This window comes from Drosophila takahashii, chromosome 3R (assembly GCF_030179915.1).
Source record: "Drosophila takahashii strain IR98-3 E-12201 chromosome 3R, DtakHiC1v2, whole genome shotgun sequence".
In the NCBI taxonomy this organism is placed as follows: Eukaryota; Metazoa; Arthropoda; class Insecta; order Diptera; family Drosophilidae; genus Drosophila; species Drosophila takahashii.
Window position 1 is genome coordinate 20805984 of NC_091681.1, and position 274162 is coordinate 21080145.

Consider the following 274162-nt stretch of genomic DNA (forward strand, 5'->3'; position numbering starts at 1 on the left):
GTGAAGTTGCACATGCGTCGCCAATCAAGCCGATGAAGCTCCGAGCCCCAGTCTACCACAGTCTTAGCCAAGAGTTTGCCGCTCGGCCTGTCGTCTGTGTAATTAGGACAAAATGTCTAATGTTGACCAATGCCGAAAAAGTAAATACAACTCGGTCCAGTTTGGTTTCGTTTCACGCACCTTAATGATCATTTAGCGGTCGGTGTTTGTTGGCCATTTAGTCGCAGCGGCTCTAAGCCGATCAATCTGGGAGCCACTTTTACCCCGACTGGGAAAGTTCTGCCATCACTTCGACCGAAGATGTCGCTCTTCGGAATGTAAACAAAGATGGGATGAGGGTTTTGACTTTTCTTTGGGAAATTCAGTTTCACTTGAACCGAAACTGAAAGTTTCCGCTTCTTGGGGATTAGGCTTGGGATTAGTTTTCCGAATTTGATTTCTCTCATACGATATTTAATAATAATAATACCGTTGTCAACTGAAACTAAAAATAGCAGTAAAATATATTTAAAAATTGTATTGTATTACTATGGTAGTAAACCAAAACCATTTATAATAAGAAAGAAAATAATGACAGGATATTAAAAAAAAGGAAATTTAAAATTAAATTACGAGGTAAACTGTCAAATGTCCAAAACCCAAAAGTTAGGATGGATATGGATTACAGAAAAATGCCGTTAAGAGCTTGGCGGCTCCATTAGCAACCAGCAACCCTCAGTCATTTCTCATTGCACCGAGCAAAACTGAATTAAAGCAACAATTATTTATTTAATCATATTTCATTGAGATTGAGCAATCAGCTGGAAGAGAAGCTCGGCTCAGAATTCTCGGCTACCTGACACTGCACATCAGAAGCATCTTCTGCAATTATTTGTGCATTAGAGGAAGCCAGCTACCTCGAGCTGTCGGCTAATGTCAGTTTAAGTGTGGCAATGAATAGAAAACATACCGAGGAAGTGCACCGGGGAAAAGCCAGTCGGTGGGAAAATACCCGAGCAGTTGCATCTGGCTGCAACCTGCAACCTGCAAGCGGCAACCTGGTTGTTGGGCCTGAAATGATATTCGCATTAAGAATGCCTGAAATGTGCGCCAAGTCCTTAAATGTATCCGCTATACGAATTGCGCTGCCAAATCGAATTAATGCAGTTGATTGCCCCAAAAATGGCAGCCCCCGCAGTAGCTTGGCAGGTTGCTCAGTGACCATAAGTGCATTCGGCGGAAAACAGAACGCTTTTGGCAATCCGCAATAAATTCACATTTAATCGCAGCTATGAAGTTTTATTAATAAACTGAAGTCTGACCCACATAGACACCAATTAGTCTTTCCTCCGACTGTGCTTCCCCAATAAAAACTGAGTAATTAAAGTAGAGGAACAATAAACGGAGAGAATAAAATAAAAATGGAAATAAAATATTTTTAATAGCCAATAGAACGGATATTAACAAAAGTTAACTTCATAATTATTTAAGTAATTTATTAATTTGATTTTAACACATATGTAAAAAAAAACTAATAATAAAATATAATTTTTACAAATTCAATTAATTTTATCATTTCCTTTTTGTACTTTTTTTTATTTAAAAGATTCCGAAAGTTTAAGAGGCTTGATTTAGGAAACAAACAAACAAAAAAGCAGTAAAATACCAATTTATCCCAACCACAGAGTAGAAAAACTAGTCATTTTCAAAAACGAAACAGTTTATAGTGAATTTAACAATAAATTCGTACAATATTTATAAAACAATTTAAGTACATTTGATAATTTGCTGAAAATAAATTAAGTTTCGGGATGACTCGGTGAGTATAGCAAGAAAAATGAAATGAGGGAGGAACAAAAGGCACAAAAGGGTCAGACTGCTAACGAAATTCGTTCAATCATCGATAATCTCGGTTATCTTGGCACTCTCGGCGAACACGTCGGGGATCTCCGCCTCGTCGGACCGCTCAATGATCCGATAACGCTCCGCCGCCGCCAGGCACTGGATGGCCACCTCTCGGGCCTTGGCACGCGTATCATCCGGCAACTGGCCCAAGCCGCTCAGCAACTCCATGACGTCCGTCTCGAACAACTTCTTGGCGATCTCCTCACCAGCGTTGATCATATTCAGGATTACCACAATGCCGCGGTGCTGGACAGCCGGACTGGGATTGGCGATCAGCGTGTGCAAGACGTCCAGGAAGCTGGCGATGTCCAGGATCTTTTCGCAGCACTTCGCAGACACCGATGTTAGCATGGCCAGAGCTCCGGCACAGGCTGTGGCCGTCTCCTCGTCCTCATCCTCGCAGAGCAGGGCCAAAAACTTCACCCGGTCGTTGTTGCCCTCGAACATCTTCACGACATCCTCGCTCATCACCAGATTACACAGGCATTGGGCTGCCGCGCGGGTGAGGTAAAGATGATCCTCCATCAGATAGAACTCAATCTTCGACAAGCCCTGCTCCTTGATGATCCTCTGGCGCACGCTTTCGTTCATGCTGGCCAGATTGGTGAGCGCCATGAGGGCTTCAAAGTTCTCCAGCGCTGTGCAGTCCTGCAGCAGGAGGTTTAACAAAGGACGGATAACATCCAGCGATCGCTGACCACTGAAGGCCACTTCCGGGTTGATGGTTATGCCGATCCTGGCCAACGCCTGACTAGCATGACGTTTACCCTTCTCAGTGCCTTCGAGAGCCATGCGAAGCAGTGCCTTAACGCCTCCTTCCTGTACCACTTTTCCACGTAGCTCTTTCAGTCCACAAACTGAATTCAAGACCCTGGCAATTAGCTCCTGCGAATTGTGGCTCTCTGTTTTGGAAAGAGCACAAAGTGCTGTTGTAATGCCCTCGTTTGCCAGCACAGTAATGCGCTTGTTGATGAAATCCACATCGTCCAGCTCGTGCTCCTCGGGTATGTGTTGCTTGGCAAACTTGGCCAGTTCCACCATCTCGGGCAACATCTCCTGCTTCTCATAGGCATTGCACAGGTTCACAAAAGTGGTGACCACACCGTAAAGGCAGGACTGATTTCCAGCGCGGGCCAAGTCCATGAGAGCGTGTATGGAAGCCTTGTCCTCAATGAGCTTTTCCTTGCACTCAGCGTCGAGGGTTAGATAGGCCAGACCATCGGCCGCCCATCGGCGGATATCCCTATCCTTTCCTGGCTTGATCAGGAAGCGACGGCAAGCCTCCGCCAACTTGAGAGCGGCTCCATCGCCAAACGGACGGATGGCCGCATCCTGACCACCGTAGCTGCCCAGCTTGCAGAGACCCACGAGGGCGCGCACTCGAATGCCATCGTTCTTCGAGTGGTAGAGCCGCTTCAGGATGTCCACGCCCTGCTCGACCAGAGCCTTGGCCTTGTCCTTTTTAGAGGAAGCGGCGATCAGGCACTCGCAGGCCACTCGCTGCTGCAACTCATCGTCGGTGGTGGCCATGGCCAGAATCATCTGTAGGATGCCTGTAAAAGTAAGAGCATATTATTTAATTTATCCAATCTAACTAAGAAAAGTGGACTCACCATCTCTGGCCACCACCTGATTGCCCACATCCAATGGACCGTTGAGCAGAGCAGTAATCGCCACCGTGACCCGCACTTTGGACTCCATGTCGGGCGCCAAAAGCTTGTCCTTGATGTACTCATCGATCTGTTCCACGAACTTCAGCTTGGCCGCATCGTAGTACATGTTCTCGTAGATGCGGGCCAGACAAACGGAGGCAATTGTGGCCGACGAGCCGGTGATGTTCATGGCACTCTCGTACTTGTAGTCCTCCAGTTCGGAACAGACGTCCAGGAGGCGGCACAGACCCCTGATCTCCACCAGGCGCTCGGCCCACTCCAGAGCAGTGTAGTGAACATTCCTGGTGATCAGCTCCATGACGGCATCCCTAGCCGCTCCGGAAATCGTGCGATCCGTGATGCTATAAACCAGGCAGGTGAGCAGAGTGTCTATCTCGCGGTTGTTCTTGGTGCACAGCTCCTTGTCCGGCTTCGAGTCCATTTTGTTCTTCAGCCCGGACAGAGCGTTTATGATTGTTTGCAGGCAAAACTGGGCGGTGGACACACAGTCCTCGTGTTTCTGGTCGAGCACTCTCATGAACCACGGTACTCCCAGTTCCGTGAGCACGCCTTTTGTGCGGTCCACGCTGTTCTCACAGAGAGCAGCCACCACTCGCACCATGTTCACATAGATGTCCTGGTCCTTTTCCACCTTGGTGAGCGACGCCACCTTGGTGATGCAGTGCTCCTTGTAGAGCAGTTCGGCGCCAGTCTGCTCCTTGGCCAGAACAACCAGGTTATTGGCGGCGGCGCGACGCTTATCGATGGGCGTGGCCAGATCGAAGGTGAGGTCCATCATCTGCTGCACCTTCGAGGAGGTCTTCGCATTGCGGGCCTTGCGCTCCTCCACGACGACATGCAGCCTCTGGAGCATGGGCTGTACGGATTTGTTGCCGGGATCCGCCTTGAACAAGGCGGTGGCATCTTTGTAGGCCTCCTCGAACTTCTCCAGGGCCTCGTAGGCCTGCGCCCGGCGGAACAGAGCCTTGGGATCGGCCGGACCCACCTTCAAGGATTCCGTGCAGTCCTCCACGGCGCTTTCGTACTTTTCCAGCTTCAGATAGGCAGCAGCACGATTCTTGTAGAAGACCGGCAGCTCCTTGTGCTTGGAGCCCAGTTTGATGGCCGTGCCGTAGTGCTGCACTGCCTCCTCCCAGCGGGAGGCCTTGAAGGCCTCGTTGCCCTTATCTTTGTAGCTCCCCGCATCGGAGACTTCGTCGCTGCTGATGGTGTTCGTCATGGTTACACAATTTTCTGTATGAAAACACAAAAACTTTAGCTTTAGCTGCAACTTCCTATTGATCGCAGATGACTCACTATTCGGTTCGGTTTGGTGCCTTCTGGCCTAAATTTCGATTGCCAGAAACTTCTCGATCGATCTCGAGTGCGCACAGATACAGATACAGATGGTTAGCGGGAAAATCAAGCACGCTGTGTGAGAAAATTCAACCGGCTGCTGCGCTGTTCTATATATAAATAAGATCGGAGAAGAAAACCAAAATAGTTGCAACAGTTGCCATTCGCAGCGAAGCGGGCGCACAGCTGTTTAGAGCGGTGGTGAAGATTATGGCTAGTTTAAAGCCAGAAAAAGCTATAGCCGATTATTTATTAAAGCCTAGTACTCAGTAGGACGATAGCTGCATTAGAGCTTTGAGACTTAGAAAGGGACAAATATATATACATTTACTAGGATTTGTTTGGATGTGATGGCATGGTCACTTAGAATTTAGACGTTAAATTAAAACTTTATAATTCAAACACCCCGGCGATCTCTGGACAAGAGGACGTCATGTCTCACGTGTCCTGAAACAGTAATGGGTTTTTTGTATTGTTGTTTTAGTTTTCTATTAGAAGTTATATCGCCATCCTGTTATGTTTTCAAGTTATTTGATCCTATTTGTACTATACGTTTTATAGCCATTAATTTGGCTGATCAATGTAAAATTATATGAGTTACAGTAAAAAAAAATAATTCAAATAACTTTAACTGGGCTGTTCACAGTACATATGTAATTGTTTTGAATTTTATCATATTCGGCATTATATGCTATGTTTTTTTATAGCAAAATGTCACAAAACACCTAAAAATCCTAGAAAATGCTACGTTGTATTAATAGCAAAACAAGCAACTTTGAAATGCAATTACAAGAGAACCATGCATTTCCGACGATAATCATCTGCACGTAAATTCCTAAGAAATCGAGGTCCATCGAGGGTAATTTTTTCGCGGCTTTTGGGGCACAGGTCCCTCTTCTAGACTATTACCAAATTTACCTCGATGGATGCTATATTTTTGAATTCGGTAAGAATTCCCAAGTTGAACTGCGTTTTCCAAAAAGTTCCCCAAAAAGGCTGAAATTGGCCAACTTTCCAGAGGTCTCGAGGCAACGGATTTACACTCATAGAAATTTTTACCTAAATACTAGAAAAGTCGCCCTAAAACCGAGGTCGCCCTAAAACTACGAAAAATTTTCTTATTATACGGGTGGCTAGCCCTAAATATACGAAAAATCGCCATGGAAAATATTTTTTAGGGTTAGTTTTTCCAAAACGCCAAATTTGCCCTGTTTTTTAGGGCGAATTTTTATGAGTCGACTCCAAAAGTAATTCCTTCTTTTTAGGGCGAAATCGCCCTAAAACGCAGAACAAAATAGCCAAAAATATGTTCTGAAATTGCCCTAAAAACAAGGAAGAGTCAAACGAAATTCTAAGACGCAATTAATGGATACACATGTAATATGTGTGTATGTGTGTGTGGTTGGCAGGTCAAAACAAGTGAATGTGTGTGTATATTAGGGCGGACCTTTTTCTATGAATTTTGATGCTGAGCGCATTTGACTTTAGAAAAGTCCACCCTTTTTCTTCTTCTTCGCTACTTTTCGTCCGTTGCAGTGGCAAGGGTGGGGGTAGAAAGAGTTGCGTTGTCTAGACTTTGTCATAATTTTTCGGGCGCTTGGCAGCGAAAGACGTGTTTGTATGAAACCTTTTGTTTGTGAAAAAGTGAAAAATGTAAACGCTATTAAAGGACTTGGGAGGCGATTCTTTCTCAGTTTTCTGGTGAGTACATACATATATAATTGTGCAATTTGGATATTAATAACTAATTGAATTTACATATCTGTAACAGAGGAAAATGCAGCTGAAACTTAAAAAGATTTGACTGGAAGCAGCGGTCCAGATGTAGAGTTTTGGAAGTGTGGCAGAACAAAGTAAGAACATTAATAAGAGTATACATATATGTATGTGTATATGTAAATAATGCTTGAGGTAAAAAGATGATGCAACAGAATACACACTTGTGTACATATGTATATATTTACCAGAAATCTGTATTTATGCACCGGACAAACCGCATTCACAAGTGCATATGCCAACATAACCCCAAATTTCTATTGCGTCATTTCGTCAGTAACTGAAATTTGCTTTTGTTGCTTCTTTTTTTCCAGAAGTAGCAGCAAACGCAATCGCAGGCTAAAATTCTGAAAATTCTGACTGTTAGTAGTGCATTTTTATATTAATTTCTAACAATTTTTTTTCTTGTTTTAGATTGAGAACGTCTTTGAGATCCAGCTTCCGCAAACCACTTTTCGCACTTTTTAAAAGCGAAAGTAAGGGAATAAAACTGCTCAAATCTTTGGAAAGCCACGCTGAAGGTATGTGCTTTTTCTCTTTTTCTTTTCTCATTCAATTTAATTTAATAGAGATTTTTATTTAATAGAGATACAATCAACTTTAATTTGGCTTGCGATACATTCAGTGTTGGTGCGACAGCAATGACAAAAAAGGACGGCGGGAGCAAGAACGCGAAGAACACCATTGCGGACCCTCGAAGCCGTTTCTTGGTTTGGAAGGCTACTGTTGGGGAACTGCAAACACATCTAAAGGCATTGACGGAAAATTGCTAATCCGGAAAGCCGAAACTGCAACCATTCAGCTGCAACGTGGGAACAAGCCCTTTTTGACCTTGGTGAATTTCCAGTTTACCTATCAGAGGTTTTTTTATAGAATGCGAACCTTATTGAAAAGTATTGATGTGTGCTTCAAAATATTTTTTGTTTTAAACCACGACATTTATCCAAAAAATGTTTTATGAAATTCATTTAGAGTCTGATAAGAAAGGTAAAGCTTTATCCGAACTCTTGAAGGATTATAAAACCTTAAAACTGTAACTATTTTAAAGAAACAATCTGTTCATTCCAAAAAAAAATATTATTTCTATGCATTCAATTAGAAGTAAAATTTGATCATCAGTACTTATTGTAATAAGATCGATGTAATTCTTTTAGCAATAAGAATAAGTAGAAAAGTATGTAAGTGTATATAATTAGAAATTGTGTAAATAACAACAAACAAAAATAAAAAAAAAAAATAAAAAAATATAATGAAATCGTATTTTTATTTATGAAAAATGGCCGTAAAATTTTGGGGAGCATTTGCATGTTTTAGGGCAATTCGCCTATAAATCCAGAGAAAACGCCCTAGATTTATGAAAATCTGCCTTCAGTTTTAGGATATTTTTCCTTATTTCTAGGGCAATTCGCCCTAAAAACCAAAAAAAACACACTAGATTTAGGCTATAAGTCCAGAAAAATCGCCCTGGATTTAAAGGAAACTGCCTTTAGTTTAAGGGTCTCATTTCTTATTTTTATGGCAATTACCTGTGAAAATAGAAAAATCGCCCTAGATCTACGAAAAATCGCCCTAAATGTATGACAAATTCACCCGTATTTTTAGGGCAATTTGCCCTAATTTTGTTGCCTAGTCGCCATTGACCCCCGTTTTAGGGCGATTTTCCTTGTTTTTAGGGCGATTTTACCGGAAAATTTCTATGAGTGTATGGTTTGTTTTCACGTTAAAATTTTTTAAAAACTTAAAATATACAGCTGCGGTCAAAATAGTAGTAGTGTTTCCGCCCTGTGTTTCAAAAGTTTGTTGTTTGTTTTCTCTTTAGGATTTCGGCTGTATTAAGGCCTTACAAATCGGCAAAGACCTAAAATTAGTTCTGGACACTCTTACGAGCATGCAAATTATGCATAACTGCATGGGAGTAGTCGCAGATGGATACAAAACAATCTTTTTGGCGTTCGGAAAAATTAGATTCACCCTGCGCGTATTATATGACTACTCGCACTTCGCTTTACAATTCAACAAGACCCTAGGGCAGCAGCAGAAGGAAACATTCCTTAAGAGGGTATACTCCTGCGAGGAGAACACCAAAGAAGGGTGGGAGAAAACGTTGAATGATTTCAGAAAAGAAATTAAGGAGCACTTACCCCCGGTTATGAAGCCAAAATACCGGTCGGAATGGCTAGTAATTTCCCAAATGCACCAGCGGTGGTGGTGCCGAACGAGGAAGGCCGTGTTCTCATTAAAGAGAATAAACAATGATTCACTGGAGCGCCTCAAAGATAACTGGGAGCCTCAAATCAAAACGTGGATGAAATCAGTGGAAAAAGACTACCCAGGGCTTTTCAATGAAACAGACAAAAAGATTCAGCTGTTCGCCAGATGCTTGGCACTACAAGTGCTAAACACCAAGGATGAAAGTTCTTAGGAAATTTCATTTTATTCGTTTATTTTTCATTAATTTTATTTTTTAACAAAAAGTAATAGCGCCAAAATATGCCGTCTGGTCGCAGCACATCAGCAACAGCTTACGAGATCAGAAATAAGACAGAAGGATTTCTGCTGGTTCACGCTTTAGTGTTACCAGAGATCGATAACGATATAATGCCGGTTATGGTATATACTATAGATTATAATGGGGTTATTCAATACATAACCGTTTGCACTAGGACAATAAAACGCTCGAGTGTATCGAATGTTTATAAATCGATTTAAGAATTTTCCAATCAGATCGGCATTATTTTCTTTAACGAAACAACGTGAAGTGCAATCAAAAGCGTAAGGAAATGGAAGGAGTTTCACAAAGAGCCGACCGGGGTCTAGGGTTCCTTCCTCTTGCAATTTGTTATTACCACACCGCTTCTGCACAAACACGGCCAAAGATCAAATTTTTTATTCTTAAACTTCTAGCTGATTTAGCTTTTAAATTCCAGCGCCACTGGTTCCGACTCTCATCCGCCTATCGATAACAACGCAGGCGAGGGTGAACAAGTTCAAGTTCAAACAGCTGATCCGATTTGTTTTGGATTTTCATGTGATATAACGAAGCGAAAACAATTCGAGCGGGCCAAAGGACACATCCAGGATGTTCCAGCACGGCCCCATGCTGTGGCGACCACTGCTCGTCCTGCGCAGCCTGCACCTGAATCAGCGCCAGCAGATGAGTCACTACGATGCCCTGGGAATCGGACGGCGATGCACGCAGAACGAGATCAAGGCAGCTTATTACAAACTCTCTATGCTCTACCATCCGGACAGGAATCAGGGAAGCGAGACCGCCGCCAAGAAGTTCCGAGAGATCAATCAGGCGTACGAGATCCTCGGCAACTACCGCCTGCGTCGTCTCTACGACAAGGGAATCGTGCACACAGCGGGCGCCCAATACGCACAGGATGTCCACGATGTGGCGGAGCCCGTGGTGGAGGACGATCCGGAAACGAAATTCTACAAGTCGCGCTTTCAGAAATCGCGAGTCGCCGACGCAGAGGGGCGCCAACCCATCTACGATTTTGACGAGTGGTCCCGGAATCACTACGGCAAATCCTTTGACCGGCGACAGGCGGCCCAGGCCAAATACGATCGGATTAGGGTGCAAAAGGAGACCAACAAGATGTCTGGACAAACGGACATGGTCCTGCTGGCCTTCCTCTTCTTCGGAGTGGCCATTTACCTCATGTTCCTCGCCGAGAGCTCCTATGATACGCCGAAAAAGAGGGCGGAGGAGCGGCACAGACGGGACAGGGAAGAGCGAGAGCAACAGGTGACCGGGAAGAAGTCTTAGAGTTCCCTAGTCCACAGTGTAAATAGAGTTAAGTTTAATCAATTAAATCGAAAGGCTATTTTTGTGATTAAGAAAGCTGGTCGCATTATGTTTTTGGATAGTAATGGAAGTCTTGTCTAAGTTTTCAGTTCGGAAACCTTTTCTTAAATTAGATTTGTAGGGATAAGATATTATGTAGGGGTAAAACCTTGAAAAACCTATGGAAATTAGGAGTTTAAAATACACTATAAATTTAACATGCTAAGGAAAAAACGGTCCTTAGAATTAAGAACAAAAATTACCATCATTTTGTGAGATTAACTAGGTAAACTTTAATCAAAATTTAGCAGGACGCTTGCGCGCAGTGTACTTCGTATCAGGACGCGTTTCCAAACCCTGCCGGCGTCGTCGTTCCTTCTTGGCCAGAATCCAATCTCGCGATTTCTTCGGGGCCTTTCCACGCGCCTCACGGCAGGCATCACGTTTCTTGATATAGTTAACACGCCGCTCCTCCTCAGGAGAACCTAAAAAATAAGGGTGGTAAAGTAAAATAGTTATTTTCAGAATTAATTAGAGACCCACCCAAGGCCTTTGGCAGCTCTGCCGATCCTCCAGTCATCAGCACCAGATAGTACTTCTTTGCCTTGGCGGAGTTGGGATAGTCAACCACCAATCCTCCATAGAAACCCGCCTTCATGGCCTGCGAGGTGACCATCTCAATCTGATCCGAGTTCTCAGGGTAAAATTGAAATACGGCGCGGGCGGTACGCGTTAGACAGGAAAACAGCGTGGTGAAGAACTTCAGCAGGCGCTTGTGGGGATTGTGATACGACTTGTCCGCGTTGCAGAGCCACTGGAGGGCAGAGATCGAGATGGCGCCATCGAAGGTGCCCGGCTTGAAGGGCATACCCTCGCCCATGTCGCCCAGGATCACGTCGCCGGCCACTTCCCGCTCCACCGCGATATCCAGCATGGACTTGGATATATCTATGCCGATCCACATGTGCTCGCTGTCCTCGAGGACGCTTCCCGAGAGGCCGGAACCACAGCCAATGTCCAAAATCAAGCGGGATTCATCGTCATCCGGAAAGGCCAGCAGTTCCAAGGCTCGCTCGGCCATTTCCACTTGGATCTCAATGATGCGGGTGCTAAAAATGCATACTAGTACTCAGATCTTCTTTTTTTTAAAACAATTACTCACTTTGTGGAATATTTCTTGGCCTCATCATCGTTGTAGAACTGAAAGAGCACTAATTTAGATAGAGCCTGTATTTTACCAACCACATACTAACAATTTCTGGAGGTGCTGCATGCTCTGGTCTTCTGGCCATATTTCCTGTATTTCTCAGTAAATTACAAAACTATAAAAATTAAGGAGCGTTTTTATATAAACAAACTAAGAACTCGGCTACACGTGCAATCAGCGAACAGCTGTTTACCATTCGCAGTGCAACGTCTACTTATCGACTCTGCTATCGCTATCGACCAAGTTATCGAGCTAGCCTACACCAACACATATCGTGAAAATCCAAAAATCCGTGAAAAATGCAATTTTTCATTTAAAATAAAAGCAATAATCATGTGAAGAGTGTGATTTAAAGTGTAAACTCGTCCGTGCACCAAGTGAAACGGTGAGTTGAGCCTGAAAACCCGCACGGATTGATAAAAAAGCTAGCATTTGCATGGGGCCGTTTTTGGGTGTGGGAGTGTGCCACTGAAAATTGTTACCTGTGTGTGCGTGTGTAATGCTTCTGACGCGTCAACAAATGACAGTGTTAAGTGCTAATTGGCAACCGCCGTTTGTTGTTGTTGCCCAGGCGGAAATGTAAATGCAAAAAGTTCAGGTGTGCGTGTGTGTAGCCGTTATGTCTGCGCTAAAAAACTAGTGGCACAATTTGCGTAGGAAACCCGTTACGCTGACCCGTTTGCCTTGCTCCAATTTGGCCGAAAAAAGCGAAAACTCATCTAGCCAGTAAGCACAATAACAACAACAACAACAGGTTAATGCTTCTCACGCAGGTAGAACAAATTAATTGAGTACAGCTTTTTCAACAGCTGTTTTTCGGAGTACGAGAGAGCAATTTCTCTCGCTCCTGTTTCGATCTTCAGTGGCTTTAAAAGTGTACCGCAGTCAAGTGCATTTCAAACTGCATCAAAACTTGCATTTCATTTGATGTAATGTTCCTTTGTTTTCTGGCCAAATAAATAAAGCACCCGAATTCAGGTTTATTTGCGGCTCGCCGGTTTACTGCTTGGGTACTCTTTGCATATTTATGAGCAAACTGGTTATTCTTTTTGGCAACGGAACATCTTTCACTCTTTCCAAGAACAACATTCTCTCCTCCGATCGCCGATGGTTACAAAATTTACGCAACAAGCACCGATCGCGGTCGCTGGCCTCTTCACTCAACAAGTTTGCCAAAACCCCCAGAAAAAACAGCAGGTGAAAAGATGAAATCGAACCGCGAAGCTTTTAATACTCTTGAAATTATTGATTTTGACTTTTTGGGATAAACGATGAGCAATAGGTATTTTGCTTATAACAGCTTATGTTACTAGCAAGTCCTTAGCTTAATTATTGAAATATAGGTCTTATACGGAGTTAGTCAAGTTAGGAACTGATTGTTCTTATATACATTCAAAACTTCCTCAATTGGCAATACCCACTTATAGTGGGTTAATTTTGACTTTTTAGGATATAAGATGATCAAAGATATATAACTAGAAAATCCTTAGCTCAATCTTTAAAAAAATAGGCCCTGTACAAAGATAGTCAACTTAGGAATTGATTGTTCCTATATATATTGAAATTCTTCCTCAATTACCAATACCCACTGATAGTGTATAAACTACAACCGAACCCGGTGTCTTCCATTTTGGAAACCAGATACAGATACGGGGACAAAGACAGATACAGATACAGATACAGAGCCAACTACAGATGCTCGCTGGCTGCTGGGAAGAGTAGCTTCAGTTGCGTGCCTCCATTCCCCCAGAGCAAACCGTTCCCGCCGGAAGAAAGTAAGAAAAGCTCGAAATGCGCAGTGGGCTAACGCTTTGTCCCCTGCTGCTGGTGGTGGTGGTGCTTCTAGTGGGTCATTTAGTGGCTCCCGTGGCGCCGGCTAACCTACTGACCAGCTATCTGCCCGCCTCCATGCAGGCCCTGGCCTACTACATAGACCTGCTGCAGTACGAACCACTCTCCACGACGACAGTGGAGCCGCCATTCAGCGCGGATGACGGAGGAGTGGAGTCCACAACAGCCAGTGCGAAACCATCCACTCCGTTGCCCACAAGGAGCAGGACCACTACCACGAGGAGACCGAGTGGAATCGGAGGCTTGGGGTCGGTGTGGTGGCAACCGCCTAGCTGGTGGGAAACGCCCCAGAGGACTTCCACCACCGAGAGACCCACATCGCCACCCACTCTGCCGCATCGTCCAGGAATTTTTGCACCAGCTTCGCAAACGGAAAAGGCCCTGGAAGGCCACACTCTCTTCGAGGAAATCGGAGATGGTTTGGACTTTGACAAGCTGCCTTTGTCTTTAATCCGTGATATTCAGACCGAACGTGAGGACTTTACCAACGATGTGGAATCGCTGGATAACTTTTTGCGCCTGTACGACGATAATTATGGAAGGGCTGCCTTTGACTTTGAGTCCGCCATGGATCGGTGGAGTAGCTCCTCGATAGCGGGCAAAAAGCGGGTTCCGCCCACCAAGCCCTATGTGGATTTCCTGCTGGTCTACGATCTCCTGAAGCGCGACGCCAAGGCGGCGAATCTCAGCAAGTACGAGGGATATTCCGAGGACCTGCTGCAGCAGCTGCACGAGTTGTCCCAGGCCTCTTCGGCCAGGCAATTGCATACCCTTTTCCAAAGGATGCTGGACCGCGGCGACATTCAGCGGAGTGACGTGGTGGCCCGCGTCCAGGGAATCGTCAAAGATCTGGGGAATCCCAAAAGCGCCACCTCCAAGGCCTTGGCTTTCATTCCCAGCATGCAGTTTCTACCTTAAGCTCCTAGATAAGTCGCAATAAAGTCGAGGGACCATTTGACCCTTTCTGTATGCTTAATACTTTATCTTGATTTAGGGTAATCGATCTTTTTATGCAAAACCTAGTGAACATAGTAATACATTTGTAACGAAGTAATGGAATGTTTATTTTGCCCAAGTCCTATAGATGGCAAATATGATATTAGTTCATCATAGTTGAGAAAGTATAGAAACCACATTTTATAGCTGTTATAACGATCTTGAAACAAATATAGATGACTAGCTTATGGGACCAATAAGCGTAGTGTGAGTCATTTGTTGATTTTTTTTGTAAATATTTTAAGGTTTATATTTGATCTACTATTCGTTACTTCTTCTTAGGTTTTTTTTTGTTGTTAATAATTAAATAATGCTCTGTTAATATTGAACCAATAGGACATCTATCTGCGCCGTTGCAATTTATGTGAATTTAAGACCGATATAAGAATACCATTTTTGGATTCTCTCAATCAACCGCTTGGCAATCGCTTTGCAGCCGGAAGTGTCACGGGAAATGGCCTCATAGGACAAAGGAAACAGGACATTGGGCACAGGACACGCCCCTAGGGCCATTCCCCCCTTTAACCCTCATGTTGGCCAACTGACTTAACTGACACATTGACATCGTTCACGACGTTGCGGGTGTGAGTGCATCGGTGTTAATGTGTTATCTATAACAGGTCAGCCGGCTGCAAATTGTTGCTGCTTCTGCCACAGTTTTTTGTTGTTGCTGCATCAGCTGCGATACGACGTCATCGAGCACTCTCTCTTCTCTTTTCCCCAGTGCTTGCCACCCACTTTTGCTCTTTGTCCGCGGCTCCCTCTTAGTTGCGCTCTCGCTCTCTTTGGTACACAGTGGGTTGCTTTTTGATTTTATTTTGTTTTTGCTCTCTCGCACTTAAATTAATTCAGCTATCACACCCTAAAGTAGAATACACTTCGATTTGCCTTTTAAGGAGTCAACAAATAATATTAAATTGTGAATTATGACTAATGGTATTCAAGAAGCGCTTTTAAAAATAAAACCACAAAGTTAAAGTTTTTACAAATAAATCTATGGGCATTCAACTACATATATCTGTGTGGCTTTTAATAATTTAAATTTGTAAAAACATCTTTTTCTTGTCGGAAGGGTATTCAATGTATAAAAATTCGGTGATAAATTCAAATTCATCAGTATTTTGTAGTATTAGAGCTTCTAAAATTTATCTGCTATAACTTCTAGAAAATTTAAAATTTTTTTAAATTTATTTTTACTAATTTCAATCATATCTATTCATCAAGAATAGATTTCTATTCATCAATAATAGATATCTATTCATCAAGAACAGATATTTCTAATATATTTTTTAAACTCTCATGCACTACGTCCCGAACTGCCAATGAAAAGTATAGTACTCCCTAAAAAGAGTATGAAAAGAGCGCGCTCTGCTATCCGGTGGATTGCTTTTCGCCAGCGCTCTTTGGTTTCATTTTGTTTTTGTACTCGGTGCGCGTAGCAAGTGTAAGCGGCTCTGGCTCTGCTTCTTCTTACAAGAGTTCCGCCTGTAATCTCCTCTAATTCGGTTTTATTTTTTCGCAATTTACGCTACATCAAGTGACAAGCTATTGAAAAATTAATTGCCCAATTGAAATTGAAAGGCAAAAAAAAGCATCCATTAGGAAGAGCTTAAAACTTTGCCTGAAAGTGCTGTGGTGGAAAAGTATCGATTTGTGTGAAAATTGCAGGCTGCTGCAGATTGGCGAAAGAAAAGGCGAAGAAAGTTTTCTGGAAATGTGAAGACACAACAAATCGCAACAATGGAAAACTTAAACTTTGCACGCACGCCGCAATTTCTGCGCAAAGTTATCTCCGAGGCGCGCAGGTAAATGCAGGAAAAAAACAAAAACAATGGACAAAGGGTGACGAAGAGGGGTGGGTTGGGGGAAGTTAACCCACCACCGAAAGAAAACACCACCCACCGGCGAACGGGTCACCCTAATATTCCGTATTCCATGGGACAAGTCTAGCCGGGATTTGAAATTGTGGCTGGTTCTTGGACTCTTGTTTCTAGTTTGTTGCACCTTACAGGTTTTACTTGTTTTCCTTTTGTGGGCCGCGCTAAGTGGGCGGAAGGGGGTGGTGCAGCAGCCCGATACCGTCTTATGTAACTCGAGCCTGCAGACGTCAATGGTTCGGTGTCCTCACGCCAGAGGATTATTTCTCCTTGTACATGTGTACCTACAGCTACGGTCACAATATTAGCAGTGCAGAAGGGTAGCCTGGAAAGTGAAGTACATTAAATTAGGCTTTTCCGTCTTTATATAATTTAGTAGCACATAAAAGGATATTTCCAGTATTGGTTAATTTTATTAGCCAATAATAATAAACGGTTTTATATTCGTTAAAATACGTTTGGAATTTAAGTTAAATATTAATACAAAACAACTTGAATATGATTTAAAAAATCCATATTTTCGTTAACTTTTGCAATATTAATTTTAGAATTCTGAAAAATTATAAAAAAGTTTTAAGAATTATGATACATTTATAAAACCCTAATATCAAATATTCATTGCTAATGCTTCGACTGATATTGTATGCAGTATGAAAATATGAACCTTTGTGCAACATGCCACACACGCCACTCGAGGCACAAACCGCAAACAAAGCCAAAAGACAACAAAGAAGCAGAAGAAAGGAGCTGCAACGAACCGAAACCCCTTGGCGTCTAGAACCCCTAAGTCAGGATACCCTTAAAAAGCCCGACAATTAGTCATAGGAAATTGCACATACTCTAGAAAAAAGTGTTTCCACAAGTATGAAATCATCTTGCAAAAGCTTACGAGTCACAACATTCGAATACTCTTCACTCTCCTATTCTTACATTTTTATTAATTAAAGAGAATCTAAATGTATCATTACAAAAAACATTGCGTATTAAGCGACCTCAGCCATCCTTTATTAATCAGCCCAAAATACAAATAAAAAACTATTTCTTTAAATATTATGAGAATTATCTAACACTATTATCCATTATGTACTCATTAGGTTTTAATAATCTTGGACTCATAGTACGTGCTATAAGATCGTGTCATTATTTCGTACTCGGTGTACGTTAGCGTTTAATGGGGCTTTAAAAGGAAAATTATAAAATGGAACTTAAGCATAATAAATACTGCAAGCGGCCTTCCCAAGCCCCGCGGTGCAGCAACGCCCCAAAACCATTAAAATTCCATCCCACCACCCTCCCACACGTCATTTCCATTGTCTTGGACTCGGCAACCCCATTACCCATTGCCGGCGGACATCATTTCGCACATCGCACACAAATGACGAGGACATGAGCTCCTAGCCCTCAGGCCCCTTCGATTTTCCCTGCGAAACGCCTTTGTTTCGGATTAATAATTTGGCTCCTCTTGACTTTGCCGCCATCTGTGTCAATGGGCGCTGCTATCGAGCCCAAGGCGACAGCTCTTTCCCGCACTTATCAAAGCTGCATGCGAGTGGGTGTGTGGATAAAACAAGAAAATGGGACGGGTGTGGGTGGGTGGATTTTCTAGTTGTAATGGTGCAGCTTCCGCTTGAAGCGTGCCAGCGTATCGATACATTTGAATATGTTTTTGGCATGACTTCGGTATAATCATCACCGTCATCATAGGCGTATATATAGATCGAGTGATGCATACTTTTCCTCGGAATGCCGCGGCAGCTCTTTTCGATCCCCCTCTTTCGTAGCATATATTCCGTAAAGTGATTGTTCTACATATTTCCGCAAGCTTAAGGGGCATATTTGGTATATCTAAAAGTAAATACTTTGACCCAAAATTTATGTCGTAACTGAATAAGTATATTATACTTATTGATAAGTGACCTAATTAAGATACTATCGATTTTGGATAAATCTGTGTTTTCATAAAAAAAGGAATAATTAAATCAATGTATATTTAATTTATTTATCTTGTCAATTTTAGACAAATTTTATTACTTTCTCAAATTAAATATTTAACGAAAACACTTATTTCTAATTACATATAGCACCTATTACAAAATTGTGTACCTAAAATCTAAAATAAAGCCTGAAATACTGATCATCAAATTTAAATCGATAATGCAGCTGTCGGTATTAGTAGAATCAAATGGCAAGGTCAAAGTCTCTCCACGATCAGCCCCAAACACACTCTTCAACCATATGTTGAGTTTAATTAATGACACATTCCGCAATTTATTTTGTTGTTTTTTCTCGCTCGCTTTGCAGATCGTTTATAAACAGCGACCCATTTGCCGCCTCCGCCGCAAGGGGACGTTCGGAAACCGAGGAGGAGGCATCATCCGAGATGGAGCTCGCCCACACTTTGACCCTTAACGAGGAGGCACTCAAGCAGTTGCCGGAGCACAAGCGACCGGTATTTGAGCTGGAATGGCTGCGCTACTTGGAGAAGGCGCTGCCACTGGCGTCCAAGCCGGACATCAAGGCCAGCCAGAAGAAGCTGGTGCAGCAGCTCTCGGAAAGAATTCAGGGGGCTCCAGGTCCGCCCATTCGCAAGCTCATCGCCAGCGCCTTGGCCACACTATTCTCCGTCGGCGACACCTTCATGCTCTTCGACACCGTCAATGCCTGCAACGATATCCTGAAGAACAAGGACGACTCGCCCAGCTACCTGCCCACTAAGCTGTGAGTATAATAGAGCCCTGCATGAATGGATTCAATTAATTATTTTGAGTTTCTTGTTTTATATGAATGAATTAATTAGAATTTTGAGTTTAATAGAATTGAATAAATTTGAATTTTGAGTTTATTAGAATTGAATGAATGAATGCCATAATTTCCGAAATAATTCAAACGACAATTTTTTTTGAAGAAGAAAGGGCCATAATTTTGTGATTAAATCTGCCCGAATTTTATTTTATTTACTATGCAGTTAACATTGATTTCTTAAAAAATGTTTTCAAAAGAAAGCACAAAAAAAATCTGGCAAATTCAAAAAATTCTTAAAAATTATTCATTCATTCATTCATTCAATTCGAAATGAATAAGAAAAATATTCAATTTATTTCACATAAAATTGAATTAAACAAAAATTTAATGATTTACACAGGGCTCTAAAGTATATCGTGTTTAAAATATCTATAAATCTAATCCAATATCCTTTAACCATTTTTCTAGTGCCGCCATTTGCGTCCTGGGCTCAATGTACGAAAAGCTAGGTCGGATGATGGGCCGCACGTACGAGGACACGGTCCAGATCCTCATTCGCACCCTGCGCAACGCGGAGTCGCAGGCGCGGATCGAGATAATGCACACGCTGGAGAAGGTGAGCGCTGGCATGGGCACCGCCATCGCCAACGTGCACAAGGACATCTACAAGGCGGCCAAGCACTGTCTCTTGGATCGCGTGATGGCCGTTCGCGTGGCCGCCGCCCGCTGCATCCTCAAGATGATCTACAGTGCACCGTTCCTCTACCAGACCGAGCTGGAGAGTCTGGGAACACTGTGCTTCCGTGCCTTCGATGGGAGCAACTACGAAGTTCGATGTGCGGTGGCTCAGCTGCTGGGCACTCTGTTGGCCTACACCCAACAACTGGCGGAGGCGGCGACGGGCAAAAAGAAGCAGGGCCAGGCGGTCGCCATACAGGCGGCCAAGGGAGCTACTCAGCGTCTGGTTTCCCTGGATGAAGCGCTGGGCATCCTGATGTCGGGCTTCCTGCGCGGCGGCGCCTCTTTTCTCAAGGGCACCGGAGAGATCATCAAGGGCAGCTCGGGAGTCAACAGAGAAGTGCGAGTGGGCGTGACCCATGCCTATGTGGTATTTGTGCAATTCATGGGCAGCGTTTGGCTGGAGCGACAGTTGAGCACCTTCCTGGCACATGTCCTCGATCTGGTGGCCAATCCCAAGGCCGCCTGTTCCCACGTGGATGCGGTGTACTCGCGCAAGTGCATCAACTTCATACTCCGATCGACGATTGGCAAGATGCTGGGCGAAAAGGCGCAGAGTGCTGCCTGTAAGGAGCTCGTCCACCTGGTGGCCAAACAAATGAATTCCATTGACTTTAACCCCGAAAACGCCAAGGACTCGAATCAAGAAACTCTGTTCAGTCAGCACTTATTGGTCTGCGCCCTGCAGGAGCTGAGTTCCCTGCTCATCGGACTGGGAACCACGGCCCAGAACTTGCTGGGCGATCAATCCCTGCAAGCCATCGACGCCACCTGCGCCGTTTTGGTTCATCCCTGTGCCGCCGCTCGCTTGGCTGCCGCTTGGTGTCTGCGTTGCGCTTGTGTGGCGGTGCCAGGACAGATAACGCCACTGATCGATCGCTTTGTGGAGGCCATCGAGCAGATGCGATCCTCGCCAGAGGCAATCGCCGGTTATAGCTGCGCCCTGGCGGCCATTTTGGGAAGCGTTCGGTACTCGCCGTTGGGCATTCCCCACACAAAGGGCAAGGTCGTGTTCAACTGCGCGGAGGAGCTGCTGCGATCTGCTTCCCAGAATAGCCGCATGTCGCTGCATCGCACGCAGGCCGGATGGCTGCTGATCGGCGCCATTATGACTCTGGGATCGCCGGTGGTCAAGGGCTTGCTGCCGCGAATGCTGTTGCTGTGGCGCAACTCGTTTCCGCGATCCAACAAGGAGCTGGAGTCGGAGAAGGCGCGAGGCGATGCTTTCACCTGGCAGGTGACGCTGGAGGGCAGGGCTGGAGCTCTCTCTGTGATGCATAGTTTCCTGTTGAACTGCCCGGATCTGCTCAATGAGGATATAACAAAAAGGTTGCTTACGCCCATCGAGAGCGCCCTGGCCATGCTGGTCAAGTGAGTAATATAATCTATTAAATAAATATATATTGACACTAATGAATTTATTTATTTTTCCCCAGTTTGGCTTCTGTCTTGAAGAGCTATGGCACCCAGCTAAAGGCTCCGGCAGCCATGGTGCGACTACGTCTGTTCGAGACCCTCACTCTGCTGCCTGCGAATGCCCTGGAAGCCTCCTATACTCATCTCCTTCGAATGCTCGTCTCGGAATTCACCCTTTCAGATAACGCAGCCAACACCACTAACTCTCTGCTGCGAACGCTCTGTCATGGCGACGATTCCATCATTCTGGGAACCTGGCTGCAGGAAACTAACCATCGCACCATCGAGGATCAGGTGGGTTTTATTTGGGAATACCTTCTTCCTATACTCGTATGTTACCTTTCTACCAACTGTCTATGCGTGAAACCCTTTTCACTGTTCTCTCCACCCTTCTCTGTATAATTGTGCATTCCCAAAGATGGAGCCCAATCGCAAAGTCGATGGCGAGCATGTAAGTGGTGTGCAATAATTGCTGGCAGTGTTTGTTTCCTGTTCCTGAAAAGTTTGTTTTTGTTTATTTTGGTTTTTTATAACAACTAATTATTTTAAACATTTTCAAAAAAAAAAAATTAATTTTAAACTTTTTTTGCATGAATAATAAGGCTGAACTTGTTAAAACCTTGAATAAGTCTTTTTGTGGGAATAATTTTGTTTTTTAATTTCAGAAAAATTTGATCTATTACTATTTATAAAAAATGTGTTATAGAGTACCAATATATTTCTTCAAATTTATAGAAAAAATAACAATGTATAGAATGTATAGGGCAAGTAAAGCAAATTTTGAGGGTGTAAAATAAAAATTATAGCAATATTTCGAAGTGTACATTTTTAAACTATGTTTTAGTTTATTTTTTACTTGCATGACCATTAAAATTGTTAACGAGGAGCTGTTAATTCTCTTTTTTAATTATAGGAATTATTTTTGTTGTCCGTTTTTGCATTAAAAAACTCCACATAATCAAGCTACTAATTCCATCTCCATTTCCCGTTTAGCTGCAACCCAATAGCGCCGCGGGATCTGGCGCCCTGGAGCATGATCCGTGCTGCCTGTACCGTCCCAGTTGGTCCGCCCAAGGCGCTGGCGGAGCAGCTACGTCCTCTGGCAGCAACGGAACCAACAACATCCAGCTGATCAGCAAGGCGCAGCAGTGTCCAGGACCTCTGCCACTGGGAGTGGCGGTCATCGATATGGCAGTGACTCTCTATGGAACCATCTTCCCCAAGGTGGCCAACAAGCATAGGCTGCAGATGCTGGAGCACTTTGCCGAATGCATCCGCCAGGCGAAGAGCAGTCGTCAGGAAGCCGTCCAGATGAACATATTTACGGCTCTGCTTTGTGCGCTGAAGAATCTGACCGATAGCAAGACCAGTTTGGGCCAGGAGGATGTTAGAAAGAGTGCCACGGCATTGGTAGTTGCTTCGTTGACAAGTGCCAATTCCACCATAAGATGTGCGGCTGGAGAGGCTCTGGGAAGATTGGCCCAGGTGGTGGGAGATTCACATTTCACCGCGGAGTTGGCTCAAAATAGTTTTGATAAACTGAAATCGGCCAGGGATGTCGTCACAAGAACGGGACATTCGCACGCCCTGGGCTGCCTGCATCGCTATGTGGGTGGCATGGGCTCGTCGCAACATCTGAGCACCAGTGTATCCATCCTGCTGGCCTTGGGCCAGGATAGCGCATCGCCAGTGGTGCAGGCTTGGTCGCTCTATGCCTTGGGGCAGATTGCAGACTCCGGAGGACCCATGTTCCGTGGCTATGTGGAGGCCACGCTGACGCTGTGCTTAAAACTTCTCCTCACCGTTCCGCATGCCCATGTGGATGTGCATCAGTGTGTGGGACGCGTGGTGAATGCTTTGATCACCACCGTGGGACCGGAGTTGCAAGGAGGAGGTGGACCGGTGGCCAGTATGAGGGGATCCTTCCTCTGCTCAGCGGCCCTGCTTCAAGCACACGCCGATCCGCTAGTGCAAGCCGAGGCCATTGGTTGCCTGCAGCAGCTGCATCTCTTTGCCAGTAAATCCCTGCAGTTGGAGGAGCTGGTGCCCACGTTGGTTGGAATGCTGGCCTGTAACTACTTCATACTGCGCAAGGCTTCCGTTTCCTGTCTGCGGCAGTTGGCCCATCGCGAGGCCAAGGAAGTGTGTGACCTAGCACTGAACATTAATGCCGAACAACTTCCAGACTTGGTGATTACCGAGTACGGACTTCCAGGATTGCTCTTCTCACTTCTGGACACCGAAACGGATGCCGAGATGCTGAGGAACATTCACGATACACTCACTTCAATGCTGCAAATGCTGGCTGCAGATAATCTGAGCTCCTGGTTGAGTCTCTGCAAGAATGTGTTAACCGTGGCGGTGGAAGGAGGACTCAACGATGATCCCGCAGGCGCAGAGCAAGGCAAAAGCAAGGATGCTGCGGGAGAAGATGAGGAAGAGGACGAGGAGGAGGAGTATGCGGATGATGTAACCGAATACCGGGCGGAGGAGAACACTTCCACCCACCCGGCAGTGCAGCCGAGGTGGCCGACTCGTGTTTTTGCCGCCCAATGCGTCCGGCGGATCATCGCCAGCTGCGAGGCAGCCAGCTCCGTGCACTTTGATCTTCTGCAGGCCAAGGAACAGCAACTGATTCGCTCCCGCGGGGACTATCTCATTCTACATTTGGCCGAGCTTATTCGAATGTCCTTCATGGCCGCCACCTCGGATTCGGATCAACTGCGGCTAGAAGGCTTGCGCACTTTGCAGGAGATCATCGATCGATTTGCCAACGTTCCGGAACCAGAGTTCCCTGGTCATCTCCTCTTGGAGCAGTTCCAGGCTCAGGTGGGCGCGGCATTGCGTCCCGCTTTTGCGCAGGATACGCCCTCCCATGTGACCGCTGCAGCTTGCGAGGTTTGCTCAGCATGGATTGGCTCAGGAGTGGCTCGGGATATCGGGGATCTGAGGAGAGTTCACCAGCTGCTGGTGAGTTCCCTCAGCAAGCTCTCCTCGAAAACCAACAGCACTCAGTTGTACAACGAATCCATGGCCACGTTGGAGAAGTTGAGCATCCTTAAGGCCTGGGCGGAAGTTTACATTGTGGCCATGTTGGGGAATGGAAAGGCTCCAGCTTCCCTTCTGAATCTCCAGTCGCAACAGTCAGGCCTGCAATCCCTGACCAATTTGGAAACGGATCAGGATGTTCCAGACAGCCGGGGAGAGAGTCTTTTGGGATTAGTGCAACCAGAGCTCCACAATCTATCCACTCACTGGTTGAGCGCGATGAAGGATCATGCCTTGCTGCTCCTGCCGGCGGAATTTCAGTCACAACTCCCTCACGATGGAGGCGCCTTCTACACCACGGACACCATTAACTCTTCGAAACCACATTATATGACCAGTTGGCCTCCAATTCTCTACGCCTCTGCCCTGTGGTTAAGGGACGAGGGCTTTGCCCGCCATCAAGATACAAGTGAATCGGCTGCTGAGTCGAATAATAACCAAATCACCCACGGTTCTCTGTCCGCGGATCGCTTCCACATGATCTTTGGCATCTGCATGGAGGCGCTTTGCAGCATGAGAAGTTCTGAGAGACCCAGGAACATTGTGAGTTGCCTGCGGTCGCTGCACAGCATCTTCGATTCGGATTGGGCCAGGAGGCAGCTGGTCAAAGATCGAGCCCTAACCATTGAACTCTGTCACGTGCTGCACCGTCAGATCCTGACGAGAGATGAGCTGCTGGTGCAACTGCTGTGCGTGGAAATTTTAAAGCAAACTATCCGCGCGGCAAGGGAAGATTTGGAGAGGAAGCGTGACGATAATGCAAATTCCGAGGACGGAAAGGGCGGAGAGCGGCTGGGTGAAGATGACTCTATGCAGCCTGGCAATTCCCATGTCTACGCCGTCCTGGAGGTTTGTCTTTGCCTATTTGTCCGCCAAATACCCACCATGAATCCCACGAGACAGGGAGCTGGTGGCTCCGGCCTGCAGCTGGACTTTGCCTATGCCAAAATGGCCACCGGCTCCTCCTTCTTCTCGGTGCTGGGCGATGACAACGGCCTGCTGGTGGCCAGCGGACTGCAGTGCGTCGAACAGTTGTTGGATCTGTGCACTCCCAAAGGTGCCCTAGCAATCCTGCCCACCGTCCTGTACATGACTACCAGTATAGTTAAGGAAATAGCCAACAAGTCGGCCATAGATAGTACTATTCTGGCAAATACAAGTGCTGTGAAGTCTGCCCTGCAGTGCTTGCGATCCGTTTGCGTCCATAAGTGGGCCAAAGTGGAGGAAACATCCGAGGAATGGCAGCAGTTGCTACAGAGTGCTTTGGCTACTATTGTGGATCTTACGAAGACGGCTGGAGATAACGAGGAGAGGAGAGTCGACGAGGTCACCATGCTTCTGGCCATCACTGTCTTCATCCTGCACACTCCAGCCTCCGTGGTGGCCACGCCATCGCTGCAATATCCCTGCATCAATCACTTCCGGCAGTGCCTGCAGTCGGAGCACCTGTCCGTAAAGCTGCGCTGCATCGAAACCACGCGATCCATCTTCGCGCGGGCGGAACTTAAGACAGCCACTCCCTACATCCACGCCCTTGCGCCTCGGATGATCGAGTCGTTGTACGCGGAGTCCAGCAAGGTGCCCACCAGCGAGCTGGAGCTGCAAGTCACCCTGGAGAGCATTGTCACCGTGGAGCAGCTCATCGACTTGTCGGAGCCACAGCATCGTAAGTAAAAGAATATTGGGAAATGATAATGTTTGGTCCTTGCTTAAATTTCGGGGTACTCCTGTTTTCGAGGAAGAAAATTATGATACTTCCGGTTAACTTTGGGGGTATATATTATTTTATATTATACAATTATTCCTATGAATTTTAAAAGACTCTAGGTAGAGTTTGAAGTCCATAATAGACCTATGACTAATTTGATTGATTCACTTTGCTTTTGAATTGTTAAGATAACATAAATGTGATTGATAGATGATAGATCAGTCTTAATATTTAAGTCAGCTGGAGATTTGCTGTTTTAACTACCATATTTTCAGGAGTACCCCTTCTTAGAACATAGATTTTAGCGATAACCCTATTCCCGCCTTTCTAGTTGACACAATTCCTTTTCAAACCTAACATTTGCATAACCTTTGCATTTGCCATTAGGCTGCTCTGTCATCCCAATCTATTTTCTTCAAATGTCTCTTCGAACGCAGCCAAAGTATTGATTAAGTAACATACATAAGAAGCTGCACACTCTTGAGACAAGAACAAGAAATACGTTATTATATATTTGCTCTTTTCTCTGTCTTCTCTTTTAATCAACTCACAAATCATTAATAAAACACTATTAACAAAAAATCCGTTAGGAAACATGAACTTGCTACAAGGTAAATAGAAGAGCTCGATCAAAAATTCACATCTTTTATGTCGACAAAGCGTTTCAGATATATAAGACAGTAAAGCTGTAAATAAATATTTTAAATAGTAATTAAAAAATACTATCATTTATTACAAATGATGATATTTCAAGAAATTAATTTAAGCCATACGCAATACAAAATTACAATCAAATTAAATAAATACATTTTATTCTCATTAAATTCATTAGAAAATCTTCTTATTCTCTGAAAACTTTTATTTATGTTGTGTCTACTGTCTTGTACTATTGAAATGCGTCGTATATTGCACACTTGATGTTTGTTCAACGCACCAATCCATAGAATAGCTCAACCATTAGTTTTAAATGGCAAACAGCATATCACGCTTTAAATGTTGCATGTATGAATTAAGATCTAAACGAATGAAGTGTCATGTCTCTGTGAATGAATGTTTAGTTTCCAACCCTTAAAACAAACTTAAGTATTAATTTTTACCACACCGCCTTTCCACAGACATTCAAATGCTGACCCTGTTGGTTCCTGTGCTCATTGGATTCCTGGCCGAGCCCAGTCGACTCCGGACGCTGCCCAAGTACCAAAGGCAGCTGCACGACCAGGCGCTGCAGTGGCTACTCAAGATCGGTCCCAAATATCCGCAGGAGTTCAAGGCCCTGATGGGACAAACACCTGAGCTGCGACAAAAACTAGAAGCAGCCATTCGCAGTCAACAGCAGTCGATTAATATAGCGCAAAAGGCCACCGAGGCGCAGAGGAACCTGCTGGCCAAGCCACAGAAGCCCACGATCAAGCTAAAGACAGATTTCAGTAACTTCCAATGAGTTGATCCACTAGGAAATCGAACAAAAATAGTCCACAACCTGCTAGTGCTATCGTAAAAATGCTTTGCAATGAATTGTTACCGCATGTACAATGGGATGGATCGGTTCTTTTGACATTGAATGTGAGACCTTTGACATCTGATGTAAAGGTTTAATTTTAAAACGGCTCTTATTTGGCAAAACAGCTTTTAGAAAATCAGTCAAGGAAGTTCCGTTTCAATTTTGTTTAATAAAACACACCGACAAACTTTTCTTTTCGACTGATTGTGCTTTAATCTTTGTAATTTCTTTGCCCAGTAGAATCGTTTGCAAGACAAACACCTGTATTCAATGGAAAGTAAGATTAAATGTAAGATTTGACCTTTATAACAGAAGCAATAAGTGTTTTAAATTACATTCAGAAACTCGAGCCACCCTAATGCACATCGCTAGGGTACCCCTGCGGTCCGGCATTTGATTTTGCTATGTGTGAAAAACAATGAAAGTACCTACAAGTTTATAAATTATTTGTTAGCTATTGTAATGAATTATTATACAACGCGATATAAAGTAAAATAAAAACTTATAAAGCTTAACTATAAACTAATGTATCTAGTCAAATCTGTTTATGGAACTATATATTCCATTTCCACCTCCTGTTTGACTGTATTCATAGTCACCATCTCGTCTTCGCTGAGTGGCTCTGATTTTAGATTCTTATTTGGGCTCTTTTCGGGACTGCTCAGAGCGACATTGATGCCCATGCTGGCAAAATCTGGAGTGGGTCGTGGCAAGGACACCAAGGCTGCGGGTAAATCCGAAAACAGCTGCGACTCCAGGCGACTGAGAAGGGTGGTGCGGTAGAAGAGAGCTCGCAACCGCTGGCGGAAAAGCTGAATAGCCGGCGCGGATTCATTATAGTCCAAGTTATTGGTTTCCCTTCCCTGTTTGCGGCAATCACCGGAGAGAATGCACATGGCCCGGAAACCCATCATGGTGGACCAGTTGGGCGGTAAAAGTGGACTTTTTGAATCACTTTTCTCATCGGGCAGGTTTCTCATCATGTTATTGTAGCACCTAAGCAGTTCGTTTGGCATGCAAATGTTCTGTAGGAGCGAGGGACGGATTGGCGGCTTATATGCAAGAGCTCTGACCACGCACGCAAGGTTTTGGGCGTCTTTCGGAAGCGGGAAGATTGTCGGAATTGTAAGTGGCAAATTGTAGCTGTATTTGAAAAACTCGCCGAGTTCTATGTCGACTTTCGAAAGCCTAGTCGCAGTGTCTGCCTTTCCATCGATTCTAGCCTTTTTAGCTTTGGGTTTTCGTACCCGTGACCCTTTAATCTGTTCGGCTGTAACTAAGGACTCAGGGTCCTCTTGCCACTCCTGCAAGCGCTGCGCCCAGTTATCGGAAGTGACGACCGGCACCTTTTTTGAACGACGACGCGGCAAGTCCTCTACTTTGGCATTGGGATTCTGTTCCAGGAACTTCTTGATGACCAGGAATCGCGTTCGACAGCTAGTGCGCGAGTGATTGCCCAGGAACGTGGCGCAGTTTAGCCACTGGGAGGCCCCGTGCTGGGTGACGAAGCTCATCAGCCGGGTGTCGTCCTGCACCGACCAGGAGTCCGTCTTGTTGCGCTGCGCCAGAACATTGTGATAGCGAGTCCGCAGCTGGGCCAAAGATCGGTTTGGGAAGAGGGAGCGCGGAAAGCAGTGAAACTTGCCATTGTACTCCTCCACGGCGGCGAATAGCATCATGTCCTCTTTGGTGCTAAAGGGCTCTGAAATATTAGAAAAGAAATGAGTGATAGAAATAAAAGCTATATTATAAGTAATGAGTAGACCTCGGATTTTGCATAATTGCATATTTCTTATAGGATAAAGATAGATTAATTCTGAAAACACGAAAGTTGTTTTTAATAAAAATATAGTTTAAAATGAATAGCATATTTGCAAAATTAAAAATTTGAGCCTCCAGTTGCTTGCAAATATTTTACATATTTTATGCTTATATTTTTTGCATATATTTTGCATATTTCCAATATGGATTCGAATTTAGTACATTTGAAAAATATGACACCTACCTAGAAATGTGGATAAAAATCTGACCAAAAATGGACAAATATGCAAAATCCGAGGTCTAGTAATGAGAATATGAAGGATACCCACCGCGACTGATGCTGGGATGCAGCACATAGTAGTAACGTCCTATCAGCGTCGACTTGGACTTGTCCGGGAAGTACTCCGCTACCTTCCTCCAGTTAATTACGCCGTTTGCCGTATTCCTCTCGGCCAGCTCTCGTAATCGTTCGTTATCCTCGTCGCTCCAGCGGTTGCTGCCCTTGGGCTCCAGCAGATGACGCAGGGCGGTGATGAAGCGTACGAAGCACTGGTAGTCGGAACGCATATTCAGCGACTCGGCAATCAGCTCCCAGTTCTGCATCCGGTTGGCAGAGGCCACTGCCAGCAGGGTCTCATCCTCCTCCACCGACCAATCGTCACGCTTAAGATCTGGTCTCAGGTAGACCCGCCACATGGCCTCGCAGCTGTACGGAGAGTGCCGATACTCCAGGTCCAAAGTGCTGATCTGGTTCCAGTCGATCCGGAAGCTGCTGTCCGCCGTCGCCAGCAGACTGGCCAGTGTTTGTAGGTGCCGTTCGGTGGGCTTCCGCTTCAGGCTGCCGCTGGGCATTCCGTTTATCCTGTGACTGCTGTGATCGAGTAACTGCAGAAATGAATATGTATATATGTTCTTTGGTTTTGATTTGGCCTGCTCACCTGTTGCTTGATCCCCATGATCACGTTCTTCTTGTCCAGCAGCGTCCACACGTGACGGGAGTGCATGTCGAAGTCGGTGGGAAACATCTCCGTGTGGCAGCGCGCCTCGTAGTCCTCGTTGTTGGGACAGCTCCGGCCGTCGATGTCGCGGAAGAAGAGGTTGCCCTTGAAGCGGAACGTGCCCTTCCGCAGGATGGCCCCGCTCAGGTTAAGGTTAAGGGAATCCGGTCCGAATTGGGAGCGTGGCCTCAGCCGGCGCACCAGGATCTCCTCGTTCCGGGCGAAGCGTTCTCGAACTGTCTGCAGCATGGACAGAATACTGGAGCGGACTTGGAGAAGGCGTCGCTGGAGCTCCTGGTTGAGCAGCAGTGCGTTGGTGTCACTCGGTTCCGCGGTGGTCTGCAGCAGGGCGGAAATCTCGCCCAGCAACTGCTGCTGGTTCAGCCGCAGATCCTCCACATCCATCGCGTGCGATTTGTTTTGATTTCGTTAAATTAAACAATCTTTGTTTTTGTAAATACAATATGGTCATACTGAAAATATCAGACTGCGAACCGATATCGATTGTTGGCTAACAATTTAAAGCAGTTGGTTAGGGGATTCCCCTAAATTTGAATTTGAATTTCGGTCAACAAAACCAAAGTTGTCTCCTTAATTATTAAAAGTCAAGATAATCTTTAGCTTTAAAATCAAAAAAGAAATTATATATGTAGTTATTTTTACCTTGCTAACAATTTTAGACAGTAAATCAAAATCAAATGTAATTTAATTTATTTATTTAATTTAAATGCTTTCCACTTTTAGGTGAATGCCATTCTCGGTGGCCAAAGTAAACGAGCGGAGTCCGAGGATTAAAGGAATTTCTGTACGTTTTGATACACCAAACTTAAAGCGACGAAGAAGAACCGCAAGTCCAATCTTGGACTGAATTTTTCCAAATCGAAGTCCAATGCAATTGCGGGGCCCATCGCCAAAAGGCAAATAAGCCATGGGGTGGCGGATATTCACTGCCTCCGGCTCGAAGCGACTGGGATCGAACTTTTCCGGTTGCGGATATATTTCAGGATCGTGATGAATATTGTGAACCGGAATCGAGACTCTGGTATCTTTGTCAAGAATAAAAGATGTGTTGGGAACTTTATACTCTCGATTTGTCTCTCTAGTGAGTAGAGGTAGAATGGGGTATTTTCTCAGGGTTTCTAAAAGAAAATAGTGAATTTTTTAATTTGTATAAATTATAAGATAACATTATGTAACTTACCAGCCAGCACCTGATCCAAATAAGTCATTTCGGCTAGGGCATCATAAGTTATTTCCCCACCTTCCGTGTTACTAAGCACTTTTTCGATCTCCTCCCTCACTCGTTTCTGAATATCCTGATTTAAGGCCAATTCATACAGGCAGAAGGACATTGTACTTGAGGAAGTCTCGAATCCGGCTACGAAGAACACAAATGCCTGAGCAGCCATTTGCTCCAAAGTCAAGCCTTTGGAAAGGTCAATTCCATTGCCTTTTCCAGCCGCCTCTTCGTTCTCAGCACGGAGCTCAATCAGCTGGTCAATGAAATCGTTCCGCTTTATGTTATTCTTTAAGCGATAATCCACGGTGTTCCTCACCGCTGACATAAAGAACTCCGTAACGTCATCGGGAAATATCTTCATACGCAACTTCTTGGCCAACTTTGCATTGGTAAAAAGAAAGGCTTGAATTAGCTTAGGATGTCGACGGCGCTCGAATATCATGCGACCCTTTGCTCGGAACTCGGCATTGGGATCCTGCAGACTGTTGCACTCCAGGCCAAAGGCACACGATCCAATAACATCGGTTGTAAATCGCGCACAGATATCCTTAATCTCCACATCTCCATGATCAACTTTAGCAGTCTTAACAGTCTTATCCATAGAATCGACCAGGAGATCTCCCACCTTTACGACAATTTCCGACATCTGCTTGATCTTACCGGAGGTGAATACAGGTGTCAATTTCTGCCGCATTGCCCTCCACTCCTCACCCTCCAAACTAAAAAGGTGTCCTGTCAGAGGATCATCTCTCGGATTGTTGAAGGCCCCACGATCTTGAAAGTAATTAAAGTCCTTTATCAGCACCTGCTTGATGAGGTCCAAATCCATGATCACGACTGTTCGCTGCAGGAACGTAAACATTCCTGCCAACGGTGTCTTGCCCTTGAACTGATCATATATCCTCTGGTTGATGTCCCGGAAATGGTATTTCGACCCGATTCCTTTCATGTTACCCACGAGGGGCAGAGGAGTCTCATAGGGAATGCCCTTTCGAGCCCAATAGGAGTAGACGTTTAAGTAAAATATGCTGGCTAGAGCCAAGACCACTCCCAGTAGGATGAATGTTAGCAGCATTTCGACCGGTCACTTTACACTTTTCTTGTTGAAATTTCTTGAGGCAATGATAATTTGGCCGCTAATAGCAATGTTTTATACCTTAACTGGGAGCTGTCTAGTTCTTATCTTTTCGTATGTATTCATTTAGCAATTTCACTATCAATTTTTAATGACGATTAAACAAACAAACTTACACATAGCAAAAAAAAAGTTTATAATTTTAAAAAATAATAATAATATACAAACTGCACATTCAAATATTTTATTACCGACAACTTTTAACATCATGACTTATAACATCTAACTGATCTTGACCAATCAAATAGTTTCCAGTCTACAACCAACAGCTTAAATAGCTTGACGAGCAAAAAATAAAACAACTTTTATAGCTGTGTCATCCTACTGACATATAAAACTAATCACGTATTAGTCACCACATAAGGAATTCCTTTTTATAATGTAGCTAGATGTTTTTATGTTCTTATCAGCAGCAAGTGCTTTAGTTAAGATTATCTTTTCACTGCGAGTTTGCCCATAAAAAGATAATGTCCACATTGCCTCGCTTTCTTCAGCACTACCAAACATTTTTCCAAAAGAGAGTGAATGAAAAACAATGGTTTGCTGCCTTGTCTATCAGTTTTGTTGTGATCATGTTGAATTACATTTTTAATTAAATGTATTCTGCTGAATAAGTATACTTATTGAAAATACCTACAAAGAAGTATAGTATATTTTGTGACTTCGGTGCGTTTCGATGCGGAAAACTTACCCATCAAGGGATGGCCTTTTTTATACGAAACAAATTGATCGTAAACCTTATGAATAAAATAACTTATAATTAGATTTTTCCTTTTGTTTTATGCACTGATTTATTTACGTATATATTTATTTTATTGATAAATTTAAATAAATATTTTTTTGCTTAGAAAATCTATTGCTGAAACAGAGAACATAAAAGTTCGTTTAAACCATGTTAAGATACAGAGTATGTACCAATATTGGTTTAATTTTTTAACCTGTTTCCAAAACGTGAATTAAAGTTCTATAAAAATGTATTGTAAAATGTAAAATGTAATTCTTTGATAGCCCTATATATTTTCCTAATAAAACGAGCACCCCTAATAAAAATCGAGGACCAGCAGAAATTAGCGAATCAGCAGTGACCGATGACACTGCCTATCGCCTATCGCTGCTGCTCGGAAAACAACAAAAGGAAAAACGCGTAGTAGCAGATAATTATAATTAACAAAATTCGCGGTGAATGCGCTAGCATAACATGGACGATGTCCCGGTCAAGATAGTTGAGCGCTACAAACCCCCGCCTGCCGTCTTCCACCTGCCGCAGGCGACCCTCAACCGCCTGTCGCAGTTCCGGGAGGATTTCTACACGGATCACCCGGACTACCAGTATGACTTCCATCTGGAGCGGGCGGTGGTGAGTCAGGCGCAGCGCTGGAGCCAAATGCGTCGCCAGCAGCGGGCGGAGCTCGCCAGCCGCCAGGAGCGCCGCAAGGAGGAACGCCAACGGGCGCTGGAGGCCAGGCAGAAGGAGATGCTTGGAGCAGTTGACTATCCCAGTACGGACGACTTGTCGTCGGACGAGGAGGTGCAGGAGAAGGAGCAGGAGCAGCCAGAGAGGAAGAACCCCGAACGGAAGGAGGAGGAGGAGCATCGCCCTCCCGCCTCCACTGAGTCACGCGACTCCTTGCACGAACCAAAGTCAATGGGCGTGTGCAATTTCCACACCATCTTGCAGCCCACCATTCTGAGCACCACCCCGGTGGCTACTCCGCAGACGCTGCACAAGCGGAACAGCTCCCTGAACTACGCGGACTTTGAGTACAGCATGAACTCCACGCCCTTCGACAACATCGAGCTCAAGACCATCAACGATCTGGACATACTCGCCCAGGTGCTGCACCAGACGCAGCTGGAGGAGCGCAGGGATCAGCAGCAACAGCAGGGGGATCAGCATCCAGAGGAGGAGCAGCCCCAACCCCAGGAAGTGCCAGCTCCTGTGGAGCTAACGATGACCACGCTGGCGGAGACCAAAGCGACGCTCGACAGCGTCAATTTCCATGTTCACTGTGATGACGATGAGGGCAGGACGGAGCCCAGCCACATTCCACCCACGCCTCTTTACCCAACGCCCATGTACAGTGCTTCCGCCCAGCAGCAGGTGCATAAACCGGAGCACTTCCAGGTGGGACACTATTGAGTAGTTAGTTAGTCTGTTAGCTGGGTTCTGAGAAAACTATCAGCAGTTTGGATGAAACCATATTACCATTCATAATTTAATTAAATCATTAACTTGGTTATAGTTTCTGTTTGTTTTTAAAATGTTGTACCAGAGTATAAAGTCTAAATAAAACAAGAGAGAACGCTATAGTCGGGTGCCCCGACTATCAGATACCCGTTACTCAGCTAAAGGGAGTGCGAAAGAGATGGAGAAAAACTTTGATCCGCCGTAACTTTTTAACGAATGGTCCGATTTAAAAAATTTCTTCTACATTTCGATAGGTATTGATAAACACAATAAAACTGCATTTTTACTTTTCCAAAATATTGAAATTTTTAAAATCGTATATTAGCGATTGTGGGCGTTAGAGGGGGCGTGGCACCCTTTTGAAACAAACTTGCGCTGCGTAGGAACTCCTAGAATCTGCATGCAAAATGTCAATCTTCTAGCTTTTATAGTTTCCGAGATCTCAGCGTTCATACGGACAGACGGACAGACAGACAGACGGACAGACGGACATGGCTAGATCGACTCGGCTAGTGATCCTGATCAAGAATATATATACTTTATGGGGTCGGAAACGCTTCCTTCTACCTGTTACATACTTTTGCACGAATACAATATACCCTTTTACTCTACGAGTAACGGGTATAATTAGTGAACCTTTTAAGTTGCTATGTTTTATCTGACCATATTTTGTTTAAACCCAAAGTATTTCTTTAATAAATATTTAAATGTAATAACTAGATTTTTATGTTTTTCATCATAAACTATATTAAACCTATTCTATTTTGGGATAAATGTAATCTTTATAGACATGTTGTTTTCATTGCAGGTTTACCACATGCAGGGCTACAGCCACCAGCCCTTCTACTCCCCGCAGCACCATCCTTTCCAGCAGCAAAACAACTACAATGTCAATGGATTTGGCACGCCCAGCCATTTGATGGTGCCTCCAACGCCTTCCTCCGTGCTGGCCCTCAGCCAGTCGGAGGACGAGGTGGCCACCAAGTCGAGGAGTGTGCCCGACATCCTGCGCGAGCTGAAGACAGAGCTGCAGCAGGCGGAGAAGCGTCGCACCCGCCTGCACAGCCACAACGAGGAGCAGCAGTCGAAGATGTCGGTGGTGGTGGACAGGAACTCCTTCAGGGAGCTGGCTGGACCGGCACAGAAGTTGGCCCAACGAATCAGTACAATGGGCTTTCCTCTGGAGCGGGTGGCAAAGGTGGTTAGCCTGTGCGGCATCGACGATAAAAAGGTCAGTACTTTTGATAAACATTTGTAAAGAACACGCACTAAGAATCTTTTCTACCCCCCAGATAATCGAACACCTCATCCCACTGGGCGAGCTCTTGGATTTGGGCTTTGACGAATCGAAAATCTCGGCTGCGCTTCTCAAGTTCAACAATAACAAGGACAAGGCGCTGGACTATCTAATCAACTAGATCAATTTAGGAGCAAACCTTTTGATACGGCCAGCTTTTACCCCGCATCCTCCGCCCAAGCAGCTCACCACGTTTACTCCTCTAAATGTATTTTTAATTATTACAAGTTCTCGTGAGATATTCCTTGCTTAAGTTGGGAGTTGAATGCTTCAGAATCCTCAGCAGCAGAATAAATATAAGTCCATAAAGTTAGTCAATCCCCATCCCGCTCAGTTCATTCCCAGCATCAGTAGGTTAATGGCGTGCTCCACATTGCCATCGGAAATCTCCAAGTAGCTGACGTTTTGGGTGTGGTTGATGAAGCCCATGGCGGCCATGGTGCGCAGTTGTTCGGTGAACCGATGTCGGCGATAGCAGCGGGGCAGCACATCGCTGTCATCTCCGCCGTCGTCCTCGTCATCCACATCGTCGGCAGGAGCTACTGGGGCTACTGGCTCTGGGACAGGTGCTCCTCCCGACTCCACCTCCATGTTCTCCACAGGCGGTGGTTGCTGCTGCGCCAGGGATTGAAAAGCGCGGGCCAGCTCATTGCGGAAAAGATCTGAGGAGATGTAACCGCTGCTGCCACTGGCTCCACCGCTGCTGCTTGCTGCTACCGTTACCGTTCCCGCCGATCCTCCTGCTATTGGCGCCGATGTGGTCCTTGGCCTCTCATCGCCCTGCAGAGCCTCGTCCGCATTCCGCTGGGCAATGCTCGAAAGTGAGTTGAACGAGGTCACATTGGCCAAAGCGTTGGCCAGTTGCTGGCGGCTGATCTGCCGGATGTTGGCCATCTCATCGCGCCGACTGGCGGCCGCGGCAGCTGCCACGGCGGTGCTGCTGCTTCCGCCACTGCTGCTGCTGCCTGCTCCCAGAGAGTTCTCCTCCTCGGAGGATGTGGTGGACTCCGAGGCAGCCTGTTCTTGAACTGAAAGAGAAAAATAAGTTATAAGATTAAAAGAGTAAGTAGTTTACAAAACTTACACTGCGTGGCGGAGCTATTCCTGGCCAGCTCCTTGCGAATGGTGTCCACAATAAAAGGAGCCGCCTCGCAGATGAGCGGGTAATCCTTGACCAGATTCTGCACCACCTCCGGCTCGTGCAGCATGTTAAACAGCACAGAGTCGCGAATCAAAGCCTGGGCGCCCAGATTGCGCCTGAACTCCGGATACTCGGCGAGAATCTTCTGCAGGATGTTGAACCGCGAGGTCACGCTGATCTGCAGGTGCGAGGTCAGCGAGAAGAGCTCCTGGATGTGCTTCGTATTGATCTCTGTGGCCGCTGGCGGCACATATGGCGTGTAGCGCTTGACCTTCCGGAAGCAGTGGATCACGGCATTGGGCTGCAGTCCCGTCCGGCTGAGCGTGTCCGCGTCCTCCAGCACGCGTCCGTGGTGGATGATCTCTGTGAAGTGCGCAGCAGATGACTTAGCAAAAAAGTAGACAATGGGCAGCAGTTTCGCTAGCAGGGTCACTCACCCAGTTCGCTGGCGTCGATCTGCAGCTGCATCTCCTTGGTCACCACCGCCTTCAGGTAGGCCACATCCCGCTCCAGGTCTATGTTGTGCAGCGGATGCACATCGCTCAGCTTGTTCTTGAGCAGCGCGTACAGGGTATGCATAGTGCGATCAAGTTGTTTCGGCGTAGTATTTAATATTCGTGCACTATTTCGTGGGTGATTTTGTTTTGTTTAAAGGCCGGAACTGGTTCCAACGAACCGCCTTGGCCACAGGGTGATCCTTGTAGGCACCGATTCCCAAATGCAGACCTATCGGACAACGATAGTAATTCAAAAAGAACGATTAAAAAAAGTTTTTGAAATCTTAAAATAATTTTAAATACGAGTCCTTTTTAAGATAAGATTAAGAAAAAACATGCTTTAAAAAACCTCCAAAACATGGGTTACCCAGGATATTACATTTATGCCTGTCGCTTTTTGACAGTTTATCCTAAATATTCGAGTTGTAAAATGAACTCAAACGAGACACAAACTGAGCAAGTGCGTAGGGTAACGCTTCCCGCTGCAACACAAAATAAACCTGAAGAACCCAAAAAAAATGCGAAACCCGAAAATACCGAGGATGCCAAAAGGATTTCTCATAGCGAGTTTCAAAAGAGAGTAACCACGGATAGGAGCGATGAGCCGGTGTTCTGCTGCCAATTCGAAGTGTTCGGGATAGTGCAAGGTAGGCGCGCCCCTCCATGAGTATGAAAAATCACAGTAATTGATAATCATATAACCCCTACAGGCGTTTCCTTTCGAATGGTAAGAAAATGGTTCAATAATCCAGGGAATTTGAAACCAAAATCACTACTATCGGTAGTACGCTTAAATTTCTGAACCATTTGAAAATTTTTGAATTTTCTACAACCCGCTTCCGAATTTCTAGTACACCTTACGAAGAGCCCAGAAGCTGGCAGTTCGGGGCTGGTGCAAGAACACCAATGAAAACACGGTGAAGGGGGAAATTCAAGCGCATCGACATTCCTTTGAGTCCATGTAAGTAGGTTTTCCGAAGCCAATAACGGTGTTATTTAACGGATTCTTTTTACAGGCGCCTCTGGCTAAAGCACACCGGCAGTCCCACCAGTCGAATCGACAAGTGCATCTTTAGTGAAACCTCTGAGCTCTCCGAATTCACTTACGGTAACTTTTCGATTGTGGTGGATTAGTTTGTTCCTCGGCTTTGGGTCCATTTAAAACTGAAGAAATTGTAGTATTTGTGTACTGACTTATTAACGGTTTTTTAGGTTTTGGATAAGGATTAAAAATTGTTTTATAGGTACAAGTTGGAAAATGTAATTTTCACTTTTAGTGTTACAGAAAACTTTGTTTATTAAATAAAACATAACTTTTTCAAAAAATGAGTAAATCATTGCTAATAATAATAATACAAATAAATCTTACCTAAAATATGAAGAATAAATAAATTAAAATTAAAAATTTCTTGGTTTATACATGTATTATTTATCAAATAGAATTTGATCAAAATTAAAAATTCAAATGTTAATTAAATGTAACTTTGTATTTGAAAACTAATTTTAAAGAATTTGTCATGAATTTATAATTCGATTAATTTGTTTAAACAAATATCGACTAGTAAGACCGCGCATTGAAAAGGGCAGAATCCCACTGGGTTGGGTGGTTTTAGGTGGGCCGGCAAAGTGAGTGGGTCGTAAATTCTTGTTTAATTCCAATCCAATCGCTGAAGCAACAGGTTGTAAAGCGGCATTTCCTATTTGTCTGTTAAATAAGTGAGATTATTTCTTCAAGTACTCAAGAAATCAATAAAATGGCCTGCACCAAGTTCCTAACTTTCAACAATGGAGAGAAGATGCCCATAATTGGCATCGGCACCTGGCAGGTAATTATAGTCACGTTTTATGTTTAAATTCTATAAATTATACCTAAGTGTTTAATAGATTCTTACCATTGTTTTTTTAACTAATGAACGACCTTGAAAAATAGCTGACACGTCATTTAAATCTCTTGGAGTTTCCGATGCAATCAACAGAATCTGTTTGTGCTGGCGACATTAGACCGGTTTTTAAAAACAAACAATAAACCTTTATTCATATGTAGCTGGGTTTAGTGGGTTTGACTTTCTCTGGTCAGGGGACAAAAAAAAACCGGTGTACAAAAAGTGGCAGGGGTCTATAGCAGTGTAGATAGTATAAAATCTCTGAATATATATAATCACAACCACTAAACCACATTTTCATCACCAAACCATAGGCATCCGATGAGGAAATTGAAACCGCAATCGATGCAGCACTAGAAGCTGGCTATAGACACATAGACACAGCGCCAGTCTACGGCAATGAAAAAGCCATCGGAAGAGTCCTCAAGCGTTGGCTGGACGCCGGAAAGGTGAAGCGGGAGGAGCTATTCATTGTCACCAAGGTGCCACCTGTCTGTGAGTATATTCTACCTATTTATGGTTGGATCCATTTTGATTGAAAAATCTCGAATATCTATAAATAACTCCCAAGAACTTGACCATAACCGGGTGGAACAAATTCTAGAAAAGCATACCCACAGATTATAGAATCATGGAGAAAGCATTTCACCATAACTAGCAATGTTTTTGATGTTCTGGAAAAAATCCCATTGACAAGATAAGATTATGCTAATATTTGTTTTTCCAAAATACCAAAACAAACTTTTTCAACATTAATATGATGGATTTTAAAATAGGTTTATTATCAGCACATTGCAATTTGACATGATGGATGATCAAATTGTGAAATATAAATTAAGTTGTAATAAAAAAGAATATTTATTAAGTCATTATTTACTCGTCCTTTTAGCCAACCGCCCTCACGAAGTGGAGCCCACCATCAAAAAGTCGCTGGAAGATCTGCAGCTGGAATATGTGGACTTATATTTGGTGCACACTCCCTTCACCATCCTGATCAACGAGGACGGCAGCTTTAAGGTAGTTTAGTGCGGTAATATTTTTGTATATGTGTAATTAATATCTTTATCTTGATTATACATTTTTAAGCTTGACAAGGATGGCCTAATGGAGGTCGATGTGACCACCAATCACGCCGCCATCTGGGTTGCTATGGAGTCTCTGGTGGAGAAGGGTCTCACGAAATCCATCGGTGTATCCAACTTCAGCAAGGATCAGGTGGCCCGCCTGCTAAAGAACTGCAAAATCCGCCCGGCCACCAATCAGATTGAGCACCATGTTTACCTGCAACAGCGTGATTTGGTCGATTATTGCCAGTCCGAGAACGTCACGGTAACCGCCTACTCCCCACTGGGTTCCAAGGGAATCGCCAAGTTTAACGCAGGCGCCGGCATCGTGAGGGATCTGCCAGATCTGATGGACATCCCGGAGGTCAAAGAGATCGCTGCAGCCCATGGCAAGACACCTGCCCAGGTGCTGCTCCGTTGGATCATCGACACTGGTGTGGCCGCCATTCCCAAGAGCACCAATCCCGATCGCCTCAAGCAGAATCTGGATGTCTTCGACTTTGAACTGACGGCGGAGGAGGTGGCCAAGTTGTCCAGCCTGGATAAAAACATTCGCGTCTGTGACTTTGCCTTCTTCAAAGGGTATAAAAACGTATGATAATTTAAATGGCTTTATTTAAAGGATTTTCTTATTTTCCTTGCAGTGTGGAAAGACATCCGGAGTTCACCTTCAAGAATCAGTACACCAACTAAGCTACATAACAGTTTTAAAAGGCGTATAAAAACAAGGATATATTTTTTACAAAACATTACTTCATATAGTATGGAAAGAATGCACGATAAGTTAATTTGGTAAAATTTTTCAAACAATTATTTGAAGCCAGACTGCTGTCATTATTATCCACATATATATTTAAATACTCTGTGTTTTATGTTTGATACTTTATAAATTATTTAAAATCGAGTTCCTCACTCCTTTTCTTTGGCATTCAACAGGTGAAATGTTTTGGTTTTGGTTACGATTTTCAGCTCAACAGGTTTTCCCCCTGCCACTGACTTTCCATCTGTGATATCGTTCGATTTTTCTGAGCTGTCGTTAACGGTTTCGTTGACCCTGCAAGAAGCGATTGAGCTGGAAAATAACTTTCAAAGTAAGAAGAGCTTGCATTCAGCGGAGGTTACAGTTAGTATAGAAATATATTTGCAACACATTTTGTATCTGAGATTAAACAAATCACAAGTTTACAATAAGCAATTAGTAGCGAGCACGATATCGGTACTTAAAGGCTTTGGAAATGTTTCGCGACTACAAACAATTCGAGGTACATATTGTATGTAAAAACAATAAGATATAAAGGGGCGAATGCTATTCAGACGGAATCTTGAATACTTAAAAATTGTAGTATAAAACTGAACCAATTTGCAAGGCGAAGGGATTAGCAACTGAGAAACTATCAACAATAGTCAAAGGAAATTGCAGCCTAAGTCTAGGGTGTGATATTCGGGCCAATCGCATTTTGATTGTCAGGTATTTGGCCACACAGCTTATGTTAGTTTGCAGTTCGAGTATTAGAAGGAAATTCGTAGTTTCGGCGCCATGCCAACTCACGTGGTCCGTGTCTCCTCATCGGTGCTGTTTCTGCAATACATAAAAGCACTTTTAGTAATTTGGTTTACACAAAAAGGGTGAAGAAATCTAGTGAAAGCAAGCCAACAAAATCACTCACTTCAATCCTTGGGCCGCACAAGTCTGATAAAGTTCATACTTTGCATGCAAATCAAACGAATTCAAGGAAACCGCTTCTTAAGTCTAAGTTACCTGGGCTCTTGATGGCTGCGCATGGCCAGAGTGGCCACCTCGAAGAGACCGATGAAGAAGCAAAGCATCAGGGGTCCGAAGATGGCTCCCTGCCAGCCGATCCAATACATGCCCCCGGCAATGGCCAGGCCATTCAGGTACGGATGTCCACCACTGAAAAGTAAGTTAAATATAGTAAATAATATAGTAAATATATGAAAAAACAGAATCACCCTTTGAGATCAGCATAAATGGCCGTTTCAAAGGACGAGGGCACAAAGAACTGGAGCAGAAACAGTATGAGTCCTGCATAAAACCTATCCTGGGCGAGCCACAGCTCCAGAAAGGCTGGCACTGCACACCAGTAACTGCCAAGAAAGGGAGCCGCCGCCAACATGGCCGCCAAGGCGGAGGGAAGGAATACTATCCGTGCCCCAAATACCGTGTGCACCAACCAGGTGAACAAGCCGGTAAATGTGGAGCACCGAAACATTGAGATTAGGACCACTGTAATGGAGTTCTCCAGGGCATCGGCGATTTTAATACCCGAACTGGAGTAGCCCAGGTATTTGGTGATTTGCAGCGGCGCGTACTTCTCCTGACTGCTCGAGAGCAGATAAAACAGGGCCGTAAAGAATACAATCTGGATAGAGTAAGAATGAAGTTATTATTTTATTTAAAAGGTATTCAACAAGCAATCTCTTACCATGTCCAATATGAATTCTATGCACGCCTGTCCACCGGACAGCACAAGAGACAGAATTTCTCCGGTCACGCCCATAATCATCGAGAGATTGGTGCGAATGATGTGCCACAAGGACTCCGCAACCTCGAGGATCGTTTGCGTATTGCTCTGCGCCCAGCCGATAATGCCCTGTTTAGCCACTAAAACTAGCTCTTTAAAATGTCCTTGGTTAAATAAACGGCCGTTGGTTAGCAGATGCAACACAGAATGAGTTATTTCGTAGACGCAAACGAGTGTTACGGGATGGATAAAGCGAGCAGGAGCTCAACAAAAGCCCTCGAACCCATGCACAAGCCCCGAAAATGAACTCAAAAATAGATTAGTAAATAGGGACGAAAGAAAACAGGAAGAAGCTCTCGGGAGGCTAGCAAGGGCTTACCTGGATTGTCGACAATCTCCCCAAATGTACTTTTCAGCGCATCCGTTGGCACGCGCGGACCGTACGAAGTGCCCGCCTTGTTGAAGTCGATCCAGTACTGGATGAGTCTGTCCCACACGTCAAGGATTTGCTCCTTCAGCTTGGTGGCGTGCACCTTGTCAGCATCCGCCAACCAGTCGTCAATGTAGGTCTCAATCTTACGGCGACCGTAGTGGTGTGCATTATCTAGAGCATCATCGATGGACGATTGCATGTTTGCTGGCAAAATATCAATTAGCTCAGGCCGATCTGTGATCGTCTTGTTAATTAGATCCTTGCCCAGGTAAGCAACCTCAATCGTCTCCGAGTAGATGTTCACGCAGAAGAACACGCTCAGAAACACAATGATGAGCAGCATGAGGATGATCATTAGGATGGAAGTGACGGACTCCACGGAGGACTTCAACGAGTCCCGCACGATGGTGTTGATCTTGTAGTTAAGTTCCAAAACACCAGGCAGACAAAGCGGCAGAACGGCGGAGTGGTGTTCGATGGCCCACGACTGCAACATTAATATTATAATAATTTAATATAAGTACATAGATTTTTAATACTCACCCGCAGTGCTGCGTAAACTTCGCTAATTTTGTTACAAGCAAACTGGGTGATTCCCGTATAAGCTCCCACGGTGTAGATGAGGTGCAGGAGCACTGGAACAGCAGCTAGTATGAACATCCAGACGTTGCGATAAAGAAATGTGCCTAGACAGGCGTAGAACAGCAGCTTAAAGAACGTATCGCTCTGGTGGCCGGTAGCTTCTGCTCCTGGCTTGGCATCGAATGTGTCCGTGGAGTCAACTGTATCGCTAAGCGATATGTCCTCCACATCCGACTGCAGACCCGGACTCAGTGGCTCACCACTTGGCCTGCCGCAAATGCTAAAGTTGCTCAGTGATCGCTCAAAATCGTTCTTGTCGAACAACTTTTGCAGGCGGTGCAGGTAGGATCCCGAATCCTCTATCGTCTGCAGGTGATATGCCGTGGAGGCCGTTACGTAGGCCATGACCAGCAGGAAAACCGGCACCTGGAGGGCGCCAAGAAAGCTGCTCAGATACCCGGCCACGGCTATCCACATGGACTGACCGGCGACCACGAAATGGGAGCTGTTCTCCGGCTTCCAGAAGAAGTGGACGCAGCTCAAGTAGACCACAACCAGGGAGATAAGCTGTGAAATGAAATTAAATACGATATTAGAAGACTAACAATACCGGAACAAGAATAGTTATTCATTTCTGACCAGTTTTAGAGATCAGTTTAAGTGTTTCTCAAACAATGAGTCACCATACATACCACATACACGTTGAGGAATCCGATAATTTGGACAAACAGGCCGTGCGAAAAGGTTATCCAGTGCCAGAGGGCCAAAAGGAAGCCCTTCGGCGCGTACAGAACGAGCAGCTTGATGCACCCGGCCACTCCGCAGCCGGCCAGGAGTAGCTGCCAGTGCTCGCAGAGCCAGCCGATCAGCAGCCGACCGCAGTGCTCGGTGGCCTCCAGCGGGGACAGGCAGATGGAGACCAGTACATTGGAGTCGCGCTCCTCCAGTCGCTGGAACCAGCCGTTCACGCTCTCCGCCAGCCGCCGTTTGAACGGGAAGAGGACGGCGCCCATGAGGAAGGCCCACAGCAGGGGGCGAACGAAGGGTCCCAGGATGAAGCAAACGGCCACGAAGGCCGCCACTCCAGCGGCGATTAGGAAGTTGTACATGGCGGCGCGGAAACTCTCATGGTTCTGGGACCTCATCCGCAGCAGTCGGTTGAGTACGCTGTCGAAAGAGCGGTCCCTCCGGATGGGAATCGGCTCGGAGCGGTTCATATCGTTCTTTTTTTTGTTTCTAAGAGTAGCTAGAATCTAATAGTATTGTAGTTAAACCGGATTAGAGCTCCGTGACCATGTGGGGGGCACACCCGAATGACTATTTTCGGTACCGCTGCGCTCGGGGAAACTCACTTTTCGCGTAGTGTTCCTGCGGTCAGCAACAGATGATTGGCATCGGGGGCTGGGAGGGAATCCGGCGGAGCTGGCGGAGTTACTAGTTTCCGCAACTGGACGTGGTCATCGGGATCGGGCGGCAGCAGCTTCCCACTCGCTTCGTGAGGGGCGGGGGAGCGGGCACACATAAACAAAAATACGTCGATTCGGCCAATTACGTCAGGCGGGCAGGGCTGTGAAGTTAGACGCTGTGCAACACTGGCAGAAAGGCAATATACAGTAGACATTCGCTTTGAGTTATATGAACAAAATCCAAATAAATTATAAATATTTTAATCTAGTTTTATTTTTAAATTCATAATTAAGGTAATTAAGGTAAATCATATTCTGAATATTATATAAACTAAGTTATGAAAATATTATGTCCTACTTATTTATAAATACCTTTGATATATTCAATTTGTTAGCATTGGCAAAACATTCGTGAGTACACACTTAAAGAGTGTTCACCGTAATCAAAGAGTGCTGCGTTTTCTAACACTACCCCGTTTCAAAACAAAAACCGACGCCATGGAAAGTAAGCGGGACTGAATTTATTTTTATTGCAAAATTACATTACAAATTAATTGCAGGTCTATCGCTGCAGCAGTTGATCGATCTGCAGAACATCCAAAAGGAGCTAAACAGCAACAAGGACGTCTACCTAAAGCTTTACCGTCAAGTGCTCAAGGATAAATTCAAAACAGATCTTAACAATTTGGTATGTGGGTCGTACAATAACAAAGCGGAGCCCTATAAAAATATTGGTAATCCCACAGGTGCGAGCTGATTTCGACATAGTAAAATCGGAACTAAAAGTTCCACAATTGCCACCCCTCCCCATCGAAGACGAGACAACGCAATCCACGACACAGGTATGTTTGTATAATACGCTTTGGCAGTGTTTTTATTAATTTGGTACTTTCACAAACAGTTCAGTGATGTGGTGAAGGACTACGACTTTACCATGGACTGCTTGTCCTTGCTGTAGGACTGCTCCGATCGATCCGTGGTGCTGTTCAGCCAATATCCATGCAGGACGCGATATGCGTGCTGCAGGCACTCGAAGGATGGCGATTGGCTCTGTAAATAAGTAAATAAAAAGAAGGATAATAATAAGGATAATCCAAGCAGACAACTACTCACATTGAAAAGGGGTACAATGGGCCGCTTTTTGAACTGGCTCCCTTTCGTTCGTAATATCAGCATATACTTCACGTCCAACTATAAGAGTAATACAACGAAATAAAATATAATAACTATAAGGTAACTAACTAACAAAGCCAATCTACTAGCGAAACATGAGTTGTGATTGACTCCAAAACACAGCATTTATACAAATTACCCATCGATTTTCCTGGGCATGTTCTGAAAAGCAATGTAGGATGCCAAAAGCTTATAATATAGCAAGTTATATATGTGTGCAGTTCCTACATCTTCAATGACTTCGTTTAGCACTATGTCCTGGATGTGTCCTCGCTGGACGCAGAGGACGGACTCCCTGCCGAAGGACCGCACCGTCTCCGTCTGCAGCGCCATGTCCCAGCTGTAGAACAGCCGCTCCGCCTGCACCAAATTCAGGGTGGAACGGAGCATCAGGATGGCCACGGAAACACAAGTAACCAGTGGGTACAGGATTCTGGGCTGCAGGATGCCAAACTTTCTGTCCTCCAATCCGCAGACTCCGACAAAGTAAGCGATGGCCAGGAAGAGGAGCAGCAGCAGCCGGCGCAACTTGCGCTGCAGCTGGATTCCATGCTGTCGGTTCACCAACTCGATGCGCACCACATCGCCGCCACAGTGCTTGATGCACAGCTCCAAATCGGCGTCCACGGCTCCCTCATACTTGGCTTGCCGGCTGTAATATCTGTGGATCGTTACTTGGGGTTCCATTTTTAGAGCTGCACGAAAAATATGTGTTTTGGCGATACTATCGATGTTTTAAATAATGTGGATTTACCTGTAACCATCGATTAATTAACGAAAACTATTCCCTAAAATAAGTGGGGGATTCTAAACTGTTAAATTGCGGAATTGTTGAATTCGGTTAGGAGTTCTGTACAAAGTCAACTTTCAGAAATTTCAGCAATTTAACAATCCTCGCGGTCGATTCGTTGAAAACTATAGTTGTCACCTTATTAAACAAAGTCATGCAACTCTGTAATATTTTAGTGTTATTTATTTTAAAGTTTTGAACAGTAACATACCCTCAGAAACATAATTTAATAACTTCACCCGTTGAACAATTAAGGGAATACCCAGATTGAATTGTTAAATCGTTGAAAATTAGTCAGCTGTTTATTATCTGCAATTCAAATTCATCAGGATCCATTTAGGTTCGTCCCCTATATTGCTGAAACTTTCTGTTGAATTTTCAACAATTTACAAATAGTTTAGGGAATTCCCAGGCCATATTTATATTGTACAGAAACGGAAAAAAGTTCTATATCGGCATGAGCAATATTTTAAAAGTTTTAATTTTATAAGACAATAATATAAATATACATATAAATAAATATATAATGTAAAATAAATTTTTTTTATAAAAATATATTTTTTAATTCTTTACTTGTTAACAGTTTAGCAACTACATTAGCGTAGAGATAAATAATTTATTTTATATTTATTAAGTAAGAGTACGGTCCCTTTAGTGTTTCTAAATCCAGCTCAAAGAATCGATAACGGCAGGGCTGCACGCGATGCCATATCGAAATCAGCCCTAACCGGAGGAAAAGAATACGTATGCGCTCGTGATTGGTTCGATTTGTACCAATCAAAACGTAACAGCAAATCAAGTCGCGGCAATTCGCCGTCCCGCTCCCACACGCTCGGTTCAGATGCAATAAATAAATAGCACTTTTCTTGCCGGCATTTAGCATTTAACTTTAACCGAGTTCGGACAGCCATCGAAGTTGGAAGAGTCAGTCCAGAAAGTAGTGCGGGATCGTTCACATGATGTGGTGCAAAACTGTTGTTGTGTTGCTGGCGACGGTCGGCTTTATTAGTGCCGAAGTCTACCTGAAGGAGAACTTCGACAATGGTGAGTGCTCGACTTTTACTGCCTCTGCCGCCCCGCATGTGGTCTTGAATGAAAAAAAAACGAAAAGAAAACGAAACGAAAAAAACCCCCGCTTGTTTCCGCAGAAAACTGGGAGGATAACTGGATCTACAGCAAGCATCCTGGCAAGGAGTTCGGAAAATTCGTCCTCACCCCCGGAGCCTTCTACAACGATGCTGAGGCCGACAAAGGTATGTGTCACTCCCTTTTTTTTTTTTTTCCAAATCTTCCATTCCGTTCGTTCTGCCATTTTTATTTTTCGACGGCGTGTTATCTACATATGTGCTTGTGTAGAGAAAAAACCACTACGTGTACGTTTTCGTTTTCGAGTAGCTATAGTAACAGTATACACACTTTTCCTCCCCCCCACCTCCGCTGCTCCGTGGCGCAGGCATTCAGACCTCTCAGGACGCCCGCTTCTACGCGGCCAGCCGCAAGTTCGATGGCTTCTCCAACGAGGACAAGCCCCTCGTGGTGCAGTTCTCCGTGAAGCACGAGCAGAACATCGACTGCGGCGGCGGCTACGTGAAGCTGTTCGACTGCTCCCTGGACCAGACCGACATGCACGGCGAGTCGCCGTACGAGATCATGTTCGGCCCCGACATCTGCGGTCCCGGCACCAAGAAGGTCCACGTGATCTTCAGCTACAAGGGCAAGAACCACTTGATCAGCAAAGACATCCGCTGCAAAGATGACGTGTACACCCACTTCTACACGCTGATTGTGCGTCCCGACAACACCTACGAGGTGCTCATCGACAACGAGAAGGTCGAGTCCGGCAACCTGGAGGACGACTGGGACTTCCTGGCCCCCAAGAAGATCAAGGATCCCGCTGCCACCAAGCCCGAGGACTGGGATGACAAGGTGAGGTGGTGGTTTACTTGACCCAAATGTAGAGTGTAGAGCCGGCACCCAACAAAAAAACCGGTTTAGTTCATTGTTTATTAAACAACAACCCATTACCCATTGACCACCGCAGCCCACCATCGCCGATCCCGATGACAAGAAGCCCGAGGACTGGGACAAGGCCGAGCACATCCCCGACCCCGATGCCACCAAGCCCGAGGACTGGGACGACGAGATGGACGGCGAGTGGGAGCCCCCGATGATCGACAACCCCGAGTTCAAGGGAGAGTGGCAGCCGAAGCAGCTGGACAACCCCAACTACAAGGGCGCCTGGGAGCATCCCGAGATCGCCAATCCCGAGTATGTGGCCGACGATAAGCTGTATCTGCGCAAGGAGATCTGCGTCCTGGGCTTCGACCTCTGGCAGGTCAAGTCCGGCACCATCTTCGACAACGTCCTCATTACCGACGACGTGGAGCTGGCCGCCAAGATTGCCGGCGAGGTGAAGACCACCCAGGCCGGCGAGAAGAAGGTGAAGGAGGCCCAGGACGAGGTGCAGCGCAAGAAGGACGAGGAGGAGGCGAAAAAGGCATCCGACAAGGATGACGAGGACGAGGATGACGACGATGAGGAGAAGGATGAATCTAAGCAAGACAAAGATCAAAGCGAACACGACGAATTGTAAGGACGTTTAGGAAAAATTGCGTCGAAAAATATTCGGTATTTTTTGTATGTTGGTTGCTGCTTTGATGTTCTAAGCAAACGGAAACCACAATTACAATTTGTAAGACTTATAATTTATAAACATACAACTTGTTGTTTTTTATTTCCAAAAATCGGGGCGTGTTAAGGGTGGCAGCGTTTGTTTATCAAAGCGGCGGTGCCACGTGAGCAAAACTAAAACAATCGATATGGCAACGCCGCAATCATCGTATCTATAACGATTTTTTCTTTGAATGAAAACTGGTTTTGAATTTAATGTTTGTGATTTTTTGTTATGATTTTACAAAGTCCGGTTTTTTGAATCACAAGTAAATATATTAAATCAAAGCTAGGTTTATTAAAAAGTAGAGAACCTAAACATAACTTGGGTATTCTATTAAACCGACGTTAGACGTATCACTCCAACTCCAGTTGCTGGTCGCCATCCCGATGCTTGCCCAGAAAGTGCCGCTTTAGATGGTGCTTCTCCCGGAATTCCTGCAGGCAGATTGAGCACTTGTAGGGCCTTTCGTCCGTGTGGCGTCGCCGGTGCTTGGCCAGGTTATTGTTGTCCGAGAAGCTCTTTTGGCAATGTGGACACTTGTAGGGCTTCTCGCCGGTGTGCGTGCGGATGTGGACCTTGAGAGCCTGCTTCGAACGGAAGTTGGAGGCGCAGAAGGGGCAGGAGTGCGGCCGCTCGCCCATGTGGGCGTGGATGTGCACCTGGAGGGCGGACTTGTTGAAGAATCCCGCGTCGCAATACGAGCATTTGTGTGGCCCGTTGCTCTGGCTGGAATCCGGGTGGCTCAGCAGGTGGGCCTGGAGCTGCTGCTCCTGGGTGAAGGTCTGTGGGCAGTGAGGGCACTGGAAGATCCGTTCCTTCATCTCCTGGCATTTGTGCTTGTCCAGGCTTTGGGTATTTGAAAAGACCTTCAGGCAAACACGGCACTCAACGGTGGAATCGCTGGTGTGATAGCAAACGTGCTTGTCCAGATCGGCTTTGAACAGAAAACGCTCTCCGCAGTTTTGGCATACGTGGGAATTGCTGTGGACTCTACGGGATATAGGAAACAATTAAAGTATAGGTGAATCCCAGACTGTGTGCACTTACTTCATGTGTTCCAGGAGGTTTCTTGGGTGCTTGAACTCCTTGATGCAGAGCTCGCACTTGATGGGCAGGTTTCTTCTAGCTTTTGGCTGTCTGCTTGCTCTACTTGTGACTTTTGGTTTGTTCTTTTTGGCAGCAATTATAGGTGAATCTTCTTTGGCAGGTGTGCTCGGGGGAGTTTCCTCAATAAACTCCTCCTTCGCTTCCAGATCTCCGTCAAATAGTTCCTCAATTACCAGGTAGTCTTCGTTCGGTTCCTCCTTGACAATCTTGTGTTTACTTAACGCGGAGTAGAACTTCCTGTAGCTTTCCTCGCATCTTCGCTTGAATCCGTAGGCGGTTCGTGCATCGTGGACACAGGCAATGCAGATTTTTTGCGGCAGGGAATCTTCAGGATCCAACTGGACGTCGGCACATGTCCTGACCATCTCGGCGAGATTTGGTTCTCCTCCTCCTTCAAAGTTCTGCCTCTCCTGCTCGTCGAATATGCCCACCAATGATTTGGAGTGTCCGCCGCAAATTCGGCACAAATCCTCCATGATTTTATCGCTATTTATGTACACCTCATATTTGTTTTGTAGTAAACATAAGAGAAGATTAATTCTTTGTTTATTTTTGTTGTTTGTCTACGGCTCAATAGAGATGGACGTTTTTAACTTCACCTTGTGACTTCGATGCAATGCTTTTTATACATATAAGCATTTTATTTATTAAATATAGATGTCCCTTGGACATCGTCCTTAGGGACTAATTACCTTATTTAATTTAAATTTTTTAATATTACTAACAGTAAATTTGTTTATCCAAGTCACTGCTTTTAAAAATACCGGCTATCGATAACTGCCCGCATTTGCTTATCGCTTAATTTAAAAATGCGCGGGTTTATACATCATTAAAAATTTAAGCTTGGTTGGATTAAAGTCTTAAAAAAACATAAAAATAGGTTTATACATGGAAATAATAGTATTTATATTCATAATGTACAAACTTCTGTTTTTAATAACCATTACATTACAATTTTAACGGTTCCGTGACAGAGCCCCGCTAATTTAATACAATTTTAAACGGAAAGTTCAGTTCCTTGTTGTTATCTTTACTATAAACATGAACAGACTTACTGTGAATTTAATCTTAACTTTTGTGGTGTCCTTTGTAATATGGCAGACCTTTACGTATCATTCGATTCTAGAAAAAATATGCGGCGAAATTAGACAACAGCTCAAGAAACAGGTGAGGTGTACCCTAATTAATTTTAGTTTTTTCATATCGCTTAAGATGTTATTTTAAAAAATCAAAAGGGTTTAGTTGTCTTTTAAAGAGGGCGTAATCGTTGAATAGTTTAAAATATTTATATATAAAAATGTTGAATAGTTTATTAACCTTCAAAATAGGTCAACAGTGATCTTCGTCCCTAATATTTGTAGTTAGCTTATGGTGTGAATTTCTATATGTGGATCCGTGAATTGTCTGCGATTTTTTGTTAACAATATACGCTGAGTCAAAAAAACCGGCTTACCTGCGAGAACACCGAAGAGAGGTGGTAAAACAGCTCTCCTCCTTTCCACTGCTGTGCTGGCCGAAATTAAGCACCGAATGTGACAAAACGGCGCTCAGTTGTTGAACTAAAATCGAATCCGACGGTCGCATAAACTTGGGCTTGGCATTCGCGAAGGCAAGCCATCGGACGAACAAACACCTTCATTCTCGCACCCCGTCGAAGGCCAATCGATTTGCGTACACAAAGCTCAAAGTGCTGGCCAGAAGATGCTCAAGTTAGCCACTGCCTTAAGCCTCCTTCTCCTGATCCTGTCCTTTGGCTGGGCAGAGCTCGAGGATGAGCATGAGTCCAGGGAAAAGCGGCAGTCGAACAAGGTTTAATCTTTTTTGGCGCTTATTTTAACAGATAATTCATATTATTCATAATTTATAAGAACATTTATAAAGCCAGTTATTTTAATTAAATGGTTTTCAGATTGTTTTATAGTTTAGCATTTAAGCCGAACTCTCTACTTTCATTATGTAAATTTCTTTTAATCACCTTGATTGTAAAAATAAATACTAATAATATCTGCATTTTTTATGAGATCCATTTATAATTTAATTTTAATCAGATTCTTAACGGATGATTATATATATCTTTATTTATTTTGAACTTTTCTTCCAGCTCCACGTAACGCTGCTCTACGAGTCCTTGTGTCCGGACAGCAGAAACTTCATGCACCAGCTGGGACCCGTTTACGAGGAGTTCCAGGACTACCTTGACATCTTACTAGTGCCCTTTGGCAAATCCCAGTCGGAGCGGAATGGAGCCATCTTCCACTGCCAGCACGGACCGGCCGAGTGCAAGGGCAATCGCCTCCAGAGTTGCGTCATCAACAGCACCGGAAACCAGGCGGCCCAGGTGAAATTCGTGGTTTGCCAGATGCTGGCTCCGGATTACTCCCGCATCGATCAGGTAAGCGATGTTTGCCCAATCAATTGACGGGTATGGCAGCCATATAACGAATGCAAATCCCATCCGCAGTGTGCCAATGAGGCGGGCCTGCTCACCGATGTTGTCCACTGCCTGTCCAGCGAGACGGGCACCAAATTGCAGCTGCAGGCGGAGCTGGTGACCAAACAGTACAGCCCGAGCTTCATTCCCACCATCGTCTACAATGGCGTAAGTTCCCGCGATCGATCGGCCAGCAGCCGTAATCGAATGCACTTAACTGGTTTTCATTTTCGTATTCGTATTTTGTATTTTGTATTTATTTCCACTTGCAACAGGTCTTCGATCAGCAGCTGCAGGACCATTCGCTGCGCGATTTCCGCGGCACGGTTTGCTATTTGTTGCGTCAACAAAACTTGCTGCCCAGCAGCAGCACAATCTGCCAGTAGATCTGCTAAATGTTCAATGTAACTGCCTCAAGTTTGGAATGAAATTAAAATTCAGAAACTGGTTTCTTCGACCGAACAAGAATGTCTTTTGGCTGGGCGAGAGGAATTGAATACACATGTGAAACAAAAAGGTCACAGAGAAAAACCTTAACAAAATTCTACTAAATAGGAGATTTCATTTATAAATTGCAACACACACCTTTCAGATAATAATTTATATTGGTACGTAAGATACAGTTCATCAATTACAATCGTGTAGATATATATAGTACATGCAGTGCTTAGGGCGTCTAGTTTATTTACAAGGGCGTACATTATAAATTCATTATTTTTGGATTGGGGGGCACAGTGTGATATGATGGGAAATGGGGGAATATCGTTAGGTTTTCCTCTCGATGAACCAACAACAAATGACTTATTATCTACGTACTAATGGCTAACCTACAACTAGGATTTCAATTTCTTGCACTTTGTGTTTGCGTTTGCTGTGTTCGCTGACGGGTGTGCAGAAATAACAATTTGTAGACGGCTGTTTCCGTTGTGATTAAAGCGTTTTCCTCAGACGGCGGTGCCCGGTGCCTTGCCAGCGGCTTGTCCGCCCACCGAAGCGCCGGTGAGCGAGCGACGTGGAGCCGGCTTTGGTGGAATCTGTGGCTTTACGGTCGCAATCTTGGCCAGAGTTACGCTGGCCTCGCTGATGAGCGGCTGCTGACCCGGTCGCTCCTTCTCCTGGAACTCCACATAGCCGCTCTCGTCGCTGTCGGAGCCCTCATCCGGATGCTCCCTGCTCTCCTGCTTGTCTAGCTCGAGTTCATCGCTGCCGGAATTGCTGCGCTTCAGCGTGATGCTGCTGGAGCTGCTGTAGTTCGTGGCATCGCCGCCGCTGTTGTTGCGCAGCTGCTGCTCCAGTCTTTGGTAGATCATCATCTGCTCCAGCACCTGCGCCTGTTCCAGCTCCAAATCCGGCGATCGATCTAGCTGGCTGGGCTCGTTTTCCCGCTTGCCGTTGAATTCCTCGTGATTGGCATTCGTGACTGTGCTGGCCGTCTCGCAGCCGCTCGATATGGATCCCTCGTCGCTGTCCGGACTGGCCAGACCCTGTTGGTTGGATCCCCCGCCCGCCGCCGCCGCCGAAGTGCTGGCCGTCGTCGAGCTCGACGCATTCGAGGAGATCGATGACTGCGCCTGGTGGCGGTACTTGAGGCTCGCCTGATCGCCCACCCTCATCTTCCGCATCGAACTGCGGTGCAGCATGGTCAGCATGGCCGCATGCCGGAAGTAATGGTCGTCCGCATCGTCCAGGAAGTCCTCCTCTCCGTCGCTGCAGACGCCACTGCGACGGGCGGCGGGCACCTCGTGATCCTCGGCATTGTAATCCGCCTCCGGATCGGCGCTGGGATCGCTGTTGATCGTGGGCAGCAGGCTCAGCGGCTCGCCGTCCTCCTCCTCCTTCAGATCGCTGAGGCTCACCATGCTCTGGCTGCTGTTCTTGTGGAGCTGCATATCGAAGTAGGGCAACAGCTCGTTGCTCAGAGTCGTGTCGAACTTCAGCAGCTTCTCAAAGTCATCCGAATCGGAGCCATCGTTGGCTGGACTGCTCACAGAAGCCATCTTCTTGGCCTTCTCCTCCTGGGGCAGCTCCTTGGCCATGTGCGAACTGCAGCAGGGCGAGGAGGACTGAATCTTGCCCGTTCGCCGAATCGAGTGACCGCGACGACAACGGCGCCTGCCCAAAGTCATCGCCGGATAGAGGGAGTCCTTCTGACAGCAGGGCATCATCTCCGGCTCATTGGTGTCCTCGATCTCGTCGCCCTCCTCCTCGCCAATGGCCTCCTCGATGGCCATCAGCTTGGGCGCCGACTTGGAGCGCTCCAGCGGCGGTCGGTAGTTGTTGCCGCCAACACTCAGCATGATCTTGCGGCGCGGCAAGCTCGGGTTGTCGTAGACGGCGTTGGCCAAACTCAAGCGAGCGTTTTGCTTAAGAATTTTCTCACGCTTAAATTCCCGCAAAGCGCTGTCCAGGTTTTCCTGGGGGAGTAAAAATCAACATATTAGAAATTGTTTAAATTAAATAATAATATACCAGAAAAGAATCCATGAGAGTGGGAATGAGAATCAAGCACAGAAAGCAATAAATATGCCTTTAAGAGATTGCACACCAAAGCAAGAAAAAAATCCCTTGATAAAAATAAAGTGTTTGTCATGGTTATTCCCCCGTTTTTAACTTGAAATACGGAAGCACTTGAAGATAATCTGGTTAAGTAGGAGTTCTTAGGTACATTTCATTCTCTCAGGACTCGAATCAATAGCTCAACTCACCCTCAGGGTATCGCAAATGTCCTGGGCAATCTTCTCCTTGCTGCAGAGCACCGCATGGCAGCGGAGCTCGTGCTTCAGCTTCCTGCCCTCGTGGCGATAGATCCAGCAGAAGACCCGCGGATAGTTCTTCGGTGCGCAGCAGTAGGTGATCCTATGCGCCCAGTACTCCGTAAGGCCGTGCTGCCGGGTGGTGGCCTTCAGCCCGGAGGCACACACCTTCAGTCGCATGATCACGTCCGGCTTGGAGTGCTGGGTGTAGTTACGCCACAGGGTGTTCAGCTGCTTTTCCACACAACCCTCACCTGCTAAAGTTGCAGAACATTAGTATGGTTTTTATTAAGAAATAAATAGATAGACTCACCCTTGGCCCAGCCGGTTAGGACATTCCCCAGGTAGGACACCTTGAACTCCGGATCCGGTGTGCTGATATCCACGCTGTGCGTGCGCCTCCAGAGTTTTCCCAAGCTCCTCGTTAACGTGCGAATGGCCTTGGAGCTGAGTTGATCGTGCTGAACGTCATGACCGCCAGTGCGACCCACATGCTCTTGCCGGCTGCCGTAGAGCAGATCCCGCGAATCCGTGGTTAGGGTTATGACATTCGTCACCCTCACCGTGTCATCCTCGCCGGCCACATCGCCATCCTCCTTGGACACCCGCTTGAAACGCTCCAGATAGGGACCCCCTCGACCACGCCTCCCGCTGTACGTGTTGAACTTGCCGCCCTCCGAACCGCCGGACGAGGCCAGACGCTTCTGCTCCTGCTTCTCGAACTTCTTGGCATTGTACGTGTTGCCCAGCAACCTGGCCAAGCTGTTGCTCTTCACGAACTTGTGCTGTCGCGGCGGTGTTCCAATGGGCACCGGCGGCAGGGGAGCAGCAGGAGATGAGGCATTATCCTTCTCCTGGCTATCTTGTGACTTGCTCTGACTCAGCTTCTTGCTGCTGCTGCTGCTGCCGAAATGAAAGAGGGTGCGACGCTCCTTGGCCTTTTTCAGGGTGTTGCTGTTTGGTTCGTTGTTTGGTGTTGCTGTTGTTGCTGCTGATGTTGCTGCTGCTGGTGTTGCTGCTGCCGCTGCTGTTGCTTTGGTGTTTATCACCGCTTGACTCACGCCAACTAAATCCTCATAATCGTTGTTATTGTTGTGCGTGGTCTTTATAAAGTCAACCTCATCACAACCCTCGGAATGATGCTCCATTGGGGATTTGGTGTTGCTGTTGCTGGCTGCCATTCTGGTTGGTGTTGCTGATGTAACCAATCAATATCCCTCGGTTAAGAGCATGTTACAGAAGATCTGCAGAGGAAAAAGGAGATAAGTCAATATAATTAGCATTAATCAATTAGGAAATACAAAAAAGGCAGAAATTGGACACTTTAAAACTTAATCACTTAATAATTCCTTTTGGGGAACCACATTTGGCAATATTAGCAAGTAACTGAATTAGCACTTAAATAAAAAACAAATCAACAGGGGAAAATTACTTAATTTTCATTTTTGTAATAAGTGTGATGCAATAAACAAAATAAATTTTAATATTTTGAATGATTCAAATGCCTCATATCTGTGGTTTTACTCATTTATTTATTTAAAATGACTCTTTAATATTGTTTTACAAATTCTGTACAAAACCCTAAAAAATGTTTTATGCTTCGAAATTAACACACTTTTATGAATGAATGTTAGGGATCTAAATTTGACATTAAAGCCACACTTTCTCCCATCATCGGGCACAATTTACCACAAATTCACAGCCGATTTCGAGTGTATTTTTCCGCAACTGCGGCCAAAAAGTGTCAACTGACTAATAAATTACCCATGATTAACACTCAGCCACAGCTGTAAAATGTTTTTTCCTTTCTGTATCGCGTTTTTTTCGCACAGCTTACAGTATGCAAATGTTTACGGTATTATAATTACTATTTTTTCTAGTTTTTTGCACTGTTTTTCTGTTTTTCTGTTGGAAAATGCCACACGGCGTTTGCCTTTGTGCATTTAACATTTTCACATTATTTAGATAGCGAATTGTTTGCTAAAAAGCCAGTTAAAGATGCAACTATCAAGAGTCATTAAGTGCGGAATATTAAATGCCAGAAAAGCACTTAGACGGCGCAATTATATTATTACCTGGCTATATTTAGTCGCCGGTGAGTAGCGTAATTAAAACACAATAAAGTTGGGCAAACACCTCTGTTTCGACGGAACTAAACCCTCGCGAAGGTCCAATTTTGCAGCCTAATCACTCACGTACCTGGCCGATCGGCGATTAAAAGTCTAGGTAACTAGTAACCAGCTAAACACCTCCAAGATCCATCACTTTCGAGTTGGTCTAATCGCGTCGAGCTGCTTTAACCAACTGCAGGCGCGTTCTACCCATAGGTTATCTAATCGCGTTTGCTATTTTGCGGTTCTGATTTTTATGACCAACTATAAAGCTGCAGACAGTCGTGCTCGTGATTTAGAAATATAAATATTAAGCTGTTCTGCGGAATGGAATTTATGGTAATTTACGGCCACCAAGTGGCAAGCAATTGCCAGGCGCAGCGAATTCATAGGAAGTCGATTTGAAATATGTCTGTATGACCAACATCGCGATATGGATACCAGCTAAGCAAACTGTGGCCCAGCCTCTCGGCCTCGGACAAAAGGCAATTGGTCAGGTCTATGGCCATATCATTAGACGTTTTTCTATGCAATGACCTTGGCTGTCTGCAGGTGTCTTTGGGGAGTCGATAAAGTCGCTGGCTTTCACTTTTCCGCTTCTTCGACTCGGACGGACGCCCCTTTATGTTTTGTTCGTTTGGTAATGGTAATGCAAATGTCAACCCAAGAGCCATTCATGGATGCCAAACGAATGTGAGAAAGCCCAGTAGTCTCAACCATCCACCATCCACCCGCTACCATCTCAAGCGATCCCTTGGGGCAATGACATGGGCAACTCCATCGTCATTCGTTTTCTCCGCCTTGTAAAGAAAGCGCGCTGAATTTGTATGAAAGGGTAAACAGAGAAATATTTAAAAATAAAAAACTAAATAATTGTTTTGTACCGGCCCTGCCCTGCCCCACCCATTATCATTTATGCTTCTCCCTCCACTTTTGAATGGTCTTTCCCCTTTGTCCATAATTGCAAGCCTCGTATTGTGCGTGAGCGCGCATTTTAAACACCTCGCAACAAACTCACATTAAATGAAATACGAAAATTAAATACAACAAAAAATCATACCATAGCTATAAGAAAAAAATACGACAAAAAAGTAATGCAAAAAGCGTAATGAGGAAGTGTTTGCCATGTGGACAGTTTCGGTTTGGTGTGCAAAATGTTAATATCCCACCACGGACACCAGGAGCGGTTTGCAGACCCTCGAGGGGGAAGGCCTTTCGATGAGGGAGAAATTTAACAACTTCCTCTATAAGCGATGTGATTAGTGGCGAAGAACTTTTTGTCTGCTCAATAAATATTTAATGACATGAAAGTGACACTGTAATTTGCTGCCATCATTAATTAAAACTTTTACTTAATGCAAACAACACACATTCGCGTGTATTTCTGCTACTCTTCCCTTGGTAACAACATCTGTTGCGTTTTTGATTGATCATCGTATCTTATAATTAGGTAAACGCTTTTAATTTATTTATTTGATATATCTATTTCGGTTTTCAGCCATTTTTTGCTTCGAGTTCTTTTGTCCGGTCTGAATGGAAGACAATGTCTGGGAGAGAAACTGCCCAGTCATTTATCAAAATGTATTTTTAAGCATTTTGAATTCTTTTTTCTTTGGTTTTTGGCTGTTAACAGCTAAATTTGCGTTCGTTTCCCAAACGAGAGCTGGGATCAGTGTTTCCCAGGCTGCTTAAAATGCAAAAGCCACAGAAACAACATCAAAGTTATTTGTTTGGAGACCAAACACTTGAAAGTTCTCAATAGGCCAGGCCGCGGAGTTGTATAGAAAATGCAATTTATTATTGTTAAGAACTCAACGGGACGGGGGACCGCAGAGAGATACAGTGAAGCCTCTTTCAGGTGTATTTATTGTAATCTCAACACACAGAAAATAACTCGTCTCGGTCAAATCGATATGCGCATGGTAAACTTCTGGTTTTGGCCGAAATCTCTCTCTCAATGAGGCGACCTAAATTATGATTACAAATCACTGGTTTTATTTACAGAAGTTCCACTTTAATTGAATACCTTTGCTCGGGGACTCAGGTGCAACGATTGGTGGTTGCTGGCGGCTTGTCTAGCATAAACTGTGTCAACTGCAAGTTTGAAAAGTTGATTCTTATGTTTACTTTAGTGTGGGCCCACTCGCACATAAATATCAATTTAGCCCTGGTCCTCTGTGTGTGGTTTTCAAGCCCCCCTGCTAATCCCCCTCCCCCCTCCAATGTCAGGTTAAATAAATCGTAAATTCAGAATTCGCCGCTGAGATCTTAGGCTCTTGCAGTCTTGGCTCAAGCACACAAGAATGTCTCAAAATAAATACGAAAAAAGTGACTCGCAACTAAATTAAACAGTTTCGCAATTCGTATTCGTCAGTTATTTGTATTCCTTTTTTTTGGGCATGTGTGTCATGTGCGGTTGTCGCCTACCAAATTGCTCGAGGAGATCGGGGCAATTCGGAGGAGTCATATAGAGAGTACGTTGAAGGAAACCTTTCTGACGTCTCTGTACGTGCGAACGCATTGGAATGCATTTAATTAAACAAATGAATAAACCATAATGTATGGCATAAATTTGTATAGAACAGTATTCTCGATAATTGATTGGCAACACACACCTCAGAATGAGACAAAACCGGGTTTAAGCCAGCATCGATATTGTTATTATTCAGTTAGCCGGACGGGGAAGATTAACGAGGGGTAATCACAACTTAAATCTATACGAGAAACGCGGGAAAATCACATTCTTGCAGGTAAATAGAAAAATTAAGATTGCTCGAAAATCAAAAGTGAAAATATGTACACCCAGAAAAAAAAGACCGAAAAAATCTAAGACCGAATTTCTTACATTACTACCGTTTTGTTCTTTTATTTTTTTTAAGACCATATTCTTAAATTGATACCAAAGGGTATTGATTTAAGACCAGTAAATTTAGATTTAAGTTGAACTTATGCACGCGCGCGAAGCACGGTGCGATGGCCCAGTTGGTAAGGCGTCTGCCTCTGATGCGAGAGGACCCCGGTTAAAAAACCGGATAAGTCAAAGTAAGTAAAAAGTTTTTCAAATGTATTTCAATTAATATTTCCTTAATAACTTTAAGAACAAAAATGTATTTAAAAATTTAAGTTGTTAATTTACTAATTAAAAAAAAAAAAAAAGTTGTGTTGTGAGCGGGAATTGAACCTCGTACCCCCAAACACAAAATAATACCAGAATCCAGCACCTTGGCCCCTGGGCCATGGCCTTATTATTTCCTTCCATGGCAGAATGCTTACAGGAGCATTCAAAGAAGTTTATTTTTGTACTAAAAATAAATTTAAATTTAAGTACATTTTGTTCTTAGAGTAAGAACAGCGGTCTTAAAAATCCGTTCTTAAAATAATACCATAAATTCTTATAATGATACCAAACGGTATAAAGCTATTTTTGAGACTCAAACAGACACGTTTTCAGACACAATCAGAACAATTTTTTCCCTGAGTGTAATCTTCTTATCTGTAAATTATTAAGATATTTTGTTATAATTTTAATAATATTCCAAGTGAATCAATTACTAAACATCTGAATGCTAATTAGCTAAGATATAAATATTTATTTCTTTGAGATATTATGTGCCTTGAATTTATCATAAAATATACGGGCTGACAAATGATTTTCTAAGAATTTTTTATTCGCATAATACCAACATTAAAAAAAATCATACAAGCCCATCTATTCGGATTACATATCCCCAGCTCCACAACCTTCCGTCACCAACTTATTTTGGAAACAAATTAAAAATTCAGTTCTCATCCCAAAGCGAAACAAAGGAACAAATGACATTGACTTTTGCTTGCCTTTTCATTTCTTTTCTTCTTTACTGGTGATAAAGAAAAATTCACTTGAATTCGGTATTAAAGCTCAAACATCTTAGCTGGCAATTAATAGTGTAAAAACCCCCACAATTTGCTTTAATTTTGTTTATAGACAGATAATAAAGTAAATTATCCCATAAAAAAGGCAGCAGCAACAATGTGTGCAGAAAGAACAAAAAGTTGGAGAAAAATGATACTGCGTCAGAAAAAAAGATATATATGTTTTAGAGTCGGGCATCAGAAGTTCACAAGATTTACGAGAGTATGTTTCGGTTTAATGGGGTCTACAAATGGGGGAGTCTGCTCCCCCAACTTTAATGGGGGCTCAAAAGTTTAACCAACACAGTATGTTGGGCTACTGCTGCTGTTGCCTTTGTTGTTGGGCTAATTGAGTTGAAGTAGCCGCAGCAGGTTTTTGTTTTACAAATTATATATATTTTTATGCCTGCGTAATTCTCCTCTTTTTTCGCATTTAAATTTCTTGCTCTTTTTGAAAGTGAATGCCTTGACATCATTTTGTTTACATTTTGGATTTTATTTTAGCTCTTTTGTGTTCAATGAAATGAAGTCGAAAACTTTATTAAAAATTCCAAAGTGCACTCCCAAAGTCTTTTTCACAATTCTCATCTATAATTTATTCATATTTGTCTGGCAGAATAAAAAACAGAAAACCTTTTAGCGAGACAAACAATGGAGCTTAAAAAGAATTATCTGCCTAAGACTCCGCAAATATTTATGCATAATAATTATTTAATTAAAGTGCCCCGAGCTCCGAGTTGTGTGTCTTTGGGGTGAAAGTTAAGCTCTTGTGATATTTTTGCTAATTATTGTGGATATTTCTGTGCGTCGTTATCTGGCAAACTGAGGGAAATACGCAGAAGTTCCCATATAAATTTGCCGACTTCGACGGCGGCTTATTGCCAAACATTTGTCGCCAGTCACGACACAATGGGCCATTTGTGGGCGTGCCAAGATGTCTGGGCAAAAAACCCATGTAAATTGTTCGTCACCCCCTCCACTTAAACCTTTTAGTGCACTACAACATAGGCTTGAAAATTTATTAGCGGCCAGAAAAATGCCGTCTAAGCGGGTTAATTGAGCAATAACAAAATGCAAAACATGCTAAACATGCAAAATGATGCCTAATGTGTGTTTTGTATGCGTTTACACAACTGCAACTGCAGCAGCAGAAAATAACAATCGCATGCAGCAAGACCAATAAAACAGCGACCAAACACCATCCAGCATTTCAAAGTTTCCTCTTCCATTGCAAAAATTGCAACAATTCGGTTTGGCAATCGCTGCAGCTTACAAGACCACCTGCTAGCCGAAAAAAAACACAACATTCTCTAAGTTATTGCTCTGCCAGCGGAGATTTAACTAATTACTAATTAATTACTAATACTTAAAAAACGGGGTTCAAGTAAAACATTTTTAAGATGATAAATATTGTGGTAATATGTTAGGTTTTAGTAATAGCAAATTTTATGTTAATTTTTAGAACTCTTAAAAAAATAGTTAAGATTACCAATGATATATAATTTTTTTACAGCTCACTGAGCAATCAATACCAGCCAATTAGGAAATAAGCTTGAAGATCCCCCCAAACAACTGCATTTCAATCTCCACTTATATTTGACCGCTTGACATTTGGCTGGATTGCAGTGGTTATTAATTGACTTTCGAGTTTATTTTGTAGTTTGATTTGATTTTATGCCGGCTTTGTTGCTGGCTTCATTTGCTGTTTTTAATTAAAGTTTTCAATCTTATCTGCCGGCGATAGGTTGTGGGACACGGAGTGTAGTATCCAGAGCCCGGGGCGGTAAAAGTTGGCCAAGGAATTACAATTATCGGCTTATGCCGGACTTATAGACCGAGCGTGTGTGTGAGAAAGCGTTTCTCTGGGGCACCGAAAAGTCATACTTATATATTTTTGGCTTCCTCAACTAATCCAGCGATGGTTAGGCAATGCTTTGGTAAACAAAGTTTACGTATTTCCAAACACGGAACTGCTATTTCAGAGCTTAGTAAGCCGGTCACTCTGGACAAACTCCTTATTATTCAGAGAGAGCCACATCCCGATCGGCCCATCTATTTATTCATTCAAATCATGACGGCGTCTAATGATGAATGCCATAAATAAAAGGCTCAAGAACGCTCGGGCACGATTTCAGCTTTATTTATCACCAAGATGCTAAGCAACGAAATCGAAACAAAAATCGAAAAACAAATTTAAACTAGATAATGCCGAAAAAGAAATGCCAAAACACACACATTTGATTGCTGCCAAAATTAAATTAACAAAATTAAGCGTAATTATCGGATGAAAGGAGCTTCGCAAACGCTGACAATTGATGGCGTTGTGCATCATCGATTAATAATACCTAATACCGATTGAAGACGACGCATCAACAAGTCGAACAGGTAAGGCAACTGGCACAAAAAAAAACTAATTGATTAAGTCGAATTTATTATTCTAACAGAATCCATTAAAAAGTTAACGATTACACGGGACAGGTTGGGCTGGTTATCCTCAGTGGGCAATAAGCAATAAGCGAAAAGTGAAAATTAATCGCCCGCAGAAGAGAATCGCGATGGCAAATATTTACAGTCGGAGGTGCGGAGGTTCGCAATGGAGAAGGGCTCGGAATGGTCAGTTGGGTAAGCAAACAAACAACATTTATCCACAATTAGAGAAGGAATCGCTTTACAATCGGTGATCAAATGGCAAAGGTATGGCGATGGCGTCGCTAGCAAATTGTTTCGGGAACCTGAAGATGACTTCATGTCTGGTTGCCAAAGGGTTAACATCATTACTATTATTGCCATTTTCAACTATGGTAATGTGCCTGACATGTCTGTGAATAATTGAGGATTTAGGTGTGGAATTCTTTCATTTAAAATTCAGAGTTATCTTTCGCACGTAAATATTATCATATTAGCGGAATTAATTTGTTTGGGAAAAGCCTTTGCATTTGGTCACGGGGAAACGAATTAATGTTTTTACAATGCCCTAAAATCCAAATAACCTTTGTTCGATATTTTATTGCCAAAATTGCTGTTAATTTTTATTTGGCCATAAACTGTGATTAGGGAAACTTTCGACAGGCAAAAGTTTTCCTAAACAAAGTGTTCGATAATAAACAATACACTAGATAAATGCTGATTTCATTTAGTAATCTCGATGGCAATTAGAGAGCTTGCTAATAGCACACTCTCTGCTAATAAATTGGCGAAAATAATAGAGTGCGATATGGAAAATTTTTGAACTAGTTACAGGTGTTCTAATAAAAGTGTTTGGTAATAAAAAACAAAAATCTAGTAATATCTAGATAGCTTATAATGATCATAAAATAGTCTTATCAACTTGGAGTCTAATCAATAAATTCAGGAAATGGGAAATAGATCAGTTTATCCAAACAAAAATCAAGTCTCAAACAATAAAGACCTTAAAATAATTAGACAATCAAGCGGTAAATGTGTTATTACAATCTAAATTCAAGATCTAGCTGCGAACTGGCTTTGTGTTTGGTCCAAAGAAACCTGACAAATTCCCCCGAACTTTGTATATTCTTGTAATTTGTTACTTCTCACCAAACTCCAATTGTGTACGATCGTCAAGTACAAATATATGAATTCTCAAAAGGTGTTTTGCGGTGACACCCTTAACAGAGAGACAAGTGTCTGACACCGAAGTGATCGAGGTGATTGTGCAAAATGATAATTTGGCCGGCCAATGCCAATTCTTGTCGGCTATTTACTTGCTGCTTTATCGACGGGCGGCTCGGCCCGTTCGACGTTTTATTCGCGAAAAGGTTTATTTTGTCAAGCAATTAACGGGCATTTGTTGAATTTCGTGTGAAAATTTTCCACTAAAATTCCGGCACAATATTGCTTTTGGCCTGGGCAGTCGAAAGAGCAAGAGTCAAATTCTTGGCCAAGATAAGCGGGCAGGGCTTAGTCATACCCCCAAATTGCAGGCACACATGCAGGGAAAGGCCACTGAGCCACTGAGCCATTAAAAGCTCGGCTTTTGGCCAAGAGAACCGAAGCCGGCCCAGGCCGATATCGCCCATGTCAGTTGCCGTTGACTGGCCATTAGCCAAGGCTGTAGTTTCTGTTGCTGGCTACTTGCAATCGCCTTGCCTGATATTTAGAATCGGCCAACGGCAGCCGAGGCTTTAATGCCCTCTTATGGATTGCGCAGACGCCAAAAAATTGGCCAACAACAAGTTGTTTGGCACTCAAAAAAATAAATATTGACAAGGGGTCTTAGAGATCAATTTAATGTTTTCAATTAAAAAAGAAAGAACAATTTATTTTATTTTAGTTAACTAAATAAAAGTAAATTTTAGACATGGTATATTAAATTAATGTTTTAAAATTTAAATCCAAAATGATCTAACTTTTTCTTCAGTGCTCGGGTAAATTAGTTGGCCCGGGTCTTGTCGGACTTTTCAGTTTTCTGAAAAAGTTTTTCCCGCTCCATGTCTGGCTGGTGGTGTACTTGTTACGTGAGAAAATTTTTGTGGAAAAAACTTGCATTTTGTTTGGTTGTATTTTAATTTTTTATTTTTGCTCGCCAAGCAGCTGCCTAAAAATGTAGCATTTGAGGCTTTTTGTTTGGACTGTGGTATCAGGCTGGCCGGGCTAATAAATGCATTCATCTGGCAAACCGCAGGTTGACCATGTGACCGGGTTAGGAAGAAACCTTGGTTCGAGGGAAGGGTTCTACGGATCTGTGCTTTGTGATTGGGGCAGCTGATTGATGACCAAGGTAAGATAAAACGCGAAGAATCTTGAAAAAATGCCAACGATATACCACACACAAATTTGTAAAGTTCCAAAAAAGTCCTTATAACGAAGTAAAAGTATAATTATGAATTTATTTCAAGGAATCATCTTTAGCTTAGGTTTTTTTGATTAATTTAAGTATTTATAAAAAAAACCGAAATTCCATATATTCTGAGTTTATTTTTCAACATTTGTATTTTGGTGCGCTTTGTCATTACTCAAATAATTTAAATGCATCGCACAAAAATAAACGTAGATATTTTGCATTGTAATTGGCGCAAAATTGTTTTTTGTATACCTCGCCTGCTCTTCTCTTGGACCTGAATTGAATTTCAATTAACGTTCAAATTGCTTACAAATTCCACTTGCCATTCCAATTTCAATAACGAAAAATAATAAATAAGTAAGCTCAACCAAAATAATTCGAACTCAATGCAAGCAATTGCGCATGAAATTAATTCGAAGGAAAAATTGCCAAATTCCGAAAGCAATTCGGAAAGCAACAAAAAAGTTTCATAAAATGTATGGCACAATGGAAACGAATTAAATTAAAATTAAGTGACTTGCTTTTGATTTATGCGTTGATAATGCGACTTTTGGCACTACGCTAAAACACAAATCAGTCCATTTCATTGATGGAGGCTAATGGATTAAGTAAAGCGAGATAATACTATGCAAATTTGGTCGAAAGGTTCAGACGTTCTGTCAATAGTAAGTTCTTTTAGGACCTGTAAATAAGGCTTTATGTTAATTATTGGAAACTAATTACATTAATCACTAAGGTAAATATTTATTGACGATACTGGAATAAGACTACTTTCATCAACACCTCAAAATTAAATATTTGTAATACATAGAGTGGGCCAGTTCCAAATTTGTTGGTAACTGAAAACTGAACTTGAAACTGATCATGAAAAATACCGATAGGTAATTCCGGAGAATAAATTATTGTTTCCCGTTTGACCCGTGGGATATACTTATTTAATAAGCGTTTTTAAACCACCATTGCACGATTACCTGATTAGATATTTAGTTTGAAGCAAGTCTAAAGTCAGTCAAGAGTAATAATCCGTCACTTTGAAACCACGTCAGAACCCTTTTCATTTTACAAGTGCGCAGTTTCCCCTAGAAATGGAAAAATCACCATTCGAAGGCAAATTAAACTCACGGCTTACCATGTAAAAATAGAAACATTATAAGCCAAAGTAAGAATTAAGTAATGCGATAAAAATAAATGACATGACAAAGGTTATTGATAAAATGGATTTTCGACTTGTTTTTGCCATTTTTATTTAAGATTTTATATTTAGAGACCCCGTTCCGGTTATTAAACAGCGTAAACGGAGCTCCGTGACAAGCGATTTGCCGTAGTTGTAATTGCATCGAATGCGATTTCGAGGCACACAAACCCAGTCTAATGCACACGCAACTTTTGCGGCGAAATATGTGAGTAGGGTGGCATCTTCCGTGTTTGGCTAAATGCAATTTGAGGTATTCCGAAGTTGCCTCACTCGTTTGGCTAAGTAATTGTGCAGCCAGCGCAACGATCGAAAGCCAACCCCGCAAAATGTGGGCAACTTAAAAAAAATGGCAATAAATTATATTGAAGAGTAAATAGTGAGGGGTATTCAAATTAACAAACAGTGAATTTACGAGGCCTATAAAGTAAACAAAACCAATTTATATGACAGTCCTCAGAACAAAATTATAAAATATTGAAAAGAAATAATGAAATTATATCAGAATTAAATTATCAACTCCTTAAAACTGGGGAATATTACTATAAAAAACGGGTTTCTAAAAAACTTAAAATGAGCTAAAATACCAAAATAGATGCAAATAAAATCTAAGCCACCACATGAACGGGGTTTTTAAATTAATTTAAATGCCACCTTTATTTCTTAGAAACGTTTGCAAACTGTGTTTTCTTTGTATCTGGGAAATTCCGGTCTTCCCTTGTCGTGTCCAAGATTCATAAATAATTTATTAGCCTCGCTTCATTTGCGGCTTCTGCACATTCTCATTCTCAAATTAATTATTACGAATTAACACAGAACTTAAGAAGCACGCGTCGGATAAAAAATTAAGAGAAAAAAGCGCAGGAATAGCAGATAAATAAATGAACTTATCACCTAAGGCACTTTTTGCCATTTTGTGGTTTGGCTAGTTTGTTGTCCAGATCAAACGAATCGCGTAGATTGGGGATAAAGAAATGTTTTTCGGTTCTGTTTGTTTTTTTTTTTGCTGACGCACATTTCACGAAAAATTATAGAAGCCCGCCTCCCTTCTTCCCCTTGGCCATGCCATAATTATCAAAGATTTTGTTGGTTAATGAATTTATAATGGTTTTATTTTTATCTTGTTGGCGAATCCAGACAGGTCTGGCTCTAAGCTGGTCCGGCCAATCGTTTTGGCCGTTTTCTTTGCTTTTGGCATGTGCCAAAACAATTTGCCACCTGCTGTCTGAACTTGAGCTCGTTTTCTTCTCGTATCGCATTTACTTTTACTGCAAGAATTTTTGTGCGTCCAGCTGGAGGGGGAAAAACTCTCACTGTGCCCAAAAACGAGGGCCTGACATGTCAGGCGATGATGTGTCAAATGTCTATCCAAATGGCTACGTGCCGCGGCCAGGTGAAAACCAAGTCCGAAATATCTTCCGAGCCAAGCCAAGAAGTCCATGTGCGGCGACATAAAGTTTTATGCAAAAACACAAGTGGAAATTAAGCGGAGAATAAGATACACCATCAAACTTTTACTCCAGCTTCAGATTCTTTTCGTGATGAGTAAAAGTGAAGCTAAGATTTCATTTGCAAGGAAAGTGGAAAGTCTCACAATCTATAAGATTTCTGTTTTTTAAGATATTTTATAAAGCAACAGCTAATTATAAATTTGATTGGATAAATAAGAAAATACGTCACCTAAAATAATAATTTGTTCATTATTTGCTCATATTCAAATTTCATTTAATAATAATACTGGCAACGACCCAACTTTGATTGATTTATTACACCATATTTTGTCATTCAGCGTTTCATTGTTAAGGTTGTTTACCAATTCAAATTTACATACATGTGAGCGAAAAATTATTCAAAACTGTCAATAAATTGGCGGGCTTGGCCATCCGAATTGTTTTGTTTTGTTTGCCCAAGTTCAAAGTTCGTATTTTATTTACCAGCTTACGTAATGTAGTCATGATTTAGTTTAAACTTGATTTTATTTCAGGTGATCAGTGGACCGATTTACTTTATTAAGGCGATTTGACAAATCCGCTTAGTTAGCTAAGCGTTGAGGAATAGGATTTCCAGTTAATTGCGATAGATCAGCGAGGGAAATTGTGCAATTAAAGGTTATTGCGAGTAAGTATTTCTATATTTTAGCGGATAGGTTTCAACAGATAGATCCACTGCCGGGCCGAAAATGACGCAAATTTATGATCTAAACAAATTATATTCATTGCATGTGAGCAATTGTTCGTCGTGGCTGCCGTTGTCGCAGATCGTTTCCGTTGACAAATTCACATTGTTATAGCCCGATCACGAAACAATGATCGAATGCAGTTTTAATGTTGTGAAATCCGAGGATTTATTGAAGCCAGCCAGCCGAGCATGAAGACCAAAAACACAAATATCTTTTTGATATAATAACGTTACAGTTTTGCATTAAGATCTGATTTTTTGTCAGAGTTCGGAATCGCACAAAAGGTACCGATCAGCTAAAGTTCAGCAAAAACACGAGCAGATCCGAACAGGTAGAGATACAGATACAGATCGTTGATCTCTGGCGACCTCAATTCATGTGCGTGGACTCGCAATCGATCTGGCAGAAACAAAAACAGGCCGGCTAAAAGGGCCAACTCAACTCAAATGGGTCTCCCGGTGCAATTAAGAGGCACTCAGAAACACCACCGATTCTGCGCTGAAAGGCAGTAAGCATTCGAGAGCTGTAAAACCAAAGACGGCAGTCAGCAACGGTCAGTCAGCTCGGCAAATTAGCATTTAACTGCCACTCAACAGTTAGGCTCCAGTCCCCTGGCTCCATATGCGAATACGGGTATGACTAGCGGCAATTAGAACTGAACTAAAGCTAAATCTAGCGAGCAGGTGGAGTTTAGTCACGACTAAAGGTTACTCAGTGGTACAAAAATTCTAACTTTTTAAAAGAGATCTGTGGTGAAAGATTTAAAGTACCTAAAATGTTAAAAAATTAAAACTAATAGTAGTTCTGCATACCCTATAACGCAGTTGTAGGATGCTTTACGACCACTAAATTGTACTACGTCAACAGTTATGTAAGAACTTTTTTTTCCTCCTCTCGCACACTCTATAGAGTAATTGACCCATATTTAAGGTTCTCAATGCGAGCAGTGAGCCGTGCGAAAGTTTGCGTGCCTCCAGCTTTAATGGGCCGCGAGTTATGAATAGTGTGTTCGAACCACTTAACTACAGTCGTCGAGCGGGGGACGTGGACTAAACAATACAAGTCATGGGTGATCTACACTTGTTTTTTAGTCCTCTCCCTCTTTCCTTTTCCCTCCTTAAGTTTTGGGAATTTTATACAAAAACATTTTTATAGTTACCTGAAAACATCCACAAATCTTGAAGAGCTTAAGGTGTGTGCTTTGCGGAATGGCCTGGAAGAGAGATAAACAAAAGAAACTATTAAAATATTTGAAGAAAATACAAAAGATATATCAATTTGGAAATGCGAAGATCAAAAATGTTTTCACACGCCTCGTGAAATGAGATAATTTGATGGCAGCTTTCACATCGAGGGGGTTTGGGTTGGGTAATACCCCATCGTCCCCCCTCCAGTGGAAGTGCAATTATAGAGCGATTTATTGAAAATGAAAATAAACACTCGCCCAGACACAAATCGAAATCAAATCAAAACGCGAGGCGAAATCAAAGCTTGCACAATGGGAGAAAAAGCGAAAAACAAAGGCCAATCAAGAGCAATCAAGCGCCAAGAGACCACAGACCAGAGGCAACTTCAAGCTGCAGTTCTCCACTGGGATCGCAGATGCGTCACAGAGAGCTACATTGCGAGATAGAAGATACAAGATACAAGATACAGAGCGGCAGAAAGGCAGAGATACTTTATGTAGGTTGTTTCGGTTTCCTCTTTCTCCAGCTGTTTTAGTCATGAATCAAGCAATTGTCGAGGCACTTTTATTCTGTTTTAAGCGATATTCATGTTGGCTCATGGGGCGGGGTAATTGGCCTGGCAAACGGGTTAACGTTAAAGTTAACGCTGACGTTAACCCAGAACTCGGAGCCCAGAAGAGTAGTGTGAAAAAGCGCGAATATCTCCCGGTTACAGATACAAATTGCGAATGGGCCCCTCCCTGACTAATTGTTTGTTCTCCCGCAGATTCGGCATAACTCCTCTGTTTTTTGTTTCCTCTGATTCGTTTTGTTTTCGAAAGTTCTGGGCCTGACCTTGTTTTTTGTCTCTTGGCCAAGCGCCATTCAAAGATGTCGACAACTGTCGTCATTGGGTAAATAACACAGAAGAGAGTAGGGCTAATAGGAAAAGATTCACTTTAAAATAAGAAAGAAAAACAAACTAGAAATGCCCGGCCAAACAATGCCGCAACATGATTCCGCACTTTGCCACTGTTTCAACAGTTGGGTAAACAAACGGACGAACAACAACTATACCGCGCCACACTCCAGAGATCCATTCCTATATTTTCTATATTCCCATTCCCATTCCGATTCCCAGTTAACTTTCAGCGGCGAAACTAATGCGACGGAACCGGCCACATTGTGGTCCATTTCCAGTGGCCAAAGCCAAGCCAAATTGATCTTTGCCACCAGAAATGTGTCACACTTCCCCGCGAGCAATTGGGTCAAATATAATGATGGCACCCGGAATGGTAAATCAATTTGGAGACCCGACACAACCCCAGACATGTTATTCCCGGCGGGGATTCGACTGTTAGAAATGGAAAATGCACGCCGGGGTAATGTGTCTCAATGGTATTACGGCCGCTCGACAGGTTTGAGCTTTAAAGGTTGATTCGAGCATTAAATTTGAATTTTACAATCGATTAACATAATAGTTCACCTAGAATATTGCCGATATCTCCATCAATCATTCTGTGGTCAAGAATGTTGGGTGACTGATGGTGTTTACCCAGCCGTTTATGACCATAGGAAAGGCTATGTAAAGATTGATTAAAGTTCGACCTTTAATATATTTACATGTGATTATTATTGTAGGCAAATAACTTCCCAGACGAAAAGCATTTTTTTAGTAATGATTGCGACTTGACCTTGGGAAATCGTCACACCTGATTTTCCGTTGACGTAAAACTAAAGTAAATAATTAAATTTAGTTTACAGGTCTTGAGGCCCTTGAACAAACTGATTTATTTCCAGTCCTATAAAATAAGTTAGTTCTATTGGAATTCCACCTAGATCTTGTATACATCAAAAAGATCTGGTTCTCCTTCGAAATTTTCAAAAGATTTCTAGATTCAGCTGATTAGAATTTTAATAGTTTTCAAATAAAACTAGATATTCACTATATATTCATGGTGTTACAAAGTTTCTTTCTGCTCCACCAAGTGTTCCAGTTTCGCACTTTCCTCACGACTCAACCCCAACTCGTCCACATCGATTGCAATAAAGTATAAAATATCTGGCCCATAAACCAATTGCATAAACGATGAGCTCTATTCGGCGTAGGCTGTACCTGTGTATCGGAACCCATTTTAAGGCAGCAACCTTCATGATTCTGATTCTGTATCTGTATCTATGCATAACTAGAGACCCAGGCCCGGTTCCACCGGCAATGGGTTGGGATTTGATTCGAGTTTAGGTCCGGGGCTGCGTCGTTGATAATTTATATGTGTCGTCCAGCCCCCACAATCAAGTAGTAACCAGCAGTGCCTTTGTTTTTACGGCCAGGGAGGAGTGAGTTTTATTTCCGTTTCAACATGCCCCCACATCGTTTTCCTTTTGGGCCTCAGCGGCATCTGAGAACAATCGTACATATGTAATTGCAATTGCCGAGCCACTCACGACAGTCGAACAACCAAACAACCGAACAACCAACAACTAAACCGCCGAACAACCAACAACGAGTTCGACAACGAGTTGGGATCTGGGTTTCGGGGAGGGAACATTTCTACCTTTTAATTTGTGCGGCATACTACGAGAATATTCAACTACACCCAGCAAAATAAATGTACTTTAAGTGTATGAAATGTTCCTGATAAGGTGAATACAATATAATGTAGATATAGACAAAGATACAAATATAAAATAAATTTGACTTCAAAAGCATCAATGAAAGTATTAAAAGAAGGCCAAAATCAAATTTAAAATATTTCTTTCTGTGTAAGCCGCAAAAGACGGCTTCTCCCCTCGGCTGCTTCATTTTAATGTTGTGTAGAGGAGTTCTAAGACCCCGACAATTGCAACGGAAGTGCGTTCATTATTTTTAATGATTTTATTTAGTGGCTCCGCTGCTCTACCTTTTGCATTTGAATGCCTTTGGAGGACAGGACTTTACAGGCATTTACACGCCGAACTCTCAAAACATCTTATCCTGATCTTGAGTTAAGGAATGGAATGGAATGAAATGGCGCGGAATGTCTGGCTTGTTATGCCCCAGCAGACCGAGACAAGTAATTAGTGGTGGGATAAAGACACGGACAGTGGACGAGGAGGGGATCGAGGAGGCATAAACAAGTCAAGTTCTTTGATTCCCACTGTCCATAAAGATTAGGTATTTATGACCGCACCGACTTCCGTCCGTCGAAATACGAGGGTGGTTCGGTAATATCTTAATGCCTTTCCCAACACACAAGAAAAATCTCACTACCTGCCCCGCCTAGGATTTTGGTTTTTCGGGACAAAAGATTGTGTGACTCTCTAGAACCCAGAACCCTCTATCGATATTTAACTACTTTTATCTCTACATCTGTCTCCGACTTGGTCTGAGCAGCTTTAATTGCATCTTTCAACAATTAGCGAGCCGGGCTAATTTTAATAATTGAATGGAAAACAACTCAAAGTCAGAAGGGCAGACGGGGCCCAGCCACAATTGACATTCGGATGGGAATTGTCAGCCAACTTTGACCGCAGAATTAAACTACAAAATGAGAGCAATAAGCTGATTCTTTAATGCCCTTACTCATTGTAGCCATTGAGTACTTATAAAGCGGTGAATAATGGACCTAAAATATTTTTGTAATGATTAAATTTCTACATATATAAAAAACTGATTCATTTCGCTTGCAAATCTTATGTATTATGAACCCAATCGACCGCTAATTAAAAACAATGTAAACTTGATTTAACTATGAAACTGAACGATTTCAATAAATAGTATACATTTTAATGATCATTGGCCTCATTACATTTCTCCTCCTTCAATCACAACATGAAAACTAGAGATACAAAGGTTTTTCAGAACAAGTAAATTGATCATTTAGGTTTACAACTTAACAGCTTAATCTATTTAAATACTTAATAATAGAACATCTAACTATGGGTACTTTGATAGGAACAAGTAATCTTGCCAATTGCCTACTATTTTACACAGCAATTAAATGATATCTTTGACAGGACAACATTCTTATGGACGATTGCAACTATAATATACTAATACATAATATTATAATATTACAATAATAGGTATTATTTTACTGTTTTTCATCTCCCCTAAAAGCCAATCTAAAATCTGTATGATCGTATTAATCTCAAGCATTCAACTACCTTTATGTCAGGTGTGCGAGTGCAACGAAAGGTTATTGTTGGGTTCAATGTGAGGGGGCACCGAACGCCCCTGACTGACAAGTGAACGGCAAGCACAAAGGGGGATTCAGGGGGGATTTAGAGGGGGCATGTGGTTGCATCTGAGATCTGAGACAATTATAAACACAAACATACAACACGAGTGCAGCCACAAAAGGGTGAGCACAAAACGTTGCATGACACGCCAGCGGCAAACAATCGACATCAGTTGTTGCATGTGATTTGCAAGTTTTCTATTTTGACGTTTTGATAGAGGGTCAGGGGAGGGGACTGCTACCGGGGGGAGTTCGATTTACATATTACTGAAATCGGTATAAAAGGCAACAAAAGCCTAAGCCGGACAAACGTCATTCAACATCATCGCAGCAGAGTCGTCGTCGCCGTCGTCTTCATTTGAATCAATTAAACCAGTTTGGGTCTACGACTGTGGGTATATGTATGCACATATGTACACACGGATGGGTGTGTTTGTCTGTTTGTCAGTCAGTCCTACCCGTACTCATTAGGTATTCATCTGCCTCCACTGATGCTGCACTTGATTGATCATTCGCCGGGCCGGGCCGCGCCTAAAGTTGGGAAAAAATTCCATGAATTCGATTATAAGAAATCAAATTCTCATAGACTTTATTGGATGGACAACCCCCCTTTATTTTTTTATTTTTTTGAGAGCATTAAAAACCAACATCAAAGGTGCGAAAGACCGCGAGGGAAAACCTGTCTTGAACACATGCATCTCTCTCTCTATCGGCTTTTCAGTTTTCGTTTTCCATCCGATCAAAGAATGCAAGTTTTTTGTTTCCAAATCCAAATCCCTCCGACCATCGTGTTAATTTTGGAAGTCGAAACTGGTTTCTCAGATTATAGAACTCCTCCGCCGTCTAGGCACCAGAAACAACTGGTATTTATAATGTTTTAACGCTTAGTTAGGAAACAAACACAAGACGGCGAGGGAAAAAAACAAACGTTAAGTTTAAGCTGGATTTAGGAATTTTAATGGAATGTTTCCCATTGTCTATGTTCTAAGACACCTCTTCTGTTGTCCGTTCTACTCTTTTTTTTCCAACAAAGAGTCGGACTTCATCGATTCCATTTTTTATTAGCATCGAGACAATCAATTTCCCAGCACTCAAACACTCCCAGATGAATCATTAAAGAACTAAAACTAATAGCGCGCTCATATATCATCCAGTGATCATATATCAGTGAAAAGAAAAGCCCCAGGCGTCTGATTTATGCGCAATTTCATATGCCACTGCATATTAAATGAGTAATAACTGGAAAACAACACAGAAACAGACATCCCGCACAAAACGAAAGAAAGAAAGATTATTTTCCTCTATGCTAATATTCAGTAATAGCAGACTTCTTCTGCATTTCAGTTAGTCTGTGTTTGCGCAACGATTACGAGGAAATTGCCAGAACAAAACAGAACCGCACACATTGCAGAGGCAGATATGTAGATACAAATATAGATAGATGGTAGCCAACTGTATTCCATAAACGGATCCATGTGGGTTTTATCAACGAAGCGAACAGAGGTGTAGTCGCATGTTTGGATTAAAGTATTTTAGAGCAAGTGAACCGGAGGAAAAATATTTTGTTATGAAGAAAAACATTGAGATGTACAAAGATGAATAATAACAAACAAGGAAAAGGTTAATATTATGCATAAAATTATTTGGTAAATATAAAGCAAAGATTAAGATTATAGTATAGTAAAATTAGTATAAGAAGAAACTACCCTTAAAAGTGGAAACCACTACTAATCTGAAAACACACTGTAACAATTCCAGATGAAACCCATGCAAAGTGCAAGTGGGTGGCGCCCATTTAGAGCACTTTGGCGACAACAACCAGAAACAACTGGATCAACAACAACGCAGCAACTAACAACACAATGGGAACACTAAGGCAATGTGCAGTAATAAGCAATAAATGGAAATAAAGGTCAAGTTTAAGTGACGGCGATGACGAGAGAAGCAAAAAAAAAACAGAACACAGCATACAAAGAAAAAAAAAACAACAGAATCTACAGATGTAATGAAAGAAAAAACGAATAAAAAATATAGAGTGGGTGGGCGGTTGTGGAAGTCGAAAACAAGAAGGAGAGGAACTGTGGAGGCGTTCTATGAATGAATGAATATCTTATGAAATGCTGGAAATATGTAAGTGGAAAAAACAGACCTGAAATTGAATGGAATGAGTTGAAATTTTTGGAAAGATCAGAATTTATATATTTGGGAGTAAATATATGTGTTTCAAACAATTCTTGGAAATGTGAACCTCATAAATATGTATAAATGAAAAAAGTGAAGAATTTGAAAAAATAATAATCAAGAAATACGAACAAAAAATAATGGAATGTCATTAAATTCTAAGAAAGAGAAGGCAGCGAGTTAAAATAAATGGAATACCATTAGTTGTTATTAAAAAAGAAATAAATAGATATTTCTAAAAATAAATAAAATCTCAAAAAAATATGATTTGATGGGAAAACGTGGCGTAAGCCATGCCTAGCCCCCACCCACATCAATATAATTACCATGCCCATCCCCAAAACTGCCCCCTCTTTTGGGACCATCCCCCCATTGTAATTTCATTCATTAATTTGTGCCGTTGGCTGACTTCGTCGTCTTCGAGGGGTTAAGATTCAGCGAACCTCGACCACCAAAGAGCAAGTGCCAATTAAAACCGTATGCGACTAGGGGGGCGGGGAGCCAAGACGAAGGGGCGTGGCTACTGTGGGGGTGTTAATTAAAATTGAAATCAATTGTTTCAGCCAGCTCTCCGCAGTTTACGCTTCAACGAATTACTGCCCCTTGGACCGGACGATTGTATTCTATTTTTTATAACTCTCAACTCAAAACTCAAGATAGCGAAGAGACACATCATTTAAGGCGTGATTGAGCAGCTTCGCACGAACCCTCAAATTGTCGCGTTTATGCGAAAATGTCGCTAAAAATAAACGATAACTATCGCCGGAGCTCTAATTGCCTTGGACAACTGACAATGGATATAACAGAAATCCAATTAAATGCTAGGACACGACACACGTTCGGAGCGATAGCTCTTTCCTCTTCCACGACGGTGAATATTTTTATCAGCTATCATATGTTAAGTGCGTGATCAGATATGGCTCACGAGTTCCAGGAGCGTACTCAAAAGGGGATGGTAGTGATGGAGAGGTAGAGAAGTTACCAAAACAATCAGGAAGATCATAAAGGAGGGTTTAATAGAAATTACAGCAACGTAAAGAACCATATTTTTAAAATAATTAAAATAAGAATCAAATATTAAATAATAACGTCTTATTTTGTGTATTTATCAGGGTTATTTGGGCCAAGTCAACAAACTCGTACTCAATAATAAGTATATATGGTCTGGTAATAAAAGAACCATTCAGCAAAGCTGTCATATCTTTATTTGTTTAATTTAGTACACCCTTTTGAACTGATTTTTATATTGTTACTTATTTTACTTCACTCTTCAGCCCCCTTTTTTGTAAACAATTCTGTTCTCAACTAATTCAGAACACGGGCGGTAACTTTATCAGGCTTTAGATAGGGGCAATTTCATAGTTTGTTCGGTAATTACACTTTCAAGTCTTTAAATACATTTCCAGTAATTGTTTAAGCAATTTCAGTTAATGCCCGTCAAGTTTGCCACTTGAATTGTTTTAGTTATTGCGCAATTCCAAAAGAGATTTGCTATCTCTGTCTTTGGCGTGTTGTAATACATTCTAATATATTCGGACATTATTTATTATTATTTTTTATATTGTCCAATCGTTGAATATATTTGTATATGATATGTGTATCTTTGTTTTTTGCTCATTTACGCTTAATTTGCTTAAAAGTTCAGGTTTTTTCATCTTTATTTTTTGCTAGTTGAAAACAACTTACGTAGTTTCTGGATGGACTTGGTCAACAATAGAAAGGTTTCAGTTAATACAGTCTGGACAGGTTTTTTCCCTTCATTTAAAGAAAAAAAGTGTCAAAAGATCTGAGGAGCTGTCTAAACTATTTATTGTTTTATTTGTATAAAATTATTCCAAAATGGAAACAAGGCATCTCCACATGGCTGCCATTATTTTATTGTATTTTCAGTTAATAAAATAAATGGCTAGAAAAAAAAACAAATTCAAAATGGTTACTAGAAAAAAGGCAAATTAAAAATTCAATGCACATAACAACAAATTGAGGCCTTTGGCCGACTCAAACGGCAGCGGACAACAACAATTGAAAAACCTTCATGAAAAATTAGCCACGATGAGTTTTTGTTGTTTAGCCGCCGCACGAACTAACCAAAATGCTGCTTTGGGCCGCTTTTTCATTCATATGGGCCAAGAGTTTTGAGCCCGAGCCTCAGCTTTGTTTTTCTTTTTGCGCACAAATCAATTGACAGAGTCACGTAATCAGCGCAATCATGGCTAAAATCATTTTGCGGCTTCTTCGATTTCCAAGCGTCTTAAATCAATCAAAATGTCGCACCCAGGGAGATGAATAAACGTAGGTAAACGTGGACGAAAAAACAGGTTGGCTGGCAAATCGAATTATGTTTTTGGGGAGATGCAAAAACGTTTACGGTGGAGGAAAAAAATCACAAAAAATCAGCCGGGGGACCTTGAGCCAATTGATAAATGCATATTCAAGAGTTCAGTCAAAAGGCTGGTTAACTTTCTCATAGTTTTGGTAGTTGCTCAACTCAACTAAAAGTTAATGGGCTAAAAGTGGACCAAAAGCAACAGAAATTTTTTGTTTACCCAAAAATATTACAACTCATTTGACTCAAAAACGAGCAGAAGATGGAAAGGAATTTATTCATTTGCCAACTTGATTTATTTTAGCTGGCAATGAAAATTCTCAAACATTAGCCAAAACCAAACAAATTGCGGGCCATAAATTAAAATCAAATACATGTTTTGTATGTGCAGAAAAAAATTGACAGACACATTCAAGGTTTCGACTTGCTAACCCACAAAAAACATGCAGTAAAAAACAAACAGAACACCCGCAAAGACCGATAAAAAAATACATTCCTCCGAACAAATAATAAAAAATAATAATAACATCCAAAGCAAACAAAGCCTCGCACAAACAACTGAAATGTTGTTCGCTTCGTGTGTTTATTCGCTGCCAGTTTAGAAGAAAACGGCTTAAACGGGCTGAGATTTATATTTGGGCTACAAATATTTTCTGGCATTCCTCGGAAATCTCAAACACCTCCCTAAACAACGCACCATAGCCATCCATAATTTTCCACTTGATTTTACCCATACCTCCGGCCGGCTTTTTCCTTTTTCAATTAGAGCAACATCAAACGGCAATTGCCACATTAAAGCTCTATTAAAGTTATAGAAAAAATTCCCTTTATAAAGCCAGTGTCTTTAACCTTTGCAGCGGCAACAGCGGAAATTGGTGTAAAACTAGTCTCAGATAGCCGCCTCTGCTGCAGATGTTGCTGTTGCACAGAGCAATAGCATTTTTGTATCACGTTGCAAGGCGTTTTCAGGTTCAAGCCACTTTTGTGGTCAACAACATTTCACCGCGGCAACAACTTGTGCAGCAGCAGCAGCGGCAACACTTCCGATAGCCGTGGCTATATAAGTGCAGCGACTATAGCTTGTGGCTATGAATGAAATGGGTCCGAGTCCGAGTCTGAGTCAGAGCTTAGACCTGACTTTTCAACAAATGAGTTCATAACGCTCAACGGTTCGGGAGAGGAAAACATGAGAAGAGAAAAACTTTCATAATTACAAACAAGGCAAGCTCCTTGCCATGCACAGCGAAAAATGTTTATGGCCATATGACACTGCCTAAAATTTAAATTAAAAAAAAAAAAATCACTGCAACAGAGAAAAATGTTTATGGCCATATGATACTGCCTAAAATTTAATTTATTTTAAAAAAGTCATTGCAACCTTCCATAAATAAAATAATATCTATAGAAAAATATTTAAAATATTAAAACTTTATTCTTTGGGTTCCGAACTTTTGTAAGTAAATACATTTAATAAATCAAAATTGTATACTAAAAGAAACTAAAATATTATGGAGATCAAAGATTATAATTAGTAATTTAAAGAAAACCTTTTAAGAGTTAACATTAATTTTGTAGTTTTTGCTTAATTTGAACCCAATTTTCTTTACTGTGTAGTGGCGTTCAACTCACCGCAGTGACTGTTGTTTGGCGCAAATGTGCGAAGAGTGGCCGCTGACTCTGGTTTGCTTCAGTAGCTGATTATTTAATCGAAATGATTATGTTTTGGCGTTGCCCATTAAATGTAATCATGCAACTAAGTGCAACACACTACTGGCTGCAGCGGCAACATCCCGAGATCGGAGATCCAAGATCCCAACATCCCGATTCCGATCCCCCTGCCAACGTCTTGTCTTTAGCGATCTCTGATTGTTCATAATTAGCCATGGCAGGCAGGCAGGAAGTATCACAAGCCGTACAACACAAAGCCACCAATTTGCGTTGTAAAGTGAAATAAAGCAATCAAATGCTCAAATTGTTTGGGAGCCAGTAGCTCCAGTTCCGAGCTCGTGGACTGCTGAGCCGAAAAACAGAAGATAAAAAACAAAAAACCGAAAAAAATTATAGCAAGTGCAGAGAAAATCAAACAATGACAAATTGCTGGGAATGGCTTTTCTTTTCCATCATTTTCCCCCATAATGGTGGGTATGCAGAGAATAATTGTGCGTAATAAAGCAAGCAACCGCTTCCTCTTTGCAGTGAAAACGTTGACTCAAAAAAGAGATATTAAATCTGAGAGTACTAAAAATAAGATTGAGTATACAGGGTTATCTAAACATTATATGAAAGGGTTTGTGTGCTTGCATCTTATCCAACGCTTCTTATCAGCACGCAGATTTGAATAATAGTCTTATAAGACCACTTCCTTTAAAATAATACTTGTATGATTTTATTATACCCGTTACTCGTAGAGTAAAAGGGTATATTGTATTCGTGCAAAAGTATGTAACAGGGAGAAGGAAGCGTTTCCGACCCCATAAAGTATATATATTGTTGATCAGGATCACTAGCCGAGTCGATCTAGCCATGTCCGTCTGTCCGTCTGTCCGTCTGTCTGTCCGTCTGTCCGTCTGTCTGTCTGTATGAACGCTGAGATCTCAGAAACTATAAAAGCTAGAAGATTGGCATTTTGCATGCAGATTTTAGGAGTTCCTACGCAGCGCAAGTTTGTTTCAAAATGGTGCCACGCCCCCTCTAACGCCCACAATCGCTTATATACGATTTTAAAAATTTTAATATTTTGGAAAAGTAAAAATGCAGTTTTATTGTGTTTATCAATACCTATCGAAATGTAGAAGAAATTTTTCAAATCGGACCATTCGTAAAAAAGTTATGCGTGATCAACGTTTTCTATCTCTATCTCCATCTCCCTCGCACTCCCTTTACCTGAGTAACGGGTAGTTACTGATAGTCGGGGCACCCGACTATAACGTTCTCTCTTGTTTTACCATTAAAATATGACAGAAATGTAAGTATTATTATTAAATATTATTTGCGTTGTTCTATATAATTTAGACGCAAAGGGATATATAATTTCGACTGATATTTACTTAGTTTCGGACATGTTAGCGATAATGTCAACTATATGAGGCTGCAGTTTTTTATTTTTTCATTTGCTGCAAACCTATCGCAGTTTTTGGCTTATCACTTAATCCTAGACACGCACTTCCGCCTTGATAAAACTTCGCCAGATGAAATACTGTTTTTCATTGGTTGCCACGGGAGTTCTATTCAGTAAAGCTATATTCCCATAATAAATGGGGGCTTGGTTGACATAGTAACACTAGTTAGCACGTGCTATTTGGTCAGTGGATACGAGTAGAAGCCCCAAAAGCGAGCCTCTATCGGTTGCCAAATTATCGGCATTACCGTACGCTCCATAATGCAACATATTCGCAACACATTTGCCATTTATCTTACCCTAGGGCAACGCGGTTTTTAGCACAGCTGCCAGCTGCTGTTTCGGATAGAAACTCAGTTTTAGCTTCTAGCCGGGGGTTCTAAAAATGTCAGTTGGATATGTCACAACTTAATTGCTTTAAACGCTTTGGCACGGTTCTAAAAAATCCCAATCAATAAAGGGGGGGTAGACCTAGAAAATACAATTAAATATTTATGGGTTAAAGCGGCGATGTCAGCCGGCGGAATTTTAGCTTATAACAAATCAATTAATTAAGTCGCACGCAAGGTATTTTACAAATCATACTTAATAAGGTCAAATTGGCAATTGAACAACAAAAAAACAGCAGAAAAACGACTAAAAAACAAGCAGCAATCCCAAACGAGTTGGCTTATAAAAATAAAGCGTATCTTTTATCGGGCTTTATGCAAATTGAGAGCTAAAAAGTTGCCTCGACCGGCGGACAAAGAGATCGAATCCAGTTAAATAACAAATTGATAAATATTAATAAGGCCAGAGGGTTTCGGTTTGTTGTTTTTCAAGTGTGCGTGCATTGCATTTACGCTTGAGCTGGCCGCGTATCTGCGTATCTGCGCATCTACGTATCTAGCAGATACAAAATGTCATCACCGCCAGCCAGTTACAGTTAAGCTGCATTTGAGCGGGCCTTTTTATGCAAAGCACAGCGCATGTGGCGGAATGTATCCGCCAGATACAAATTGCACTTGCAATCGAGTGTAAACAAAACAAAGGCGCAAGAAACACGCGTGCGCTCGTAACGCGACTCGAGATACGATCGCCGTTGGTCTTTGACTCGGCGATCGTATTTTTTTACCTTAAGATATAAGTGTATTGTATATCAGCGCGATTGCGGCAATCTAATATTTATTAAGACCCCGTGTGACTTATGCACCGCGATGCCTTGATGCCTTGACTTTAGGCCGCGAATCAGAATCAGTTGGATGCAATTGTCGTCCCTATCTGATGACTCAAAATGGGTCACCAGATAGTGCCCAGATATGTCGCCTGACATTGTTTACCTCTCGAGCAGCTCGTACGGTGCACGTTGTAAAGTGCCACATGCACCAGATAAGCAGGAAAGGTATTAAAATTATTTTACTACAGGGTTTTGTTCATGATTCACCAGCCACTTGGATCAATTATACGAAAATACTTGGTGAATTAGGATGAGTAAGCAGAGCGAAACCAAAACGACACAGCTGATAAGAAGGGACTATATGGAAAGGAAGTCTTATACGAAGAGTTTTTTCTGGAACTTGGGAACTACTTGCATTTTCTAATCTGAATACCGAATTATGGAGTAAAAGTGCCCTTCTAGGTAGAAATTTATGATCCGATTTGCTGATAAAAAAACCTAACTACGCCGCAGTTTTAGAATATCTGAAATTACCAAAGTTTAAGGCCCACAAAAGATGAGTGTTCAACCGAATTTTCACCTGATCAAAGAGGAATTTAGGAATGGCCTATAAAATAATTTATCTAAGTAGGAATTTCCCGCCCGCTTTATGAAGGAAGGCGCAAACCCACTTATCTGATAAATAGCACCTACCCAGGCAGGAATTTCTAGCCTGATTTTTTTGTTTAGAGGGGAAAGCCAGCCAGAGACTTCACCTTCGAATCGGGGCTTTCCACTCCAATAACTTTGGCCAATGGCTCTCGCCCGAAGGCAATTCCATGGCGATCCGCCCAGAAGGCAGTTCACAATTAGCAGTAACCTCAATGGCTCGACATGTCTCCTCCACTCGTGTCACTTGTGGCAACCTTGAGCTATGGGTATGGACATGGGGTGCACAGATATATATATTGGATAAGTATATGCCGATCAGCGATCGACGGTTTAGCATTTTGTGCGATCGACGGTCGTAAGCGGCACATGAACCATAATTAAAAGCGAAAAACAGTTGGCCCCAAATCGGAGACACCGAAAAAACCAGTAAGCAAAACCAAAAATGCGCGCGCGTTTGCGCACTGCGCACCTGTTTTTATTTTTTTAGTTTTTCGTATCCCCCCCACCGAAATGGACTCTATACTGCGTACCCCCCTCGGGTCCACCACCCTCGCCAGTTGAAGTTGGCCAGTTTCATGAAACAATTACGAATACGAGTGCAAAACACAAGCAAAACAAAAACCAAACCGATCCGATCCAATCCGATCCGAAACAAGCTGAGGGGAACGCCAAGTTGGTCAAGCTGTTGGCCAAGTTAAGACGACGACTTGGGGCTACTTTGGGGCGACTTGGGGGGACCACCACTCGGCTTATTGCAACGTTCGCCGCTGCTGTTTGCTGTTGTTTTTATTGGGGCATAAACACGGGCATAGTCAATGCACAGTGGTATTTTGGAATTTATAGGTCCCTATTAGAGCCCTGCATGAATGGATCCAATGAATTATTTTGAATTTTTTTTTGTTATATGAATGAATTAATTAGAATTTTTGAGTTTAATAGAATTGAATGAATTTGAATTTTGAGTTTAATAGAATTGAATGAATGAATGGCATGAATTCCGAAATAATTCAAACGACAATTTATTTTGAAGAAGAAAGGCCCATAATTTTGTGGTTAAATCTGCCTGAATTTTATTTACTATGCAGTTAACATTGATTTGTTAAAAATTATCCACTTTTTGTTCTCAAAAGAAAACAGAAAAAAAATCTGGAAAATTCAAAAAATTCATAAAATAATTCATTCAATTCATTCAATTCGAAATGAATTAGAACAACATTCAATTTATTTCATATAGAATTGAATTAAACAAATCAGAAATTTCATGGCATACTATGATAAAACAAAAATTGAATGATTCATGCAAGGCTCTAGTCCCTATGATAAATAAGAAATTTATTGGGGATATCTGAACATACCAATTATTTTCGAAAATTTGTTAAAATTTTTAAAAATGGTATACCCATTTTACAGCACCTATGTTTATACCAATTATAATTGGTTGTAATTTGCGCTTAATAGCTTGTAAATTGTCTTTGGTTTGTTGCTTTGCATGAACACAAATCTATTATCTTTCAAGGTGAGCCCACTTTGCCATGTGTTTTTTCTTGAAATGCCATTTATGCACCGATATCTGCAGGGGTTAAGTAATGCCATTGTTGGCCTTCTCGGCCCACAGTGATCGACAATTGGCCCGGTTTGCCTACGAATGGAGTAGCCTCTCCTTGTCAACCCACTGCCTCTCCCTCCTTTTCATCCTTTTCATTCAATTCTGCATGGAAAGAAATGCAGTTGAATATGTCATGATTTCTACATGATTTCCACAGGACTTATTACATTCATATTGTTTTCTAATAACTACAATATTTTCTCTGTAAATACAAAAGTGCCGGAGTATAAAAATCGAAATCAGCTAAAAACCAGTATATATTTTCGATTTAAGTATAAATATTAAATATTCCAAAATATTAATTTACATTATTTTTACATTTCGAATCAGGTTTTAATTCATGATATTTTTACCAAATCAAAAGGATTTTTCTTTCTGTGTGCTGATCGCTTCGATTTCTGTTCGATCGCTCGCCTTTTTAGCTTTGGCGTAAAATTGCAGAGCGATCTTGTTGCTGTTGTTGCTTTTGCTTTTCTGCCATTAAGGCAACAACGGCTAAAACACACACACACACACACGATGAAACAAACAGCGGGCAAGAAACCTGTAGAATTTACAATTACAACAAACAACAAACACACGGCGAGCGTATCTGCGTCAATGCTTTTTTAACGTTTTTTCATACTTTGTTCGCTTACTGGGCGCATTTGCAATTGAAGCGTGGCTCACACAGACACTGAGACGCACACATGCATGCAGCTAACCCACTTGATATCGCCATCCCCCTCGCACCGAGCGGCTTGAAGTCTGAACGTGTTTTTTATATAACTTTTTTATGCGCATAGTTTTGTTGTTCATAAAACTTGTTGTTGTCGCTTGTTTTGTTTTGTTTTGTTGTTTTTTTTACCTTTTTTTTATTATTATTTTCTGCATATATTTTTTTGGTGGGAATATTTGGCATTTTGTTTTCTTCAGTTTTGAGGAATTTTGTTTTTTTCTTGTCTAGCGATAAGTAGATGCAAGATACGAATGAATAAATGCATTTGGCTGTGAGTCATATGGGATTGGAATTGGTTTTGCCATTTGGTATTGGGAAATTTCAACAGGTACGGCTTCCCTGAAATATAATGGCCGAAACAATTTCAGCTTCTCATTTTTGCACACGCCATGCAATTTAATTTAATAGATAAATCATTTTCGAATCTGTTATCTCATTCAATTTAGTGTCAAATTGGAGCTCTATCGACTTTCGACTCCCAGCTTCCAACTCAATTCCAATCCCAATCCCACTCGACGACGACTACAATCCACTCAACTCTCATGACTTCATTTGGTCTTGTGCAATTTACTGATTATCTCATAATCATCTGCTCGTGTGCTTCAATTTGTTTCCAAGCGACTGTTTCTCCGCGGCTTAATGATGCCTGGAAATTAACCATGGATTACATAAATAAAATTATAAATTAAATAAAACGAGAAAACAAAAGCAGGCAACAAATTTGATTTTATTTAGTTGCGGCTGCATTTCAATTTTGGCATTTACAACATTTTTCTCTTGTCTTGTCGCGTGTGTGTGTTTGTTGTTTTCGTGCTGATTTATGCCGATTTTGGCCCAGCCGCGTTTTCAGTGAAAGTTGAGCGAGTTCAAAACAACCAAACAGTTAAAGGTTGTGTCAATGAACTAGGGTGGGCGAGTTCCCAAATTTGGCTAATGCCAAGGTATTGGGCTAATCTTTTGTTAACAATCAATTGGCTTATCGATACAAGGCCTCTCACGTGCCTCCTCTATCAAAGTGTTCCAAATATAGTCGGTGACCGGCTAAATGGGTTTATAGGTAGATTACAGGTTCAATTGCCTAAGACGATTTGTAATCTTTAAAGTGACAAAATAATATATGCTTTTAAAAGTGAGATAAATATTTTCCAAGACTTGTTGTGTTAAAAAAAACATGAACCCCTTTTTAAAAAATATTCAACAAAACCCTATTATTATTTTTAAGTGGGCTCTGGTTTGAATTGACCTATTGAGGTCTCGCTTTGAATAAAATGTAGAACAAACTAGACTTTGAACTGGAACCGATAGGTTCAGCAAAGTTTTTACTTAGAAAGATTGTTATATTTTTTTTAGCATTTCGGTAGTCGCATATTTTGCTCATAAAATCAAGCGATGTTTTGCAATATCACCTCTTTATATGAGTTCCTATGAGTTCTATACCTTTAAATATATTTCAGCCAATGCATAAATCACTATTTACAGAATATTCGTATTGGAAAAGCTGCAGTTTATAGACGCCTTAATGGGGTTTATTTTATGGCTCACCTGGTGATGATCGTTGCGGCAACAGGTAGTTGTTTCTGGTAAAGTGGACGGGCGATAAGAAGGAGGCCACGCGAAGAGTTTCGGCAATAGCGATATCGAAATACCAAAGGCAATTACTCGTTCACTTTCGATTTGATCGGCCGATAAGGCATTTACAGGGAGAACTCGGTGTTAACACGGGTAAGCAAAGAACAAACACACTTATTTTCTGTTTGCGTTTCAAAACAAAAACCAAAAATCTGTGGATATCTTTTATTTCGTTTTTCCCCCACTTTTTTATTGTGGTGTTTTTTTACGTTTTCTGTGTGTTTTTGTCCCGCTTGCTCTTTTGGGGCGCCTTTCTCACTCTTGTCCGCTTTAACCGGTTTTTTGGTTTATGTTTATGCTGCTGCTGTTGTTGTTTCTTTTGCTCTCGGCTTGAATCGAGAGGAAAATATGCTGCAATTGCAACTAGCAAAAGCAAATTGTCGAATGTTTCCAGCCACTTGCTTGTTAAAACGAAATAAAAACGAAAACTTCAAAACACCCGCGAGAGAGGAAAACTTAATAAAAAACACACGCGCAGGCGCAGAACGAAGGAAGGCGCAGGAATGTTGGGAAAACAGGTGCTAGCGTTTTTCGGCCGCTTCCCAAAAAATGCAATGTTTACTTTGTTGTTTTGTATTCGTATATCTCTCCCCTGCTTTTCACGCAGCGACTTGAGTTTTCTTTGGCTTGGCGAGCGCTTTCCGCGCGGCGATTCGTTTAATTCGAGCGTTGTTTGCGATTGAACACCTGTTGCGCGTTCGGAGTTTCGTTACGTTTTGATTGCACTTCACGTTGTTTTCGTGGACCGTTGGTCGACAGCCGAAATATACCACGGAAAAAGGCACAACTGCGGTCTGGCAGCACTGGTCAAGTTTGGAGATTTAACAACACTGGTGGGTTGGTTTTTTAAACTGTTTTTTGGATTAAATGATCATAGAAACACCTATTGTTGTTAGAATAAAATATTAAATATAAAAGAAAATTAAAAATATCTTAAATATAAATAAAGTTATCCTTTTGCAACACTCACTCAAAATATCGATAGGCACTAGCTATCGCTGCCGTACCATCGCCATAGCAACAGCAACAATCAGTGACGACATAGCTATTTTTGTTTTGACTTTCACCACATCGGAAATTAAAATGTCCGACACCGCTTTCCTGGACCAGTTGACCAACAAGGAGCTGCTGGCCAAGTGCCTGCAGCTCGGCCTGCCGGGCGTTCCGGTGAGGGACAGCACGCGCAGCGTCATCATTCGCCGGCTGAAGGCCGCAATCACCGGGGTGCCGCTGAACAAAAGCAAATCTGCGAGTAAGAAATCCACACCCAGGCGGGAAACCGTTCACGGCAGCCAGGTGGCGACGCCCACATCGGAGCCAGTGCGTCGCACGGCCGGAAGAAGTGCACCCCGAAGCGACGGCAGCAAGATCAGCGAGCAGAGCCGTCGCACCATCGCCTACGGACTGGACAACACCTCGATCTCGGGGAGATCTGTGCAGACCACCACCACGGTCTCGGATGTGGGCTCCCAGTCGGAGGACGACGACTTCTACATGGTGGACTCGCCGGGGATTAGAAGCCGCCAAGACAGGCGCTCGGTTTCGCTGACCAAATCGGGAGTTTTGACCACTTCCTACACCCGCGAAGTGGACCAGCCGCTGTACGAACAGGAGGATTTGCCCAGTAGGAGTTACACCTACGAAAGGCCAGCTGCTTCTCTTCACTCCCTTCCCACCTACGAGCCTCGCATCGAACCATCCTCATACAGACGCTCGGAATTGGGTTTCTCGCGCCCGCTGCTGACCCAATCGGATTTGAACTCAACCAGCTACCTGGAGGCCTCGGGATTCAATCCCTCACTGTCGCCCGTCTCGCCGAGAAACACTTACAGCGGCTCCGCCCGACCCTTTGGCGGTCCATCACCAGCTCCTCCACGCCAGCGTCCCAGTGTTCCAAGCTTGGCACGCGGACGGCTGCTCCAGCCAACCACCGCTGTGAACACGCTTTATCCGCAGCTTAATCAGTTCTACGATCAGCCGGATCATGCAGGCGAACCCATGGAAACGGAGAGTGAATCCGAGGTGGAGCAGGCGCCCATCAGGAGCAGCTTTTTCCCAACCAAACGTTCTCCTCCGCTGGCCAGGAAGCCTCTGGTGCGACAGCAGGACCAGGTGTCGCCCATGGCGCAGTTCCGTGCTCTGATCATATCGCTGGATCAGAAATATAATCTCAAATTCTACTTTATACTGGTGGTCACAGTGATGCTGGCCACCTTGGTTTATGTGGTCATGACGCCCAACTCCTAAGAAGATGCCTTTTAAATTTGGTTTTGGTTACTGCATTTTAAGACTACTTTAAATTCCAGACATTTTCCAAGTTTCAGTTCAAATTTGCAAGTCTTTAATTGCTTGTTTTCGCATATTAATTCTTTTTATACATAATTAGAAAAATGTACTACATTATAATTATTGTATTGTATTAAATAAACTAATTAAATGTAAGTGCTCAGTGTGTGTTGTTGCGATTTGTGTGGGTGGTACTCTCTGGGGGATTGGATTTCTATGCTTTATGCTACTATTTACACGCCATTCAAGTGAACAAAACAAACAGTGTAAAATCGTCGAAGGATATCGGGGATCGCGGCTAGGACATCACAAAGCAAATGGCTGACTAATTGAAGTGGAACTTGAACTGGAACGGCGATCCGTGCTGGAAGTGACCGAAGGGATGCTCGCCATGGAAGCCGCCGCGCTGATTGGCCTCGGGATCGAGGGGATCCTCGCCCTGGTCGAACTGGCGTCGCTTCTCGGGATCGGTGAGCACCTCCTTGGCGGCGGCAATGTCGATGAACTTCTTTTCGGCCACCTTCTTCTCCTCGTCCCGGAAGTTGTCGGGATGCCACTTCTGCGCCGCCTTTCTGTAGGCCTTCACAATCTCCTGTTTGCTGGCGCTGCGCTTAACGTTTAATATCTTATAGTAATCCCTGCGCTCCGACTGCTTCTGCAGCTTCTTGGCCCGCTGAATGCCCTCTTTCGCGCGCGTGTTGCTCTCATCCAGGTCGAGTGCCGCCTGGTAGGAGTGTATGGCATCGTCGTACATTTCAGTGCCCAGCAGCGCCTCTGCTCGATCACAGTAAACCTGGGCATCCTTCATAATATCCAGGGCCTCCTTGCACTGCTGCAGCGCTTTGCCAAACTGCTCGTCGCCGGTGTAGCAATTGCAGAGCACCTTGTGGCCCTCGTACCGGATCATCGTCTCCTCCGGCTCGTGACGCAGCACCGCCTCGCCGGCGGCTATGCACTCGGCAAACTGCTTCTCCTCGCGCGCCTGCTCTGCGTTCACCAGCTGCTTCTCCACCTTGCGCAGCTTCTTGTAGAAGGGAAAGCACAGCTTGTGCTCCGGATCGAACTTCAGGCACTCGCGGATCTCCTTCAGGGCATTGGTGGCGTGTCCAATGGTGTACAGCAGCTGGGCGATGTTGTAGTGACCCTCGGTGCTGTCCTGGGTCAGTCGGTTCACCTGTCGCAGGTCGGCGATGGCGGACAGCGGATCGTTGACGGCGATGTAGGCATCCGAGCGAGCCTGCCGGAAGGGCACAGCCCACGGCGAAATCTCCAGCAGCTGTGTGATCATGGAAATGGCGTTTTGGTGGTCGCTATGCAGTACCAGCTGCTGCACCAGTTGCCATTGCTCCTGGGCGGGGGCCAAGCGGGAGTAATGCTCCAGCACCAACCCGTTGTTGGGTTCCTCGCGTAGCACTTGCTCAAAGTCCACGATCGCCTGCTCGTACTCGCCGCTCTTCATGTGCACCACACCGCGCTGCACACGGGCGGCCGTGAAGTCTGGTTTTAGTTCAAGCACCCTGGTGAAGTCCTGGACGGCAAAGCGGGTCTTGCCGAGGGCCAAGTAGACGGTTCCACGCTTGAAGAGCGTCAGGTAGTTGTTGGCGTCGCCCTCTGTGGAAAGGGTATAAATATGTTAAATCAAAGTTGAGGGTAAATAGATGTAGGGAATATCCTTGGAGTAACCTTGAACTAATACAAATCTAGCCAAAAGTTGGGGCAAGAAAAGTAAATGTACTGTACCTGATAAACTACATTTAAATTAAACTAACTGACAAAACTAACAATCTAACTTTGGATAAAGCATTATAACTAACTTTAAATTGACCTAGAAATAATTATATAATTAATTAAGCATAAAAGTACGAATGAAAAGAAAAAATCAGTGGAAACCTAATAATTCGACCAATCGATTAAAATTTGCTCATCTTTTTCGTTTTTTATATGGAAATAACTATCTTGTTGGCCTTGAAAATTGCATACATACCATCTAATCACTATTAGTCTATATGTTTTATGATAATTTAGGGAAAATATGTTGAATGTGCTATAAAACTAACTAACTACTTTAAGTTAAACCTATACAATTTTAAACGTTTATAAGCAATGTAATTAGAATTACCTTTTTTTAGTAATGAACCCTAATCATCTTCGGATTAAATATTGCAATTAACTTTAAAATTTTCTAGAAATAATTACTATGTTTATGGTTAAGTACGAATGAGAAACTATGTATATTATATAATCACATAACCAAATTCGATCAATCCATTATAATTTGCTCATCTATTTTATTTCTTATATAGAAATAACTATCTTGTTGACCTTGAAAATTGCAGACAAACCATCTAATCATTATAAATGTGTATGTCTTATGATATTTTAAGGAAAATATGTTTAATCCTACAAAAACCCACTAACTACTCCAAGTTAAACCTATAAAATCAATCAAAATAACAGACAGCTGCTATGGTAATTCAATATTAAGCACTGTAGAACTTAAGATCTCAAGGGTATTCCAAGTGTGTCGTATTTTATTGGCCATTTGTAATTACCGACAGCCGCATGGTAGTGGGTCAGGGCGTCCGACAGCTGACCGCGGGCCAGGAACTCCTTGCCCAGCTCCAGATGGTTCTCAATGTCCGCCGGACTCGCCGTCGCCTCGGCGCCTGTGCGAAAAGCAATGACGTGTAGTTAGGCACTCGGCGGCGATAAGGTAGCCAAGTGTACGTACCTTCGAGGAAGAGCTCCAGGAGGAGGAGCAGCAGGCAGGCGGCCAGTTTCTTCTCGCCGCCGCCCAACATGAGGAGGTCGCTCAATGGCAAGGCCATGCCGAATGCTACGTGTACTTCGATGGCCGCACAAAACCAGTGTGGGCGTGATTTGGAGTTGATTCTCTAGCGACACGCACGTCAGATCTGCTTGGCGTGGCAGCTGGTAATCTCTACGGTGCACCCCGCCCCCTCTCTTCAGCTGGCGGCGTCTTCTTAGCTCGGCTATTATGGATTTGACTCCGTTTTTGGTCAACTTGCGGCGCCGTCTGCGTTTTGTATTCGCTGATTTCTGACTTGATCGGGCTGGTTGCTTGGGTTCTCTAAACGGTATGGAGTGTGCTGGTAGTCCCTGTGGACATTGCCACCACTGCTGACTTGGATTCGCGACCGCTGGACACTGAACTTTTCGCTTATAAATATTATAATATTATAAACTAAAAACTGACGTGTTCACGTTCCCTAGAGATGGGCAACTGGCGGCCGCAGGTGATACTTGTCACGGTTACCCGACGCGGTCACGAGTCACAGCTATCGCATGTGGGCGGTGACAGTTCAGGCATCTTCTAGATATTTTCTAGCTAGAAGTGTTCTAGTAAATAAATAAATAAAATATTTACACACAAATCTCAATAGAATTTTAAAAATTCAATTTTTACTTTTTTAAATTATCGAAAATCTCTATTATCCTTACAAGAGCTTCTCATATTTTCTAGCTATTTTTTAAGTTCTTTAAAATCGATATTTTTATTAGCAAACAATCGTAGTCGATAACTCCCGCCCTGTTTAAAAAAACGACTCTTCAAACTTTGGTCAAATGAATGTTTATTTCGGAACATGAATTTGGTAAATATATCTGCAACTACATATATTAAAATCCATAGTATATTGATATTTTAAATATTCCTATACGTTTTTGGTAATTATTGTAAATACTTCTCGGTTTCATCTGGAAATAAATGCATTTCTTGAGCATTAAAAGTATGCCGTGAAGCTTAAATTGCTCTTGTAACACCTTTTTTGTTCTCATTGCTTATTGCTTATCGCTAAATGGTCAAGAGGATATATGTGCTTGGAGTGTTGTAGGCGTTCTGTGAGATTAATATGGATCAGAGATAGAAAGAGATATGGGGCTCAAGAAGAAATGGGCAGAGATATATGGGATACAGGAGTAACATTCGCCTACGGAGTATTCTAAGTAAAGCTCTAAGCACATCCGCGTGCATATGGTCTAGTAATTGGATGGAGGGTATGGTATGGTATGGTCTATATAGGCTTGAGATCAGTGAGCTACGCTCGGTTTCCGTGTTGTGCTTGGCTATAACAGAATTGTTTGCTGTTCCACTTGGTTAGGAAATCACAATGTTGATCAGATCATCCAGAGGGTGGTCCGCAGAGGCGGCGTGTGTCTTTTGCATGTGAGCTGGAAGTGATTTTGATCGTAAGAGATGTTTCCTATGAATGGTCTGGCATACATACTTTTAAGCTTAATGTGCGTGACAAATCGCTCTTGACAGAGATCGCATTTATAGTAGGTTTTCCCGGTATGAACTCGCTGATGCAGCCGCAATGACTTCTCAAACAGATAGGCGCGACCGCAAATGTTGCACTTGAAGTTTTTCTCCAGTACTGAAAGAGATTGGAGATTGTTAAAATTGTTTACTTCAAAAATGTACCTCGATGAATGCGTTTGTTAAATTTAATTTAGGCTATTTTTTTTGTATTATTTTTTTATTTTTTTCTCCCTTAAAAAATGTTCTAAAATTATTCTGAGTATGGGGATCGAAAGTTAAATAGTGTTACTTATAGAATACTTTAACAGCAAAACTAACCATGAATCCGTTTGCCTGTAATACCCCCGGAAAGTTGGCCAATTTCAGCATTATTTTTATACCCGTTACTCGTAGAGTAAAAGGGTATATTGTATTCGTGCAAAAGTATGTAACAGGGAGAAGGAAGCGTTTCCGACCCCATAAAGTATATATATTCTTGATCAGGATCACTAGCCGAGTCGATCTAGCCATGTCCGTCTGTCCGTCTGTCTGTCTGTATGAACGCTGAGATCTCGGAAACTATAAAAGCTAGAAGATTGGCATTTTGCATGCAGATTTTAGGAGTTCCTACGCAGCGCAAGTTTGTTTCAAAATGGTGCCACGCCCCCTCTAACGCCCACAATCGCTTATATACGATTTTAAAAACTTTAATATTTTGGAAAAGTAAAAATGCAGTTTTATTGTGTTTATCAATACCTATCGAAATGTAGGAGAAACTTTTCAAGTCGGACCATTCGTTAAAAAGTTATGCGTGATCAAAGTTTTCAATCTATATCTCCATCTCCCTCGCACTCCCTTTACCTGAGTAACGGGTATCTGATAGTCGGGGCACCCGACTATAACGTTCTCTCTTGTTAACTTTTAGGTCCTTCAGCTAAGAATCCTTGCGTCGGGAAACTTTTTGGAAAACCCAGTTAAACTTGGGAATTTGTAACGAATTAAAATTGATCGCATCCATCGAGATAACAGTGTTATTATTATCACAAATATTTTACCAATACAATATTACAATTATTCCAAAAATATATCAAATATTTTAATATAATTTTTCAAATATAATAATATTAACTTACCCTCATGACTCAACCGGTGTTGGGTAAGCACATACTTGAGGGCGAAGGCCTTTCCACAGACATCGCACACATTGGGCTTCTCCTTCTCGTGCGTCTTGATGTGCCACTTCATGTCCTGGGCGCGCTTGAACCTCTTGGAGCAGTGTGGACAGGCATGTGGCCGGTCCTTCTCCGAGTGAACGGCTGCATGCCGCTCCAGCGCCGACTTCATGTTGAACCTCTGAGTGCAGCTGCCGCACTGGAAGAGACCAGAGTACTGGCGTTCCCGCTTCTGTTGCAACACCCGCTTGTTGTTGGCGATCACCGGAGCTCCGGGACGCTGCAGATGCTCCGCGGACATGTGGTGGATCAGATCCTGTTCGCTGGAAAACTGCTGGCGGCACAACATGCACTCGCTCCGCTCGATGGCCGTTAGATTCTCCCTGTGCCGCTCCAGCATGTGGATGCGCTTTTCCGCGTAGGATGCGAAAACTGAGGAACCAGTGAGATGTAAGTTTAGTAGTGATCGGTATTGGGTTAAAGGATAGCTAGACGTAGGGTGTCATGAAGTAGAAACATATGTATGCAGTCGGAAAAAAAAATCGTTTTGAAATTGATTTTCAAAAAGAGGAATTTAAGTTTAATATTATAGGCCGAATATTTTCTTATTTCCCAATTTCAGAACGATTCTAATTGTAATTGCTGGCATGCTGCTCTCCAGGATTTCGTACGGTGGATGGAGTTGGTTATGCATTGATTGGTTAGTTGGTTTGATGGGTTAAAACGCTAATCAAGTGGCTAAAAAGGGCATCAAAGTACAAAACATTTGCTGTTCGTTAATTGCATGCGATGGCTAAGAAGGTTTACAAAAAGAGCTGGGTTAGCCATTATGTTTACCGTTGCTTCGGGCTTGACTAACACTCTATAAGCCGGGCTTGGCTCGATTTCTATGGTCTTAAAGCGCTTGTTGGATGTGAGAATGTTGATATATGATGCGACAGATTGATATATGGTTAATGCTCATGTTCGTGAATAGTTTGATAGTCGAGGGATCTTCCAGAACCCCATGTTCGGAGGTGCGGAAGATCCTGTGTAGGTGTCCCCTCGAGCCAGAGGATCCTTCATCTTCACTTACCCTCCGTGCAGTTGGAGCACTTATAGGGCTTCTCGCCGCCATGCTGTCTATAAATGTGCCAGCGAAGGGTCTTCAGGTGTATAAAAGCTGGTGGGATATAATAAAAGGTGGTCTAAAATTAGATTTAAATAAAGCTAGACGGTATTTAAGATGATGAAATCCTACACAGAAAAAAAAGACCAAAAAAAATCATCCATTGGGAATTTTTTCATATCAATTTCGGTCTGTTTTTTGTTCATTTCAAAATGATATTTCCAAATATATTTATGATTTTGTACCATATTGATATGAAATCTTACCATTTTGTTATGGAAAAATTGATATGAAACAATATCAATTCCATATTGTTCCTTTTTTGAAAAAAAAAAAACTTTGTTCTCTTTATACAGAAATGTGGAAAATATCTTTAAAGCTATAAAGTTCATTCTTCTCTACCGCTGCTCTGCCAACACACACAGTATACTTATTCTTACACTAAAGAAAAGCATGTTCCCGTAAAATCGATATGGCCATGTAAATTTTAAATTGCAAAACCCATATCGTTTTTACATGAAATACTCTTTTCGACCATATCAAATTTACCTGGCCGCATATCAGATTAAAATTGATCTTAAATAATGTAAAATTGATCTACGTTTCATATCGATTTTTTTTTGGGTGAAGGTGAAATCCCTCCCAGATTTTCTTACTTTTTCCACAGAAGCCGCAGTGCTCGCTCTTCCTGGAGCTGGTGCCCGAGTGCGTGGCCTCGTGGCACATGAGGTGCCGCTGGCTGATGAAGAGCCGCTCGCATCCGCCGTGGCGACACTTGAACTGGCGGTCCGGATTGTGCCACTTCATGTGGTAGTTGAGGCTCTTGCGGGTGTAGAAGCGTTTCTCGCACAAGGCGCACTCAAAGTCCGTCTCCGAATGGTACTTCTCCACGTGATGACGTAGATTGTGCCGATCGCCGTACTTCTTGCCACACACCTCGCAGGCATATTGCTTCTCCACGTGGCTGCTCTTCAGGTGCACGGTCCTCGAGGCGGCATCCTGGAAGCGGGCCTCGCACTCCGGACAATTGTACGGCTGCTCCGGATCGTGGCTGGTGTTGATGTGCTCCAGCAAAAGTTGCTGCAGCTTATAGCTTTCCTCCGGCCGCAGGCAGAACTTACAGGTGTAGCTAATGGTCAGTTCCGGAGTGGCATATTCCTCCGGAGGTTGCTCCTCTTCCTCCTGGTCGATGTCTACGGCATCCACAAAAATCTCTATGGTGTCACTGGCAGTGTTTGGTTGTGTTTCGGCTGAAACCGTCGTTGTTAATTTGGTTGTTTCTGTTCCCCGGGGCTCCTCTGCTTGGTCCAAGTCCTCGGGGTGTTCCTCCTCCAGGCTGCTGGCATCGATCTTGTCGTAAATATTGGACAACTTCAGCTGAGCCTCCTGGCAAGCCACCCGGAATGCGTTTATCGAACAGAACTTGGTGAAGCAGTCGCTGCAGATTTTCTGAGGCAATCCATCATTGGGAGAGATCTGAAATTAGTTGTATCTTAATTTTCATAAGTACAATATCGGTTTTTAAACAGAATTTTGATATGGCTCATTAGATATACATTAAAAAAGACTTACGCTTTTAGAGAGTTATCATTTTACAGGTTGTTAAACGTATCTTTTTCTATCTTTAAGCCTCATTAGAATACTAATCGCTAATCGAATAAATAATTAAGCTGCTAAAAGCGAAAAATAATTGCAATAAAATGGCCATTACAAAATTACATTTTTAAACAGTTCTTATTGTTGCTCCATTATTGTAAGATGTGGAAAAATTTAAGCAGAAAAATGATCTATATTTTCATAGTTTTCTATATGGCTGAAAAGGTTATTATTTATAATGTGTTCAGAAATGGATAACTAATAGATTTGCTTAAAGATTTCATCCAACTTTGAATTCACCAACGTCGTGTGCACATCTTTAGATAAAAAGTTTGACGATTTCGAATATTGCTTTTTAAAGTCGGTGAATCGAACCTACAAATATTTATCTCTAAAAGTGAATTTATTCAAAATTCCAATTACGAAAGTAAAGGTATGTAGATAATAAGAAAAACGAAGAATTAAAGACGTAGCATTTTTATCCTTAGGTCAAAGGAATACTCTACAAACGATTCAGCGGCTACAGGCCTTTCATGTTCAATGTCACAGTGGATGCCTGCAGATTCTTGAAAGATACCAATTCGAACCCAATAGTTAATTACTTTTTGAATTTCTTCAGACCTTTTTCGAATATTAACCACACCTGTCCGTTTGATGTGAGCATATTGTAGGAATATTATTATTATTATAATAGCTGCAATTTAAAATTTTTTAACGATAGCATGATCTCATTGTGGAAAAGGTTCCCATCGACTTTGTTAACCACCAAGTTACGAAGGTTCTACCTTTCCCAGAAGGAGATTACCTATTGGAAACCCATTGGATTGCCTACGACATCGATCGGGCAGTGGTGAAGGTATATGGTACTATATCCTAGTTAATAAACTAATACATTATTATTATTATTATTATTACGTAATGTTCGTGTTTGCCACAAATTACTTCTTGTCAAAAAGAAAAAGAGAGTTTTTTAGGAAAACTTCAGATTGAGTATTTCCCAAAAGCTTTAGGCCTAACATGAAAATTGCCAGCATGTGCATAGTTTAACCCCAAGTGGCTTTCCCAGCGTTGTTTCACGAAACCTCTGCGCAATTTAATGCCAAATCATTGCCTACACACAAACTTTCACTTGCGAAAAGTTGCAATTTTCAAAGAGAGGTGGTTACAAGGCAACAATCACTCCACACAGTAGAAAAAAGATTTGCCATCTTTGTTAGAAATAAAAAATCTTGATTTTATAAAGTTTTTAATACACGATATTTCGACTTTAAAGGACTATAACTTAATATTTTTGGTAGTTTTCGTATACGAACTTTCATAGTTGATTTTACAATAAGGTTACTAATACTAGAGTACACTCACCTTCAGATTCCAGGTGACGAACTGCTGGCGAACTTGGGCCATCTCGCTTGGCCAGCAGTTGGGATGATGGAGGTCCAGGAAGTGGGTGTTGCTGCTGCCATTCTCGAAGTCGCACACAAACATGGAAATCGCACAGGTGCGACACGTTTCCATGGCGGTGGCCGCAAACAAAGTGGCCAGCGAAAATGCGGCAGTGCATCAGCAATGGCAATGTGCAACTGCAACTGCAACAACGCCCAAATTCGGTTCGTCGCCAGCCATTCATGTGTGGTAATTATGCAACTTTGTGAGTTACATACGAGCGATGGCTGTTTGCTTGTGCCGATTTGAAAACCGCAGCCAAATCCACAGCCACATCCCGATTTTCAGTGGGCTCGAAAGCATCTGTGCGTACGCTGGAGTGGATATTTTCACAACAAACGAATATTTTTGCACGTTTTTGGGTATTGGATGCTGGGACTGGGGCACTCGGAAAAGTTTTGTCTGTATCCGGGTGACGACCTCTGCTCCCCGTTCCCTATCCCTTGCCCTTCCTGCTGCGCGGCTAGCCAGTTCGAAGGTAATCCGTGTTCGCCATCCGACGAAGTTCGAGCTTCCGCGTGAACTGACCTTCGTCGAGGAGCAATCTTTTGGAACTTGCAGCGCCGAGAGACTTAACGCACACACACCCCACTGTTATTGGCCCAGTCGAAACAGCTGGCTTTGTTTGTGTACTTGCGCAAAAGCCCCGTTAGCCCCGTTATAATCAAAGCTCGCGTGCGAAAACTGCAAGCCCATGGTGGCACAGTGGGGCGAATGGGGCTCCAATCGCACGGTTTATCGAACTCCCCATGCCCCACTTTAATGTGGCCCACTGTTGAATAAAAGCTCGCTCTCCCCACTCTCTCTCTCTTTTAAAAGCTGTTCACCCAAAAACTTCAAAGTACGGTATTATGATAACACTGTGAAAAATTTGAAATTTAATGAGAAAAGAAATACATTTTAATGATTTCACAAAGGGGTAAGTCTAATTAAAAAAAAACTTTATAAAATAAGGAACTAATTATGAGCGGCCGTTACTAAGTTCACATAACGGCTATTGAAAAAGAGGAATAACAAGAAAGGAAGCTACCTTCGGCCAGCCGAAGCTTATATACCCTTGTAGATAAAAGAATACTCACTCGGTGCAGTTCCAGGGATTCCAGATTCAGCGTTTCGATTTATTTGAATTTTGTTTTTAAGTAGTCAAGAATCAAAACGCCTACTTCCTACAAAGTTACAATGAATTTTCTTATATTTGTTTGGGAGCCTTAAGATATAGTGGTCCGATCCGGCTGGCTCCGACATATGTACTACCTGCAATAGAAAGAAGACCTTCGGGAAAGTTTCATCGCGATAGCTTTAAAACTGAGAGACTAGTTCGCATAGAAACGGACAGACGGACAGACGGACAGACGGACAGACGGACATGGCTAGATAGACTCGGCTATTGGTGCTGATCAAGAATATATATACTTTATGTGGTCGGAAACGTCTCCTTCACTGCGTTGCAAACATCTGACTGAAATTATAATACCCTCTACAAGGGTATAAAAATATTAATCCTGAAGTTTAGAAATTTGATCTTCAAAGAATATGTATCTAAAATGTAGGAACAAAATTAATTAAAGTCTAATCAATTTATTTAGGATTTTTTGTTAGTAGTGTTGCTGATAACTTGAAATAATATTAAGTGGTAAAAATTAAACTTTTTAATGTTTTAAAAATGTTGTCAAAACTGTTTTTTTCTGCAAAGATGTGATATTTATACATTTCCTCCAATGCAGACGTACAACTTTTTATACTATTAGACTTATTGCTATCGTTATGTACAGTTTCGGGATTCTATGCTACGTACTAACTAGAAATTAGCCTAGGCCTAGTTGCATCACTAACTGGGCGGAAGGATGCCTAAAGCTCTCAAACAAATCGCGGCCGCGTTCAGCTTGGCCTCCTTCTTGTTGTTGCATCCCCTTTCCGGCGTATAAGTCTGCCCGTTGATCTCAACCGAGAAAAGGAACGATCGGTTGTGAGCGGGTCCGATATCCTGGCGCAGCTTGTACTGCGGCGGCGTCCACTTGTTCTTTGAGGTCAGTTCGTTGAGCACACACACGGGATGCTTGTCCTGGGTGACCAGTGGCGCTCCCGCTCCTCCCGTTGCCGCTCCCCCAGGACCACCACCTCCGGCTGGGCCGGCTGCGTTCTTGTTCCTTCGCTGGGCGCCCGACGGACGCGTTGGCGGCTGCTTGAGGTCCTCGCGCGACACCAGGCCTCGCTTGTCCAGCTTTACGTCCAGCAGAAGAGGCTGCAGGGATCCTGTTTTACATCTGCCCAGTCCCTCGCCCGGCTTCCAGCCCATCTTCTGCAGCAGCGCCATTCCCATGCCGCCAGTCACCGGTTTGGTGGAAGTCATCTGGTCCTTGCGCACCCACAGCTGCGGACCGCTGTTCAGCTCGTGGGCCTTCATCACTTGGGCTCCCGTGCTACCCGTGAACTGGCCGGGCAGGTGCTTTGAGTTGGCCCAGGATGACATGTTCCGCTGCGCATTGTACATCATCTTCAGAGCCTCAGAGTCGGCCGGATTGTCCTAGTTGGGGGAGAAACAGAAGAATTAGAAAAGGAATGGAAACAAGAATGATTTAGAACCATGGTTCGGAAAATAGCACACACTGTAAAAAACTTTTGTTATTAACATGTTAAATGTCAAAGTGTTAAGGCCAAAAAAAATTATTGACTTGTGTGTAAAAAATTGTATCCCACATATGTTAGAAGCATAAATAACATACACGTGTCATTTGTGTTATTTACACGATGTGTTATTAACACGACGTGTTTTTTACGCAGCGTGTTTTTAACACAATGAGCTTTTGTCAGAATTGTATGTTGAACTGAAAAATGCACGGTTTTCTAAGAATTCATATATGCTTTGAAATAGTTAAAACTAACATATAAGAGATCATGGCCCATATAGGTTTTTCATTTTCCCTTCGACTCGTAATGTCTGTGAAATGTAATTTTCATTTGTGTTAAAAACACAGTGTGTTAAAATTTTTTTTTTTTACATTTTAACACTTTTGTATTTGACACACATGTAAAAAATTTTACTCACACTGTAAAATAAAGTTTTTCATGTTTTTAACATGTGTGTCGATTTCCAAACCCTGTTTAGAACTCACCTGCAGCCGGCGAATGGCACTTAGGCGCTGGGTGATTATGCTGGAGACATCCATGGAGGGCGGCGTCACCTCCGGAAAGATGGAAGCACTTGGCGCAGGTGTCGCTGGTGCCGCCGACGGGATGGGCACCTCGGGTACAAATGGAGTAGCAGCCATTGGAGGCTCTTTGGGCGGCGGGACGGGTTGAGGAATAGCGGGAGTGGGAGTTGCAACTGGGATGAGAGGTGCTCCGCCCACCGGCTTAAAGGCGGGCTCCTGCTGCTCCTGCGAAGGTATCGACTTGGCGAAGACGTTCTTCGGCGTTTCCTTGAACATATTGGTAGCTTGCTTGGCCGGCGGTAGCGAGGGCAGCGGCACCAACGAATCCTTGCGCTCCACCGGCACCCACACCTCATTATTGCGATGCGTCTGGCCCGAAGACACCGGAAACTGCATGGTTATCGCCTTCGTTTGGTCGTCCTGTCGGGATGGTAGGGGCACCAGAGCCGTCGAGTTTCGTATGTGCATGACAATCGGCTCGCGCTCCTTCAGCTGAAAGGGATGATGAAAGGCTTTGGCATTGCCATTCTTGTCCACATCGGAATCCTCGTCGGAACTCAGATCGGACAGCCCGTCGCCGTTGGAGATCTTCTTGCAGAAGTCGGTCAGATCCTGGACAGTTCGTCCGCCGTAGCGCATCTTGACCAGCACCTTGTCCTTGATCTCCGGCGTCATGTTGGCCACGCCGGGCAGAGTGCCTCGCTTGAACATGGCGATGGCGTTCTTGCGCGCAATCTCGAGCAGGCGCTTCTTGTCGATGCCGAGCTCGCGGGAGCGAGATCTGGATCTGCGATTTTTCCTGGGGTTCCTGGGCTCCTCCTTGCCGTCGTAAAAGCTGTTGTGCGGCCGTCGGCGGCCATTGGAAGCCTTCTCCCGAAGGTAGGACTCCTCGTCGGAGAGCGAGACATCCGAAAGGTCGCGTGAGTGTCGGGATTTGGTTCTGCCCGCCTCAGATCCTCTCGAGCGTTCCGATTCCCGGTGTCCGTTGTAGAAACTGTTGTGCGAACGGCCACGCTCCTTTTCACGCTCCTTTTCCCGCTCCCTTTCGCGGTCCTTTTCCCGCTCCCTCTCGCGTTCCCGATCCCGTTCCTTGTCCCTTTCATGCCGCTCCCGCTTGACGGGATGGGAGGCCGTCTGGCTAACAGACTCCGCAGCGCTTCGCTTTCTGCTCTCAGACTTTTCTTTCTCCTTCTCTTTCTCAGCGGGTGCGGGAACTGGTGCCGTAGTGGCAATCTTCTCCTTGGATTTGTCCCTATCCCGGACACGATCTTTATCCTTATCTTTGACCTTGCCCTCTTTGTGCTTGTGCTTGTGCTTCTTGTGCTTATGCTTGTGCTTGTTTCCCTCCGCCTCCGAGTCGCTTAATTCGCCATCCGACTTGGACGGCTTCTTCTTCTTGGCCTTCTTTTCCTTCTTCTCCTTCTTGACCTTCTTCTTTTTCTTGAGCAGATTCTTGTCGTCCAGCAGTTCCTCCGGTGGAGCAGCGTTGAACACGCCGAACAGCTCGGCGAGGATCTCGTTGGAGGACTTCACCGGCACAATGGCCTTCTTGTCCTCCGTCGAGGAGGAGCTGTCGCTGTCCTCCGTTTCCTCATCCTGTTCCTTGCTGTTGCTCCGCCGCTGGGGGGCCAGTGATTCAGCCTTGATCTTGGCGTTCAGAGCGCGGAGTTTGGCCTCCACCTCGGCGTCCGGCCGCTCGCTCTTCACCTTGATTGGCGGAACCTCGGCCAGGGCGAGTGGCTCCTGGTCAGGAGGATTTGCCTGAGACTCCGCCAGTTGTGGCGGCTCCACGCTCGCCGCTTTCTCTGTGTTCTCCGTCATTGTCACTCTCGCTGGGCGTGGCTCGCCTCAGTGTCCACGCATGCTGCCGGAATAGCGCTGCAAATCGCCAGAATTCTCGCTTTTTGGGCCTAAATGTTTTTTTTTGCACGCCTGGAAGAAGGGTTTCAATAATAGTGATGGCACTCCCGATAGTATCGATAGCAAGCTGCGGTCCAAAGCATCGATAGTTTTTTAGCGATGAGAGGTTGAGCTTTTTTATAGCCAGTTTATAGCCTGTTGACACACATGGGGCTTTCGCTATAGCGACCGAATTTCACTTCAGCGACTATAAACTTTATAAATGTGCTAGAGAAGACGCAATTTGAAAAGCATTAGGATTGTTCAAATTGTATTTAGGTTTATACGTCCTCTCCCTTCAGCTTCAACGTTTAGCTGCAATTATCTATGTGAACACGTTCCCCTTTAAAATGGCAACAGCGATAGGTAGGCAATGAATAAATATTTTTAAAAGTTATTCCCGGTATTTAAAAATATTTGTGTTTTTAATAGATGGTTTTCCAATTTAATTCTAATTTTTTAACTTAATAAAATATGTTTTTTAATTATTAACACCATTTAATTTGCGCCACCTTCCCTCGCCAAGATGCCCATCACTAGTTTGACAGCCATGACAACCCTATCAGCTGTTAGTGTGGCACTCCAGTGTTTTCTTCACTCGGTCTGAATTAGGGTCCAAAAACATTTCCCAATAATCTAGTTAGCTGCCCGAAAGGAGAAGCCCCAATCTGCAAGGACTAATTCTTAAATGATTGCACCGCTATTAAATGCAAGGACACGAAGTTAGCAAGTAACATGGACGCCGCATCACCGAGGGAAACCCAGGTAAGTGGAAAGGTGTCACCAAAGTGGATGATGACGTCTCATCTTGCTATTTGCATTTGCAGAAGAACACGAATCCAATCGAGTCTTTAAGCAAAGATGAAATCATCGGCAAATATAAAGGCCTGCTGAACATTGCCAAGAAGGCAAAGCAGGCGAAGGATGGTGAGTTTGGGAATCTTCCAAAAAACAGAAGCCATTTCCTTGACTTACACTTACAGAACTCACCGAGGAGAATCACCGCCTCAAGGAGGCCCTAAAAAGGGCGGCGGAGAAGCAGAGCAGCCTGCCGGCCATGCAGGAGATGGTCCAGGACTTCACCGACAAGAACCTCATACTTACCGAACAGGTGAACGCGCTGAAGCGCAGGACCAAGGAGGATGCCGACCGCCTGGCGCAATTCGAGATCGAGAACGAGAGCCTGAAGCGCCAGCTTGGGCGGCTGAGTGACGAGAACGATGTCCTGCTGGCCGATGTGGATCGCATGGAGAAGGCCATGCAACAGGTCAACGCTTTGGGCAACGAGCAGCGCAAGAATCTGGAACTTCTAGAGGTCGACATTGCCAAGATCAAGGAGGCGGAGGCGGAAAACGCCAATCTTCGCCAGCAACTGGTCGCCGTGGCCGAGGAATCGACGCTGATGCAGCAGAAGTACCAGGGCATCAAGGAAATCAACTCGGAGCAGCGCAAGAAGTTTAACTCGCTGAAGGATCGCTTCATCGACGTCCACCGCAAGCTGAAGAACCTCAAGGAGTGCAAGTGCGTGCTGCTGGAGACGCAGCACGAGTATGCCGCCTCCGTGTCCAAGTGGCAGGTGGAGATCATCAAGGCCTCGCAGCTGCTGTGCGCCAAGATGATGTCCCTGCAGGCTGAGAACGAAAAACTAAAGCAGAGCAGCGAAAAGGCAGACACTGGAATCGTTCGGGAACGATTGCTGGAGAGGATTCAGGAATTGGACCGTCTGGCCAGAACGGTGAAGCAGCAGAGGAGCCATTTGGATGTGGAGCGTCTGCTGAAGAAGTTAAATGCCATCGAACAGCTGGCAGCCATTGTCAAAAAGGAACAGAAACTGGAGAGGGAGCAGCAGAGGATTGAGATCCCTTCCAGCAACCTGAATGAGAGCCTTTTCCGGGCCAAACTAAATCAAATGCAAAACCTCGTCCAAGTCATCGCAGAGGAGCGCAATAACCAACAGAGGCAACTGCAGGATCTGGAGGCCATTTGCATAGAACTGCGCCAACACAACGAGGATTTACTCTCCCGATTCCACCTCAAGGAGCAGGAGCATGGTGAGCTGCTCACAGAAATGCGCGAACTGAACGAGGCGCTGAAGGGACGCGGCGATGCCATTTCCCGCCTGCAGGAGCAGCACGAAGCGGAGGTCAAGCGGCAGCGCGATTTGGAGGCCCAACTCTCCAGCAGTCAGCAGGCGGCGCAGGAAAAGTTACAGAAGATTAAACAACTTCAGAATCGTGTTGAGGAATTGGAACAGGCCAATGCCGATGCCCAGAGTGATGTCATGTCCACATCCACGATTTCACGAGCCGACGAATTGAACCGGCTGCGCGAATTGGACGAGGGCTACGAGGAGAAGTACCACAAACTGCGAGCCATTGCTGCCAAGCTCAAGAAGAAGCTGCAGGAGCAGACGCAGCAACTGAAGGAGATGGAACAGAGCGGAGCCTTGAAGCAGGAGTTGGAGGCTGTGAAAATGGCCCAGGTGCAACTGCAGCAGGATCTAAATGCCGCCCGAGCTGAGAACCAGAAGCTCAGGTCCAAGGAGAAGGTAAAACCATCTAGTGTCCTCAATCTGGAGATCGAAGCGGCCGAAAAGTCTCTCACCGAAGTCAGTGCCAAACTGGCGGCCAAGAGCAGCGAACTGGAGGCCGTCCGAGAATCGCTGGCCAGCAAGGAGAACACCATCGTCCAGCTGCGCAAGGAGATCGCCATTCTGGAGCAGGCCAAAAACGGAGAGGCGACTCATTCTCTGGAGCTCAAAGAGCAAATCGATCGCATGCAGGTCCAGGTCAAGGATGCTGTTCACGGCAAACAGCAGGCGCTCACGCAGAACAAGGATTTGGAGCAGGCGGTTGAGCGGGTCAAGCTGGAGGCGGAGCAACTACGTCTTCAGCTGGCGGAGAGCGCCCAGCAGTACGAAACCAGGCTAAGCACAGCCACCCAACAGCTGACCACGCGAACAGAGGAGCTGGAGGTGCACTTGGCGGAGCAAAAGCGATTGGAGACGGCGCTCCGAAATGCGGAACGGGCGCAGGAGGATCTGCGAGTAGAGTACACCGAGTACAAGATGAAAGCACAGTCGGTGCTGCGCAAAAACCAAAGCAAGGGCTCCAACCGAGAACAGGAACTGGAGGAAGAATTGCTCGTGCTTCGCGAGAGTGAACGCAACCTTCGCGCCAGCAACGATGGAAGAGCTGCTCGCCTGGCCCAAATGGATAGCCAAGTAGAAGCATTGCGACAGGACAACGCTGATCTGCAGAAACGCAGCAAAGAGCTTCTCGCACTGGTGGACGAATTGCGCCAGCAAAACGACCTGCTTTCGCTGGAAAACCAACGCCAGTTGCAATTCCAACACGACCTAATGCAGCAGCATCGCCAGCAGGTTGATCAACTAGACGCCGGCCATCAGTTGCAACTGAAACAGGTGCAACAACAGTTGGAGGAGGCGGAGCAGAAGCAGATTAACGTATCCCAACATAGCACCGCTTCGGCCGCCAGTGGAGAGCCGAGTCCGGAACAGGCAAAGATCGATTACCTGCTCATGGACCACGAATCAAGTTCGGAAAACCATGCTGGCCACGATGCCTCCCTGGCGCAACTGGCCGCCCAGCGAAAGATATCCACTGCCTCGAGACGCTCCCACGACTTTATGCCGCTCGACGAGCTGCTCAACACTTCCATGAACCAAATAACCAGCGACACCGTAACCACCATCACGAATTTCGGCCGCAGCGTCTCTCAGCAGGAGGATGAGGAAGCGGAAATGACCGCCGTCCAGAGTGCCCAACTGCAGGCCACAAAGGAGCAGCTGGGTAAACAGGAAAGTCGCATCAAGCACTTGACTTCCCTGCTGGCTGAGAACGAGCAGGATCTGGCCAAACTGACGCAGATGAACGATATGCTCAAGGAGGAATTGCGACGCCAAGAACGCTCAGAGGAGCGCGAACAGCACATGCACAACTCCGAGTATTTAAAGAACGTCTTCTTAAAGGTGGGAAAATGCAAAAGAATATCTGATAATTTCTTGATAAATAAATTGGTTCATCAACTTGCAGTTCCTTACACTTAACAATGTGGACGAGCGCCAGCGTTTGGTTCCGGTGCTGAATACCATTCTCCGTTTAAGTCGCAACGAGATGGAGATGCTCAATTGTGTGGCCAAAGGACAGAAGGGTACTTACTAGCTTATCACAACCATTTTGAGGATATCTCTATTATATTCCCTCTTCTCTTTTTCCTTCAGTGTCTCCAGATGGCAGCAGTCGCAGCTGGACGGGATTCCTTACCGCGTGGAGTGGAGGAGGCAGCCCCAATAACAACAACTAAAATATACATTCATAACTATTGGTATTGATGGATGTGGTTAGTCGCCAGTTGCTTAGCAAACATTCTGTAAATCTTGTACAATTTCCTTTTATATTAATGTATTTTAAAATTGCCCGTTGCTGTTTGGCACACCGTACTTTGTACACCCTTATATATGTTCATATCCGTTGTGTGTTGAGCGCCCTATACAGCACTCTCGAGAGAATATAAAAGAAAATCAGTTTGTCAATGTTTTCTTTAATTTGAAATTCTATTACCATATAGATCAGACTATAAATCAGCTGCATTGTCTATAAATTAGTATTCCATTATTTGTATTGTATGTACTATATATAAATAGGATCAGTAGTTATGCATACATTTACACTTATGAACGGTGTATATTGTTCACACAATATAAAATATCATTAACATAAACCTAACATAAAGATTATTAAAACCCAAACTGAGTAATCGAACTAAATTAAAAACTTCGGACTTGGCGGAATACGTATGCAGGTGAACGCTTTTGAATCGAAATGCGCCAGAAGATTATAGATCACAAGTCGAATAACTACTTAAGGACTAATCAGTAATGTGAGCCCGGATCGCATCCATTGCTAGTCTATTGCCAAACGCCCGCATAGTTGCCCACCAAGGTGGCCGGCAGAGGTCCGCCCGCTGCGAAGAGCCGCATCCTGGTGCTGTCGTAGCAGTGGGTGTAGATGGCGGGCACGTACTTCACCTGCTGGAAGCCGTCCATCTCGTCCTCTGGGTACTGCAATAAAGACAAAATATAGACGTGAATTAGAGCAATGCATGAATGGATTTAATTATTTTGAATTTTTTGAATGAATTAATTCCAATTTTGAGTTTAATAGAATTAAATGAATGAATGGCATGAATTTCGAATTTCAATTCAAAATGAATTAGAAAAACACTCAATTAATTTCACATAGAATTGAATTATTAAACTAAATTAAATTAAACTAAATCCTAAAATTCAATTAAATTAAACAAATCAGAAATTTCATGGCATACTATGATAAAACAAAAATGGAATGATTCACGCAGGGATCTAAAGTGAATCCTTTCTGTGTTGACCAAACTAATAGCCTGACAACTTCACTTACCACAATTCCCTTGCTGCACTTGAGTGCAACGGTGCGCGAGGCATTCACACTGCTCTCCAGATACTTTCCGGCGCGGATGTCGTAGAACAGGAGCATGCCCAGACCCGTGCCGACGGTCAGGAGGTTTCCCTCGAAGGATGTGGCCCGAATTCCGCACCCACTGTACCGGGAGGTGATCTTCTTGATGGTCTGAAGCGTCCGCGCGTCCAGGAGGATGGTGTAGGAACGGCAGCCGACGGCGTACAGACCGTCGCTGTGGTAGGCAATGCTCACATTGTCCTGGCAGTTTGGCAGCTTGCGGGAGAGCGTCTGCTTGAAGGTCTCCGCGTTGAAGATGTGAATGTAGCCGTTCAGGGAGAGGGCAGCGATCTCCTTGAACTCCTTGTTGAAGCAAAGCGAACGGATCTGCAAGGGATTATGTTATATATATAGCATTATATAGCAATTTGTTACCAAACTCACCCTCTGGGCAGTTCGCACTTCCTTGACGCTGAGCGGATGGATAGTGGCAAAGGTGGGACACGCCTCCTCGCCGCCGTCCGGGAACTCCATGTGATCCTCGTTGATGCGCCACAGGGCCATGCGCGAATCCTTGGAGCCGGAGACCAGGAACTGGTCATCCAGCCAGCACATTCCCATGATCAGGTCGCGGTGCCCGCCCTCGCCAACGCAAACGGGGTCCAGCGTAGGCAGTCGATACACAGCGATGTCCGAGGAGTTGCGTGCTCCGGTGGCCAAGAAGGAGCGGCTCGGCGACAGCTCGATGGCGTGCAGACCACCCTGAACCTCGGGATGATTGGCCCGGCTGTTGGACAGCGTGGGTATGGCGTCCACCCGCCGCATGTTCACGTCGTAGACCAGCAGCTTGTTGCACTTTGTGCCGAAGACAACTTGTCGGCTGCTGAGCCACTTGGAGCAGAAGACCTTGTTGATGTAGCCCAGGCTGATCTGCGTTTCGCGCAGCATGTCGTGGGTGAGCACATAGCGGCTGGTGTACTCCACATTGACGCTGCGACGCTGCAGGAAAAGATGGGACAAAGTTCATGTTAGTAGGGTCAAGTGGTGGAACTGCTGACGGTTTACCCACATCCCGGAGGCCGCTCTCCCGGCTGCGCAGGTAGTCGCAGAGGTTGTATGAGGTGTTCAGCACCTCCTCCTGCTGCTGGGGCGTCTCCTCGTCGCTGCCCGAGTCCTCGTAGGTGACAAAGTCGTCCGGCTTGTCCGGTTTCCTCCTGCGCTCCTGGCGCATCGCCCTCTGCTTGGCCCGCCGCTCCTCCAGCCGCGAGGACACGTGGCAGGACGGGTAGGTGCCCACGACGCTGTCGCGGATGGTTCTCACCATCCCGTTGAACATCTCGAGGCGATTGTTTAATCCGATTTGTTGTCTTTCACTCTTTTGGCTATCATCAAAATGGTGGTGCGTAGACTAGAGCGGAGCGACTGGTTCCGCGGCGAGCCCAGCTGAACCGATAGTTTCGCCACGCGCGATAGTGGGAAGGTGGCACAAGTCGATAGTTACAAAATATTATCTTTAATTAATTTAATTAAAGATAACAGGAGTTCAAAGAGATCGCCACGCTCTTCCCAAACGGATACAATCACATCTTAAACTCGGATACCTTAAGCACACGGTCTCCTGCAAGCTGCCAAGCTACCAGAGCGATGTGAGCATTGTCTACCACAGCGATGGTCTGTATGCCGTCGAAGTTCCCATCCTGCTGGAGGCGCGGAAGCTTCAAACCATCAAAAAGGATACCTTCCGGTTTGTGGGTGCGGAATTCGGGCCACATCCATCGAGGGAAACATTCTGACCGTCGGCACGGGCACGCTCCTGTTCTACGACATCCGCGCCGGAAAATATCTGGAGAGCAGTGTAAATGCTTCGCGCACCGTTGCAGAAAGGGAATGTGGTAAGTGAATGTGTTAGTTGCACCTTCGAAGAAAATTTCAAACTATTCTTTTAGCAATTTGTAATGCACTGAATCAAGGAGAGAACTATAAATATGTTTGCACGCGCAGTGACCAGAAAATGTAATGAAAACGTATTCTGTCAAGTCCGAAGTTTTTAATTTAGCTCGACTACTCAGTTTTGGTTTCAATCAGGTGAGTCCCAAAAAACACTAGAGGTTTTTCGCAGAGTTGCTGTCAAAAACAACAAAAAACTACCTTGTTTTCCAACACAAATAAATTTCGGGTTCCCTAAAATCTGATTTTGATGCTTTAAAATGTACATTTTTTTCGTTGGTAAGGTAATTTTGTTGGAATTTTCTTATTATTTTTAAATTTTATTTGGTTAATTACCTATTTTAATTTTTATTTAATTTGTCACCTTCGCAAAATGGAACAACTATCGTTTAAACCATCGATATGTCATCTCTGACACTCTGTGACTTCTGTATTCTCTCGCCATCAGCTGTCGGCTTTGAAGAAGTGACTTTGTTTGTAAATAAAAATAAAATTTTGAAAAATGAACTACAACGCCAAGCGTGTGATGCGCCAGAATTCTGTCTGTGTTGGAGGGTCCAACGACCTGGCTTCGTCGCCGATCATGATGGGGCCTGCCCCGCCCTCGGCGCCCACCACGCCGCAGCTGCAAACCGCGGAGGACATCAAGCCACTTCATGTGCAGCAGCGCCAGGTGATCCTGCTGCAGAGCGCCAGCATTCCGCCAAATCCATCGCCCCAGCAGCAGGTGAACCTGGCTGGACAAAGTGCAGCCGGCGGCGCCTGTGGTAGCAATGTGGCCAACGCACAGATTCCGGACGATGCGCCCGTCTCACTTCTCACCGAGATTGCGGACATCATGCGGAGCTTTGGGGACAGCGATCAGCCGAAGACGGGCAGCGTCAAGCTGGTGGAGCAGATCCTGCAGCAGCAGCTGCGGGGCATCTTCAACGAGGCCTCCCTGGTGGCCATGCGACGCAAGCAGAACCCGTGCCCCTCGCAGGCGGACTTCGAGTTCCTGATGCGCAACCATCCGGTGAAGATAGCGCGCATGCGAAAGCATCTCAAGGATATGCGCATTCTGAAGCGGTTTCTCAGCATCCGCACGGGCAGGCCGCAGGACTTTATGGACGACTTGGAGCAGCAGGAGGAGGACGAGGAGCTGGCCATCGATGTGCACGAGCTGCACGACGAGGATCGCATGCGTCGGCTGTTCCGCGCCGATCGCATCTCGCAGATCCTCACGGGCCAGCAGTACCTGGAGTTCAACGAGGCGCGCAAAACGTCCTTCTACTGCCGCCACGGCGAGAAGATCAAGAACAAGTTCCGGCGCTTCCTGGATCTGCCCGCCGACCTGCGCATCCCCACGCCCACGATGAATATTCTGGCCTACTTGGCGCACGAGACCATTGCCGCCATCGTGGACTATTCGATCTTGACGCGCCTCAACTCGGGCAACCGCGTGACAGAGCCCTATAGCCGAGTGACCTCCGCCGGCGGCAGCCCTGCCATGATGCACGTCTGTCCCGAGGTCACCCAGGGTCGCGGCATGGAGGTGGTCAAGCCCATCAGTGTCCCGGAGATCCATGAGGCCATGCGGCGATTCCGGCAAATGAGCAACCGGAAGATTGGGCGGTACCGCAACTCCTGCGACATCGATTTCCGGCGCAGTTTTCTAGCTATTTAAGTTATTCCTAGCCATTTTTCATGCCGATTTTTGTTACGGTTATTATAATTGTTGGCCATGAATAATAAGTTTTATTTATCAATGCTCTGACCGCTAGAAAGAGTTTTTATTTTAACTAACTTTACTATTGATTTTATAAATCTGAACCATATTTTAATTATGTAATAGGTTAACCAGTTTTATCTTAGTAACAACAAAAAAATTTCAACAAATGTTTGTTTTTTAAATTATTTTATAAATTTTTATTACTGGACTAGTTTCTTAGAGTTTTAAATATAATTGATCCTTCTATAATCACTAAATGCATAACTAGTTTCTTTCACGATTACATTTTTTTTACTATTATAAAATCAAAAAAAAACAAGAAAGGAAGCTACCTTCGGCCAGCCGAAGCTTATATACCCTTGCAGATAACAAATTGCTCACTCGGTGCAGTTCCAGGGATTCCAGATTCAGCGTTTCTATTTATTTATATTTTGTTTTTAAGTAGTCAAGAATCAAAACGCCTACTTCCTACAAAGTTACAATTAATTTTCTTATATTTGTTTGAACCTTCCTATGGAAGCCTTAAGATATAGTGGTCCGATCCGGCTCGCTCCGACATATGTACTACCTGCAATAGAAAGAAGACTTTCGGGAAAGTTTCATCGCGATAGCTTTAAAACTGAGAGACTAGTTCGCATAGAAACGGACAGACGGACAGACGGACAGACGGACATGGCTAGATAGACTCGGCTATTGGTGCTGATCAATAATATATGGGCACTTCCAAAATGTCGCTCGGGACATTTGCACACCTTTAAAGTTGAAAAAAAATTGTAAAACAATGGATTTTAATTTTAATTATGGGCTTTTCTTTTCACTCTTCCCAAGCTCTATTTTTGGTAAAAATCTTGATTTTGTACCACTTTTAGTTTTTAAGATATCGGTAAAAAACTGCCGTATTCGCTCGGGACAAAAATAGAAGTGGATTTCGGGGAAGTTCATACAACACCAGAAATTAGCGAATTCTGATGGAATATTTTAATGCGATTTTTTTAGAATGTTGTTCAAACATGTCGCTGTGAAATGCTTTTGGTTTTACTCAAAAATTCTTTGCCGTTTTTTTTTTATGCAGTTTCAACCACATTCGCTCGGGACATGTCGCTCGGGACATTTTTTCCGACTGTTTTGTAAAGCGGATTTCTTTACCTCTATCTCTCAATTGCTGGATGTTTTGCTTTTAACTTAATAGTTAAGCATGTGAATGAAGCATTCAGTATAGAAAAATGTCACATATTAGCATTCCTATAGGATAAATTAACAACAGAAGACAAGTCCAAAAAATAACAAAAAAATAGCCAAAAACTGAATTTTGCGTATATTGGTCGGGTTTGTCATAAAAATAATCAAACTATACTCCAAATTTGTAGTGAAGCTCAGTATCCAACTAATTAGAAACTAATATCGGGGCAAAATCATGTGGAAATATGTTTTATTCAAGTTTCAAGCTTTTTGGCTTGGTGGACTTTTTTTTGGAAGTGCCCATATGTACTTTATGTGGTCGGAAACGTCTCCTTCACTGCGTTGCAAACATCTGAGTGAAATTATAATACCCTCTACAAGGGTATAAAAATAAATACATATAGTTCCAGTTATAGTGTTCATAAATTAAATATTGCCTGAAGCAAAATCTCTTGGCTTTTGAGGTCGGAACTAAAAGACAGAAAAACTCACACCCATTATGGACCAATAAATCATGCTCATAGGGAGCCGATAAATTGAAGCGGTAAACGAAGTTGAAACTGGCACTGACAGATAAATAAAAGCGTAATAAAGAAATTTGCCGACAGACGCACACACGTGCAGAGGAGAGGAATGGCGGGCATAGGCAACAACAAGGAGCAGCAAGGATGCCGCAGGAGTGCGAAACTGCAGCAAAAGGCATTAAGAGAAGCAACTCGCGAACGCACTTAATAATCAACTTCCTGTTGTGCATATGAATGCGTGTGGCATGCATAACGACGAAGGATAAAGAAGTGTAGCTCATAGTTCAGTTATACAGTTGCGAAAAAAATAATAGCACCACTTCGTCACAGGTTCTTAATATTAAACAAATATGTGGAAAACGGGGATTTTTATATAAGAAGTGTTTTTTATTATCTTGATTAGTATTCCACCTATTTGAAAAAATTGATACGGATATCGAAAATGTTGTCTACACATAATTTTTTCAGATTTTAAGAAAAAAAGTCAAAAAAAGGCCGAAAAAAATAATAGCACCACTTCCGTTTTCTTTAAATAAAAAGGTATGATGCGCTAATATTCTTGTGTATAAAGGATATATTTTATGAGATTCGACTAAAACTAACTTTTCCTGATATCCACACATCAAATCGATTACCATTTGGCAATACAAGGACACGTGAAAAATTTTCCAAGTCGGAAAAGAAAAATATTGAAAAAAGAAACATATTGGATAGAAAACGGTCATGAAAACCGGTTCGATTGGTTAGGTTTTTGATCATCTTCATTAAGAATGGCATAAACTTTGAAGGATATCACAGAAAAACCGAGTCCTGGCCCATTTTTCCTTCCAAAATGTTATATCACAAAGCACAAAGAATCTTATCAGGGCCAAAACTAAACTAAAACACGTGCCTAAAATAATAGCGAATATTTTAATAGTTGGATAATGTTTCAATAAACAACTATTATAAAACAAGCACTTAAAAAAAAATCCTATCCGAAATGCGAAACATATTTACAAGGGCATAGGGGTCATCAAAAAAACTTACAAATGAATGCCCGCAAACTTATGAGAATGTGTGAAGGCAAAGTTAAATTCGGTTAGAAGAAATCCTTTTTATAAGTCATGTGTCTTCTAAACACCTAAATTGACCAAAAACATGGTACCAAAACATCCATTTATTAAGCATGGACCTAGTATTAACATAGGCTTGTTTTTCCTTCTTGAAGTAAGATCAATACGGATGGATATATCGTTCATGAATCATCCTATGATGTAAATAGTGATACGGTAGTAATTCGTAGCTTAAACTAAATACAAAATACTTCTTAAATGAATCTTTGACCAATAAAATCCGGCCAGGATCACGGTCAGGATAGCAAAGAAAGAGTTCGAAAGTACTCAGTAAGCAGTATACATTGACTTGTGTACTCGCTTGACCATAACACAACCAAAAATCTTCGAGTTTTTTTTTTAAAGACAGTTTATACAGTTAATATAAAACGTCTTAAATCATTTCCGAATAAATTTGAAAATATATCATGACTTTTGGGCCCCAATTCCATTATATGTAGGGTCCTGACTTGTTTAATCGATATTAAGTCATTATATCCAAAAATCACAAAGGATATTTACACTTTAAACTTAGATTTAATTGCTAGCTACCGCCAACTAATGATTAAGTTACCCATTTGTAATTTTTGTACCTTTTATTTTATTTTTAGAGAAGTGGTGCTATTATTTTTTTCGTAGGTTTTTCCAGTTTTGCATAGATTTTCTTAAATAAGTCCAGAAACCTTTTATAAAGCTAACATTTTTTTTCATATTCAAATTATGTTTTGTCTTACTATTTAAAACCCGTTTTGAAAAGTTAAAAAAGTTAAAAAATGTGAGTAGGGTGACTAGTTAAAATTTTTTTGTGTCAGTGGTGCTATTATTTTTTTCGCAGCTGTATATGCACACAGCTTAATTCCCCATTTACTTGGGAAATGGGAAAAGGATTAAAAATCAATCTGAAGCTTTTTTTAGGAAAAACAAGGACTGACGAAATTTCCTCTCCGATTTCTTTTTTGATGGAAGGAGATATTTTATCCATAATTTTAGAGTTTTTTGATAATTTTTATATTTTAAAAATATTTGTTTCTTAAAAAATTTGATTCCCAGTAACGTTTTACAAACCAAAAATCCAAGAAGTTTTGAGGAATTTTCACCTTCGCTAAGACTTGAAAGGAAGGTTATCCCTGGAAGGTTGAAAAGCAATTCTACTTCAGAAAAATCGTAGTATGCGATAATTTTCCCTCTTCAGAATGTGGGTGAAAATCAGGGGGAACCAGCCCTTACTACTTTGACTTCCTTATATACCACATCTCACCCCTCACTTTCAACGGAGCTGACTAAACACTTAATGTTGATTGCTCTCTGCTGCAACTGTAAATCCATCGGCACATTATTCTTAATCGATTGCTCATACGCCTAACGAGCAGCGGAACCAAGTCAAAAGCCCCTCGATGGCCAGTTAATGAAAACAAGCTGCCTGTGACGAAATTAAGCCAACAACTTGTTTCTTTTTCTCTTTCGTCCCTGTGATATCCTGCACTGCTTTCCCCACTCAACTTTCTCTCCACTCTCACTCTTAATGTTGCCAAATTTGCATTTCATGCGGCCCTTCTCATCGTCCCCATCAGAACCACCATCATCATCAACATCGTGGAGCTCGCCGTCGTCATTTCTTCGTATTGTCAAGTCACGTAGCCAATTTCCAGTCTGCGTAAAGTCAATATGCCCCAATCCCTTATATCCGAGCTCCCTTTAACGTCTCTTAAAGAGAAAACAGGACGAAGAAATTATATATGTAAATATGACCATGTTATCTTATGGTCATTTGGTCCTTCGATGTCTTATTGGAAGGAAAATGTATGTTACTCCAGGTATAATCTTCTTTCGAAAACTTTTGCTGAATAATATAAGTAATTGAGTGATCTACATTTTTTATTTTTCTCTCTTAATCATTACATATTATATTGGTTTCAATTATAATTATTATAATGTTTGTTTGTCACTATTCTAGTAAATATAAATTAAATAAAATTTCTTGGTACTGGCTTTTCCCAACCTCCATCTAAAGTTGAGAGGCCTGCATTTGGTAAGCTAAGCAATTGGATATTTTTGAAAATCCGTTCAGCTAAACTTTTTTAATTACTTTCACTTTCTCAAAATGTTGCTGACGTCAGCCCGAGGCAATTTCTCCCGATGGCAGTCTCCGAGACTATTGACAGTTGCCTAGGCACAAACCAAGTAGGACCTACCAAAAGGAAAAAAAAAATAAAACCAAAAACAAAACCGTCTCAGAGTGGAGCATATTACACGGCCTTTTAATTTGAAACCGTTCTGAATTGTGTTGACACAAGTACTCGGGCTAAATACGTTGGAGCCGGTCTTATTCAAAATGAATGAGATTAGACGCCTTCAACAGAACGATCCCGCCGTCGTCCGTCTGCCTTATGAACATAACCTGGGGGCGTTCTCATCTCATCTCATTGTCATTGGTGGCACAGTGTTCATGGTCATAGCACTCCCAAGTGCAAGGGGAAGTGGCAGCGAGTGTGTTTGGGTGCCCATGTGGACGACAGGTGAGTCGAGTCGAGGTGAGAGCACAAAGAAAATTGTCTTCATTTAATTAGTTAAGTGGCAGGAACAATTATGTATTGGAGGAAATATCAAAATACTTGACCTACTTACTCAACAACGATTTAATTTGATTCAACCTAAACCAGGGACAAGGATATGGGTGTTGAAAATTATCTGATTTGGAGTGGAATAAAATCACATATTTATGGATGTCCTTGTTGAAAGACACTTTAAGGTACACTCACAAAGTACATTAAATTAGCTATAAACATAATCTTGGCTCTGTGTGCCTAACATTGTTAAGTATAATCAACATCTACCATCCACAATTTAAATTTATTTAAATTTATTAATTGATTTTACTTAATACCTAATACCTTAATAATCAAATTTATAGGGACTTTATTGGCTATAAAGCTTTAGAAACCTTCTGTCTAGTTTATTAGTTAAATAAATACTTAAATTAAATAGGTACTTAAATATATGCATTTTAATTTATTTGTAATTTGAGGTTTTATTCGTTCACTACATCTTGAAAATTCAAATTGGTGTTTCTAAAAACTGGGTACAGTTTTTCCAGCTTGAAGCGGTTAACAGTGAACGGATGAGGGAACAGTCATGCGCATTTCGTAGTGGGAACAGCATGCAACAGTTTGCCGACCCGAAAATCCCCTCAGTAATGCCATTTTGGGAATGGAATTGAAACGAATTACGCCCGAGTCCTCACTGGCAAATGGAAACAAACCATTCCCAGTCGAAGGATGTTGGTTACATCATAAGGCGCTGAAAGGGACGCGACCGGAGGAATATGCTCAGGATAAGAACTGGACTTAAACCGGGTGAATTTTGTACCTTTCATTCCTAGTGGGAATGCAGTTATGTTTTTCCTTTGATATTAAAAGCCAATATAAATATTTAATCTATAATATTTATTTATATGATCTCGTCTAGAATTGAAAATTTGAATAACGGCATTCCCAAATCGAAAAATGCAAGCCAATAAATAGTTCCTTCCTGAAAGATAAACGGATTTAGACGGAGCAAATGTTTAACTCGCTGCACTAAACTGTTTTCTGATTGTTTTCCCCTCAAAAATAAACTGTTGGCAAACAAGCATACATTAAAATTGTGTCAAAGGACTCCAGTTTTTTGGACATTGAACACCCTTTTAGAAATTTAAATAAAATAAAATTTAATGTTGAGCTACGGACATATTTTATAAAGTTTTTTGTTAGTTATTGAAGAAAACCTCGTAGTGTGCGTTAAACTCGTTTGGAAATTCAATTCACCTGAATCTTTAATTTTCGAAGAGTCATTTCATTGCTTTTGATATTTTATATCCTTTTATTATTGATTGCACACTTGTCTGCCATCAGATAAATTACACGGCAAGTGTTTAAATGTCTTGCGAATGGAAAAAGTAATGTCAAAAAAAATGAAACTTTTTCTACGGGCGGGGCAAAAATAAAAGGGAGTTGCCCCCAAAGTTGGTTGCACTTTTGTTTGAATTTTCTTGGCTCTTTCATGCTCCCGTGGCCGCGAAAAGTTCCTTTTTTATACGATGGCCTCTGTGTGACTTTTGTGAGGGGCTTTATGGGTGAGTAGGTGGTTGGCGGATTACCCCGTTCTCCTTCTCCGCCGGCAGCTGCTTTAAAACTTCTGATGCTCATATGCTACATGTGTACTTTTAAGAGCCTCCGGGCGAACTTTCTACTTTCCACTGTCTACGAAAAACGGTGAATCGGTGAAAGGGGGCTGTTTGACTTGACGGGGGAAGCTGCGGTCGCCCTTGAGGGGGTTCGGCTGGTCCTGTCTGTCAAAGTTATAATGTGTGGCTGCCTAATTTGCTGTGAAAACTGATTTGCACATAATCAAAAAGGTCGTCTCCCTCAAAGCTCCACAATTGAGGTTAAGGCTGTCACATAGACTTGTTATTAACCATCATTAAATTGTTTAATTATTCTCTCTGGCCGGCTCGCTGGGTTGTCGTTCATCATGGATTTATAATGACAACCTAAAGTTTACAAAAGCCGCATGACTTTGCATAAAATCCATTTAATTAACAATTATTTTAAGTGAGCTCATTCAATCAACGATTCAAATAATTAACAGTGCATAAAGCTACCTTTACTTTGTGTTGTCAGCTAGTTGATCTATTTGAGTGCAATCTTCAAAGCAGCGAATAAATTAAAGAGTCCATTTTAAATGACGGAGTAATGGAAATATATTTGTGGGGCATATTAAATAACAAAGAATTATTAATTTGTTGGAAAAATAATAATGATATTATTATAATAATAATGCAAATAACTAATTTTAGCTCGGCAAAAACAAACCTTTGTGCCAGTTTATTAAATTAAACCACTATTGGTAAACTATTGACCTTTTAGCCAAACACGAATACAGCCATAAAATTAATAGAATCCAAATCTATTGATATCCGATAATATGTCTTGTAAAATTGGGTGCTTATGCGTTCAAAATGCTCTCACATCCGCTCACTGGGGGCTAAATGTAATTCGAATTCAATCAAATCTAAAATTCATATTTACCGATTGTTCGCATGTCGATTGCCATATTATGCGATCTGAATTGATACTACCACAGCTTTGTCGATGACTTGTACGACCTTCTGAATTATGCAGCATTTATGACAGCCAGCGATAAACTGGAAAGAAAATTAGTACAACAATCTGCAGGCCCGCCACATGGGATGTTCGAACGCACTCTTTAAAACCGCCGCGGCTGACTCCTGAATGCGTAATGAGGTCAAATCGAGGGGGCGCGACCGTGGGCGGAATAAATCAGCGATGGCCCCATCGTAAATTCCGAGACTGTGGCCAAAGAATCGCTGGCCATTGGCCAGGCATATTATTAATATTTTCCATATCGCTTTTGTGCGATTTAATACTTTGTTTGAGTTCTTGAAAAGTAAGACCCCGGTCGCACAATGGCGGTGCAAGGGCATGGAAATAAATCAAGTCCCAGACCGAGAATAAAAATCAGCGTCGACATGCAGGCCACATCTTCAGCGATGAGGGATATGTGGTCTCAGATGGCGCGGGCTTATGGGGCGTATGAGCAACCGCAAGCGAGTCCAACAACTACGAGTCGCAATCAAACAAAGAGCCGTTGTGCAGCTTGCTTAAATGGCCAAAGTAAGAGGGCTCGGACTCGGACTCGGATTGTCCAGGCTCGGCTAACAGCTTTTTCCATCCATTCTCTGCTGCTCCCTTCAAACTCACAATACCAACAATAGCATTGGGGGCCAGGCTGGCTTAATGAGTGTAAGCCACAAAATCAACGAGTTAAATCGTGTAAAGAATGAAGCTGAACCCTGAAAACAAGCTGCATTACACGGGAAAAAATCCTAAAAATATGTGAATGGATTAAGGTACTAAATTTAAATCAAGTTTTAAGTATGCAGAGTTTTTTCAGCTGCGTGAAAGAATAAATCAATTCGTTTCACCTTATCTAAATACTAAACTTCCATGCACTGAAAACTGATTTAAATTTTGTTGCAGACCAGTCTGAATGTTTACAGTTTCCCAGATTCCATTATTTTATTTTATTATTACCTTTATTTTGAATTTCGCCAGAACTCAATCAAATTGTTCACCTAACCGCAGTCAAATAATGTTCACTCATCACAGACTTTGGCCACAGGATATTCTCCCAGTGCAACGCATATCCCACTGCATTTGGTCCTGGTTTCGTGCTGCACATTTATCAAATTCTAATATGCCTGCCCAACCCCCAAAACCGCCGGTTGTCGACGCTCTGTGAAATGGATGTGTGCCTTCCTTCCTTCCTTCTGTCGAATGCCACATGGCGGAGGAGCAGGACGACTCTGGTCAGAAGCCACAATGGGAGAGGACGCAGCAAAGTATGCAGCTCGGGATCAAAAACATTGCTTCATCAATTTCAGCTCAAAGGAGGGGCAAACAATGTGGCAATGTTTCAAAGCGAACCCAAAGGGACAAATCAATGTGGGCAAATAATTTGTACACGAACCTCAATCGAATGGCCCGGTGATTGATTCGATAAATAAATTTGCCAGACAAGCGGCAGCAAATCGAATTCTAATTTGAGTCAAGAAGTTGCAACTGGCAAATATTGCATTGCATTGCCATGCGCATTGAAGTTTAATTATGGCAAATACTTCAAGCAGCACACACCTATTAAATTGTTTGGTTAAATTAAATTAAATGTCAGGCCCTCGAACGTTTAAAGTGGAATCAAAAGGGTTGACACAACCAGAAACAGAGGCCTCAACTCGTTTGTGGTCTGCGGCTGCTGATTTACGACGACAGTCTGTCATAATGTCGCAGGGCCCTTTGTTAATGCACCCGAATCGTATCGTTTCGAATCGAATCGAATCGAACTGAAACTGGCATTCGGGCCGGAAAGAAAATCAATTTGTCAATAGCAATCAATGCGTTTTTAAAGCACTAAAGCGCATTCCGAAGCTGTTAAACTTTTAATTCCATTTGGATAGCGCGACGGGACCAACAAATAAATCAAAGTCAGCAAAGGGTCGCCGTCCTGCGTCCGCCATCCTCCATCCTGCGATCCCTTCTTTATTTTTCCCTCTAGGTCGGCAGCTGCAGCGAATGAATTAAAAGTACCGACCAACATAACAAACAAACAAACAATCGAAAACAAACATGGCGTATAGTAAAAGTTTTCAATTTCGCTACAGTTGCGGCCGTGATTTAAGTGCCACGCCTGCTGTGACACACCAGTGTTCGGAATATACGATTCGATTCCCATCCGCAAATAAATTCATTAAATAAAAAACAAATGCCGTCGGAGCGGCGGAAAAAGGCATATAAATCTCAACTGGCAGCCATAATTTGAGCAATCATTTAGATATAACGTAAATACAAATGCATTTTGTCTAAATTGTTTGCTACAATCTCGATTTGAGTGTGCATTCAATTGAAATTAAATTCAATTGTTTTTTTATTGCCAATCTCATGCACTCTGACACTCACTCATTCTGTTTTGGTACTCGGGACTCTGTACTCCGTACTACGACCTCCGAAACATCCACCCATCCATATCCATACGATAAACAATACCCCATGCATTTTTAAAAATTGCTTGTATTTGAGATTAACGACATCCGCCGTATTTATAGGCAAAACGTTGATACGCTGCCAGGAACAACACTTGGCCAGCCACTTCTCTGAGGTCATTCGGGCCAAATGTACGGGCATGCATGTTTTTGGGTCTGTATCCCGAACCAGAACCCGATTCAGCCATCGAAAGAGCTCAGTCACAGTGGGCTTGAGCCAATCAAAAATAACTTCCGTAGCAATAACCAAAAATTACAAAATTGATTTTTGAAAAATCATATTGAAAAGCAGAATTTTCTATTTGTTATCCTTGGGATATCTCCTTGAAATCTGTCGTAAATTATTCAAATTTTAAAAGAAGATGAAATATTTAGATTTAAATACATTCAAACTCAATAGGACTAAGTGTTTGAAATTTGAGAATTTTATTTAAATATATTTACTAATAAATATTTAAAATAATAAATATTGTCAGTATAATCCCACTTTAAATGCTTCCTTAAAATTACGTAGTGAGTGCTGTAGTACTATAGTACTCTCCCTGCTTTGCAGATATAGTAACTTATTATTTTCAAAATTAGCAAATTTATTTAATAAAGTTTTTAGCCCAGCTTGGAATCACTGTGCCACCGTTTGAATATTTATTTGTTTTTGTGTTTCGCCGCTGCACGGCTACGTAAAAAAGGAAACCGAAATCGACTAGAAGCGAACCAGGAAAAAGAGAACAAATCGGGGCGGAACACATTTCATAAATCTTATCCGCGATTGAGCACAGAGCCCCGACAGCCTTCGAATTTGTTTTCGATTTTTTTGGGCCAGGACTCCCAGGATGGTTATTTTGTGGCCGATTTGTTTTTCGTCGAATGCCGTTCGACGTGCTGTTGGTCGCTCTGCTCGCTCGTTGCCGCTCGTGGTGTTGGAGTTGACTTTGACTTGGACGTCGACTTGGCGGGTGGCGACTCCGCCTCCACTGTTTTTTGGCACTCCAGCATGGAGGAGGCGGTCTTGAGCAGCTTCTGGTTCTTGTAGGGACCGAAACGAGTGCGCGGATCATTGCTGCGGCCGAAGGAGATGAAGGATTTGGGCTGCTTGGTCGGCTTGCAGGGATCCTTTTGAGGCGGGGTCTCCACATCAGCTGGCGGCGGAGGAGGAGTGGGGGGCGGTGGCTTAATCTCGGGTTTTGGATCTCTTGGAGGCTTACATTTCACTCGCTTCGACCATCGTCGTACGCTATCGTATAGCATTTTCAGGGCAAATACCATGGTGATCAGCGCGGAGATCATCACCAGAATCATGAGGATCAGATGGGATACGGTCCAGGTGACGGGATTGCCCACTTCCTCGTACCACTCCTGATCGCCGTGAGCCAATACCCGGCGAGCCACCTCCTTGCGCAGCTTGTGGCAGTCGTAGGCGGACATCAGATTGACGTGGCTCTTGAAGGGAGCGGGCAGCTCGTCCGCCCACCACTTGTCCCAGAGCTCCGCCTCCTCCGAACTGGGCAGCAGGTGGGCGCAGTGGGCACACACCTCGTTCATCCAATCCTGGCACTCCCTGCCCTCCAGATTCACCCTGCACGCTGGGTTCATTCTTATCACTTGAGGCACGAATATTGTCAAGACAACTATTTATTTTATTATTCTTTTTCCATGGCTTGCTCATTTTTTATTTTTTAAATTGTCAAAAATAATATTTGTGGTTTTAATATGGTTTAACAAACATAAAAAATCTTAAAAGTGAATGATTTTTAATTGAAATATTTTAATAAAATCGGTCCTAATATTTGTAAGTTAAGTAAAATAATTATTTTTAAAAAAATTGGGATTTCTTGGATTTTTTGTATTATTATTAAAACCATTTAATAGTTCAACCAATACAAGTTTACTGAGGTTTTTGAGTTTCGGATAGACTCTTTCGACCGCGTCTCATAAATTTGGGCCACTGTATGCTGTATTTCCTTTTGGGCGCAGGACACTCCCTTCCAAAATTCGAGGGCATACTGTCGTAGTTTATTGGTGATCCTGCCACAGCCTGACTAGTGGGCGCATCCAATTCATTCGTATCCATTATCCCTGTGGCTCTCGGACAATTATTGCTTAGAAAATATTCCCTTGATGATACCGAATTCGTTTCTGTTACAGCTCCCGACTCAGTTCCTGCTGCTGGATGTACTATGATCGGCGATGTGTCTGGTAATTCCATTAAAGTGGAGTAGTTAGCCCTAAATATTCCTTGGTTGGGTTCTCCGTATGAAATATCCCTGTAGAATCGCGAGGTCACGTTTATTCCTGGTGAGATATTGGAGCTGCCTTCTCGAAGTCTGCTAGTCGATGGCGCCTTGTTGTGAGCCAGTCCATCCAAGAAGCGAACTTTTGGGGATTTCGATGCTGGAGTTGAACCCCCTGAAAGCCGACGTTTTGTCCCGCCCTTTTTTCCACCCTGCTCAGGTTGGTCAAAGAGACAGCTTCTCGATATCAACCATATCCAGAAACCGATCACAAAAAGCAGAAATGTTAGCATCAGGCAAAGAATCATTGGGCTAACTTCGAACTCATCTTCATTCTCGGAGGATTCCAAATCTCGCTTCAGCTGCATACATTCCTGGGATGTAATCATTTTACCTTCAGGTTTGATAAGAATGTTCTTTTCTGATCTCCACTTTGGCTTAAGTCCAGCCCCGCACTCTTGCTTTATGTTGGACATTTTTAAAAATCAATGTTTTATTTCAATTTCACAAAATGCTCACAAATGTAAACGACTTGAGGCAGCTTTCAGAATGAAATAAAATTCATGACGTCCATTTTACTTAAAACTAAATTCGCACATATATTTCTTAAGGCATAATCACTTTAACATTTTTGCAAAATCATTTAAAAATAATAGTTTTTGTCTGGCTTTGTTACTTTTGAATCTTTTTCTTCCGGAGGGGAGGTAGATTTGGGAGGAGGCGTGGGTCGTTCGGGCAGAGGAGGTAGAGTTGGATGCGGGGGAATGGAAGGAAGCGTCGGATGAGAAGGAACAGGAGGAAGTGCTGGTGGATCAGGATGTGGAGGAAGAGGAGGAAGTGGCGTAGAAGAAGACTTAGCAGGAGAAGGACGGGTTGGAGGCTTAGTCAGCAATGGATAAGGTTCGATGCCATCTGTTCCCTTAGTAGACGGTGATTGGCCATCTTCACGGGGAACTCTTCGACTGCCAGATGGTTGTTCGTCATCGTCAGCTCTTCGCGGGGGTCTGAAGAACGGTGGCCATTGCCAGGATCGTCCTGGTTTAACCTCATCCACTTTGTCCTCATTAGTTTCTTTTTGGGGACTTGTTCCTTCGTTATCCCTATGAGCAGAAGGCCTTAAATTATTCTCAGTATCCGTCTCATCCACAATTTCCTTATTTTCTCCCTCTTGCGGATTTCTTTCTTGGCGATCCCTATGATCAGAAGGCCTAAAACCATTATCAACATCTGCTGCGGGATCGGGGAGTGAATCTGGTGGAGGACCCATGATATACACTTTTGGTGAGATTAAGTTTAAATAATCAGATTCTTCATTTTTATCCCTTCGATCGTCGTCATCTTCCGCTGGTGCAGACGACTCATCCCCGTTTTTAAACGGTTCCATTATTTCCAAGGGAATGGGGAAAATGACATATACACGACGTTCCGTTGCCATAGACGAAAGGATCTGCAAATGCCTTAGCTATGTTAAATGAAAGAAGTTGGATTTATTTGGATCTTCAGGAAAAATCACTGGTTACCTGTAGGGTAATTTTGTTCTCTGACATCACATCAGAACATTCTTTTAGGGCCTGGGAGGCTTTGGCTTCGCCCTCGGCCAATATGATCTTGGCCCGTGCTTCCCTCGACGCCTCCGCTTCGCTGGCCAAGGATCGCTCCAAATTACTCGGCAACGAGATTTCCATCCTGTGGAAGGGTTTTCCAGAACTAGGGGTACATTATATGGTATATATTATCTTACAGGTCCACCCGTTCTACGCGCGCTCCCCAACGACTGGTGAACTCGGCCAAGGCCTCCTGGATTTCCCGGGATAATTGCTGCCTGGAGGCCAACACTTCGTGCAGTCTCTTCGATCCCACAATGTTGCGCAGAGTGACCTGGGCAATCCTTTTCAGGGCTTCATTGCCATTGTCCACCTTGATTATCCAGTCGATGGGATTGTAGACATAGTGGAACACCGCTGCGTTCACTGTTATCGTCACCGAGTCCTTGGTGAGCAATTCCTGGGGTTCCGAACTTATCACATCCGTACGAATGTCCACAGTATTGAACGAATCGATGCAGGGCAGCATGAACACGAGACCTGGACCAAAGCAATTTCTAAAAGGGGAATTTGTATTTTATATCATAAAAGTAAAGCAATTCACCTGAGACGACCCAAGCGGAACATCACAATCCTCCGGTACTCCAGAACCACAAATAAACAACAGCATAGTGAGAATGGGAAAAATAAGACTACAAGAATCCAAGACAAACACACAGCTACTTTTTCAACCATCATATTGTTTTCATCTGAAAAAATAAATGAAAAAGGAAGTCCTCCTCCATCCCACCATCCTTACCCGCATTTTGGAAAGGTTCCACCCTATCACTCTTCTCATATTGGACTGCATATCGCCCCTTCATTACAATGAATTTTTTGTTCGACCCTAGATAATTATTTCATTGAATGCTATTTCAAAAGTGTCTTATTTTGTATACACAACCCAATTTAAACACCACAATCCACTTACTTCTTTGCACTCTATTCAAGCCGCCCCAGAGCCTAATATTTTCAAATTTAATCATTTGCATATTGCGCCAGCAGGAGTAACTGAAAAACTTACATTTTATTTCAAATTGCATTTTTCATGCAACTTTCTTGAATGGCAAACTTTTTTCGGCAGCCGAAAAAAAATGGTCTGAATGGTCAGTCACAAATAAAAATTGGCCAAAAAAATAAAATAGAAGGGGGAAACTTTATCGCAGAGCAAAGCTGACAAAAGTTCGCAGAGCGAAAGGAGGAAAACTTTTGTTTTCTCGCCTCCTTTGCTATTTTTTATGGAGCGACAAACAAATGGCAACTGACTGACCAGGCTTTAATGCTATATTTATATAGGGGCTGGGGCAGCAGGGGTAATAACTTCGGAATGACTTTTGTTGCTTCCTTGCGGCAGTCTGGAAGTTGCCACTCTTTTTTTCTTTTTTTTAGGTTGCCTTCCGTGACCACATGTGCCTGAACACTGGCAACTGGACTGAAAGAAAGTTTTTCCTCTCTCACCAGATTCATGGCCCGAGCGCCATCATAAAGTAATTTATGTGATTTGCCCATTCTTCTCTGGTGACCTCAGTCTGCGGCATGTTCCCTGGATCCGGATCCTCACCTCCTGCCGCAGTTTATCTGATTGCAAGTGCAGCGACATATGGTCCGAGCCGGAGTCCAAGTCCAGCCAATTATCCTGGCGCGTCACATAGAAAATTACTCTATTATATTTCGCTCTGATGACGGATAAAGTTATTAGTTCCCATGGGAGCGGTGGTGTGAATACTGCCAGTGAGAACTGCGAAACAAAGAGCAAATGAATGTCCCGACCCGCTCAGATAAGCTAATCCATCATTGTCAGTTGTCAGGACGGGAAATGGGCATCCCTTCGTATGGTATACACTATCGTATGGTATGGGGGCTAAAAAAAAACAATGGCGAAGGCAACAACACGGGGGATTCCACCTGTTGCCTGATGGAAGGTGGCAAATTAATGGCATTTCAATGCAGTCTCAGATAACCGATGCAATTGCCTCAATCATCGCCGATAAGTGAGGGGCGTGTCAATTGAGTGTGGAAGGACTGAGCGATGGATGTGAATGTGTATTTATCAGTGCCTGTTCTTTATTTTTAGTCTTGACCCTCTGTTTAAAGTTGGCTTTAAATTTGTGGCAGTCTCTTTAAATTTCCTATTGGTTTTTATTTTAGCTACAATTTTATGGGAAAGTACTTATAAATATTAATGTAAGACTTTATTTCTATGCATATAAAACATTATTGAACATTAAAAAATAATATAATTTGGACAAACCTTTATTGCAATAAAATTTTTAAAAAATGAATGAAAAAAATGAAAAAAAAATTACATTTTCTTCCAAAATGACTAGCATTTCTTTGGGCAACTTTTCTTTATTCAGCGAATCAAGAAATAAGTAATCCTTGAAACTTGCTTCATGGCACAAGTACAATGACCTAGTCCAGTTTTTACTAAACCTTCAGCCTTTGCATACCAAGCATCAATAAAAATTTTAAGTGATTTTACCAAGCCTTTTAAACATATATTTTTCGCGATATAAAAATAAATTCCAAAAAGTAGACCATGCGGGACAAGCCAGCACAGGTGGGGGCCACGTGGTTCACCAATCTGTCCGACTTCCAAGTGCAGGCCATAGAGGCCCTGGAGTTCTCTATCCGGGACGATCATGCCGAGGCGACGGTTTATCGCACCCAGTTCTGCCTGAATCGTCTGGGAGTCACTCCCATGGTCAAGGCAAGGATGCTCCGCAAACTATTGGGGGTTTGCCGCGGCAGCGATTTAGCCTTTCTCTACTTTCTTCTGGAGGCCTGCTACAAGGGAGCCGGCTTCGAATACAGCGAAAGGATCCTGATGTCGGCCATCACGTGGCTGGATTTGGAGATGACGATGCGCGAACTGGACCGCATCCTGCCGCCGGGAGTGGAGCGTTTGAATAGGACCAAGTCCATAGCACCGCCTCCTTTGGCGGGCACCTCCATTTCCCCGCCTCCCTCGCCAACAGGACGAATGTCGGATCTTCGGAGCGTTCGATCGCCCTACTTCACATCGCTGCCCAAACCAAAAGTGCCCCTGGGAGGCGGCAAGTTCGCCTCGAAGCGACCCCGCCTGGTGGTCTCCTTTCCCTTTTGGCCCGCCGGCGAGAGGCCCAACTACAAGGTGAACGAGGAGAGCCGCTGGTTTGCCAAGTACAAGTTCCAGCCGGTGAAGCGGATGCTCTTCAAGGTGGTGGCCGACATAATGGGCGACTACTGGTCGAAGATAGATGTTTCTAATACCACCGCGGATGAAACGAAGACCATTTGTGAGTTCCACAAGGAGGCACTGCGTCGAGAGCAGCTGGTCAAAGACGCAGCCGTGGTCAAGGCACACCAACAATGTCTGGCCCTCGTGGACATCACTTCACGACAGGATGCGGCTCTCAGGAAGAGGATTGTGGCGCAGCTGGAGCGGGACATTGAGGAGTACACGCTGCGGTGGCAAAGACTACGCCAGCGTCATCACACGGATGTCATGTTGCTGGAGGATCACGATCAGCTCTGTTCGATGGGCAAAGTGCCCACGACTGTGCAGGCGGACAAGGTGAAGTACCTCTACCAGGAGGCGGACATCGGGCGACTGAGTGCCCAACCCACGCTGGGTGTCCATGTGATCACCGGCAAGGACACCGTGAGTCGACTGAGCACTGTGCGGGTGTCGGATCCCAATGATGACCTACCCTGTCCGCTGCCGCTACCCGAGGAGAAGAAGCTCACCAATTGCCCGCCATCCATTCTGGGTCATGTTAAAAAACCGAGGAGGGTCGTAATCACCCAGACGAAGGTCGGGGATGAAAGGCAACCGCCTGCCTGTGAAAAGCCTGCGAAACCGGGACGCTTTTTCGTGTCTGCCCAGCGGCACAAACCCTTTGTGTTCCACTACCACGAGATGGCCCCGAGGAATCAGAATCCCTCACCCAAGGACGTGATGCGCGGCCAGGCTATTCGATCGCTGAGGGATGCCAGTTGTCCCTCCAGCGAGGATGAGTACAACGAACGGATCAATCCGAGGGACCAGGTGGTGGCTGCCATCGTGCAGTGCGCCCAGGAGATGTGGTTCGGCTCCCTGGAGGCCCATCAACGCAATGAGGCGTCTATAAATTCGGAGAAACCAACCAGATCGGTTATTATCCAGCCAACCCGTCGAAGTACCAAGGCGTCAATAAAATCGGATAAACTGGAAGAATCCGATGAGCCGGTAAAACTCACGCCGCCTCCAATTTGCGGCAATGGACTGGAGAATGAGCTGGACTGGGCGAAGGACATCAAGAAGTTCGATCCCGACAACCGACATTTGATGGAACGACTGCTGCGCGACGGATTCGCCATTCTCCGAAGGGATCCACGTTGCGTCTTTGCCGCTTTTCCCAACTCTCACAAGTCCTTTGTGATGCAGGAGTGGATAAAGAGAAGGTATGGAAAGACTTACAGCCACGAGGAGATAGGCAAGGTAATCGAAAAGGGACTGAGCACCTTTGTGCGCGTAGAGAACCAACTGACCAATGCACCGAGTATGAAGCGCGAAGGCTTCTCGGCCAAGGACACCTTCGACGACTTTGCCCGCCTGGAGGCGCATGCCAAGAAACTGAAGGCCAACTACCGTCAACCACTCAACGACAAGATCCTGACCCTCACCCGCATCTGCTGGCAGGCCCTGAATCCCCACTTGGTCAGGAACTCATCCCTGCTCAAAAGTTTCTTCGCCTATCTGCCGGTTCGCTACGCGGATATGCTGAGATAGGATAGTTAGCGAATAGTTAGGATCCTATACATAGAAACCAAGTCCTGGACAAGACTTTTTTTACGTTGCTAAATTGTTTGTAATTAAATTTGTAGTTCCGTCCCTTTTACTATACAATGATGCGAATAATAATATAATTAAATATGTTTAGCCCAATATAATAAATTAGTTTTCAATCCAGTACCAGTTTTAATCCCATTTGTAAGGCAAAAGTATAATGTTTCTTAAGTTTTAAACTAAGTCAAAATTATATATAGTAATTTTATTGTAAGTGAGCTTTTACTCATGAGGTCTTTTTTCATTAGCGACTCCCAGTACCAAACTAACAAAAACTATTCAAACTAAACGTATCCAATATAAATGGGAAAATTTAATTAATGAGCGGCATACAAATAAGTGGATAGCGTGCCGTGGCTCTGGTTGCGTGGCTAGTCCTCCTGGATCCCCGCAAAATTCATTGAAATTACCAAGCGTGAAATGAGCAGCTGTCACAGCGGCACAAAAGAGACCCTGAACGAGGCGACTTGAGTCGACTCGTGTCCAACATGCAAAGCCAGTGACTGAGCCGCAAAAGAAAGGACGCACGGAACCGATTCCGATATTCACACTCTCCCATTCCGATTCGCATTCCAATTTGTCGCGTATTTCCGGTTCCAAGGACATTTATCTAATAACATTTTCTTTTAGAAAAAGGTAATGTCAGTGCAAATTTCAATTTTTAAAAACATAGATTTTAAAGTTTGTAAAATAAAAAAGTGCATAGTCGATTTTATTACTCTGTTGAATTGTTTAAAAACCCAATCTCCAATTTATGTTTGTTTTTGTCTTGATTTTCCTATAGGAAATAGTATGCAATTATTGGCAAGTAAATGTAAATACTTTCTTTTTGGAACCACGAGCTTTATTAAGGGATCTTCCGGGACCCAAAATATTGATTACAATTTGCCAAAGAAAATCCGGAACGTCCTCTTGTAGCATTGACAAAACGAAGAGGAGACTAAAGCATCCTGAGATCTAGACAGAAGGCGAGTGGCAATTTGAAATTTCATTAAATTTGTCTCAATGCAGACACTTTTTCCCACTTTCGGCTTCTTTTTTGGATCCATTGTTCGGCGATGGAAATGAATGGTGCGAAAGCTGAAATTTGCCATGGAAATCAGTACAGATGACTTGGCAACGAAAGTGGGGAATTCCAGGGAGTGTGACAACAAAAAGGGCATTACGGTACCGAAAGTTTCGAATAAATTCAATCATGTCCAAACTGTTTTCGCTCGCTCTTTAAGCCATAAATTAATGTTGCATAGGAACGGAGCTGTTAATTCCCACAATCAGCAGCGGCATTGTTGGCTCCGGCATAAATCTGGAGCAGCGATAAGTCCGTGTCAGGACGAGTCGACCATACGTATTCCTCCAGCCGGAAATGTCCGCACGACGACTTCAAGGAGCCAAAAGCAACAAGCGACTAAAAGATAAAATCCCTCTTTTTTCTCCGTTTCTCGTGCGGATTTGTGCGCCCCACTAAAGTGCAGGAAAGTACAAATGCCGTGACATCAGCTGGCTGATGGGCCAAGGGGACATCTGCGGAGGGGAGTGAGTTTGGGAAATACGTAAATGTCCGAGTGGGTAAAAATGTGAAAATGTGTTGGCATTAACAATGCCAAAGCTGAGCTTAGATAAAACGGGAATGCAAAGAGGATAAGGACGACAGGAGAAAAGCATTGGCACCGGCAGAGGATAAAGATGTCCAGGTGACCAAAAAGTCGGTGCGTCCAGGTCATCTAATTCCATCAATTCCACTTTAATATGGGGTGTTTAAATACACAGTATTTAGTCATTAGTTTTAGATAAAATATATAAATGACCAAGCCTTATAATATTGTAAAATTATTTAAAATATGTAAAAAAATCAATAAATAAAAAAGAACAATAAATAATAAAAAATCATTAAAATATAAGAATAAATATTTTATATTTAAATAGCTTCTAGAATTTTTCTTTACCTTTTTAAACATAAATATTTATTCTATATGGTTGAATAAGACTTTCTTCCTGTATACAGTGCTATTTTATCCGCCACTTTCACCACTTTTTCCTTCAACTGAGTAAGTAGCTCTCGTCAAGCAGCCCAAGTCGCAAATTCTTAGACGGCTTTCGCTAAACATTGAGTCGCACATGTTTGCCAAAATGTTTTTGCCTTGTCAGCAAAATCCTGGCCTTGACTTAATTTATGCTCGGCAAAAGGTTGCTGATATGCATAAACATGTGTTGGGTGCTCAACTGAGGCGTATAAATGTCTTGCTAATGACACTCATCCACGAGCGAAAGAAAGGCCAATTGTTATTTAAATTGCGTGTTGACTTTCTTCCCAAAAAGTCAAACATTCGCCAACGAATTTCGGAAAAGGCCAGAAGAGGAACTGGCTAAACGAAGCCGGAATTTATGCGATACGGATATGGATCTGGTGTATTTGGTATTCACAAAAAACAAAATAGGAGGGGACTCACAGACAATCGACAGGGAAAACTCAACCAGAAAACCACTAACGAGCACATTTAGCCTGCATTTTTTGCCGCCTACCACATCTTTTTTTTGGCCTGGCCCATACGAGTGTGATCCTGTTTCGCCCATTTCCATTCATGTCTTCCACTTCATTCATTCTTGGGTTTCGGGGCGCTCCATTTCGCCCTTTTTCGTTTTTGGTTTTCAGTTTTCGGTGTTTCTGCGGTCACACACTCCAAATGCATTTCCAGCTGCATGTGACTGGGTTGGAGGAGCTCTGCCAAAAGGGGCCGGTGGCCAGTGAATGTGGGGTCAAAGACCCTCTTATACCCTGGCTGAGAGCAATCTTATCTCGCTTGTAGTGTTTGGAGTGTTTCCGTGTTTATACAATGATAAAAAGTTGGAATTTATAGGACTCAGTTCTTGACTTGGCTTGGAAAAAAATTAAATTAAATTAAATATCGAAAAATATAGCTTAGCTGACTTTAAAGTTTAAAGCTTCTATCAATTAGTTTTCTAAAAATATTATTATAAATAACTAATTCAATTTTTAATTTTATTGATATTATTCATTTATATAAATAAATTTCTTTTGATTCAGTCCATGTTATTTATATTATTTAAATAATCTTTCCAGTAAGTATTAAGTATTAAATATTTAATTGAATTGATTGATTGTTCTCCTTCTGTGTGCTTATATTTATGAAAAAGTGTATTGCTCATTCGCTGCCAAAAGCAATCCCTTCCATATGCTGGCCATCTACTTATTTTGGCCTAGTTACCGGCAACCGCTATTCGCCGTTGACTCTAACTTCATTTGGGGCTCGCTTTCATTAGTTTGTGGCTAGGCTGAGGCCATTTTCAGAGCCGCCAAAAATCGGGCTGAACCAGTCAATTTGGAGGCTTAAAGCTAGCGCAGCAGCTCACTCAAAAAACAAACATCAAGCGTGCAACTAATGGTTCTCTAATTATTTCGGCATTCGACAACTCAAAAAAATGCGCAATAAAATCGGAAATTGTTTTTTTCTTAATTAGATTTTTCAGAGCGCAATCGTTAAATCGTTTTTCATGTTAATTTGGAAATTCCCGAATAGCGACCGCCCACCGAACGCCACCCACAAACCGACCCCCCAAGGCCGCAGCAAACTGTCGATGGGAATAAAATAAACCAATTTCCTATCGTCGCATTGCCGAAGGCTTCCGGCCGGGCGGATCCGGATCCGGAGTTGACCGCAGACGCGGATGTGTGTGTCGAAATTTGGCATGAAAATGAAAACGAAAACGAAAACTTTTCCAACACGCCCACAGCCTCCCTCGAAAAACTGAAGCCCTTGGCGCCCCCAACCGAAAGTTGTGTAAATGTGGGGATTTGAGTTCGGGAAAGCATAAATATCGGCACAGCAGCCAAAATGTCACGCTTCCGCACCCCGAAAACCGCGCTGGCAAATTGAAATAGAAACAATTTCAAGCGGTTTTTTGGGCGCTGCACACATTTGCACACGACTATTTGCCGCTGCACGTTTTAACCCAATTTTGGTGCTCGCCCAGCCACGTGGCTTTTAATTGAGCTCCCACCGTCAGTCACATCTAATTATAATTGCCCAGGATGGGTGGCCTAATGCCATTCGGAGGATCTTTCAGAGGGAAAGGCAGAGCAAAGCGGAGACTTGGCCAAGGTAATATTTCAATGTTATCGTGCCAGTCATCGTCACGTTCACGCCGCCAGGTATTATCATCGGAAAAGCCTTCTCGCCAGCCAACCAACCAGCCGGCTTCTTGTCTTCCTCTTCCGGCCACTTTTCCAACTTTCCCCACTTGGATTTTCCGCGTCACAAAAAGGGTGCTGGGTGCCAAGAAGCCCGCCAACAGGCTTTTGTTACTAAAATTAGGAGCTCTTCGTGTTGGGTTCATTTTTCCATGTCAGATTTTGACACTTGTGCCGCGGAACTCCTGGCCTACAGTACAGTGCGTTTCGTAGCTTTAAGGATCTTTAAGGATATCTATAGAATAGAAACCATCTTAAGTATTTATTCTTTTTAAAAAATGTAAAGTAATAAAATATATATTAGTAAAAAATGTACCATCTTAATGCATGAAAATGTGTTATTTATGCAGTTTTTAGTCTTTAAGATAACTTTAATTTTAATCCTGATTAATTGTTCTATGGTATCTTTGTTCTTTAGGTAAATACGCCCTTAAATGTACCGCTCATCTTATTAGTACCATTTCGCAAATGAATACCACAGCCACAACTTTTCTTTGGCACCGAAACTGACGTTGAGTCCTCTGCACAATATGCATTTCCATCACCTTCCGATCCCTCATCTCAAATTCTGACCCTTTCCCCTTTGCTGTCACCGATGAGTTCTGTTGCAAAAAAGTGGCTTGCTTATAAGCAGAGTAATGCGCACTTTTGGGGTTTTTGTGGGTTGACAGTGAATGGGCTGCTGTTGAGCTTTTCTAGCTGGAAAAGGGAAATTTATGAGCTCTTGCGGGCTATGTGCAATTCAACGACCTCTCCCTTATTTGCTCGAACTTCACTCGCCTGCATGGCGGAAATAAATGAGAAAATTCATACGAGAATGTCAGGGGTCTTCCGGGGTTATCCGTTATTTCGTAGTGGTAGCTTTGAAATAAACATCATACACACGAGTTACGTAGATTTTTTTCACTCTGAAAAATAATTTAAAATTTATCGTTATGAACGATCGCAACGAGCAGAATCAAGATAAGGAATTCGAACGACCTTCAGCCCAAGGAGCTCAAGGGGGTCGTCAACCTCCTCCAAGTCGGTACATTCAAACCAGTAAGAAAAACTTAGCCATATGTTGGGGTTCATTGGTGATCAGGATATATTACATTTTCCAGCCGAGGACAACAAGGATACAACATTCGAAAAGTGCGCCGTTACACTCTGTTTGATCCTTGTAGTTATCACCTTCCCCCTCTCCTTGTGCTGTTGCTTGACCACAGTTACAGAGTACACTCGAATAATTATCCTTCGCCTGGGACGTCTCAAGTGAAGTTTTCTTTGATCATTTGCCAAGGCCTCCTAACTACTCCTTTTCTACTTTCCACAGAAAGGGCGTTCGAGGCCCAGGCTTGGTTTTTTTACTCCCCTGCATCGATGACGTCCACAGGGTTGATATGCGAACCAATGTCGCTAATGTGTCGCCACAGGATGTGCTTACAAAGGACTCGGTGACGATCACCGTGAACGCAGTCGTGTACTATTCCATCTACAGTCCCATTGACTCGATTATCCAAGTGGACGATGCCCAGCAAGCCACGGAGTTGATCTCCCAGGTCACGCTGCGTAATATCGTTGGATCCAAGACGCTGCATGTCCTGTTGACCTCCAGGCAGCAACTCTCCCGGGAAATCCAGCAGGCGGTGGCCGGGATCACAGCTCGCTGGGGAGTTCGAGTGGAGCGAGTGGATGTGTAGGCAAACCCTTGACTTTTAGATAATTTTTAATAAATATTTCCACACTAGTATGGATATCATATTGCCAAGCAGTTTGGAAAGATCCCTGGCCAGCGAGGCTGAGGCTGTGAGAGAAGCGCGTGCCAAGATTATTTTGGCCGAGGGCGAGCTCAAGGCCTCGAAGGCTCTAAAAGAGGCTTCCGATGTGATGTCCGAAAACAGGATAACTCTTCAGGTAGAATATTATAGATAACAAAGTTTCTAACTAAAGCCTTCTTTCTCGCCTAGCTGAGGCATCTGCAGATCCTGTCATCGATCGCAACGGAGCGACGTGTTAGGATCATTTATCCCATTCCACTGGAGATTATGGAGCCTTTTATGAGTGGCAAGGAAGGTCGAAAAAATAAGAAAGACGGTGGCGACGATGGCGCTGGTGGCAGCAAGGATACAAAACAAGAAGAGGGAGAAGGAGGTGGTGCAGGAGGTAGCAACGAAGCTCGAAAAGAAGGTGGAGCTCACGGAATCCTGTCGAATTTTTTCTTTAGTGGTAAAGAAGACACAAAGCCCAATATTAAAGAAGATGCCGATGAACCCGGCTCCTCAAGAAGTGTAACGAAAGCTCTAAGTGATGCTTTCTTATTAAATCTAAGTACAGATGAAAGTCGAAAAGTAAGGACAGATGAACAAAATCAGAGGCCTACATGTAAGAGCTAACAACTACTTTGTACCCACCTTATATAAATTGATTTTACCTAACTTATTTTCTAGATGTTGCCTATGAGATGGACCATATTAAACGGAGTCCAGCGAGTATGGTTTAAATTAATAACCCAACACATTTTATAATATACATTTTACATATTAAACTAAATGGCGATCAAAGACTTTTTGTCACAATATTAATTAAATTTATTTACTTTTTCCATTCCACATGAAATTTTTTGTTGAAATTGATCTAAAATATTTTATAAATTGTATATTTAAATATCGTGTTTCTCATTTTACAGGTTTTACCTCAAACGATGACCGGGCCAAGGCGACCCTAAAGCGAAGTTCACCGCAGCGAACAGGCGAGTGCTTTAGAAAGACGAAGTGATTTGTTATCCCACCTCCTCTAACTTTGTCCCTGTCCCGAATTTCATGTCTAACAGGGGGCCTGGCGTTTATGGACCTGCAATCTTATCGGGACTTCCTGCGAACTCGTTGGTAATCAGCCGGCGGGCTGGCAACCTCGTGGCAGCAGGACAATGGGAAGGCCAAGCGTGAAATGAGCAACAGTCACGTCAGCCAATGGGGCCGCAAACTTGATTGAAGGGCATTATCCTCGCTCCTCAGCCACATCCACATCCACATCCAGTGGAGCGACATTGACACTGCCATTGAATGGCCTCCAAGCGGTTTTTGTGACGCGATAAAAAATAGCTGAATACTTGGTATTTTTCACTGGCGTTAAGAATGGAACCTCGGTGGGCAATTTATCTCTTTTAATAAATTGGAATTTTTCGATACTTTAATGTCGGGATAAAATATAGGTGGAATATATATACCTATGGCCTGTGGTCTTCTTCAATTAATAACTAAATCACAACACCTTAAGTTATAATTCTATCTAATTACTTTCCAAGTACCCTGAATTCCTGACTTTCATAAATCAGCAATTGTCTAGCGTGACCAATTAACTCGCAATTACCCCAGACAGCAAAAATGTACTCAAAAGTCACTCAACAATTTTGCCTTAACATTATAAATTTGATCAACTTTGCGCATTTATTATTTAATTTGGACAAGGCAAAAAGTTGCCACAAAGTGGGATGTGGGCGTGGCAGGATGTTAATGCACTTTCTGTGTGTGTGGGCACGAGTTCGAGTATGTGTGCTCACCGTAACGTTGGCAACGAAAGTTTTTGAGCTAATGTGCAAGAAATAGCAAAGAAATCAAAGGATATGTGAGCCTGACGACAAGGCCAACACCCCACCAAAATGTCGGCAGCCTACTATAACTATTAAATGTGAATATTACTTCTTAATCAATTTATTTAAATAATTAATGTAATTTAAATCCCTTAATAGTTATGCATTCCTTTAAGTAGTCCTTTAAGTCTTTATAAATAAAAAAGGAAAAACTTAAAGTAAAGTAAAAAAAGTACTCTGTAATATTATACAAAAATATCCAGTAGGTCTAGCATTTCTCTTAACTTCAGTAACGAATAAAATCAATGAGTTTTAAATATTAAATATTACAAATCGAGTTACTTTTCAGTTGTAAAAGAAGTAAAATCTTTATAAAGAATGCATTCGAATGCAATGAAATGAAGTTCTCACGAACTCAGAAAAGTATGCTATATATAGGGAGTGCAGAAAGTTTTACCTCGAGGCTCTTGACTCCGAAACTCCGGAGTTTCGACTGGCTTTTAGCCTTTAATGGCACATCGTTTGAGCGTCTTTTGTCGGAAGTGAGTTTTTGGCGCTGCTTAGTAGCTGTTTGTTTGTGTTTGTGTGTCTGCGCCTGCATTTGTTTTTGCATTTGTGTGGCGGGCGAGCGTGCGTAAGTTTTCCTGCGTGCTCATTGCCCTGTGCGTGTTCGAGCACACACACTCACACTCGCAGGTGGATCCTTCCCTCGTGTACGTGTTTATCCAGCTGGCACACCTGGCTGCCTGTGTATTTGTGCGGAGAACGCTTTGAGCCTTGCGACTCCAGCTGGCGCTGCTCTTTCTCACCCACTGCATCTGCTCGTTGCAGGCAGCAATGCAAATTCAAATTTGATTTATGCAAATGGCACATGCAACAGCAGCAGCAGTAGCAGCAGAAAGTGGCGCTCAGCTCCCGGGAACCCTTGTTTGCACTTGCCACTCTCGCCAAGTGGCCAACAGCCAACAGCCAAATAAGCAATCTCCCATATGAGTGTGCGGATGTGGATTGTGCGGCTGCAGCCGAATTACAAAGTCCACATACTCATCCCCGTTCTCATCTGCATCCCCTTGCCAGGCGGAGATTCTTTAATTCACATTTAAACAAAACGCCGACAAATGCCGGCTATGCCATTGGCTTTGATTTGTTTTTCTTTGCCATCTTCAGGCTTTGCACTTGACATTTGCTCATTTCAGTTGACCATTTCACATGGTTTCCCTAACCCTTTAGTGCACTTGGAAAAAATAGCTTGGACTTTAGTATTTTATGATTCATGACTATAGATTCTAAACGGAAATACTTAGCAAAATTAATTTACCGACGTTTGACAATAAAAATTAAAGCTTGGAATTATAAGGATTAAAGGAACTATAGAATTTTATGTTTTATACGTTTCAAAGGGTTACCTGGATACAGTTTTTTTATTTTTTTAGACTTATCTGATAACTATAATCTCAATAACACTTTTTAAAAATGTTTTCTTTTTAATTTAAATTTGACTAGATACCTTTATTTAATTATTTACAGGACTTTAGCAATGAAAATTCAAGCCTTGAATTTATTTTAAAAAATATTTTTGTGTTAATATTAAAATACAATTTGAATACTACTTATCCAGTTGAGAAGGTGAGTCTTTTTTTTTTTTAAGTTTAAAGCCCATTTTTTTTAGTGTATCCCGACTGGCCTGCAATCATCCGGACTGGCTCCGGTTGACATATGTGGCACTGTGACCGTATATGTTCTGCCATCTGTTAACCCGGTCGCAGAAGGGCCCAGGGAAAGGGACTGAAAGGGACATGGGTGCAGAGGTTCAGCTGTCACTCAGATCTCTACGCTTTGGTTTAACATTTCCTTTTTTAGTTTATCCCAGTGACCTCAGGGGCGGGATTTGGCTTTTTGGGGGATTTTATTGACTCAGTGGGATTGGGGAATTCGAGTTCGCTCTCTCTTTTCTGGCTACTTTTTTCGCTTTCATGTTTGTCATTGTCAATCTCATTTATCGACATCCGTTTAATGTCCAGCAATTTGAATGGCCCAGAACCTGAGTGGTATTCAGTGCCTCACTTTATCATTCGCATTCCGGTTCAAGGTTGGTTGCGATTTTCTGTGGCTGGTCGGGGTTGTCTTACATCCGTTTAGGTTTATCTTCAAGGCAGATTGATGGCTTATTTCAGAGAGATTCGAAGAGTCTTTCGATTTCGTAGAAATCTGGTCTTTTGATGGATTTTTCTTTTAGGTGAGTCTTTAAAAAAAACGTAATTAAATATAATAATAATACTGGCTTTTCATCTTCAGAGGCTCCAAGATGTCTGCATTAGTGAAACTCAAGGTTGTCCTTCGAAGGTGTGTGTTTTGGTAAACAATCCACCTAATCGTTAGTGCCCACTCCATTTAATTGGCTGTGGGAATTGGGTTCCTTGAGCCCAACCACCAAGGATCCGAACAAAAACATTCTCAGCTAAACAAGCTGTAAGCCGCCAGGTAATTGAAGCTGCATTGTTTGGCGTATGCCCAAAGATGGCGCCTCTCCTGACATTGCACATTCCCAGCCAGCTGTTGGGGAATCAGTAGGTGGGAATGGGAACGGCGACCCAATTGTGTAGGCAAACAATGGTCATGTTGGGTGTGGGGGGAAGGGAAACCAGGAAAGCCAAACCGCCGGAGCACTCTCAAGGGTCTGAAGTGTGGGCATGCTCCCAAGGAATGTCGATTGCCGGGGTTTTGTGAAATTAACAAGACATTTATGCGGGGACACACACAAAGGTGTGTCTCTCTGGCAATCGTATCCGCATCTTCGCATCAACAACAAACTACCACTGTCTTGGCATAAATTAGCCGGGGGAGAAGCCATTCGAGGAACTGGAACACATGTCCTTTGGTTGTCAAACAGGGAGAAAGAAATAACTTGCAAGCTGTGAAAGCCCGTTGGACAGGCGGGGGAAACCGAAATGCAAATTGTGTGTCGCAAAGTTGGCAGTCATAACTAACTCGGCGAAGACGGCGCCTGAAATTTGTTTGCCAACAACGCTGGAACTCTCGACAAGTGGGAGCTGCTCCTTAATGAGAGAGGGTCTGCTTCTGTTTGGTGGGCGGATCCAGAGATTGTTATGTAATGTTGTGAAGCCCTGTACAGCCGAAACTTTCCATCAAGTACAAGCCGAGTGCCTGGCTTTCATTCCCAGTCACGCCAAATTGTCAACAGCTAAGAATTTTGCATGAATACCCAGAATGGCAGGGCAGAAGTGCTCCACACAAAAAAGGGCTGGAGAAAGTCCCATCGTGGCGGGAGCTTCAATTTCATTAACTAAGTGCTCCATACCAATTAAGTTTTGTGCATTTTGGAATAATATAAATTAATTAGAATATGCTAATGAGCTCAGACCAGCCCAGCCTCCGCCTGGCATTACCGTGCACAGCCCACTAAACGGAGCTCGCCTCGCTGCGAGTCAATTGACTTGAATAAATTAGCGCTAGCGGATGCATGCCCAATGCCGGGACAGTTGGCTTTAACCGTCTATTGACGCAGTCAGCAGGGCATTGAAAAGTCCTTCCAGAGAGCCTTGCACAAGGATTTCCCACACTCAGATGTCTTGGCATTCAATAGTCGAAATGGTTCGATTAATTAGTTGGGGATAGAATCTAAAAATCACACCTTCATTTTATCCGTTGTCACAGACTTTAAATTGTAGTCAAAATATTTTATTAAATAATTTGGATGAAATTAAATACTTGCGTATTTTTATAGCCTGATTTCAGTTTAAATAGAAAAAGATTCTACCATTTCAGACTGAAAAAAATTTAATTTTTTTACTTGACACATTTTTTTAGAAGTACCTATTGCTTACCTACAACAAGAAAAACGAGAAAAATAGTTCTATTGCTCGATTTTTAATTTTTTGTACTTTGTACCTATTGAATATCACCAATATTCGTTAAAGTTTTCCGATGCAATGATATGAATGAACAAGGTATTGCGAAACCAAAAAAAATATTCATTTACCGGCGAATATTCAGCTGTCATTGACAGGCAAATTAAATTTCTTTGCTCCAAGCTAATTTGGTATTGCTCAGTAAGAAAAACTGGCTTCGAGTATAAAAAGTGGGAGGTTGTGGTTGAAAAGGAATACTAAGTATTGGAAAATGCATTGTAATCTTATTGAAAAAAATAGTAGGTAAAATTAGAGTAAAATTAAATTAATTCTCTTTACAAAACTGTAACCCAAATGGCTTTAATTCCCATTAATCTCACTTAATACCTAATTTAGTTTAGTGATTTTCACACATTAATCCTTTTATTCAATTCTCACTTTTGTTCGGCATGCGAAACTCTCTAGTTGTCATTAATTTTATGCTCTTGGGGAGAACAAAGCTTAGTCTCTGCAATCTATTCGTTCGGATGACACCATCTTAAAGCTCGCCACGTGTTTGGACCCCAAAGAGTAAGAACGATCTGAGTCTCTATCCCCCTCCTTCCACCATCAGTTTCCATCGAATGTCTCACTAAAGACATCATTTCGTTGTGGAATTGTGAAGATAAAGTCATTCAAAGTCGAAAACGGCAACGACTATTGCATAAATTCGTTCCCAGAGAGAGACAGAGACTGGGCCACATCGTATTCTAATTCGATGGCAGCACACGCAGACAGGCAGGCATCCACCGACCTGCCCAGAACCCCTGAAATCTCTGGAACCCCTGAAGCCCCTCATCCTTGCCAGAATTGTCTGCGCAACTGTCTGGAACACTGCACTCACATTGGCCATGGTCTCTGGGATTGGCAGGATGGAAGGAAGGAAGGAAGGTGGCCAGCCATTCAGTCAGTCACAGAATGAGAACAGGCCAAGCAGCAGGCGTCAATAAAGACAAATTCACGTCTATGTAGGTGCTCCCTCCCCTCCCCAGCCTCATCGTATTGAACCAATTTTGGGGACAGGCAGACGAATTCGTTTTGTCAGTTTTGTGAATTATCACTTATCCTATTTTCTTCACGGAGATATTGATTGGTCTGCACCACAAATTTTGCCTAGCAAATCACAGCTAAAGCAAAGTAGAAACGGCTTACAATTGCTGACCAATTAAAGGATGTTTGCCCAGCTTTTAAATTTAGCATTCCCAAAGGCCTATCAAGTACGATTTATCAAACATTTAGAGCCTTTGTTATGGCCTTCTAACCTTCAGCTGCCATAAGCCAGATTTGTTCTCTTGGGTCATCAAAAACAATTGTTTAAATAATTATCGTAATTAAATCGTTGTTTGCACATGACTCAACTTATTCGAGGGTATAGTTTTCCACTTTTGAACTCAATTTTCCGATGGGTTTTCAAGGCCCCCTTTCGCATTCAGCCTAATCAGACAAATTAATCAGAAATCACCTGTCTAATGCCGCTTGGAAGTGTTGAGTGGAGTTGACATCAGCCTCAATTATGTCCAGTGAATTCGTAATTATCCTTAATGGAGCAAAATTAATTTCTTATCGGAACATTACGGCAATCTGGTTGCGTCTTGCTCGACACAATTAAGCCGCGCAATTAAATAGCCAAGATCCCTTCAGGACATTGGACAAGCAATAAAATTGTTAATTGTCATGAATTTAAAATGGTTGGAAGTCATTACATACCAGTATAATATTAGGCAAGTAAGAAGGATAATTTCTATAAATATAAAGATAATTATATTTTAAAGAGATGTATTTAGAGATATTTAATATGAATAGTTTAAAAACACTTTCAAATTTCTTAATTTCTCAAATTACACTGTGTTTAAAAATTGGACCATATGCATTTGTTTCGCTTATAACATAGAGAAAGGTAAGCAATTGCACTTAGAGTTTGTTTTAAATAAAATAGCTTAACAAAGTACAAAAATTTAAAAACTTTAAGGATATTTTTCTTAGAATTGTACAGAAAATAAAGTAATTAAGATTTTTAATAACTTATCAAGTTATTTCTTTGGAGCAACACATAGTTATTATACTTTAAATTTCGATATATTTGTCCATATACAAACTGTTTTCATACAAAGACACAAAAAAGACCATCCAAATACTCAATCGCTAACGTGATCTGTCCCAGCACTTGGCAGTGCATTGTTTCCGTTTCCGTTCCCGTTTTCGCCCCCGTCGTCATCCTCGTCGTCGTCCGACAGCAGATCGGAGAGGCTGAGGTCCGAAGAGCGTTTCTCGAGGCCCTCCTCCACCAGGTCCTTCGGGGAGAGGACTACGGGCAGGGCGTACATCTTCAGGCAGAGGATTACGTGCTCGCGGAAGAGCTCCTCCGAGTGCTTCATGATGCAGGCGGCTCGGTGGTTGAGCGGATCGTGGGGGTTCGGGTGGCGCAGCAGCTGCGGCAGAAAGGTGTCGAAGATGTTCACCAGGTCGTAGCTGGCCGACCAGGCCTGCTTGAACACATTCATGCAGACCAGGCCCGTGGTGAACTCGATGTTCGGGTGCAGGATCTTGGTGACGAAGCGGACGCGCGGCGCCTTCAGCGGGTACTCCAGCGGCATGGCCACATTTACCGTCCACACGCAGCCCTCGTAGGCGGTGCCCAGTGGCCCCTCGAAGCACACGTCCAGGTTGGCCATGTCGTCGTCCACGGTGGTGCGGTAACCCGAGGCCAGCAGCCGGTTGACATCCCGGTGCAGGCGCCGCCCAGCCATCGGCGACGTTGTGTTCACCACCATTTGCTTGGCCATTATGGTATCCTGGCGCTCGGTCCTGTGCCTGTCCTGTCTCCGTATCGGAACTACTGGGGATTTTGAGTGCACTCGTCTGCTACTCAGAGGTACCTTCAAAACTATGCAGCTGCAGGTGAGTTTGGTGTTACTCAATTGGGGGAAACCTTCTTGGAATTTCACTCCATACTTACACATAAAATTAATCCAGAATTTTGCTGTTTTTTCATTGAAATTTTCTACAAATATAAACCCACCGCCTACTGTAGCCCACGAATAAAAATTAAGTTTCTTGACAAAGCATGCTTGGCTTGCTGGAACATCGGTAATTATCGATAAAATCAATAAAATCTATACTAATATAAAAGTAGCCCAAAAAAACGGGAAGTAGCTCCTGCAACCAAAACTGATTGACATAAAAATCTAAAAAAAATAACTTAAATTGGTAAATACAATTTAATACAAAATAAAAGATTTCTATTCACTTTAATCTTCCTTTATTTTGACATTGGTCAGCTGCCAAAAACTTCAGGCCATGAAAGTGAAAATAAATAAATTCTGTATTTCTTGGGTTGGCTTTTTCTACCTTGATTTGTTTTCATTTTTTTCTGACCGGACGTGTCGCATTGCGTCTAAGCGGATTTTGGCTCTGGGCCGAGAGCATTCATTAATTGGGCGTGGGTCAGATAGTTGGGCGAAATCTTTTGGCCGTACTGCCAACTGTTTGTAATTGGGCACCGGGGAAGGCGACACAGGACCCAAGGCACAGGAAGGATGCACTGTCCTTGTGACCGAAACCGAAATCACCCACTTCTACGTATAAGTGGACATTCCAAGTTGAATGCATTTCTGATTGCTGGCAATAAATCAAAGATCGTCTGCTGGCGCTTCCATAAAGGAAGCTGCGATAACTCCAATGGCAGACCGGCAGAGAGAGTGCATTAAAGTTAAATGGACTTGGACTAAATGCTGCAAATTGCTGCCATAGCCAACAGTCATGGATACAACCACCCATATCTGAGGACACAGGGATTGTATCTGTATCTGCGTATCTGTATTTGTATTTGCAGCTCTATCTGTATCTGCACTTGTATCTGTGCCTCTCCTACAACGGTCTGAGCTGAAACAATGGTAAATAACGACTAGAAAATTGTAAAAAATGTTGACAATGTTTCTCATGGCTGGCGAATCCTTTGGCCCGAAGCTTTATTTTTAGTGCGACAGTAAATGCGTCACTCCCCGCTTTTTTCGCCCCCACTTTTAGTCTGCGTTTGGAATGCGCTTTGTTGCAGTTTTCACAGTTGAGTGCGCTCATTGTTTTCGCTGTCAGCGAGCGGCGCGTCGACAATGAATAATTAGAATTTTGTTGAAGGTCCATTGCTCATTTCCCCGCATCCCTATAACCCCCCTTAACACCCAGCCCCATGAAACCAACGCAATAAGCCCCGCCACTGTTTGCTGGGGCCAATTCATGCGACTTTTAATTTGCCGGCCATGGACAGCAAATCAAACAAAAGCGATTTAGGATTACAATGAAAAACGCTTCGAAATTCGGTGGCAATATCTAAAAATCGAGTTGGCCGGCAAAGAACGATATTGTCAAAATGCTATATCACTGGTTGCTGCAATGATGCCAATGGAATTTGTATAGTTAACTTTGTCTACAAAAGGAGAAATATGTAAGTAGATATTTTAGTATAATTTATAGCCTTCATGTTAACGGTTTTTGGAATCTGTCTGTTATTTAAGTAAAAGAAGCTATAACAAATAAAAAACCCAAAAAATTACCTAATATAAAATAACAATAAAATTAAATTGCGATTCTTACAGATACTTTAATCCGACATTGAAATTCCCAGCTAGTTGGCATGCCTCCTCCTCTGCATTTTCAGTAGATATTTTGTGGAATATATCCGCCAACTTTCACATTCAATCGGCGGGCAGCCAAGCAAGCAAAAAGACAAGTAGCCAGACTTCAATGTGATTTTCGAGTGCATAAATAAAATCTTAAATAGATGCCATTAAGAGCATTTTAGCCGCCATTAAAGCAATATGGAAGTCCCCGCCCAGCGACCGGTTTCAGACTATTATACGAAGAAATACGATTATCGCGAGAAATTAACGCGAAATTAATGCAAACTACGCGCGGCAGCCCAAGGATGAGTTTCAGAAAGTCCTGCCGGCGGGAAGATGGTCTGAGGGGTTATCTCCTTGGGTGGAGGCATTAAGGAGTAATCTCAACATGGGCGTTAATTTTGCGAATTGTAATCAACTGGGAACGCGTCCCGTAATGAAGCTGTTATGGCGCCCAAGCATTGACCACGTCAAAGTCAACACTCCAACAAGTGAAAACAGCGGGACGAAAAATACTTGCAGTAGGCCCCTCCAAAACAACAATGGCCGCCGAGCTCAAACAACCCCTTCCTCGGGGCCCCCCAAGCCACGGCATATTAAACAATGGACCAGCTAAAACAATGGCTAGCGACAAAAGGTAACCGCGAAGAGGATAACTCAAAAGCCAGGAACCGAGAGGACCAGAACCGGACTCGTCCGGGCCAGAACAGGGCAAACCGCAACCGCAGGTCTAACCCGCTGGCATTTTGGCAACATTCCATAACTCTGCCCCTCGACAGTCACCCTATATACATGGCTATATAGCTATATACCTCCCCTCGAGGCCCTTACCACCGGGGCTGCCATCCCCTGTGGAGGAAGTGAAATAAACACAAATTTGTGAAATTAACTTGATCATTTTTAATGAATTTTTCCCAGCAGGCGCTAAAATGAACAACAAATTTTAGCCAATAAAGAAGGAATTAAATGGGATTTTCGGTGTCATCGATTATAAAGTTTGCATTAAAAAGCGATATTATATCCTTTGATTTATGCATGCTGTTCGGGTTGGATTTGCAGCGATAGTTTTTTTATTTAGGTGGTTTTAGGCCTTCATTTTAAAGTTGATTTTTTTCAAGGAAAGTGTATAAGTGTGCGAAAATATTTCTTGTATTTTACCAAGCTAAATTGAAGGTGTTTCCTGCTTCATAAAGTAAAGACGGAACTAAAACACTACAAGCCCCAATTACTTTGAGAGCAATGCAGAAACTTAAAGGAGAAACCGGTGGTGCTAATAATTGTTTGATTTAAAATTAAAGTGCAACTTGAAGGCAAAGAGTCTGCAGGTGAGAGGAGAAAAGTGGCAGAAAAGCTGAGGGAAAAGCAAAGCCGTGGCGGAGGGGCGAACAAAGTAAATTGTTGCTGTTCCCTAGTAATAAAATATTTGTCGAGCGCCATTTACAAAGTCATTTTCAAGCTCAATGTACTTTCAAAGTAATGCGCTCCACCTGCCCGCGTTTTAGCCACCCCATGCCAAACCATCCACCTGCCCCGCTTTCCCGCTCCTTTTGGCCCACTGGCAGTTGTTCTAGTTTTTATTGCCAACGTTCGCCATTTTATGGTCTCGTTTCAGGTTGCCTGGTTTGGCTGATGCTGATGCGGATGCTCCTGCCACTTTTGCTTGTGCCCTGGCTTTTTTGTGGCGCGAGTTAGGTGCGATATTTGAGGCATCAGCGACATCGTTTGCCTTGCTAAACACGTGCTTTCATTTAAAACGCCGTAAATATGTCGCGTAAATATACGCATTTTTCCTTTGCCTCGCTGACATTTGGCTGGAGCCATATGTAACCCGTATTCCATTTTTATTGAATATTTTTTATGTTTGAAACGAGATTCACGATTGCGTGAAAGAAATCCCAAAGAGTTTTTATTCTTTGGTGTTTTTAAACGAGAATAAAATCTCAACTTTATATCAAAAGTGATTAAAAAATGGTCAACAAAATTAAGCTTTTCAAAAATTACGTATTCGCAAGAGTGGCACACAAGAAAATCTTAGCCAAAGACAAAGAATATTTATTTGTGCAGATTAAGGCCAAGGAAAGAAACAAAAAATAAATGTAATTAATTTTATATAAGTAAGAACTCTGAGACGGCAATTCAGGGTGCTCCTTTCAGATTAACCCATATCCCATATTGGACATATGTCAGTACTGAAAACGAAAAATGGAAAAGTGAAAAAAATGGAGGAAAGCGTATATATATATATCCAACTTCATGACCAAAAGACGTGCAAAGTGCAGGCGATTATGGGAGTCATAAACCGATTAGGTCACATGAATATTTATGGTTGAACGCGACGAGGACGGAACTTAGATGAAGATGCAGTTGGAAATCGGAATGCAGCTGAATGCAACAAGCGAAGAAATTTTCCACTCTATGTGTTCATAATAATATATCCAAGATGTGACTAGAGCCAGCCATTTTGAAAACTACTCAGATTTTACTTTAATACATATGAATGAATAGTAAAATATTCTCACTTAAAAAAGTAGTCGCCTTCAAGTAACACATTTAATAGATAGCATCGCTTCAAGTTTTGGTATGGTTGTCACATATTTTTTTTGATTCGATGCTGGCATGGAGAGATATTTGTTTGTCCTTTGTTATTTGCAGTGCCTGCAATTTTTTCAAGTAAACCCAACAATAGGGAACATCAATAGCAAGTTTTTCTTCGTCGCTTTTTCCGCAATATAAATAAAACATTTGCATTTAAAAAGGCTTTTCATCGTTCCGATCCGAGTTGGTAGTTGGCAAATAATATTTTTTGTTACGAGCGGTGTAAGGACAGATGATGAATGACACTTCCCCTCTATAAATTCTGTCAACCGAAGACCACTCGTAGATAAACAGATATGTATATTTTCCAGTTCATCAATTCGGTTGGCATGGAAGGGGGGAGGGGGTCGCTGGGGGGCTGTCTTGACCTTCGCCAGCAGAAGATTTTGGCTGGTTGATTTATGCCGGGAATGGATTAAATCGATTTTAATCGCTCCCATAAGTGAGTGCAGTCTAGTGCCCAATAAAACACACGCAAGTCCTGCCCCGCCATATCCTTTGTCCTGGCTATGTTTCTCAAATCGGAAGTGGACTATCTGGAGTGGGCGTGTGTTTGTACAGCTTCAGTTGATTCGTTCGCCGATAAATCTCTTTATCGCCATAATCGTTAAATCGTTCACTCGTCACGGACATTGATTGCTTCCAGCACATGGCCAACAATGAACTTAGCTTCCGCTTAAATCTTGAAGGAAACCCTAGCGTGCCTTATTCTAATAGTCATATGACGATTTTATGGCAGGCTAAAACTTAATAAGTTATAATTAACTATTTAATGAGCTTATATAGCAGCCCTTATAAATGAAAATTCCACCTAAAAGAGGGCCTTCAATTGCCACCATCATGGATGGATGGTTTTTATCACAGTAGTCAGGGGCGACAATTACTTTAGCCAAAAATAATGTATGTAAACTGTTGCGACAGCACCGGCAGATAAAACAGCACGGCCTGCAGCATCAACAGCTTGGTAAACAAATTTCCATTCGGCGCTGAACATTTTCGCAACAAATCTGAATCTGCCCCAGACCATATACGACTTGTATGGGGCTGCGTGTGTAATGTTCTACAAATTTCCTGATTTATTGTAAAACTTTTTATGCGCATTACAGTTTCTGTTCAAATAGTTGAATGCGATATGTGTGCAAAGTGTTCTCAGTGTGTGTTGACGGCCACATGACAGTCAGATTGCAGATATTTGTATATGGATGGCAGCTTGAATAAATGCACAACAGACTTTGCTCAGTATGCAAAATGCAATTAGAGCGAGCCGAAAGTTAGAAATAAAATATAGAAGGTATTAAGTGAAGGTCGACTTTGCTTCTAAAAACCAGTCAAAAATTGTGTTTAGTTAATGTTCGTAAATGTAAGCACACGTGTTCGTTATTTTCGCCGGAAGCCATAATTTGCAATTAAAACGTATCAAATTGAGCAGGAAAATTAATAGAGTGAAGCAAGGCTAAGAGCTATTAGAATGGAAAAATACATGCAGCTGATTAAATGCAAGCTCTTATTGGCAGTGAAAGGTTATTTATCCAAGATTGAATGCTTTTATTAGCGTAAAATCAAAATATTTAGCTGACTCTGAAAATGCCGGAAATTTTCCTAATCGAATTTAAAATTTTTTCACACAAATCCAACCGAAATCAAATGAAAATTCAACTCGACCGCAAGAAATCTCTGGCAATAAACAAAGCAAAGTTTATTGAACTTTACCGCAAAACAAAGCCAGTTGAAACTCATTTATATACATTGCTGTAAGCTGTTATCCATAAAACAAAGCAAGGATTATTTTCCAAAGTGCGTGTTAAGTCAGCTACAAAATTTCCCTCAAACTTGGCGGCACATTTTTCTTGATCAACGCTGTCTGAATGTTTTTAATTTCAATTTTCGCTTTGTTTTTCAGGCCCGGTGTGTGCCATCTTGATTGACAAATTGAAACGAATAGCCTGAGATATATCAGACAAATGCCAAATGTATTGATTTTCGACTTGGAGGAAAAATACCCAGGGATGGAGTACAACGGAGAACAGATGTTGCTGCTGCTGATGATGTGAGATGAAGTTAATTTATCCAGTTGCTCACTTACTCAATTCAGCAGTTTGGCTTAGTTTCGTATGAGCTGAATTATTAATGAAAGCCCGCATAGGGAAAACAACAGGGGTCAGAGTGCCGGAGTGAATTTATTGCGGGACGACCGCTGTATTGTGTCAAAATTTGTTGCCAAACGAATGCCAGAACAATAATAAATTAATTAACCAAGGGCCAGGAGCAGCACGTGCTGCAAATGTGTAATCACTAATTAAAGCGGCTGCAGGCTTAAAGCCCGGCAACTTGAGCTCCTCGTTGGCATATCTTATCTGCTGGCCAGTTGGCCAGAACAAGCCGAGTGGAAGGCATAATTCGCGATTTGAGTCCTCGAAAACAATGGCCCGTGGCAGGGGCACCTTGGTCGCCTGTTGATAATTACAAGGACAAGCAGATAAGGATAAGCGACGACTGCAGTCGTCCATTCACCAAAGAACAATAGAGCAGGGCTCGACCAGATGGGAACGATGATGCTGATGATGTTGACGATGACAAAAATGGGAAACCAAATTGCAAACAATGCGGCAAACTTTTCCAGCACTTAATTAAGGCACAAGCAATAGGAAAAAGTACCGAGGTAACGAAAAAGGGCCACAAGAAACGCCTTCAAATTACGTATACGCGATATGTGACGCACTGTACTGCCCACCAATCTGTCTGTCAATCAGTGCTCTTTAATTGAGCAGCCTTTGACAAATAGTCAAGTGGTGGCTTTAACTGAATAAAAATAAATATATAAATCTGGCAAAAGCCCATAGTAATTGGGTCAAAACCTCTTCATTGTGCTTGTAAAACACTATGGCATAAAATAACAAATAATATGAAAGACCATTTATTTTACCAGCCATGTAGAATGCATTGTTTTAATTAAAGCTTTCATTCAATACAAAATAATAGTGATTAAATTAAGCCTTTTTGTCATGTAATAGGTGATGTATGTACCTTTTTATAACGTAAATGTAAGTCTGTTAATTAGTTCTTAGATGTTTTAAAATATTTAAAAAATTTCTGGGCTAATAAAAGTTGAACAGCTTTAGCGGTTGCGAAATTCACATGGCGAACGGAAAACAAACTCGCACAAAAATGGGAGAAACTCTCCTGAATGGCATTCACTCCATCTTCTGTCTGTCCGGAAGAAGGAAACTCCCTAGCCAACCCTAAACGCAATCCCCATTACCTCTCTCTTTTGGTGTTGGCCCAGCGCTGCTATGCGGAAAAATGGCGAGTATAATCGCAATTATTTTTACCTGCCGGCACTTTTAGCACATTCCACCGGGCAAAACTATGTGCGAATATTTCTTCGACTGGAAAATGAAATAGTGAACGCCAGAGAGAACCAGAAAAGCGGGCTGGCTGGCTGCAATATGGGTGAAAGAAAACTTGAAACTTTCGAAAGTTCTGCTGGGGAAACACTTAAAGCCGTGCCCTTGTTTATTTTGTGTAATCTTATACAGCAACAACGTTATCATAATGCAAAAATATGAAAAACAATGTTTTTCGCCTTAATTTGATTGAAACAAAATCATGTTCTTCAATCTAACAGATATCAATAGTTATTATAATGCGTAAATGGCCAACATTTCGGGACATTAAATAATCATTAGTTTCAGACAAATAGGCCGAATGACGCATCTCTCATTAGCAGCGCAAAATAATATTAACAGCCATTTATTTCAACAGCGAAGTAGAATGCATTGTTTTCATTAACCTGTAATTAAAAATGATTTAATTCAATGGCCAATAAATCTGAAAGGAATATTGAAATAATTAAACAAATAATTGGTACAAGTAAGTGTGGCACATGGTGCATAAATAATCAAATGAGCGTTTCAATTATACCCGTTTAATTTGAGCTGCACTCCAAGACCCTGACAATTCATAAAACTCATTAGGTATATGCTGTATAAATTTTAAATGCAAAATATGAAAGGAAAGAAAAATGTAGAGCAATTTATTTGCGTATCGAGAAGGGAGGAGGAAAAAGTTCCGGGAAACTGTCAAATAGAAGCCAACAGTTACTGCCACTCAGTCAGTTACTGCCGCTGTCCCTTCCTCCTTGGGCCAGTCTTTGTTTAGAGAGGAAGAATTATAATTTTCCTGCGTACCCGGCAAACTTTTCACTCAGCTCGTTACAAACGTACGCGTACGCACACATATATGTATAGTTATTTTCCACAATGTCTGATGTGTTTGTCTGCAAGTTGCTTGTGCCGAAAGCAACTGCAACTTATTTTGCATATCTTAAAAAATAGAACATACGCAGATCCCCAAGCAGCCTTGGTCCGCGCCAGAGACCATTATAATACAATAACACTGAGAGGGACGAGGGAATTCAGAGCCAGAGGGGTTTATTTCTGGGGTTTGATAGCGACTCGAGTGCAGCTGCTGTCGCAGCCATAAAGTTTTCGGTCTATAAGGAAGTTATTGCATTTCCCCCTCCCTTCCTTCCTTTTAAGCCAACGACCAAAATTCACATCTCGCTTACAGAGAAAAAAGAAAATAAAATATTTTAAATTTAAGCTTCCCTCTTGCTGGCAATGAAAGTGATTATGGAGATAGGGGATCTCAGAAAACAGTCCTTGGACGAGTCACTCAAAGTGTCTTCTTGAAGTTTACCCGGAAGTTAATGAAATGAGGCCACAACGCAGACAAAGTGGAGGACAAGAACGAAGCTTTAAGCGAAAGTTTTCAGAATGCAGCCGAGAGTGTTTTATTTCCCAACATATTTTGTCTTTGAATTAAGATTTAGGAACAACATGGTTGCTACTCCCTTAAATATTTAGGGGTTAGGATTTATTAAATTTCCAATTAGGTTTAAATAAAATTTTTTGTAATTTATTGTATTATCATTTTTATTTTTAGTTTTTACATTTTAATTTAATATTTTCCATTGGTCCCATAACACTCGTTGAATTTAATTTCCAGAAGGGCAAGGCTGATGCCTTACTCTGGTCAGTTTTTAAAATATCCCCACATAGTTGCATGCCATACACAATTTCGAAAAATTTTTAATCTACAGTTTTGCTTTTTATTTTTAGACGAGGAGAGCTGCGGACGATGGGCGGTGGATGAGGGCGATGGGTTGGAAAGCACTTTCGCATTACTTTTGTTTTAATATTGCAGCAAATGGCTGAAAGCAACTTGGCATATGTGCGAACATTTTATATGACTAGTGCCACACACGCGTACGCGCTCCACACCCAGATGGAAGTCGAGCATTGTTTTATTTTGGGTCTGGCCAGGCGGCGGGACAGCAGCGGCCACACGGACAGGAACATGGTTGATGCGGATGTGTTTTATTCCCTTTCATAGACCCCCCATTCGTGTGGGTGTGTGCGTGCTCAAGTGGGTGAACTTTGGGGGGGACTCGCTTTCCTTTTCTGGCTCCCAAGGCCACTGAAGCAGCACATATAAAACCAGAGCGTGCCTCTGCATTTCGCCCACCCAAAAACAGTTTCAAATTATGTTTGAAAAAAATTATACAAAAAAAAAGAGAGGGAAAAAAATCAGCAGCGTGTAGCAGTGCACTGAATTGCAATAAAAAAAGTTTTCGTGATTTCCCTCAACAATAAAATAACTGTGCGGGAAAATAGTAAATACTTTTATTAAAACGTTTTGCAGCTTATTTTTGCCGCCAGCTTGGGTAAACATATTTCAACTTTTATCATTTACATTCTCCTCCTCCCACTTCTACTCCCATTTCCATCGAAAAACCCCACATGCTCAAAGCAATTAATAATAAGTTAAGGACCGGGCAGAAAAAAGTACTTCATGATCATATTATTGTGCTTATAAAAAAGTGCGGAAATTTATTCATGTGTGTGAGTAGCTGTAAAATTAAAATTCGAATAATTAACTTTTATATTGTGGGATTTATAATTTTTGCGAGATTTTTCGACATGTTAATAAGACAACCAAATGATTGTTTAATAATTGAAAATGTAAAGAGGACCAATTTGTAGTACACTATGCAAAGGTATACAGAGTATGCACATTACGAAATTACATCTTATTACTCTCGATATCCTTTTTACCATACCCACACCCCCTTTTCTTTTCCAGCTCTCTAGGTCACTTGTTATGTGGGCCAAATATATATTCCCGCTGAAAAAATGAATATCAAATCTAAGAGAGTGGCAACTGGGGACCTGGCTTAGGCAACCCCAAGGACTAGCACCCACAGAGGGAGAGGTGCTATAAAAATAACAATAAAATATCACTTATAGAAACAACGGCCCGTGTCAATGCAACAAAAAATGGGGAATACAATCGGAACCTGAGGGTAGGAGATCCAAGCCAAACAATGGGTAGAAATTGAACAGAAATCAATCAGTTGATGGAATGCTTTTATAAAAATTACAATAATCACGAGTACATCCAATGAAATTCCTGGCGAGTGGCGAGGGAATTGCACACATTAATATCCTTGATTTGTCCAGAGTAATTCAAATGTGCTGAATGGTAAATGCTTGCATAAAACGCAAATCAAATTTATTTCCTTTCCAAACTATGGCGTTTTCAACTCCTCACCAAATCCTTGGCTCAAGTGTACGATAAACTGATTATAATTAATCATTTTAATTGAGCAGAGCTTGGATTACGCGCCAGATTTATGATCCACTTTGGGTCCTGAATTGGATATTAGACACGTTTCTTAGAGCCGCCAACATCAAAGCAATGGAAATGCGATTTATTCCAGCCTACGCCATAATTACAATGCTCATAGGAAGAAAAGGGGATGGTGAGCAGGGGTTCCAAAACAGACCGCATATCAAAGAAGTCATAAATAGACCGCCAAATGTCAGTCAGCCGAACCAATTACAATATGCCAAACACATGTAAAAGAACGGCCCATATGTCAATGACTTGAAATGAAATCTTGGAATGTAGGTATACCGAGTACAAATTTATTGAAAAAACCAAAGGGTTAGAGAATTTCGTCAATTAAATAATAATCATTTTTTAGGTTCGGTTTCAGCACTTCTTCTTATTTTTTCCCGCCTTTTCGTCGGCTGCCTTGATGAACTTGCAGAGTTCCGACGACGAGAAGGACTTGGGCCGCTCGATGGGTGCACCCAGGGCACGTGACCAAATGAGCTGGGACAGAACGCCCAGAGCCCGGGAAACTCCGAAGAGGACCGTGTAGTACTTCAGCTCCTTCAGGCAGTAGTGCTGCAGCAGCACACCCGAATGGGCGTCCACGTTCGGATACGGATTGGCCACCTTGTTGAGCTTCTTGAGCACCTCCGGTATGATCTTCCACAGACGAGTCACCAGCTTAACGCCCGCATCATCCTTGCAGTGCTTCATGGCAAACTCGTTTTGCAGGACGAACCGGGGATCAGTGTCCCGCAGGACGGCATGCCCATAGCCGGGAATAACCTGCCATTGAAATGGAAATTAATAGGAACTATAAGGGATTTCTTGGGACCCAGACCTGACCGCCCTTCAGCGTGTCGTCGATGAACTTCTTCAGCTGGTCGTCCGTGGGCTCGTCGCCGATGGCCTTCCTGAGCTTCGTCAGCCAGACGAGTACTTCCTGATTGGCCAGGCCGTGGAGAGGGCCAGCTAGGCCGCACATGCTGGCCGAGAAGGAGAGGAAGGGATCGCTGAGCGCCGAACCGACCAGGTGGGAGGTGTGGGCGGAAACGTTGCCGCTCTCGTGGTCCGCATGGAGGATCATGTAGAGGCGTATGAGATCGACGAACTCCTCGTCCGGTAGTCCCAGCATGCGGCAATAGTTGCCAGACCAATCCTGCTCCTTACTAATCTCCCGGGAGCCCTCGCCGTCCTTGAAAACATTGTTGTATATGGCCGCCGCCACGGTGGGCAGCATGGCGCACAGGTTCATCGAATCCTCGTAGATGTACTCCCAGTAGACGCCCCTCTTCACCCCCTTGCTGTAGGCCTCCACGAACTTGCTCTGCGGATTGAGGCAGGCGCAGGCGGCGCACAGCTGGGCCATCGGGTGCACCCGCTTGTCCATGGAGTCAATCAGCCGCAGGCAGTAGCGCGGCACATTGCCACGTCTCAGCCACTCCTTGGTGACCTCGGCGGCCTCCTCCTTGGTGGGCATCGACCCGGTGGTCAGCAGGAAGAAGCAGCCCTCTGGAGTGCCCTCCTGGGAGCCCTCGCGCACCCGCGGCAGCTTGGCGCACACGTCCTTCAGCAACTTTCCGCGGTAGAAGATGCCCTTGTTTTTGTCCAGGCTGGAATTGGATATTTCATTTAAATACTTAAACTTTAATCAATAAACTATATTACAAAATATGAGTTATGGATGGAAGTGGTAGCATCAGTACACAAATAAATTTTGGCATAACTAATAATCTTTATTTCCAAAATAAACATACCTGGAGGTCTCGCAAAACAGGAGCGGAAGTCCCCGCATTCCCCCAATAACACTATTAACGGTGATCTGGCCAATTGACTTCTTGCCATGCAAACACTTGATACCCAAAAACTTTTCACGCTCTACGGGTATTTTCTTGGCCAGTTTGGCTTTGATGCCTTTGCCTTTGCCTCCTCCATCCTTACAGTCAGCAAGGGAACGGTTAAGAACGGTCTTAAAAAAACAAGAAAAAAATAGTTTTATTACAGCTTATTGGGGAGAATTTATTGACAATACCTTTATGAAGCTTGTGCAGCATCTATATTTTGGAAATTCTTGCATGGCGAAAGGCGTGTGCGGTGGCAGATGGTAAAGTAAACTTGGAATTTTGATGAAGGAGATCGAATTGCCAGTGTAGTGAGTAAGAGTGATAAAAGTAAAGATAAATTTTACATAGCCTTCTGCTTACAATCGAGCTCCTAAGTAGCAATGTTGTTTAACAAATAAATCAGTTAAGTTTGGAAAATGCCTTGAATAGACTACACCTTAAATCAAGAATCGCCAGGAACTGCTAGAAAATCATTTAGCATGAACACACATTATAGTTATTTAATCGCCCATAAGAAAATGCAGCACATCGAACAGTCTGTTCAAGAATAACTGATGCTCTTGCAGTCCCAGATGAACAGTGATTTAATTGCAATATTATTCTATTGCATTTCAATGTGGTTGACAGAGCCCAGAGGAGCTGAGTTGTTGTTGGCAATTTGTCGTTTGTTTCCAGGGACTAACTTTAAGCTGCAACCAAAATTAATTCCTGTTTGTTTGTCGCTTAACGAAATGTTTGGGTCATTTGTGTGGCACCAAAGCCGAACTGCAACGAACACACACTTTCGCTCTCAACTGGGAAAACTCTCTGTATGAAATTACAAAAAATTAAATATCTATTTGTAGTTTCGGGCATTGGGGAATTTTACGTTACTTTGGCTCATCTGCCAGAAACAGAGCGCTTTTGTTTGGAGAGTCGAGCGATGGGCGATGGGACATGGGGAATGCGAATCCGAATGTGAGTGAGTGGAATTGGTACTTTGGTAGCGTTTTTCATCTGCCATTGCCCATTGGGCTGCACTTTGGGGAATTTTTCGGTTCGGTTTTTGCCGCCATTCATGCTGCCCAGCAAATTTATATTTGTTTGTTTGCCGTTCTGATTTTGTCCAGCTTTTGGGGCAATCAGCGCACAAAAAGGCCGGAGTGGGAAAAAATATATAAAACTTTGCTTTTAATTAAAACATATTTTACATACACATGCAGCGGAAAAATAGAAAAAACGTATAAATATGAAAATATTTTCGCACAGCTTCACTAACAGCCATCAAATGGAAATTAAAACTTTATCGCTCGGTAGATCTCGCTTCGCTTTTTGTGAGCCTTCCCCAACACGGATCCTCTGTAAATGGGCATTCAGTCAACAAGTATTCCACTTTGACTTTATCCACTCATTATTCCCCTCTTTTTTTGTGCCAGTAAGTTTTGCATTTTATTAATTAACATTCAATTAGCGAAAACTATTGTGGCCGTGCCGCATTCAAGTGGCATTTAAGCTATTCACGAATTTGTAAGCCGGCCATTCAGATATTCAAATGGAGTCCGCTTTTTGCCCAATTCAAAACTGTTCTATTAAATACGATTTGCTTTTTTCACAGTTTTAGTTTTATCTCTTTTTCAGGTGCTCATAGTTTGCAGCATTCAATCTTTTTTCGCCGCGACACTGAAAATAACAATGAATATGAAATTAATTGAATAATTGAAATATAATCGCATAGAATTAAACCTGGGTTTTTGGTTCCTTGGAATCTCCTGATGAAAAGCGGGATTTGAACATATTGGAAAAATTCCGGACTTATCACATTTTAATTTTTATTTAACTTAAAGATAATTTTTTTCTGAGTGGCTTTGAACTAAGCTCTGCCTTTTCTATGTCCATGTTGTCCTCCATAAATTTCCCGTTCTGAGAATTTTTCCGCTTTGCCTTTGGTGTTTGGTTCATTACAAGTTTAAATAATTTCCCTCGACTCGCCGCTTCTCTCGTCTTTGTTCGTCTTTTTTGCCCGATATTGCGAAAGCAATAGCAAAAGCTTAAAGTGGACAACGCCCTTGAATGCGAAATCGAATTTCGCACTTAAGCAGCTGTCAGCAACGGTATCTATCTTGGCCCAAACACCCACCCCACCCAGCCAACCATTTCCTTTGGCGCTCCTACTAGACTCCCCGTTTTTTTTTTGTGCGTTGCCCTGAAAGTTGCATCATGGACAAGTTGCAAGCTGAATACATAGGAGCAAAAAGGTTGGAAACAATTTTGTTGCCTTAATGCATAATAGAAAGTGTCGTATCCATGACAGCCAAACTTTAAAATGATTTTATTAACTTAACTTTGTTGCCCACCAAGCACACAAAACAAGTGCAAACTCTGAGAGTCAAAGAGGCCGAGGGCGGTCAAATAAAAATGGAACGTTATTCCAACTTAACAATATACTTAACTTGGGCTATTTGTCACTGGCAGCTAACAGCAGGCAGAATACCCACCACTCGAGTGAAAAGTGAAGGGGAAATGTGGTATTCAAAAGCTTTTCAAGGTGATTTTGTTTCAATAAACTTCTTAAGTAGGGAAAGGATAATTATCCAATTATAATTGACTAATTTTTCCAATTTTTTACGGATAAAGCCGCTAAGAACCGGACTAATCTGTCAAGAAAAAGGATATATTGGCAGCTCTGCCCTGATTGCTTTCACTTTTAGCCGAGTGGCGAAGACTTCTTAAAGTTGTGCGGAATGTCATATGCAAATGCAATTACAGTACTTTTAGCATCGCTTTCTTATTTTCCGAATGCCACCCAATCGATGGCTTCGCATTTCGCCACTCGATGGAGGTTCTACCATACATGTACTATACGTGAGTGAGTGTTCGAAGTGGTTCTTCACGAACTTTGACGTTTCCACTAATGAAAGTTCTCCCACATACGTGCGTATGTGTGAGGGTGCCAAGGAGTTTTCGTTTAGGTTGATATTGCTTGGCTTTTGTTGACATCACGTCGAACCTGTTACGAGTGTCAGCTCGATTTTCCCTATTTTTTCGCTTGCAACCCGAAATTCACGTGTCTGAGGTCACGGTGAGTCGATGATTTTGACAAATCGGTAACAAGGACGTGGCCAACCCCTAAGGTCAAAGCATGTTCGGGGGGTGTAAAGACGTTTGCGGAAAAAAAATGTCTCTATTGGGTTTTACCTTTTGCTTAAAACTTGGATTTCTTTAAAATGTGATGTTCTAAACCACAAGTAATACATTTCCTTTATAAATTTATGTTTATAAAATTTCCTTTGTCTAAAGTCGATTATCTCAAATTCCTCAAATTAATATAATCCTGAGAGTTGCCTAAGTGTCCTTTGTGACCTCGTCCTGACGCAGTCGAAGCTATTTAATGCTCTTATGTAAAATGCATTTATACCAGAAAAGGGAAATATAAATTATAATTGATATTTAATTATATAAACAGCTTTGAGTACTTGAAGGGATTTTCAGGCTTCGGTTTTAAGTGGTGGTCGCCAAAAGCTTGAACGTTTAAAGGATAAATTACTGCATTATTTTAATACCGAACTCCGCTCTTAATCGCATGAAAAGTGCATTGAACGATAAGAACGTGTTTATACACGGGAAATATGGCCCTGAATTTTGCATATTTGCATACGCAGCAGTAAACAGATGGATGCCCGGAATCGATGCAAAATTACACTCGAGGGCTCAGAAAGGGAGCAGAACGAGTCGGGATTGGTAATTAATGTTTTATTGCCGTTTGACTCAATTATTCATTTAACTGCGCCACTACCTTTCTTGCTTGCACTGAGTGGCCGATTAAATGGCTGGATAAACTCAAGCATAATGAGTAATTAAGCGGTTAAGGGCCGTGCATAAAAGCTTCAAGTCCCGCGCCTTCGTCTTCAATCCCCGCAGATTTATGCCAAGCGCAGGCAGCACTGAATGGATTTCTTTAAAATAAAAGCAAATCAAAGTGAAATACATTCAAGCACCATTTGGTCGGCAAGTGTTTGCTCCGGAGTACCACAGAGCCAGGGAACCAGAGAACCGGAGGATCCAACAAGTTATTCAGCTCGCTAAAGACGCTTTTATCTCGCTTTTGCCGCACAGACGGAGCCCAGAAGGAAATGCGGCCAAGTGGTGAGCAGTTAACACAACACACATGTACTCCATCCACTTCGTCCCACTTCAAGCCCCCCGGCACTCGTCTGGCATAGCATTTCGCTCTGGGTCTGTGGGCCAAATTGAGTATTAAGTATTTTGGAATTTTTTGTAAAATGAAATAAAAACGCAGCTCTGAAAAGAGAATGCCGCAGCAGGAAGTGGCCACACACACACCCACATATTTATAGACAGGCGGAAGCGGAAGCACTCACATTACTCAACATACCAGAAGTAGCCAGAGCCAACTTTCAGACTGATGACTACTCCACACCAACCACCTTCCCAAGCACCAGACATTTTGATGTAATGTGTATAATGTTGGTAACGTATATTTAGCAGGTAAGGACTTTAAAGTGCTTGAAAATATAATTATAAATATATAAAATTATTTTTTGATTTAAGACAAAAAAATATAAAGATAATTAAGCAACCATTTATAAAACCTGGGATATTAATAAGTGGTTTTCTGAAAATTCAACTATGTTAAATCGGATATTGAATAAAGCATAGTAAAAATCTTAACTTACCAAGATAATCTCTGTTGACCAGTGTAATAACCCATCAAATAACTTTTATGTTTTTGTGTTTTTTCTATTTATTTGTGTACCCTTTGCTTTGAATACCTACTACTGATTCACATCAATTTAGTTTTATGGCCATATCTTTCGTATTCTAGTTGGCCCAAGGGGCCCATTTTCGCTGATCCCTTTTGGCATTTCCAGTTATTTATCTGCATGTAAAGATTTTGAACAACTTTCAGAATGATTTTCCTTACCTTAATAAAATTGCCTATTTTATGATGATTTTTTTAAGAACTTAGTATTGAGTATAATTCAGTCAATTAAATTGTTTGACCCTAAAACCAGACAGAGGCCAGTTTTGGTCGAAGGAATTGCGTCATTGCGGCAGCTTTCGGCCATTTCTCTTTCAATCTTCACTTTTCCTTGGCTTGTGGCGCATTTGGGCCGCATTCATTCCTCACTTTAAGTCTCGACATTTTGACTCGCAAATTAAAATAAATGGCATCACATTTTTTTCTTTCAGATTTCAGCTACTGTGCTCCATCTCTTTTATCTGTGTCTCTCCCTCCAAAGTGGATATTTAAACGACATTAAGTTGACTTAATTTCAACGCCTTAAATTTACCCAGCATCTTCAAGTTTTTTTGTTCGATGGAGCAAAAAGAAAATGTGAAAAAAATGTGCGGGCAAGTGTAACCAACAAAAGGGCAAGCAATTTGATTGTAACAGATTTAATTACAAAGTTCCGACCAAGTCGTGTGTTAAATTTGACCAAAAAGTTCATAAAAATGCATAATCTTAATGTCCGGCTAATGAGGCGTAAGCGAGTCACGGGTTTGGGTTGGCGTGCTTTCAACTTTTCTTTTAACAAATTAAATGTAATTTGTTACGCAAATTGAGCACAATCTGACAAAGAGGAGATACACAAAAGCGATGATGTGAAGAATGGTGGATTAAATAAAGGTCAATTATTACAGAAGATGAAAAAGAGAAGAAGCGGTTGAATTTTGTTTACAATATATACCTGGTATAGTAAAATAAAAATGCAAGTCTTTTTAAAAATATTTCGCTTTTATTTTATCATTTAAAATGTACTTAATGCAAACATTAGTTTCCTTGGCTAAAATTGTAGATAAAAATAAAATGTTTTCTCTTTTATTTCTGTTGGTTTACTAATTTTCTTTTACTTTCCATCTTGTGTAGCAACAATTTGCACATTAAAGTTATATTTTCTTTTATTAATTTGCAATAGTTTGGTTTCTTGTCATGCAAAAATAAGTACCAAAAACATTTTGCAATATATATTAAAGATTACTTTTCATTTCTTATATCAAAAGCCAAGTTTAAGTACCTGCTCGCTAATAATAAATCACTTTAGACCTTTCTTACCGTTCAAACCCACAGCCCACTTATTCGAGTGCCCATCTCTAACAACCGAAAAAAATGGGAGTCCTAACTAGAAAACCCGATACTGCTAAAAGGACTTAACGCTAGGGACTCTCTAAGGCATATGCAGGCTTTATTTCTACACCTCTAATTAGGAACACAGACGTGTGGACTTTCTATATGTTGTTGTGTCTTTGTTGGGGGAGTATAAAGAATATAGCAATAGACCTTGAGACGAGATTTCGTTCAGCTAAAGGTAGATAAGCTACTCTGAACGGTGGTTAACACCGCAGTTATATTGGCTAAGCACACAGCACATCATTAAGCAATTAAGTACACTTTCAGCTTCCCAAAGACAGATTTAGATCTAAGGTAACCTACACTACATCTTAGAATCCAAGCACTCGTTCAATCATTCAGGGGGGCTCACTCTCTTAAATGCAGTCAACGATGATATAAATACGCGAAAGAAGAGATTTTTGTGCTTTCATGAGGTCATCAGAGGAGTAAACATATAATATTGCTGGATTGTCACAGGAAAGGATAGGACTCGCTTTTGATTGTGGTAGGTAAAGTTAGTGAATCGATTCACTCAATTCTGATTGATGGGGATGAAGCTAGCTAAACAATAATGGGTTCTTAATGTCTTTGGATGATGGTTCACTGGTTTCTGGTAAGAGTACTTTTAACACAATTACTGACAGAAATTAAACCTATAAATAAAGTAAGTACTCTTCTAAAGAGCAGATAAACAAAGGTTATACATTCATCATAATACTTGTTCCTTTTTTTGACTCACATTCACACAGATAAATTCTACTACTCTATTCTGATCTGACTAAAACTTAAACTTATCCTTATGGTGTTTGGTGTTTGTTACGTAACCCGCTACCGATCCAGCACCTGCGTCTAAAGCTTAGAGATTAATCGTATCCAGGTCCTGGCAGGGAGCCCGAGGACTCATGTCATCGGTGCCTCCGCTGCCCCTGCCATCTTGGCCCCCAGTTCCGCGTCCATCGGCAGTTATATCCGCCATCGACGAGTGGTTCTGGTTCTGATTCTGTCGCAGATTTGTGTTGTTATTGACCATGTGTTGGCCGGACACGTTGTTGGTTGTCTTCGAGACAGGCCCATCGGCCGAGTTGAGATTGTTGTGTAGCACCTGTGTTTTTTTGGTGCCCAAGCCCAGAGGGAAGGCAAAGTCCTGTGGCAATTTGTGCATAATCTTGCCGGAGGTGATCAGGCGGCCAAAGCCCTCCTGGTAATTTGAAGAAAAATCATGAGTTAACTAAGTTCTAGGAGGAGGGGAAAAAAAGCCTCACCTGATGTGCAAAAGCATATCCAGATCGTACTGAGCGACGTCCGCGACGCGATGAAGCCGTTCGCCTGACATCACTTGAGGCTCGCGAATGAATCTTCTTCAAGGACCTTTGACGTATCTGCAGTTAGGAAATAAATTTTATTAATAATATACTCGATTGATTAAACTATGATTACCTTATCCGAAAGACTGGGATGCAAATCCAGAAGATAGAACTTGTAGGCCAGGACAGGTGCCACCAGGGCCATCACTGTGATCAACATGGTGACCCAAAAGGTCAGGTCCTTCATGGCCTGGGTCAAAGAGCCCACATAGGGCCCTCCAATGACATAGTTGTAGAAATAGTCAAGCACAAAGTACCACACTAAACTACCCCAAATGGTCACATGATTGACAACAGTCCAGTAAGAGGTGTACAAAGATATCTATAGGGAAAATCAAAAATAATAATAATATAATAATATATAATAACTACTTGACTCACCTGTGCTGTGTTATCCACAATGAGTATGGTGGCCACAACGGCGCCCAGGGTCATGTGATCGCTCACAATAAATCCGTTCTCCGAGACGCCGTCCTTGTAGACGCCGTAGGGAATCAGGAACAGGACCAGCGAGGTGAAGGCGCCGTGCAACACACTGTAGATGAACTCCCGAATGTTGAACAGCTCGCTCTTGAGACCCGGCGTGTAGAGACGTGGGAACTCCAGGCTGTTCTTGTCCGAGACATCCTGCTCGAAGACGCCCAACGCCAGGACGGGCAGGGAGGTGTAGAACAGATTATACACCGATATGAACATGGGGTCAAACACCGTCTAAAATTGAGATTGGGATAAGTAGAGTTTTGGCCCTAGCAAAAACACCTGTAGTAGTCAAACCCACCTGAGCGCTGAAGCCGCAAAAGAGCGAATACCAGCAATGGCACAGGGTAAATGCAAAGTTCTTGTAGAAAAAGTAACGTAGAAATTTGCACATGCGGTAGTAGGACCAGCGACCATGGACCAGCAGCAATCGCTCCAGGTAACGAAACTGGGCAATGGAATAGTCACTGGACAGGACAGCCTGAAGGCCCTCCTGGCCGGAAATACCCACGCCTATGTGGGCGGCTATCGAAAAAATATTTCTAGAAATAAAACTTAACTGGCTTTTCACAGCAAACTCACCCTTGATCATGGACACATCGTTGGCGCCATCGCCAATGGCCAGGGTGACGGCGTTTTTGGCACGCTTAATTAGCTCGACGACCAGCGCCTTCTGAAGCGGCGTCACACGGCAGCAGATGACCGCCTTGCACTGCGAGGCGATGTCCAGGAATCTGCAGGAAACACCGAAATTACTCCCTTATTGATTGCCACTCGATAATTAAAGGCATGCCACCACCCACTTGTTTTCCATTTCCGGCGAAAGGCAGTGCACTAGCGAGTGCCCATTGACCACCAGGGCAAAGCCGGTGCTCTCATCCACCACAATTGAGGCTGTGCCCCCATCCTCGCTCCTCTTCTCATCGCCGAACAAGTCGTTGCACTCAGCACTGTTGGGAAATACAATATTCCGGATTAATACTCCCGTACGTCACATGATCTTCGACAATCAAAATGGAAATGTTATCAAGCAGAGTTTAGTGTAGAGAGTGGTAGACGGCTAAATGAGTTATATGTACAGAGATTTAGACAAGCAACTACTTTGAATGAGATAACGACGAGGAAAAGCTATTACGTTGATGAACTGGACAGTGACTGTTTGTCTTTGTGGTTCTGAAATTTGTTTTTCTTTTAGATTAAGTCTTCAGTTTCATTTTTGTATAATACAAGGCATGAGGAACAGACAGAACTCAAACAGATGCTGGGTGTTTTTAATTCATACAAAAATATTTGGTTTCAACAATAAATAAATATAGTTTACTTGACGGGCGGAACAAGCACCAATAGAGGGTTACATCCTTTGGTGGGTAGTACTAAAATGTTCACTTGTTTTCTCAACATTATTTAACACGAAAAAATAAATAGTAAATGCCTAACCGAAATGTTCTTTTGCTATAAAAGTCAAACTGTCCTAAAAGGTATTAAGTATCTAAGGTAAGAATAAATAAATTAAATTGAAATAATAAGATAGAGGAAAATTATAAGAGTATACATTATAGAGCATTTTAGGTACAACGAAAAATATTTAGGAAAGTTTAAGACATTTAGCTAACACAGATGGTAATGCTAGAAAGATATTCTAGCGCTTCTACGGAGGTTAAGTTTCATTTTAGCTAGAAAATCGTTTGGAAGTTCATTTAATTTTAAGAGCTAAACTATTGAGATTATTTTTAAGGATTGCCCTCTACCTGTCCGGTCCGCCCTTATTATCCTTAATTTTGTCATCCCACCTAAAGGTAACCACCGAAATGGCAGGCGGTGGAGGCGGCGTGGGCGGGAGGTTCGACTCCTGCATGAAGGCCGAAGTTTGGGTCATGGTAACACTCAGCGGATCCATGTTACTGTCGCTGTTTAGCCGGTCAAAAGCATCAAAGCCTGAAAAAAAGGAATAGCAAAAAAGATAAATTGAATGATTATGTTTCATCCTTATTATTCTTAAACTAGTTAGTCACTTACCGCCTGGTCGAAATCGATTGTATATTTTTATGGACTCTTTGAACTGCCTCAGCTGCTTCTCCACCTCCTCCACAGAGTTTCCGTCAACTATAAAGACATCCGCCAGCTCATCGGTGAGCAGTTGACAGGAGTAGCCGATGTTAATGGCCGTTTCTGATAACTCAAATATTAAAAAACCATATTTAAAATATATTTCCCCTTAAACTCACCCTGCTTGTCGCCAGTTAGAACCCAGATCTTGATGCCTGCATTCTGCAAATTAGCAATAGACTTGGGCACACCGTCCTGCAATTTGTCCTCGATGGCCGTGACCCCAACCAGTTGCATTTCGCTCTCGATCTCTTCGTAGATTTCGTTGAGCTTCTGCTCCCGTGAGTCCATCGAAAGGGCAGCCTCCTGCTGTCGACTCCGCCAGTCGTTGTAGTACTGCTCGGTCAAACGACGCTCAGCCAGGGCCAAGGTACGCAGGCCCTCGCCGGCAAATTTCTATAAAAAAATATATTTAACCCATTTTGAACATTTAAAGCCTTCAAGGCAACAACGCACATTAAGGTGGTCCTGGGTGCGCGCCTTAAGATCTTCCTGTCCGCCATGCAGACGATCGTATATCACATTGTCCGCTCCCTTGCAGTAGAGCACCATGGAGTCACCGCGTCGGAGGATCACAGACATCCGCTTGCGGACGTTGTTAAAGTCTAGGATATTCAGGAGCTCGTATTCCTACAAGAGTTGGGGAAAAAACACATTATTTCTAATTTAAATTAGATGAAATTAGGGAATCATTTACCTCCAATTGACCCATCACCTCGATGGTAATACTATTCGGTGTTCGTGTGCGAAAGACAAAGCCGAAATTGCGGGCGGCCGCCACGAGAGCAGCCTCATCGGGACTCTGGGCCTGGTACTCCAGCTTCCCGTCCACCGTTTCGGCCATGACCGTGTGGCAGAGGGCCAGCAGGCGGAAAAACACATGGGAGTGCTCCTCATCCGAGCGAACGGCATCGAGCAACGTGCGATCGTACCACCGGAAATCTCTCTCGTGATGCGGATTGGCCGAAAAGTCGACGCTTTGAAGGGCCTGCGAAAGGAACAGGGTTTAAATAGTTAGCTTATAGTTGCAGTACAGAATCAGGGAGTTTATCTGTAGGTTACTGTACGTTAAGCTCGGCTGTATACGATATTAAGCAAAGCCAACAAAATTAGTCCCAAAAGTATATAATGTTAAGTTAGTTGTTGTAGCGATTCGGAAGCAATTCTTTGAGTTCCTAAATGTTTATAGTTAAGAAACCAAAATATTGTGTAATTAAAGGGATGTTTAAGGTCATAACAAAATAAGAATATTACCAGATTGAGCACACATATGTTAAGGTTATTGAAAAGGTTTTTGTAATTCTCTACAATTTTTAATAACAACGTTAAGCAAAAGAGTTATAGATTTAAAAATAATACAAAACAAGAACAATTTCTTTGATAGAGTCTTCAATGGCTACAAACCAATTCAAAGGAAGTAATGTTGTATTTTTTGGGCAATAGCAGCAAGCGTACACACTGGATACAAACACATATAGCAATAAAACACAGCTCGACACTAATCGGTAAATTTGGGTGTGAATAGAAGGACATGCGGCATGCATACGTGCACTCTGTGAGGCGACGAACTCCAATTGGTGGCGAATGCTTTGTGGCGGTGCTTAGTGGTGCTCGAATAATCGCTTGGGTGCAGAGTGGATGTGGATTTGGATTTGGAGTCCTCTTCAGGACTGCCAGGACCGCCCAGCGTGACTGTTGAGGGGGATTTCTTAAACCGGATCTTGACTAATCGCTTGCGATGGTGCTGTGGATGGTGCATGTTGTGTGCTTCTGTCTGTTCGGGGTCATGCAAAATCTTTACTTTGTCGCAACTGCTTGTGCGGGACAATTGTCGCTGCATATATCCACTCCGCTTGAAGCCGCCGCCGCTGCTCCTGCGCTCCTCATGGCCGCCGATGGGTGGAGTCAAACCGCCACCGGCTGTCCTGGGTGACAAACCACCCGGCGATTCATTGTCCAGACTTCTACCGGGCGCCGAGTATCGCACATGCTTGAGTCCTGGCCTCCGTTCGCCGGCGTCCAGCGGCGGAGCCGAGTGCTCGAGATCCGATCTCGAGGCTATGGCCTCCCCGGAGGAGGTGACCACCAGGGAGCTCTTCTTGGCGTGCACCTCGGCCGTGTGCACTAGGATGATGGGGGGTGGTGGTGGTGCGGCTGCCGCGGGTGGTGCTGCCGCAGCTACACCTGCGGAACTGGGGCGGTTGTTGGTGTTGCTATTTTGGAAAATTGTTTGCTGCTATAACGAGTAATGTGAGTTGTTGTTTTTTCTTTTTTCTCTATCTATTTTTTTTCTTTGCCAGACGCACAATTAAACAAAGGGACACACACAGTGAGGTCATTAGAGAGGGTAAGATCAAAGTTTAAGTTTGACTAGAACACCCAGCCTCGGCTGAGACTGGAGTTTACTTTCTTTCAGGGCAGACAGTGCAAGAAACGGACACCGACACACACAAGACAACAATCCCTCAACCAAAAGTTAGAGGTTAAATCGGCTTATTGGATCCAAAACCGAAACCAAAAGCAAAGAAACCCCCACTCACCTCCGTAATCTCGATGAGCTCGCCGGTGCGCAGGTCAATCACATCGCCGTAGCTGCGACCATTGATGCTGCACTTGTTGAACGTCATGATGTTCTGGGTGAGGGTGCCCGTCTTGTCCGAGAAGATGTACTGGATCTGGCCCAGCTCCTCGTTGAGCGTGGTGGTGCGGGCTTTGGCATAGGTATTGGTGGTCGCGTAGTACATCTCCTCATCCCAGTTGATGAGGAACGACTGTACGAAGCGTATTACCTGCGAATATATATTTAATATAAATCCAGAAAAATATCATAGCGTACTTACCTCTACTGAAACGTAGAGAGAGATTGGCACAACAGTGTTTAAGACTATGGCATACGAGAAGAAGACCAGCAGCCCGATGACGGTGGCCCCCGTGGGTATGTAATCCTTGGGTATGATGTGTTCCCAGGGCAGATACAGCTGGAAATGCTGGCCAATGAAGCCCTCCCAGATGGCACAGCCGATCGCAAACAGGGCACATATGGACACCAGAAAGAGAACAATCTAAATACACGTTATTGGAATTACATAAGTATTATTATTTATAAGAAATAGAAAAACCCACCCCAATGATAATAAAGTTGAGCAGGCGATCCACGCCAGTGCTCTTGAACTGCGTCTTTCCGGAATTCTGCATCAACTTGGTGTCCACTCCGGCGAAGACGACCACCCCGTAGCACCACTGGGTGTTCCGGAGAACACAGCCTCTCAGCAGGATCTTCTCGTTGTCCAGGGCGAATCGCTGACCACGCCAGATCAGGGTGCCATCGAACTTGTTCAGCAGGTTGTTGGGCCTCTCGCAGATGATCTCGCCGTTGAAGTTCCACAGCGAGTCATGACGATCGCCCAGCTCGATGGTCTCCGTGAGGCACTGCTTCGCCTTGAGATTCGTCTCCCCGTCCAGCTCGGCCGTCTCGATGAAACACAGACCATTTGGCTCGGACGTGGACAGCAGCAGGGTGTCGGCGGCCACGAACTGATTGTTGTCCAGCCGGATCACGTCGCCCACCTGCACCTCCGACCACTTGGCCTCCACCAACTTGCCATTGCGCAGAGTCTTCGACTTGCGATTGTTCACCTGCGAGTCGGACAGATGGCGTTGCTGAAAGACGGAATAATATTTAGAAAAGATTAATGGAATTTTAAGCCTAGGATAAATTCGCAAAACTTACTATATCATCGTAGGCATCCTTCACCGCTGTCAGCGTGAGTACTCCTATTAGGGGAATGGCTGTGGTCACGGGGGTGAGCGAGGAGATGGCCGGTATCAGCTGGAGGACCAACAGACACAGGAAATAAAAGTTGGCCAGCCGCTGGAATTGCTCCAGCAGATTAAAAGGCAGGAACGTGAATAGCGAATACTTGGAGGTCTTGATGTAGTTGTTCTGAAAATTAGAGATTATATAGATTTTTAAGAGTTTGGTCTTAGAGTATTTGAGAATTTTGTTATGATGGTATGCTTACGTGATATTTAAACTGGGCATTAAACTCTTTGTCGTTGGCGCGGATTCTGCGTTCGTTTTCTGGAAAAACAAAAATATAATGTTGGTCAATATTCTTAAATTCTTTTTATTATTTTAAATTAATCTTAAAATATTTCTAGAAATTATTTTTATTTCCCTGCTCCTTTCTTCATTACCCGAAAAGTAGTACGAGCTACGGCGTCTTCTTATCTGGGACAGACGTCTCAGACTCGGTAACGACTTTGTTTCGGAGGCCACCGAAGGATCCCTCTGCTTGTACAGCTCCTGGTCATCAGACCGATGGGTTGATGGATTTGCTCCTCCGGGTGCCAGGCTATAGAAACTGTCACCCATCATCAGGGGTGTGGCAATGGTTTGCGTAGAGCTGCCAATATTCATGCCTTCCGGTTGGGCGAGACACGCCCTCCGGCTGCTCTCCATATCGGAGTTCCTTCCGCCCTGCTCCTCAATTTCCTCATCATCATCATCGCATTGCAGTCGTTTCCTTCGATTTTTTGAGCTTCTGGCAAACTGAAACCAGCGAGTTCTCCGACTGGTTGCCTCTGCACTTTCGGTTCCGGATCCATCAACATTTTCAGGTCCCGTTGTTGGGGTTCGTTTACTGTCCTCCTGGAGCTCCGCTTCCATGGGTTGGGCGCCCAGAACTGAAAGTTCCAGGGTGTCGGGACGCCTTCGCAACCGCCGGGCGGCCTCGCTGCATCTCTTGCCCCCGATCATGACCAGCTTAGGCTATGGGAGGAACAATCTCGATTTGGGGCCTCCTCATTACTCTTCATTCTTCTGCGAGGGAAAGCGAAAGTTTAACGTGTTGCCAACTCCCGGGAGATTAAAATGCAATTGGAAACCCATCGGCACCGAACAAACTTCCCTGGGGGGCTGGCTCAATGAAACTGTACCATCCATCATTTTGATAGACTGCCCTCCTCCCCTCGCTGAAAAGCCCCAGACAGCTGGAAACGATTCTCATCAGACTGCGAGTGCTGGCACGCATATGTCTGGGCAATAAATAAATAAACAAATTTTTGCTTTGATTTTTGGATACCCAGGGGAATTGTTTTTAAAGGCAGGTATACTAGATACTTGTTAAGATTTTTAAATTGTAATGGGAAAGTGTAACAAAATGTATTCATTGAGAGATTTTAAATTCAGTGCCTTACGAAAGATCTTATTTAAATCAAACTTATTTTGTGTGTGAATCTAGTTACATAATTTAGCTTGAATACAATATACCTTTTTACCCTATAATTAAAGTGTATAGATATAATGTTGATATCTATAACACATTTCAATGATTTAAGTGTTTAATTGCCGACTTCCAAAAGGCAATGTAGGTTGTTCTAAACTGGTTGATTGGCCCAGCAGGCCATTTGAATTCCCCACAAGGCAAATCATTATACAATAGTTTTGGTGCAGCTGAATTATAAATTCTTCTAACAATTATTTATTGTGTGAGATGCAAATTTGATAGCGAACCAACCCGATTTTAGGAAAGCCGATAATTGATTTAGAATTGTATTTTCGATTGATTTTAATTAAACTGTTTATTTTTGGAGCATTGTATTCGTTAGTGCATTGTTCGGTGTATGGAAAATTCGAATTAGGGAAATTGTTTGGTAAATCAGTGTAAATCCGTTTAAATCCGTGTTCGTCTGTCCGAACACAGGAATCTCGGAATCTCTTTCGCTGCATAAACAGGTGTTGTTTATTTTTTAAATGTACACATCGTATTTCATTATATGGAAATGTTTCTCAATAATTTGGTTAAATAAAGGCGTTCAATCTTGAAGAATTTTATTTAATAGGGCATTTAACAGATAATTTTCTTTTAGAAGCTCACTACAAAAAGCGGGCACTGTATTTACTGAAGTATCAATGCCAAACGTTTTCACCTTGCTTCGTAGAAATTTGCTCGGAATTTTCATGTGAGTACATCTGGGTGCATTATGGTTGAGCACTGGACTACAAATACCTATTTTATGTTTACTTTTTCGCTTTATGCCCGATTGAGTAAATCTGCAGTAAGCAGGGCACTATGACGTCACTAAGCTGCCACTGTGTGTGAACATTCCGCATTCAACAAGTGTCCGTCATTGGGGCCACAGAAAAACAACAATGAAAAGGAAGCTGCAGCAAAGTCAAATCCTCTCTTTTTCCTCTCTTTCTTTTCATAAATGTGGGTGAGGGGCGGGTGTCAATGTCAAAAGTGTTGTCAAGGCCACGGCGAATGCAGGCATAACGGTAACGGGAGACGGAAATTGAATCTGAGACGAAAAGTTGAGCCGAAAGTATTTTGTCTCTTTGGGAAGGATAATAAAGGGAATCGGCGAAAGTTTAACCCCACATCCGCTCGATTTCGATTCACTCTGCTCCGCAAACAAGCGGTTTTTTTGTGCTTCAAGGACTTGTGCAGTCACAGCTGATTGGCGTTCTCTCTTTTCTTTCCTTTTCATGCCTCTCCCAAATTGACTCTCCTGCTACACAGAAAAAAATTATGTATTTGTTGAATTGAGAATAATGGTGTTTTTCAAGAGGAAAATAATCTCAGTGAATACATTTCAATTGCTATACATTTACAATTAAAAGTTTAGCGAGTCTTTATTTTATTAGATTTTAAAAAGTGTTATTATTATCCTATAATTTTAAAATAAATCAATATAAAATTTTTTCAACTTATTTCATTAATTTCAATTTGTAATTTGAATATTCATAGCAATATTTTTTTCTCTGTAACGTTACAGCAACAAAGCCGGCTAAGCTCTGTCGCGCTCTTTGTCTTCCCCTCCGCCCCGCTCACTCTCTCTTTCTCCTTTACGATATCCTGCTGCGAACATGAGTCATGCATGTGAATGTAAATATGCTCCTTGCTCTCAATTTGTATCGCTTTCTTGAGTTGTTCTTGCTGTCCGCTTTGCCTTCGCTCGCATGCGTCACCTTTGGTGGGGCGGTGAGGTGGCGAAGGGGCGGGGTGGTGGAAACAAATTAACTACAAGAAAAGGCCAAAAGAATCGATGAAGGCTCAATAATTATGCTGAGAGCGAAGAAAACACAACAGAACGGGGGAAAAAAAAGGGAACATGTTTTCGGTGCCAGATGCCAAATGCATCATCATCTGCCTCTCATCTGCCCCCCTCCCCTCGTTCTCTCCTCCTCCCACCCAGCTTCGTACATTTTTAGCACATTTCTTGCACTTTTTTTGCACCGCTTGCACTTGCTTTTCTCGTTTTTCCCTTGGATTTTCACTTTTTCTTCGTTTTACTTGGAGCTTTTCGCGGAAACACTTTAGTACACTCGGCGAAACTGCAACTCTCGAGTTCCTCGCGGAGCAGGGATTTTCTAATTGGCCCAAGGCGACGCGAAATGCGAGGCAGTCCGCAGCGCGATAAACAAAAACGGCTAACGCCAAAGCCAAATGGCCAACTGCCGCGCAAACTGCGGCCAAAATGGGCGACGGCGACTGCGACGCCGGCAGCGACGTGGGCTGAGCGAAATGCGAGCAAAATGATGACAACAAAACGCCGACTGCGCTGCCAAGGCAACCGATTCACACACACCTTCAAAAGCGAAACGGTTCGAAGCGGTAGCAAACGGTTAAGAGTGGCTTGGCTCAAAAGAGAGCTACGAAAAGCTTGGAAATCCAAAGTTTACCAAGCCAACTATTTGAGTTGGCTAAGGTGATCTACGGTTCAAAGGGTCAAAGCACAAGACTTGATTCATTCCACTTACAATTGTGGTTTTAAAACGATTTGAAATTATTCGACCGCAGAAATTGTTAAAAAGCTTTTGTAATCTTGTTTGAGCTAACATGTTCAATGATCTAGAGGTTAAACTTAAATATAGAAAAATAAAAAAAAATACAACTGGCTGATGGGTCGTATGAGTAATCTTTATAAAACTTTAATTGGCCCTTAAATAATTTTATTTTGACTACACTACGTGCTAGGATCATTTTTCTATGATCGGAACCGAAATCGAAAGGGCATTCCGTAGTTCGTGGTGGCCAAAAGTCGGTCAACAATTTCCCAAGTTTGTCAAGCATAAAAATGAGCAAATTTCGTAAGTCACCCCAAGAAGAAAACAACGGAACAAATTCGAGAGAGAGCGACAGTGGCGGCAAACAAATTGGAGGCTCTCTCTTTCACTCTCGCACACGTGAGTAATGCAATCAAGAGAAAGCGTGCCCTCTCTCTCTCTCGCACTCTCTTTCATTCAAATGGGCAGCAATGTCAATGTCAGACCTAAAAAAATGTATTATTGGCGCTTGAAGAAGTGCCGCATATGGGTTAATGAATGATTGCCGGGGGCGGAGAATGGTAATCATACCCCATACACATTGCATTACTTTTTTTTTTGCATTCAGAACAAGGCTAACTTAATCAGCGAAGCAACGAGCGCCAAAACGAATTCCCATTCAATAAAGAAACTTAAAATGATAGATTGCAGAAATTTATTTTCCGTTTTTGTAGGCACATACCGAATTACATTCCCGGAATTTCTTTGGAGATTTCAACAGGTGTGCATATGGTAATTAACGAAATAGCTCCATCATTATACTACTTATTACTACCCAATTAATTGCACACAAAGAAATAAAAAGTTCCTTTAAAATAAAATCATACTGTATTACTAAAGGTTTGTAAAACTAAAAGAAGTTCAAAGTTTGCAAAGCTTCTTTGATTCCAAGTATCTTAAAGAAACTTGTCTTAAATGGGGATTACAATTTTCAATATTTCTAATTTTAAATTAATGTTGACAAGTTTTTATTTTATTTACATGGTAAAGATTATTACCCTATTGTCAGTTGTACAAAAGTAGTGACGAAAGGACCTTCAACATTAAAAAACATGATAATACACCCGACTAAATGCACTTTATAGAAAATGCCTGTAAAAACTAAGAACTAACGGAACTACACTTCAAACAATCGTAACCCTCCTAATCGTTTTCGTAGAATAGTAAACAGGTACTTTTATTTTTACCTAATTGTGCTTACCAGTGTATAATATTGTGTGTACTGGCCTACAAGTCAACAAGTACCCACCCTTATTTTCGGAATAAGTAATAATTCGCATTCATTCATTTCATTCATTGAGCGGCCAAAACAAGGGGCCCTAATAAATCGAAGTGCCGCTTTGACCAAGCTCAAGGCACTCACGCACACTCCCCCGCACTCACACACTCGCACACTATTCATTGGTTAACGGTACCTTTGTGGAATAGTGTCATGGCCAAAATCGAGCAATGCGCGGCTTTTTGTTAGAGTTTCTCGGCGACTCTCCCAGCAATTGGTTTAGTAACGCCAAAGAACTGGGTCACTATCTGCCCGAAATCAGTAACAACTGTTCAACTTTTTGCCACCCCAGTAGCGAGATTTCCCCATCTGAAAAGCCAAAGGCTTTGAGCAAAATCAATTTGTAATGGAAATCGTATTTATGTTGGTTATTGATTTGATAGGTGTGCTGTATTATCTTCTAATGTATTAATGGTTATTTAATTGTTAGTCTGTTCTTTAATCTACATTTATTTTAACAGTACGTGTATAGTGACCAAAAGTGAGAAAAATTTCACTATTTTGGGATCATTTTCAATACTTAGGTTAAAAATCTTATTAGAGAAAAGGAAGCTACTTTCTTCTTTAATAGTTATGCCTCAGATTATACGCAAATTCAAATTCGCAACGACTCCTTGCAATCTAAAAATCATAATTAGACCAATTTATGTTTCGTTTAATCATGTCCCTTGAAATTGATTTGGCTTTTAATCTCCCCAATTTCATAACTAATTGCCCATTTGATTGTCACTCGGCTCCAAAGTCTATGTCAACTTGAAGCCAATTGTCGGATTTGATTCAAAACAAGAGAGAACGCTATAGTCGGGTGCCCCGACTATCAGATACCCGTTACTCAGCTAAAGGGAGTGCGAAGGAGATGGAGAAAAACTTTGATCCGCCGTAACTTTTTAACGAATGGTCCGATTTAAAAAATTTCTTCTACATTTCGATAGGTATTGATAAACACAATAACACTGCATTTTTACTTTTCCAAAATATTGAAATTTTTAAAATCGTATATTAGCGATTGTGGGCGTTAGAGGGGGCGTGGCACCGTTTTGAAACAAACTTGCGCTGCGTAGGAACTCCTAGAATCTGCATGCAAAATGTCAATCTTCTAGCTTTTATAGTTTCCGAGATCTCAGCGTTCATACAGACAGACAGACAGACAGACAGACAGACAGACAGACAGACAGACAGACAGACAGACGGACAGACAGACGGACAGACGGACATGGCTAGATCGACTCGGCTAGTGACCCTGATCAAGAATATATATACTTTATGGGGTCGGAAACGCTTCCTTCTACCTGTTACATACTTTTGCACGAATCTAATATACCCTTTTACTCTACGAGTAACGGGTATAATTAAATGTGAAACGTTTAACAATACAAAGGTGTTTATTGGCTAAATGCATGCAAACAGAGCATTTAATATTTGATTATTAAATGTAAGGCTATACTCTGATCTTTAGCCTCTTAAAGCAAAGTGACCACTTGATTGCTTGTATTTCAAACTTTCACTTTACCCTCTCTGGTGCACTCACCTTTGGCCAATTGCGGTTGGGTTTTTGTGCCCATTATGAGGGAGTCTCTCGGGGATGTGTGTCCTCAGCAGGTTTCTATCTGATCTGATGGGGCCAGCAGGACTCACGCGGCTGGCGGCATCCGGGGCTGCTCGACTCCGGTTCCGACTGCGGTTCCGGCTCCGACTGAGAATGGAACAGCGACCGGTTAGCGTTGGCCAGCGGCAGTGGCAGTGGCTCGGTCTCGGTTTCGATTTCGATTGTCGTCGTGGCTGAGCGGACTGATTGGACCGAGCGGACGCCAACCTCCTCCATATGGCGGCCTTGTCGAGCCGCCGATGGCTGCCTGGAATAGAGAATGGAGAGGGCACGGATTCAGTAAGCATTCAAATGATTCGTCATCAGGGAAAAGTTTTGCTTTTTCTAGATTTCTCTGTTGAATTTTTAATGGCGACCATAAAGCTTTTTTAAATGCTGTCAGCTGGTGACCCAGAAGGTCGACCCGCTATTAGCTGGCCACCGTGGGGCCAGGATGTGGGAAAGGATTGTCTGCCGCCCAGCTGGATGAAAAGTTTCACCCGAAACAAATGAACTTGGGCTTGGTCTTGGACGGGTGTATTAAAAATTTGATGCGTTCACATGCTAATTGTCACACGAATGAGCTGATTTCGAGGGGTCGGGGGTCTAATGTGTCCATTAGCAGCTGTCCCCGTCGCGTAACCGCTATAAAAAAGCAAATACGCCCCCCGGATGGTATCCTTGGCGGTTATAGGAGCTTGCAAGGACCACATGGCCACATGGCGGATACGTAATAATAACATGCATTAATTGCATGTAGGTGGGGTTTCCCTTAAATGCTGGCGTACTATTTCATAATTCATTCGCGACCGGATGCACGAAAACTAAGGCAAAGTAATGATCGAAAATTAATAAAAGCAATTACAGCACCGAGCAAACAAAACAGAGCCAAAATAAATACAAAGAAACGATTTACCTAATGTGAGTCACTCGGCGAATCGTAAACAAAGCAGAAAATGAAGTACAAAAGCAGATGAAAAACGTTGCGAGTGCACATGAACCCGGCAGAAAACCGAGTCGAGATTGATTCGAATTGTGAATGCCCTTTTGATATTTATTTTTAATAAATTTTGAAATTGCTTCGCACTTTTCCCCAATACAAATAATAAATCTAGGACTATATTTTAAAAATGAAAAAAATGTTCTAATAGTTTAATATTTAATTACTACGTTTATTCATGAATAATAAACAAACGTTTTGTGTGTCGATCACAAGCTGTTTGCAGTTCTTAGGAAATCCCGTGCAGCAGATCAATAACGTACTTTACTGCAGTAGACAAACTGTATGCTAATTGCGAATAATAAGAGCCCATTCATGAATAATAAACAAACGAGCGATTTGTGTGTCGATCGCAAGCCTCTATAGGTCACTCGATTGGAAGGCTTTGTTGATCGTTTACTTTTCGAATGCCTTCCCCTCGTCATCAAGCTCAAACGTATGTGACTAAGTGTGTAAAACCGAACGAAAGTGTTTATTTGACTTGAAGTATATTGCAGCTGGCCTGAAAGAAGTTGCAATTAGTTTTGTACCGGAAGTTGATATCCAAGCTGGAACCTAAAACCAGCTTTCGTTAATCGAAAATAAATTTCTTCAAGCTTCAAACATTGTGCGATTCTAATCTTCGACCTACTTTTCTTCCTCGCGGAACTGTAATCAAAATATATGTGAGCCCGTAAATGAATCAACGAAAATAGCCCACAGCGCCCAAAAATATTTAACCGACTTTAACCGAGCACTCACAGAAGTCATTAGGGATGAACGATACATGAATTATGCATAATTATATTCATCTACTATATTTTCGATTGTTTTCCATGTTCCCCCTTCCCTAGTTACATATAATAGTTCCATATCTATTTATGGATCATTACTTAAATCCTTGAAAAATTGGATTGGTAACACCCAAAACCGTTTTAAGCTAATGAACCTTGAACTAATAAGGAGCAATACGATTTTTGGTGGTGGTCGAGAAGGAATTTATTTTCAAAAGGCTTTGATTTTAAAACCCATAGATAAGGTATTTAGCTCTTTTAATGATTACAAATGAAAACGAAAAGAGTTAATAATAATGTACTGTTTAATAGTGATGCTGTTCCTTGTTCTTCAAAAATAATATCCCCAAATACACATGTCAGAAACATTTTCGCCATTATAAGACAACGGGGACTAAAATAGACTTAAGAATTTCACAGCTGTCATTTTAACGAGCTCGATAGCTTGTTATCTATACCAAATCCATAAAATCGGAATAATTAATAAGACAACCCAAGCAAGATAAGCTCATTTAATTTAAACGCATCAGATGTGGAAATATAAACAAACACAAACGAAATGTTTTTTGAGCAAAATGCTCTCCATTGCCCCGACGGCAAAAAGCAGATACAAAATCGCCCGAGATACTTGCCCAGTCACTCGAGCGACTGCAAATGAAAGGCAATCAATGCAATTGAATGTTGGAGCATCAATTTCAATTGATTTGGTGCAATTAGAGCACCAGCAGGGAGAACTCAGAAGAAAGGGATCGGCAGAAGGGCAGTGGAAACACCCACGTGCAAATTCAATATAGACTGGGTCAGATTCGTGGGCGGTGAGGTGGGAAATCGGTCGGTCTTTGGTCAGTGGAGCAGTGGCGCTAAGCGCCTCTCGAGTCCCTCCATAAAAGCCGCATAAATTATTTAGACTGCATTCATAGTCTCCAAATGACGCGGCCGCTGAGGAAGCGAGCGGTTTAGAATGGAAATGTGCAACCAAGGTCAATGCTTCCCACATTACCAGCTATTCCCCCCGTGCCAAACTCTCTATAATTTCCTCGAAGAACCTTTACATTTTTTTAACGGTTCCGTGCTAAAAAATATTCCGTGGAAGGGGACGGTGGCTAATTAGAAGTTCGGAATTCTTAAGTTGTGTGGAATTATTAAAAGAGTTAAACGGCTGAATAATAAATGCAACCTAAGTGTAGGAAAACAACTTACTACAAGTAGGAGCAAAATATTTATTTTGGAAAATGCTAAGGTAAACATTGTTTTATTAAATTGTAATGCGGTGTTTAAGCCTTTGGTATTTTGATGGTAGTAGTAATTTTAGTCGTAAGAAAGTATGAAAAAATACTTTACAAAGTAAGAAAAATAAAAAAAATTTAAATAAAATTTTATTTTAGAAACTCTGAATATAATTGAACTATTTCAACGAGTTTTAAAAAGTTCCAACCATTTATTTTCTTTGCAGATCACTGATGGACACCGTATAACCGATAAGTACAAGCTGTCCTTGTTTATTTTTATTACCCTGACAGCTTGAGAAATCCATTAGCTGGTGTCTGGGTGTCGGGGGGACATCTCAAGTTGAACTATAATCCCTCGAAGTACATTCCCTCAAACCTAGATTGACAATCAATAATTTAGCCGTCTTCGTGGTCGAGAAAGGACTCATCGCAGATAATTACCATGCAGTGCCCACTAATCCCGGGACTCGTGGGAGTGCGTGCTTTGTGTGCTGCATTAAAAATGTATTTGCTACTGAAAAACCCGGGCTCGGCGACACGTGGTCGTGGTGGAGGCCTCGGCCAGGTGTGGGAAATCAGCAGGTTCCCGCTTTCCCTCCTTCGAAATCCCCCCCTTGAAATCCTCGCCAGACTTGTTGAACCTGGCGCCGCAACGAGACATTTCATGTGGGAACATCTGTCCGTCGATTTCTCGATTCCATTGTGCGACGGATCCGGCGGTTTGTCTTTGGGCCAAGTTGTCACTTCAATGGGAGCGAGAAACGAGAAACGACAAACGGGGAATTTGGGTTACCCCAGGTGGGCTGTGCGTGTGCCGGCAATTGCGTGATGGGAACACCTCACCCAATCGCTCGTCCAACTCGCACGATTCCCATCGGCAGATAGCGAAATTATGTATCCAATGTGGGCAGGGGCAGGGGAACGCTTAAAGCCAAATTGTCGCTAGGAATGCAAAATGAAATGCGGGCTGGGGTCATAGTTTGGTAGATAGTTAGGCTGGCATATTGGAATGCCTAAAGGGAAAAAAATAATAGACATATTCCTAGTTTGGTGAGCCAAAACGTGGCCCAAATCCAATTGAATTCATGCCAGTTCGTAGAGTTTTTATTGGGATAGATGTAACGAGGTTCAAAGGAACTTGGTTAATTAAAATCCCTTGGAGGGTAAAAAAAATAAAATGTATAAATATTTTTTTAAGCACCATTAGTCACTATTTAAAGTAAGTAAATGTTGTATTACTGTAGGGTAGTACAAATTGATAATGTTTATTTCGGATATATAAAAAAGTAAATTAAACGAACAAAGGTTTTGTATTAATCTTCACGACTTTCGCACTCTATGGATGACACGACTTGCTCTCTTCAATATTCGCAATCGACTGGCTCAAACTTAAAATATTAAGGCGCAATTTCAATTAAGAAGAGGGTGATGGCTATAGGCATTCTTTGATGAAAAGAGACGGTTCTATCTGGCGTTTTGGCTGATAATAAGCTACGAGGCTGTGAATATGAAACTAAATAGGCTGCTTAATACCTTAATATACCCATATCCCACATTACTTAATAAGAAAGTTCCTAGAAAAAGATTGTGGTGATTCACGGAAGATTGGCTTATTTTTGGGCTTAAAAACAAATATTTTTAAATTCCAGCTGCTAGATTTATAAAGAATTTCTGATTAATCTTAAAATTACGAACTCTCTTGTTTTTGAAATCAGCCTTCCAGTTAACTGTGACTATAACTCAAAACAATCCATTAGCGATGACCGACAATGCTGATTATAAACGTGCCAGGAGGAACCCCTACTACATCCACCTACACATAACCGATTTCATGGCGTACCTTGTCCAGCTAATTTGTGGCCATGTTAATGGGCGATATACCCCATTGGGCGTATTGGCACTTCCTTTCCTTTTCTATAGATATATTCTATCTCTTGCTTTCGAGCTTTCCCTTTTTGTCCGCTGGTCTATCACTGTTTGGCCTTTTGGGAGACCCATATGAAATGCAGTTGGAGTTGAGGTAAATCAATTCAGTGCCCAGCGATTCCCTTAGAGTGCTTTGCCCATACCCTGATTTATATATATTTCGTGTACATACAGAGCAATATGGCAACTATAATTTGGAGGGTTTTTTGCGGGTACACATTGTACGGAATTTTATGTATATAAGTTGCATGCTATTTTTTCATGATCCGTTGAAAGCAGCAATTCCTGTGCAGATTTTAACTTTTTTCTTAGTTGGGTACTTTCGCTGATTTTAAAAGCGTAACTTTGCCCGACGTTTTTCTGTGTTTCGATTTTTATTGCACGGTACTGTTTATATTAAAGGGTGTGTTGGTCTTTTATTAGCATATGTGAAATATTTAAATGGTAGTACTTATTATATTTAATCTTCTTAAAAATTATATATCCCCTCTACAAAAAAAAATATTTTCATGTTTTATATTTATTATAGTAGTTATTAAAATACTATTTAAAAAGACAAGTAATGTATTTTAAATTATCAGAAAATCTAGGTTTTGTATTAAAATTTATTGTCAGTTAGCCAAATATTTTGCGCTTCTCCAAGTTGACGGGTAAACTTGGGTCGGTGAAGCCGACTAAACCGATTATTCCGCTCTTATCTGACCGCGAGATTGCTTCACCCCCACTGCTTCTATTTTTTTAACCACTTTCACCTGCCCTTCGTCCTCGTCCTCGTCCTTTGCGTGTTCGCCTATTGCCTTTGACAGTGACCGTCGTCCTGGTCGTCGATGTTGTTGGTGGTCGTGGTCCCCCGTATTGCGGATGGTTGGCGTGTGGCGTGCACTTATAGCTGACTGACCGATTGTCCAATGTCTGCTCCACAGAGGCGCTGTTTGGCGAGGGGTCTACAGTTTTGGCGGGGGTCCGTCGAGGGGCCACAAATAAGTAGGGACCTGCCCCGACTTGACCGTGGCTGTACACATTCCGAGATAGTTGCGGACAGGGCTCCTCGACAGGGCTCTCTTAAAAATTGAGTTGTAGTCCCAAGTGTGTCAATCAAAAGTGCCACAAGTGTCTCCACTGTGTATCGATATCGGGTAAGATAGCAAGTGGCAGAAATATCCTCAAGGTTGCGGGAGACTTACTTGGTTGTTATGTGCACAAATAGTAAATCACTTGAGACAAATATTCTCGAGAAAACACTGACAGCCATGCTAAGTGGGTTTTTATATTTGTTTTCCTTATTTTTTGAAGAAAATAGTTATGTACAGGTATTATTTCTACGTCTTAAATGAGCTCTTGAGTTTTTAGGATGTAGCCTCCACATATAATTTCGATTACTTTTTTAATTAATTCATTAGAAATCCCAGGGGTAAATTAAAAATTGATCGAAAATGAAAGTCGATTTTCTAAATGTGATTAAAGGTAGTTTAAATATGCCATCAATTACTTTGATGTGTGTGTAGTATGTATGGCTGTGACAACCACCAAATTTGCTTATATCAACCATTTATGCAGTGCCCCTATTATCCCTATTATTAGCTTTAATTGTGTATTATGGATTTTCCTTTGGTTTTGTTTTCGATTTTGGTTTCAGTTTGGCTTTTTTGATGCTAAAACCGTTTCTTTTTTTTCCTTTGCCTTCGCAATCAGCGTTTTCATTCTTCTCTGCACTTATCTCAACTGTGGGTAGAAACAATTTGTATCTCTCAATGCCTTATCTTTGTCTCAGATGTTGTGTGGACACTAAATATTTCCATCGCTCGAATGAGTCAGAGAACTTAAGGTGTCTGTCGGAATTGAAGAGCCAAGTATATTTGAAAAACTTTTCAGTTGAAATGGAGTTTTGAATCATGGAATGCGACTCACAAATTTTCAGAGTAAAAGTGTGTAGCCACAAATGTACTAATGTGTTTAAGTTCTACTGAACTAGATGCTTCTTTTATCTTTAATTTATTTTTGCTTCTATTATCTGAACTTTGACAAACACAAACAAATTTTATGGGGTAACCACAGAATTGCCTTGCTCATAATATCTACAGTTTTGCAACAGCCATATTCTTTAGTAATTATTATTAGAAGTCGAGGGTTAACTGCCGGCAAAAAGGTAAGAAAGATGATAAAAACACTATGGAATGAAGTAAAAGTAAGCGGAATGGGAAATGCCTGAAATTAGTTTTTGCCTCGCTTTTGAAGATTTCTTTCAAACGAAACTTTTTTACTCAGGGATGACATCACTTTGGAGCCGCTGCCGCTAAAGATCAAGAAAAGAAAAAATCAAGAAAAATCAAAGACACGTGTCTGCTTCGAGCACAATTTCAATTTATTTTTCTTTAATCCCTTCTTTGTATAACTTCATACGTACACATATACATTTTAGGCCTAACACAAATCTTTCCTAACAAAGTGAAATCAGAAATGTAAGGAAAGTTACAAGGGGAACCCCCGTGATTTTTGAGTATCTCGAAAAGCGCTAGGCAGTTTTAAATGGAGATCTATTTTTAGCTACTACTGCTATTTTTAAGAAATGGAATGGTATTTGCTTACCAAATCATTTTTATTAGACATTTAAATTATCCATATTTTTCAGCATGTTGATCTCACATTGATAAAAATGAAACGGGCAAACTTATTTAGGTCACTCCCTTTATTACCTTATTTGTTCCAGCCCTTCAATGTTTTTAATAACTACCAATGTCAGACGCCTGGCTAAAAGTCAATGACCAAGATCGACAGATAAAGCCAGTCACTATAACCATGACTAGGCAGAAAAGAAAAGACTGACTGACTGACCACCCACAAAGGCCCGAATTTAAAGAGACCGTTATGCACCCCTATACACCTGTCCGAGTGATGAGGTGTCAGCCTGTGTGTTTAACATGGAAACGGAGATTGCAACAGATTACCTCGATCCCCGGCAGCTCAGCCAAGTTGCAAATTTTCTGAGAAAAAAATGTGGCAGATTGAAAGGAGAGGCAGGCGGAGAAGAGGAAAGATTGTGCATATTGCGCCAGCTGTTTATAAGTCACTCAAAATAATTGGAAAAACAAAAATGCAGCATCAGTGCTGACGCTCTCGTTTTTCGTTTTAAAAATGTAGGAAAATCATAAAAATTAGATTTTATTTTTTTTCCAGAAAAATTAGTCCAATTTATTAAATCAAGTGTAATAAAATGATTATTTTTGTATTTTTTACATCCACCAAATTTAATGAGCCCTCCAAACTGGTAATAAACACTATTTACTTAAAACGGAAATTTTTTGCACCTAAGATTTTAATAGTTTTTATTGAGAGTGTTTTTTCTATTTTTTTTTTTTGCGTTTTAGATATTTGAGGCTTGAAAATGCTGGCAGCACTGAGCAGCAAAAACTCACCCGGCAAAAGCCCGTTGAAAGGGGAATTGGGGGTTCCTTAGCTGAGCGGTAAAGCCGAGCTTGAGACTCTAATGCCGGCGTCGACTTCGAAGCTTTTGAATTTGCCGCTGTCGCTTAAAGTTGTTGATGATGTTGTTTTTGCTAATTCTGCAGCTGTTGCATGTGCTTTGTTGTGATTAGTGTTGTACTTCCTTTGTTGCACTTGATATAACTTTGCGAGGCAATTTAGAGATTTTTTAAAAGCCGAAAAACGTGAACGAAACTAAGAACTAAATAGAACTCAGGAATTGGACCCGCTTGTTTTCCAAGAACTGTGATATTTCCGGCCAACAAAATAGGGGTTTTTTTTCACCGACCACACGACCGTGCCGTTTAAAACTTGGATTCCAACTGAAGCGGCGAATTCTCGGCGACGTAGTACCAACTGAGCGTACGAGAGTTATAGAGAGCTATAGAGCTCTATAGCACTACGTAGCTATAGAGAGCTCGTTCTCTTTCGCTCGCTCGAGCTTTACACTCTTCTTACCAACTGATAAGCGTTAACTGGTATTGCCAACGCGAGTTGCCAACTAGGGGGCTTGGAAAAAGCTACCGCTAGTTTTTAGAACAGGTACGGTACACCTCCAATTTAGCTGGGGGTTTGAAAGCTCACAGGGTCTTTCCCATGAGCAATGTCTTTACGTACGCCCTGTGAACAAAATAATCTAGTATCGCTTAATAAAAAAAAATCTTACATATAAAATAGAAGAAGCAGCACCAGAAGTCAAGCTAAATTTTGAACTGCAACGTAAAACGTTGGTATCTACTCAAAATACAAAACGCACGTGTCTTAATATCTTAAATTTCCCATTAGTGCCAAGTCGTTTAAGAAAAAATGGAAGCTTACCACTTAAGAACTCAACCAAAACCCACAACAATTAATATAAATTTAACCGTTACGATTATGCGAGACAATCTTCATTAATTAGGCACAAGTCGAACATAGAACAAATTAGCCAAGGGTCCACATCCCGTTGGGGGAGTTCGCAACCCCAACCGACAATGTCATTAACGTCACGTCGCTTTGCCAGTGTCTCCTTCACCTTTTTGCCTGCGCCAACTAAAGGGTGCAGTAATTATATTTACCGTTAATCCCGATTCACCACAAAGGGATGGCGAGGAAAAGGGCAAAAGGGTGACCAGTTCGACGGGGAAAAAATGCAACAAAGACCGTTAGTAGAGAGGATTTTGTTGGTGCTAAAAGTGGGTTAAAGCGGTTACAATCAACCTCAGTCAACTCTACTAAAATGCCACTGCAAATAAAATGGGAAACAACTATGATGAAAATGATAAAAAGTAATAAAAATATTAAAACAAAATAACCAAAATATTTAAAACTTAATACATTATTTTATCTGTGAAGAAAGTGCAATAAAGGTTATAACTATTAAGTACTAGGTATCTCATGCCCGACTATTACGTTTTCACTTGTTTCCATCTGTAGTTCATTTACATAGTATTCGATTAAGTGCAATTTACTTTGCAGCTTTCGATTCGTTTTCTATGGGGTTTCCTTCTCTAAGGCATTTGAAATGAAAAGCGTGAAGCTTAATGTGCGTTGGCTTCGATTGCCTGAACACTGTGATCGAGTGTGGTGGATTGTAAGCTGGTGGTTTCACTGGAAAACCCATTGATTCTCGAACTTTAACTGGTTCCTTACAACAATAAGCATTGCTTTTGCTGCCAAAACCACAGATGTATAAATTGGTCTTAGCTTTGGTTTATGCTACAGTTGATATTTCTGTATTTCTTTGAAGCTTTCTTTTATATTCTCTTGGTATCCTAACCCTTTCTTTTATTTTTTCGTGAAATTCGTTTAAAAAAATATAACCAAGACTGAAATTTAAAGCTGCAACTTAAAAATAAATTTTTGATTTTAATTTTTGTGGCGGTTCTCGTTTTCAGCACAGCATACGAGCTATTCCTTGTTTAGCCTAAGTGCATAAATTGCTACTAAATTGTCACAACATTATGAATATTGGTATTTTCCGGACCATCTCCTCGAACTCTCCCGTAGCTTCTCTTGACAAATATTTAATATCGCAGATGCATTTTCCGTTCTAGACGAAGGATGAATTCAAACCAGATTTACCCATGTATGTATGTATATCTATCAGAAATTGTCTAGCATGTCAACGAAAATTCGCATATTCGGAGCGCTGAGTCGGGCACCCTTCCAAGACGAGCAAGGAGATGGACAAAGAGAAAAATATTTTTATATGCATACGTATAGAAAATTGAAGTCTGAGAAAATCTGGAAAAATTGAGAAAAGCAATCATAATGTAGATATTGAAATATATTGACAGGCGAACAAGTTGAGAGTCACTCCTCGAAATGAGCAACCCAATTCCCTAATGTTTGTTTCAATTTAGCTCTTCGTGTAGATGCGATTGCCTCCAACAAAACATTTTAATTTATTTACGACTCTTGTAAAAACGTTGAAATTAACAGCTGCGAAATGTTTAGCTAACGCAGAGCCAGCAGCTTGTGATAAAAGGTACTTTTTTGTGTGGGGTTGTTGGAAAAACATTTGCCACTGACTTTTGGCCATTTATAAAATTATGAATATTCACTATAAATTGCTTTAAAATTAAATTGGCTACTTTTTTATGTGTGAATGGAAGACAGCCTAATTTTTTAATGTTTGTGTTCGACCTTTTCTTTAATAAAAATATTTTAATATTTTCAATTTATTAAATAAATGGAATGTGTATAGATTCATTAAAAAAACAATTAAATCTTTTTGTTTTCAGAGTATAATGCAGTCGTCTTACTGCATTTTAACAGTTTAACATTTTGATCCTTTGTTTTATTTCACAACTCGATTCATGGGCTTTCAGCAGCTTTTGGTTTTTGTTGCCTGGCTTTTGGCTGCGATAACTGGCCCAACTGTTTTCACTGGCTCAAAGGCGACATAAAGTATATTTTGATTATTTTGTGAGCCAGAAGTTGAGCATTTTAAGGCCCGCCGGCATTTGCATTTCAAATATACTTTTACGACAGCCAGCCTTTTACCCTAACCTCTGGCCCGCATGCCGCCCAACACCTTCCCGCAGGATCTTTTGCCCCCGGCGAGACGAGGTGAGCCACATGGAAGGGGAAGTGGGTGAAATACCGCAAATGGCGTGTAAACACAACAAAGAGGTAATAACAATGGATGCCAACGAGGTCCCTGACTTCGAGGACTCGTAGGTAGAGGGAAAGTAACCGGGGAACTCGTCCGCATTCCTGGAGCCTTTGAGAGCAGTTCTATGTAGCAGGACAGGGCGGGGAAGGACAAGCACCCGCACTTTCGAAAACATTTTTATTTGTTTCTCCGTAAGCTGTGTCAATACACAATAAATTGAACTGTGCCAGAATTTATGTTGGCCCTGTGTGAGGATATTCAGCACCCTATCTTCACGCCCAAGCCCACTGCCTCTGGCTGCGTTATCGCACTGGGGCGACAATTGCCTGCTGGCCACCCCCGGGGGACTTAAAAGTTCAATAATATTTATTTGTTGCTTGCTCTTTGACAACAAAGCACACCAGATTATACTTAGTCCTAGGCCGTCGTTCATCAAGTCGCGCATATTGGCTCACTCCCCCTTACATAATGGCATATTGTCACATACTACGCAATGGCGAGACCACAGATATCTCCCCTCCTTGGCAGTAAATTCCGGCCACTAAAGGCGATGATTTTTCAAGAGACATCGAGCTAATTTAGTGACCGAACGCCAACTTGGTCACCACTGTGATTAACGGGGTCACCATTTGCACGACTCCAATTATTTGTTGGCTGCCTTGTGACTTTGGCCTTTGAGGGAAATATAAGAGACCAAGGAGTACATCTCAGATTGAGTCTCTTTAAATACCTTTAAAGATAGGATTATGATTATTTCCCTAAAACAGTCGGTAAATAGTTACAACATTTAAAATGTAAACCAAGAAAAAAGCATTGGAATATATAAATACTTTTCAGGGGAGCAGATACTGAACCTAAAATTTTTGCTTTACAGATATTTATAAAATTACAAGATCACTCAGTTTTGAAAACTATCCGTTATAAATAGGCATTAACGATATTCCGTGAAATATTCAACAGTTGATCCCGTTTAGCTGGCCAATTGATATTCATAAGCGACAAAAGGAGACAACTGGCCGGCGGAAACAAGTGTTTTGTTGGACATCTACAAATAGTCCGAAAATCCGACGAATAGGAAAAATAAATCTTCAATCCTCTGTTGCCAATGTTTCAATAGTGCGCAGGCGCAGACAAACAGCCGGCAAATTAGCCGAAGGTTCGATTCCAAAAGCCCAGTTCAAGCTGGGGAAACTCGAAACGAACCGGAATCCGAACCGAGGAACTCCCCGCCGATGTGAAACAGAGGAGAAGCCGATGCGGAACGTTTGACGGAATAGCGTTGAATCGGAATGTTAGAAAGTCAGTGGGATGGCGTTGCATGGACGCGTTTCAGTCGAAAATTTGAATCCGGTGCGCGCGGACGTGACTCGGATGGGGAAAGGAAACCGAAACCGCAACCAGAAGTCAAATTACGCGATGTCTGAATAGGACTTGTGATCAAATAAGAAGGCAAAGAAAATAAAATGTGAAAACAAAAACGAAGAAAAATATGCAAAAGTGGGGAAACAGAGAAAGGAAAAATTAAGACAAAGTTAAACCACTTGATGTCCCCTTGGGTGTCCTGTGTCTCAGTGTCCTGCAGTGCCGCCTGTCGAGTGTCTTTTGCCGAAATCACTTTTAAAATTTGTTTGCTCTCGCCGTATTCAAATGGATATTAGAATGCCGCGCTGAACCGAAGACCCGAGGAGCAAAAACAGGGCCAAACAAAAAACAGAGGATTTCTCCAAGGATGCGTAAGCGTCCGCCGTAACGTAAAAAAGGGATTATTGTGCATCATTTCGGGCGCCACGAAGAAAAAAGCGTAAGGAGGCGAAGGAAAAAAAATAAAATTCTCAAGTCGGATTATGCGATAAATTGTTACTGAAGTGTAAATGTTTTCTCACGTGTTAAATCATTAAATATAAGCCAGCCAAGATACGCATAAAAGAACCTCAATAGGTTTAGAACCCCGCCATATGGCCATCTGGCTATTGTAACCTATGACCACGAACTTAAACGGCAAGAAAGCCCATCGAAAGGCAGTGTGAAACTTGTTAAACACTATAAATGGTCCAAGTTCTTCAGGTTTTTTGTCCCAAAACTTTTGCCCATTAGTCATCGAGAACATTGTGCGATAGTTCTGTTATTAACTTTTGCGAGGCGGCGGAAAAGAAAATTCTATGTTATTAATTGCAAAACGATTATGAAAGTTTAAGTGGAAATAAGTTGATTTATATTTCTTGGCAAGTTCAAGCACTTGGCTTTTTCATTGATTGAGCTGTTGAAATAAAAGTTAGAGATGATAAATTATTCTTCATAAAGTTTTTTTACCAAGCAGTTAAGGCAATTTAGTTTAAACTTGTGCAATTTAAAATGCTGAAGTTTAAATTTAATTAGCCTTTTAGCTATTTATGAATTTTTATGTGTGGTTTTTTTTTGTGTGCTTTTAATAGTCTGTTATTTGGTTATTTAAAAACCACTTTAATAAGAACAATATAATCCCATGGCAAACAAAACTGTTAGGTAAATTTGTTTATTAGGGCTTAAACGGATTTGTGAAATTCAACTAAATAAGTTTTCGAGAAGAACGAAAAGCCAAATAAACAAATTGGATTACCATGCAATAAAGTCGACTTCTGATGGCAGTTTATTTGTGTATGTTGGTGCCACTGCAGCGGCAATAAAAGTTTACCACTCAACAAAGGCGAAAACACTTAAATAAATATATAAATCAGGCAAAGCAAAAATAGTGCAAACCGAGAGGACAGACAAAGTAAGCAAACAATGAGACTGCAAGAAAATCGCTTGAGAAAACGCATCGGAAAACTTGTGGCAGACTACCCATAGAGAAGAGTTGCAATTTTTTGTGGAAAAACCCGAAATAAAATCGAATAAAATGAAATAGGATAGAGGCTAGATAAAACCCATCCCAGCCCCAAGTGTATTAATTCAATAAACCTATTTATCTGCGACTTTGACTGGGATTTGGAGAACCGACAACCGAGCGGAGAATGCGACAAAGTTTGCCAGCCAAGACGGCGCAGTGCAATCAGCAGATCCAGTCTCTGGTCCAAAGGAGCCAGCGGAGCCAGAGGAGCCAGATTCGATGCCGCAAACGAGTCCCAATTGGAGGCAGGCGGACAATGAGCGCACAAAAGGCGCTGTAAGTGTCATTGCAGCCAGGAACTGGGCCACTGGGACTGCCACGCAGGACTTCAGCCAGAAGAGCAGCAGCAGCAGGAGCAGGAGCAGAGCCAGGACCCGCACAGCCACGTTGACAGCCGAGATGACATTGGCAGGACGAACAGGACGAGCAGGACGACGCACGGGAGGAGGAGCGTCGTGGTGTCGCCGATTTTTCCATACATCCCGACCAGCGTCTTGGCTGCGCGTCAGCATCGGCTCCGTCCTTTTGGTCCTGGCACTTGGCTTGGGGATACGTAAGTACAGCTCGGGGGTTTTCCTCACTCCCGGTGTGTGCTCGTGACTTTCATACATTTTTGATTTAATTTAACGCATTCTCGTCGCACACTCCAACACACACTCGAAGGACGAGGGAATTCTTTAAGCGAGTCTGATACCTCGCAGTTTAAGAAGTTTTACCTTCCCTTTTCGATTCAGATATAAGAGATAATTTATTATATTTACTATGCTGAATTTATAATTTCGGAAAAGAGGTTGCTTTTTAATTATCATCAAGATAAGTTCAAGCTTTCCGTGCTTCGTGTATTCCCTACTTTTCCGGGTACCGGGTAAAATAGCCTCGCATAAACGCTTGGCAACACACACATGGATAATGGCTCTCGTAAGCGGATCCCAAGACGCGACATGGCTGCTGGCAAATTATTTTAGTAGTTCTGGATCAGCAGGGGGAGTGAGACCGAGAACGAGGCAATTGTCCTCTGCGTAACTGGTCCTTGGAAATTGCGAAGGTTGAGCCGGGCCCTGAGCTTCCCATTGTTTCATTTGATTTGCTGAAATTAGATTAGAAGAAGCCACGGGGTCAGCGAAATAGGAAAACAATAGCCCATAAAAGTTGACAAAATGTGGTGCGCCATTCCGCATTGAAGTTTTTTTTAGGAAATGTTCTCCTCCTTCTAGCTTTTCCTTATTGTACACAATTTAATTCGATTTCCTTACACAATTAGGGCATCGTCGTTGTACCTAATGAGAAGTTCATTTTATCTACCCTTACCAGTAATAAGGATTTAAAGGCAATTTCCTTTGTTATTTAACTAATTTATGCAAATCCCTGGAAAATAAAGCCAAAATACATTTAATTTGAAATTAAATGAAGTAAGTAAGTTAGATATTAAACACTTTAATAATTAAGTGCTCGAGGCCAATAGCAATTTCTTAACTATACCAAGAAGATTAAGTGGATTATATTGACAAGTGAGAAATTAATTATTTGTGTTTGTATTATCAGAAGTGAGCCATGATTTAAAAGTCAGTTTTTCATCTTATTAGCCAAACAGTATTAGATAAAAAAAATTAAGTCTTTTAAATCCAAATTCGTAGTAAGTCGGTTTAAAGAAATGTCTTGTTTCCCTGCGACCGGTGGCTTTATTCTGGCTGCTCTTCGGGAAGAACAGAAGCCCTTGCCCTTCCGTAATATTTTAAAATACGTTTCCTGCAAGCTTGATGTTCCGTCGTTTCACATAAAGACGAACATTCTGGTTGCCCTTCAGGTTGGCCTCTATTGGGGATTCATCCATCAAGCAAGACACCGATTCTTCGTGAAAGACGCCGTACCCGATGAAGAAATCAAATCTGCCCTTGAATTAGTTTTTAAGAGAGAACTAGAAAAAGAGTTGGCATGCCCAACGAAACTTGTGGATCGAATTATTTTAAACCCACAAGATGAATCGATCCAAAATCAAACAGGAAACACAATAGAGATTTTAACATATTCTGATGAAGAGGATGTCATGGTGTATAATGTTGTAGCAAAAGAGAAGAATAAAGCAAGCAAGACAAATTCTGGAGACGATCCCTTTATAGAGATCAATGGCATGGGAAAAGAGGAGAATGATTCACAGATCTCAGATATCAGTAGAGAAAGCGATCTGTCGTGTTCAGACGACGAAGAGATTTTAATTTATGATGAACAGAACGATTCGAGGATGACAAATATAAGTATAAATACCGATGAAAGCGGTTCAGATGAAGATGAATATTCGGTGTTAAATGGCGATAGCGATTCAGAGATGACAGATATCAGTATAAAATCTGAAGACAGGTAAATTTTAGATTTATTAATTTTTACCAGCTCTGAAGAGTATTTTGAAAGATACAATATAAAAAAGTAATATAATAATATTATATTGCTCGTAGACCTGAGCAACAAGGCATTTAAAATGCAGAAATATATAAGTAACACACTTTAATTGTTACATAAATTTGTTGTTTTACCACTTTAAACTTTAAAATACCAATTAACTCATTTAACTTTCGGAACAATTATCCGCACCTCTTAAAGTAAAAAAGTTTCAAAATGATTCACGAGCGCTTCCGCAAATTGTGAGAATGAAAAATAGTTTTGCCAGGTCCTTAACCCCATTGGCCCCGTAGCAAAGCAGCTGCTCATTCATTCGACTGCCCGATAATCAAGGCAAAAATAAAACAATAAATTGTACCTCCTTTAAAAGCCCCCCATTCTTCCACCCGTTAGTCTTGCGACCCCAACAAAAGCATTAACGAAATTGAAAACTTGCCAAAAAATGTTTAATAAACACATTTTCGGCAGCGTAGAGCAACCCTTGGCAAATCCCTTATACGCTTTCCCCGCTTTGCTTGCCCTTCCCCCTCCCGTTACTGCTGCCCCTTCATTACAACTCTTAACAAAATGCGCTTTCAAAAAGTTTGAGTGCAACTCGTTATGCCAAAATGCAGAATGGGCCAACAAAGCAGATGCAAGCCAACTCCAAACTCCAAGCTGCTCCGGCTGCCCCCGAAAACAGTCCAAAATATATAATGCGGCCGAAGTTTGTCTTTGCTGCTGCCGGCTTTTGTTCACTCGAAACCTCATTGTGGATTTTTTGAAAATTTCTGGGGGATTTGTGCAATCGTTTTTTGTTTGCTTTCATAGTTCCGGGCTCCTGCTAATTTCGGGAATGCGCTGCAAAGTTGTTGGGCCCCGAATCAAAGCGGCCTACAGGTTGACTTGACCTGACCTTTCCCTCGCCGCCCCGTCTTATTACACCTGGCCAAATGGCCGAAATCCTTTAAGGCCTTGCTCTGGGGTCGTCAAGTCGTGTCCTCCTGTCCTGTTCTCTCGTCCTCTCGTCCTGTCGTGTCGTGTGTGCGGTCGTCGCTGTGAGGGCCAAAAGTGTTTGCTTACCTTCATAAATTATAAATGGGTTTGCGGAGAGACCAAAACAACAACATCAGGATCCCTTAGGCGGCCTGTGTGAGTGTGTGTCACACACACATTGTCAGTTGACCTCAGCCTCGGCAGGTCCTGTGATGACGGAAAATATTGTAACACAAGCAAAGTTGGGGCGGGCACATGACAGTGCCGCAGGTCAACAGAATGTCCAACGGTGGAATAATTTGTACCGCACGGGTTTATTAGATGCCCGGAAAATTCGCGTATGTTACGGCGCCATTCGGTTGGAATGTCTTGCTCGGAATTTTAATTGTCCTGAATAATTCGGGCCCAATGCGATTTATGTCGAAATGCTGGCGAATTCCGGTAAATGGTTCCTCTGGTATGCACGCAAATTTAATATGGAATAGTAATATACAACTTCATTTTTAATCTTTTTCTTAAAAGATAACTCCCCCTGAAAATATAATACATTTTATTTTTATTCACCATGTTCAATAGATATTTCTTATTTTCTTTCTTTCACTCCCTCACACTCTCTAAACTTCCTCCAACTTCCTCCTTCAATCCAACGCTGCGGATGAGTAACTTTCGTTTCGCAATTTAGCCCACTGTTTCTCATTCGCCATGCAACTAACAATTTCCTGTTCACATACACACAATCACGTCCACAATGTAAGCTGAATGGCCTTGATGCGCTTTTGGCTCGCAAAATGTGAGCTTAAATTATTCAGAGTTTCATGGGCTCAGGGGCTCAGGGGGTCAGGGGTCGAAGCTGCAGCTGCGTCGACGCTTTGGGCAATCAAAGACAACAACAAGTGTGTGTGTATGGGCTATTTAATTGCTCGGAGAATAGCAATGGGACGGGGTTAAGGGGGATTAAGGGGGAGCAGAGTGAGCTAGCGACAAAGACAAGGCGAGAAATGACCCACAAATGACAAAGTGCAGCGGCAGTCAACGAGCCTTGTCTTTACTCCTTGCCGAAGTGTGAAAAGAACAAGACAAACCACCAAAAAAAAAAGCCGAAAGAAGGGAAATACAAAGCAAGGAAGCCTCTGGGCATCTTTGGAAATTTATGGATCGCTGCAGGAGGTCGTCAGTCCCTAGAAACGGGGGATACCATATCCTAGCAGGAGGCCCTTTGAAAAATTATTATATTTCTGGCCAACGGTTGCCGACTTATTTATTACACTGCCCCCACCAACTTCCTCGTTCTCCAGGAAAACTGGGCTGGCTAAATATTTTCCAACAAAGCCATAAAAATCAACTAGATAAGAAAGGAGTCTTATATTTGTGTGATGTTGCGATTTCGCATAATTATTCCCTTGATTTATAGTAGAAAAAATCATAGACACCACATCTTTAAAGAAGCCAATACAAGAAACAGGATTCCCTTTAAATTCGTGATGCGGCTGAAAAAGGAAAACACAACTTATGCAATATTTATATTGGAACAAGACCGAATTTAAAGTCGGTCTATTTTAAATTTCAATACTTTTTATAGGATCCATTGTTATTCACCCTTTCCAAAAATATGCGTTTATTTATGAAAACCGAAAGCCAAAGCAACCCCCATATCCATTTCAAATTCATCTAAACTCAGATTTCCGACTTTTTTGGCTTTTAATTTCCCAAAGGTTTTTGCCATCGACCACAGCTCACTTAGCATCCCCGCCCCACCGATTCATCTTCATCAAGTTGAACCTTTTGCGTCATAAATTATTTATGTTTATGCACATTGCGATGACATTTGATCACAAGTGCTTGGCGTTCCCATAAATATTTGAGTAAAAAACAAAGCAAGGGGTCGAAAATTGTATTTAAAGTGGCATTTATCAAATCGATCAATAAACAATTACCGAATGCGAATGCTAACAAAATAAATAAATAAATAAATAGCTCTCGCACACGACAACAAAATCTTATGGAGATTGTATGGGTGCGAGTATCTGTGTGAGTTGGCAAACAGAAACGCTGTCTACGCATTAAAGATACATTTGCATGAGTGTGGGCTGCGATGATATTCTATGGCATTCTGCTATTCGAGTGGCTTTCGAGCGGTGAGGGGAAATGGAAATGTTTGTGTTTAGTGTGAAATTGCTCTCAGCCGCCATTATCCGAGGATTCATTCAAAACTGAAACATATGTTGGGTGTCACTGTGAAAATTATACAACGAACGATGGAATGGTGGGTTTCTGGAGCGAGGGAGCTTCGCAGCTCCGGGGGTGTTCAATATGGTCCTTCTGCCCCAGACTCTCCGCTTCATGCCCACTTGGCTCTTTGTCGGCACACCCACTTTTCTCGGTGACTGTGTTCTGGCCTGGCTCAATTTATTTTTATGGCATCGTGTTCCTCGGTCTACGTGTTCCCAGCAAACGGGGGCAAAAGTAAAACAGCAAAGAAAGCAGCAGCGGCACTCGTTGTCTCTCCCCTTTGAGGTTCATTTCAGTTTCAGTTTCGCAGTAAATTGAAATTGGAGCATTGCCCAGTGTTGCGTATACGCACTGTTGTACGCTGAATGTTGCACGTTGTCGGCACGGCGTGGCGTGTTGTTAGCCCAGCGCCAAAGTAAAGTTGTTAATGGCCTTGCTGAGGCGACGTATTCTTTTTATGTCCCCATATATATATTTTAGGAGAACTCCCTGACAAAGTGAATGCCGAATGCAATTTTTTATTAGCAGCTCCCATTAAATATTTTAATCTTTTACACTTGGTGTCTTTTAGTAGAATGTACAAATTTTGTCATATTCTCATTGCTCACCTGGACTAATTTATTTTTTACTTTAGTGCTTGTGTGAAAAAGAAAGAAAGTTTCTCGTTTGGAGGGGTAAAATATCCAGCCCTAGTATTTTCGTTCAATTACCATTTCTTTGAGATGGCTTTTCTGATTTTTCCAACCTAACCCCCTGAAAGTTGTTTTCTGTATAAATACATCCCCAAAGGGCCGCCATTTGATGTGACTCGCAGCTTGTAATTTGGCTCATTTGAACTTTAATTGCTTGGCGGCCCCCAAAGGGGACTCATTAAGATTTGCCAGCCCGCAGCTGGAGCAACACAAATCTGGCGACACAACTATCAGCCCCTCGACCCACCGACCCACCCCTCGACCACCCACTCCCCACCGAAGTTACTCATGAGTTAGATAGATGCAGCAATCTGAGTCCTCAGGCTCGTGTTTTATGTGCACTCGAGGCGGCTATAATCCAAAGTGCTCCCCGGTGAAAAGTTTTCTGGTTTATGCGAGAATGTGTGTGTTGGTTGTGTCCTTATAAACACCAGTGTTGGCGGATGCGGGCAGGATTCAGATTCGGATGGCGTTACAGGTGCGGATGGGCTTCAGATGGCCACGAGTCAAGTGGCTCTCCGTCTTCTTTTGGCCACAAGCGCTCGGCGTTTTAATTACGGCCGCTCTGCCGCCATTTTGTCCTTCCAAACAACCATGACTTTTTATTGGACATGTAATTACTGCGTGGTTCTTTTTTGGCTCGTTGGCCCACGCATATTTTTTATAATTACATGAAAAATGAAGACCCGGAGCCGAGCATCCTGAGTGTCCTGATGCCACGCTAATGATGCACGTGCCACGAAGATTGCGCGGATTAAGACCTCTTGACCTTCTGGCGGGACGTTTAAGTGGCAAGTGCCTTGCATTATAAAATTGGAGCCAGAGAGAGGTTTATATTAAAATCAAACACACTGATTCAAAGTAAGATCATATCAAAATATTGTAAATTATATAAACAGCACAAACCAAATAATTAATTATTTTACGTGCTCTGAGGGCAAAAACTGAATTAAATTGTAATTTAAATATTTTTTCTGGTTTTCTATTTTAAGTCAAATATTTGCCAAACTAATATTTACACACTTACATGGGTTGGCTGATAAAAAACATTTTGCAATTAGGTATTCGCTGAACCATGAAGTACTGAAAACATTTTTAAGCATTTTTTTTGTACCAGAAATACTTTGAGACTAATTAAATTTCAGTTTTTCCTCTTCGCAAAAGTTAATCGATACTGAAGGGAAAAAATCATGCTGCCAACTAAATCCAATCATTTTTTCATGTCCTTCCTTTATCTCTTACCATCTTTCCGTTTATCCTGCTCCATAAAAGGCAAAATCCATGAAATATTAACTAAGGGGTCAAAGTGCCGGGACGAGTACACCATATGGGCCAGTCTGGACCGAAATCCCTGCCCCTATCCCTACTCCTATCCCATCCCCATTCATCCATCCTGTCATCCTCCAGGTGTCTGCGTCATTGGCCGACCAGGGCTGCAGCAAACAAAGTGAAACATGGCACATGGCAGGCAGCAGCACAATGGGAGGGCTTAGCCACTTTTGAGGGCATTAAAAAGGAATAGTTTTTGGAATAACTTTTGTGGGGAAAATCTACGCATATACGCCCCGGGGCTATGGCTTGGATTTAATTATTTCATGACATTTGAATACAGCTGACCAAAAATGGGTATTGTTTTTGGACAAGATTAATTGAGAGTTGTGTTTTTGTGGTCTTTTTTAAGTAGTTAGTAGTAAGGTAAAGTATACTAGTCCCTAGGATTTTCTTAGTTGGAATTTATATTTAAATAAAATGGTTTTAGAAATTATATTTTTTCGGTACTTATTTTCCTAAGACACTTAGATACTGTAACCCATTGTCTGACAGCCTACACTTCTGATGACATTGGCGATGCTGATGAGCTTTGGCCTAATGTGGTTGTTCATTTTGTAGTGGTCTAAACCAATTGCAGAATTTACATAACTGCTGGGAATGGCCAGCATGTGTGTGTGTGTGTTGGCCGCTTTTCTGTCTGCCACCGGTCGAGTGAGGGCCAATTTCAGTAATTTTTGCGTCAGCCGCTAGCCTAATTTGTGGGCATTACTATTCCGCCGGCGTTCCAAGTCGAGCCGGCTTAAAATATGAACTCCAAGTCCCCCTGGACCCACAAGCGGTGTAGGGATTTGGGAGGCCACTATCCAGGGAAACGGCCAATTCTGGTTGAGGAAAACAAGAAAACAATTTCAGTGTTATTGCACGTTTCACTCTTTCTGCCTCGTATGTGTGCCGACTGTCGTCAAGTGTCCTAAATGGCTGGATCACACTTCTGGCTGGGAGTAGGCGCTCTTTTTCTATGGTAAGCCAAACAAAGCGAGGACACGGCAAAAACCCAGTAAATTAATCGGCTTTGGGGGAATAGTTTTCGAACCCCTTACGAAAGCCCCCGCTTCGCAGGCTCATCCCCTTGGAGCCACAAGGAATTACAAATACGCAATGCACCAGAAAAATAAAATTCCCTTTTTTGTTTGACCAAGCAAATTCCTTTGAGGGAAATCAAAACCGATTTGATTGCCGGCTAAATCGGTTTTAATTGAAAATGCAAACTCTGCCTTGAGCAACCCGTTCCGGTTTTATTCTTTGGTTACCCCCCTTCCACCCTTTTGGGATCTTCCATCTTGACACGCCAAACAAAACGAGAGCAAACCAAAGGGAAAAAGAAGCATTCCAGTCGGCAGTGGATTTTAAATTTACTATTTTTCTGGGAGTGAAATTTTCAATTTGCATTTTAACCAAAATTCGCTTGCAACCTTTTTCGGTGGCCCAGGAAATGGGCCTGGGGTGGACCTTATCAACACAGCCAAATCACACGCATTCGTTCGAAATGATTTCGTGGGGGAAATTTATGCGGTTGCCCTGTGGATTCTCTTTTTTTCCACTTTTCTTTCACTTTTTTGGCTTTTCTTTTTTTTTGTGGTGTGCAACCAGACACGTAGAATTTCTGGGCAGCTGAAAGGTAACGAGAGCGGCTGAAATTTCTTGCTTTACCTAAATCAAGGCTCTGACAAGCACGTGAAATGAAATAATTTAAAAATGCAAATTCTATTTTATCAACCCACTGATATCTGAGCCCTGGAAAACAGTAACGAATCCTAGTATTTTCTTCGTTGGCCATTGAACTGGCAGCCATTCGAGGAAAGTTAACCGCAAATGAGTTGGTTTTCCGCTCACGAATATTTTTGATTTTATAGGATTTGGCAGAAAGAGTAATGGGTGCGCTTTTGTGATTGTGATATTACTTGCCAACTGATATCTTATTGAAAGATTTTTGGCAAGCGAGGGAACTTTTTAATTTAAAACATGTTATGAGAGTGAAAACTAGGAGGAGCAGAAATATTGAAATAAAACGGTTTCCCCTGCAGATGGACATGTTCATTTTCTTGTTCACTGTTTTTGTGGCTTGCTAAAAACTTTTCTTTTCAATGACTTGGACTGCCAAGTTCATTCCGCTCTTCATCCTACTCCCGCCCGCCCCTCAGTTTAGTGGATGAGTGTCCTGCGGCAACATGTCCTTGCCAGAGTGTTGGGGCAGAAAGTTGCTCAAAATAACTTTTTATGAGTGGGTGTGTTGAGCTAATCAATGGTGTTGCCATTTCCTAGCCAAAAAGATGTTCTCTTACTTTCTGCTTTCTTTTTTTTTTAGAAATTTATTGCCTGAAGTTATTAGCTTTGTAATCTTTTAATAAAGTTTAGTCTAAATGGATGGGGGTTTTATATAACTTACACACTCAGAAATTGATTTTAGTTTGGCCATCAATTGTGTAAATATTTTCGGGATATCTGTGATATGTGATACATTTGTTTTCCGCAGATAAAAAAAAGTGAACAAATACTATATAAATATTTAAAACATATCCATTTATATTTGACTGGTTTACATTTAATTTGATTAACTTTAGCTAGGTGCGCACTGCGCAGGTAAAGGTGTGCGGTGCTTTGATTCACTCCAGCCAAGGACGTTAGTTGCACGTGTTTGTGAAATGATTATGAGGCTAAAGTTACCATTTATTTTTTATGCTTAATTTTCCCCTAGGGCACAAAGTCGAAAACATAAAAAGGAAAAGTTTAAAAGGGAAACAGAAACCGGCGATGGTGAAAGGAAAAGGCAGCCAAAGCTACAAAAAACAAACAACTTTTAGCAGCAAAAAAGTGTGGCAAAAAAATTAAAAGTGAAAAGGAAACAGAGAACAATATGAAATGAAAGCCACCACAGGCGGTGACATTAAGCGGCAAATTTTTATGATTTTAATTAGCATAAAAGCGTAATTGAAAATTAACTGAAACGAAATACATGTGCCTCCGCAAGTGCGAGTGTGTGTGTGTGACAGCCCCACACTCGTTTTCCAAGTCCCATTTGTTTTGCCGGAATTTTAATTCATTCACCTTGCATAAGCCGATTGCAATAATTTTCCTCAATTTACCAACGCTTTGATGTGCGGCACAAACATTTATTAAATTTATATTTATTTATTTAGGACTTTTCGCCTGTCGACCGAGAATATTCATATTCTTGATGATTATATTTTAATTTCAGGTAAAAGTGTGTACAAAATCCAATTTTTTCATTCTTTTAAAGGAAGCAATTTCAATCCACTTTGTTGATTTAAAAGTACCATTTTGTAAATACTTTTAAAATATATCTAAGCTTGGATTTTTCTGCAGAGTTCTTATATTTTATCCATTAAAATTGGCTTCCTAATATAAAAATAAAAAAAAGTATAACATTTTTCCTGCCAAATGATCAACTTCAACTACAAGCCCCTCTAATTAGCAGTTCGTATGCCCAAACATGCTGTAAACACAAACGTACTCTGCTTTATTTTTTGTCTTCCACAGAAGTAGTCACCTGCAGCAGTCCGGAGGGAGCAGCGAATCCAGATCCAGTGGCTGTGACACGGGGACTGAAAGCTGCTGAGGAACAGCTTGGGACGGCGGCCACCACAAGATCCACTTTGCCAGATAGGCCAATGACAACACAAAACGATCTAATTACGACAGCCAGCAACTTGACGACAGCAAAAGCAGAAAAGCCAGCCGCAGCAGCTGAACATCCAGAAACAGCAGCAACAGAGGCACCCAGCTCATGGGGCACTACCATTGCCGTGGCCCGGGGCATGTCGTCAGCAGATGTGGCAGGAGAAACGATAGCAGCCAGCCAGTCAGCACAAATTGGGCTAACTACTCAGGCCGCAGTGGGGCAAACAGAAGCAACAGCAGCAGCGACGACAGCAACTGAGACCGCAGCAGAGATGCTCATATCAACAATTTATCCAGCATCAACGGAAACGGATGTGCACAACTCCATTGAACAGCTGGCGGGGCGAGGTGGAAAGATGGCGCTCGCAGCGCATCCGGGTGTCCCTGTCTCTGTCTCCGACTCATTGACCAAGGGCTTCTCCATCCCGACCTTCCTGCCGCCATTTCCCGTTTTTGCGGCGGCGGATTTGCCCGCTTACCGAGCCGCTGCCGATGCCGCGGAGGCGGCCAAGTTGGCGGCAGAGGCGGCGCGGGCGGAGGAGCAGGCCGCCAAAACATCCTCCGAAGCGGTGACAATGTCGCCGGAGGAGCAGCGTCGGCAGACCTTTAATGAGCAGCACTCCTACCTGGCCGCCCACCGGGAGGGGGCTGGTGGTTCGGGGGCAGGTCGCAACCTGACAATGCCCGTGCTGAACATCACCGCCCAGATGGGAAACCACGCCTACATGCCGTGCCAGGTGAGTTTAGATAGGTTGAGTGAGAAGTACACTCGAAAAATGGCTAGCCCCTATAAGTAGGCTAGGAAAAGTTTTCAGGAAAATAAACTAAATATTCCATCAAAAAAAGTTTCAGATTTCAGACTTAACTTTAGTTTTTGCTGATCTCAGAAATAGTTTTCTGAAAAAATTATATTCAGCAAAATAATCAAAAAAAATTTCGGAAAAAATTGTTTCAGTGTAGATCTTTTGTTTGCTGTTCGCAGCTAAATCCACTGGGTGGCTTTGCCTGTAGGTCGCGCCACGAAGTGTGACATAAGTCGCGTAAGCCTTAAAGGTCGGCTCAGAAAAAGGGTTTTAATACGAGATTACGTTTAATTGCGAATATTATATTTGAATTAAATGTCACGTGTCATAAATAGCTGTCAACATGTTAAGCGGCTTAAAGAATTATCCTATTAGGGGAGCTGTAAAAAAGGGGAGAGCTTACAATGATCAAAGCTTCTATTGAAAATGTGAGATATAGTGTCAATTCAAAAACCCAGAGGAAAAGTAATCTTACTTGTAAGGCTAAGAAATAACTAAATTGAAATATTTATGAAGAGGAAGGATTATGCCTAAACAAGCATACATAAATGCTGTCCCTATTACGCTTGCTTAGACAAAGTATTTTTTAATCTACACCAAAAGAAAGACATGACCTCTGGCAATAGCATTCCACTAGCTTATTTATCCTTCTGCAGAGCTTTATCGAGCATTCCCAAAAATGAGGTTATCCAAAAATGTAAATTCCTCTGGGCAGCTTTAACGGATTAGCCAGACCTTAAGGCCACACACGTCACCAAGGATTTAATTTCCAGCATTAGGACTTTAAGCACTCAAGGCAAGCGACCCTGACTCACTTACGAATTCCTCGAAACTTGAGCCAAGCGAAGACGAGCCAGCGACAGACTGACTGCCTCGGTGTCCCTCCTTCTGCTTCCGAATTCCTTTTTAATTTCAACGGACCGGAGATAAAACTAGCATTTACATATTGCACACAGGCACGCCTTCACACATCCGCAGGCCCAGACACAGATACAGAAGCAGAAACAGATTCAGATACAGATACATCTGGATGGGAAGGGGCGAAACACTTATTTGCATGCATACATATTGCACAGTGTATTTTGCATACGGCTACAACAGACATCAAATTTACATGCGTTCGTAGGTGTTTCTTTCTTTCGCCCTGAAAACATATATCTAGGATATGAGTGTATGCGGATATCTGCTGAATGGACTTTAACAAAAGCCCAAAGACCAGGTTGTGAAAAGAGAAGAGCAAAAAATAAATACATATATATATTTATAAATTGTGCGGAATTGTAAACGGCAAATAGAAGCCTGAGCCCGGCCGCTTGTTTGCGTCATAAAAAATAAACGTAAACAGAATGAATTGTTGATATGCAAATGAAATTATGCTGATCTGGGCCGGACCACAAGCAGGACTAAAACAGGAGCAAAGCATGCTGCGGAAGCAGGGCCAAAGCAAAAGCGCCAACTGTGAGAATATTTTAGCACAAAGATGCGCAACCCCCTAGATTCCGCCTTCAGATCCGACCTCATTTCCATTTCCGGGCCTCAGACATTCACTTGGATCTCAGATTTAACGTCCCTTCACTCGTTTGAGCCATCACATTTTTTGCCTTCCTTTTTTGCAACTTAACACCGAAACGACAGGGAAACGTGGCCGGATTAGTTTGTCGGGCCGGGGTAATTATTCATGTATGGATTAGCCAACATCGAATGCAATCTGTGTAATGTGAAAGCTCATTAGCGGCAGATTGGCGAAGATTAACATAATAATAGTTATGTAAATGCTGGCTGCCTTGAGCTTTGATGTTTTAATAGTCGAGTGATTTTCGGGGAAAAAAGGCTTTAGTAGGGGCTTTTTGTAAGGTTTAAATAAAATTAAATATTTCTTGCGAATTAATGAAGACCTTTCTAATAATTCTGTTCTCCATTTACATTTATTTATTTTATGAATTCCCTGCTTTTTCAGATACACCGACTGTCGGATAAGCCCGTTTCGTGGGTGCGCATGCGCGATAATCACATCATCAGCGTGGACGAAACGACCTTCATAGCGGACGAGCGATTCCAGTCGATATTCCAGGAGGATCACGATTACACATGGTCGCTGCAGATCAAGTACGTGGAGCTCGGCGATGCTGGGTGGTACGAGTGTCAGATGGCAACGGATCCAAAGCTAAGTGCCAAGGTGCATCTGCAGATAGTCAGTGAGTGTTAACGGTTAAATCATAAATTAAAAAAAAATGTATTACATTAATTAATAGACAAAATTATGTATATTTTTCTGGTACCTTACATTTTTATTTAAGAGTCATCTTATAAAGCTTACAAAATTTATACAACTCTCCCCAGAACCCAAGACTGAGCTGATTGGGGATCAGAGCCGCTTCGTGAAGGCGGGCAGCAAGGTTGCGCTGCACTGCATCGTCCGGGGAACCTTGGATCCGCCCAAGTATATCATCTGGTTCCGGGGCCAGAAGAAGATTAGCGAAAGTGACGAGCGAACCGGCTGGTACACGCAGCTGGATCGTAATATTTTCGGAACCGTGGGCGATAATCAGAACACGGTTAGTGGGGTGTTTACGAGTAGTACGGTTAATTGGCTAGTTGAATGCCGCCACTGAACATAAACATTTATTGCAGATCGGCTCATTAATTATACCGCTCGTGCGGAAAGAGGATTCCGGCAATTATACGTGCCAGCCGTCGAACAGCGTCTCCGTATCCGTGGACCTGCACGTGCTAAGCGGTAAGTTAACAGCCCCGGGGACCGAGTCCTGTCCTGTCCTTTCCCATCTTATGCTATCCTATAACCCATCTACCTGAATGTGTGGCAAAATGAATGATTCATATTAATCGCAACTGTCGCCGCTGTCGACGAATTGCGATGGCCAACAGGTGAATATTCCGCATCGGCCATCATGTCAACGGCGGCAAGGACGACGAGAGGCGGAAGGAGCACGTTCCACGTCCCCATGCTCGGGCTCCTGGGAATCCTTGGACTCCTCTGGGCGATGCAGGGAGCGATGCACACACCACCGGCAGCTCGCCAGACGTGACTCGCCTATTGAACGCCTGGTCGTGGCGTCCGACTTCCAATTATTTGTAAGCTTTTGCGCCATCTGCAGTTACGTAATTTAGGTTAGAGATTAATTAAAGGCGGCCTTGTAAATAGCGGAGAGAGCAGCAGGAGGAGGAGCAGGAGCAGGAGCCCCGTCGAAGCAGGATTGACGACTCTGTAATTAGGTTAAAACGTTACCATAACTCTCATGTCTGCGTGTCTCACATTATCCCCCATGCCATACTGAATTCAATCTAATGTACAATTCAATTTAAGCAGACCCCATTTCAAGTTGTGAAATCGAATCAATAATTAGATTATTGTCAGAGAGATATTATTGAATAAATAAAATAAAACTGAATCATAAAAATCCATCATAAATAACAGGCATTCAATAAATCATGTGAAACTTTATTTAAATCTGTGTTCTTTCTGCGTTCTTTCTGTGTGCTCGGTTTTCGGTTCATCAGAATGGTAAATCATTTATGAATATTATCAGGCTTAACTAATTGATTGGCCGTATTAGCATTCTCTGGCGAGCCATTGATTAAAATGGAAAAAGTTTAATTTAAATATATTTCAGTGCTATAAATCGGCATTTCAGGCTAAATGCGCAAATGCTTGGAATGAGTTATTCGCTGCTGCTAAGCGAATTAAATTTGTGTATTTGTGTTTCCAATTAATTCTTTAAATATTCTTGCATGCTTTTTGGGAATCGAGTATGAATAAAGTAGAAAAGGTAAAAAGGGGTAAAGCGGTTTTGAGTTTCAGTTGAAAAAGGTTGCTTTTTTAAATCCGAAACCCAAAAGAAAATACCTAAAGGTCATTAGGTGAGCTGGAATTTCCTTACACATTAGGTTGCTTTTTTCGGAATTTAAGTACGTAACAACATGAAGCAAAAATAAGTAAGTCAAACCCATAACCCATTCTTCCCGAATATCCTTACGGCTGACCCTCAGTTGACGTGGCCGATAAAAAGAGGCGACCAGCAAACGAATTTCCTCAATGGGGATATGCATAAATAATTTAATATTTTATGGTAATTTGACTACAACTCCAACTCCGAAGCGACCTTGTTTGCGACATCAAAGTGACGAAAGGCAAACAAAGATGAGCCAACACTTATGGCCTGGCCAAGGGAAGAAGGCCAAGTAGAGTGCATAAAAATAACACAAGCCATAAACTGGCGAATTCCAAGGGTCATAAAGCCTTTAAGGTAGCCAGTCTATTTTATTGCAGCGGAAATCACATCTCCTTTTTCCCCGAGAGTACGGGCTGTATAAAAAACATGGCGAGGCGGGGAAAACAAACAAAAAGTATGGGGTAAGAATAAGAAACAACACGTAAAATTTGTCGTTGTCCTGTCAAGTAGGAGAATTTTCCCGGAGCGAGTGGGATGGACGTAAGCGAAGCAATTTTCAAGAAACACAAAGACCCTGGGCAGGGGAGAGATGGAGCCGACGAAAGGCAGTAAATATTTTTCACTATGCTGCTGATGCTGATGACTGACTCGCCCGACGACAGCCTGGAAAAAGAGGAAAAAGGGGGAACCCCCGCTGGCTTAAGTCCAACAACTCAGCAGGGCCCGCGTCAAGGCAGGAAAAGTCAAACAAGATGAAGCCAGTTGGAAATGTCCTTGCTCGACGCTAGCCCGGCAAAATAAGAACCGAAGAACAACAAGAAAAACCAAAAATAAAACTTTAAGATAAGCCATGGCAGAAGGGAGAGCGAAAGTGAAAGTGAAAGTAAAGTGAGCACTTTCAAGTGACAGTTTCATCCAACATTTATACATTTCTTTCTCTTTGCTAAATATATTCAATATCCGATAAAGCGTTGCCAGTCGCTCGCCTGGATTTCCGAAGACATTCTATTTGAATTCTCACTTGAGCCGGCCAGCGGATGGCAATCAAATTACTGAACTCGTCCCACACTTCAAAGTGGGACCACTTGATTGTCGTCAAAAAGGCATCGGATAAAATATGATACTATGCCAAGGGAAATTTAAAAATTTGGCCCAGATTTATACAAACCAAGAATATTGACTAAAGCCCATGAAGAAAATTGTGACATATTTTTCAAGTTTTTAAGTTGATTACACATACGCACTGTTGCCTTCGAATAATAAATAATTTTAATCTAGGCGTTTTTGCTGCATTTTTCTTTGTTCTCTCTTTTTTAAACCAATTAATTAAGAAATTCATAATTTGATAATGTTTTTTGTACCATATTTAAGGGTGAGAATAAGACTATATTATTTGGACCACCAAATCTTTTCCTTAGATATTTTAAAACTTTTAAAAATATTTTAACACGTTTTCAAGATTGTTTTAAGGTTTTCTTTTAAGGAATACTTCATACCGGGTTGACCTCTCTTGACATACCATTTTCAACTTCCTTCGTGTTTCACCATTTTGTTTTTCCCTGAACTTCTTAATTTTCTCGAGTTTTTTTCCCTATAATGACCAAAGGACTACACGAGAAACAGAGGCGAGTGCACCCAATGACATCTGGCCCAGACTTGACCGTTTTGTCGTGTAACCAATTTTGCTGCTTCTGGTGGTGACCCAAGAAGACCAGATAATTGGGTTAGCTGCGAGACAGGACCCCTTTTAGTCCCGCCTTCCAAGGGGGCAGTGCGAGTGCGTTTTATGATCCTTTGATGTCCAAAGTTGGCCTTCTACTCTACCTTGCACTTCGCTCCATCAGCACGAATTTGGTTCCTCTTTTTTTGCTCGGTGTTTTAACACATTTTTTTACAGACTTTCCTTGTTCTCGAAGCACTTAGGTTTCGGAAGTATTTTTTGTTGTCTTAACTTGGCTATTTGAACCGAGCTTGGTAGTTGTGTTTGCGGTTTCGCATTTCTGTAAACAGTAAACAAGTCAAACCGAAGGCATACAGCCCCACCACTGAAATTCCGTCCCAAAAAAGTAAATAAGTCCCAAGCAAATAAATCAGTGGAAATCTTCAGATAATTGTATTGAACCAGCCGAATAGCGGGGCAATTGGCGAAGTCAACAAATTATTACAAAAGTATGGCTCCTCTCTTGTTGGCATTAGCTCCCTCAATCCTCGCTGATAAGTTAAGGGTAATCCTCATTTTTCCTGAATTTCGGCCTCTGATAGACGTCAAAAAGTCTTATCGGACACGTATCTCTGGAACGGTTCAATTTGAGGAAGATAAATTGCGTTTGCGTTAGAAATTTCTGTCCGAAGAATTCAAATCATTTCGCATTCGCGAACTGAAACCGGTAATACACTACTATTTTATTAAAAATACTTAAGCAGACTTGTAAAAATTTAAAAGAAAAAATATAAATAAATATAAAACCGCGTTTTAAAAATTATAGACATTTTTCTCTTAGTTTAACTATGAAAATAGGTAACATATTGGAAGAAAAATATTTTATATCAGAGCTAAATACTCGAAACTTTTTATAAAGTCTTTTTTTTTAACAAAATATAACTATTTGTATTTCCATTTCACTAGTCAATTGACTACTTTTTTGCCAGTGCTTACCCTCGCGCTTTTTCCATTCCTGAAATGGGTTTGCTGTAATGCGCGTAAATGCAAATCATTATCAACAACATTTGCATTGAGCAGCATCGATGATGGGATGGCCTGGGATGCTGTGTGTTCAGATACGGGAAGTGGGGGAATGGGACTCCCCATTCGGGGACCAGAGAGGATTCCGAATGGGTTTACTATCGACGCCTGGCCACCGCACATTGTTTCCCCAACTGGCAGGCTATTAGGGCTGATGAATTTGCGCGCAGCTTGCAGTTATAAATATTTGCACATTTCGCAGTCCGAGTGGCCAGCAGCCAGTGCAATTTGGGTGCCTGTGAATCGGTGGGTTTTAATGATAATACGCCACCACCCAACAAAAGCTCATTTCATTTGCATTACCGCACTCCCGCACACTCTTGCACACCGAAATACCCATGTTGTCCAACTTAGCCAAGGGCAAACAAAGAAGCTGGAAATTTAACCAAGGAGGAAATTCTTTTACCGAGTTATGTCTGCTATTTTCGGCCCATTTCCCCCTACCACTCCCTCCGTTCACTGTCACTGCCATCATCCATTGCCTTCCGCAATCTCTTGCAGATTTTTTTTTCTTTTCAAACTATGGCACAAATGTTGAAGTGTACATTATTCTTAACTTTTTTTGAGTTCGATAAGCGAAGCCAGAAAATTATGATGATGCCGGCGATGCTGGGATGCTGATGATGCTGCTACGTAGCTGATGTGCTGCTGATGATGACGATGTTCGACTGGAGATAACCCACCAACTTGCGGAACAAACAACAAGTTTGTCTTCACAGCAAATTCGTTCGTCATGTCGACGGGGGATAAGTGGCCGGGAGGATACAAAGGCCGAAGTAACACACCCCAACAAGTTGAACTTTTGGTTGGCATGGCAGGATTTATATTTATTTTTTGTAAGTAAATTGTGGAAAATATCTCCTTTAAATTTGTAAAAGAATTTGGTGGTGGTTTTCAGTTATTAAATATTTTAATAAGCATTTCTTGTTTTTATATCCTGTCATATATGTCATCATTCCTATGTTCCTTTTCATTCTTCCCTTCCCTTTCCTTTTACCCTTAGATTTTGTTGACATTCCTTGAAACTAAAGTTATCATTTAGATGCCAAAAACAAGACTGAGACTTCCATTCGCCCACTGCTAATTAGAGTCTGCCCCTGAAGAGAGTGCCATAAATTTGAAAGAAAACTTTGTCTGCCCGAAACTTATTTCGAATTATCCGAGTACCGAACGCCGGCTCACACCAACCGCCTTCAATTTGTATTGGTCGTAAAGTTTGGCACTCACCTTGCGGCTTTAATTAAAGCAATTGCAGTACAAATTTTAATTATAAAACGCCTTCCCTTGCCGCTTAAAACAAACAATCAAATTATATGTTGTTTACAATTTTGTGGTACGCGCCCGGGTTTTATTTTCCAACTTATTGACGATGCCTCTGGCAGGCTAAAACGGCTGAGAAGGCGGCGAAGCTCTTCTGGTGACCCAGACAATTGTTTTAATTTTCCGCACGTCGGGCGGCGTTTAGAAGGCAATAAAAAATTATTGGCCAAAAGCACAATTAAAATAAAAAAGTCGAACAGGCTCGGCTTAACGAACTCGAGCCAACTTTTTTATGGCACCAACATATTTATTATTGTGCGGGGTCAACGAGAGAGCGAAATGTTTAGTAGCCATCGCTCTAGACATGGTTTTACGGCTTATCCCTGTTTGCCTTTTTTATGACATTCTTAAGCAAATATTCGAATCGAGTTTATGAGATTGTGATCCGTACTTTGCAGCAACTGCTGATGATGCCGAACGGCTGTCAGGCAGGCCGGGCATTTGTTTGCCATAAAACATCTCTGGCTTATATCGATGGCGATAAAGAAATCAGTTGATGGCCTTGCCCGAAAAAGGGTTCTCCCAGTTCCTGACAAAGGACCAGGACTTACGATGTGGAACGAGGGACGCAGAATATAGGATGTGTGATGGATTATGGCAAATCGCTGCGGTGACAAGTGCTCGCAGCAGCCCCATCAATTAATCACAGTGAGCCGAGTCGCACTAATTTGCCCCAGAGCAGCATGAAAATTAGCTGGCAAATTGAGCAGACAACGGCAAATAAATGCTCATAATAAAAAGATAATAGCGCTCGCATCAATCGCATATTGATTTGATTGGGAAGGATGCGATGTGGCGATGGGGCGACGCAGGACGAGCACTTGGCGAGCGGAAGAGATAGAAGAAACCAATAAAAGATAAATGCAGGCACAACCCAAAGGGAAAATCGTGAGGCCGGGACCACACACACAAGCAGACACCACTCCATTTTCCATTTCCACTGCCTCCTGCCAAACAAATGCAGCGCCAGCAATTTTCCACTTTAAGCAATTCGTGTGTGTTTGTGGGAGCAAGAGGCATCGGAAATACAACAGCCGAATATATATATGTATCGGAAAATATCACTAACATGGCCCTTCCCCACACGAATTTCCAGCAAGGGGAGTTGCGATTCGTGGGAGCAGATAGCACTGCCAAATACTTATCGCCACTCGGCGGATGCGGATGCTCCGCTGCTGGCCAGTGGAAGTTTCTATATGCCCTACGCGGTCGTAATTAAAGTGGCCAAATCGAATTCCGCTCATGTGGGGCGGGAAACCGATTCGAGCCAATTGAGCTGGCCAACTTTAAGCCAGATTCTCGTCGAACTGGGAGCGGATTAAAACTTAAACTGCGCTTACTTTTTCAGTTAAGCGTAATTGTCTAGGGCTTAAGTTAAATGGATGAACCGGTCAGTAAAATACCTATTTCTTGAAAAAATTATTTAAAAATATATTTTTAAATTTTCTTTAATGTATTTTTTAGTTGTAGTACCCTTAATTTGGAAGGGTAGTTGAAGGAAACAGTTCGTTTGGAATAAAATTGACGTCTTGTTTACTTAAACGGCGGAGGAGGAAGTCAAAAGTCCTCTCCCACATTTCCGCTTATCTTTCTGCCCAAAAATTCCTGCCCTTCGGCCATAACGGAATGTAGTTAGTAGCCAAATGGCTCGGTGATATTTTCCGGCGCCCACTTAAACAGGAAACCACCGAAATTAGCCCGAAAAATGCCAGGGCTTGATGGCCGCCTGCCAAAATTCGGCACTTGCAATTAAATATTTCACACATTTTTCAATGTTAATAATTCAATATGTTTCACACGCCCTCAAAGTCTCAATAATGAATGCAAAAAGTTGGCTGCAAATAGTCCGAATAAAAGTGGGTGAATTCCCCGTTGGCTGATAGTTTTTTTCCCCTTTTGAAAAATGTTCGGCAAATTTTAGCAATTCCAACTTGTCCGAAACTGAACGGAAAATCGCTTGTCAATTGATGGACAAAAACGCTCCACCAACGGTGGGCTGGAATATTATTAAAAAGTGAGTGTAATTGTCTAAAAAAAATCCAGAGAGTTGAATTTCATTTCTTTTAATGGTTTTCCGGGCGCGACTGCTTGGGCAATAATCTCGCAATGAACCCATAAAAGGAGGCATAAACGAGAAAGGCACCCATTTTACATGTGACACAAGACACGGTGGCCGCGAGAACTTTGCAAAGCTGCCATCACAAAAATTGGAATCGGTTGGGGGCAAAAGCAGGCATAGAATGCGTTTACTGGATGTCAGGGCGCCTTCTGATTTTTCCAGAGTGACGCGCCCCGAAAAATTTCCCCTGCCCCCGATCCGCCGGAAAAAAGCCAATATCGTCGGCGCTGGTGATTCTGATGGTGATGCTGATGGTGACAACCACTGACATGCCCCACACATTGCCGCAGGGCTCGGGGCTGAGGCCCAGTGGGTGGTGGCTCAGATTGGGCGGTGGGGGATGAGGGGCAGGACCAGGGCAAGGTGAAAGCCAAATGCAAATTCCGGCAGTGTGCCACCGCCTTTTGGTATTGGTTTTGTTTCGCTTACACGCTCAGTGTATCGATTTAACTGCCCGCGCGGCTTCCCGTGGAGCGACCTCCTCCGGCGTATCCTCCGGTTGTCCTCGCTGTCCTGGCTGTGGTTTGTTTTGGGTTTCATTTTCCAGCTTTCCAGCGTTATTTGGTTTTTTGTCTTGTATTTTTGTATTTTTATGTTCAGCCCGCAGCCCGTTGTAGTTGTCAGCATCAGCAGAACATCCACGTACTCGCTGTATACTCGACATTGTCGTCGTTGTCATTGTTATTTCTGTTGTGCAGGAAATTGTTGTATGCAAACATTAAATTTTCAATAGGTCAATTTCGGTTCAACGCCTATGGCAAAAGCATATATTTTCGCAAAACAAATTCAATGCCTGATTTTTCATATTTTTTATCCGCCGGCCACTTTACAGTTTGTCGCTCAGTTATTTTTCCCGCAGCTTTCGTCCTTAAACTGAGGTTATCAAACAGATTTTCGCACTTTGGCCATTCGAATAAATTGATTTGGACAAAACCAACAAGGAAATCAAATCAAAAAATGCTGGCGCAAATATCGAAATAATTGCCAGTGACTTTGATGGACATTTATGTACCTGTTTGTACGTGCTGGTGAGACAGTATTTCTCTGACGTTGATTTGCGGTTGGCTTTTCCCTTGGGACTTTTCGCAATATAATTTTTGGCTTATGCTAGGGGGCTAAATGTTTGGAAAAAGTTATTACTTCAGCATGACTCTGTCAATGGGTCATCAAGGAAAATGTTTTGGCTTTTGCGAAAGTGTTGATAGGAAATAAAATGTTTTCGCCAGACCAAAATTGAATAATTTGGCCAAAGTTATTTTGTAAATACATTTATTTGGAAAATATTTCAGCAGCTCAGAAATATGATTTTAACTTTGGTTCAATAAAGAACATTTTAAAGGAAATAAAATTCATCGGAAAATTGAAAACAGGTTTTATTTACAAATGCCATGACAATTATTGAAGAAATTTACTGATACGATTAACATTAATCGTTGTATAACATTGAAAAACAATAAAAGGCCCATCAAATGTAAATTTAATTGCTTTGGAGGAAAGGGTCATTAAAAATGATGCATATGTTTGAACAATTTAAATCACTACAACACAGAACTTTACAAATTCATGAAAAATACGCAAATTGTCTTAGCAGCTCCCCCTAATCGGATTCCGAACAATAAGCCATTTGCAGCAATTGAAACTTTCGTCAAAACCCCTCCAAGATTTCGGCCAGCAGGATAATTCCCCCGGACAAACAAGAAGTAAATTATAATCTGCGTAAAACAATTTAAGCAGTCTGACAAAAATGTCATCTCCAGACAGCCGGCTGCAGCTGGAATGCAACTTCTGGTGCAAATTGGATCGTTGTCCAAATTCGATTGTTTCATTTGCAGCACTTCTCCCCTCTGCCCACCGTTCTCTTTTTTCCGGGGAGTACATTCGGTGTCCGAGGAAAGTTTTGCGCACAGTTCTAATTAGCGCACTAAAGATATTCAACACTCAACGTAATTAAATGGAATTTCAAGCGATGCATCGCAGCCGGTTGTCGGTTGCCGGTTGCCAGTTGCAAGTTGCCGGCTGCAAGTTGGGCCAAAGCGCCTTTAATTACTGGCAGCAGGCTCCTCCTCCTGGTTTTCCAGCTCCTTCTGCTCCTGCAGATAGTGGCAGCCAACAGTCCGGTGGAAGGAGCAACTTTTTCGGTGGGTGGCAGCAGCAGCAGTAGTAGCAAAACTTGGCCGCACAAATTAATCATAACTTTGGAGGCGCTGCCACTGCTGCAGGAGCATTGCCTTCATCTTGGACAAAATGTTGCCATGCGCCGCCCCGCCCATTAAATGTGGGTTAGGCCCACTCCCACTGCAGATATGCTGTCTCAAGTCTGAAGTCTCAAGTCTGGAGTCCTTCAGTTAACTTTCCCCACATTCCGCATTGCATTTGCATGCTGCAATTTTCTCTGCGTCGGCGTTGCCGGCTGTCCAATAAATTTCAGCTGTGCTGTGGCATTTATCAAAATAGCAAAAACTTTGCGAGCGGCTGCAGCTGCGCAGTGGCACGAGACAAGACAAGTTCCCTGCCTTTGCCTTTGGCAGCTCAAGTTTTCCTGTTTGTTTTCCCCAAATTGCCTGCCGGAAACTTTTCAGTCGGGGCTGAAAGCGTGCCCTCAACTCGGTCATCCTTATCCCATTTTGGTTAACTTTAAAATACACTTACAGAAATCGTATGTAGTCGGGGAAGATAAAAAGAAAACAATCTCCAGAATATATATTGAGAAATGTAAATAGAAATGACAGAGAAATTGTTTATTGATTTAAAATTTATTTATTTAAATAAATTGTGAGAGTCAGTATATTTTTGCCTAACTTTAGCTAAGACATTCCAGCTAAGTCATTTACCCCAAATGCAACCTTGCTATTAGCGAGGATCCGATCCTCACACTAATCACCCGAAAATACCATACTTAAGGATTTTGGGATTTCACGCATACGACGTTCACACTAGAAGCCATGATTTCCGCCTCTTTTATATCAACGTCTCTCGTGACCAGTTCGTTCGCTCCGTAAAAATTACCTAATTCGATCGCATCCAATCATCCGCGAGTGAATTCCCTGCTAATCTGTGCATATTTTCTCCTATTACTGTTCCTATTCTTGTTGGTGAGTTAATTTCTCCGAAATGTTGTCGTTTTCTGACCGGAATTCCCCAGAACGCAGAAACCAGCGACCACGTGCGATTTCCAAGAAGTGCAAAAGTTTGCGAGCCCTCCCTCTGCGCACAGCAAGGAGCTGGAGCCGTTACAGCGGTAACATTTTTTTTTGCATCCGTGCCACGCGAGCGCGACACCCAGGATTTGCATCATCTCTACGCCTGGATTTAACATTTCATCAGAGCCCACGCCTGGGTCGTATTTCATCATCGCCACGCCTGAATCTACAGTGGCGGACAAAAGTCTACGGACGACCCCCTTTTTGGGAGTTCTTCCACTCCTATTGCTTTTACGGGAAAAGTAATGATGCAGTTTTGTTCTTAATGTTATTAATATACAAAAACCAAAATTTTATTCTTATTCATAAAAAACTTTAAAAGTTACAGACGAAAATCTAAAAAATGGCATTGACAAAAGTCTACGGACGATTTTTTACATAGAACTTTCAAAATTTTCGCTCCAAAATTACCCAAACCTGCTCTATAATTTGCATGCCCAGGCCTTATGGTGGTGAAAACAATTGCCGAAAAGCATAAAACAGCAGCTATTTCTTAAGGATATGCGCCGTATGCTTAGGATCATTATCCTGTTGGTAGATCGAGATGGTTCCGAGGCATTATTTGTCCATAGATGCCTTCAAATTATGTTCAAATATGGTCTTATACTCAGAACGAACCATAATACCCTCGACGATGACCAAATTTCCTCATCCCGAGGCTTCAACTGATCCCCACACCAAGGCTTCCCTACCATACTCCCACCACAGTACTAATTTGGACCGTAAAGCACTTCGGTGGGAGTGACATGGCGTGGGGAACAGTTGAAGCCTCGGGATGAGGAAACTTGGTCATCGTCGAGGGTATTATGGTTCGTTCTGAGTATAAGACCATATTTGAACATAATTTGAAGGCATCTATGGACAAATAATGCCTCGGAACCATCTCGATCTACCAACAGGATAATGATCCTAAGCATACGGCGCATATCCTTAAGAAATAGCTGCTGTTTTATGCTTTTCGGCAATTGTTTTCACCACCATAAGGCCTGGGCATGCAAATTATAGAGCAGGTTTGGGTAATTTTGGAGCGAAAATTTTGAAAGTTCTATGTAAAAAATCGTCCGTAGACTTTTGTCAATGCCATTTTTAAGATTTTCGTCTGTAACTTTTAAAGTTTTTTATGAATAAGAATAAAATTTTGGTTTTTGTATATTAATAACATTAAGAACAAAACTGCATCATTACTTTTCCCGTAAAAGCAATAGGAGTGGGTGAACTCCCAAAAAGGGGGTCGTCCGTAGACTTTTGTCCGCCACTGTACATAAAGGATTTCTGTAAAGGCGCACACCGCGTGAAGTGGATCTTTTCTCCTTTCCACGCCTGGACTACCGTACTGTTCGTAATACCGGACCTAGTTTGTCAGCGTCCAACCGCAAGCGGCATCAAGGAACGCCGTTTCTACCTAACTGCACCAAAATCGACAGGTCCGAACCAGTCGGACGAAATTCGGACGAATCCCACCGGCGCCGATTCGTCAAATCCGCGCAAGCACGCGCAAACACGAAGTCTCATCCCAATTGGAATTTCAGTTCCAATTCTGGTTCCAGTTCACGTTGGCCGGGGCTGCCAACTTGTTCTTTGTATCGCATTAAGTAAAAGTAGTTTAGTTTGCTTCTTTGCCAACACATTTAAGATACGATTCTAATTTACTTTACGATTCCTATTTAGCCAACATTATTTCGTGTGTGCTTATGATATAGATTGACATATATAACCATTACATAAACACTTCAAAGTTCGTCATCAGGCCTGCTGACTTCGTTGGAGAGTTCGTAAGTACGGCATAGCCGTCAAAACATTTAACTATATATTCATTCTTGTCTAAGCCCACACATTTGATATATATATTTACTTAACTACTATCATACAACATATACCGTATATTGGACATCAAATAAGAATCGTTTGCATTAGAATAATTTAACTTGATCTGCCTAAGTGCCTTTTGTTTGAATAAGAATATCGTATATCGATAACACAATGTAATCAACCACAATTTAACGTAAGGTAAATACTTCATTTCCTTTTCCTTTTTGACAATCGTAAATACAATCACGACCGTATAGAGAGTCGCTTAACGTAAATAACGTTTAGTCTTAAGGACTTAGTGTTAGCATTATTAGTATTAAGAGTGAATCGTATTATCGCATTTGGAGTATTAAAGATGAAATTTAATATGAATTAAATTGTTATCTTTTGAGGGCCCCTAAGAGAATGTAGCGCAGCGGTTGCTTAAGGGTAGAGTCTGATGAGACTTTACAGGTAGGGTGGGTATAGAAGGAGGCCATTACCATCTGGGCCTCCATCTTCGATAGGTACACTCTCTAGTCCGAATCTTAGCCGTTGGGTTTAAGTTCTTATCGTTATCGTTTCTCTGTCTACTACGGTTAGTTCTGTGACACTCTTGTTCTATCTTAACACAAACCCACACCCAGCTCCCTGAGTAGGCCAGTCGAAACGTAGGCAGAGTTGTTAGGGTGGACAACGCTCATCGAGTGTGTTCGTTACAAAATGAAATATTGTTTTTAGGTTCATAAATAGTTATTATTATCCCTTTAAATATTAAAAGCCGATTTTCGGTGTCACGATTACCTCACGCGACCATCCCTCGTGGCATGGACTCGAAGTTTAAGTCTGCTGCTGAATGTTGATAGGCAATAAGAGCCGAGAAAACAACTACTGTTGCATCAAAGCAACTGCGAAGAGGCGGCAACTTTTTTGACAGGCGGCTTAAAATTTCACAGGCAAGTTGGGAGTTCGATTGCTAGTGCAGCATTTACGCCTGCTAACTTAAGCGCAGTACTTGATTACCCAATTGAACAATGAAGAATTTAATCACCAGAAGCATTTACCTTTGGAGAAGTTGGAGCATTTGAACCTATGTTTATGATACATTTTTAATAAATGGGACTACTACTTAAACCATTTACTTATTTATTTAGTAAGATAAGCAACTTTTTTTTAAAGACTCTTTTAAGCCTTAAACCACCGTACCAGCAATATTTGGTTTTTACATTAATTTTTTAAATATTAACGAAATTTTCAGGTAGTTTTAAAAGGAAGATAAATTTACATTTTACCTTAAATAATTGATCTAGTATTAAATGTTTGGCCTTATTGCGGTATGAACTCTCCTGAGTACCGGTAATGGGTTTTTTTCGGTGCAACCAGCTGCATCAATTTGATGGCTGGAACATCCTCCGCCTTTTCCCACTTTCCATAATTGGGATTAAAAAAGGAGACGTAGTACAAGTCGCTTTTTGAGTCGAGCACTTATGGCGCCGCAAAGCTACGCGGGTCTTCGATCGCATCGGGCAGTCGTTGCAATTAAACGCAAAGTAATCCTCCTTCATGCACTTCGCTTCATGGGAGACGAGTGCAGTGTGGGTAACAAAACAGTGCCGGCATTGCATAGTTTTGTAGAGGACCCTAAAAGGGACCACGGCAATCGGGCTTTGTGCATCTGATACTGCCGGCGGTTCCAACTCCTCAGGGAAAACTAAGGATCCTGCCGGCGGTTCCAAATCCTCAGGGAAATCTAAGGGGATTTGATCTTCCAATTGCAGCTCCTGGACCACCGTAAAGGGCGTCGTATCGAACTCGGGTGGGAGTGAGCATGGTCCTGCCCATGGCAGCAGCTCCTCATACGCACTGGGTGCGCCCTGGCTCAACTTCCACCTATCGTCGAACGCCCACTGCCCCGTCTCCTTCGCGGTTCCTTTCTTTTTCTTGGGCGTTGAAGGCGCTACTGGAACTAGTCGAAAAAATCCTTTTTAGTGCCCGTTCCGGCGTTGACAACGAAAAACTCACCTGGCGGAGGCTGAACAAGCTTCCGGAGCTCCAACAAGTCGCCATCGAAGCCGGTGCATTCCAGTATGGAGCCGTCTTTAATGTCAATTGTAACGATTCGCTACGTTGATACCCATAAATCTAGGCGAGTTGTTGTCCCGAGCCATCGGCGCACGCGAAAAAATCTATCCGGCTCTGGCTCTCGGCTATGGGTGTGATGGTCTTGCCGATGACTCGTGATGCCTTTTACTAATAATAAGGAGATACTCGCGTGCATCACCGAACTGGAAACCGGGTTAAGAAAGACACACACATTAAAATACTACCGTAAGTTCCCTACTAATTCCACATTCGCCTGATTTCACCTTTTCACCTCCTTGGATGTCGTGGAGGTCATGGGTCGCTCGTCCCTTTCTTCCCTAGACAGCCTGAGCGACCCCTTTATAAAGTGCTACCCTACATCGCAAACAACGCTAGCCGCGGCCACTTTTTCTCCTTAGCAAATCATTATAAAATTTATTTACCGACTAAGAACATAAACCATTACTTAAGCTAAACTAAATAACTTAAAATATGATAAATAATTGTAAGAGCATATTAAGATTTAAACCAACTTTTTGTAGCTATAAAAATGGTTAGTTGAAGCATGGGGATTCTTATCGTTCGACTAGGAAAATTTGTATTTAATATTTAATTAATTTATTTTTTTTTCATCTCAACTTAACTTTTCACTTTACTTTTTTTCTGAGTGTGGCAGTTTTATTTTCTTTAGTTCCTCATGTTCGTTCTTTCTTTCGAGGTTAAATTATGGACTTTTGTTTCATTTCGAATATCGCCTATTAAAAGGGGTTTTAAATAAATGTTTTTAGACACTCACCACACTTTTTCCATCCTCCGACGAAAGCGCTTTGGTCGTAACGATGAAGGCTAAATAGGGATGAATAAAAGAACACCAACACAGAAAAAAAAATAGGATTTTACAGGCCAGGAGAATATGAGACTTTTGTGGGCATTCTTTGAATCGCAGCACTTAAATTGAGGTTCAAATCGAAGTAAATCCCCAAACTTAAAACTAATCTCTCCGCCTTTCCGTGGCGGCTGTTCCCGGACGACTCCCAGAGCGGGATTTGGCCGGAACGACGAGTATTTACGGACCAAATGAATATCTTTTTAAACTCCCGAAAATAACTTTTAACCGCAGATCGTGGCGGCGACGTTGTGTAGGACTTTAGCGTACGGCGAAACTGGCGACTGTGTTCGATCGAACCTGGGTTCTTCTTTCGCCTCAAATGATCGCTCGATGGTAGTTCGTCGCCTAAACTCTGCTCTAGATTCACTGGATGCAATTCTCTTTGGGCCGGGGCATGGGTTATAATGGGCAAAACTTATCTCTGATGAAAAATAAGGCAATCATTTACGCCTTTCCTTGGGCGCTGCTGCTGCTCTTTGATGAAACGCTGGCCTGGGCGAACGAAATACAACTTACTCGGGAGCAACACCGCCTGGGGCAGAACATGGAATCCATTTGTTTCGTTCTCCGCCTGGTGGCGATCGGAAGTTTAATTTGTCATTTTTAATTTGTAATATGGAATTTTTAATTTAAAGTAAAACGCAAAAAACGCTGCGAATATTTCAAAAATAACGGCCGCTTTAGACAAAAAATAACTGCTTGGATTTCAAAAATAACGGCCGCTGCGGTTGAAAGCAGTGCTCTTTTCGGCGCTCCCAATAAGCAGTGCGAGAAATCCGACACTTTTCCAATAAGCAGTGAACTGCTTTGTTCTTTTCCAATAAGCAGTGAACTGCTTTTTCGCGCCATTTCCGGTTGCACTGCTTGGGCCAAAGCAGTCAGCTTATGTCCGCTTTAAAAGACAGTCATTTTTTTGAATAACGAAAAGCTGCCAAAAAAAGCTTTTTAAAAATTCAAATATAATTTAAAATTTTAACTAAAATAAAAACAAAAAAAATCCCTAACAACTTAATTAAGTAAAATTATAAAGAATTAATTTTTACATTTAGTAAGGATTTTCAGTGATTTTTAAACACAAATGTTTTAAGTCATTTAATGCATTTATTTTTTAAGTTTTTGTTTGTCAACTTGGAAGCCAGTCGCATTTGCCGGCGACTACAAGTACAGAAGTTTTAAATAAATAATATAAATAGCTAACATCTAGGTGGAAGTCATAAATTAATTTAAATTAGTTTAGAGAGAGTCCAGTTGTGGGCACTGGAAAGTCTAGACCTCGTTGCACTCCAGATAGATCTGGCGACAGTCGAATCCGGAGCGTCCCCTGCGTCCGGCGTCATACAGTTCCTCGAAGTTGCTGCCACTGCTGCGGCCCAAAACATAGCTGGTGGCATATCTAGATTGGGGAATTTAAAAAATTATTAGTGATATGGTTACCATATTTTCTTTTTTTTTTTAGTTTCCAACCAATATTTTAATCAAAGTTTTTATAAAATTTATTACAAACCCAAATAGTGTGGTAACAACATTTGATAAAATAAAACAAAAAATGCAGTATTTTCAAGAAATAAGCGTAAATTTAAATTATAAATTATAAATCTTTTTGAAAACCTCTATATAGTTTTACAAAGGCAAAAGTTTCAGTTTAATTTATTAAATATTTAATTTCAGCTTTAAAATGTTTGAATATAATGACTGTAAATAATTCTAAATATAAATTACTGACTTACTCTTTTAAAAATTAATAAACTTGGTTTCAAAAGTGACCCCCAATACTTACGATCCCAGCTGGCAGAAGATGCTGCTGCCGCCGATCTCGCGAACGCACTCCGTGTTGGCGTCGCACATGTACTTCTGCGTGCACTTGTCCTCCGAGCTGCGGTAAGTGCGGACGTAGCCCTTCATCAGCGAGATGCCGGCGACGACGGCGTCGCTCACCGAGTCCCGCTTGCCCAGCGAGCGGGCGGCCAGGGAACGGTGCGAGAAGGAGGTCTTCAGGGCGTCCAGCAGGTTCATCACGATCTGAATGAACTGTGGATGCGGAAGGGGGAGCGATTTGTTCAGTGGAGTGGAGTGTGTGCGGTGTGTGCGAGTGTTGATTGGGGGCAGAAAGGGTGGGGTAGAGGGAAGGGTAGAGGAAGCATTAGTCAATTAGTTATGCATTTGCTGTGCCAATACTAGAGTGGTGTGTGTGTTTCGGTGTGTGTGAGTGTGGTTGTGTGTCTGTCAGTGTGCACGGGAACAATTTACATTCTCAGCACTGGGCAACAAGATTCGGGCATTAATCATTTAATTAGGCAACTAAACTGATACCCAGTAACTACTCCGTATAATAGATTTCCTTAGGGTAATATAAACCTAATTTTTAATATTTTGATCAGAAAATCAATTTGGGAAATATTTTAAAATAAGTCAAGTAATTCTTCCGCTTTAGGGTATTCTAAAATATTTTCTTCACTTTATAATTAAGTCTTTTTTGATCCCAAAACCTTAGATCGTCTAAACGGAATATCTAGAATTTCTTATAAAAATGCGAGTTAGAGTAAGATGAATAAGCGTAATTGGTTGTTATAAGAAAAACATAAAGAAATTTGGATTTTTACAATTCAATAGATAGCTCATAAACTCATCGAATAATCCCTAATCAACGCCCAAGTCTTGTTGCCCGCTGTTATTCTCGGTGTTGTGAAAGCAATAAAGATGTTTTACCTCGCCAGCTTGCTTGGCCATCGAGTTGACTTGGTCGGGGTCTCTGGAGCCTAAAACGGCAGACATCACAGCCACCAATATGCCCTGTGCGATTATTAGCGAGGTAGAGGTAGAGGAGGTAGGCGGGAAGCAAACATAATCAAGAGAATAAGAAGAGCCAGGCACCCAGAATCAGTATAAGATGTAAGATATAAAATATAACGAAACGAAACGGTAACAATCGAACAGCAAAATTACGATAAAGCAAAACAAAAGTGGCACAAAAGCAATCAGTGAGTGTATACCATGTTATGGGCTAATGGATCGGTAGATTACCTGCATGGGAGATCCGCCGTTGTCGACCTTATCGATGCCATCGCTAGGGGCTCCACCGCCCAGCAAGGTGTTGATGATGCGAAGACCTGTGGAGATAAATAGCGAGCGATTATTAGTTATGGGAAAATATGGTATATATTTTATGGGAAATATTTGGAAGGTATCCTTACCCATCGAGATGACATTGGCCCAGGGACTGCCACCCAATCCAATGGAGCTATCCACGTCGTCGGACTTGGTGGGCGCATTCACGGCGTTGTTGAAGAACATGGTCATCACGGTGGACAGCATGTTGGACCAGGTGAATCCGCCTGGTCCGCCCACGCTCTCCTGGATCTGATTGGTCTCCAGATCGTCCTCGATGTCATCCAGGGCCACCTTCTTCGAGGCATTCGGCTTGACCGCGAACTTCCGGGCCGCAGACTCGTCGCCGCCCCGGTAGACAGGCGACTGGGTCACCTGGTGCTGCCGCTGGTAAACCTCCTGCTGCGGGAAGGCGTAGGTCATCAGCAGGCAATTGCTGGCCACTATGGAGAGCAGCAGGCAGGCGTGCACTTTCCGTTGATTCCACATGACTACTGAAAGAGACCAAAGTCGGTTAGAGATGTTTGAAATTCATCGGGGGTTCCAAACCCCAAGCCATTCGCATAACAACGCTTTCACATTGCCCAATTGCGAGCGAGGGAGTTTCCTGAACTCGGGCACGGGTGGCCCATTTAAATGGCACATGCTTGGCCCGATTTTAGTTTGTCATCTACTACATCTAATTAAAATAATCTTTCGACCCCAAAACAATATTATTTTTTTCTAAATAGAAATTATTAAAAAACTAAAAATATTTTTCCAACTATGATCGTTTTCTATTGTCATTCAAAATTATTTTTAGTCAAATATTTTAATAAAGATTTTTCCTGGCATTCCAATAGCAAGTGCTTTACACCCAACGCCTAATCCCAAATCGCAGTCAAAATTTTCCCATTGCCGAGGCTTCAAATATGTTACAATTTCCATGGAAACCAGATAAGAAAGTTGTAGCGGCGCGTAATTAAAGGCGAGGCGTCTTCATTCGCTTCCGAAACATCCAGAAACGAGTCTAACTGCTCCCAATTAAGGTGTCGGTCAAACCGAACCTGTTCCCCAGTGGATAGTTCCCCAGTTAGTCGGCAAGTCGGTGGAATTGAAGAGGAGCACTTGCGGCAGGGAAATTAACCGAGTGGCAGGTTGGGCAACGTAGAAAGCCGCCGCCACAGGTGAGGTGGCAAGTACCGGCAATTAGTAACGACTTCCGCACGGCGATCGGTTGGCTGGATTAGCGATATTAGCATCGAGAACCATTCACAATTCGAATTAGAATGGTATCGCCAATGTGAATGGTTCTTGGGTCTTCTTTTCATCGCGATCTCTGCTATGGTATCATACAGGCCATATAACCAGTCTAACTAGCGGTTCTTTCGCTCAGATGTCATGCAACAGGTTCCCGTTACAATTAATAAAGCCAACGAGGCTGCGGAATGCCAATGGCTGTGAGATTGCATTGATTTCCATTTAATTGCCGGCCGGAGAACAGGCTCTCCAGAATGGGTCAGCATGGAAATGTGGTGGCCTGCAAGGTTATTAATCGGTCATCTCCATCTCACGGTGGCTCCCAAGTGGACTTTTGATTGTTTGTGACACAATTCGACCCAGTTCCGTGGAAATTATGGTGGCCATGTAAATTTAGAAAGCTGTTAGAGCGGGAGGCGCTGACTTTTTAAACGTGATTCAGCGATTAGTGGCTAAGATAATGGTAATTAATAGCCGGAATGTGTGGCAGAGAAATTTCATCGATCTGGCCAAGTGGGAAATTAGCCGTGGAAATTGTGATGGACAAATTAGTCACATCGATATCTCCTCAGCGGTATTTTATGACATAATTCGAGCCAGGCTCGTTATCTTCTGGCTTTTCTTCTTCTCTGGCTCAAAGGAAAACACGCAACTCTAATTGGAAGCCTCGCACGCAACTCTTACTTTCATGGCCTGCCTTAAAACGGCAATTAAAACATCGTCTTCGCATCAAACAACGGGCAATACAACTATTTCAATAACACAAAAGTAAAGAGAGCAGCAATTACACTTGCCGTTGGTCAAAAGTCGCAAATTAGAAAGTGTGGAAACCGCAAACGGCAGACGCAGAAAGAGAAACAATTTTCGGGCCGTGGAGGCGGGGGTGTAACAATAACCGAGTTCTTTGCCGGAGAAATATCATTGTAATTTATGTGCTGCTGGTCTCCCAGATATTTATTTTCGTTTTCGTTTGCGGTCTCGTGCCAAGGCACGCTCCACTGGCTCCGGATTGGATTGGATCCCTGGTCAAAGTCAAAGTCAGAGCAGAGACGAGAAAGCGGCAAAACGTTCGTGATTTGCGGTAAGTGAGCAAGCTCTTCGGTTTCTGGGAGTGGATCGGATCGACTGGAGGGCCCGTGACTCACATTCTGGACTGTCACGGACGGGTTTCCGGCTGAGAGAAACTCAAGCGGCCTCGAATATTCACATTTCACTTTCTTTCTTTCGCCGAGAATCCAGCCAAGGTTTATTGACCAAGAAAAATAAAAGCGTCAAACAAATAACAAAAATTTAATTAAGTGCTTACTGCTCACTGGCCAAGTGCTTAACCTTAATTGGCATGCCCAGCGGCTTTCCAGCGAGTTTGTGCCTTAAGTCTTTCGTTTGCGCCGATGGTCAGCAACCCCCGAAAGAAAACTGTCGATTGGCCCAAACGCGCACTAACTGTGCTGCATTTTAATGCGAGCGGATTTGACTATTGATTACCCATTGCATAAGACCCTGGCCCATGATGCAATCGCAGGGCAGGAGCAGTCAGCGATCCACTTTTGCGGTCGCAAACTTCTCGGCGAAACTTTTACTGACCCCGAAAATCACTCGTCGGCAGAAGACAAAATGACAGGCAACTTGGGACTGCACGAAAGCAGAACAAATTGCACTTGCAATTTCCACATTTCCATTACGGTTATTAGTCAGCTGCATTTGATGGACAAATTGCGAGTGGCATTGTCAAGACTCCGCCATGCAGTTTTCAGTAAACAAATCGCATTCTCTGGCCTGCAATTGAGATGAAGACCAATTCAGTTTGGCTTGGACCAAACATAAACTGTATTAAACACGACTTAACGGCTTCAAAGAAAAAACTTTCACCTCGCTCAGCAGCTTGACAACGAGCACCGCAAAATGCCAAAAGCAACCACGGCCAATGAATGAAAGTTAAAAGAAAGAAAATACTTGCTTCAGGGCAGCGAGCCAAGGAATGCGCACAGGCAAATGGGTAAACAAATAGCAGACAATCGTGACCTTTTGCAGGCAATTAAATAAATAAATTCTGTATGGGAATTGGCCAAAGACTTGGCCAAAAGGCAGGCGTTAATTGGCCGATCCGGGAGTGGAGTGTAGTGAGGCGAAGGCGGAGACCCACATTGAATCAAGGCCACAGACAAAACGGCCGCAAGGCCTTGCCACCTGAAAAAGGTGCCACCACCCCCCGGCTGCCGAGCATTTTGAGCACTCGAAAACGAAATTCGAAATTCTTTGGAGCGGCAGTCAACGGGCGCCCATTTGGGTCAGTGGGCGGCCATCATCGGTGCACGACGCTGGTTGTTTGGCTTGAAAAGAACTTGGCTGAATGCACATCTGCGTGTGTGCGTGCCCGCCACACCACACACCTCATCGCACCTCTTCGACGAAACGACAGAACGGAAAAAAACAAAAAAAGAATAAGAGACCCCGCCACGAAAGGCCCCCCCTTTCGAACGCTTTGACATGTTCATGCTCCTCCGTCCAGTCGATGGGTTTCTGTTTGCTTTTTCATGCAAAGTTGTTAACTCGTTTAACAGAAATTCCCCCCTCTTCTCCGCCGCTTCCCTCTACGGTTGTTGCTTTTATTGCTGGATTTGTGCCCCGAGTTCTGTTATTTCTTTTGGACTGACCCAAATATTTGGCTCTTGCCATATAGCCCCAATTTGTTGGACAAACAAACGCACGACACGACTTGAGGCCAAATAGTGGCAGTCGATCAATTGTCAATAACTTTCTATTGCCAGATTCTAGCTCAAATCATTGCAGTATTGGCGTTGTGGATCATCAGTTGTTGATTTCAATTTTTTGAAGAAATATTTTCACTTTTTTTAAAATTCCTATTCAGATAAAAAAATATTGACAATCCAAATCTACAATTTTGTCTTTACTTTGTTTTTATAAAATTGTGTTCAAAAGTCTAAAAATAACTTTTCTTTTCGAAGCAATTTTTTTTTTGTAATATTTTTGAATCGTAAAATCAATAAAAACTGTACCTTTGTTGTAATCCTAACTTTATAAATGATTTTTCAATATAAAAAATAAATGAATTTTTTCGTTCTGATTAAAACTCTTTCCAATGCCGATAAAAATTTGGAATTGCCCTGTTTTCTTACCTGTGTATTATCTGCAGTCCTTCTAGTTGTCGAGCTCGAAGCAATTAAAATGTAATTACAGTTCCAGTTGAGTTGATTTGGCTGGTCGCACTAGAAAAATTGCAAATTTCAGCACGCGATTGTCAAGCACACAATTCACTTAAAAATTCACCCAAAATTTTGCACGGAAAAATTTCTCTCTCTTTTCGAGACAGTCGATCGATGGCAACTTTCGTTTACTTCGATCTTCGAGAGACTTCGGATTTTTCGTGGCACCGTTGCTGATTTCTTGGTTAAAACTGAGGTGTTGCTGCGACTGCTGCTGAAGTTGTCTGAAACGGCGATCGCCTTGAACTTCTGCTTTTATAGCCTGACCCATTTTCTTGCGGTGGGCCTGGAAGCTAGCCGAAAGAAAAAGAAATGCAGCCGCAGAAGTTCGAAGACAAACATGTTGGAAGGCGGCGATAGTTTCACACGCATTTTTAAAATATACTATTATTATTTTTTATATATGTTAAAAAATATTTTATTAAATAAAAATAATATTAAATAATTTAAGTAACCCTAGCCAAACACCATTCCATTTTTAAATTCATTAACAACAGGTTTTATAGCCAACGATCTTTTAACTTGTAAATTTATATTGTTAATGAAGACTATTAAACATAGAAAACAAACTATTTACCGAGCATTGTGCTTAAACCATATTATCAAATGTATAGTAAGAGAAGTACATATAACTCTGAGTAGATTTGGCGGGAGAAAGGCGAGTTTGGCATCACTGATCGCAGGTGTGTGGTGGCGCCTGCGCAGATGGCTGACAAACTAGGTTCGAAGCGCGGATCGATCTCCAACTAGTTGCACATCACCAGGTGATCGCAGGTGTGACTTCGTGGACACGATCCATCTTTTACCCGATACCCAGCCCACCGTTTTGTTTGCCATTACCTTAATGCGTTTATGGCCCATTGTTGTCGGCTGTCTGCGAAAACAGTTAGCGGTGATCTACCTGGCTGATCTGCGTTCAAGGTTTTCCACCTCTGAACAGTAGATCATTTTCCTCGCATGTGGGTGCAGTGCTTTTGTTCCTCTCGGACCTTCGACTAGGGCAGCTCATCTTGAAATGTTTTTAAAGATTCAACAACAGCGTGATTCATTAGGCTTAAGCCGATTGCTTGGCCCAATCTGCAGTCTCTGGTAAATTAGGAAACTTCTGGGCAAAGAAAACATTTCAGGGGATTGCCAAGGAACAAAAGAGGGGTTTTTTTCGAATTTAACTAAAAGTGCGTCCCCGGCTTCCACCTCTAACAGGTCCTCCTGGCCAACTACACGTGCAAAAAAGTTAAGCCGTTGAGGCAAAAGTTTGCCAAGGATGTCTGCCAGACATCCAGTCGGCCAAAAGCCCCCCTCTCTCCACCCCCTTCCCACGAAAACTGAGGCATTAGAACCCTTGCGAAATCAAATCGGAAAGTGGAAAGTAGAAAGTAGAAATGGAACAAGCAACGAAGGTTGCCATCTTGCATTGCAGCTGTATGTGTTTACATTTAGTTGTATTCGATTTGCATACCCGATTGGTATTGGGACCAGGATAGGGATTGGGTTGCGATGGGGCTGGAATCCTGGGGGCCGAGTTCCTGGGGTTAGTCCATCCGTAAATCAATGCCAACTGTGCGGGCAATCAGCATTTGGGGAGGGACTCTTTTAACCCATCCAAGTGGATTATTAAGTGGTCTTAGAGCCGAGTCAAGTGCTACTGCTACAGCTACTGCTCCTTCTCGGTTCTGTTTTGGCTCGAGAGTATGTGTGTGCGGCTTGCTTATTGAATAAATGTGGTGGGATTTATGCAAATCCTTGCGATGCACTCCAAAAACCCACAGCCACATCCACATTTCCTCATGCCGATGGAGAGTGGAAAGGATGACCACTTGGGCATATGCTTAATGCGGCCATAATTGCTCCGCATTTGTTATCGCCGAGCGAACTGACTTTGCATATCGGGCAATTTCAGCTATAGCCGGGATTCGGTGGGATTACCGATTTCCCGTTTAATTTATGTGCACAGCTCGTTTTTGTTTGCCAATTCCAATATTTGTGTTTACATTTGGCCTTTCCATCCACTTCACCCCACTCGCCCCCCAATCACATTAGCCTAATGATTTCCCTGTCAACCGAGAGTGGAAATCAAGGGGGGGTGCCGCCGCAGACTAAACATGAAGCATAAATCAGCTTATCAAATCGGCATTCAGTAGTTCGGTTTATAATTTGTACAGGCAACACAATATTTGGCATAAATGATGAATTGTTTGCGGAATATTGCGCTAACCAGAGAGCCCGTGCCAGTATTTGTGTGTTCGTGATGTGGTATTATCTGATAATTCCCAATAGAGCAGCATCCGGGAACAACTAATTTGCTGAAATTTTGTTTGAAATACATTTTTAATGCAGTGCATTAAGAGCCGAGAACAATGAAAGCGATATTGCTCTTATCAAAATACTCACATCCGAAAACAGCAGACAAAATATTCCTACTAATTTAAATCGAGTCTTGGGATCTCTGAAGACAAGATAAGAGCTCAAAGAAAAATTACATCACGTAAAACTAATTTACTCTAAATTTATTTTCCATCTCGAACTCTGAATTTCATTTCACAAATCATAAATACATGTTATTTTTTCTAAAAGTATTACAACTCAAGGAAGTGGAAACTTTTTTCACCTCCATATTTAGCAAATCACAAAAAAAAACTCAGCTTAAAGAAATCGAAACTCGACAACAATTAGGAAACAATTTAATTCAATTAGCAAGTTCTTTGCCCCAAAAATTCTGGGTCCAAATTAGCAAGCCAACCCGAAGTGAAGTGAAGTGAAGAAAAAAGCTGACCCACATTTGGGCGGTGGTGCGCGGTGCAGACAAATCGAAATCAAGGCATTAACAAAAAATACAAGAATATGCGGCGGCAGAGGAAAAAGTGGTGCGTCAACATCTAAATTGCGTGGGAAAAGAAGAGAAGAAAGCAGGAGACTTTGTTGCACGCTTTCGGGCTGATGAAAATTTATGCACAGACCTCCTCCGGGGGACAGGGACTTTCCCTCCGATCATGATGTGTGCTGTGCCCTGCCTGTGCTGCGAGTCTACTAATATGAAATCAATAAATTGTAAGCACTTTTTTTTATTGCCATCCGGACCCGGGAAGAAAGATGAAGCCCTGTGTGTTTTTATTTACTCGATTTGGGTTTTTTCTTTCTCCTTTTTGCATAAAGGATAAAGACGATGATGCTGCTGTCCTAACTGGGTCTGGATTGGGACTGCGACTGGGATTGGGATTGCGATGGCGAAATAAGGAGAGCGAAACTGCCACGCTCTGCGAGTTTATCAGCGCAACAACCACTCGAGAAATAATGATGTCTACGAGGTCGGCAACAACTACAACACCGGCTAACAACGCAATGGCAATGGCAATGGCAACAGAGCACTGCACTGAATAGAAGAGAAACGAACAGAACAGTCACTCTGTGGGCAAAGGCCAAGACAATATTGTCATGTCTCATATTAAATATGCCTTTCTCCCCCACGTATATTGCTGCAGTTGTATTTCTTAAACAATAAAGTTGGGAGAGAACGGAATGCCTTTTTGTCATGGCAACGAAAATTGAAAGGGGGAAAATAAGTTTATAAAATAGTGCAGCGATTATATGAGATTTAGTAGAGGACTAAAGGACTTTGCTGTAAATACACATTATATTCCAGATTCCAGATTCTAAAGTAATCAGCTTTTGAAAGACTTTTGCTTCAACTTTGCCAGTCAGCTTATAATAAACTTGAACGAGCGGAGCAATAAAACTAAAATATAGAGCGGAGCATAAGGAGTTGGGCCAAACAGTTAATTTTTTTGTATAGGTAAGTAAAAGTTGTGAACTCTGCAAAATCGAATGCCAATAGCAGACAATTTTAAGGAAGTTTTTTCATCAAGAGACGTGAATATTCAATCACTTTAGTGAGAACTGTTTTTAGTTTTTTATTTTTTAAATTCTTATTTATTAGACATGCTTCTTCAATCTCGTAAATTAAAATTTCTTTGTTGCACGTTCTCCTAGCTTCAACTTTAAACCTCTTATAGTACCTGAAATGGGCCGACCTCTTTGCATATTTCACTTTGCCATCAATGTCACGGAATAAATCCCGCCCACCTATCAACAGCCGGTCAAATACAGGCCAGGTCAGTTTCGGCCAGTAATGAACTTATGCAAATGAGTGAGTTATACCGCGCACAGAATATTGCATTTCAATCAATATCCTCCGAGTCTGACTGGCATTTGCATATAAGCGACTTGGAAAAAGAAGGCTAGGGCATTTGAAAAGTAGAAGGGAATGTTAAAAACTGGGCAACTAGGCTCGAAAGGTTTTAGTAAAACCCTATCAAAATAAATTTTTAATAAACGGTTTATTAAACCTTCAAACAACGGCCACCCACCATAAACCAAAATTTTTATTGCCATCCATCAAAAAGTATTTAAACATCAAAAATACATGCTGGCAACATTCTGTGGCCCTTTAAAAGTGAAAATCAAACATATGTTTTACGTTTTTTACGACACAACTTTCACCCGATGCGGGCTTATAATGCAAGTTTAATCATAAAGAAATGTGTGTGGCGATATTTTTATACAATTTAGTTTGCATGAAAATCTGCGCAACATCCGCTGATAGACAGATGGGGCAAAGGCAAAATTACCGGCGGATCCGGGGAACCGTTCTTCTCCACTCCTCCGCAGAGCGGCAGCTGTTGACGAATACGAATGCCCTGGCCCAAGGGTATAGGGTTACGGGCCCGCCACTGCCACTCCCGATCCTGCCGCCAAATCTCCGGCTCCCCGGCTCAGAGCTCCGCGCATTGGGCACCGGCAAAGATAAAGTACATTTCTGTGATAAATATAACAACAAGTACCCAAGGCACGCACAAGGGCCCATCAGGGCTCGGGTGCAAACGCATCCAAAATTTCAAGCCCAATCTTTTTTGTGGGTGCGGAGGCAACTAGGGGGTGGTACACAGGAAAGAATTAAAATTGAAAATTCTACAAAACTATAAAATTATATTATTTGTCCTTGTTGTAAACCTAAGCCTATAAACCTTAATAAAATGGTATACTTTGGTATGGTAAAATCTATTGAATTTTTATTATTATTTAAGCTAACCGCTTTAGGGCCGTTTTCTCGTCCGTTTGTTAAATTTAAAGTAAGGTTAAAACCTTGAAATCGTATGGGAAATCATAGTTTTAACCGTATTTAAAATTTAACAGGCGGACGAGAAAACGGCCCTTAGTGTGGTATATCTGATTAATATATTTATTAAACCTTAATGAATTGTAACTACTTAGAATTTTCCACTTATCTATAAATCTCTAAAAATATTTACTAACAATTTAAAAATAAATAAAATCTAATGCTTTTGCTATACTTTTTTATTGAATTTAAATCTTTGGAAAATGCCATTCATTCGAATTACAAGTAAGAAATCTAATTGCTATGAAAATTTCTCGCTGTGCACTTTTTGGCAGCTGTTATAATGATGCCAACGATACATCATCGCAAAATGCTAACATTTTCGGCAGCCCCGGCAGTCAACAGCTGTTGCCGCTGATGAATCCTTTGGGTCCGGCCAGCCAAGGGTATCCTTTGCCTTCGCCAGTGTGCCAGTCCTTGCCCCGCCCCTCTTATATTTCAATATTTTGCGCATAAAAAGGCGCAAGTTATTTTTCATATTCTGCCACACCTCTTATCATTCCCTTTTTTGTGCTAATTTTCCTACTACCCAAACCAAATAAATCGTAGAAATTTCCAAATGTTTGCCCCATAGACAAAGATATCGCTGGAGTTCAGGACAACAACAGCATAATTAACAGCCATAGAATATTCAAGACACGCGCTGAATATTCCAGTTTCCTATGTTCCCGCGTCACCATCCCCTTTGTCCATTGAAAGAGTTTGCCGTTTTTGTTTGTCCAAAATTCTTTTTTGCTTTTGGAACACACACATTTATGACTTGTTTTAATTTGTTGTGCGTGCTTTGTTTATGCGAAATCTGCATTTCCAACCAATTCGTTTCCAAAAATAGGAAATCTAAAAAAACCTTGCTGGAAAATGTGCACAGAAATGCCAGTGGGAGAGTGGCCGAAAAGCCGCTTAAGGCCAATGCCATGTGTGAAGGAAAATTGAAAGCTTTTGGCCTGAAGCATTGCCCACTTCTATAAGGTAATGCGATAAGGCAGAGGACGCTGAAAACTGTGCTAGGCCAAGACAAATATAAACGAAAAACAGCTGAGTCGAAATATAGATTTAAGTTCTGAGTTTCTTTTTAGAAAGGTGGATTTTAGCATTCGATAAATATTAACTAAGCTAAAAATAAGCACTGAAGTATTTAACTATTTAATAAATATTTGTCCATACTCTGGCTTTTGTCAATTTATGTTAATGGGTTAAAGGGTGGTTAATATATTTCTCTTCATATACAGGGCTTCCTAATAAAATTAGATTAAACTTCAATGGAATCAAATTTTAAGTTAAGAAAGGCATACTAAACTTATTTATTAAAGCCTTTAAAATTTCTAAAAATAATGGTGAATCAATCGGAAGCAGGAACGCCATAACCCAGAATAGCACTGAATTATTAATCACTTAACACTCTTCATCTCGAAGGACAACAATGCGGTTGATGATTAGACGGCTTCAAGTCAATTTATAAGGACGGACAAAGCAGGGAACCCTTGTTCATGGATGGACTGAGGCAAGCCGGTGAATATATCTTGGTCAACAGACAAAAAGCTTTCATTAATTCAATATGCTTACGGGGGAGGTCAACTATCATTAACTAGCGCAGCAGACAAGCATCGTTCTAATGATGAAGACGATGATAACCGATTGGGAGTGCGAGTGTGAGTAGCTGTGGATGTGTATGTGGAAATGAATTAGTTTGCATTAGTATACGCCGCAGTGTACACAGCAGAAGCTGAGCAGGATTTAAGAAGTAGATGTGAGTGTGCAGGCAGGACTTATGACTCTCGCTCATTTGGCTGCCGACGTAGAGTGCCAGAGGCCCTCGGGGAGATTAAGTTCCAGACCCCCAGTCCCCATCTTCCCCGAGAGACTGTGTGTGTGTGAAGCATGGAATATTAATTCCTTAAGTAATTCACAACATTTGCAACTAATGTTTGTTAATGAGCTATGCCACATCTCCCCGCATCTTGGCATCCCAGCATCCTGGCGTTCGCCTCCGGATTTGGCACTGCCTGAGGTCAAGGCGAGTGCTGCGGGATGTCTGCTGCTGCTGCTGCTGCTGAAGCTGCTTTCCGACTTGTTAAATGCTGGAATTACCAAAGTGGAAAAGTGAAAAGGTCCCTCAATAAGCCCGGCTCTCCTCGGGGCGACTGCTGACTGGTAGCTCATGACAGCACCGGTCTCAAAGCCGCACACAAAACACTTAATGAAATAATTATGTAAAGCAAACAACCTGTCGTTATATCAGCCCACCTTGGCCATCACCTTTGCCGCAGAGACTTGCTTTTGACTTTCATTAATTTGATGATATCCAATCTTAATTATTATGCATTTAATTAGATGGCTTTCTGGTCGTAAGATGTGCTCAAAGGGAGGTATTACTTTAAATTCAGAATTTTAGTACTCTGTACTTTGTTTTGGATTTGTAACAGAACTACTCGCCGATTACTGTGCATTTCAAATAACGCCTATGTCCTGGGATAGCAACTATGTCACAGCACCTAAACTAGTTTATCACATGCTAATCAGACCGCTCCCCCATTTAGTATGCAACAAATAGCGGAAGGAATTCCACTCACCAGCGGGTGGGGGCTTGTAAAATAATTTGAAAACACGGCATTAGCGTAATGAAGCATGGAAAAGTGGGCGGTCGCCAGAGGGGGCGGGAGTGAAAGTAGGTGAAGCTGTTGGCAAGCAGGTGAAAAGCGCACATAAATGCCAGAAGTTATGCAAGTCCTTAACTTTCATGAGTATGCCACGCTGACAGACGAGCTATCCAGGGGGTTGTGTGATGATGAGGTGGGGGTGGAAAGGGTGGAAAAGGGCGAGAGAGGCGCCGCCAAAGAAAAACTGTTGTTGCAAATGCAGATAGCACTGGCTGGGTGCAAGTGGCGTATCACACATGTTTGTCATCTGAATGGCGCTGCCTCAAAGTGTCTGTCTGGATTCAGGTTGAGTGCCAGTTCTCTCACACAACACATACAAACTTACCATCATTTACACAGAGACAAACGAAAGTCTCATTTGTACCAAACAAAGGGCATGAAAATGATAATCCTTATTTTTCGTCCAAAAATATTAGTGGAATAAGGTCAGAATGCAATACCTTGTTGGGCTCGAAATTAAACTTTTATTCGATTGGCATTCCAACCTGGAAACTTGCATTTCATTTTTCGTAAAAAATCATGAAAATTAATCAAATAATATTTTTTTTACAAGTGATGGGGATTTTTCTTGGCTGCTCAAAACAGTCGGTGTTTTTGCTATGCGCCTTGATTTGACCAAGTTACGAATGAAAAACCAGTAACAAACAACAAATAATTTATTTTCGACCAGCCTTGTAGCTAAAATTATAATTAATCTCACTTAGATGCGTAAGATTTTGTTTTAAATAAATAAATAATAATTTATCTAATACTTAAGGTACAGAAATAAAAAGTCCTTAATAATTTTTAAAATAACTAAATTAAGGAAATAAATCTTCCACTGCGTGAGTGCTAAATTAAGATCACAATTTCTTTTCAAGTGCACGCATACCCTGCCGGAAAGCCTCGTATTCTTATTCAGTGCGTAATCTTCACCTTTTTCACAGTTTTCCCGTGCACTTTTATTGCATCCTTTCAGGACGGCTCCTCCGAGGAGCACAGGCAAAGGCAGAAGCAGAAGCAGGAGCTTGTATCGACAAAAGTTGCACCTTGAATTCGCCACTTTATGCCGCGAGCTCCCCGCACTTTGCCGCCAGTTAAGTAGTTGTAAGCTGCATAATGTATTTACGCAAGCACCGGAAATTGGGTGCCACGAGCTGGGTGGCAAGGCAACCATAAAGCCTTGTGGCAGCCATCGTGCTAAACGCGCATAGACAAGTGTGATCCCCTGCGGATGCCGACAGGGACGTGGGATGCGGATGTGGATGTGGATCCAGTGGATGTGGATGTGGATGCGGGCACTCTTTGGTTTCTGCTGGCATATTTTATGGCGCCCTGAATCCAGCTAAATTGCAACAACTCGCTGCTGCGGAGCAGATTTGATTAATATGCAACGTGCACGTAGTTCGGCAAGCTGCGGTTTACTACCACTCGTATGGCTGAGATTTTAAGCGCTTTTGGGTTCCAAATTAACGTTTACTGAAATTTTCGGATGGGTAAAAAATATGGAAATTCCTTTTACCAATCAGAATTTAAGCTTAACTATACCAATTCAACTTTCAACAACTGAAAACGCTCTTTTTAATAAAAACAGAACTATATATTTCTGCTGCCAACTGTGTATGCAGATGGTGGAAATTTTAGCATTTCTTTGAATGGGAACTTTATGTTAATTTCTTGTGTAATTGGCCAACATTTAGTTTTTAAAACTGACTCGGCACGATAAAAGGGCGGGAAATATAATGCAAATACCGAGTTTTTTGCGAGGAGGTAGCACATGGATAGGTGGGCTGTGACATTCATGGAGTTCAGGGTCCATTGCCTTGCCCTCATTGTCATAATCATCATAGGCAGCGGCTGCCTTGCCAACCCGCCATCAGGCAAATTTTGTGCGGCAATATGCAAATTAACTTAAATGTCAACGTTGGTAAAATTTTAAAAACGACAAACGCAGAATTCCATCCGAAAAAGGGTGCCAAACTCGGTCGGCAATGGCAGCAATGGAAATTCGTTGGAATTGTGCACCAAATAGGGGGAAGTACACGGGACCAGAAGAGCCAGAAGAGAGATGGTGACAAACTGCAAACGTCAACCAATTTTTTCCCCTCTACTTTCCTATGTACAGAATCTGGGAGTGAGTGAAACTCGGTGACAATGATGTTAACTAGAGTGTGAAAACTATGATTGGCTGACAACGAGGAGGAGGATGGGTTGGCATGGTATGGGATGTCTCCATCTCCATGTACAGCCTGATTTATGCCACATTCCTGCTCATCTCACCGCTCCGGGGTCGTCACCTGCACATCACCTCACTCCGCTCTTCTCGGCTCGTCAACCACTTTGCGCACGCTTGTTGAAACAAATGCCACAAACGCTTTTCATTTTCATTTTGATTTCCCTTTTTTCCTTAAAGACCCAACCGACCGCCCTGACAACTCCCATGCTGTGCACTAAATGGCGCTGAAGAACGTTTAAGATCATAATAGTTTATCAAGTTGACAGACGACAGGTTAGCTCTTTAAATCGTTAAAAAAATGTGGCAATTAAGTTGAGTAATAGGTTTATCAGCAACTAATTGGAAAAGGGAATAATCAAATGAATAATCATGACTAGTTTTTATAATTCCATTAAAACCAATTAGCATTAATTTGGCTTAAAAAAGTAAAGCTTCTTCCAATGTGGGGGTGAATTTCATTTAATAGAATTAATTTAAATGAAATGTGGGATGACATTATTTAAAATTCACAAAAAGCCATCGACTGCTAAATTCACAACTAATAATCTGGATCCCAACATATAACTTGCACAGTTGGTTTATGCATGGCCACGCCCTCTTCCTGCCCAATAACCACACAAAATTACTGTTGAATTCATTTCGGTTTCAACAAAAGTTGCCTGCTGTTCCATGGGTGGAAATATTTTGACATCCAGTTGGTTTGCCAAGCTACCCGGTTTCGCATCAGTTTAATACGTTGTTAGTGCGAATAAATTGTGTCCCTCCTTTATTTTTCCCCCCGGTTTTTCTGCACTCCGTGTGTGTGGCGGTAAAGTCATGAATGAATATTTAACAAACTTGTCTGCAATTCTGAGGCGGCGTTTGAATATGTGAGTTGACTGGCTAGGAAACTGACCAAGCAGGAAAGGTGCATGCATTTTTCAGCAAAGGATATTCCGTATTCCAACACGTTAACAATTTAATTAGAAAAATGTTTTTTTTTTTTTGGTTTGTCAAGTGGTCAGTCGTAGCTTGTAAATTCATTTGAAGAAATAATCGATTTTACTCCATTGAAGAAATTGTATTTTATTTATTTGTATTTCTCTTATTCGTTATGGCTTAAGAATTATTGCAAACACTTCGTTTCATCTCAATTAATTTTCCATTTCCATTTTATTTTTATTTTCATTTGCTTTCCCATAAAATGTTAAGTTGCAAATCAAGTATACGCAACGTTGGAGCAACTCCTTACAATTCTGTTTATTTAGTTGATTAAGTTTCGGTTTTACGTTTTGGGTTTTTTTTTGGCTTGGCTGCGTCTAAAATTTTAGTAAGTCTTTTATATACTAACTAATGTTTACATTTAGTTTTTGGCTTGCTTTGGTTATTTATTTGAATGGAACGCAGTAACACCCGTTTATTTACACTTGTATTGAATATTCAATTAAAGTTATTCGTTATGCATAAAAATGGATTTTTAGTCTCAAAAAATCAGGGGTATTCATACAGATATCAGAAGGTATACGTACATATTTACAATTTATAGCTTAAGGAAACCCAAGAAATTTAAAATTAACCTTGTCTCATTTAGTCGTTATTGGGCCAATGAGCCGAACTCTTTGGTTTTATTTCATAAAATTCCCCTCTTTTGGCTTTTCATTAGTGATTCACTTTTGGAATCTCACTCGTTCCGAATCCCTCGCGATTAGTTAACTTATTTATGATACAACCATGGCAGATCCCAATTGATTAACGTAAGGAAATGGTTCTTATCCGTTAAGGGCGAATACTGTGCATTCTATTTACACAATTCTTGCAACACTTCAATCAAAATATGCGATATGCCGGAACCTAAGCGTGACTCCCAATATTAATTTACACTCAGATGGAAAACCAACATGAATCGAGTATGGTTATTAAGTTAATTAATGGATGCTGTTATGCAGATATTGCCTTGGTGATGGGTGCTCTCCTTACGCTGCTTTAATGTGTATTTAAGTCGAGTAAAATCTTAGTTCGTAGCCTCCTTTAATGCGTAGAATCCAAGTGACCGGGCGAGGGCCTGAGGACAACTCAAGTCTTGTCCTCTGCCACTTTGGTGGCACTAATTGAGCTGCTGACTCTGATGAAGCTGGCCTCTGATTTGGGTCCTCTTTCACCTCCTGCAGCTGCTGCTCCTGCCACTGCTCCTGTCACCGTGCCCGATGTCCTTGCGGTGGCTTTGCTGGCAGTCGGTTGGCAGATGTCCCTGGCCAGTGCAAATTTAATAATCCACAAAAGTGTCAGAAGCGTTGAAACATTCCGCCAGTGCAAATAGCCGTGACATCCAATTAGCGCACTCCAGCTGACACTGCCCGACTTAATGGCCGAGGCGGAGTATTCACCTGCCGATCGTAATGGAACAGAATGGAACAAGTTATTCGAGAACACAGAATGTTGCGGTTTTTATCCGCCACCAGTACCGGCATAAATCCCGCCATGGTAGCAAAAACTAATTCAATAATGTCACTGCAATCCGCAGAATTTCGCAAACCCAAATCGCACCCAATCCGCAGCCATCACAATCAATTTTTGACTAAAAATTAAATCTACCCAGACGCGACTCCTGTTCGAATTCGGGCTCAAATCGTCTGTGTTCGATTGGATAAATAAAGTGCCCATTGTAATTAAATATTTCTATTCAAAAATTGAACGGCAAACATGAGTGGGTGTCTGTGTGAGTGCATGCGGTTTATTCACGCTCATGTGGGTGATACGCGAATTTCGTGTTCGGCTAATTCAGCTGATGGATTTTTGTGGCGTCCGCGTGAAATGCGCACATGGCAAATATTGGAACTGCATGGGCATTGCCCCGAAATAAACTGAAAGCTTCAAAGTAAATAAAGCCAGCTCATTAGAGCCGAAATTTCCGATGGGCTTTGATCCCTTTTCATTAAATAGTAAATTAGTAAATGAATTAAACTAAATTTTGCTTAAATATTAATATGTGTTACTAAATTATTTAACTATCATGTCATGCTAACTGAATAATTTACAAGTTTATTAAATTTCTATTTTGAATCCTTCAAAGTTCTCATGCCAATAAGGAGTCTCCCACAAGTTAACCACATTTAGGCCAAACTAATTATGAGCAGCACTGGCTCCCCCATTATCCTCCTGATATCAATTACCATAACCACTGTTTGTATCCCCCGGCAACGGTAACAAAATCATGCGAGTCATCAGAAAATGAGTCTAAAACGAGCTGCGGTCTGCGGAATCAGTTATGCACTGTGTGTGCGGGGGCAACTTGTCGAATATGTATGGCATTACTTATTTAAAATAATTAAACTTGAATAAATTTAAAGGCCCACCGCACGCTGACATTGCCACTTCACAAAGCGCAGGGGATGAATAAGCAAATTAATTATGCCACAGGAAAAAGGGGAAAAAGGGCTGGGGCCAGCCTAGCTGATTTAATAAATCAGTGAGAGGAGTGCAATTAAAATAAAAATCCCTGAATAAATAAATGATAATATCATTAAGTTATTAATAATCATTTGTCATGACACAACAACGTTGCGCCAGCGGCAACAAAAAATGTAACGTGCCACAACAAATGTGCCGCAGAAATGACATTAAGTTTATTAACCTTTTCGCACTTGCCCACGATTCGTGGAAAATGTTATTAAAATTATGTAAAAAGCGCAAAGTAGGGGCCTCTTCTGTCTGAAATTTCATTATTGTCTGGCACTCAGCCAGGCACACACGCCTACGCCCCGAACACATATCTCCAGAGCATTGTTTTTCATTATCCTCGGCTTTAACATCCTTTCACTCATTTGCCCGGCTTAACAGCAGCAAAAAAACTCGTGGCAAGTGGGCTGTGAGCCTTTCTTTTATCTGCGTCAATTAGTCGAATATTAAAAATACATTAATTCCTTGTTATAAATGATGTTTGCTTTTGCCGCCGCACATTGCGGCATTGCCCCATTTCACAGCAAATTAAATTGTGAATTTAATTTTAAAATCGCGGCGCAAAAATTCTTTGACGATTGTTTGCCCTTTCTGATGTAGACACAAGTCCCCTTGAAAAAGAGGCCGGAGTTTTTATGGCCATTATTTGTAGCCCGACAATCGGACGGGCAACTTGTACCTGTCTGCCCGAAAATCCAACTGCGAGTCCTTGTCCTCCGTCAGGTGTCATCAGTCACAATCGCTCGGCATTTGTTTTGCCGGATCTCAGACGAGTGCCAGCTAACACTCGGCACTGTCGAATCATATTGTCATGTGCTGAAGTGCCTTTAAGTAGCGTGCTCCGAACGGAAAGCGACAGGCTGCAAACAGCAGTCAAACGCAAAAGCAAACACAACAAACACAGGATCCGGACGAGGACATGTCGGAGCTGACAGCCAGGAACAGGAACTGGATCAGAAATAGGAACGACAACACGGCCAGCGGGCGGGATGGACAAACGATTTAAATGAAAGCGGAAATTTGTGGCAACAAGCCCACACGGCCAGAAATTGCGCAAAACAAAGATCGATTGAATTATTCCGCGGCTTAAAAAAAAAGTCACAAAGAGAATTCCTAGTGGAATTAAATTTAATACAAATAAGTTTTTATTTGCGAGTGAAAAAAATGCCTAACAAAAGATAATTAAAATGCAAATGATTGATATGCAAACTTTGGGGGGAAAAAAACTGGCAGAACATAATACTCTTTAATTTAACTATAAATAAAATATGTATTTCGATGAAATCGAATACTAATAATTATATTTTTTAGCCAATGCTTTGTTTTTTTCCGGTGTAAGCCAAAAGATAGACAAATAGAGTGGAATAGTAGGAAAAACCGGACAGATAGCTAGCCATTACGTAGCGACATTTATAGGTCAGTCATCGCAGACTCCTGCTAGCTGCCAGCATCACTGGCATTGTTGTAGGCGTCCTTGGTCCTCGGACTCAACAGTGTCCATGTTGCCTGGCGGACATTGAGCAAATAACGCAATTGTGGCCATTTCGAGATAACAATAAAACTGCAACTGTTCCTTTGCTGGCACCGACTCTCTCGGTTTGGTTTTCGGTTTCAGTTTCATTTCGTTTCGTTTCGCCGCCATTGTGTTTGCCATTGTAGAAAATTGTGTAAACAAAATAAAAACCTCTCAAATGACCGGAACAGTGGTTACCGAGGGGATTTGAAAACAAGGCGTAAACAAAAAAGTTTAGTTAAATTTTCTGTACTTACTGGCGCTATTTGTTGGGAAACTTTCTGCTTAGCATAAGTTCAATTTACATTCATAATTGGTGGCCATGATATCGGATAGATCGACCCACTGTGCGGATATTTCGCGAAAATCAAAAGTCAAACCAAACGCAAACGCATCCGAATAAAATTCAATTAAGCTAAATGAAAACTTAATTCAATTGCCCCGCCGTACCGACAGACAAACAGTTAAGGCCGCCCCGCCAGCGACCTCACCTCACCGCCACCACCACCCACTTAATCACCCAGTCACCCACATTACACCACCACCCCCTTACCGTTCAGCACGTGAAGCACAATGGTGCGGGGGGCACTGTTCGAGGGGCTGCACGTGTAGTTGCCGGAATCCAGTTTGACTACGGCCGGAATGATGAGAGAAGCCGTCTGCAATGATATAATAAGAGCACACTCGGAGATGAGCAGGCATATAGGGATACAGTGGGGCTTCCCTAATGGGAAAATATTTATATGGTTTTTAAAAACATTTTTAAAGACCTTCCTGATGTAAAACAACTATAGAGTATGTAATTTTGAAACTAGAAATTATATTTTTAACTTCCAAAATATTTAAATAAATTATCTTTTTGTATTAAAACAAAAAATATCGATTTTAGTTCCTGTTAAGGAGGTCGACCTGTATTTATGCACGGAAATATTATTCAACAGCCGAGACAGCCGTCAGACGACTCGATTCAGAGGCAGGCGCAAACTGCTGGGGCCGTATTAAAAATTATAATTTGACAAACGTTGACAATAAGAATTTAATAAAAATTATTTTACCTGCCTCGCATTCACGCCAATTTGCGTAATGAAAAGGCATTTAATGGGAACATTTTCCAGGGGGCCAAGTTGCAGGGGCAAATTGCAGGGGCGGAATGCGGTAAGCCACTTACTGTTATCTGCTTAATGAAACTGCTGCTCGGCAGCATGGTTGTCGTTGTTGTGGCGGCAGTTGTTGCTGCCTCCTCCGTTGTAGTCAACCAGGTGTTGGTTGTTGTTGCCCCGGCTGCCGTGGAGTCACCTGTCGCAGCAGTTCCTGCTGCAGTGGTCGCTGTTCCTGCGCTGGCGGGGAGCGGGGGCAGTCCTGCTCCTGTCGTCGTCGACGTCCCAGAAGTCGAAGATGTTGCATCCACCTCAGCAGCGAGCTGAGCTGTTGACGTCTCTGTGACAAGAGGCACCCCCACTCCCTCTCCCACTCCGGATAACTCATTCTGGGAAATGGCATCTAGAATATATGAACGTGTTATGGTTACCAAACCATTAACCGCCTCCGAGGACGTTGCTCCTCCTGTTGATCCTGTGGTTGTTGTCGATGGTGTCGCTGCCGTAGTGCTGGTAGTAGTGGTTGTTGTCGTTGTTGTGGTGGTGGTGCTAGTGGTTGGCGCTTCCGCTGGCAGATCGATGCGTTCAATTTCCGTACGCCAACCGCGACGATTATGCAAATAGATTTGCTTCTGATTGTAAAACCAATTAATGAAAAGCGGCGGCTCCAGAGCCTGGCTAATTATGCAACGCAATTTCACTTGGCTTCCGGCCTTCACATGTCGCGTTGACTCGCCAATTAATTCGGTTTTCGGCTCTACAAAGGCGAGAGAGGTGGGAGAAAGTGAGATGGATGCAGTAGTGAAAGCCAGGACCCACACACACAGATATCCCCAAGTTTGCTCTCGAAAGTGCAACGGTCATTGATTTATTGTCTCTGCCATTGCAGATTTATAGGTGTGGTTGGGCTTGGCTTTGGGTTGGGTTTCGATTTTGATTTGGATTCTGATTTTGATTTTGGCATCGACTTTAGCGGATGAAGGCCAATGGGTCAGTGGAATGTATGGTCAGTAAATACTATGAAAGTTGGGTTTACTTCAATCATACAAAGATTACAGTAGTTCTTGACTAAATTTTTTTTTTATTTCAAACTAATTTTTTTAATATCATAATAAGAACTATAATATAAAATATACAAATTATTAACTAAATATTTCCCTTTTTTATGTATTTTTAAAATAAATATAACACGTTATTAAAGATCCCGGTATTACAAAATCTCAGCTTGCCCCATAAAGTATGCCACACTTTCTTTCCTACCATTTTTACTCACCTACAATCCTCAGATGGACTATGGCACTGGCCTTGGGCTCCGTGGACACCTGGCACTCGTAGGTTCCCTCGTCCTTCAGCTGCACATACTTGATCTGCAGCGACCAACGCTCGGGATTCGGCGAGAAGACCGACTGGAAGCGCTGATCCGCGATAAAGGTGGTCTGGTCCACGGTAAGGATGTGCCCGTCCCTCATCCGCAGCCAGGAAATCGGCTTCTTCACCAGCTGCTTGACCTGCCCAAATGAGACAGCAAGTTTACTTTCAATTATCGAGAAATCATTCGGATTGGGGGTTTCAGTTTTTAAAATTAATTCAATTATCCCCGCACAAAAGCAATTCAAACCGTAAATCCCAGCTGCCCGACCCTGGAGATTGGTCAGTGCGAAGAGAATGATGATGATGATGATGTCAGCAGAACTTTGGCTTGTTTGCGTTGTCCTACCTCAGTACACTTTGGTAAACTTGAAGGGGAGATTTTGGGAAAAGGGGGTAGGGAGTAGAAGGGGATGCCTGCTTGGGCGGTAAACAATCACGATAACAAAACGACGATTCATTTGTGTCAATAATGGCAATAATAATTTAGTGGCAATTTGCCCGGGCAGCCGACGACCAGCCAAAACAAAATAATACACATTAAATTGCCAGTCATCGATACGGAAGTATCGAAGCCCAAAACCATTCCCCCAACCATCAGGTATCTATGTCTATATTTAAATGTATGGATATGGATTCGCAATTGCCAATGGCATGACTTCCTCTAATTACACTGGTCCAACCAGTTGAGCAAAGCAAACAGAAATCTCGGAAATATCACAGACCCCAAGTCCTCAGTCAAACTGCCCCCATTCTCTCAGTGTAATTATCGGTGGGGGAACTATTGTGGTAACTGGCCGAAACGAAGGCGTCGTGACAGAGGCAAATGACTGTCTTTGAACCACTGTCATCAACTACATTGTCGGTGTCAGGGCCCAGACAACGAGGAACTCTGAGGACCCCGGCGACGACGACGACAACGTCATGATTAGATACTATAATCATTTGCGTTTTATGTGCTTGTTGTTGCCGCCATTGTTGTTGTGGATGTCGCCATCGCCATCGCCAAGGAAGTGGCATTGAAGGAGCTGGAGGGGTTTGAGGAACCCCACGAGCCCCCGGTCACCCCCATTCGAGCTGTTATTGTCGGTTGAGCACGTGCTGTCAAAAACCATCTCCTTTAAATGAATATGAGCATCTCCGCTTCGTCGGCAAATCAACTCGTTGAAGTGTAGTGCTTAGACACCTGCAGTGGCAGAACGAAATCATTCGGAGAATCCCAAGTTTAGCCTTAAAATTTAAATGATGTCCTCTTTATGAATTTGATTTAATTGACTTTTTAACTTTTTAAAGTGAATTTGAAGAGTTTTATAGCTTTTATATTTTTTTGTTTGAAAGGTACTGATTTTGAATATTTTATTTATTGAGAATACATAACAACGATTATTTTTTTTTAACGGACTGATGTGCTTTATATGCTTAATATATAAATCTCTTGCCGGTTTTAAACCCAAATGTAATCCTTTAATCTATTCAGTTGCTTTTATTTAACACCGTAATTAAATGCGTTACCTATTGACGTGGCACGTTTATTGGCAAACCCATTTAATTAATCACTTCCCCGTGGATACAGAATGCAGAATGTGGGTACAAAATGATTTTGCCCAGATATCTGGAAAAATCGAAAAAAGCCGACGAGGGAAGCCACTGTGCGGGGTGGGAGTTTATTAAATTTGCGCCGCAGTCTTTGCCAGGAATATCCCGGCACTAAGGACATTATTATCGGGCTGAGCATTGACATTATACTCGGTATTAAGTGAAGATGCTTATCCACTGGGGCCGATGAGCCTGAGCCTGGGCAGGCAGCCAAGTCAGGACTTCGAGTACGTGGCAAGTGTAAGTAGGTCCTTTCCGCCTCCTTTGTCCTTGTGGCTGACAAATATCCCTGTGTGGCCTGAACAGGTTTTTCGCCCGGCATTAGCTAATTTAAATTTTCGCTGCCTGTGGAGATTGTGTTTAATTCGGCCGTAAAGTGATGGGTCGTCGGCACTTATCTAGATCGCCGGGTGTTTGCCATTTAAATATTGTTAATTAGTTTTAGCTGCAGTATAAACTGAACCAAGAGCGTATCTAGAAACTGCCATATCCACTTCCACTTCCGCCACTCGATGGGTTTTATGTTATGTTCTCCGACTGTCGTCGTCATCACCCCGTTCCAGAATCGAGATTCAGACTCCGCGTGAGCATCGTTTTCCATCACAGTCGAGCAGACAGCAAAGTTTGCTCATAACATTGCGAATTTTCGTCTAAACTTGTTTGCAAATAATTTCTTTTATTTTGTTGATTCTCCTCTGTCTTCTCTGCCGCGTCTTCCTCTTTCTTTTCACACAACAATACACCTCAAAGTGCCTGCTTTCATATCTTCACCGAAATAACACAGCAAAACACAGAAAAGCAGCAACAAAAAATACAAAAATGAAAGAAAACTTTTCGCTGAGTTCGCCGAAAAAAGCAAAAGAAAAGAATGACAGTGCCTGTGGAAGGGAGCGTCGTCTGTCGATGCTGGGTAAAAAATATTCAAGTGCTTGCAGGCAAAGCATTTTTGTGGCTTTCTCCCTGCTCGATTTTCGGCTCCCTTCGATTCGTTATCCTTCAGCTGCTTTCTTTGTGACGCCCACGGTCTCAAAATGTATTATTAATTGATTAGGTTTAAGCAGATTTGAAGATTATTCCGGGCATATAAATATATACACGCTGCGCCAACAGCCGAGAGCGAATATGGGACATCCGATATTGTGTGTACGTATTTAAATTATCTGATAAATATTTTATAGTAGATTGTTTTTCGGGTTTCAGCAGGGGATTTCATGGTTGAGGAAACATTTAGCCGACGGGGAGTTCGAAAACTTATTTAAGTTAGAATTGGAGCCAAAGATTGAAACGATTTGCTAGATGCTAAAAATGGAAAAAATACATTTTCTTGAAAATTTTTTAAGAAACATGAACTGGCCCTTATTGTTATTTATTATTTCTACGCAATTTAATGCTAAATGCTTTTTGAATTCCAATTATTTCCAGTACATTTCACTTGACTGATCAAAGACTTGACTTTCCATTTCAAATGAACTAAACTTTGTAAAAAATAAAAATACAAATAAATTAAAATAAAGGTGGGAAAATATTATATGTGTAACCCTATTCACCTTATGACCCCTCGCTGCTCAGCTGCATCTTTTAATTAACTCAACGGAACCTCATCCACCCTTCGTTTTTCATCCTTTGAGAAAGCTTCTCAGAGGAATATGTTCGCGTTGCTGTTTTTTCGCATCTGCTGCCGACAGTTGGACGGAATATTTATTCGTGCAACTTTAAGTTCTGCAGCACGCCTTAGCAGTAATTTCCTGTCCAAACAGTAACCAGTAAATAGTAACTCTGGCAGTGGCAGCGATAGAATCCTGCAGCGCCAATTATAATTTGCAATGCGAAACGCGGATATGCGGAAGTGCGGATGGCGGATGCACCACGCGGATGCAGCAGGCAAAGAGCCAAGGAACGGCGGGTAACTAAGTTATTAGCGGATGCCAGGGCAGCTCGCTCGACCCCTCTCACTTTAGCGTACATAAGTATGTACTTATGTACAGCGAGCGGATGTATAACCGTATATAGTGACAAGTATTTGGGTCATCGTTTTTGAGGAGCTCCAAACAAAAATTAGTCTCTTTCAGCTCTTCCTGCATTCTACTCTTTGTTAGGGTATTAATATTTTTGAAAGGAGATATTACAGTCGAATCTTTTTTAAGCTCACTTCGAAATTGGAGTTAATTAAATCATCAAAGCGGCATTAAACAAACAGTTAGAGGGAAATAGTTCTTGTAAAGAATTTAATCATCATAAAAATATATATTAATTAATTATTATTTTCACAGAATATTATTTAATTTTATAAATAGTTTTGGAAACTTTCAATTTGTGTTAAAGTGTATCCATCTGCTTATGTATGCCCTTTGGCCAGGGCGTGGCATCGACATCAGCATCGGCAATTTCCGGTTTTGTTTTCGCTCAGTTCCGACGGCGGCCAGCGTAAATTAGTTCAAAGCTCTAAAATGGCGCAAAAAAAGAAGAGCGGAAGTTGGACCAATCGATGCCACATCCCTTGGGTTCCCTTCCTCCGCCCGCCCGCACTTCCCCTTTGTCGTCGACGAACTGATTGAGCCCGGGAAGAACTCCTTATTATAAATTATCAATGATTTATAAAAATGCTTTTGTAAATATTTGCACAGCCAGCAATTTGCCGAACAACTTCTCTCTGATGGATTGGTCGGTAAACAAAGGAGACCGAAAGAGTTTGCTTGAGCTGGCTGATTGAATTTTCAGGAAATTTCCAAGCCTGCTCTACCTCAATTTTCCCACCCAATTATGCCCTGTCGGTTTGGCAGCATTCACATTCATACTCGATTCTGATTTCAACAGGGAAATGTAATCAGGGCCCACTTCCTAATTAAAGGGAAAGTCACGAGGACTTCACACGAAAAAAAAATCATTTTTGCGAGCTAGCTGCTAATAGAATATTTTGCATTTTTTACACCAGTAACAATGCTTTTAAATAATTTAATACGTATTTTAGTTGCATTTTAAGTATTCATAAAGTATATATTTTTATGCTTTTTGTGCTCAAATAAAATGTTAGGCTGAAAATCCTATTACATTAATATGTTGAAATTGGCTGGCAATAAGTATTTCCATAAAAACCTATATTTAGAAAAAGATATACATATATGATTCTATAACTCCTGTATGACTATTACTCATGTCTGTCGATTTGCGATTCTAAGCTATATGAATTACTTATGTAGGTGGACAAAAGAAAGTAGTCCAAAGCTCCGGTGGACATAATTCAAAAGATGAAGTCCTTTGTTGGGATATTTCTAAAACTCTAGAGATTTTTGTGACACCCCTTATATATTAAGATCTTCTAATTTATGTCTTTCAATGATTTTAAGGAAACTTTCCCTGGAATCTAGGAATATTTTCCGCTCTGTGTAGCTGCTCAACTTACATTGCATGGCAGATAGGCATGGGTGCCGGCCTGGCTAATTATTGTCTGGTAATCATCTATTGTTGGCGGTGGCTTGAGCGTTGTTGTTGCCACCGGACGGCGTGTTGTGCGCCTCGTTGTTGTTGTTGTTGTCGGTGGCAACGTTGTGGCAGCCTCTGTGGTAGTTGTTGTCGATGGGGAGGCATCCCCAAATGGCGCTGCATTCAGGGCAATCGAAGCTGCAGAAGCTGTGCCGTTGTTCTGCGTGATTCTATAGCTGTGCTGCTCCTGGATATTCCGATTGCTCATAATCAGATTCGCCTCGAGGGCAGCGGTCAGCCGCTGATCGCCATTGTTGCTAATGTTATTAATGGCTACATTGTTGCGGGAGCGGTTTGGAGGAGCTGCAGCTTCCAAAGCGTCCAAAGCTGCAGCCATTGTTGGCCCAAATGCGCTGGCTTTGTTGGCCAGCGTCTGGGCCATTTGCGTTGTCGCCGGAATTAATGCCTCGCGCCTTGATTGAGTCCTTTGAAATGCTCGCCCATTTGTTCCATTGCTGTTTAATATTGATGTCTCTTCCGACTGTCCTCTGATGGCTGGATAATGGGAGAAAAAAGGAAAATGAATAGGTTGTGAGTGGAAATTAATGACTTAGTGTTTTGTTTTCTGTTTTCAGCTTGCTGTCCCCCGACCAGCGGCTCAGATCTATATATATTTCAAATGCCATGATCCCCATTTATCTGGAATACTCGTTACGACAATTAAAACGATTTACGGCCCCCGACATTTTTGGTTCAATAAATTAATCTTCATTTTTCGGCTGCTGCCTACCTAAGCTCGGCCCCAAAATAGGCAAAAGTTTGTGTAGAGTTTCGGGGCAAGTGAAATTAATTAGCTAATTACGAACTTGAATTGATTTGCATGTACTTGGAGTGAAGTGGGTTGGAGTGGCGCTATCATTGACAACAAAGTTTCTTGGAGTATTTGAAAGGCCAAAAGCTGATAATTGGCATTAGACTGCTTTTTGGTAGTCCTGGCAACTCATGGGGCGCCAACTGTTGAAGGCGAAGAACAACTAGTTCAGGGTCCCACCTGAAATCGCAATAAAATATATACGAAAATCGACTATAAATTATATGCCTTTGACATACGATTCGAAAGCTTTTCGGGGGCTTCCACGAATGCAGATTGCTGCAGCTTCCCCGTACAAATGCAACGCGTAAATTTTGCCAAATTGGCGCCATAAATTTCGCTCGAAACTTTTCGAAAGTCAAAGATAGAAACAGCCAGAGAAAGTGAAAGTAAAAGTGCGTGGGTGAGGTTTAGGGTTGCGAAATACTTGGCAGTATGTTGATAAGAAAGTCGGAAATTTTGGCCGCCCCATAACTTTTTCCATTTTGATTTAAATTGAATGAAACTTTATGCTCTTTACTTACTAACTAAACAAGTGTATAAAATGTATTAGGGCAAAAGTGAATGAAAAGAAACCGGCAGGATTTACAAAGAAGTCCATATTGTCAAATCCATCTGTCTGGAATTTTAAGGAGAAAAATAATACAATTTTCTCATGCATACTAATTTAGCAAAAATACAAACAGACAACACGCAGCTTGGATTCTGGAAAAGTTATATTATGTTGTTCACATTCTGATGATGATGTCCTTTAACGCCTGGAGATATGCAATGAATCTCTTCACAATGCTGTGCTTTCTCTTATTTGTTTTATTTTCCCTGCTAATACAAGTGTGTGCAACTTGGTCTTAATTAGCTAATGAACAGAGATCACACAGATACACAGAGAGAAATGAGAGACATCAAGTGCTCTTCGACAGCCATTGAACTTCGAGTGGCGAAGAGCAAAGCGGGAGAAGAGAAGTCGAGGGTTCCGTCATTTTCTAATCAAGTTCAGCGCATTTGGCCGGGCTCAAAGTAAATGCAAAACTCTGGAAGCCCTCTTAACGATTCCGGCCAAGTCGTGCGTGTGTCTGTGTGGGGCTCTCTTCAGGCGTTCTTTGGCTGTGTGTGCGTGCGGGAGAGCCTGTGCGCCAGTGTGTGTGCGTTATCATGTTTTATGTTTATGCTTCGTGTACGTGCAATAAAGATAAAGCGATTGCATATAAAAAACTTTTTAATTGCCTGCACTAATGATGCACTGCAGCCAACTTGATTATAATAAAGTTACAAAAATTCCATTTCCCTCCGAGCACAGTGGGCAAAGAATCGAGAGGAGAGTGCGGTTAATTAGGCGTAAAATTGGTGGACAAAAAATGTAGGAAGTATTTTTTTTCTTATATTTTATTAGCCATTTATTTTGTTTAGAAATTATTTCCCATAATTATAATCTATTACCCTACATATATACTAGCAGGTAATATTTATCTACCCACCAGTAGATATTTATAAATTCGAAAGGATAATGGGTTTTCAGTACTTTATTAGGTTATCACTGGTATTATTGCTATTAACTAACTATTATTCCCAATTCCCTATTATATTATTCTTATTATGATGTAAAGCAATTTTAGGGTCCTCACAGTAATTAACTGAAAATAGTCTTTTCTCATTTCGCCTCTCCTCAACCACTGTCAGATGGCTCAACTCATTTGCCCGCAAAACATATAAAAACCAACAGCTGCCGTCTGGTGGTCCAAGGCACTCGGAAAAGGAGGAGGAATGCGAGGCAGTAAGTGGGCGAAAGGATGGGCGTGTCAGCCAGCGATGAAACAAATCAAAACAGCATAAAAAAGTGCAATAAAACAGGCGAATTACTTGGAAGTCCGAGGCCCAGGACGAAGGCAAAGAAAAAATGAAAACAAAATAATAAACTGAAATTATTGCGAAAAAAATTATCATTTAGGGCAGCATTGCAGGGGGGTAACGAGGATGTTTGGGGACCAAAAATAGGAGGAAGGGCACGCGACAACTGGCGAAGAGCTAAAAAAATTTGCTTAATCTTTGCGCGCCAAAACCGAGGGGAAAGTCGCAAACTAAAAAGTTGTAAAAACAGACACGAACACAGCCCCTCTGCACCCACGCCACTGTAAAAACAAATTGTGCGCAAGAGTAAAAAATAAAAAAAGTAAAAAGGAGACACAAAGAGATGAGGGAAGAGGGAAATCAAGTTGAGCACTTGACGGAGGATGGGGGAAAACTTGCGTAATGAGCCTGGGTGGAGCGGGGAAAGGCGGATGGGGAAAAGCGGAAAACTCTCACACATAAAATGAGCCTCATCATGCAGAATTTCATTGACTCGGGACTGAAGGAGGAAAGCTGCTGGGACTGCACGGAAACTTGAGCTGCTGCCTCCTCACACTAAAATTAACCGAGCAGGCTCCCAAGTCCCGCGGGCATTTTTAGTCGAAAGTGTTTTAATCAAACGCCTCTCTACACTTCCATCGGCCGGAAGCGAGTTGAGTTCGCCGGAGTCTAAGTTTGTCTGCTGCTGTTATTGTTGCGTAGTTGCTTGTTTTTGTTTGTTCGCCTGTGTTATTGTTATGGCAACAATAATATAAAACAGCGCGGAAAAGAAAAACTATGCGAAAATCGCAGCTGAGTAGCGAAACAATTTTAATTCTGAAAGTCATTTCCGTGAATAATTTGGCTCTTGTTTTGATAAGTTGTATTTGGAAATCTTAAAAGCCATTCTTTTGTGTACCAAAAATTAAATTAAATAAAATTGACCATTTTTATGCAAAAATTCGAAATTTAAGGATTTATTTACCACTCACTATTTAAATATGTCTTAAATAATATCTTAATTGAGATTATTTGTAATGTCGTTAAATGAATGGTTTTTTTTTCTAAACTTTTTGAGATAGATGATTTATTCTTAAGTTTATTTTAAAGTCCGAACCAATTAGCTTCAAATAAATTATATATTTTGAAGATAAAGATATCTAAGCTTAGATTTGTTTGAACTATACAATTTAATTTATTGTTTCTTTTATTGAGAAGTTCGGAAAGGGTCAAGGAAAATCCCCTTCAAATTGAAGGTTCTTGATATTTTATAGACTAATCTCCCTGGTATGCATTTCTTTCAGTGTGCCCCCCTGCAGGCTGACTGATGTCCGGGACGCGCCTCCGTTGTGTCCGTCTCGGGCTGACAACATTTCGACACTTTTCCTAATTATGATGGGCATGTTGCCGCGATGATGAGGCTAATACTGGGGCTGATGGTGATGATGATGGTGGAAATTGGCTTAACCCCAAGGCGCCCGGCCGCAGTTATGGAGCGGCGTAATCTCCCCCTGCCACCTCGAGTTAACTCGATGCCAGGAGGACTCTCGGCCGGACACTCTCATCAAAATGCCAGCCTAGTTTTCGCCCATAATGATGACAGCACAGGGGGCAGGAGCAGGATGGATGGGGCCGAAAACAGGCCGTAACTTTGTGTAATAATTGTTGTTAAGCGTTTAAGTCGGGCGTGCCACTTTGGCGGCTAACCAAGAGGCATCTCGTGGGAAAATAACCCGAGACTTGAGCAACTTATCGCTACCGCAAGGCAGTACGGCCAAAAAGCCAACAAAGGGGGGTTTTTCGAGAACCTGCGCTTGAGTTGGATCCGTTTTGTTGTGGGGAAGCAGGCCCTTCGAAGTAACTTCACTTTTTGCTACAAGCATTCAATGATGCTCAACTGGGCAGCTGAATTTGATTAAACAAAAGTAAAAGTTTTTAACTTTTTTCGCTCTTCCACTTTTCGCGAATCAACCCCTTTTCCCAATCCTCCAGCCCCGCTTGTTGCTACCCAGATTGTTGTTATTTCCCGTTCAATTGGCTGAATCTCCTCAAGCGTTTCGTCAATCACTTTCATGGCCAAAAGAATCGAACAGCTTGCGAGAGGAAAAAAATGGGGGTTAGCTACGGGGTGGATGGCAAAGTTGCGAGCTTTTAACACAATTTAAAGCATCCAAATCGCCCCGCCATAGTTCAGGCTCCTTCTCTCGCCTTCCAGGCAAATTCTCCCCATTGCTCGGCCTTGCTGCACTTTTTTCGCCTGCACCCAAACTTTTCCATTGGGAAAAAAAACAAAATTCTGATAGGGCAGCAGTGCAGCGTTTGATCGAGTTTGGTTCATTGATGAAAATGAAAATGTCGAGAGTCACTCTCGTTATGCTTTAGTTTTAACTTTTAGTTTAGCAATTTCTGCCTTTTCATGTTGCCGTTTTGATTTTAATTACCTTTCTCTCTCTTGTTTCCCGTGCCCTTTTTTCTGTTTTTATTTGCCGAACATTGTTGCTCAAGGACTCTCTCAAAGGTTTCTTTTAATTCCTTTTTCGAAGGGAATGGTACGAGTCGTGGACAATTTGGGAAAACCATTAATTGATGGTGAAAAGTTAACCGCTCAACGGATACAAAAGATTGCCATTTGTGGATTTGGGCTAAATGTTTCTCTTTTCCTTCTTTGGCTTACAATTTTTCTTAAAATATTGCATTAAACTTTTATCCGTCGGAGTTTGCTGGTCATTAGGGATTTTAATTATTTACCATTTATTACAATTTACAATGCACTTTTTCGTTAAAAAAAAAACATAAAAATAATTAGTTTTTACAATTTTTTAAAAAACTTTTTAAAGAAAACATATGTTATTCCGGATGTGAAAATCTGCGGCTGAGCATACAAAATCGTATAAACTTCTGCCTGCATAAGCGCCGTTTGCAAAAATGCCAACATAATTTAAATTGACCCTGACAAGCCAAGCAAAAAATCCCAAGTAAAGCCCCCACTCCCCTGAGTACCTTTATACTCCCTTCCCTCCTCAGACAGTCTGCGCTAAAATATGCACAAAGGCCAAAAGATGTACGGCAGGCAAATGCCTTAAATTCGCCCACAAAATGCTTTTAAGCCGCGCATATCAAATTGTTTTCCATGAAAACATGAGAAAAAGATTCGGCAAAAGGGCCGCGAAGTTGGAGGCGGGACGGGAGTCATTTAATATGCGACAAATGTATCGTGAGAAATAATTTCATATTTGACGCAGCTTACCCGGCAAACAGATGAGCAGGGCCAGCAGGATCAGGCGCCCCGGCATCTTGGCCAACTCCATTAAAGTGCCAAGCAAATTGATAATCCTTGCTCCGTGTCGAGTCTGGAATTGGACGTGTTTCGCGCCCCGAGCTCCGCGTTTCGCGTTTCCCGTATAAGCGGCGTATCGCGTTTCGGGCTCCCGATTCGGTTCCTTGGCTCGCGGTCCTTGGCCAGCTAAATCCTTTGGCTTTAACTGGGTCACATTGGCTGTCTGGCGGCGTTGGGCCGCTGGAGCCTGTGCTGAGTAAATTTATCCCCTGCCTCGGCGGGGATTCCGGACCTGCTGTTGTTTTTGCCTTTGCTGTTGCTGTTTCTGTTGCTCTTGTTAATATCGCGTATACGCCTTGACACGAGCTGCTGCTGCTGCAATATCTCCTGCTCCTCCTTCGCGTTGCTGGCGGTTCTTCGGCGCACAAAATCGCAGGGTTAACATATTTTCAAATTGCACTTGCACGGTAAGCTTGTCGGGGCAATCTAAAATAACTAAAAGCTAAAAATGTCGTATGGCTCAGCTGAGCGGCAAGAACAACACGTGGCCAATTTTAAATATTCCCACAATGTGCCCGTCGAGCTGGGACCCATCCTACATTTTAAGACCTGTATCCCTCTACCAACATACATTCTCTGGCTCCACTGGTTCCTCGGGCCCGTGCCCCACTTTATGGCCGGCGTTTTGCGCCGCATCCTGTTTTTGATATGTTTGTGTAAGTTTTAGGTTGGCCTGGGTAATGTGGGTGCTCTTGGCATTAGTTGCCCAACCAACGTGTTCCCGTTTACCTCGGACATTTCGAAATTTGTCTGAAATCTCACGACGGAATCGCAAGGAATATTTGTTATACGTTTATTGAGCTATACAAAATAATTAAATAATAATGCATAAAAGGAATTTACGAGCTTAAAAACATAAGAAATTTTTTTATGATAATAACTTTTTGTGGGTAAGATCGCTTCGACTTGTCTCCGTTAAAAAATCTTATAGGTTCTGAAGATGATGTGGTACATAGATATCGAAAACGTATTCTAAACATTAACTTTAATTAAACTTAAATGAATATCTAATTAAATAAAAGTTAGCTTCAATTCGAATGCCACTACTGCTTTAAATATAAAGCAATTTCCAGTCATTAAAACTTTACCGAGAATGGGTAAATGGATTGGTATTCATTGAAAAGAGCCTTGTGGACTTTTAGCGATATTCCGGCGATTTTGATTTTCGGAACAGGAACACACAACTATAGTTGTGTAAGCTTGGACTGGGGCATTCCATTTGACCAACCTCTGCAGCCGTCTTTCGCTCGGTTTGCCAGCTACTGCGGCTGCTTGTGTTACCTCATCTTTCTTTTACGCCCCAGACTATTTGGCATTAACGAAATTTATTTATGCGGGTGTTTAGTGGGGCGTAAAAGGAGTACATATGGCCATCCGGGCGGGCGAACACGCCCACCGAGGCAACTTACGGATGCAGGACACGAGCAGGATGAATTGAAAGGATTCTCGGTGGCTAGCCAAGGTGTAGGTGGGTGTGGGTCTGGCTGGCCAAGTCTGGCCAGGAATAATGATTTAAATGCTGTTGTGTCTCTGCCAACAGATGGGCTCGAAGTCGGGCTACGAGTGGCAGCCAGAGTTTGAGAAATGCCAGGCATACATAAGTAATGGCAGTGGAGTAGGTGGCCCAATGAAGCGTTAACTCAAATGTTAAACAAATGTAATGTTCCGGACGACTGGGTCGTATTCTCTCCTCAAGCCCCAAGGAGGAGAACGAGTTGGAGTCCTTGGACCTTGAGCGAAAGCTTGGATAACACAAATAATATTAAATTGATTGCACAAACAAAACAGCAGCGGAAGTGTAAATGATTTAACACAATTCCTATTTCTATTCGCATTCCGCATCCTCGACTTTTGACTGTTGTCCGCCTTGGTCTTATTTCTGGTCTGGTCTGGGCCATCTGCTGCTCAAGCACTCAGGCATTTGGTCCCTGCTCGACGGTGTGGAAAGCGGGAAATTCCCATCTCTTGTAATTTAGTTTATTTTGATTGCCGTTCAATTCCGTAACTGTGTCATTTATTCGTTATTGTTTTATATGGTTATCTTAGTACGGATATTGCGGGGGCTTTGCTTCAAGTGTTTCGTTGCGTTTTCTAGGGTTAAGATTTTAGGATTCCAAAGTTATTTAGTTTTAAACACCATGCTAATGGCTAGTTTACCGATTTTTAAGATATTTTATCTAATAACATATTTTTGTTAATATTGTTTTTATTTAAATAGTCATTTTAATCAGCCGTCGTTTGGTTTAGATAAGTTTAGTAAATAATATTTACTTTTGTAGGTTTCCTTTAATCAAAGATCACAATAATATTTCCATTTCTTGATTAAATACATTTTGTTTAAAGTTTCCATTATCGTTTTGTACACGGTTTAAATAAATTCACTTAATTTTATTATTTCGATTGGTGCGCGAGTGATCACAACAAATTGTCCAAGATCAGTTTCAATATTAATCATTTATGGAGGCTGTTATATCTGCGTTTCATCTGTGAAGCGAGAAGCGAACCACGCTTGGCACCGGCTAAAAGTAAACTAAGCCAACCGACGGCACCTTAACAGGCCAAACCAATCGGGCCCGAAGTGAGCCGAGGAGCTCGGCTCGGTGGCGTATACACAATGCCCGCTAACAGCGGAAGAGAACGCGATGCCGCAAGCGAGAGTTCACTGTTGCACCAATGCCGGCCAACATGGAATGTTAGCTCTGACAAAAGTCTGTCAACGAAACAAATGCAATTACACGGGTAAACTGCTCAATTGTTATTGTCCTTGTTTTATGCATTGCGCAGTTGGGTGAATTACTCATTTGGATTTTATGGAAATTTCAGCCTGTAAATGTAAATAAACCCCGCGATTATAATCGTTTAAATCGCGTAAATTTCTAGGACACCGGGTTAGAGGGAAAAGGAGGTTGCAATCATAACGCCGTTTATAGCAGCTTAACAGTGCGATAACATAATTCCTCATTAACGTCGAACCAAAGGCGCCTGCACAATGCCCGAAAAAAAGGGGCTGGCCAAAAAAAAAGGAGCAAAAACAAAGCGGATGAAAAGGATACGAACGAAAGTGGGACAGCAGCAGACGCAGCAGCCAGAGAAAACCGCATCTTGGCCGGATATGCCATGGCAAAGTGCAAAACACAGGGATAACCGAGGATATGGCTGAGAGCAGTGCGGGCTGAAAGACAAAGGACCAAATTATAATGCAGACGAACTAGCCATAGATGTCGCCGCGAATTGCCAAGACATTCGCGGCTTTCAATGGTGGGAAAGTTCGCTTTAGTAGGGGAGCAGTAGCAGTAGCAGCAGCAGCTGAAGCTGAAGCTGAAGCCGAAAAAAACGGAAGCTTTTGCATAAAATTCAATTTGTCGTGTGCAGCAGCCATGAATATGCCGAACTCCGGCTTAAAGCCGAACCTGATGATGGGATGGCCTCCCCCCGGGGCGTAACATATGCGCGAAATTACTTACGTAGTGCTGTCAGTGACAGTTTCGGATCTGGAACCACCCCTCCACCACCCACAACCCTCATCGCAACCCAACCAATTCCCATCCAATCCCTGCGAACCCCACAAAGGCTTGTAAAACAATGACTGCATATATGCAGAAGACACATTCACTTTTTAATACGGCCCCACCCTCGTACACAATTGCGAATATTTTTATTGTTTATGTAGTTAAATAATTGAACCACCCACGGCCGCACACAATCATTGGCAAATTAAAACGATTTTTGCACATACACACATATATATTCTTTTGTTTTGCCCCATGCAGTTGTATTGAAAGGCCCGCAGCTAATTGTTTTTCATAAAATGGAAATAACCAAAAGAATTACTCAAAAACATTTGCCTGTAATGCCGACATGATGAGAGTTAATTATAGGGCTATTATAAGGGCTTAGCATGTTTATTGAAATAAAATTTGTATCTAGTTGGCTGTTTAGAGCCTTCATTTGCAGCTCTCAAATTATTTCTAGAAAATTATAAATGCCAGAGTATCTTTTAAGGGCAGCGAATCATACCTTTAATCCTTACCCCGCTCACAATTCCTTGCCCTTGCCCGCTAAAAACAATCGAGCGAATTATCCCTGCCAGTTCGAATGAAGAAAAATTTTCCGCTTAGCTCTGCAGTTCACTCAATAGAACTCAATCATGCAAGACCCTTGAAAATGAATTTCTCCTTGCCTTTTGCACACCTTTCACTTTTTTCTCACAAGTCATTAATCACAGTTGTTGGTGGAAGAGGGGTGGGGGGAAAAATTAAAAAATTGGATAAGAATGCGCTGCCTTAAATGGGTCGCTGGAATTAATGCGATTAAATTGGACAAACGCCTGCTCCGATTACAAAGGATAATCAAATTAAGATCGAAAACAGACTATCCAGGTTCTCATAAAAACGTTTCAACGGGCTTATATAGAGAAAAGGATAGGACAATTAACCTAAGGAAAGAAAATAAAGACATTGTTAGACGCTGGATCTTAATTAAGCATTGGCCTGCCAATGACAGAAGAAAATGCAGATGAGAGATGGAGCAAATTAAGTGCCCTAAATATTTAAATAATAAAGAATAAATTGGCTTACCTAAAATCAGTTCCTGTAATCCCTGTCCAGTATTTCGTATTTGAGCCAGGAAAAACATACATTTCAGCAGCCACCAATTAATTCAAAATTTATAGCCAGTCAAGCACTAAGGCATCATTGTCCACAGCCCGGCACATTCATCGTGTCAGGCTAATGTGAGCCCATGGGCGGTGGTAGGGGCTTCCATCAGGGGGTCGTCGGTAAGGGGATAATTCCAATTTGCTGCTGAAAGAGGGGCTGTTAAGGGGGGGTGGGACTGCAACAAGGGACCGCATTAGCCGCAATGGCCGTGTGTGACAGCTGGACGATGTCGCATATGAGGAGAATGCCGGCCTGACTGTGTCATTTATGCATTGCCGACTGATTGATTTGGCACACTCTGGAGCCCCTCAGCTCGAGGGAGTCAAGTAAATGTCCAACCAATGTTCCTGCGGTCGACAGCAACTCCAGCCCAAAGTGTTGATCACTGCACTTGGAAAAGCGAACTGCATATGTCAATGTAATAGTAATGAACTTTGATTAAAAACCATGCTAGGCTGGAAAGTTAAAATTAAACTCCTTTTATAAAATTTTGGGGCAAGTTAACTAAGGCGTCATAAAGTCAAATTTAAAGGAGCTGTATCTTCGAGCTCAAGTCCTTGCTCACTTTTGGCTAATATTCATTTAATGGGGCTAAATAGAAATCCTCTCCTATCCCTTCTCAAGCAAGGATCATTTCAATTTCATACTGCTAGGCAGTTATGTCAGTAAATACAGTGCGGAAAGGAGCAGTAAATGAAGCCTTAAACCGAGCTCAAATGACAGTGAAAATCTTTTTGCAAATCCTCTAGGCAACAATTACACATTTGGCTGTGACTCGGACCGAGCTGCTCTGTGCTGGCATTAATGCGGTTAGGTTGTGTAACCTTCATCGCAGTCGCATGAGAATACTATCCACCGCCCCATCCCCATCCCCCTCGGAGCCCCGTCGCATCCCCCAAAAGTGCCAAAAAGTCTAAAAAAGGAAATTCGTTTTTTCAGTTTCGAATAGCTATAGCCATAGCCATATAGCTGTTGTTTTGGTCCTCTGGCATCACGGCATCCTCTGCATGACAACTTCACTCTGTTGCTCCATTTGCAACATTTATGGGATTTCGTATGTATGTTGTGTTGTCTATCGTGTGTATCTGGATCTGTGGATCTGTGTGCGAGAGGTCATTTTATTGTTTCCAGACAAAATGGTCAAATGGGAATTCGGCTTTTAGCTCAGCTTTTTTGGTCCAGTGTGTGTGTGCGAGTAGCCGATAGATTTAGATTGAACTGTCGAACATGTTAGTGAGGCCTTTTCTGCCCGAAAAAAGGAATCGAGCCAGCTGGCCAGCCAAAACAATGCAAATGATTAGAATAATCGCCGTAGGTGTTTGACTTACCCGGACTTACTGGCCCATAAACACAAATTTCAGTTTGCCGCAATAAAAGTTTCCATTTCGCCCCTTTTATTTCTCCCGATTGACTTTTGCACCCAGTTTCATTCCTTTCGATTAAAGTAAATTTAAATAAAATCAAGAAAGGGTGGAAATTTGCTTTGAGCCTTTAAGAGAGTGTGGGTCTAGGCAATGATTTAAATTATTCATTGATAAATTTCCAATTATCAGAACTTGCCAGTTTTCTTGTAGGGCGCTTGTCGTTAATATTTTCAATTTTTAAATTTCCCACTTCCATTTAAAATTCCCGCCAGTTTTTGAAGTTGCCGCCAGGAATTAAAATGGCAGAGCCAAATTTAAATAATTTCGGTTTTTACAACACTGAAAAGACGTGTTCGATTAAGACTTTTTGAGCAACTCTGGTCCCACACTTTTTCGATAAACATGCCTGGCTGCCTGATGCATATCGATTATTCGGTCTTTCCGTTTTGAACCTTGGCCGTGTGAAGATCGTTCTCTCCTGAGCGTATTTTATTTAAACCCAGAGATCTACCCAAACCAAATCGTGGAAAATATTAGACATCTTCAGCCTTTTATAAGGTTTTCTTTTACCAGTGGGTTCCTGTTGATTAAAGGAAGTAAGTTTTACTATTATTTCGTGGAAAAACCCCACTTATAAAGTAATGCGTTTTATAGGAAAATTCTTGGAAGTCGAGTTTACTCCTTCACGTGGCTGACGGCCCGGGGAAATTTTTCTCCCAGATTTTCATCTGCATCTTGGAAAATTGAAGTCGAGTTTACTCCTTCACGTGGCTTACGGCCCAGGAAAATTTTCCTCCCAGATTTTCATCTGCATCGTGGAAAATTGAAGTCGAGTTTACTCCTTCTACCACCAACGCCACAGGATTGTCAAGATTTTCATCAGCTCTCCACATCCATCATAGAGCATCAAACAGAAGTCTAATCAAGAAAGTGAAGAAATCTAATCAAGAAAACTGTGAAAATTTCAACCAGCGTTGCCACCTAGCGTCCACGCTGAAAATTCTTGTGAATTCTGGTCCAAACAATTCCGTACAAATTCATGCACGTCAGTGCCAACAACATAGTGCACCCTGTGTCTCACATACCTACATAGTGCAGCCCTCTGCTGAAAGTGCGCAAGTGGGCAGGCCCAAGCCTGCAACACCCGTTTTGTGATTCCGTCTATTACACCAACACAATTTAAATTCTAATCAGTTACATTTTTATCAACTAAATTCCTATTCGTAATTTAAATTAAATTTATCTATCGCTAAATTAATTTAAACATAAATATCAAATAAGCCGTTAACGTAAATTACCTTAAATCCTAGTGTAATCAAATAATTCGATATGCAGTAAGCAAATCTCGTCATGAGAGCAAGTGTTTAAGCCCCTGGAAGTGTTGTTCCCAAATTTATCTTTACATTCAGTCAATTGAAATGCAGTTTTCAAATTTATAAACATAATTACAGCCAATAATGCAACATATTGAAAGCGCTTTCAACGTTGGATATTTTGGGTAAGTGATCGGCTCCGGTCGTAATGCTACATTTTTGATTGACTGTATACTATAATATCCCAATGATTTTGATATTTTAAAACAAATTCCCCCATGACTAAAATACTTGCTCAGTGAATTCAATAACATTTAATATTTTTGAAATCAATTTTTAATTCAAATTAAATTTTCTTGCTTTGGTTTAAATATACTCATTTAATATGAGCTTAGCATAAACTTTATATGAGCCCCAACTTTGTAACTTTAATGATCACCTTTGTTAGTATTACTTTTCTTGTATTAAACCTATTATAAACATGAATTGCTAAATTTTTTCTAATGGAAGCTTGCAGCGATGATAATGATTAGGAGTTAGGCGTGTGTCGAAGGGATCACCAACCTGTGTCAGGTTATGCGGCTGTGGTGATCATGGTAGGGTGGGCAATGTCAGCGGCAAACAACATCTTCGCTGCTGACACCGACACACACACATCAGCTGCTGCCATTACATCTAGGCAGCACCCTTCTTTTCAGGTATTCCCTTCCTCTTTACCCCAATCTTAGTTCTGTCCCCCTACAATTAACCTCAAAGTCAGTTCGCACGCGAATTTAAATAGGATGTTTTTATATACATATGCGAGCAAGTAGCACTGTGGATCAAAATGGAAACTCACTCCCTTTACCGACGAAACAAGAGCCGGAACCAGCGCGTGCCCCACTTGAAGCTACACCCACCATCGTTCGTTGCTGTTAGAATCATTCGTGATATGCTACAGTATTATATTATATATAATAATCTTATTTTGGCGCCCAACGTGGGGCCCGACCGGCATAGCCCGATTACAAATATTTTGTAAAGGTAGTCATTTCCATCTGACTAGGTTTCTATTTCTGACTTTGGAGTTTTTATTGTTTTTCATTTTCCCTTTTTTTAGGTTTAGCTGTTTAGTTCCGTGGATACAATAATTTATTTATTGCCTAGACTAGCAGTTGAACATAATTTTTTTGTTGGAGTATCTGGATGTGTTATAATTAATTTTATGACTCCGAAATCTTACTTAAAAATCATCGTGTGCAGGCAAATTGTGATTAGGAAGCGTTGTTTATTGGTTTTTACGTGGATTTAATTGCTACGGCCATCCCGTCTACTGACACTTATTTAGCTTGCATACCCTACAGGTTTATTTTATTGTGATCGTGAGTGGCAGAAAGTTGAATTGTTGCCGTTTGCCTTTTTGGCTTTGGCTGTGCTTCGTGTCCATTAAAGTAAATTTTTTTTCCTTTTCGTTTGAGGATTTTAATATTTTCATTGACGTTGCGATCGTGAGTTTCAGGAAGATGTTGTCTTTTGCCTTCTTCGGCTGAACTTCGTGTCCGCGTATGATTGCTTAATTTACTCAACAATCTATACCTTGAAGGCGACATTCGAAGAGTTGATACTGGATACAGGATTGTGGACAAGTGCTACACCTGCCGATCAACTAACTTCGTTCGTTCAAATTCCCTTTACTCTTTCTATTATTCAACAACTATACTATGAATAAGATCGTCGAAAATTGAACCTGGATGTAGGCTGTGGACAAGTTCTTCGCCTTCCGATCAACGGATTATGATCGAATTCCCAAACCTTTTCTTTTCTACTTTTCAAATCTCTTGTAATACCTGGCTGATGTTTGACTCTAAACTATTTGAATTGCTTGCATGGCTTCCAAACTTTTATGATTGATTACCTTTTTTATATCCCGATTTTTATTCAATTTCTTCCATTTATTATATTTAATAATTTTTTTTATTAGGTTTAAATCATTTGTCTGTAATTACATTTAGTATTTCGGTGCTCTCTAATATTATTCAGTCGAAACTTTATATAACCAATTGTGGACATATTTTGTATCAAAAGTGTCTAGACAGACCAGGAAGGACCTTGTGCAAAGAGTCATTGACTAACTTCACTATCCCATCCGATAGTTCTGTTGCATCTACTTTAAAAGAAGTAGTGAAAACTTCCATTCTCCCTATATCGGTTTTGACACGATCACCAACTGAGTGCCTCAAGGATACAAGTCTGAACATGGCAAATCCTGGAGATAACACTGCTCCTTTGCAACAGGCAGAGCAGCTAAGCATGGCTGACTCCATTAAGAAGGCTATAGTGGAAGCGATGGCTGCAGCTATATCAGAGCAAACAGTCATTTTAGCTAGGTCTATGAAAGATCAAACTGATAAGCTAACACAAGCTATCACAACAGGACTTACCATCTACTCGAACAGTCCACAACATTCTCTACTGTATCAGAATAATTTTGATAATTCAGGGTTACCACCTGACAATAATTTTGTAGGTCAGAGAGACATCTCCAATTAGGATCCACTCCTGATTGCCCAATCATTCGTAAACCAGACTTGACTAACATACCGGATGTACCTTTTAATAACCACTATGATACCTCTGACACCATTTTCTTCCCAAAATCGTCGAAACATTAAATTTTCGCTACATTTATCTTCTCCAAGCGCTGATCACCCTTTGTTGATTTCATCCCCAAAGTGTGATTTTGGTGGGTGGGTATTTGTAGGGCGCTTGTCGTTAATATTTTCAATTTTTAAATTTCCCACTTCCATTTAAAATTCCCGCCAGTTTTTGAAGTTGCCGCCAGGAATTAAAATGGCAGAGCCAAATTTAAATAATTTCGGTTTTTACAACACTGAAAAGACGTGTTCGATTAAGACTTTTTGAGCAACTCTGGTCCCACACTTTTTCGATAAACATGCCTGGCTGCCTGATGCATATCGATTATTCGGTCTTTCCGTTTTGAACCTTGGCCGTGTGAAGATCGTTCTCTCCTGAGCGTATTTTATTTAAACCCAGAGATCTACCCAAACCAAATCGTGGAAAATATTAGACATCTTCAGCCTTTTATAAGGTTTTCTTTTACCAGTGGGTTCCTGTTGATTAAAGGAAGTAAGTTTTACTATTATTTCGTGGAAAAACCCCACTTATAAAGTAATGCGTTTTATAGGAAAATTCTTGGAAGTCGAGTTTACTCCTTCACGTGGCTGACGGCCCGGGGAAATTTTTCTCCCAGATTTTCATCTGCATCTTGGAAAATTGAAGTCGAGTTTACTCCTTCACGTGGCTTACGGCCCAGGAAAATTTTCCTCCCAGATTTTCATCTGCATCGTGGAAAATTGAAGTCGAGTTTACTCCTTCTACCACCAACGCCACAGGATTGTCAAGATTTTCATCAGCTCTCCACATCCATCATAGAGCATCAAACAGAAGTCTAATCAAGAAAGTGAAGAAATCTAATCAAGAAAACTGTGAAAATTTCAACCAGCGTTGCCACCTAGCGTCCA

General features: G+C 42.2%; 37 protein-coding genes and 4 long non-coding RNA genes across 76 annotated transcripts; 20 read left to right on the plus strand and 21 right to left on the minus strand.

Moving 5' to 3' along the window:
* Positions 1 to 1680: 1680 nt before the first annotated feature.
* unc-45 (unc-45 myosin chaperone) lies at positions 1681 to 5069 on the minus strand. Its single transcript, XM_017152103.3, has 3 exons — positions 4854 to 5069; positions 3498 to 4790; positions 1681 to 3437 (listed from the first exon to the last, which is right to left on the minus strand). The coding sequence occupies exons 2-3, from the start codon at positions 4774 to 4776 to the stop codon at positions 1873 to 1875; spliced, it is 2844 nt and encodes a 947-aa protein (XP_017007592.2). The 5' UTR covers positions 4777 to 4790; positions 4854 to 5069; the 3' UTR covers positions 1681 to 1872.
* Positions 5070 to 6448: 1379 nt separating this feature from the next.
* On the plus strand, positions 6449 to 7490 carry LOC108054924 (uncharacterized). Its single transcript, XR_006412470.2, has 4 exons — positions 6449 to 6593; positions 6664 to 6745; positions 7083 to 7189; positions 7255 to 7490. It is a non-coding gene; the product is annotated as an uncharacterized lncRNA (long non-coding RNA).
* A 2158-nt stretch (positions 7491 to 9648) lies between these two features.
* LOC108064380 (dnaJ homolog subfamily C member 30, mitochondrial) lies at positions 9649 to 10518 on the plus strand. The gene has a single exon (XM_017151882.3). It carries the CDS (start codon positions 9748 to 9750, stop codon positions 10441 to 10443), a length of 696 nt encoding a protein of 231 aa, XP_017007371.3. The 5' UTR covers positions 9649 to 9747; the 3' UTR covers positions 10444 to 10518.
* A 219-nt stretch (positions 10519 to 10737) lies between these two features.
* LOC108064379 (probable 18S rRNA (guanine-N(7))-methyltransferase) lies at positions 10738 to 12274 on the minus strand. 2 transcript variants are annotated; one of them, XM_070217715.1, is made up of 5 exons: positions 12151 to 12274; positions 11715 to 11783; positions 11624 to 11661; positions 11005 to 11570; positions 10738 to 10946 (listed from the first exon to the last, which is right to left on the minus strand). In XM_070217715.1, the coding sequence occupies exons 2-5, from the start codon at positions 11751 to 11753 to the stop codon at positions 10759 to 10761; spliced, it is 831 nt and encodes a 276-aa protein (XP_070073816.1). In that variant the 5' UTR covers positions 11754 to 11783; positions 12151 to 12274; the 3' UTR covers positions 10738 to 10758. The 2 variants fall into 2 exon arrangements, with proteins under 2 accessions (XP_070073816.1, XP_070073815.1); XM_070217714.1 differs by lacking the exon at positions 12151 to 12274 and having other exon boundaries at positions 11715 to 11855.
* Positions 11911 to 28069, plus strand: LOC108064368 (HEAT repeat-containing protein 5B). Of its 5 annotated transcripts, none has more exons than XM_070217713.1 (8): positions 11911 to 12053; positions 18694 to 19110; positions 19603 to 21243; positions 21309 to 21582; positions 21707 to 21739; positions 22282 to 26002; positions 26635 to 26655; positions 27160 to 28069. In XM_070217713.1, exons 2-8 carry the CDS (start codon positions 18773 to 18775, stop codon positions 27483 to 27485), a joined length of 6354 nt encoding a protein of 2117 aa, XP_070073814.1. In that variant the 5' UTR covers positions 11911 to 12053; positions 18694 to 18772; the 3' UTR covers positions 27486 to 28069. The 5 variants fall into 5 exon arrangements, with proteins under 5 accessions (XP_070073814.1, XP_017007346.2, XP_070073811.1 ...); XM_017151857.3 differs by lacking the exon at positions 11911 to 12053 and adding an exon at positions 15937 to 16320; XM_070217710.1 differs by lacking the exons at positions 11911 to 12053; positions 26635 to 26655 and adding an exon at positions 15937 to 16320.
* Positions 13312 to 14472, plus strand: ImpE3 (Ecdysone-inducible gene E3). The gene has a single exon (XM_017151880.3). It carries the CDS (start codon positions 13460 to 13462, stop codon positions 14435 to 14437), a length of 978 nt encoding a protein of 325 aa, XP_017007369.3. The 5' UTR covers positions 13312 to 13459; the 3' UTR covers positions 14438 to 14472.
* On the minus strand, positions 27808 to 30709 carry Pbp95 (proximal sequence element A Pbp95). The gene is made up of 3 exons (XM_017151871.3): positions 30245 to 30709; positions 29636 to 30191; positions 27808 to 29247 (listed from the first exon to the last, which is right to left on the minus strand). Exons 1-3 carry the CDS (start codon positions 30707 to 30709, stop codon positions 28091 to 28093), a joined length of 2178 nt encoding a protein of 725 aa, XP_017007360.3. The 3' UTR covers positions 27808 to 28090.
* A 305-nt stretch (positions 30710 to 31014) lies between these two features.
* On the minus strand, positions 31015 to 32880 carry LOC108064372 (probable cytochrome P450 6a14). Its single transcript, XM_017151872.3, has 2 exons — positions 31506 to 32880; positions 31015 to 31443 (listed from the first exon to the last, which is right to left on the minus strand). Exons 1-2 carry the CDS (start codon positions 32617 to 32619, stop codon positions 31028 to 31030), a joined length of 1530 nt encoding a protein of 509 aa, XP_017007361.3. The 5' UTR covers positions 32620 to 32880; the 3' UTR covers positions 31015 to 31027.
* An 841-nt stretch (positions 32881 to 33721) lies between these two features.
* LOC108064373 (ubiquitin-associated protein 1) lies at positions 33722 to 36482 on the plus strand. The gene is made up of 3 exons (XM_017151873.3): positions 33722 to 34804; positions 35676 to 36098; positions 36160 to 36482. Exons 1-3 carry the CDS (start codon positions 33878 to 33880, stop codon positions 36283 to 36285), a joined length of 1476 nt encoding a protein of 491 aa, XP_017007362.3. The 5' UTR covers positions 33722 to 33877; the 3' UTR covers positions 36286 to 36482.
* On the minus strand, positions 36358 to 38006 carry LOC108064374 (ubiquitin-like protein 7). The gene is made up of 3 exons (XM_017151874.3): positions 37743 to 38006; positions 37249 to 37668; positions 36358 to 37192 (listed from the first exon to the last, which is right to left on the minus strand). Exons 1-3 carry the CDS (start codon positions 37882 to 37884, stop codon positions 36495 to 36497), a joined length of 1260 nt encoding a protein of 419 aa, XP_017007363.3. The 5' UTR covers positions 37885 to 38006; the 3' UTR covers positions 36358 to 36494.
* A 183-nt stretch (positions 38007 to 38189) lies between these two features.
* LOC108064383 (acylphosphatase-2) lies at positions 38190 to 39053 on the plus strand. Of its 2 annotated transcripts, XM_017151887.3 has the most exons (4): positions 38204 to 38449; positions 38513 to 38529; positions 38654 to 38763; positions 38819 to 39053. In XM_017151887.3, exons 1-4 carry the CDS (start codon positions 38233 to 38235, stop codon positions 38934 to 38936), a joined length of 462 nt encoding a protein of 153 aa, XP_017007376.2. In that variant the 5' UTR covers positions 38204 to 38232; the 3' UTR covers positions 38937 to 39053. The 2 variants fall into 2 exon arrangements, 1 of the variants encoding a protein (XP_017007376.2); XR_011419028.1 differs by lacking the exon at positions 38513 to 38529 and having other exon boundaries at positions 38190 to 38449; positions 38819 to 38833.
* Positions 39054 to 39396: 343 nt separating this feature from the next.
* Positions 39397 to 41653, plus strand: LOC108064377 (1,5-anhydro-D-fructose reductase). 3 transcript variants are annotated; one of them, XM_070216377.1, is made up of 6 exons: positions 39397 to 39481; positions 39538 to 39628; positions 40000 to 40180; positions 40575 to 40702; positions 40772 to 41331; positions 41394 to 41653. In XM_070216377.1, the coding sequence occupies exons 2-6, from the start codon at positions 39557 to 39559 to the stop codon at positions 41440 to 41442; spliced, it is 990 nt and encodes a 329-aa protein (XP_070072478.1). In that variant the 5' UTR covers positions 39397 to 39481; positions 39538 to 39556; the 3' UTR covers positions 41443 to 41653. The 3 variants fall into 3 exon arrangements, with proteins under 3 accessions (XP_070072478.1, XP_044249990.1, XP_070072479.1); XM_070216378.1 differs by having other exon boundaries at positions 39447 to 39481; positions 39546 to 39628; XM_044394055.2 differs by having other exon boundaries at positions 39438 to 39628.
* LOC108064369 (transmembrane protein 245) lies at positions 41345 to 45837 on the minus strand. Of its 8 annotated transcripts, none has more exons than XM_017151863.3 (9): positions 45600 to 45834; positions 44940 to 45493; positions 44209 to 44814; positions 43612 to 44152; positions 43194 to 43396; positions 42721 to 43130; positions 42509 to 42661; positions 42299 to 42328; positions 41345 to 41821 (listed from the first exon to the last, which is right to left on the minus strand). In XM_017151863.3, the coding sequence occupies exons 2-9, from the start codon at positions 45462 to 45464 to the stop codon at positions 41659 to 41661; spliced, it is 2631 nt and encodes an 876-aa protein (XP_017007352.3). In that variant the 5' UTR covers positions 45465 to 45493; positions 45600 to 45834; the 3' UTR covers positions 41345 to 41658. The 8 variants fall into 8 exon arrangements, 6 of the variants coding, with proteins under 6 accessions (XP_017007352.3, XP_017007354.3, XP_017007353.3 ...); XM_017151865.3 differs by having other exon boundaries at positions 43194 to 43372; positions 44940 to 45500; XM_017151864.3 differs by having other exon boundaries at positions 43194 to 43384; positions 44940 to 45500.
* A 233-nt stretch (positions 45838 to 46070) lies between these two features.
* Kmn2 (kinetochore Mis12-Ndc80 network component 2) lies at positions 46071 to 46692 on the plus strand. Its single transcript, XM_070217627.1, has 4 exons — positions 46071 to 46158; positions 46214 to 46341; positions 46400 to 46495; positions 46555 to 46692. Exons 1-4 carry the CDS (start codon positions 46152 to 46154, stop codon positions 46609 to 46611), a joined length of 288 nt encoding a protein of 95 aa, XP_070073728.1. The 5' UTR covers positions 46071 to 46151; the 3' UTR covers positions 46612 to 46692.
* Positions 46501 to 47563, minus strand: PIG-H (Phosphatidylinositol glycan anchor biosynthesis class H). Of its 2 annotated transcripts, XM_044394094.2 has the most exons (3): positions 47055 to 47555; positions 46767 to 46844; positions 46501 to 46703 (listed from the first exon to the last, which is right to left on the minus strand). In XM_044394094.2, exons 1-3 carry the CDS (start codon positions 47511 to 47513, stop codon positions 46575 to 46577), a joined length of 666 nt encoding a protein of 221 aa, XP_044250029.2. In that variant the 5' UTR covers positions 47514 to 47555; the 3' UTR covers positions 46501 to 46574. The 2 variants fall into 2 exon arrangements, with proteins under 2 accessions (XP_044250029.2, XP_070073727.1); XM_070217626.1 differs by lacking the exon at positions 46501 to 46703 and having other exon boundaries at positions 46966 to 47563.
* Positions 47564 to 48485: 922 nt separating this feature from the next.
* Calr (calreticulin) lies at positions 48486 to 50336 on the plus strand. Its single transcript, XM_017151875.3, has 4 exons — positions 48486 to 48660; positions 48765 to 48869; positions 49070 to 49542; positions 49658 to 50336. The coding sequence occupies exons 1-4, from the start codon at positions 48573 to 48575 to the stop codon at positions 50207 to 50209; spliced, it is 1218 nt and encodes a 405-aa protein (XP_017007364.1). The 5' UTR covers positions 48486 to 48572; the 3' UTR covers positions 50210 to 50336.
* LOC108064376 (zinc finger protein Paris) lies at positions 49886 to 52127 on the minus strand. Its single transcript, XM_017151876.3, has 2 exons — positions 51338 to 52127; positions 49886 to 51280 (listed from the first exon to the last, which is right to left on the minus strand). The coding sequence occupies exons 1-2, from the start codon at positions 51871 to 51873 to the stop codon at positions 50644 to 50646; spliced, it is 1173 nt and encodes a 390-aa protein (XP_017007365.2). The 5' UTR covers positions 51874 to 52127; the 3' UTR covers positions 49886 to 50643.
* Positions 52128 to 52413: 286 nt separating this feature from the next.
* On the plus strand, positions 52414 to 54288 carry LOC108064382 (gamma-interferon-inducible lysosomal thiol reductase). 2 transcript variants are annotated; one of them, XM_017151884.3, is made up of 4 exons: positions 52414 to 52564; positions 53499 to 53789; positions 53859 to 53996; positions 54104 to 54282. In XM_017151884.3, the coding sequence occupies exons 1-4, from the start codon at positions 52439 to 52441 to the stop codon at positions 54212 to 54214; spliced, it is 666 nt and encodes a 221-aa protein (XP_017007373.1). In that variant the 5' UTR covers positions 52414 to 52438; the 3' UTR covers positions 54215 to 54282. The 2 variants fall into 2 exon arrangements, with proteins under 2 accessions (XP_017007373.1, XP_017007374.2); XM_017151885.3 differs by lacking the exon at positions 52414 to 52564 and adding an exon at positions 53084 to 53206 and having other exon boundaries at positions 54104 to 54288.
* A 122-nt stretch (positions 54289 to 54410) lies between these two features.
* On the minus strand, positions 54411 to 90244 carry LOC108064370 (uncharacterized). 4 transcript variants are annotated; one of them, XM_070216078.1, is made up of 5 exons: positions 89440 to 90244; positions 71915 to 71968; positions 56895 to 57825; positions 56534 to 56835; positions 54411 to 56242 (listed from the first exon to the last, which is right to left on the minus strand). In XM_070216078.1, the coding sequence occupies exons 3-5, from the start codon at positions 57760 to 57762 to the stop codon at positions 54773 to 54775; spliced, it is 2640 nt and encodes an 879-aa protein (XP_070072179.1). In that variant the 5' UTR covers positions 57763 to 57825; positions 71915 to 71968; positions 89440 to 90244; the 3' UTR covers positions 54411 to 54772. The 4 variants fall into 4 exon arrangements, with proteins under 4 accessions (XP_070072179.1, XP_017007356.3, XP_070072178.1 ...); XM_017151867.3 differs by having other exon boundaries at positions 56534 to 56838; XM_070216077.1 differs by lacking the exon at positions 71915 to 71968 and having other exon boundaries at positions 56534 to 56838.
* On the plus strand, positions 73072 to 73850 carry LOC138913237 (uncharacterized). Its single transcript, XR_011418885.1, has 3 exons — positions 73072 to 73354; positions 73412 to 73506; positions 73563 to 73850. It is a non-coding gene; the product is annotated as an uncharacterized lncRNA (long non-coding RNA).
* Positions 77306 to 78104, plus strand: LOC138913238 (uncharacterized). The gene is made up of 2 exons (XR_011418886.1): positions 77306 to 77761; positions 77900 to 78104. It is a non-coding gene; the product is annotated as an uncharacterized lncRNA (long non-coding RNA).
* A 295-nt stretch (positions 90245 to 90539) lies between the features above and the next one.
* Positions 90540 to 91968, plus strand: bocks (bocksbeutel). Its single transcript, XM_017152095.3, has one exon. It carries the CDS (start codon positions 90610 to 90612, stop codon positions 91771 to 91773), a length of 1164 nt encoding a protein of 387 aa, XP_017007584.3. The 5' UTR covers positions 90540 to 90609; the 3' UTR covers positions 91774 to 91968.
* Positions 91845 to 95054, minus strand: P58IPK (dnaJ homolog subfamily C member P58IPK). Its single transcript, XM_017152094.3, has 3 exons — positions 94544 to 95054; positions 94365 to 94478; positions 91845 to 93423 (listed from the first exon to the last, which is right to left on the minus strand). Exons 1-3 carry the CDS (start codon positions 94638 to 94640, stop codon positions 92138 to 92140), a joined length of 1497 nt encoding a protein of 498 aa, XP_017007583.2. The 5' UTR covers positions 94641 to 95054; the 3' UTR covers positions 91845 to 92137.
* Positions 95055 to 95414: 360 nt separating this feature from the next.
* LOC108064391 (zinc finger protein 883) lies at positions 95415 to 101954 on the minus strand. Its single transcript, XM_017151896.3, has 6 exons — positions 101312 to 101954; positions 99010 to 99829; positions 98321 to 98407; positions 97207 to 97677; positions 96060 to 96209; positions 95415 to 96003 (listed from the first exon to the last, which is right to left on the minus strand). Exons 1-6 carry the CDS (start codon positions 101462 to 101464, stop codon positions 95930 to 95932), a joined length of 1755 nt encoding a protein of 584 aa, XP_017007385.3. The 5' UTR covers positions 101465 to 101954; the 3' UTR covers positions 95415 to 95929.
* LOC108064350 (uncharacterized) lies at positions 100136 to 100826 on the plus strand. Its single transcript, XM_070217903.1, has 4 exons — positions 100136 to 100174; positions 100227 to 100382; positions 100438 to 100605; positions 100671 to 100826. Exons 1-4 carry the CDS (start codon positions 100136 to 100138, stop codon positions 100824 to 100826), a joined length of 519 nt encoding a protein of 172 aa, XP_070074004.1.
* Positions 101955 to 102886: 932 nt separating the features above from the next.
* Son (Son RNA binding protein) lies at positions 102887 to 106643 on the minus strand. The gene is made up of 2 exons (XM_017152129.3): positions 104506 to 106643; positions 102887 to 103916 (listed from the first exon to the last, which is right to left on the minus strand). Exons 1-2 carry the CDS (start codon positions 106363 to 106365, stop codon positions 103221 to 103223), a joined length of 2556 nt encoding a protein of 851 aa, XP_017007618.3. The 5' UTR covers positions 106366 to 106643; the 3' UTR covers positions 102887 to 103220.
* Positions 106644 to 107008: 365 nt separating this feature from the next.
* Positions 107009 to 110998, plus strand: GCC185 (GRIP and coiled-coil domain containing 185 kDa). The gene is made up of 5 exons (XM_017152036.3): positions 107009 to 107208; positions 107271 to 107370; positions 107427 to 110434; positions 110499 to 110616; positions 110687 to 110998. The coding sequence occupies exons 1-5, from the start codon at positions 107179 to 107181 to the stop codon at positions 110767 to 110769; spliced, it is 3339 nt and encodes a 1112-aa protein (XP_017007525.3). The 5' UTR covers positions 107009 to 107178; the 3' UTR covers positions 110770 to 110998.
* Positions 110987 to 113616, minus strand: DCAF12 (DDB1 and CUL4 associated factor 12-like protein). The gene is made up of 4 exons (XM_017152037.3): positions 112969 to 113616; positions 112344 to 112898; positions 111882 to 112286; positions 110987 to 111526 (listed from the first exon to the last, which is right to left on the minus strand). Exons 1-4 carry the CDS (start codon positions 113233 to 113235, stop codon positions 111374 to 111376), a joined length of 1380 nt encoding a protein of 459 aa, XP_017007526.1. The 5' UTR covers positions 113236 to 113616; the 3' UTR covers positions 110987 to 111373.
* Positions 113617 to 113877: 261 nt separating this feature from the next.
* Spt3 (Transcription initiation protein Spt3) lies at positions 113878 to 115615 on the plus strand. The gene is made up of 2 exons (XM_070216053.1): positions 113878 to 113984; positions 114295 to 115615. Exon 2 carries the CDS (start codon positions 114349 to 114351, stop codon positions 115510 to 115512), a length of 1164 nt encoding a protein of 387 aa, XP_070072154.1. The 5' UTR covers positions 113878 to 113984; positions 114295 to 114348; the 3' UTR covers positions 115513 to 115615.
* Positions 115616 to 126555: 10940 nt separating this feature from the next.
* Positions 126556 to 127608, minus strand: LOC108054634 (uncharacterized). The gene has a single exon (XM_017137672.3). The coding sequence runs from the start codon at positions 127536 to 127538 to the stop codon at positions 126783 to 126785; it is 756 nt and encodes a 251-aa protein (XP_016993161.3). The 5' UTR covers positions 127539 to 127608; the 3' UTR covers positions 126556 to 126782.
* A 135-nt stretch (positions 127609 to 127743) lies between these two features.
* LOC108054635 (uncharacterized) lies at positions 127744 to 128728 on the minus strand. The gene has a single exon (XM_017137673.3). It carries the CDS (start codon positions 128650 to 128652, stop codon positions 127831 to 127833), a length of 822 nt encoding a protein of 273 aa, XP_016993162.3. The 5' UTR covers positions 128653 to 128728; the 3' UTR covers positions 127744 to 127830.
* Positions 128729 to 128745: 17 nt separating this feature from the next.
* LOC108054638 (stomatin-like protein 3) lies at positions 128746 to 130670 on the minus strand. 3 transcript variants are annotated; one of them, XM_070217408.1, is made up of 5 exons: positions 130520 to 130670; positions 130325 to 130469; positions 129918 to 130277; positions 129697 to 129862; positions 128746 to 129638 (listed from the first exon to the last, which is right to left on the minus strand). In XM_070217408.1, the coding sequence occupies exons 1-5, from the start codon at positions 130581 to 130583 to the stop codon at positions 128820 to 128822; spliced, it is 1554 nt and encodes a 517-aa protein (XP_070073509.1). In that variant the 5' UTR covers positions 130584 to 130670; the 3' UTR covers positions 128746 to 128819. The 3 variants fall into 3 exon arrangements, with proteins under 3 accessions (XP_070073509.1, XP_070073510.1, XP_070073511.1); XM_070217409.1 differs by having other exon boundaries at positions 130335 to 130469; positions 130520 to 130653; XM_070217410.1 differs by lacking the exon at positions 130520 to 130670 and having other exon boundaries at positions 129918 to 130260; positions 130325 to 130464.
* Positions 130671 to 132175: 1505 nt separating this feature from the next.
* Positions 132176 to 134677, plus strand: ssp5 (short spindle 5). Its single transcript, XM_017137674.3, has one exon. The coding sequence runs from the start codon at positions 132299 to 132301 to the stop codon at positions 134510 to 134512; it is 2214 nt and encodes a 737-aa protein (XP_016993163.3). The 5' UTR covers positions 132176 to 132298; the 3' UTR covers positions 134513 to 134677.
* Positions 134678 to 139645: 4968 nt separating this feature from the next.
* On the plus strand, positions 139646 to 141981 carry LOC108054639 (band 7 protein AGAP004871). Of its 2 annotated transcripts, XM_017137680.3 has the most exons (8): positions 139646 to 139817; positions 139880 to 140030; positions 140092 to 140454; positions 140507 to 140672; positions 140726 to 141140; positions 141206 to 141247; positions 141445 to 141507; positions 141589 to 141981. In XM_017137680.3, exons 1-8 carry the CDS (start codon positions 139712 to 139714, stop codon positions 141645 to 141647), a joined length of 1365 nt encoding a protein of 454 aa, XP_016993169.3. In that variant the 5' UTR covers positions 139646 to 139711; the 3' UTR covers positions 141648 to 141981. The 2 variants fall into 2 exon arrangements, with proteins under 2 accessions (XP_016993169.3, XP_070073562.1); XM_070217461.1 differs by lacking the exon at positions 139880 to 140030 and having other exon boundaries at positions 139678 to 139817.
* A 678-nt stretch (positions 141982 to 142659) lies between these two features.
* LOC138913466 (uncharacterized) lies at positions 142660 to 145973 on the plus strand. Its single transcript, XR_011419234.1, has 3 exons — positions 142660 to 142770; positions 144369 to 144583; positions 144643 to 145973. It is a non-coding gene; the product is annotated as an uncharacterized lncRNA (long non-coding RNA).
* A 2336-nt stretch (positions 145974 to 148309) lies between these two features.
* Positions 148310 to 149346, minus strand: LOC108054640 (ubiquitin-conjugating enzyme E2 H). The gene is made up of 2 exons (XM_017137682.3): positions 149212 to 149346; positions 148310 to 149147 (listed from the first exon to the last, which is right to left on the minus strand). Exon 2 carries the CDS (start codon positions 149036 to 149038, stop codon positions 148391 to 148393), a length of 648 nt encoding a protein of 215 aa, XP_016993171.3. The 5' UTR covers positions 149039 to 149147; positions 149212 to 149346; the 3' UTR covers positions 148310 to 148390.
* Positions 149347 to 160427: 11081 nt separating this feature from the next.
* Positions 160428 to 162334, minus strand: LOC108054637 (probable citrate synthase, mitochondrial). Its single transcript, XM_017137676.3, has 4 exons — positions 162177 to 162334; positions 161902 to 162113; positions 160986 to 161757; positions 160428 to 160930 (listed from the first exon to the last, which is right to left on the minus strand). Exons 1-4 carry the CDS (start codon positions 162219 to 162221, stop codon positions 160523 to 160525), a joined length of 1437 nt encoding a protein of 478 aa, XP_016993165.3. The 5' UTR covers positions 162222 to 162334; the 3' UTR covers positions 160428 to 160522.
* Positions 162335 to 167725: 5391 nt separating this feature from the next.
* Positions 167726 to 191406, minus strand: ATP8B (ATPase phospholipid transporting 8B). Of its 7 annotated transcripts, none has more exons than XM_044394027.2 (20): positions 191084 to 191406; positions 182686 to 183010; positions 176070 to 176128; positions 175778 to 175990; positions 175171 to 175707; positions 174888 to 175109; positions 174588 to 174836; positions 173594 to 174283; positions 172745 to 173035; positions 172504 to 172677; positions 172167 to 172443; positions 171958 to 172110; positions 171732 to 171876; positions 170745 to 170891; positions 170524 to 170675; positions 170243 to 170466; positions 169846 to 170175; positions 169538 to 169786; positions 169363 to 169479; positions 167726 to 169298 (listed from the first exon to the last, which is right to left on the minus strand). In XM_044394027.2, the coding sequence occupies exons 2-20, from the start codon at positions 182717 to 182719 to the stop codon at positions 168957 to 168959; spliced, it is 4605 nt and encodes a 1534-aa protein (XP_044249962.1). In that variant the 5' UTR covers positions 182720 to 183010; positions 191084 to 191406; the 3' UTR covers positions 167726 to 168956. The 7 variants fall into 7 exon arrangements, with proteins under 7 accessions (XP_044249962.1, XP_044249961.1, XP_044249963.1 ...); XM_044394026.2 differs by having other exon boundaries at positions 171690 to 171876; XM_044394028.2 differs by having other exon boundaries at positions 171690 to 171876; positions 173849 to 174283; positions 191084 to 191405.
* A 5584-nt stretch (positions 191407 to 196990) lies between these two features.
* On the plus strand, positions 196991 to 212599 carry dpr17 (defective proboscis extension response 17). 3 transcript variants are annotated; one of them, XM_070216864.1, is made up of 7 exons: positions 196991 to 197669; positions 208237 to 209114; positions 211138 to 211375; positions 211521 to 211735; positions 211812 to 211917; positions 212067 to 212273; positions 212344 to 212599. In XM_070216864.1, exons 1-6 carry the CDS (start codon positions 197336 to 197338, stop codon positions 212225 to 212227), a joined length of 1932 nt encoding a protein of 643 aa, XP_070072965.1. In that variant the 5' UTR covers positions 196991 to 197335; the 3' UTR covers positions 212228 to 212273; positions 212344 to 212599. The 3 variants fall into 3 exon arrangements, with proteins under 3 accessions (XP_070072965.1, XP_070072966.1, XP_070072967.1); XM_070216865.1 differs by having other exon boundaries at positions 196992 to 197669; positions 212328 to 212599; XM_070216866.1 differs by lacking the exon at positions 196991 to 197669 and adding an exon at positions 198679 to 199471.
* Positions 212600 to 228313: 15714 nt separating this feature from the next.
* On the minus strand, positions 228314 to 235014 carry LOC108056552 (uncharacterized). 3 transcript variants are annotated; one of them, XM_017140371.3, is made up of 7 exons: positions 234865 to 235014; positions 234714 to 234803; positions 230424 to 230828; positions 230254 to 230339; positions 229939 to 230022; positions 229010 to 229260; positions 228314 to 228625 (listed from the first exon to the last, which is right to left on the minus strand). In XM_017140371.3, the coding sequence occupies exons 3-7, from the start codon at positions 230824 to 230826 to the stop codon at positions 228499 to 228501; spliced, it is 951 nt and encodes a 316-aa protein (XP_016995860.1). In that variant the 5' UTR covers positions 230827 to 230828; positions 234714 to 234803; positions 234865 to 235014; the 3' UTR covers positions 228314 to 228498. The 3 variants fall into 3 exon arrangements, with proteins under 3 accessions (XP_016995860.1, XP_016995858.1, XP_070073148.1); XM_017140369.3 differs by having other exon boundaries at positions 230424 to 230831; XM_070217047.1 differs by lacking the exon at positions 229939 to 230022 and having other exon boundaries at positions 230424 to 230831.
* Positions 235015 to 245929: 10915 nt separating this feature from the next.
* On the minus strand, positions 245930 to 265813 carry dpr15 (defective proboscis extension response 15). Of its 3 annotated transcripts, none has more exons than XM_070217752.1 (7): positions 265578 to 265813; positions 263217 to 263732; positions 257255 to 257829; positions 252164 to 252398; positions 250962 to 251647; positions 250347 to 250452; positions 245930 to 247208 (listed from the first exon to the last, which is right to left on the minus strand). In XM_070217752.1, the coding sequence occupies exons 2-7, from the start codon at positions 263275 to 263277 to the stop codon at positions 246898 to 246900; spliced, it is 1974 nt and encodes a 657-aa protein (XP_070073853.1). In that variant the 5' UTR covers positions 263278 to 263732; positions 265578 to 265813; the 3' UTR covers positions 245930 to 246897. The 3 variants fall into 3 exon arrangements, with proteins under 3 accessions (XP_070073853.1, XP_016995854.3, XP_016995855.3); XM_017140365.3 differs by having other exon boundaries at positions 263217 to 263741; XM_017140366.3 differs by having other exon boundaries at positions 263217 to 263748.
* Between the last annotated feature and the right edge of the window lie 8349 nt (positions 265814 to 274162).

Bases quoted from the DNA above. Each gene is read 5' to 3' on its own strand.
- LOC108054640 (XM_017137682.3), bottom strand. From the start codon at position 149,038: ATGGCCAAGCAAATGGTGGTGAACACAACGTCGCCGATGGCTGGGCGG.
- Kmn2 (XM_070217627.1), top strand. The intron at 46,342-46,399 runs GTATGTGGGTCG...GTAATCCCACAG, and splicing joins AAACAGATCTTAACAATTTG to GTGCGAGCTGATTTCGACAT. The intron at 46,496-46,554 runs GTATGTTTGTAT...TTTCACAAACAG, and splicing joins CAACGCAATCCACGACACAG to TTCAGTGATGTGGTGAAGGA.
- unc-45 (XM_017152103.3), bottom strand. From the start codon at position 4,776: ATGACGAACACCATCAGCAGCGACGAAGTCTCCGATGCGGGGAGCTAC. The intron at 3,438-3,497 runs GTGAGTCCACTT...TTACTTTTACAG, and splicing joins TCAGGTGGTGGCCAGAGATG to GCATCCTACAGATGATTCTG.
- LOC108064380 (XM_017151882.3), top strand. From the start codon at position 9,748: ATGTTCCAGCACGGCCCCATGCTGTGGCGACCACTGCTCGTCCTGCGC.
- dpr15 (XM_070217752.1), bottom strand. From the start codon at position 263,277: ATGGAGTTGGCCAAGATGCCGGGGCGCCTGATCCTGCTGGCCCTGCTC. The intron at 257,830-263,216 runs GTAAGCTGCGTC...CCCATTATCCAG, and splicing joins CCTGCTCATCTGTTTGCCGG to CCATCAGAGGACAGTCGGAA. The intron at 252,399-257,254 runs GTAAGTTGAGCA...TCATTTGGGCAG, and splicing joins ATGCCTATCTGCCATGCAAT to GTCAAGCAGCTGGTGAAGAA.
- LOC108054634 (XM_017137672.3), bottom strand. From the start codon at position 127,538: ATGAACCCAGCGTGCAGGGTGAATCTGGAGGGCAGGGAGTGCCAGGAT.
- LOC108064382 (XM_017151884.3), top strand. From the start codon at position 52,439: ATGAACAGACTTACTGTGAATTTAATCTTAACTTTTGTGGTGTCCTTT. The intron at 52,565-53,498 runs GTGAGGTGTACC...CTTTTCTTCCAG, and splicing joins GACAACAGCTCAAGAAACAG to CTCCACGTAACGCTGCTCTA. The intron at 53,997-54,103 runs GTAAGTTCCCGC...CACTTGCAACAG, and splicing joins CCACCATCGTCTACAATGGC to GTCTTCGATCAGCAGCTGCA.
- Pbp95 (XM_017151871.3), bottom strand. From the start codon at position 30,709: ATGGATGTGGAGGATCTGCGGCTGAACCAGCAGCAGTTGCTGGGCGAG. The intron at 30,192-30,244 runs GTGAGCAGGCCA...TCATTTCTGCAG, and splicing joins TCATGGGGATCAAGCAACAG to TTACTCGATCACAGCAGTCA. The intron at 29,248-29,635 runs GTGGGTATCCTT...CTAATATTTCAG, and splicing joins GCATCCCAGCATCAGTCGCG to AGCCCTTTAGCACCAAAGAG.
- LOC108054639 (XM_017137680.3), top strand. From the start codon at position 139,712: ATGAACGATCGCAACGAGCAGAATCAAGATAAGGAATTCGAACGACCT. The intron at 140,455-140,506 runs GTAGGCAAACCC...TTTCCACACTAG, and splicing joins CGAGTGGAGCGAGTGGATGT to TATGGATATCATATTGCCAA. The intron at 141,508-141,588 runs GCGAGTGCTTTA...CATGTCTAACAG, and splicing joins AAGTTCACCGCAGCGAACAG to GGGGCCTGGCGTTTATGGAC.
- LOC108064369 (XM_017151863.3), bottom strand. From the start codon at position 45,464: ATGAACCGCTCCGAGCCGATTCCCATCCGGAGGGACCGCTCTTTCGAC. The intron at 43,131-43,193 runs GTAAGAGATTGC...TACTCTATCCAG, and splicing joins TAGAATTCATATTGGACATG to ATTGTATTCTTTACGGCCCT. The intron at 42,662-42,720 runs GTGATTCTGTTT...CTTACTTTTCAG, and splicing joins ATTTATGCTGATCTCAAAGG to TGGTGGACATCCGTACCTGA.
- GCC185 (XM_017152036.3), top strand. From the start codon at position 107,179: ATGGACGCCGCATCACCGAGGGAAACCCAG. The intron at 107,371-107,426 runs GTGAGTTTGGGA...TTACACTTACAG, and splicing joins GGCAAAGCAGGCGAAGGATG to AACTCACCGAGGAGAATCAC. The intron at 110,617-110,686 runs GTACTTACTAGC...TTTTTCCTTCAG, and splicing joins TGTGGCCAAAGGACAGAAGG to TGTCTCCAGATGGCAGCAGT.
- LOC108064391 (XM_017151896.3), bottom strand. From the start codon at position 101,464: ATGGAAACGTGTCGCACCTGTGCGATTTCCATGTTTGTGTGCGACTTC. The intron at 97,678-98,320 runs GTAAGTGAAGAT...CTGGTTCCTCAG, and splicing joins GTGCTCCAACTGCACGGAGG to TTTTCGCATCCTACGCGGAA. The intron at 96,210-97,206 runs GTAAGTTAATAT...AATCTCTTTCAG, and splicing joins ACACCGGTTGAGTCATGAGG to TACTGGAGAAAAACTTCAAG.
- DCAF12 (XM_017152037.3), bottom strand. From the start codon at position 113,235: ATGTTCAACGGGATGGTGAGAACCATCCGCGACAGCGTCGTGGGCACC. The intron at 112,899-112,968 runs GTGGGTAAACCG...CTTTTCCTGCAG, and splicing joins GGGAGAGCGGCCTCCGGGAT to CGTCGCAGCGTCAATGTGGA. The intron at 111,527-111,881 runs GTAAGTGAAGTT...TCTTTATTGCAG, and splicing joins AGTGCAGCAAGGGAATTGTG to TACCCAGAGGACGAGATGGA.
- LOC108064350 (XM_070217903.1), top strand. From the start codon at position 100,136: ATGATCTATATTTTCATAGTTTTCTATATGGCTGAAAAG. The intron at 100,383-100,437 runs GTATGTAGATAA...TTTTATCCTTAG, and splicing joins TTCCAATTACGAAAGTAAAG to GTCAAAGGAATACTCTACAA. The intron at 100,606-100,670 runs GTGAGCATATTG...TTTTAACGATAG, and splicing joins ACCACACCTGTCCGTTTGAT to CATGATCTCATTGTGGAAAA.
- ATP8B (XM_017137683.3), bottom strand. From the start codon at position 176,806: ATGATCGGGGGCAAGAGATGCAGCGAGGCCGCCCGGCGGTTGCGAAGG. The intron at 175,708-175,777 runs GTAAGTTTTGCG...TCCGTCTTTCAG, and splicing joins AGGATGCCTACGATGATATA to CAACGCCATCTGTCCGACTC. The intron at 169,299-169,362 runs GTGAGGCTTTTT...TCAAATTACCAG, and splicing joins GATATGCTTTTGCACATCAG to GAGGGCTTTGGCCGCCTGAT.
- LOC108064377 (XM_070216377.1), top strand. From the start codon at position 39,557: ATGGCCTGCACCAAGTTCCTAACTTTCAACAATGGAGAGAAGATGCCC. The intron at 40,181-40,574 runs GTGAGTATATTC...TCGTCCTTTTAG, and splicing joins CACCAAGGTGCCACCTGTCT to CCAACCGCCCTCACGAAGTG. The intron at 41,332-41,393 runs GTATAAAAACGT...TTTTCCTTGCAG, and splicing joins GACTTTGCCTTCTTCAAAGG to TGTGGAAAGACATCCGGAGT.
- LOC108064376 (XM_017151876.3), bottom strand. From the start codon at position 51,873: ATGGAGGATTTGTGCCGAATTTGCGGCGGACACTCCAAATCATTGGTG. The intron at 51,281-51,337 runs GTAAGTGCACAC...TATATCCCGTAG, and splicing joins AACCTCCTGGAACACATGAA to AGTCCACAGCAATTCCCACG.
- Spt3 (XM_070216053.1), top strand. From the start codon at position 114,349: ATGAACTACAACGCCAAGCGTGTGATGCGCCAGAATTCTGTCTGTGTT.
- LOC108064372 (XM_017151872.3), bottom strand. From the start codon at position 32,619: ATGCTGCTAACATTCATCCTACTGGGAGTGGTCTTGGCTCTAGCCAGC. The intron at 31,444-31,505 runs GTAAGTTACATA...ATTTTCTTTTAG, and splicing joins TTTGGATCAGGTGCTGGCTG to AAACCCTGAGAAAATACCCC.
- LOC108054638 (XM_070217408.1), bottom strand. From the start codon at position 130,583: ATGAAGGGGCGATATGCAGTCCAATATGAGAAGAGTGATAGGGTGGAA. The intron at 130,470-130,519 runs GTAAGGATGGTG...TTATTTTTTCAG, and splicing joins GGAACCTTTCCAAAATGCGG to ATGAAAACAATATGATGGTT. The intron at 130,278-130,324 runs GTGAATTGCTTT...TTCCCCTTTTAG, and splicing joins TTCCGCTTGGGTCGTCTCAG to AAATTGCTTTGGTCCAGGTC.
- bocks (XM_017152095.3), top strand. From the start codon at position 90,610: ATGTCCGACACCGCTTTCCTGGACCAGTTGACCAACAAGGAGCTGCTG.
- LOC108054635 (XM_017137673.3), bottom strand. From the start codon at position 128,652: ATGTCCAACATAAAGCAAGAGTGCGGGGCTGGACTTAAGCCAAAGTGG.
- Son (XM_017152129.3), bottom strand. From the start codon at position 106,365: ATGACGGAGAACACAGAGAAAGCGGCGAGCGTGGAGCCGCCACAACTG. The intron at 103,917-104,505 runs GTGAGTTCTAAA...TCCCCCAACTAG, and splicing joins GTGCCATTCGCCGGCTGCAG to GACAATCCGGCCGACTCTGA.
- Calr (XM_017151875.3), top strand. From the start codon at position 48,573: ATGATGTGGTGCAAAACTGTTGTTGTGTTGCTGGCGACGGTCGGCTTT. The intron at 48,661-48,764 runs GTGAGTGCTCGA...TTGTTTCCGCAG, and splicing joins GAAGGAGAACTTCGACAATG to AAAACTGGGAGGATAACTGG. The intron at 49,543-49,657 runs GTGAGGTGGTGG...TGACCACCGCAG, and splicing joins CCGAGGACTGGGATGACAAG to CCCACCATCGCCGATCCCGA.
- LOC108056552 (XM_017140371.3), bottom strand. From the start codon at position 230,826: ATGTGGAATCAACGGAAAGTGCACGCCTGCCTGCTGCTCTCCATAGTG. The intron at 230,340-230,423 runs GTAAGGATACCT...TTATCTCCACAG, and splicing joins GGCCAATGTCATCTCGATGG to GTCTTCGCATCATCAACACC. The intron at 228,626-229,009 runs GTAAGTATTGGG...TCCCCAATCTAG, and splicing joins ATCTTCTGCCAGCTGGGATC to ATATGCCACCAGCTATGTTT.
- PIG-H (XM_044394094.2), bottom strand. From the start codon at position 47,513: ATGGAACCCCAAGTAACGATCCACAGATATTACAGCCGGCAAGCCAAG. The intron at 46,845-47,054 runs GTAGGAACTGCA...TTACTCTTATAG, and splicing joins TAAACGAAGTCATTGAAGAT to TTGGACGTGAAGTATATGCT. The intron at 46,704-46,766 runs GTGAGTAGTTGT...ACTTATTTACAG, and splicing joins CCATTGTACCCCTTTTCAAT to AGCCAATCGCCATCCTTCGA.
- LOC108064379 (XM_070217715.1), bottom strand. From the start codon at position 11,753: ATGGCCAGAAGACCAGAGCATGCAGCACCTCCAGAAATT. The intron at 11,571-11,623 runs GTGAGTAATTGT...ATGCATTTTTAG, and splicing joins GCCAAGAAATATTCCACAAA to CACCCGCATCATTGAGATCC. The intron at 10,947-11,004 runs GTGGGTCTCTAA...CTTATTTTTTAG, and splicing joins AGAGCTGCCAAAGGCCTTGG to GTTCTCCTGAGGAGGAGCGG.
- LOC108064370 (XM_070216077.1), bottom strand. From the start codon at position 57,762: ATGGCAGCCAGCAACAGCAACACCAAATCCCCAATGGAGCATCATTCC. The intron at 56,839-56,894 runs GTGAGTCTATCT...CTGCAACTTTAG, and splicing joins CCTAACCGGCTGGGCCAAGG to CAGGTGAGGGTTGTGTGGAA. The intron at 56,243-56,533 runs GTGAGTTGAGCT...TTACTCCCCCAG, and splicing joins ACATTTGCGATACCCTGAGG to GAAAACCTGGACAGCGCTTT.
- LOC108064374 (XM_017151874.3), bottom strand. From the start codon at position 37,884: ATGCATACCCTGTACGCGCTGCTCAAGAACAAGCTGAGCGATGTGCAT. The intron at 37,669-37,742 runs GTGAGTGACCCT...CGCACTTCACAG, and splicing joins GATCGACGCCAGCGAACTGG to AGATCATCCACCACGGACGC. The intron at 37,193-37,248 runs GTAAGTTTTGTA...TTTCTCTTTCAG, and splicing joins GAATAGCTCCGCCACGCAGT to TTCAAGAACAGGCTGCCTCG.
- ssp5 (XM_017137674.3), top strand. From the start codon at position 132,299: ATGCGGGACAAGCCAGCACAGGTGGGGGCCACGTGGTTCACCAATCTG.
- LOC108064373 (XM_017151873.3), top strand. From the start codon at position 33,878: ATGGACGATGTCCCGGTCAAGATAGTTGAGCGCTACAAACCCCCGCCT. The intron at 34,805-35,675 runs GTGGGACACTAT...TTTTCATTGCAG, and splicing joins ATAAACCGGAGCACTTCCAG to GTTTACCACATGCAGGGCTA. The intron at 36,099-36,159 runs GTCAGTACTTTT...TCTACCCCCCAG, and splicing joins GCGGCATCGACGATAAAAAG to ATAATCGAACACCTCATCCC.
- P58IPK (XM_017152094.3), bottom strand. From the start codon at position 94,640: ATGGCCTTGCCATTGAGCGACCTCCTCATGTTGGGCGGCGGCGAGAAG. The intron at 94,479-94,543 runs GTACGTACACTT...CTTTTCGCACAG, and splicing joins CCTGGAGCTCTTCCTCGAAG to GCGCCGAGGCGACGGCGAGT. The intron at 93,424-94,364 runs GTAATTACAAAT...CCCTTTCCACAG, and splicing joins CCACTACCATGCGGCTGTCG to AGGGCGACGCCAACAACTAC.
- dpr17 (XM_070216864.1), top strand. From the start codon at position 197,336: ATGCCGCAAACGAGTCCCAATTGGAGGCAGGCGGACAATGAGCGCACA. The intron at 209,115-211,137 runs GTGAGTTTAGAT...CTGCTTTTTCAG, and splicing joins ACGCCTACATGCCGTGCCAG to ATACACCGACTGTCGGATAA. The intron at 211,736-211,811 runs GTTAGTGGGGTG...CATTTATTGCAG, and splicing joins TGGGCGATAATCAGAACACG to ATCGGCTCATTAATTATACC.
- LOC108064383 (XM_017151887.3), top strand. From the start codon at position 38,233: ATGAACTCAAACGAGACACAAACTGAGCAAGTGCGTAGGGTAACGCTT. The intron at 38,764-38,818 runs GTAAGTAGGTTT...TTCTTTTTACAG, and splicing joins CGACATTCCTTTGAGTCCAT to GCGCCTCTGGCTAAAGCACA.
- LOC108064368 (XM_017151857.3), top strand. From the start codon at position 16,256: ATGGAAAACTTAAACTTTGCACGCACGCCGCAATTTCTGCGCAAAGTT. The intron at 19,111-19,602 runs GTGAGTATAATA...CCATTTTTCTAG, and splicing joins AGCTACCTGCCCACTAAGCT to TGCCGCCATTTGCGTCCTGG. The intron at 21,740-22,281 runs GTAAGTGGTGTG...TTTCCCGTTTAG, and splicing joins GCAAAGTCGATGGCGAGCAT to CTGCAACCCAATAGCGCCGC.
- LOC108054637 (XM_017137676.3), bottom strand. From the start codon at position 162,221: ATGCAAGAATTTCCAAAATATAGATGCTGCACAAGCTTCATAAAG. The intron at 161,758-161,901 runs GTATGTTTATTT...ATCCAATTCCAG, and splicing joins CTGTTTTGCGAGACCTCCAG to CCTGGACAAAAACAAGGGCA. The intron at 160,931-160,985 runs GTCTGGGTCCCA...TTTCAATGGCAG, and splicing joins ACACGCTGAAGGGCGGTCAG to GTTATTCCCGGCTATGGGCA.
- ImpE3 (XM_017151880.3), top strand. From the start codon at position 13,460: ATGCGCAGTGGGCTAACGCTTTGTCCCCTGCTGCTGGTGGTGGTGGTG.